This window comes from Pelodiscus sinensis, chromosome 20 (genome assembly GCF_049634645.1).
Source record: "Pelodiscus sinensis isolate JC-2024 chromosome 20, ASM4963464v1, whole genome shotgun sequence".
Lineage (NCBI taxonomy): Eukaryota > Metazoa > Chordata > Testudines > Trionychidae > Pelodiscus > Pelodiscus sinensis.
In genome coordinates, this window is record NC_134730.1 from 11,467,402 (window position 1) to 11,726,196 (window position 258,795).

The following is a 258,795-nucleotide window of genomic DNA, read 5'->3' on the forward strand; positions in this document are numbered from 1 at the left end:
CAGCACTGAATGGGCACAAACGCTGATGGGAACCAGGTTCTAGGACACTGATGTTAGAACTTTCTCAGTGGGGGCCTCTCAACTCTGCCATGATTTAGCACCCGAGGTGAAGCTGCACCAACCTCTTGCTACTCTTAGGATGGGATTTAAGACAGCTATTCCAGTAACAGGGAATCAAGATCAGCCCCTATCGGGTGCTCTAGTTTAGAATACTCATTAAGCAGAGATTTAAAACTGACAGAAGGCGTAGAGAGATTTGTTCTTTTCTGGAAGACCTAATTTATTTCAAAAGTAATCAGTTACTGTATCCCGAATTCAAATCATCAGCTGGCATGAATCAGGGAATGCAGAACTTGCTTCTGAACATCAGCAGAGCCCATGGGGTGAATGCAGCCTGGTGATGTATCTAAGTGCAGAGTGGAATTTCATCTGCAATAGCGCACAGTTCTCATCCTCTGGGATGTACTGATCCTCTCATGTCTTCAGCTGGCTCACTGAATGTTTCAGGCTGGTGGCCTGATGGATCTTGACTTTTCCTTCAGAGATTTTCATTCCTCCCTAATGAACAAATGATCCTGTCTTTCACATTGAAACCCACATTTGAAGAGTCCCAGAGAGACCATCTTTGAACCCGAACAAACAGACTGAAGGTTCCATAAAGAAACTGCAGAAGACATATGATAAGGGGCTGAATCATCAAGAAAATAATCCCTGTGGATCATACAGCACCGACATGGAGAAAACAGAGTTATCCGGTACCCGGAAATGACTAATGGCCCAGAGACACTCCTTTTCTACACATTCTTATCAAACAGAAATCTCTCCTGTACTAAGCAATGAAGTCCTCGTCCCGCAGACCATTTCACATGTAGACAATTTAATTTCCTCTTGCTTTGATACAGCACTCAGAAAGAAGATCAGCTGTTTTATGAAATAGAAAAGTGAACATGAGCTTATAGGGAGCCATTGCAAAAAATAGCAATACAAAGATTCAGGAATTGTATATTTTACAAATTCCACGTTGCTTCCATTCTCCCAGTGATGTAACATACACTCTTGAGTCTTGAAGTAAAAGGAGAGAAAACACGAGTTCTGTTTTGGCCTATAACTTTGCTGGACTCCAGAATGTCAAAAGTTAGTTGTATGCAATCCAAGGAGGGGAGAACACTACGCTTTTGTAGTAACCACAGGCAAGGAGGAAGCTGCTGGAGAAAGATTATTCATGTGGGGTCGAATCCTCAGCTGGAATAAATCATTGCCGCTCCACTGACTTAACCAAGCACCTCTCCCCCAGAAACATGAGCACTGACTTGTATCTACTCGCACTGAAACATGTCCTACAGCCACTAGACTTGATGTTTCATGGCAAAATAAAGGTAGCGGTGTAAGTTCTGCAGCCGAAGGGCTCAGTGGGGCAAATGATACTGGAATAGTGTGTTTCTGTTTTCTGCATGTGACTGTAGAATGGTAAAGTGGTAAAAGATAAAGTGGATCGAGCATGGTCTCTAAAGAAATAGGTCCTTTCTCACGGTGATTTAACAAGTGCCTTTTCATCAAAATTGGGATGGTTGGGCAATTTAAAAAAATTGTGATTAACTGTGTGGCCAAACAGTAATAGAATAACATGGATTTCAATATTTGTGAGTGTACACCACATTTTAAAATGTATCTATTGCAATTAGAATACAAAGTGCACAGTGCTCACTCTACATTTATATTTCATTACAAATACTTGCACTGTAAAAAACAAGAGCCTTTTTCTATTCACTTAATACAAATGCTGCAGAACAATCTTTTGATCATAATAGTTGAACTTAGAAATGTGGAATTACATACAAAAAACCTGCATTCAAAAATAAAATGTACTAGAGGGTAGTGGCCCCTGCTTGCTACGCTCGCCAACCCTACCCCCTGGCTCTCCCCCTAGCTGCCAGGGAAGGCCAGGTCGAGGTGTAGCAACCCTGGCCTGCCCCAGCTCTCCCACCTCCAGTCACCGAGGGGCGGGGCCAGGTTTGGGCTGGACTGAGGCTGCAGCTGGCCCAGCTCTCTCCCTCTGGCTGCCAGGGGTGGGGAGGGATGGGCTGGCTCTCTCCCCTCTGGCTGCTGGGGGCTTGGCTGGGCAGAGGCAGCGGTTGGTCTGGCCTTCATCCTCTGGCAGTGAGGGGGAGATGGGCGTGGCCCATGGTACCTGGCCCTCTCCCTCTGGCTGCAAGGGGGGAGGCCACATGGCTCCGGACCCTGCTGGCGAGGGGCGAGGTCATTCGGCTCCCATGCACCCCCTCTGGACCACCAGCGACACCACACGTCCTGTGTCCCCTCCCCCCACCTGAGCCCTGGTGAGGCTCCTGCGCCCCCTCCTCCCACAACCCAAGCCCCTCCCACACCGCCACCTCCCCCAACTTGAGCCCCTGAGAAGTCACGCAGCTCCTTACCCCTGCTCCCCCCCCCCCCAGAAGCTGCACAGCTCCCGGAAGCTACCATGTGCCCTCCCCTACCCTGCAGCTCCTGTTATGCCCCCTCCATCTCCCGCTTGCCTCTTCTTCCCCACTCTGAACATTGGAGGAGCCTTGTTGTTCAATTTAAATTCTGGAAGCCGCCTGCTTGCGTGGTGGCTGCGGAGGGGTGCTCAGGGGCCAGCAGGGTATGAGGGGGAAGGAGTCAACCACCAACCTATGCAATGCAGCACCGATAAAGGATCATGGGAGTAGGGGGGAAGAAAGGAAGCTGCCTGCCCCAGACACCATGCAGCTCCTGCCACCCCAGCCCTCACCGGGGCACGTTGGAGAATAGGGGAGGCTGCCTGGCCATGATGTGCCTCTGTCATCCCACAGAAAAAACCTTTTTAAAGGATAGTAAGAAAACTTTAGAACCTTTAAGTCCACTCAGTCCTGCTTTTTGTTCAGCCACTGTCTGTTTACAATTTGCAGTAGATAATTCTGCTGCTTTTTGTTTATGTCATCTGAATAAGAGAGCTGGTATCATAAGATATTTATGTCAGGTGTGGTAAAGATTGTGGCCCTTCATGCTCCAACCTCCATTCCAGAGGACATGTCCATGTTGATAACTGATTCTGCTGGATAATGATTCAAAGTAGAACAGACTGCTGCATGTTCATTTTCATCATCTGAGTCAAATGCCACAAGCAGAAGATTTTGTTTTTAGATGGCTCGATTTCTGTAGTGTATGCAGTTGAGTGTTTCTCTTTTAAGACTTCTGAAAGTATGTTCCACCCCTCATGCTTTGCAGATTTTGGGAGGTGCTTCAGATTCTTAAAACTTGGGTCAAGCACTGTAGCCATTTTTAGAAATTTTCCAGTGGTACCTTCTTTGCATTTTGTCAAATCTGTTCTGAAAGTGTTCTTAAAACAAACATGCAAGACCTCTATAACATGAAATATATGGCAGAATCTGAGTCAAACAGAACAGGTGACATTGAATTCCTTGGGGGACAATTGTGTCACAAATTTAATTACCACTTTTTTAATGAGCATCATCAGCATGGAAGCATGTCAATACCTTGTAGAACCGTGTACAGAAGTGCCATGCAAACGCCTGTTCTTACTTTCAGGTGACATTGTAAATAAGAATCAGGACTGAGTGGATTTATAGGCTCTAAAGTTTTACATTGTTTTATGAGCGCAATTTTGTAACCAAAATCTGGATTTGAAAGTTATACTTTCATCATAAAGAGATTGCACTACAGTGCCTGTATGAGGTGAACTGAAAAATGTTATTTCTTGTGTTTTTTACAGTGCAAATATTTGTAATAGAAATACAAAATGAGCACTGTATACTTTGTATTGTGCTGTAATTGAAATTAATTATTTGAAAATGTGGAAAAAATCCAAATATTTAATATATTTAAATTGATATTTTATTAAACAGTGAAATCACTATTTTTTAATTATAATTAATTTGAGTTAATCACAAGTTAACTGTGATTAATTGATAGCCCTAATCCAAAACTTCTCCCCTTTTCAACCTCTTGCAATACAGATCATTTGCCCACACGAGATAGAGGGTTTGTTTACAGTAGGACAGTCTTGTTCACAGGGTTCCTGGGTAATCTCCCCCCCCCCCCCACATACCCTCAAAAGAGCAGCGTCTCAAACAAAAAACAGGACAATGTAGCACTTTAAAGACTAACAAGATGGTTTATTAGGTGATGAGCTTTCATGGGCCAGATCTGAGGAAGTGGGTCTGGCCCACGAAAGCTCACCACCTAATAAACCATCTTGTTAGTCTTTAAAGTGCTACACAGTCCTGTTTTTTGTTTCAGCTACACCAGACTAACACGGCTACATTTTCATAGCATCTCTAAGGGTGTGTCTAGACTGTAGGGTTTTTCTGGAAAAATGGCAACTTTTCTGAAAAAACTTCACTTACGTCCACACTGCTATTGCAGTTCGAAAGAACGTGGGGTTTTCTGATGTTGGTAAACCTCATTCTACGAGGAAGAATGCCTTTTCCGAAAGAGTTCTTTTGGAAAAAGGCGTGTGTGGATGTAGAAGAGGGAGTTTTTTCAAAAGAAGAGGTCTCCAGGAAAAAGCACAGGTGCCCTGGTGGCCACTCTATCCAGAGTAATCACAGCTTAAATGCGAGATAGTGTCCATTCAGTGCAGACTCTCTTTCAAAAAAGCAGATTGCTTTTTCGATGCGCTTTGGCAACGTGGACGCTCTCTTTCGGAAGTTTTTTTGGAAGATCTCTTCCAGAAAATCTTCTTTCAAAGGAAGCCTGCAGTCTAGATGTACCCTAAATGAGTCAGTCTGCATAACACTGCAAGAAAAGCTGCCAGTGCATAATATAATCATGTTTTGGAGATATGGCAAGCCAGGGGTTGAGGCAAAACTAAACTGCTTCTAATAGCGCAATGCTGAGATGGAAAAGAAGCTATAGATGGGCAAAGTTTTTGGTGTTTTAGCTATGGCAGTAAGGTACCCATCAAGTCTAACCTTTCAGTTCTGTCCGCCTGTTCCTGGGGTCGGGGGACTAGATTCTGCCATCCTGCGCACCCCAGGTGAATGCCCAATCTGCTAGGCCATGCCTGTACCCGACCCACTCCGCCTCCCTACCTTCAGGGTACCCCTTCTCCTGCCTTCCCCGTGTGTGACCCAGCTTCAGTTCTGTCCGTCTGTTCCCAGGGTGGGGGACGTGTGGGACGGGAAAGTAAGATTTGTATCATCAGAGGACAGTGAGAAACTACGTAGTGAAACCCTAAGTGCTTCCAAAGAGAACACAAAAGCATGAACCCAGATACACTAAGAAAAAGGTTTAACAAATGAATAAAAACTAGAAGCCATCTGGCCCTGTGGTTCTTATTTAGAAGGAAGAAAAAGAGACCCTATTAAAAGAGGAACAGCCATGAATTGCAAGGCCAGGCAGTGGAAAAACGCTGATCTAAGTTAAGAAAGAAAATGCTGGGAAGAACAATACTGATCCCACTAAAAGAGAAGAGAAGGATCTTGCCCATTAGCATTTTTTGGTTATCAACAGTAATTTGTTTTTACACATGCATCTTGTAAGCCTCCTAGGAAATGCAGTTCTCTCCTGGAAGAGAGACAACTCTGCTTCCTTCAGCTCACAAATCTATTGTTTACCTGGAACATCCCATCCTATTTGGTGGCCTTCTGGGCACTCTGAGAGACACATTTGACGGGTTCTTAAGCAGAGAATTGAGTGCTTGATTCCTAGAATAAAGGGGTGGGAAGAAGCTTTGATAGGTGTCTGGCTGAATTCCTGTTGAAATGATCTCTCCAATGCTGCTGGCATTTGACTGCATGATCAATGGTGGGTAGGGCGCATAAGGCCTTGGTGAGGCAGGTTTTTAAATTTCACATAACCTTTGCATGTTGCATGTAAAACAGACAGGACCGGCAAAAGCAGGACAAAAGCCATAGCCTTAGGCTCCACCATTTTACGATTTGAGGTGCAGCCAACAAAGGTGGCTCAACTTGCTTAGGTTAGGCATCACATCCTGAGAACACTAAATGAAGCCCAGAGCAAAACCTCACACCCTTAGAACAAAGCACCTGATCCAGAAACAGGGAGGGACAGATCTCTGAACAGCAAGCAGCAGCATGCGGAAAGGCAGTCAAACACCAGCACGTATGGACTGGAGGCAAGAAAACTTTCAAAAGGAAAGCTGACAGCACAGTGTCTGTTACAGATTACTTCATTCACCTGATCAAATGGATGAAACCTCAGTAACTGGCCTGCCTTGATATAGCCATAACCTTTAAATACATAGTTTTGGCTGAGATGAACCCATGCAAACAAAAGGAACACATGCCTAGAGGGCAAGGAGACTTGAAGCTCACAGAATGGAGTCATCACAGATGGTGAACGGTACTAACTATATCTCTCAAAGAGAGAAAATGGGAGCAGAGGCTGATTTCATTGTCAGGGATTAAATGGGATTTGGTGGCCTATGTGGAGTGAATTTGTTTGGGTCCAAGCTAGTTCCCTAGAGGACCTTGCATGTTGTAAAAGGCAGCTTCTTTTGTTGACAGCATCAGCAGACGTCAAAAAACCAAAAGGATCCTTGGGACTATAACGTGCTTCCCTAAATAGATCACTGCTAAAGCGCTTTGGCATAGAATCTTGCATTATAGCTGCCTGTTAACTGGCCTATTTTGTCAGCACTAAGCCACAGTACTGCAGCAGTAACAGTACTGTGACTGGCTACAGAGGTATGTGTGTTATAAACCCCATTTTTAAAAGGATAGCAGTGTTTCTGAAAAAAGTCTTAAGAGGCTGAAATTCCAAATGCTCATTCATAGGTCAAGAATATTTTTATATTAAAATAACAAAAAACCAGCTACTGCCCCTGGACAATAACTAGTTTTCCTCCAGTTATATTAATGTACTGATATCTGGAATGCCAGCTAAATATGTACCTAGAGAGTCAGAGCTTAAAGTAAACATATCCATGTTTATTTCAAGTGATTTCACATGCTAGTGCACATTAATGAATAGGTTTCCTAAGAGAGTGCAGTTGAAAGAGGGGGGCTTGGAATTATTACAGATGCAACAGACAGGGAGGGGGAAGCAGAAACATGGGAAGAGGAAGGGTGGGGTGGCCAGGAAGTCTCTGATGAGTAAAGGCATTTACCAAAAAAATTAAAATAATGATCAGCAAACTCTTGTGTAGTGAGTGATTCATCTCTCAAATCTTTCAGTAAGTCACACTGGGTGACTGGTGGGTTTAAATCCTGGGGAGCAGGCTCAGTTTCACATGGGCATTGGCAACAATGCACAACCTCTTTCCAGCTTTTCACTGTAAGAGTTCCTTTTTCCTCCCACAAACCTGTTTCCTGGTGGCTGCCCAGCTAGGATATTTGTTTTGCTTTTTCAGAAAGCCATAGCAAAAAGGGCACATATATTATACACAGTCTACTAAAGCTTTGCGAGATTAAGAACAACACTCTCTCTCTCTCTGCTGTCGATGGTAGGAGGGCTGTTTATATAAACGCACACAAAAGTGACAATCCATTAATTATTAGCTGTATGACTGAGCATTCATTACTCATAAGCAAGCCGCTTACACGTAAATTCATCTGAACTGACAGAAGTAATGCTTTTGGGTTTCCATCACACCAACTTCTGAGAAAGCCACCTGATTTAAAAAAAATTAAAGCAGATCTACACTGCAATGTGTCTTGCACTTGTGTCACTTGACGGTCTTCACAGATCAACAAACTAACCTTTTCAGCAACATAAAGTAAAGCCTTCCTGTTTAGGGGATATGTTGGACAGATGCAGGAGTCAGGAAGGAGTTCCATTACCACCATAGTGTGAAGTACTGTGCAATAGACCTTTTGGAGGACATCAGATGGCAAGATATATATTGTCTAAATGGTCTGATCCAACCTGAACATGTCAATCATAAAGTACAGGAAATTCACACAGTTATCAGAATTGCACCAAGTCATCTTTTCCATCACAACTGATGCTGATGTTTGGGCTTATATGATGTTTTTCAGGTTAAATTGAACTGGTCTTTATCAAGTGGTTGTATCCTCAGAGTTTCCATAATGAAAGTTATAAACTGTAATAGGAATTAAATACACAAGCTGCAGAAGCTGGTACTACTGCTAATTCTCTTGTGTTACTGACAGCATATTGCCTGTTCACATTCCAGTGAGAAGATAAAATACATTCCCATTTTCACTTAAAATCTGAGAGCCTGCTCCTGGCAAACCGCTTCAAGGATGCAGCCAGTTTACTGAGCAATAGGCTCCTCTGTTTGTGACACCCTTTGCTCTCACAATTTACAGGATTATAAAGAACTGCAATAAAGTCACTGATGCTACAGCAGCATCTTTTGTGGCACATGAAATACAAAGCAACATTTAACTGCACCACTACATTTGCTTTGCTTCCAGCTTCAGTGTTTCACTTTCAGCCATGCCGCTGGGCACACTTAAAACCATCTCTATTCACATCACTCACACTCTGAAGGCAACATCACACCAGATGTTCAAAAAAGAGCAGAAGAGAAGTTGCTTTAAGGTGCATGTACATGTAAATTCACCTAACGGTTCATGAGGGACCTTGCTGGACCAGGGGTAGTCAAATCTGGCTCCATGGCTACCACCAGTACTGGACCAGCTGCCAGCCTCCTGGCTGGCTCCCCCTGACACCAGCCTTGCTGCCCTGCTGGTCCCCCCTCCCCACCTCCTTCTCTGCTATGCCAGGCAGCCCCAAAGTGGAGCACTAAGCTCCTGGCCCCATAGGGCAGCCCTTCTGGGTTGTGGCAGGCTGCCCAAGTGCAGTGTGCTGGGCAGCCCTTTAGCAGGAAGACACGAGCCCTCCACCGGGACTCTCTGGTCCTGGAACATCCATGGTCCTGCCGGATGTTGCCGGACCAGGAAGTCCCGGATTACAGAGGTTTGACCTGTATGTCTGTAGTGTCCCAAATCCACCCGTTCTCCAACGGACCTCTGAATTTTCCAGACAGACAAAACTTGACATTTGTCAAAATGACTAGGAAGAGAGCCTCTTCTTAAGTGTATCAAAAGCCATATAGATCCATTCTTCTCCCCCTCCTCCCCACGCTTTTTTAAGTACAGGCAGTCCCCGGGTTACGTACAAGATAGGGACTGTAGGTTTGTTCTTAAGTTGAATCTGTATGTAAGTCGGAACTGGCATCCAGATTCAGCCGCTGCTGAAACTGACCAGCGGCTGACTACAGGAAGCCCGAGGCAGAGTTGCTCTGCCTCGGGCTTCCTGTAGTCAGCGCTGGTCAGTTTCAGCAGCGGCTAACTTGGGGACGTCTGGGGCAGAGCAGCTGGGGTCCTGCTGGGTTGGTCCAGTAGCGCCACTCCTCGGCACTACTGGACCACTCCACCAGCACCCCAGCTGCTCTGCCCTAGGCGTTCTGATTCAGCCGTTGCTGAAACTGACCAGCAGCGGCTGAATCAGGACGCCTGGGGCAGAGCAGCTGGGGTGCTGCCGGGTTGGTCCAGTAGTGCCCAGAGCGGCGCTGCAGGACCAACCGGCAGCGCCCCAGCCGCTCTACCACAGGCGTCCAGAGAAAAGCCTGGACTGCTGGGGGGGGGGGGGAACGTACTAGCTGCGCCCTCCCCCCCCCCCCCCAGCAGACCAGGGAGACGCGGGCGGGGGACCGAGACGCACTGTGGTCCTGCCGCCTGGGTCCTCCACGGCTTTGCTCCCCGTCTCCCTGGTCTGCTGGAGACCAACAGATCAGGGAGACGGGGAGCAAAGCGGAGCAAAGTCGCGAAGCATGCCAGCAGTGGGACAGCCGCGGCACGTCTGGGCTGTCCGCGTGCTCCGCGGCTTTGCTCCACTTTGCTCCCCGTCTCCCTGGTCTGTTGGTCTCCAGCAGACCAGGGAGACGGGGAGCAAAGCCGCGGAACACACCGGCAGCGGGACAGCTGCGGCGCGTCTGGGCTGTCCGCTGCTGGCGTCCTCAGAGGCTTTGCTCCCTATCTCCCTGGTCTGCTGGTCTCCAGCAGACCAGGGATATGGGCAGCAAACCCCGTTCGTAACTGCGGATCCGACATAAGTCGGATCCGTGTAACTCGGGGACTGCCTGTAATATATTTTGGGCAAGCTAAAACATAGGAAAGAAACATGAAATCAGAGAAGTTTATATTTTTGCTATCATCCTTCTCAACACTGCTTTACGGTTTAAAAGACACTTTTTACCTCAGTACAATATGCAACATCTGGACTATGGAATCTGAAAGAAATCAGTATTTATTATTGCAGTTAGCAATCATGTGCACTAAAAACCAGGGGCAGATGACCATTTTGCTGGGCCCCAGGCAGCATAATTCCGCGGTGCCCCCCTTTGCCACGGCGCATGCGCGGGGCCCAGGGCAGCCGCCCCGTTCACCCTGCCATATATCCGCCCCTGCTAAAAACTATCCTAGAGGGACTGGTACAACAAACAGTTTAGTAGCAATTTTTTCAATTTGACAGTGTAAGTTATTCCATCTACCCACCCTCTATCAAACTGTATTTCACAGTCTTTCTAGAGGATTTTGGGCAAGATACTGTACCATACAATACTTACTTCCTTGTAAAATACTTTGAAAGCTGTGAGTGAAAAGGATTATAGAATATACCTGTGGATTATTAGGGGCTGGACTGCTTGTGAAATTAAGAAATTCTGAAGCAAGTTTCCAAAAAGCAGAATTTTAAGAATAATTGATGTATCGACTTCTAGAACATGTGTTTTATAATGAAAGAGCAGAGAAATCTTTTAAAAAGGGGTATAAACACAAAGTATGTCCGGAAAATAGACTATTGGCTGAGATCAAAGATGTTTCCATGGTTTCTTAGATTCCAGGAGGAAAAGTTTTAAAGTAAACACACCCCTACAACACTTACCTAACCACGTATCACAGCACTAAAAGTGATTTTTCCCCCCATTAGCTAGTCAGAGAAATTGACATCATAAGTTATGAAAAGGACACCACGTTTTTTAAAATTTTCTATTTTTATAATGAATTTTTAGTAACATTGGTAAGGTTTGGGATTCCCTCCTTCCCCCCCACAATTTAATTTAAGTTAACTCATCTTTCCTTACAGTGTAGCAAACAGCATTGCCGTGTGTATTATACACTACAAATCACTACATTCTACACAGATACCATAGGCATCTACATTAGGAATACTTTCCTCTGATGATCTAATATCTGATCTGACTCCATGGTAACAAAAGTTCTTTTTGCAACTGTCTCCAAAAGGCATACCTTGACTTCACACAGTCCAGGTTCTGCAAGAGTGTGTATGCGCGAGAGCAGTGGTGGGGGAGGGGAAGGGTAAGAGGCTAGGAAAACTGTATATTTCGTTATTTTATATCCAAAAATGTCAATGCTTTTAAACACCTAATTACTGAAATAAGAGCTACATGGGCTTGCACATTGGGTATGGATGTGAATATCAACTGCAAATAAATGATTAATTATACATGTAAATTATACACTCACATCTCAGGTATGCTTACGAACAAGGATGCTGATCAGCCTTCTGTGATTAATTCCCTTGAGGCACAGCATGTGTGGGTGTGTGTGTGAGGGAAACAGAGTCAGAGGGCAACAACCTTCGAAGTGTAGCCCGAGATGTAATGGAATGCCTGACATTTTCCCATTTATTTTTAAAATTCAGAATTCCAGTAGGGATAAGACCCTGCCAGACACAGAAGTAATAATAATAATGAGCTAACATTTACAAGCTGACACATTGCACACCAACGTTCTCTAGCACACTACACTGTGACTGGCTATTCCAGCAGTGACACAAGGGACGGAGAAACTCCTTTCTATGAAGGTCAGTCCAGTGTGCACACACCTGATGTTCCTGCTTCCTCCACTTCCCTTATCGGGGGCTGGGAGGTGCATGTTGGGGTGGTGGTGTCTGTCTGTTTTCAAGTCTTGCCATTTTGCACTTAAGGAATAAGGGTGACCCCGTTGTTCCCCCTTCCAAAGGGCAGTGCTGTCAATGATAATTCAAATCTGGAAACCCAGGTCAAGTTTCTGTGCACTTGTCACTGCTTTGCTTTTTTCACTATGGTGCCAACAGCAGAGATAACGGTGGTTTTGGAGCCGCTTGCACTGGTGGTTACTGTGACAACAGCTGGCAATGTTGCGGTGGTGGTGAGGATGGTGGGCTGAGCTATGGTTGTTACCGGGATGGCAGAGTCCCACTTACTCTTTCTCTTTTGAGCATCTGATTTGAACAAAATGAAAAGAGACCAGTGTTAACATTAATATTCACAGACCTTAACGATCCCCCTCATCATCCTCAAAGTGCCACTGCCTGAGTGGATGGCAATAACTTGGAATCCCAAAGGAAAACCTGAACAATCTGCACTGCTTATGCCCCTCAACTCTTAGAAAAGTGACATGAGGTTCACTCGCTCCCATATGTCAGAGTAGGTTTGGTTTTGACAAAAGACATGGCTCTCACCATTCCATTAGCATGAGGTCATGGGGTACAGCACTGACTGTTAAAGGGTCATTATCCAAATTACAACATCAATTTGTTCAGATCCTCCTCTCCCAACCCCTTCCACAGGATCTGGGGAAAGACCCATTCAAGAGACTCAACAGCAACAAGTTCCACTAATCACAGCACAAAAGAAATCCTCTCCTTCCCGAAGTTACCCCCTATCAGGGGACCAGAACGGCATTCCCCAATCCCAGATGACTAATATTAGTCACCCCAAGGCTACCACTATTTTCTTTTGACTGGTCTACACTACCACTTATGTCAAAGTAGCTCACATCACTCAGGGATGTGAAAGAGACACCCCATGAGCGATGCAAGTTACACTGACCTAAACATTGTCCACACTGGTGCTATGTGAGTGGGAGACCGTCTCCCGCCAACCCAGCTTCCATCTCTTGTGGAAGTGGAGCAATTATGACAATGGAGAGTGCTCTCCTGTTGGCATAGCCTGTCTTCACCGGATATGCCTCAATGGAGCAGCTGCAGCAGTGTTGAGTGGCAGTGTAGACTTGTCCTTTGTGTCAAGGGGATGGAGAAGAAAGGGAACTTCCAGAGTTTCTGGGTAGCACGAGTGGTGGTTTCCACAATTACGATGCAATGTAAGTTTGAGGTTATTGCATTACTTTACCTCCAACAGCAGTGCTGACTGTTGTGGTTGTGGTGGATGAAGCATTTGTTGTTGTGCCCTTCTTAGTGCCGGTTACAAATTCAATCTAGAAACAAAGGGGTAGGGAAAAGAAGAATAGATGTTAATATCTATGTCTTCTCTCACCATAAAGTTATTTTTAACAAGGTATAAGAAAGAATGTAGGTGATTTTTTTATTGAATCAACTTCTATAATAAGATATTACCTCACCTACTTAGTGTCTCATATATTCTGGGATCAAAACTGTTACAACACCTCAGAAAACAAAAACAATGTATTGAGCTATGCCAGTTAACAGTGTTATGTTGGAGAGAAAGACACATGGTCCCCACTCCAAGTACTACAAAATATACTTGTTATAGCCATTATGAAGATGTGTAAATATGAAGATTCTCCATATGTAGACAAATCAAAAAGTTTGGTACCATCCTTAGTGCACAGATCAGAACCAGGATCCTGGTCTGTACGGACACATTCTTACAATTGTTTCTTTAATGAGAAACGAAGACAGAAAGATAAAAGCTGTCCTAAATTGCAAGCCCCCACACGCATGGTTCACAGAGACTGCACTACAGAAGGATACCTAGCAACCAGAGCCATAACAGCTAGCAATCACATACCTATGAGTCTAGCCATGGGAGATGAGGGGAACAGTCACAGATGACTATCCTTGTCCATAAAGCAAAACAAGAGGCAAACAAAAAGATGGCTATAAAAGTTTGCCATAAAATATACTTGTTGCTAAAAATGCATTCTATAAATATGAAGTGAGAGCTCATTAGTTTACTCTTTGGTTATGATTTCCTAATGCTAGCCACTAATCCAAGTGCCTCACCATTTGGTGGGGATGATGTGAAGTCCTCCAGAGCTATCAAGTGTTTTAAATGCACTGACTCAATTTCCTAACAAGGGATGATATTTTCCGGTATTGAGAGGCCAATATGGGTCTACATACAGTCAGTGAAAGGAGATAATAGTTATTTAGAGAGTTTATCTTGTATTTGAAATACTGGCTGCAATTGTGTGTGCTCTGATTTAAGAACATTAACAAAACTGGATGATATTCAAGGAGGAAAGTCAATTGAGCCTGGAGAAAAACTGACCTATGAGGAAAGACCAGAAACTTAAATCTGTTCAGTTTGGCAAAGAAATGAATAAGATCATGTCAGAACCACCTAAAAATACCTAATGGTCAATACAAAGGGTAGTACATAGAGAAATATGAAGCAATGGGAAGAAATCCAGCAAATAATTAATAAGGATAGGCCTCTAAATTCCATAATTCTTGAATTATTACCTTTGTACGTTCCTTCTTGGCCTTTTCCAGTTTGTCCATTTCAATCTTCTGTGCTTTGGCTAAAAAGGTTGGTAAAAATGTATAAAAAGCAGGAGATTCAGCAAAAGCAGTAATTTCTCCCCACAACATCCCCTCCCCAATCAATGAATAAGGCCCCACATACAGAAAACTACTGAATCAGCTAGGAAACACTTTACTTTCTATCTAGGCAACATTCCACTAATCATTTCTTCAATCTCTTCACTGCAATCAGAGCCTACTTGCATCTCAGACCAAGATTTTTAAGGGAGGGGCTTTCCAAACTAATGGAAACTCAGGAAGTTCTAGATCAGTCTAGCCAAACTGAACAAGTGCCTTCACAGAACATAGCAGGCATGTTCAGACTTTCCATTAATTCAAAGGGGTGTTTAGTTAAAATATGGTAGCTAAAGGTCTAGCATGATTCAGTTGCAATGAAGGTATAAAAACTGCAGGAGTGATCAGAAAGAAAGATATCCTTAAGATTACCTAGAGCCTCATAGTAGGAATCTTCAGACCACCCATGAGGGTCAAACATGTCCTGAGAGAGAATAAGTTCAACATTATTTCAGGTCTGGTTTGAATAGGAAGACATACAAAACTCTTCAACATTTCACTGAGTAACAAACATATACTTCTATTAAAGTACCAAAAGGAAGAGTGGGAAATCTCCTTGCCTCTCTCCCATATCCCAATCAGCCACAACAGATTCATATACAGTGTAGTTGTAGCAGTACTAGTCCCAGAATATAAGACACAAGCTGGGTGAGGTAATTTCTCTTATTGTCTCAAAAGAAGTTATATCTTATTGGCCTGACATAAGCTAAGAATCTATAAAAACTGTGAAGCACACCTGCCACGGGGGTGGTGGTGGTGGTGGGCTGGGGGTGTTACAGCAGGCATAGGCCAGCCTCCGTTGGGGGAGAGGGGAGGAAGCACCACCCAGCCCAGTTACACCCCTAGATGTGGACCCAGCTCCTGGCCCTATCCCTAGCATGCCTCTATACCCAGCTGGCTGCTATTCCCCATATGGCTTTGCTCCTGGTTCGGTCCTTGCTTTGTCCCCTAACTGTAGCTCCATTTTTGGCCCAGGGCTGAGGCGTGGTCAGGATCAGAGCCACACCTGGACGTGGGTGACAACCTGTTGGCCCCCTCTGCAGCCTGGCTGTAGCGTCTTCCCTGTCCCCAGCCTCAGTCCCTACCCTCAGCCACGCCCAGCTCCAGATTTACCCCCAGCTTTGGCCCCTTAGCCCATCCATATGCCCCTTGCAAGCCATAGCCCCATTCCCAGTCCATATCACAAAGCTACAGCTATTTGGGTTCACTATTACACAGAGCACATTTTATACTTCAATACAACTGGAGATCAAACTGCAGACAGATCTCTAGCTGACTATTTCAGTCATCAACCCTGAAGCACAAAGCCCTAAATGACTTTCCTGAGAACAAAGCTGAGAGCTTCATGTATCTGCCCTATCTCCCATGAAATCTTTTACTCTTCTTACCTTGGGATAATTTGTACCAAGTTCGTCGATTGCACAAAATTGGATCAGCTTTTCGTAGATGCTGAGAAAGAAGAACCACCATTAAGTTATTTCTACCTTTTCCCTTGTCCAATTTTAAGCTCATTGGGTTTGTTGGTATAAAGAGGCTGTTGCTCCTTTTCAATGGTCCAGGAGCAGAATCAGAGTGTAAAGAGTAACACACTAAAGACACAGGAACACCACCACAACTTGCAAAGCATACCATAAACCCAGGTTATTCCTCCACCCAACGAGAGGTTCATCTCCCAACTCCCAACCCAAAAACCTGCCATCTACAAGTCATACCTAAAGCCCCACACAACTGGTTTTAAAATCTGTGTTTCAGTGGTGGTTACATGGCTCTCCAAAGAGTCTCATGCTCACTCACTTCTGCCATCTTGTTAGTCTTTAAAGTGCTACATAGTCCTGTATTTCACTTCTGATATGTTTTTCTAGATCCTCTTGCTGATTTCATGAGCTGTGACAGCATCTATTGCTGACATCCCCAATTTCTGATATGGTGCCAGTGGCAGGGAAGACAAGTTTTAGCATTTGTTTTCATGTGGTATTGCAACTCCAAAAAACAAAAAAAGAAAAAACAAACAAAAACAAAACAAAAAAACTCACCTGGGATTACGAAATTCCTTCTTTCTCTGAATGATGTAGTTCATGTCCATACCCTCTTTTATCTTCCTATCGTACAACTTTTGAATCTTATCCTAGATAAAAAGGAAACAGTATATGAGCCAATACCAAGTAGTAGCATACAGGTAAGCTATATTCAATATGCACAAACACAGTTCTCTTATTTCTTTATAGTTAAACCCAGAGGGCATGTCTACATAGTAGGGCTAAAGTCTAATTAAGCTACATAACTTTAGCTATTCAATTGATGTAGGTAAAGTTGAAGTAACTTAATTCAGCTTTTTGCACTGTCTACACAGCAGGAAGTCAAAGGAAGCACACTCTTCCTTCAACTGTCTCACGCTCCTCGTGAAATGAGGGTTACAGGAATCAGAGTAAGAAGTCCCCCAGCTTGACATTATTTCGAAATAAAGTCTTGTAGTGTAGACGTGCACTATGTTATTTCGGATTAACAACAGTTATTCCAAAATAACACTGCTGTGTAGACATACCCAAAATGGCCCTCTCCCACCTTAAAACAGTAATTTTTCAGAGGCAGGAAGGCTGAAGTAGGCATATCATTTGGGATGAGAAATGTTGATGAATCAGCTAATGGAGTAGCTCACAGCTCTTACTACATTTAAAAGGCAGAGGCACAGCAGTTGGACTGGCACAAGCAGGGACTAAAACAGTCCCTGCTCATGCTGTTTCCACGCTGCGCCTCTGCCTCCCCTGTCATCCTCCGCTACGCAGACAGAGGCAGCAAAGGGGGGAGAAGCAACTAGTCAAGTAGTGACTTAACTACCCAATAAGCCTAGGCTTATCAGGTAGTTCACTAGTCACCTACATTCCTAATTTGCGGTGACACGATCTCAGACTCAAAGATCACTCTCCATTCCACCCATGAATTCATTATATAGGGTGGGCTATCAAGCTCTTAAATGAGTAATGATGCCTCCCTGCTTTGTAGTTTCACTCAAGTCTTCCTGCAGCATCAGTGATGGCAGAAATAGTAAAGCAAAACAAAGCAAATTAAACTCCCAATGTGCTTGTTTCAGCTCCCAAGGAAAAATGGATTAGTCTGTGGACTAGTTTGAAAACCACTGAACTATCGGGGTGTACAATCTACATTTAAGAGTTCCAAAGAGTACCATTCAAATTTTTTAGGGTTCTGCAAATGAAAAAAGTTTGTAAACCACTGGATTAGTCTCAAATTGTTTAGGTTACATTCAACATGCCAGCAACACGCTCGGAAAACGTGGAATAAAGGAAGAGTAACTTTTAAAAGATGGGGGGGGGGAAGAAATTATTCAGAGGAAAATAATCCTCTGCCCCCACAATTTCAACACTTTCAATTGAGTAACTCCCCCCCCCCCACACACACCCCTTCAAAATCAAAGCATTTGCCACCACAATATAAACAGGGGAAAGTAGAGGAAGCAAAGAGGTGAGCTATGTATCAAGACTGTCCACCCAGATAAGTACAAAGCTTATAAAGAGCTTTTAAAGCAGCCAGTAGCTTGACAAGGCCAGCCATTATTGATGCAATTAATGGATTATATACTGCCCTTAACAATAGTTCAGCTTCTTAACAGAACTTGAACGGTCCCTTATGATTATGACCAATTCTGGAGATGGTCCACTTCCTAGGCTAACAGTGAAGCATTAAAGCCATTATCTTGGTCTGGAAAAGTGACACCAGAACAGAGACTGGTGTGTGGGCAGAGCTGGATTTCCAATTTAGGCACAGCAGGCACCTGTCTATCTGCATCGGCATCTCTCTAAAACTCAGTGCAACATGAACGTCAGCTGTAGGTGGGGAAGAGGGGCTGAAAATGCTGCGCCCAAGTGCTCCTAATGTGTAAATCGGACCCTAAGAGGGGAGGCACAGCCAAAAGGCGAAGTTGGAGGGCTCTTTCACATGCCCTTAAAGTCTTTTCTCTTAGCTAAAACTGCTCACCAATTTTAATTTATGAGGCTTTAGATTAACAGTGCAACTGAGATTCAGAGGCCACACAGAATTTTGTCCCCTAAGTTATTGAGACAATTGGTGATACCCCAGAAAGCAGACTTGGGAATAAGCAGCCAGCATCAATGCTCCTTTGGGAAGCCCTAAAATATAGCTCACAAGAGGACATGGTGGTGGGGTTAACAGTAGGGGAAGTCAGATGTATGCCTAGACCAGCCCTTTGCCTGTAGGCTGTGGCTCTGGGGCAGGCAGAGCCTGGGGCTGGCTCCAACCCGGCCTGGTGCAGAGGGGCACTGGGGAAGAAGTTCCCTGACCCCACATGCACCCTGCAGGGAGCAGCCTGGGCCCCAGCATGCCACGTGTGCTGGCCACCCAGTCCTGCCCCCTTCCAAAGCAAGAAGTCTGTAGCCAGAAAGGGGGAAAAAAAAATCTCTGTCAAATGGTTTTGATTGCGTAGTAATCTGTCTTGCTGCATTTTACCAGCTCTTAGGATGTTCGGTCAACCAGTTAACTGAAATTTCAGACAAATCCTTAGATTCAAAACTGAGTTGGTACCTACCTGTAGTTGATTGGAACACCTGCCTGGAGGTTCCGGTGGTATTTTGATTTCATCTGGAGACATATTTCTTACTCGCTCTGAGAAGGAGGCTGCAATGAAAGATTGGATATGAGATCTGGTATAGCAAGCAGTTTTTTGTCATAAAAACTCCTTTTACACTCTCACTGACAATTCTGTCATTTTGACAATTCAGGATTGGAAAAATGGGGAGGAACCTACAAGTCAGTATCCAACAAAATGTGGATTTTGTGCTAGGGGCTTGAGACTAGGAGTTCTGCAGAATGGAGGATGAAGAACACGGTCAGAAATGTGCATAGAAAGTTTGTGCAGTACTTGCATTCACCTTGTACTATGTCTGGCTCTGTCCAATGCTTAATCCTTCATTTTCATGAACACAAGAATTCATTTAAATGTGCTGTGAAAAGTTAGTTCCAACTATCAACTAACTGCCCCTTCTATTCCAAAGCAGCTAGCAAGTTTGTTTTTGTTTTTTTGGGGGGGTGGGAGGGGGAAGAGCTCGGGGGAGGTAAATCAGATACAAATGGCTCTGCAAGTATAGGAACAAAAGCTGTTCAAAAGGCATTATTCTATTCCACCACTGCTTCACCTCTGCACCAAAACTATACACACCAATTATTTTACAATCTTGCTCTGAAAGATTCAGACAACGTGCTGTCTGTAGCCACGGTCTTCTTCCCCCTGGCCATCAGCATATAATCCCATGAAGACTGTCAAACTGTGTAAGTGAAGAACCAAAAGGAGGGACAACCTAAACTAGCCCAGACTACAGTCTGTTAGTTTTGAAAGGGATCAAATTTGGACTTATTTCAGGACACGTTTATATAGAAATGATGTAGGCTGAAAACAGGCACACAACAGTTGCCTAAGAGTTAGTACTCTCAGCTTTTACCCTCATCTTAAAGTTAATAACAGATGCTTTGATTTCTTCTTACTAGAAAGAGCAAATCATTGACACTGATGACAGAGCAGTACAAGTTTGACATTATTATTATAACTCGCAAGAGTAATTGAGACTGAAAGAGCAGTACTGTACAGGTTTGACACATTGTTACAAAGCTAATTTTTAATACTTGTGACTATTACTGTGGTTTCTGTGTAATGTACACATCTGAAACTTCAGTAAGACAGAACATCAGGCTCCCATGAAGTCTTACAACTTCATCTTTCAGCTAAAAAATCAGGGCTGAATAAACTGGGAATCCCTGGTGTCTCAGATTCTGAATGTGGCCATGTTTGAACTTTCTAGAATCAGTTCCCTGTGAAAATACGATAGCCATGAACTTGCTAATGAAAACACTTTGCACTAGCACCCACAAGCCATGTCACTCATATTTGTGATTCCACAGCCATAAGACATGAATCTGACGAAGTGGGTCTTTGCCCACGAAAGCTTATGCTCCAACACTTCGGTTAGTCTATAAGGTGCCACAGGACTCCTTGCCGCTTTCACAGCTCCTGAATGTCTATGTTAAACCCTCTTTGAATAAAGCCCAGAAAGGCTCCCAAAGAACAGACAGGATAAAATCTACATCGGAAGGTAAGATGGCATGGTAACACATAGCTAAGGCTGCAAGAACTCAAATTGTAGAACTGTGCAATCATCTTCAAATCATCTTCTGTACCAAATGACTGGAGGATAGCTAATTGACGCCATTTTAAAAATAGGGCTCTAAATGAGATTCTGGTTGAAACTATTGTAAAGAAGAGAGTTGTCAGACACACAGATGAACATAATTTGTTTGGGGAAAGTCAACATGGTTTCTGTAAAGGGAAATCATGCCTCACCAATCTACTAGAATTCCTTGAAGGGGTCAAGAAGCATGCAGAGTAGGGATGTCAATGTGTACTCATGTACATAATTAACTGATAAGGCTGGATTAATCAGTTAACCTGCATGGTGACATGCACCCTCCTTCCCCCCCCCCCGCCCATACCCTCTCCTGCAGCTCAGGGGGGACAGTGGGAGCTGGTGCTGGGGGTGGAAGGGAGAGCCATCTTAAAAGCCAGATCCCACCCAAGCACCAGCTCCCACAGTAAAATAAGCAGATCTGGCAAACAACCACTCATTCTGTTTGATCAGGCTGTTATTAAGAGTTAAATTCTTCAGCAATTGAAAGTAAACAAAAAACTGTCCTTTGGCATTTACAAAGAGTGCACACTCCTCTGTGGCAAAGAGAAAGCTTGCCAAAGTCCCTACAGAAAAGCATTCACTTTGGGACTCCCAGACAACAAGGCCACATTTGTTATAGGTTATAGCTGCTGGCAGGATGGGGGATGTTTCTAATTTAATTAGTATTTCAGAAATACAAGAATATATGAGCGAATGCATAGAAATGTTAAGTGACAAAAGGGAGAATGCATACTCCTGAAAAGGTAGAACAGATTTTTGGGATCATAATGCTTTCACATTTCTGGCTGAAAGATTACAAGAGCAATGAGGCTTCCCAACCCAATCCAGACTACATAAATGCAAAGGAGTCAAATTAAATCCAGGTACAGCTTTTCCAAATTCAAGATCCACATCTTTCAAGGCTCTTCTGCAGATGGTTAGAGGATGCATTAAGTGAAATAAAAGGATATAGGAAAGTGAGAAATAGCACTTTCACAGATGGGGAATTATTAAACTGGAAGTCAGCCAGGATTGGAATGCAGGAACCCTCTACTAACCCAGCACATCATTCAAACTAGCCTATAAAACAGTGGTTCTCAAAGTGTGGTCCACAACCATCTTGCAGATGGGCTGCGGGCTCCAGGCATTCCCCCCTCCTCACAGCCCTGTGTCCCTTCTCTCCCACAAGGCTGAAGCTCTAGCACCAACTTCCCACTCCTGGGAGCAAGGCAGAGCAGGAAGCAGCTCACCCGGAGGCTTTCCCCACTGCTCCCATTGGCAATTCATCCAACACAAGCTTGGCAACGGATGGACCTGGCACCCTTGGAACAAAGGATAAATAAGGGGGACCCAGATTGTAGGGAGGCGGGCGGCTCCTCCAGTGCTCAATGGCCAAACCACATGAGGCCCTTTCAAAATTAAAATGTGGCTCTAGGAGTGCCCCATGATCCCCCATTCTTCAATAGCCACACTTATGAGGGATGGGAAGCTCAGGAATTCCACCAGGCAGCAGAATGGTAAGGTATAGGCTTATACCCATGATAGAATCATGGAATACTAGAACTGGAAGGGACCTCAAGAGGTCATCAAGTCCAGTCCCCTGCCCTCACAACAGGACCAAGCACCATCTAAGACATCTCTCAGGGATGTTCAACCTGCTCTTAAATATCTCCAATGATGGAGAAGTCACAACCTCTCTAGGCAATTTATTCCAGTGCTTAACCACCCTGACATTAAAGAAGTTTTTCCTCATGTCCAATCTAGAGCTTCTTTGCTGCAATTTAAGCCCATTGCTTCTTGTCCTATCATCAGAAGAAATTAAGGAGAAATTCTTTTCCTCCTCATTCTTGTAACAGCCTTTTAGGTTCTTGAAAGCTCCCATCATGTCCCCACTCAGTCTTCTCTTTTCCAAACTAAACACCCCCAAGTCTTTCCTCACAGGTCATGTTTTCTAGAACTCTAATAATTTTTTTTGCTCTTTTCTGGACCTTCTCCAATTTCTCCACATCTGTCTTGAAACATGGTACCCAGAACTGGACACAATACTCCACTTGAGGCCTAATAAGAGTAGAGCAGAAGAATGACTTCTTGTGTCTTGCTCACAACACTCCTGTTAACATACCCCCCGCACACGTGCCCCAGGTCTCAAACATCTAGAGATTGTTGTATGTAGCTTGGAGGGTAAAAAATGAGGATGTTAAGGATGTTTCCGCCTCTCCCCCTCTATCTGATAGAGGCAGCAAGAGGGATGGGGGGGAAGAGAAGAGAGTACTTCAACGTGGCAGCACCGCACAGCTGAGCCTAGGATCAGCTGTGCGGCACTGCTCCTTTGAAACACTGCCTTGGCATTTCAAAGCGGCAGTGTCACGTAGAGCCCCGGGTCAGCTGTGTGGCATTTCAAATTGGCAGTGAAGCATGGAGCCCCCGGGGTCAGCGGACTCACTGACCCAGGGCTTCCTGAGGGTGCTTCCACTTTGAAATGCACAAAAGCCCCAGCTGGGGACTCTTGTACATTTCAAAGATTGTCCACATGCAGTCCAGAGTCAGTGGGACTTCCCGCTGGCACTGGACTGCATGCGGAGTTCCACATTCTTCCTCTGAAATGTACAAGAGCCCCAGGAATGCAGAAGTGCCTATCGATTAGTCGATGGAAATTCTATCTACTCGACTAGTAAATTAATCGCTAGTTAACATCCTTAGCCAAAAAGTGTCCTCACAGGACATATCTAACTGCTCTGTGCATCCTGTAATTTCTGCCAAGATCAAAGAGATGCTTTTTATACAAGTCAGGAGGTAGTGACATTAGGTGTGGCTTCTGATTAGGCCGGAAGGGAGCAGATTGCAGGCTCAAAGGATCTCAGGAAGTGAGGTAGCTGGCATGAATCACCATTTCACACACACCCAAGTTCTACTCATGCCTGGCAGCTATAGATCTGATTGGAATGAGAAAACTTCCAAACATCAAATCATAAGACAGACTTGCATGAATCAGCTGGTGGTTGAAGTGTATTTGGGAGCATGCTCCACTGATACTTCTAGATCAGCAAGTCAAGGCATCCTCTTCTAAAGAATGCAAAGATGAACAATTTACTTGGTCTGTGGATTTGCTTTCACCAACTGACAATGTAGTTTAAGAAATTTATAGCTACTTTTTGGATAGCCAGAGGCCCAGCTACATTTTGGGTAAGAAACCACAGGAGCACTAAACTAACAGGATGTGCTTGGGAAAGGTTCAGACCACTAGAAGTTAATGAATACTTGCTTGCCAGAGTTCTTGATCAGAGAGAGCATCAAATCAAAGTCTGCTAGCTCTACCATGCTTCAGCTCTAGAGAGGCAGTTTTTCTGGAGAATACATCAAGTGATACAAGCTGAACAACAACAAAATGTGGGGGAAAGTAGAAAGGGTGACAAATGTAAATGACAAGGAGGAAACTGTATAGCAGTCAGTTCCTTTGAATTCAAATATATGGCCACTTACAGTTTAAACACTGTGGTTATGTCTAGACTGCAGAGCTTTTCCAGGAAAAGCTCTGCTGCATCCAAGGACTGCGTCCGCTTTTCTCAAAAATGTCAGCAAAGTGGATGCATTTTTTTTGGCGTCCCTGTAAACCTCATTTTACAAGGAAGAAGGGATGCTCCATTGTCATGTAGACAGCCTGTAGGTGGGGAGGAAGGGGAAGGAAGAAATGGAAACAGGTAGGAGTTTGACATTTCACCCGTATATTTTTATGGAAATAAATATTTTTGAATATGAAGATACGTAACTCAAATATGCTTTATGCAAAGCAGGTCAAGTAACTTACTGTTCAAGATCCTGTGATGCTCTGAATGTGTATATTCTATTTCTGTGCATGTATCATTCTCGTATGTGAAATTAGAAATATGAAGTGTAAACATGCTTATTAATCCAGAATTTCTAATGAGAACCATTAGTGGTACTTAAAGGACTTAACTACTCAGTGTTCAAGACAATAATCTGTAAATGATTTTTTTTTTTAAATGTAACACAAATCTGTAGGAAAACATTTTAACCTGCCTGGATACTCAATCGTGGATTTAAAAGTAGCCATTCTTCTACAAAGGAATTTCACAAGACAATTAGAGAGAGAGCGCGTGCAAGGAAATGAGAGAGAGCGTAGTGAGCGCATGCAAGCAAGCATGGAATTGTCCTTCATCTGTAAATTTGACACTGTTTCCCTGGGCTTGAACAAAGACATTAACTGGATGTTCCATTATAAAGGCAGTCTTCCATACATTTAACACTTCATTTACATCAAAATGAAGTATGGGACATTTCTAGCCCATTCAATTAGCCTCATTAGCACCAGCACTACAACTGACAGGTACTTTTTTTTCCCCCTCTCGCCCTTCTTTTTCTGTTATAAATTCTGGGTTCCTTTATTTCCCACTCCAGCTGATCTCATGAAGTGGGTTTTACCCACGAAAGCTCATCATACTATATACATTTTTGTTAGTGTCTAAGGTGCCACAGGACTACTCGTTTTTAAAGTTACAGAACAACACAGTTACCCCTCAGACTGTTTTTCCTGTAGGCCCAGGTCTCGTGCCAGAATCCATCCTCAATCTGGTATTTTTCCATGGGGATGGAGAGTTTTAAACAAAGATTCCCACCTGGGGACATTCTATTTAAGAAATGGGAAGCAATCAGTTGAAGACTACCATTGGTTTCTGAAAACTGCATCCCCGACCCTAAGAGGATACACAAGATGACCCAGACCATAGAAATGATAAGCTCTGACTTGAAGGATTTAACGGAGATAAGATCTGCATTCACCATTGCTCCTTGCACCCTTCCCCCACCCAGGCACCTAACCCCACACTGCTCCTGCATCCACTGTTGCTTCTTGCACCCTCCCTAAGGGGGAGGGGCCAAAAAATCCACTAACTCTGGAACCACAGAAAAGTAAATCTGGCCTATGGGAAGCCCTGAACCTCAGTCCTCCCTGTCCCTTCCCCTCACCCCATGCAGCTGGAGTGTCAGAGGAGTGAGGTGCCTCAGGTGGGGGAAGGGGGGCACATCAGTAAGGGTTGGGGTTTTAGAGAAGTTTTCTTGCTCCTCACTTGAGATCCCCAGTTGATTTTTCTGTAGGTCATTGGCCCGACACAAAAAAGATTCCCTTCACCTGCCATAAATAAAGATAACATTGACACTTTGCGTGTTGGACATAAATTAACATTTTACTTTATTTAAAATGAAGTTTGATAAGCTAACACAAGAAAATTAAAATGCTTAATCTGCTTAATTTAAATTAAACCATTCTCCCTAGCTGCAGCACTAGCAAACGGCTCAGGCATAATTATGAAATTAACTGAGCTTCCATTAGCAACTGGTGGTCTGCAGAAAGGTTTACATTGAGGCAGGTGGTCCAGGGGCCAAAAAGTTCAAGAACCACTGATTTATACTTTTTATACCTAATAAAAAACACCTTTGTTTATTATCAAGCCCAGTGTAAATAACTTTTAGCAGAGGCAGCACAACTGCTCTCCTTCTCTGATAGAGCACAAAATTTATGAGCGTCTTCTGTTTATAACTTTTATATAGAGTAAGATGGATTTACTAGGGGTTTTGGTCCCTTTTAAGGGCTCTGTTCCTGGGGGCTGTCAAGTTCCTATAACTGAGTCCTCACAGAACTGAGCAGTTTCAGCTTCCGTGTTACTCTGCTGGTAACCCAACTTTGCCTTTGCTGAGGGAAACTAGAGCTTCTGGCCTGGTGGGATACCCCAAGGGGCAGGTATGCAGGCTCAGTGGTATGATCAGCCCACCAGGTGACAGTCTTAAGTGGAACTCTCTGATCTAACCTGTAAGTTTACTTCTCATATACAAATAGTTTAGAGAGACTGGAGAAGATTTGATAAACATGCACAAAGTGCATGACTTGCAAACTTACATGTTGGAGTTCTGCAAAAAATACAAATTGAAGTTACCAAAACTTTCCTCTTCACAATGAGCAGGGCTTGACAAAGTGCGGCGAGAGCTACTCGCCAGCCCCGCACTGTGCATGCGCGCAGCGCCAGAGAATGGGGCGCACGGAGCGACCGGCTGAAATCTACTCGCCTCGGGCGAGTAGAAAGAGCAGTTCGTCGAGCCCTGACCATGGGTATGGCACTACTCCTCAAGCACTGGACAGACTGAACAAAATCAGAATCCAATACTCTAAGACATCTGTGTATGCTGTACTTTAAGCAGCCATGCATTATAGATAGTGTGGCACCTCTGTACGTAAGAAGGCGAAAGATTTGTGAAGCACTGGCAAATGAAGTGACATGCAAAATCCAGGCAAGCCCAAATGGACCACTGTCTGCAATCTCTTCCATCCAAAACAGAATTGCTTTCTAATACATCACTGGCAGTGTGGGTTTCTTGGCAGCAAAAATCATAAACACAGTGAAGAATATGATTCATTAACATGCCACTGACATCTTTGAAATGCCACTGTTAATTAACAGCTCTTTGTGGGCTGCGGAATGCAGAGGAAGGCCAGTAAATATTGGTCATATTTTCTGATATAAAATATCCAGATGCTTCTCTTGGTATGGGTAGTGCTTTAATGCTTCAAGTGTAGATGCAGCTTATGTCTACACTGGCAACTGAACAACAAAAGTTTTGTTGTTCAGAGGTATTAAAATGCCAGCCCTGTGAAAGTCAAAAGTTTTGCCAACAAGTGCCGGTGCAAATGGTGCTTTTATGCCTTGTTGGGTTGAAAGCATTTTGTCAGCAAAAGATATGAGAAACAGTAGACACACTGCTCAATTTTTAGCAACATGGCTGTAGTGACACAACTATGTCGCTTAAAAGCGAAAGTGTACAAAGCCATTGTAGTTTACAGTTTCTTTAATAAGACATAAATTCAGTGTGTCTGTTCAGTGCATCATTTTTAGTGTCTAGCAAAGTTATGTATCTAAGCTCCCAGGTGTGGAAGCAGGCTCTTTGCTGGCCAGGCCTCTCGCGCGTATTGTCATCTAAGCAAAAGGTCAACTTCCCCTTGATGAAAACCCTTACACTATGTAACTTAAAGGTCAGCAGAAACCAAAACCAGACTTAAAAAGTTCATGTAAAGTTCATGCTGGTTGTGCTGACTGTGCCATGCCCAATAAGGCAGAAAAGGAAAAACAGGAAACCATCTCACCCCCTTACCCCTGTCACTTAGCAGACAGGGTCTGCTAGCCTATCACAAAAAGTACGCAAAAGCTCTCTATAAAACAGCTACCCCTCCTATATCAAATTGAGGAATCCAGAATAAACATTGGATGGCAGAATACGAGCCAGGCCCAAGGACTGATCACCCGAAGGCCACCCCCCGCTCACCAAACCAGAGTTCCTGTAGATCTTAACGTATACCAACTATGCTGTTGTTGCTGTTGTACTTTGTGTTTTTTCCTAAGTGTGAGTATTGCTATCTAAATTTAGTTAAAAGTTTTGTTAAGTAGTATTGTTAAGAGTTTTAGATAAGTAATTAGACTTATGAGTAAGATTAATGTAAACATAACTGTTGATAATCCCTGGTCCCTTATTGACAACTATTGGGACTTAGAAAAAGCTCAGGGAATTTTCATTTACTGTATTGCACTTTTCTTATTGCTCCTACTAATAGTTATTTGGCGGCCATGCATGTAAGAGACTAATAAAGAAAAACTATAATTGGAAGTATTCTAATAAAAGTTTAAAAGATATTTAGTAATAGTTTGCCTGTTTCTGCGCCTTCCTGGGACTAGCCACATTTCTTAACCTTTTACTTTAAACCACACCAGGCTCATCTTTTGAAAGTGTTGTGCAGGGTTTCCTCTGAGGAGGAGGACCGATAGTTCAGATATATACACTGAGCTAACAGTTTAATGGCCTCAGCAAAGTATCCTCCACCCTCCCCCACCTTCAAATCTTCACACAGTGCAAGTATACTGCAAATTGCTGGTGCACAAGTGATCCTTCTTTAAGCAGGTAGGGATAATTAGAATGTATTGAACTCAAACTACAGTGGCACTTTTAAATCAGACACACAAAACAGAGCATGTGAAACACCACGCCATGCAGTTTACATTAGGCCTGCAAAGGTCTATTTGTCCAGGGTAATGGTTTTATAGACAACCAGAAGATCAGATTTTACCTCACCATCCTTTTGCTCTTGGAAAAGATGGAAGAACAGATTTTGTATTTAGGCTGGTAAGTTTCCAGGTCAGTTCTGCAAAGCTGACTTACACTAAACACTGTAGGAATGCTTTAGTGCTTGGGATGTTAGATATCCATTAACTGAATAATCATATAACCGCATCAAAACATTGCGGTTACATGATTACAGGCAGTCCCCGGGTTACGTACAAGATAGGGACTGTAGGTTTGTTCTTAAGTTGAATCTGTATGTAAGTCGGAACTGGCGTCCCCAAGTCAGCTGCTGCTGAAACTGATCAGCGGCTGATTCCAGGAAGCCTGGGACAGAGCAACTCTGCCTCGGGCTTCCTGTAGTCAGCTGCTGGTCAGTTTCAGCAGCGGCTGACTTGGGGACGCCTGGGGCAGAGCAGCTGGGGAGCTGCTGGGTTGCTCCAGTAGTGCCGCTCCTCGGCGCTACTGGAGCAACCCAGCAGCACCCCAGCTGCTCTACCCCAGGCGTCCTGATTCAGCCGCTGCTGAAACTGACCAGCAGCAGCTGAATCAGGACGCCTGGGGCAGAGCAGCTGGGGTGCTGCCGGGTTGGTCTGGAGTGGCGCTGCGGGACCAACCCGGCAGCGCCCCAGCTGCTCTACCCCAGGGGTAGGCAAGAAAAGCCTGGTCTGCTGGGGGGGGGGGGGGGCACTAGCTGCACCCCCCCAGCAGACCAGGGAGACGGGGGTGGCGGGACCGGCCAAGTCCTCCACGGCTCCTCCTCCTGCTGATCAGACCAGGGAGACGGGGAGCAAAGCCTCGGAGCACGCCCACAGCGGGACAGCCCAGGCGCGCCGCGGCTGTCCCACCGCGGGCGTGCTCCGAGGCTTTGCTCCCCGTCTCCCTGCAGACCAGGGAGACGGGGAGCAGTTTTTCTCGCCCCAGAGGATGGGGGCGGCGCATCTGGGCGTCCTGCCGCTCCCGTCCTCCGGGGCGAGAAAAGCCCCGTTCGTAACTGCGGATCCGACTTAAGTCGGATCCGCGTAACTCGGGGACTGCCTGTATTCAATATTCCCGGGGCAGGGCCAGCAGCCAGTGCACTTCCAGCCCCACTCCCAGGGAACCCCCTGACACCCTGCATCTCTGTATCAGAGGCAGCCGCCTCTATAGACAGGGAACCGAGTTCCCCCACAAACAGAGGCTACATCAGCATCTCATGAAGCAGTCTCTATCCACAGTGAGCATGGACCTGCTGCGGACAGAGACTGCTCTGTGGCAGTCTCCCCTGCCACAGCGCGGGGCGGGAAAGTGTGTGTGTGGGAGGGGCTGCTGTCTAAGCCAATTTGTATGGGGCACTAGCTTGAAAGCCAGCTCCCTGTGTGTACCAGCTCCTGCCTGCTCCCTCAACCTCTGTGTTGCTGCCTCTCTATCAGAGGCAGCAGCTCAGGGGTGGGGGGCAGGCAGCTCCGGGGTGGGGGGCAGGCAGCTCCACGGGATCTAATGCTCGTGGGCAGCTGGCTACCATTTCACCCCCCTTGCTGCCTCTGATACAGAGGAAGCAATGGGGGGATGCACTCAGTCAACAAGATTCACCAATAAACCCAGACTTATCAGTTAACTGTGTAGCACAATGGCAACAAATGGAACCTATATGTTACAGTACAGCCATATTTTAAATAGAAAATAAAACTAGCAGCAGTGTTACTGAAAAAGACCTCAACAATTTAAGTCTCACCTCTTCTACCATTGTATGTGGGTTCTGAAAAAGGCTGCCAGGATAAAATCATTACAGGCTTTTATTTTCCAGATGAACTTAAAAAATGACTTTTTTGTATTTCCCCTATATTTTAGATGCACATAAAATATTTGCACACATTTTGGGCATGGCTGCCTCTCTTTCTCAGTTTAAAACAAATAAATATTAGCCTGGTAGAGGAAATCACTGAAAATATTCCATTGAGATGAGAATGAGCACATCGGATAAGCCAATTAAAAACTGCATGAACAGAAGGGATCCAAAATGATTTTCACTAGTGGAGAGAGAAGCAGAAAGAGATGATTTGCATGCATATTTTACAATATATAGCATTATGTGAACTTACCAACCAGCTCCTGGGGATCTCGTTTCTCTATTTCTGAAAACTCCTGGGGAGGAAAAAATAACAATGTTAGCAAAATAGGTCTTTTTGAATCATGCACTAGTGTCACTGGCTAATGGAAATTTTATTTATATATATATATATATATATATATATATATATATATATATAAAGCTCTCAGAACAGCTAAATAAAGACTAAAAGGAAGAATGGAATGTAAAATATTAAACACAAGGAAATGCTTTCCATCAGAAGTGTAGGACTGGAAGGGACCTCAAGAAGTCATCAAGCCCCTTTGCCGAATCAGGATCAAGTAAGGCAAGATGGTCATCCCGGAAGGTGTTTGTCCAACCTGTTCTTCCAAACCTCTGACGACAGGGATTCCAAAAGCCTCCATCGGATACTTATTCCAGAACTTAATTAGCTGTATATTTTTTTCTCCTAATCTGAATCTTCCTTGCTGCTGATCAAGCCCATTATTCTTGTATTGCTTTCAGTGGACATGGAGAACACCTCAAGAGGCCAGGGGGAGGACTGACCAAATTGGATCAGAAGACCATTGATTCAATCAAGACTGGTACTTGACCACTGACAATGAATAATACCCAGTGCTTCAGAGGAAGGTTCCCACCACTCTATAACATACAATATATACTTAGCCAATTGTGAAAAGACATAGTACTTTTCCCTTTTATTAAAGGAGCTTTTTTATTCATTCACAACTCAGACTTCAATATTGGGACTAGGGATGTTAAATATCGATTAACTAACTAATTGAATAGTCAATGCGATTTCCATCAACTAATTGTATAATCAATGACTAGTGCGTGTTCCGCCTTTGAAATGTACAAGAGCTCCAGCAGGGGCTCTTGAGCATTGCAAAGATTGAAACACTGCGTGGAGCACCAGGCCAGCAGGGAGACCCACTGATCCTAGGCTCCATGCGGCATTACCTCTTTGAAATGCACAAGAGTCCTTGCTGGGGCTCTTGTACATTTCAAAACGGAAGTGCCACATGGAGCTCAGGGTCAGTGGGGGGGGGAGGGGTCTCCCTGCTGACCCCAGGCTCCACACGGTGTTTCAATCTTTGCAATGCACAAGAGCCCCTGCAGAATTTGGCAGTATTAATTTCTATAAGAGAAGGGGATTGTGGAAAAAGTTGGTCTTGAGAATGTGGTGAAAAGTTATCCAAAGCTAAGTTTGGGAAGTACTGAAACGCTTCCAAGATCCCAGGAAAATGACTCGTTCTTACACCAGTCTCCCAAAATGACACAAGGGCAGCCATGGTAACAGTATTTGAACCACCTCCCTCTTCCCAAAAAGTCTTTCACGATTCATTGGACTCTTGTGTCCAAAATTCCTCAGCTTCTCAGAACACTGAATCTATTCATTCAACCTAAAATGAACACAATGCTGACTCCTCGTTGCTTAGCAACCAAACAATTATACTCCATTAAGGAGGGGCTTTTTATGTTGGGCAGGGGAAGGAGGAAGAGAGGTCAGTAAGATAATTTGGAAATTTGCTGTGCCAAATTCAGGCTGGCATTATAAAAATCACCAATTCCCAGAAGGCTTCAGTGCCTTTGGGATAAAAACCCAGCATTCCTTTTGTAGAACTAAATGCAGTGTAGCAATATTTACCGCCTTGCATGAAAGAGTATTGTGGCTGAGAGTACATTTGGGTCACAGAAACACAAGACAGACTATTTTAAAAAAATGAGGTACAAGGAGGCAAACATGTGCCTGTTAGCCAACTGGCTAGGAATCAGTCGTATCCTTTTATGTGGAACTGAAGTGGACTGGACTATTGTGTCTTTGATAGTACTCATCTTTAGAACCCTGCAAATCTGCAGATATCCACCAGTATCCACATCCCCAGATGTCAATGTGGATATCCGTGACTCATTTTTGCCGATATAGATGCAGGTCGCAGGGCTCTCCACATCTCCCTATATATAGCTAATGTGCCCACACTGTAGTCTCTAGGTGCCAGTATTCTACTACGTACTCTCTCAGGGCTTTTAAAACCTTTTGACAGATAAGGATATATACTCAGGAGAAAATTAAAAAGAAGATACTTGAAATATGAATTGGCAGAACATTTATCAGCAAGTAATTTTAAGAGTCCATTAAAAGGAGGTACATTGTCTGCAGGTTAAAGCACTAGACTGGGACTCAGGAATACAAGAACAGAACCCAGATCACCAAAACTTGCACTACTGCAGCTCCACTGGAGCTAAGAACAGTGTGAATATTAGTGTAAACAGTCCATCTCCCTTCTTCTCCCATTAGAAGGGGAAGACTCTCACCAACCTCTCTGTGCCACTTGCTCCACTCATCTGAAGTGGGTTGTGCCCACAAAAGCTCATGATACTATATAACATTTGTTGTTAATCTCTAAGGTGCTACAGGACCATTTTTTTTTAAGTTTAAGTTTTTTTAAGTTGACCCTCCTGCAGGGAGGGTCAACTCTTCACTGTCATCCATCCCCCATTCCATTGTTCACAGCTACTCCAAGCAGCTGCAGTAATGAAGGTGACAACAAATCTTACAAATTTCACCATGCTAATCATGCAAATGGTCAGCATCTGGTGCAGGTGGATGAAGTTGCAAAGCAAGGAAACAAACAAAACAAACAAACAAAAAATCAGATTTTAGGGCCCTCTGGATCACTTACATTTCTAAGATCTAGACTTATCCAATGCATAACAAGCCATATAATTTCTGGTCTGCCTATTCCAGAGCAGTTTATTGAGACCTACAAGACTACCATTTTCACCAATTGCTTCAGAGGGGTAGCCGAGTTAGTTTGCAACAGGAAAAACTTAAAACACAGTAAATAGTCTGGTAGCACTTTAAAGACTAACAAAACATGAACAAAACATCAATGACTGACTTCAGCTGCTATTTAAGTATCATTACTGCTTTTCTGCTAGCACCCAGAAAAAAAATCCCATTTATTGCTGTTGAGCATGCAGGCAAGTGCTTCTTCAAGCCCTGGCCCATGAGACACTCCCTCTGGCAGCCTGACAGTTGTATATATTATTAAACGGAACCACCAAGATGAATTCATACCAGTTGATGAAGGCAGGCACTGTTGCTGCTTGTTACATGCAAAAACTGCAACATGAAAGCAACATATTCTATTCAAACTCCCATCCTACCATGGTGACTGTTAAGAGATTAAAAGCCAACAAAACTGCAGGGTGTGTCGTTCCCTTCCCCCCTCTTAAGGTTACAAAAACCCAAACATGTAGGAATGCAGCCTGCCATCAGGTCCCACTGAAAAAAACAACAATCCCCTCAGTTGGAACAGAGACTAAAACATAGGAAGGAAATGAAAACAATATGAATCTGAGACACACTAGAATTTAAGCTTGAGAAAATGTATCCAAAAAAACCATTTTATTTGATGAAAAGAATGGACTTATTTACAACAATGCTTGCTAAATCCTTCCTGAAAAAATCCATAAATCCAGTTCAAAGCTCACACCCACATTGTGGAACACAGCAGCTACTAAGGTTAGCTCTTGCCAAAGGATACCAATCCTACTGTCAATTTCTCACAGAATCAATGGCATACAGTTAGAGGGGCCATTTTAATCATGCAGAAAGGGAAGGAGCAAGGGAGATAGGGTAGATAAGTGCCTTGTGGGGAAGGAAAGCCTATCAATGCTAAAGCAGGGGTGGGCAATAATTTTTAAAGGGGGGGGAACTACTTCATAAATTTGTGAAGTGGCCCAGAATGCTCCAGAAAGGATGGGACCTTGTGCAGAAGGGGCGGAGCCAGGAGACTTCTCGTGCTGCCCACCTTCCCCCCAGACTCTGTTTGGCCAGGGGGGAGCATGTGAAGTCTCCACCCTCACCCCCACAGAGAATCACCAGCTGTTTTAGAACAGCTGGCAGTTCCCTCTACACTTGCAAGGGCCCTTCCGCTCCCAGGCCAATCAGAGTCTGGGGGCAGGGGAGTACGTGAAGTCTCTCGCCCTCTACCCCGCTCAGGGCACGTGGTGGCTACAGAAACGCCAGCTGTTTTAAAACAGCTGACATTTCTATAGGCCACGTGCCCTTGGTGCAGGGGGGGAGGAGACTTCACATGCTTCCCCGTCCCCAGGGCTCAATTGGCCTCGGAGTGGGGGAGCGGCAGGGTGGCTGCGGGCTGGATCCACCAGCTCAGCAGGCTGCATTCAGCCCGCGGAAGCCCCTTTGCCCATCCCTGGGCTAGAGGGATTTGGGTGATTAAAACAAGATCCAAGACAGAGAACTGGATTGACTGAGGGGTCAACGTCAAATTCCCCAGCTTGAGTTCTCTCTTTTCCTATGCTGTTACAACCAACCCAGACTCACAAACACCCTCTATTTAAAAAAACAATGAATGGTCCTGCATTGTTTTTTAATTTTTTTCAGTTACAGACTAACATGGCCTCCCCTCTGTGACCCGCTATTTAGTTTTTTATCACTGCTGATTAGCATCTATTAAACAATCTAATGGGTTGGGAACTTCAAGTTTGACATAGCCAGCTTGATCTTACTTCTGTTCATCAGATCTCCCCATTTATTATCCTAGCAGACATACCCAGCATTGCCCAGGTCCTTCAGGGCAGGGGGCTGGTGGTGTGGAGGGTCCAGGACTCAGGGCAGGGCTTTAGGGAGGTGTATGGGTAAGGAGAGGAGGAGTTCTGGATGGAAGCATGAGAGTAAGGGTTGGGTGTGAGAAGGGGCTCAGGGTGCGGAAGCCTCATCTGGCAGAGACCTTTTTTTCTCCTTAGCAGCTGCCAGGGGCCTTTTTTTCCCCTCCTCCCCAGCTGCCGGGGGAGGGGGGGGGGCAGGAGAAGGGCCATAGGGCTACTTATTGGTATGCTGGCAGTCAAGATGAGGAGCCCCAGCCTTGCTGGCTACTCCCTTGATAGTACTGTCGCCCCCAGTGGATACTCTCCAAAATAACTCTCTCTTGTGGGCTCACTGCCCCCAGGGACCCCTCTCATATTGTGTCCCTCCGAACAGCAACTTTTTCCTCTGCATGTTATGGATAACAGTCCTTTTCCCAGGGCTTCTGGTTGTCTTGGCACAACCAAAACTTGACCTTGCTTTAAGTTAGGAAAAGAGGAAGCCGCATACCAAATTTGGTGATCCTAGCTCTTACCATTTAGAAGGTGATCTTGAGCAAATAGACTCTCAGACACACAGAGACAAAGGAGGAGAGGGGGGAGGAGATAACTCAGTGGTTTGAGCACTGACCTGCTAAACCCAGGGTTGTGAGCTCAATCTTTGAGGGGGCCATTTAGGAATCTGGGGGTAAATCTATCAGGGATGCTACTTGGTCCTGCAATGAGGGCAGGGGACTAGACTCAATGACCTCTCAAAGTCCCTTCCAGCTCTATGAGATAAGTATAGAATCATAGAATCATAGGACTGGAAGGGACCTCGAGAGGTCATCGAGTCCAGCCCCCCGCCCTCAAGGCAGGACCAAGCTCCGTCTACACCATCCCTGACAGATGTCTATCTAACCTGTTCTTAAATATCTCCAGAGAGGGAGATTCCACCACCTCCCTTGGCAATTTATTCCAATATTTGACCACCCTGACAGTTAGGAATTTTTTCCTAATGTCCAATCTAAACCTCCCTTGCTGCACTTTAAGCCCATTACTCCTTGTCCTGTCCTCAGAAACCAAGAGGAACAAATTTTCTCCTTCCTCCTTGTGACACCCTTTTAGATATTTGAAAACTGCATATCATGCTTGTTTAGTTTGGAAAAAAGAAGATTAAGGGGGGACATGATAGCGGTTTTCAAATATCTAAAAGGGTGTCACAAGGAGGAAGGAGAAAATTTGTTCCTCTTGGTTTCTGAGGACAGGACAAGGAGTAATGGGCTTAAAGTGCAGCAAGGGAGGTTTAGATTGGACATTAGGAAAAAATTCCTAACTGTCAGGGTGGTCAAATATTGAAATAAATTGCCAAGGGAGGTGGTGGAATCTCCCTCTCTGGAGATATTTAAGAACAGGTTAGATAGACATCTGTCAGGGATGGTGTAGACGGAGCTTGGTCCTGCCTTGAGGGCGGGGGGCTGGACTCGATGACCTCTCGAGGTCCCTTCCAGTCCTATGATTCTATGTCCCCCCTTAATCTTCTTTTTTCCAAACTAAACAAGCCCAGTTCATGAAGCCTGGCTTCATAGGTCATGTTGTTTAGACCTTTAATCATTCTTGTCGCTCTTCTCTGTACCCTTTCCAATTTCTCCACATCTTTCTTGAAATGTGGCGCCCAGAACTGGACACAGTATTCCAGCTGAGGCCTAACTAGAGCAGAGTAGAGCGGCAGAATGACTTCACGAGTTTTGCTTACAACACACCTGTTGATACAACCTAGAATCATATTTGCTTTTTTTGCAACAGCATCACACTGTTGACTCATATTCAACTTGTGGTCCACTATGACCCCTAGATCCCTTTCCGCCATGCTCCTTCCTAGACAGTCGCTTCCCATCTTGTATGTATGGAACTGATTGTTCCTTCCTAAGTGGAGCACTTTGCATTTCTCTTTATTAAACCTCATCCTGTTTACCTCTGACCATTTCTCTAACTTGCTACCCTATCCTCCAAAGAAGTCGCAACCCCACCCAGTTTGGTATCATCTGCAAACTTAATAAGCGTACTCTCTATCCCAATATCTACATCATTGATGAAGATATTGAACAGTACGGGTCCCAAAACAGACCCTTGTGGAACTCCACTTGTTATCCCTTTCCAGCAGGATTTAGCACCGTTAACAACAACTCTGACTACGGTTATCCAGCCAATTATGCACCCACCTTATCGTGGCCCTATCTAAGTTATATTTGCGTAGTTTATCAATAAGAATATCATGCGAGACTGTATCAAATGCCTTACTAAAGTCTAGGTATATGACATCCACTGCTTCTCCCTTATATCTATATCTATAGAGAAAGAGAGAGAGATGTACTCATTCTGCTTTGTCTAAAATTAGCTCATTGCTTTTTTAAAGAGTTTACCGTATCCTCCTACAAGTTTGCATCCAGTATAATGGGACCCTGATCCTGATTAGGCACATCCACAATAATTTTCACAGCTCTTAATAGGACTGTTAAACTTTCTCTGTCTGTGCATCCTGAGGCATGATACCTTCCATGATTTATTTAGACATTTCTTTAGTGCTTGTCAACTTGGTATCTGACTGAACAGAGTTTTAAAATCACAACGAATATAATGCCTTGAAAAGTCAGAAGTATAATTCCTTTTGTAAATAACTGGATGCCAGTCCTCACTGCTTCAATCCCAGCAAAACCAAGGGCTTGACAGCAGGAGGAGAACACTAAATTAAATGAACCCACTGACTCTTGGAATTCAGTGTCCAGATCCAAAGCACACCTGATGATACTGGAGACTCAACTGGCAGAGACTGATGTTACAACAGCGAGTGGGGAATCTTTTTTGGGTCAGGGGCAATTGACCCCCAGAAAAATCAGTCGCCCTCTGCAAGTGAGGAGAAAAAAATTCCTAAAAATCTCATAGACTTGGCCCACAACTGAGAAGCCATGGGTGGGGTGGGCGGGAAGAGCACTCCAGCCCAGCAGGCCGAGCCCATCAGCTACCCTCCCATGTGCACCTCCTCTTTAATCAGTTAAATGGGATTTCTACATCCCTATTTGCAGGGTTTGACAAACGGCAGCGAAAGCCGCTCGTCAGCCCCATACTGTGCATGCGCAAGAGCCGCATGGCGCATGAGCGCACACCACCGGTAAACAGGGCACGCAGCTGAAATCTACTCGCCCATGGGCGAGTAGATTCTATAGTTTGTCAAGCCCCGCCTATTTGCTACCCTTAAGCTCTACCCCAAAGCTTAAGGGGAGCAAGGTTAGCAGATTTTGTGGACGACCCCAAGCTCTGAGGTGGAGACAAAAATAAGGGGTTCAGTGTATGGGAGGGGGCTGCTGGGGAGTGGGCTTGGGTGAGGATCTGGGTTGTGGGCAGGAGGTCGGGTGCAGGAGTAAGCTGAGAGTGACGGTGTGAGGTCTAGGTAGGACAGAGTGTTTGCTGAAATGCAGGAGTGGGCTGGGGCATTTGGAAGAGGGTGCAGGAATAGGGTGGAGATGAGGCGTCTGGGCAGGAGGAAGGGTGCAGGAGAGGTCTGGGAGTGCAAAGTCTTGCAGCTGGGGAAAGGAGAGCATGTGGCAGTGCATGCTGCAGGGAACAATCTTTCACTGGCACTGCCCCTCCCTGCCTCCATTGGCTGTGATTTGGCCAATGGGAGTTATGGGGGAAGGGGCCAACCCCTTCAGTGTGGAGGAGCCACTCCGTCCCCGTCCCCCCGCTAGGCAGAGCCCATGGGCCAGATCTAGGCCTGTCTTGCCTGAATTGGGGCCATGAGGCTTGGGGCTCCACTTCACGTCTTCAGCCGTGCCCGCCCCCCTCATTCCTGGAGCGCCAGTGCCTATTTACACCAATGTGGGACGGGGGCGGGAAGACAGGTAGATTGGGAGCCTTGAGCCTTGCAGGCTGGAGGAAAGCAAGCCACAGGGCGGGCCATAGGTTCCCTACCCCTGTGTTGCAGTGTCAGCTATTTCTTTACAAATGTACATTTATGTAAACAAAAAGAAGTCTCAGGGTTCAGCAGACCAAACACAGGGTTCAGCAGAACATACTAATCCAAGCTTATACTTGCCTGTTGGTTATCACAGCAGGTTTCACCCCCCAACCTGAAAGTAGAGCCAGGACCCAAGCATAGTTTTTTCAGGGACAGTACAAGCTTGTAAAAAGCCCTCTTTCACACATACCGCAAGTTTCAGTCAAAGCTAGGACTCCGGGGCCCACTAAAAAGCACACCCTTCTTCCCCCATGTGGCCCTGGGTACAGCTAAAAGTGAACAGACATTTTTCTTCACTCTCCAACAATTCAGACAGTGGGAGGGAAAGCTTAACTCTCCATTGTTAAAGAATCTGCTAAAACAGTATCATTCTGCCACAATTGACGCAGAAAGGATCTAAATCTGTATTCAAACACTTCATCTCCACTACCAGCAATTACAAAGCACAAAGGAAAGACATCTCTATAGGTAGACAGAAGTTTATGATTAATTTCTCAACCCTTTTCATCTTAGGGCAATGCACATGCTCCAGTAGTTAGCTGGATGATCTATTCATTCTCACAATAGAGACAAAGTATTAAAATCCATCTGACTTGAGGAGTTAAGAGCAAAAAGCAATTTCACCCCTCATCCTTTAAAGCTTGTCAGTTGTAACATGCTACATTACAGAAGTGGTAAACAGAATAAGGTCCGTGAGTGTGCGCGTGCACGCGTCGGGGCGAGGGCAGGAGGAGAAAGAGAAAACAAGAACAAAGTTTTATTTCCTTTTCCAACAAAAGGAAAAAGAGAAGGAGAATCCCAGGAGAAAGCCCAATGCAAGTCCATTTCCTATGGCCATATCCTGTTTGCCAATTCTGTCACATGGCTCTAGGCAAACTGCCCAACTCTGGAGGAGAAAAGGAACTTATCTCAAAAATGAGAGGAAGCTGCTGGGGCCATGTACCTAAAGCACTAAAAAGTACAGAGGCGAGCCACCAATGGGGAAGAACTGACCGTTTCTCCTACTGAAATATGCAACTTCATACAGTCTGAACACTCTTAAGTATCACCCTCTTCCAGAGAAAGAACTAGACAGGAAAGAGACAACTCCTCCAACTCTTTCTTTATCTTAAGCATCTTATCAAAAGAAAGAGCAGACCTAGCTGACACTGCCTTTTACTTTGCTATATTAAGTCTGTGCAAATCCACTGCAAACTCACTTCAATTCTACAACAAAAACACAGCTAAACAAGATTTGGCTAATTATGAAGGTGATAAAATGTTCTAGAACGAGGAACTTCCATAGCAGGGAGAGCCTTTAAATAGTTCCCATTTGAAATCTATTCAAACACTATGTGAAGTTAATGGAATCATATTTCAAAGATAACTAGTTTCTAACCACCAGCTAGAAAGCAAAAGACCCTGAGCCAAGGTTCTTGTATTCTGGTTTAGTACCAAAGTCTGAATCACTGAAGCATTGAAGGCAAGTCCCTAAACCTCTGTACCTCAGTTTCCCCATGTTTAAAATGGATTAATATCTTCTTCACATGGTGAGCATTTCCCCAATGGTCCAAATTTCTTTGTCCAGAGATAGTCAGAGTCCATAGAGAAAATAACAGTAAGTAAATAAGATTTTTGGGTTCAAAAGCAGCTGGCAGTTCAGATTTGGCCCACTGTCCACTTATTGAATACCCTGCCGGTAAAGCATTTGCAGAGCTTCAGCTACAGGAGTGTAAAGTAAGGGTTCTCGGTATCACTGGAAAGTTCCTAATATGGTGGCATAAACATGTTTAATTAAGAGCAGAAAAAAAAATCCAAAATAGCTCTCACTTATTGTTGAAACAGATCTCTTAATGACCAATTGGGCAAACAAGCACTTGACTGGGGTTGCCCGAATTCTGAATCCATCTCTGCTCATTTCCATTAGCCAGTGATATTGATTAGCTCTGATTAAGTGATTTCTATTTTGAATGAAAACAAGTCATAAGAGAAGCCAAATTATAGCCTCTGGCAATTCCCATTAAAAGTGGACAAGCTCAAAGCTGCTTATTGCTGTGGAAAGCCCATGAACCTAGCAATTTCCCTCATCGCATATTACTGCATCCTATTCAGTTTCAGAGAAGTAAGAATGACAACTTCATGAGATCAGATTATAAAAAGAGTCATGCAAATCTGCAGACATCTGCTTTATATCCGCAGATGTGGATAGGTGCAGCTCATTTTTTTGAGTTCTATATCTGCCCAAGATTCTAATAATAAATATCAGTAATCACATAGCAATGACTAAGATATCAAATTATTTTGATGATTTTTCTTTAAGGATTATTTCACAGAAAGGGAAGCTGAATTGTGAGAAGACTTAGAACTCAGCAGCAGCAATCAAGCAAAAGTGCTTCTTGCACAAAAATTCTTTGTTAAGTACATCCCACTGAAATTCCTTCTTCAAAGTCTAAAGAAAAAGTCTGGTGCTAAAACTTCAGTAATTCAGGGGTCTGAAAAAACCTCACACACGTAAGCAACAAAACTTTTAACACTAAAAAGCACCAGTATTGACAGGGCTTCTTAGTAATAATGCTACCAAGCATTGTTTGGGTGTTTTGTTTTTAACGATAGGAGAGCTCTTCCCCCGTCCATAAAGCATGACTATACTGCCCATGTCATAGTACTGCCATGGCCATGCTGTAACATGGGCAGTGTAGACATACCCTTAGGCTTTGTCTACCTTGCCAATGGAATGACAGAAGTGCCTAAAAAAAACCCACCAAAAGACAAAATTTGGGGGGTGGAAGTGGCACTGTAAGCGGCTCGTCAGGGGAGCACTCTTCTGTTGATTATATGAACCCTGCCTAGAGGCGGTGGAAGTATTTTGCCAACAAGTGTGCCAACAAATAGCATTTACACTGCTCGACTTTTAGTGACACAACTGTCACTAAAAGCTCTGTAGTACAGACAAAGCTTGTGCACCACAGCAGAAATTCAGAGAAATGGTAGGAGCACAAAAGAGGATTGTTCTGCTGCAGACAATTAACACTAGAAAAGGGCCTTGGGCCCTTTTATTCCATTTATTAATTAGAATAAAAGTGAGAGAAGTTGCAAGGTTAGTTAATAAAAATCGATGAAAAAGCTCATTATCCTAGCAGTTGTGGGGCTAATTATTTATGTCAGCAGAAAAAGGGTGCAACAAGGATTTTCTTTCTGGAGGAAGCACATCAGAAACTCATATCCACAAAGCATTGTCTAGAGAAGGATTCCCTGTGCCAAATTAGTTTCCTATACTCACAATAAGCTGTTATAAGGAAGCTTAAATGTTATGAGAGAAGTGCTGTGTTGGTACTTTCAATTGGTCTCCCAATGACAGGTATCCATAGCACAAAACCAAGCCAGCAGCACATGTGGCACTATTTGCACCTTTGCTATCATTCTCAGAAAAGACTGAAGAAGAACTTTCATCTGAAGTGGGTTGTGTCAGTGAAAGCTCATGATACCATCTACATGTTTTGCTAGTCTTTAAGGTGCTGCTAGACTATTCATTGTTTTTTACATTTTTCCAGTTACAGACTCTCAGAAAGGCCCAGGTCAAAAATCTACCCTAAAAAATTAAATAAACCTATGTTACTGCAGTTGCTGTGCGTGCTGATGTAACTGAATTGGTTTTACATGTCCACGCTAGGCTTCTTGTGTCGTCAGTGCTCATCGTTACCAGAAGCAGTTGCACAGATTGGCGTTGTGGGGTGGTTTTTGAAAGGCAGCAACAGTCGATGTTAGCAATGCAGTGTCAACTCTACACTGACACTGTCGCTCTAGCTACATCAACTTAAAGCACCATGTCTCTTGCATAGGTAGAGTTAAGATAGTGTAGTGGACAAGTTACATCGTCGAGAGCTACATTTTAACGTAGATTCTTAGTTCTGGTCTACACTGGAGTGGAAGGTTGACCTAAGATAGGCAACTTCAGCTACATTAGTTGCATAGCTGAAGTCGACAAGTCTTAAAACACCATCCACCAAGCAGGAGGTCAATAGGAGCAAACACTCCCATTGGCTTCTCTTACTCTCACGAAAAGCAGGAGTACTGATGTAAACAGGGGCTCCCCTTGAATTCAATTTAGTGCTTCTTCACCAGACCTAAAACAAAACCCTGGAAGACTGACCTCAGCAGATCTTTTCCTTGGTATAGGCATGTCCTTACAGAGTTAGATCCATGTAAGCTACATTACATGTTAACTTAACTGTAGTGTAGGCAAAGCCAAAAGGACCACCTCTAGGCATAAAAGGGTTGTTAAGTAGGGTTGCCAGGTGACCGGTTTTGAACTGGACAGTCAAGTATTTGAGCGCTCTGTTCGGGGAAACAAATTGAGAAAATATAAATGAGAAAATATAAGTGTCTGGTATTTTCTAAAGATGTAATATAGATTGTGATGTAATGTCAAGCGTGTCTGGTATTTTTGTTGAAACCATCTGGCAACCCTATTGTTAAGAGATGGGATAAGAGTGGAAGGTTTGCACTGATGTTGTACGCAGTCCTTGCTCTGTTAGCGAGAGGTTTGTTTCCAGGACACTCAATCTGTCATCATTCAAGAACATTTAATAGAAAAGTTACAATGCCAAGAATGTAAAAAAGAGCAGGTTCTCTCTGCAGGTTGTCAGAGGGTCCCCCCCCCCCCCCCGCGTTCCCCCCCCAAAAGCAGCACCATGCTTAAATACAAGTGTATATATTCTTCCAGTCAAGCTCTTACTGGTGAAAAGAATGCAAGGAAAGTGGCACCATAAGTTCTTCAGTCTTCTGGAACTTTTTATAAAACAGATTAAAAAAATCTTTCATGACTCTCTGAAGAAAGAACTAAGCCACACCTGTATCAATAATCTATGGTATTCAGCACTTCAGGGAGTAAAATTTGTTGCTGCTTGTATGCCTGACGGGGGAGGAATGAGACATGTCCAAATATGTGCCGACTCATCTTCCAAACAGTTAATAAGAGTTGGTTTATTGGGTTCAAAGCTGCAGCCCTGAATTCAAAGTTTCAAGCCAACAATGCTACAATCTCTCTGCAGTTGTTAAAACAAATGGGTTGGAAGTAAAGGGGGAAAAACGTGTGTGAAACAGAATAAAACCTGTTCAGTGCCAGATTCATTCTTTCATTAAAAATTGTGTTTAGCATATGCCAATATTCTCAGGCAAACAAAGCTACTTGTAACTGTACCCACGTGCCTAGAAAAAATGGATTAAGATAAACCAATTGCTTTAGTTTTGGATACAAAAAAAGCACTTGCTTTAATAGTGGGTGAGGACAGCACAAAACTGACTGATCTATACTCTTCTTAAAAATCAGGCATAGCAACATCAGTGAAGCCTCTCAAGACTTTTGGTTTCTTAATGGGAAGTTGAAAAGCTGCATATCTAGGGCTGAGAGTAATGGAGAGACTCAGCCAGTGACTTAGTATATAAAACTAAGTAGATCAAGCAGGTATTGTGATTGTAGGAAGCAAAGAGGAAAAAAGACCAATATAACATTCAACAGACACAGTGCTACTCCTGCAGAGAATGCTAAGGGTTGTTTATTGTAAAGCATTTCAAAGTCTAAATCCAAGAGCAAGTAACCTGAAGTACATTATCAGGGTGGGTGTATTCCTGGAAAGATTAAATGAGATTGCCTTACCATAATGAATTGTGAGCTTGATATTTAACTCCAAGCAGACCCTGCCATATTGTTTAGAAAGTCAGTGCAGGGAACACCCACTGCAGTCATCACTGAATGGGTAGGTTTTTGGGGTTTAGGAACAGTTTTAGAACTGGCTCTTGAAACAAGCTACTTTTCAGAATTCCCCAATGATATTTTAACAGATGATACTTCAAACACATAAAAGCAAAGGAATTCATTTGACCTACTTTTGAGCTTTGTCACCTATAATTAAAACATGAACATTCATCATAAGCAGGGCTTGCCGAACCACGGCGAGCCCCGCTCGCCAGCTGCACTGTCCGGCGATTTGCGCATGCGCAGATCACCCAAACCCAGCTCTTCCAGGTTGCAAACTACTTGCCATGGGTGCGTAGATTACATTATGTGTCGAACCCTGATCATAAGGATATCCACAGTGAGTCAGACCAATGGCCCATCTAGCCCAGTATCTTGCCTTCTGACAGTAACCAGTGCCAGATGCTTCAGAGGGAATGGACAGAACAAGGCAATCCATCTACTGTCAATGAGTCCCAGCTCCAGGCAGACAGAGGTTTAGGGATAACCTGAGCAAGGGAATGCATCTATGGTCATCTTAGCTAATACCTATTGATGGACCTATCCCCTTCATGAATATATCAAATTCTTTTTTGAACCCAGTTATTTTAGTATTCACAACATCCCCAGCAATGAGTTCCACAGGTTGACTACACATTGTGCAAAGTATTTAGTTTGTTTTACACCTTTTGCCTATTATTTTTTTAGGCAACCCCTGGTTCTTATGTTATGTAGTAAATAACACTTCCTTGCTCATTTTCTCTATCATACCCTCTTTAGTCATCTTTTTCTAAGATGAGCCATTTCAGTCTAAGTAGGTTTTATTTCAGGCAAAAAGGATTTTTATATACATGTTGCTTTTTTGGGGGGCAAGTATTGCTGCAGATGACTTTCCAAAATTGGACTTAAAATGGCAATGGTCTTACAGGCTGGAGTGGAGAATTGCTAGTGAGCTTTGACAATTCAACTGTTAGTGACTCAATTATCATTTGTATACCTGCTGGTTTACAGAGCAAAATCATCACCTGAAATCAGTAATCTCAGAGCCCACAATGATAGCTACGGAGAGCTGGGGTAGGCAAGAAGGATAAAAAAACATCACAATTAGGATGTTGGACTCGCATCCTGGTATTATTTCCCCCACTTCTCCAAATCAAAATGATTGTTAGCTTCTCCCTAAAGCAGCCCAGGGATCACTCATCCATTAAATTAATTATTCTATGGGAGGGCTGGATCAAGACTACAGTAAAAGCGGAGTATGTCTCTCAAGGTTATCAAAAGGCTCTATATTTAGGAAATGCACCATTTCTCTACAAATCTATATTCATTCCTCTGCTTCTTTTGTCCTGTAGTCTAACTTGGCAGCCTCCCAGAGTCCCAACACACTAAGTGAGAGGAGGGTTCCATAAAAAACATGGCTTCTGACAAGACCACAAGCTTTCAAAAATCTGTAAATGTTGGACACTCAGGGTATGTCTACACTGCAGTTAAAAACTTTTCCGCTGGCCCAAGCCAGCTGACTTGGGCTCACAAGAGCTTTGTTTCAGTGGCTCTGTAACTGCATTGCAGACATTTTGTCTGGGGCTGCAATGCATGCTCTGGGATGCTCCTACCTTGCAAAGCCCTACAGCCCAGTCCAACCTAAGCCCAAATATCTACATCTCAATTAAACAGCCTCTTAGATAGAGCCCCAGCAACCTGTAGGTTATTAACAGCAGTGTAGACATACCCTCAGTTGCAAGGAAGCTGTCATATACACTTAATTTCCTGATATCAAGTGTAATCAGCATAGTATTCAGAGCCTGAGAGTTAATGATTGCCTGTGAATGCCATCTGAAGCAATCTAAATGGAAGGGTTGGGCTTACGTCCTTGCTTGACTTTAACATTGTGCCCTGTTTTAAGTCCTATCCCCACAATGTCTTGGACGGTCCAGAATCCTTCAGGCCACAGTTCAGCAGAGGAGTGCGCTCAATGTTCTGTTCCAAATCAGTTTCTCACTTTTCCCCTGACAACCTGCCCAGTTAATAGTGAAGGAATTAAAAACAAAAAGAGAAGACCCAAGGGCTTATTTCTTTACAGCTTTGAAAAAAAACCACAACAATATTCCAATCTTGTGGCAGTAGGCCAAGCACACTGCATGATTACACACAGCTCAACCGTTCCTTAAACAAGAGGGCCATGAATGCCAGCAGGATACCACATCTTAAAGCCAGGTTTACACAGTTTGCCCTCTTGCCTCAAATTCATGGCTCCACACTCAGAGAGGACCCACAGAGGCTCAAGTAGGCTGTGGGATACCATCCATCCAAGTCCTTTCCATCCTAGATGAACTGTCAATCATTTTCTTCCCCCTAGTAAATGTAATTCTCTGTTGTGTTTCGTAGTTGTATATTTTTTAAATGACTATATGCTTACAGCTAAGGGATTCACTTTCTTGGCCATCATTACAATTCCCCTTGTAAAGGGATTTGGGTTTATACTCAGCCTGCAGGGTCTCATACCAGAGACAAGTCTCCCCAGGGGAAATTCTAGAGATCCATCTGCTTTTTGCAAAGTTACAACCATCAGGAGCTTGTAGTTCTGTTAATTAGAACACCATATTGCTGAATTAGCTGCCTGCTCACTATCTGCACTGAGCAACAGTTTACACTTCACTAATCAGTTTGAAGACACACGCCTTTGATTCACTGACACACCCTTCTTCAGGTAGTCAGACAACCCTAGGCTAGTCTAGCCCTTGGCTAAAGAGAAACAGTGGCGAGACGACATTGTCTGGACTTGAAAAGCTTTTTGAGACTTGCTGCTCAAAAAATTCAGTGTCAACATGAGGAGGAGGAAGCTGTAGTCTGTTCAGTCATTCAGGCTCTTTTGAGATAAGCAAGAAAGGGAGTGCCATGGTCATGGACAAAAAAACAAAACAAAAACAAACAAACAGAAACACATTCATCTACAGCAACTGCAATAATTTGATTAAAAAAAGGGATAAGATACAAGATAATATAAACTTAAGAGCTGTGTAGGAAAAAGAGTCTGGACACTTCTTTATATTGGTGCTATCTGTATGATGGGGACCACATTTGGAAAGCATTCCCCCACAATAATCTTTAATATTAAACTGCTATAGAAAATTATGCTTTTATCCATTTATAACTTCCACAGTCTTTGCCTGTGTCATGATCATGAGGGTTAGTTAACCCCTTAGTCTCCAGGATGCTGGCTATTTCCCTTACCTAAGACAGGTGGCAGGCAGCCAATAGAAATGTAGAAATGGGGAAGGAGCCATGACAGCCTGTAATAGCCATAACACCTGATGAACCTTTCACTGTGAGTTATTGCTGTTTAGGTCAAAAAAAATTCTGAATTGCTTTTGTGTGGTTTCTGGAATGGACCTGAGCCACAGGCACAAGGAATTCTAACCTTACATAACCCTGTTTAAATTAGGGATTCAGTGTTTGCTTGTTTATTGTTCAAATAGACTCCTCCAGCTAAACTGACAAAGCACAAACTTAAGACTTTATTCACCATTTGCTCACAGCTGTGCTTATTAGAAAGACAGCAGAATAGATGCTTATAGGTTCTGAATAACTGCAAAACTAATCAATCCAAAGACAGCTGTTAAATCTACTTTTTACAACCAGGTGGCATGGATTTCATCTTCTGCACAAAGGCTGACCCTAAAATCTGAGTGTTGCACTAGGCCATTTCAACAGCACACAGAAATGCCCAAGAGTTCTACAGATTTCCAAAAGTGAACAGTGTGACTTTATACAGAAACATGCACCTTATCCCCAACAGCAGAAATATTTTTCAGTACATTAGAAGCAGGAATCTTGCCAAATAATCAGCAGGGGCACTGGATGGATGATCAAGGAGCAATTAAGGAAGACACAGCCACTGTGGAAAAGCTAAATGAATTCTTTGCATCAGTCTTCACTGCCCAGGATGAGGGGAAGATTCCTACATCCAAGCCATTCTTTTTAGGGTACAAATCTGAAGAACCATTCCAGACTGAGATGTCAATAAAGGAACAAACGGACACATTTAATAGTTATACACAAGTAGGACCAGACACTCACCCAGAGTTCTGAAGGAACTCTTATATGAAATTGCAGTACTAACTGTGATAAGTAAACTCTCTTAAATCAGCCTCTAACAGATGACAGGTGTCCTCTGCTAATTGTTAAAAAAAATGCCAATTTTTAAAAAAGGCTCCAGACACAATCCCAGCAATTACAGGCAGGCAAACCTAACTTCAGTACTAGACAAACTGGTTGAAACTAAAAACTTCAGGGGGTAGCCGAGTTGTTTAAGTCTGTACAGGATAAACTAATAAATAGTATGGTAACACTTTAAAGACTAACAAAACATGTAGAAACTAGGGATGTGAACAACTAGTTGACTAGTCCGCTTATCAGATAGTTGGCAGGATAGCCAACTAGTCGCTTCCCTTGGGGGGAAAAGGAGAAGGGGGTACTTCAAAGCGGCAACTCTGCATGGAGCCTGGGGTCCTGGGTTCCATGCGGCACTGCCGCTTTTAAATGCCATGACAGCAAAGCTGATCCCAGGCTCCGTGTGGCGCTACCCCTTTGAAATGCTGCCATGGAGTTTTGAAGCAGTGCCACGTGGCGCCCGGGGTCAGCTGGGGAGCGCCCAGCTAATCCTGGGCTCCACCTGGCATTTCAAAGCAGCAGTGCCACATTGATCCCGGGGTCAGCTGGGAAGCCCCAGCTGATCCTGGGCTCCAAGCCGCTTTAAATGCCATGCAGAGCCATCGGCTAGGGACTTCCCAGCTGATCCTGGGCTCCACTGGGCATTTCAAAGCGGCAGCGTTGCACTGAATATTAGTTACCACTTCAAGATCTTGGAGTCAACATAGGTAGTTCTTTGAAAACATATGCTCGGTGTGCAGCAGTATTCAAAAAAGCTAACAATGTCAGAAGCAATGCCACTACATGAATCCAAGGTACCCCCACATATTCAATACTCTATGTAGCTCTTATTGTCCCATCTTAAAAAAAATGATATGCTAGAAATGGAAAAACAGAGAGGAGCAACAAAAATTATTACGAGTATGGAAGCTGTTCTATACAAGGAGAGATTAAAGACATGAAATATTCAATTTAGAAAAAAAGAGACAACTAAGAGATGGATATAATAGAGGTATATAAAATCATGAATGGCATAGAGAAAATGAGTAATAAAATGTTATTTAACTCTTCACAACACAAGAATTAGGGATCACACAATGAAATTAAGAGGCAGCAAATTTAAAATTAACATAAGGAAACACTTCAGAAACAGCATGGGCAATCTGTGTTGCTCATTGCAAGGGAATGTTGAAAGAGACAAAAGTTTAATTTGGTTTAAAAAAAAAGAATTTGATAAGTTCATGGATGACAGGCCCGTCAAGAGCTATTCCTCAAGATGATCAGGGACAACCCCACATTCCAGGTGCTACTAAACTTGACTGCCAGAAACCAGGGCAAAACGACAGGGGATGGATCACTCCATAGTTGCCCTGCTCTGTTCACTTCCTCTGAAGCATCTAGCACTGTTGAAAGCAGGATACTGGGCTAGATGGACTATTGATCTGATCGAGTATGGTCATACTCATCTTCTTATGAAACCAATGGAAAACTAAGAACTATTACAGTGGCTGGAAAATCCAAAAGCTGTTAGTGAGTTAACTAAATGGCTTTCCAGTAGCCACGCCTCTGCCTAGGGTTTATGATAACCAGGATTATGTTTACTTCCTAGTTTGAACATGTTAAGATGAAAAGGTTGGGAAGAAATAAGACAGAAATATACTGCCACTTGGTGGAAAAGGTAGGTATGAAATTCTTGCTACAGGTTAAAAAAGAACTTTTAAAAAGACTTTTCCAATGGATTTCTTGGCAGAATTTATAGTGAAAACTCAACTGGCACCTTAGATAGATTGTCACGGTGATACATCTTCCAAAAATCTCCACCCATATCAGGAATCTGGTTTTGGGCTTCCTCAGGATGCCATTATGCCAAGCTAGCAGTTCAATTAAAAAACAGAAACAGTCTGAAGCATATTTTGTGGCACCCTTATTTTTCACACTACACACATGCCTGATCTGTTTATGCCTAATGCCAACAAACAGAGGAAAATATAATTTGAGCATTAAAAAGTAGTTCCATTTCCTATACCCCTTCTACAAGATGGGTGCAGCTTCATAAAGCCATCTTGTCACACAGAAAGGATATTTCCCTGACCAGCTGGCCAAGATCTAGTGTAACACTAGGTTATGATTGATATTTTATAATGAGGAAATAATTATACACTGCACTTGAGATGGAAAGATCGAGACTAAGAAATAAGATCTTATATTTTAGAAGATATTTCAAAGACTTGGTTTAAGTGGAATGTGGAGTGTTGTTCAGCTACTTAAATAAAACCTCAGCTAAAGCAGAAGGCAAACAGCTCAGCTCTTTATGTGTTAGTATTCTTCAAATATACGTTTCCACTCTGGAAAAAGTCAGTACAGGTTGGACCTCCCTGGTCCAGCACCCTCAGGACCAGACCAGTCCTGCACAAGGTAATTTGCCAGACCAGGGGAGGTCCTCTGCCACTGGTCCCACAGCCCGCCGCTGGCTCTGTTCCCAGCCCCTGCTGGGCCATGGCGGCCCCACTGTGCTCTCAGCTGCTGGCTCTCCAGTTGCCAACTCCCAGTCACCAGGGGTTTTTAGACCAGTGTTGCAAGACCAGAGAGTCCTGGATTAGGAAGGTGCAACCTGTATAATTAATCCTTGCATTGTCAGCAGAAGAAGAGGGAGAGATGACAACAACTATACTTGCCCACCTTTCCTCACAATAGGTTCAGTATTCATTCGTCTCCTTTCCTACTGGGGAATGTTCGTAAATCTGGCAGGTGGAGAGAGATTAAACAACCTTTCTAAGATTGTCTCCTTTCCCCTGCCCTGGTCCTCTGTCTGAACCATAAAAGTCTTCCATCTTCTCATGTCTCTTCCCAGCAAAAAAAAAAAAAAAAAAAAAAAAGATCTTAAAATGTTTATCACTTCACTAAACTGAATGGTTAATACAGAAATCATCATATCAAAGCTCCTAAAGTGCTTCTTGTAAATGCAGGCTGTCAGCTTGTTATGAAAAAAATGCAAGTTTCAATTATTTTTAGATGACAGAGTAAAGTGTTCTTCCCTTCCAGTTTTCCATGGGGCCGTGTTTTAAAACATTCCATTGTTTCTTCTTTTTCACATTAAGTTGGAGTGCCTGGCTCTTGCTGCGTACAAATCCTTTCCTTAAGGGCATTAACTGCTATATTTGTGGGTACAAGTCCCCTAAAGTCAATGAGGATGCACCTGCTTACGCATGGATTGAGTTTGGCCCTAAATCTCAGCTTTCACTTCCCAGCAGTCATAGCTTCCCTCCATGTCCAACATGCCTAAATACTCCCCTCACCTCAGCCTCCCATTCAGCATTACATTTTCTTCCATGCTACAGGCTAAAATAGCAACAGTGTCTGCCTGTTGTCATGCCTGACTCCTCTCTTCTTTAAATCAAATATTTTCTCAATCGTCAATGCCAATCTCCTCTGATGGGGCTATACCAAAATCTGAATATAACTGTATGTTTTCACTGTTGTATTTGAATTAAGCCATTAAAGTCTTTGATGCAAGACCAGCTTGTATGAACAATGCTTTGGTCATTTACTGTATGGCTCTCAAACAACATTACTTTATGTAATGCTGGATTTCTCCATTATCCTTTCCATTAGGATTGTACTGCCTCAGCTCAGGTGTGACTGACAGCAGCAGGGGAAAGCTGAAGTGAAAGAACAGACACTGTTCTTAAAGAGAGACACTGCCAATTCAAATAGAGAAACAGCACAGATCTGAGTGATGCCTCTATTCCTAGAACTATTGGAATTCTAGGAGAGCATTAAATCAGTAGCAGGAAGACAACGTTGAATGTATTTTCTGGGGACCAGGAAGGCTGCAGACAAGGTGTTCCTTGTTCAGGCACTGGATATAAGAACTTACTCCCTTACCGTAGGCATGTCACTTAGCCCTTGTGGCTTTATTTCCCTGTTTGTATTTTCTTGCCTGTTACTGCTCATTAAATGTGTCTGCACACTAGAGATGTTAAAGTATAATCAACCAGCTGATACTTCTCAGTTAATAGTGTTGGCTACATTCAGTGGCTGCGGCTGGACAGCGAAGCCTCATCTCCAAGAGCTGGGCAGGCAAGGGCTGCCTGCTCTGCTCCTGGGAGGGAGGCTTCCCTGTGGCAATACCAGATTCTACCAGCCTTTCTTCTATGACCCCACTAAGGAATACCAATCCCCCCCCGAAAAGACTGCTCAAGAAGCTCCCTGATGCTGCTCAGGAACAAATTTACACTAACACCCCTCCTAATCCCCGACCAGGAACTTTGCTACCCAATATACACAAACCTGGAAATCCTGGACAGCCCATCATCTCAAGCATTGGCACACTTACCACAAGATTATCTGGCTATATCATCTTCTTCCTCAGACCCTACACTACCAGCACGCCCAGTTACTTCCGAGACACCACTGACTTCCTGAGGAAACTTCAAAACATCAGTAATCTACCTGAAAATACCATCCTGGCCACTATGGACGAAGAAGCCTTTTCCACCAACATTCCACATGAAGATGGATTACAAGCCATCAGGAACACCATCCCCAATAACAGCACTGCACACCTGATTACAGAGCTCTGTGACTTACAAATTTTTTCCGAATTGGAAGTAGTTGGAATCTCCAAGTCAGCGGCACAGCTATGGACACCCGCATGGCACCACAATATGCCAACCTTGAACGATGTTTCCTCAGCTCTTGCCCCCTAACATCCCTACTTTACCTACACTACATCAATGACATCATCATATGGACCCATAGAAAAGAGGCTTTTGAAGAATTTCACAAGGAAATCAACAACTTCCACCCCACCATCAACCTCCGCCTGAACCAGTCCACACGAGAGATCCACTTCCTGGACAAATTTCCACCATCCTATACCAGAAACCCACCGACCGCTACCCTTATCTTCATGCCTTCAGCTTCCATCCCAGACACATTTCTCAATCTATTGTATACAGCCAAGCCCTAACATACAACCAGATTTGCTCCAATCTCACAGACAGAGACAAACACCTACAGGATCTTAATAGAGCATTCCTAAAACTGAAATACCCATCTGGAGAAGTGAAAAAAACATATTGACAGAGCCAAAACGTACTCAGACATGAACTATTTCAAGACAGACTCAAAAGGGAACTCAAACTCCTTCAACGCATTATACACAATCTGCAACCCATTTTGGAAAATGATCCTGTGATGGGGGCAGGGCTGCCCTGCACTCTCGTTCGGGAAGAAGAGACGGCGGCGCGGCCGGGAACGTGGAGCACAAGCTGCAGTGCTGTGAACATGGTGCAGGTGCTGGAAGCTGCGCTGCAGCATAGGAATGACTTCAGGGGCTGGCGATGGGATGAGGGCATCACCACACCCCCTCCGGGAGTGGAGAAGGACCTGGGAGGGGAGGAGGAGGGGAAGGCCATGGGACACGGGCCGGTGGATGCTCCAGCAAGCCCTGCAGAGGGAGGGAGGGACACTGGCGCAGGGGGCACGGCCGACAAGGGTACAAGGTTAAAGGAGGGAGAAGGGAAGGGAGAACAGAAACCTGTCGGGCAGACAGGTAAGAGAAGGCGGGAAGGAGGCTGGCCAGGAGGAAGTGACCCAGAGTAGGGCTGAGGGGATGCCCAAGCATCGGTGCGTATAGGGGAAACACCTCACCGAGACGGGGAGGATTCTCCATCTTTAGGGCCCTGGGTTGGGATCTGGAGAGATGGTGGGCCCAGGTCCCCCTCTCGCAGGGAGCTGAGCCGGCTGGGTGTCACGCTGTAGTGCAAGTAGATTGGGGGAGGTCCCCCAGGTTGCACCATGTGGGTGCGAATAAACTTGTAATTCCTACAAACTGTGCGGAGGGTCACGTGAGTTATTACACGAATGGTCACAGATCCCTCCCTCTGAGGCCTTTGGGGAAAAGCCTATTCTTGCTTACAGACAACTCCCCCAACCTGAAACAAATTATTTCCAGTAACCATGCTACACAACCACATGATAAGCATCCAGGAACCCAGCCCTGCAATCAGCCACCGTGCCAACTCTGCCTACATATCTATTCAAGCAAAGTCATCACTGGAGCCAACAACGTAAGTTGCCAAATCATTCAACTGCACATCCAGGAATTTGATCTATGTCATCAAATGCCAGCAATGCCCCACTGGTATATACAGGCAGTCCCTGGGTTACGTACAAGATAGGGACTATAGGTTTGTTCTTAAGTTGAATTTGTATGTAAGTCGGAACTGGCTCCAGATTCAGCCGCTGCTGCTGAAACTGACCAGGGGCTGACTACAGGAAGCTGGAGGCAGAATTGCTCTGCCCCCAGCTTCCTGGAATCAGCCACTGATCAGTTTCAACAGCGGTTGAATCTCGAGCCTGGGACAGAACAGCTGGGCTGCCAGGTAGGTCCCTGCAGGACCAACCCGGCAGCACCCCAGCTGCTCTACCCCAGGGTCCACAACAAAAGCCTGGTCTGCTGGGGGGGGGGGGGGGGCGCACTAGCTGCGTCCCCCCCCCAGCAGACCAGGGACACAGGGAGCAAAGCCTCAGAGGCACGGGACCCCGCCGCCGCTGCGGCTTTGCTCCCGGTGTCCCTGGTCTGCTCGAGACGGTCCCCAGCAGACCAGGGGCACCCGGAGCAGCTTTTCTCGCCCCAGAGGTCGAGGTGGCGGGACCACTGCGCTCTGGGCGGTCCTGCTTCCTGCGAGCTCCGGGGCGAGAAAGCCCCGTTCGTAAGTGTGGATCCGACATAAGTCGGATCCGCGTAACTCGGGGACTGCCTGTATATGACAAACTGGACAGTTCCTACAAGAAAGAATCAATGGACACAAATCAGATATACAAAAGCGGCGAGGAGCCCTGTGGCACCTTATAGACTAACTGAAGTGTTGGAGCATAAGCTTTCGTGGGCAAAGACTCACTTCGTCAGATGCATGTATTGGAAATTTTCAGAGGCAGGAATAAATATGCAGGCCAGAATCAGGCTGGAGATGACGAGGTGGATCAAATCAGGGAGGATAAAGCCCACTTCTAGTAGCTGATCTGGAGATGTGAATTCCAAAAGAGGAGAAGCTGCTTTTGTAGTTAGCTAGCCAGTCACAGTCTTTGTTTAATCCTGAGTTGATTGTGTCAAACTTGAAGATGAACTGTAGCTCAGCAGTTTCTCTCTGAAGTCTGGTCCTGAAGTTTTTTGCGCTGCAAGATGGCTACCTTTAGATCTGCAATTGTGTGTCCAGGGAAACTGAAGCGTTCCCCTACAGGTTTTTGTATGTTGCCATTCCTAATATCTGATTTGTGTCCATTGATTCTTTTACATAGGGACTGTCCAGTTTAGCATTGTTGGCACATGATGGCATATATTACGTTAGTAGATGTGCAGGAGAATGAACCAGTGACAGTATGGCTGATCTGGTTAGGCCCTGCGATGGTGTTGCTGGTGTATATATGTGGCCAGAGTTGGCACCGAGGTTTGCTGCACGGATTGGTTCCTGAGTTAGAGTTATTATGGTGATCAGCCAAACTCAGTTCAATTCTCACGCTGATGGCCTCAGTTGAGATGAGGGATGGCTGGGACATTTATCAAGCTAACATTCAATGAAAGACAAAGGGCTGTTTGCACCATGTAGATTCTTGCGTTAGTACCCTTCCTATCTGTTGCTATCCTTTGATCCTTATCTGCTTCTTTTTAACTATCCAGTCTTCAGGTGCTTACAGATTGCCAGTTCTGCCTACTTGTTTTTCCCTTTGATATTTTCATTCCCTCTGCTCCTTGTTTCTCGCCCTCCCCCTCCTTTGCTCCCGTATTTATTTTGGGTATGCACATCCTAAACTCAAAACTCCAGTCATCTGAAGAAGTGGGCTGTGCCCACGAAAGCTCATGATACCAGCTACATGTTTTGTTAATCTATAAAGTGCTACCAGACCATTTGTTGTTTTTTAAGCAGTTACAGTTACCCATTTAATTGACTTAACATCCCTTGCACACAGCAACACTCTGTTCTTCCTGTTTGACTTTGCAATGCAAGAATACAGACGGAAAATGCCAGGCATAGGAACCATCTTTTAGTTATGTGTTTGTATAGTGCCTAGAACCAGAGGCTAATGTAGGAGCAGGGCTTTGGCTATATATATGTGGAGATATATCATTTCATAGAACTGGAAGGGACCTTGAGAGGTCATCAAGTCCAGTTCCCTGCCCTCACAGCAGGACCAAGTACCATCCCTGACAGATTTGCCCCAGATTCCTAAATGCCCCTCCCCCAGATTGAACTCACAACCCTGGGTTTATTAGGTCAATGCTCAAACCACTGAGCTATCCCTCTCCCTCCTGCTAGGCAGTAAGGCTATACAAGTAAAACTAAGATTGTGGCATCACAACTGAAGCCTTAAGGGCTTGCAGGGATAGATGAGCATATTAAACATTAGGCGCATGAAAGTTAAAGGAGAAAATTATTTATGAATGAATGTTAATAGCCGGTAAGGTTGCAGTTTATGTTTTAGCAAAGTAATACATAAAGAATATTTTAAGGTAGTGATCCCATCACTGCTACCATGTACAGATTTTTGTCATTGTTTTTGTTTGAAGCTGAATGACATGTAACATGGGGAAAAAAATTAATATCTTCTGGTGCAATTTACTGCTGGAAAAAGCTGCTATCAACTGCTCTGGAGATTGAGCCCTTTCATTCACACAAAAGATGCAGGACAAATTCACATCAGGGCCCTCTAGCAGTGGCTAGATTCTGTTGGAGATTCCAAACACTCATTCAAAAAACAAAACAAAAAAAAAAAACCACTGTTGGTAGCCAAAGGCAAACCAATATGTATATACAAGCAGTCCCCGAGTTACGCGGATCCGACTTACGTCGGATCCGCAGTTACGAACGGGGATTTCTTGCCCCGGAGAACTAGAGCAGCGGGACGCCTGGTCCCGCCGCCCGCCTTCTCTGGGGCGAGAAAAGCTGCTCCCCGTCTCCCTGGTCTGCTGACGGGAGCAAAGCGGCGGAGCACCAGGGGCCGGACCCGCGGCCGCTTCCAGATCAGCTGGAAGCGGCGCGGGTCCGGCCCCAGGTGCTCCGCCGCTCTGCTCAGCGTCTCCCTGGTCTGCAGACTTTGCGGTAGAGCGGTGTGGGTCCGGCCGGGTGCTCCGCCGCTCTGTTCAGCGTCTCCCTGGTCTGCAGACCAGGGAGACGCTGAGCAGAGCGGCGGAGGACCCGGGCCGGACCTGCAGCGCTTTCAGCTGATCTGGAAGCCGCGGGTCCGCCCGGGTCCTCCGTGGCTTTGCTCAGCGTCTCCCTGGTCTGCAGACCAGCGAGACGCTGAGCAAAGCCGCGGAGGACCCGGGCCGGACCGCGGCGCTGATCTGGAAGCACCACGGTTCGGCCCGGGTCCTCCGCAGCTTTGCTCCACGTCTCCCTGGTCTGCTGGGGGGGGGGGGGAACACAGCTAGTGCCCCCCCCCAGCAGACCAGGGAGACGTGGAGCAAAGCCGGGGGCCTGTGGTAGAGCAGGTGGGGCACTGCTGGTTGGTCCCGCAGCACCACTCCTTGGCGCTACTGGACCAACCGGGCAGCACCCCAGCTGCTCTGCCCCAGGTGTCCTGATTCAACTGCTGATCAGTTTCAGCAGTGGCTGAATCAGGACGCCTGGGGCAGAGCAGCTGGGGTGCTGCTGGGTTGGTCCAGTAGCTCCGAGGAGCGGCCGCGCTACTGGACCAAGCCAGCAGCACCCGAGCTGCTCTGCCCCAGGCGTCCCAAAGTCAGCCGCTGCTGAAAATGACCAGCGGCTGACTACAGGAAGCCCGAGGCAGAGTTGCTCTGCTCTGGGCTTCCTGGAATCAGCTGCTGATCAGTTTCAGCAGCAGCAGCTGACTTGGGGACGCCTGGTGTTCTTACCTTGAATCTGTATGTAAGTGGAACTGGTGTCCAGATTCAGCGGCTGTTGAAACTGATCAGTTTCAGCAGCGGCTGATGCCAGTTCCGACTTACATACAGATTCAACTTAAGAACAAACCTACAGTCCCTATCTTGTACGTAACCCGGGGACTGCCTGTACTGTATATTCTTGAGTCAGTTGGTACTTTTAGCAGAAAAATCCAGCTAACACGCTTAGCCATTGGCGATGGATGCAGTGGCCAGAATTTAGAAGTGGAAAGCTACTGATGAGGTGGGGAAAATAGGCATTTGAAGTCTACTCTCCAGCCCCTTCACCCAATTAACATAAGAATAATCATATTGATATAGACCAAAGAGATGTAAAAATACATTAACTGTGTAACCGACCAAAATTCTATTGGTTACAATGTTAACTGCGTGACTGCTAGCTCCTGGGCTGGAGCAGCATGCTGCAGGTGGGGGTCTGCTCCGGCTGTGCTGGGCACCGGTTAACCAGTAAGCATCACTCAGTAAATAGGATGCTTATTGGGTAATTGGTTAACCCATTACCCGTTTACATCCCTAGACCAAAGATTCATCTAGCCCAATATCCTGTCTTCCAATAGTAATCAATCCAGGTGCCAGAGGGAACAAACATGACAGGCAATCACCAAGTGATCCATCTCCTGCTGTCCATTCCCAGCTTCTGGCAAACAGACGCTAGGGACACCATCCCATGCCCATCGTTGGTAACAGCCACTGATGGACCTGTCCATGACTTTATCTAGTTCTTTTTTGAATCCTGCTATAATCTAGTTGTAATCATTGTTCTTGAAGAAAAGTGAAAGAGAAAATTGCAATGTATTTCTCCTTTTTCCTAGTACCAAAAACCTCAGCCGCCTCCTATATGCCAAAACCCTGCACCATGTCCCTCGCATTCCTACGCTGAAGACATGTGCAACTCCAATCACGCTGCCAAAACCTCTAAGTATATTAAATTATAGACAGACTTAATACAAAGAATTATGTAAACTGATGAGGTGAATTATGTAAACTACTGAGAAACATGTTCAAGTTGTATAAAAATACTGAAATCATGTTAATTTTCATGCTATCCAATAAAGAACTCAGTATTTTAAGAGTACCTGTAGCTACCTTAGCATTTCCAATTTGCTGCTGAAAATCTATAAGCCTTGCCATAGGGTTTTGGTATAGCTTGTCAGAGAGGACACAGGTGCTTGGTAAAATTAAAGCCCTGACAATGTGTTCTCTTTCAATATTCAACAGCACTTTTCATAGTTAGGAGAATTAATTCTTAACCTAATTTCCTACCCAAATTTTCCATAGATGCTCCCTCTGCAGTTTCAAATGAATACAGTATTTCCATCAGTGATCACCACCAAATATACTTCCTGTCCCTATTCAGTTTTGCTACATAGTGCTGCCTCTCACCATAAAGTTACATAAAGTATATGCTATTCAAGGCAAAAGGGTGTGAAAATTTATAAAACCAGTTATTTGGAAATTAGGGATGTAAGGGAGTAGACAACTACCAGATGAGCATATGCCTATTGGGTAGTTAAGATGACTACTTGCTTCCCCACCTCTTACTGACTCTGTGTTAAAAGCAGCAAGGCGGTGGGGGGAGCAGGAGCCGGTGCAGGCAGGAGCCAGCTTAAAAGCTGGTCCTCCACAGCACCATCTCCATGATCCGGGGGTGGAGGGGAGGAGACACAGCATTCCAGAGCCAGCACGAGCCAGGACTGTTCAAGTTCTGGCTTGCGCCAGCCCCAGGAACTAATCCTGCTGTGGCTCTGTATTTTAAATGCAGAGCCACAGTGGAGGTAGTTTCTGGGGCTGGTGTAAGCTGGGACTAAACAGTCCCAATTCATGCCAGCTCTGGGACACTGCAGCTCTGCATTTTAAATGTAGTAAGAGCCCATCAAACTCTTAAAATTCAGAGCTGCAGCTGGGGTAGCGAGCACTCCACCCACCCCCTTGACTAATCAAGTAGTCAATGGAAATTCCATCAACTATTTGATAAGCTGATTAACCTCAAATTAACATACCTAGTGGAAATATCTAATTTGATATGAGGCTCTTTCACTCTCAGATAGCTTTGAGAAAACAATCCTTACAATAGGATCACTAAGAAGATTAATATAAAGTGCTTGGATTATTTCTCAAAGGACTTTGTAAGATTTACAGCACCTAGGGATGCACTCAAAATTGATGACTATCAAGATGTCTCATGTAAAATCTGTCTTCTCGATGAGAGAGTGGTCAGATACTTGTCTCTGAATATTCAGGATAGGCTCCTTGTATTACAAGATGTGTTCTTTCAGGTCATTGCAATAATGCCTCCCCTCAGTTTCCTGCCATGTCAAATCTATTTCACAACATAGCTCACTCATGATTTCAGATCTCTATATGCCAAATCAATGCCCTAGCCAGGCAGTTCTGTTGTCTCTTCAGATCTTTTTCAGGAGTTACAATTAAAATCCCTGAATATTCATGTTATAGCTTCAATAAAATAAAAACAATTTATCACTAAGGCTAACAAGAGCAGAAAAACCATGTACCAAACCATGCTATTAAGATTTATTCCTGTTGCAGACAGCTACCCAACCACATCCCACCATACTTCCAAATACCTTTAGGTCACCAGCCTCAGGTTTTTCAGTCTCTGAATCGTCATCTTCCTACAAGACAAGAATTTACAGGATTAAGCTTAAAGGGTGGGCTTGGCAAGTTCCTGCATATATAGCAAGGGGCTTGCATTCAACAGCCCAGTGACAGTCTAAGACCCTTCCAATCAACAAGTCATCATGAGCTCTATCCCTCCCCTTTGCATGATCAAGAAATGAAATCAGATAAACCATGGAAGAGAGTTGTTTAGCAGAAGCACAACTCCAAGTAGCAAATATCCTTTGCAGAGTTCATACAGCTCCTGAACATTAAAAACCGGACAGTAATAGATAGCAAGCTTTTGTCACCCGATAATACCAGCACTTAGTTTTTGCTTGCTCTTGCTCAGCAATCAGCACAGAAAAAGCAGCGTTTACAAGACCTACTGCATGCCAAGCACACTCCAGCAACATACACAGGACACTGCTTGCCTGACATCCCACACAGCATGCGGGCTTGGTAGCACTAAGCCAGACTCACAAGCTTCAAAGATCCAGTGATGCCTGCATACACTGCATCTTTTCCATTCTAGTTTAGCACCCTAAGTTGCTTTCACACAGCTTCAAAACACAGAGGAGGAAACAGCTGGTGTTTGGAAGGATTTATTTCCACAGTTTCCATCCAGAAGTATGAGCCAGATGTTGCACAAGATGCCACCATGAAAAGAATTTTTGAAGTGCATCGTCATGATAAAGTTTGTGACCTATGGTTTTACTAATAGGACTGATGATCAGGTGTGCCGACACTGCTCCATTGGCATAACTTGGGTCATACAGAGTTACAGATCTTTAGAAGTAAATACATTACTCAAGTCAAAATAGGTCTCTAGTAAAAATAGAATGATTATTTTTTGTCCTCCCATATCTTAAAGACTGCTGACCCGGATTTCCCCCAAACTTCTTCATTCAGTTTAACTCTGACCTGAAACCGAACACTTGATGTGTGAGATTCCAAGAAAAAAAAATTAGAACATTAAAAATTGAAAGGTAAGTTGCTACTGAAAGTGACATCTCAGTCTTAACCAGCATGTCAATCAGAAAATTCAATTTAAATTATCTATATAAATATCAGAGAATAATATAATGTTTATATCAGACTCATGGTCTGTTATCAATGAGAAGATGGACCCTTTGTTTAAAATAGCTATTAAATCAAAGAGAACATGGAGTGCAGTATTTCCATGAATATTAAGTCTGAGACAATGTAAAGGGTTTTAAAAAGTCTGCTACTTAACATTTAGGTATTATTTACAAAACCAAATATACAAATTTACAGAGGAAGTAGCTTAGCAGCTAATGCCATGGCCAACACAGTCTCCAAAAACACATGGAAAAACAGACAAAGGTCTACTCAAAGTTCAACTTGCCTGGCTCTTAGAATGCCAACAAACCTGGACTCAAGTAAATCAGGTGAAGTAGCAAATTCCAAAGTTAGAAACCTTCCACGAAGGTGGTTCTAATGCTGATTCTTGACGTGTCCGAGAAAATGATGTTTTACTATTGCAACAGTTGATAAGATGAGCCAGTCTATGTAACTGGGTCATAGACTACCATAGGCTATAAGTCACTTACTATCCATAGACTTCCAGCTATGCAAGTACAGAGTTTCGAAAAAATGTTAGATGTGCACCACATCTTGACCCCTGGGATGGTGCATAGCTATAATACATATTCCAAGAAATTGTGCATGCTTGAAAGAAAAAAAAACAAAACCAAAAAAACCCCCTACTTTTCAGTGCTAAACAAGAAAGTTCTTCTGGCAAGAATTTCAGTCTAGCCATCAGTTTCTACAAAATATAAGGTCTCACGTCTTTAAAAACATAAAGAGATAATTTTAGCCCTTATGGTTGCCAAAATAACCTTCCAAACGCTATGAAACCACTAGTTTATACTCTTTACGAGCACCCAATGTCTACTTCAGTGTCTCTGCTGTCACAGCTTTTCTATGCTGCAAAAGAATTTAACAAGAACAGCCTGTTTCATTTCTGCTAATCAGGGCTAGAGAAAATATAAAACTTAAGTTCCAGCTGTAGTTTGGAACAGCTAAGAGCAGCAGACACTGAAATTAATCACAATGGAGTGTCACAAAAAATAGAATTTGTGAAGGATTATAGCAACAGTGAACACTTCCCTACTGTACTCCTCACAGCAGATGAAAGGCTGGAGAAAGGCGCAAAAAAGCAGAGATACAATCTTGTACCAATCATACAATCAGGCCCACCAACCAGGAGGTTTTTTTGGGGGAGGGGGTGAGAGGGGCGCGGAAGGGGAGGGGAGGAAGAGGGAAAAGTCACCAGTGACGCTCCAGGTAGCAACAAGGGTTGGCTGGTGTTCTACTAGCGGCACTGACAGCTGACTGTCTCCAGCCACATCCCTTCTGGGAGCATGGAGCCATTGCCCCACCCACACCTTGGCCAGGGACCCAGAAATTCTGTCAGCCCTCCTGCAGCCAATAGACTACGGAGGACAAGGAGAGCAAAGCTTCTCTCTTCCTTTCTGCAGCTAGAGGAGGGAGTGAGTTTTATGTCTCTCAGCCACTGACTACCAAGGGTTGAATACAGAAGATAAATCCTATTAGCTGGATGGAACCCTAAAATAGCTTTCCAACTTCCCCATTCTTATCAGCTGGGTTTCTCACAAGGCCACTGCCCAGAGCCTTCATGATGAGACTGCCCACCCTTTTGTATCTCAAAACTATATTTGGCTGCTAGATGCCTTGTAAAGTTCCTATGCATTGTATGTCTGAAGGATGCCTTTCAATACACTTTACCTTGTTATTTAAGTGCTATTACAAAACATGCCATGCTTTTACAAACAAAAGCCATACAGATCTAGACAAAGAAAACCTGCTACACCAACGTATTGATGTTGTTAAGTGGGATTGTACACAAAAAAAAACCAAAATGATGCTCCTATGTTTCAATCCTGCTAATCCTCCAGTCTGATCCTGCAAAAGCTAGCTGCCCATTATAGGACTTTCCCCATGCTTCTTAAAAGTGCAGCTGAGCTTTCCACCACTCCTCTCCATTTTTCCACTACAGGATTTCATACACCAATTTTGTATATTAAGAAATGAAGGTTTATTTTACACTTCTACTATCAATTCAAAGCCAGTAGCTTACCTTATCCATGAAGCAAAATCAAAATGGCAACTAAAAGTTAGCAACAAGAAGCACAAATGAATGGAGCTGATATTTTTAAAGGCAGAGTTCTTTCAATTTTAAGAGAGACAAAAGGAAATGAAATTATTTGTTGAGCATGGTTTGGTGGCTGAAGGAGAGGATGAAGAGTCTGGATTTCTGCATTCCATTCTTAGTTCACAGGTGGTAAAATGGCTTGTTAAGGAGGCATTTTGAAATCCCTAAACAGAACTATAGAAATATGCACTAACAAAATATTTAAACAGGAAGACTGACCAGCTGGAATAAGAGGACAAACTACTTACTGAATGTCTACTGTTTTCATCATCTTCTTCCTCATACCCATCCTCATCTTCCTCCAAACGAGAGAAATCATCTTCACCATATGCTTCTGACACCAGACCTCCTTTTTCTTCTAGTCCATGCACAGGAAGAAGAAAAGAAAAAAGCATAATCAAGGCATTAACAACTTAGATCAGAGTGGATTAAAAAAAAATCTATTTTAATCATAATTTAAATTTAAAATAACACTTAATTTGAAGCTACTAGAACCTGTGTTGAAGACTAAGTTCAGTATAGACAAATCATTTAAATCAAACACTTATTAGTACTTGTTTTTCTTTTGAAGTTTTAAAGAAAAAAAGCCACTAAATCAATTGAAGTCACAGACTCTACTAAAGTGCTACAGCAATTTTTGACAGCAGTTGCCTCTTCTCAAAGTGCAGAGAGAATATTTTCTTCATTTCAGTGTGTTATTGGACTGAACTAGTTTAATAAAGTTAAGAAAGCAACTGGAAAATGAAAAAAAGCAGTAAAGCTTCTTTTTTTCTTCCAATCTAATAATAAGAAATAGATAGGAAGAGATGAGATCTATTACTTCTAAAATGATGGACTCGGTGGAAAAAAAAAATCAGTTCAATTCATAGACTAGATACTTTGCTTATTAAGTATCAGAGGGGTAGCCGTGTTAGTCTGAATCTGCAAAAGCGGCGAGGAGTCCTGTGGCACCTTATAGACTAACTGAAGTGTAGGAGCATAAGCTTTCATGGGCAAAGACCCACTTCGTCAGACTCCTTGCCGCTTTTGCTTATTAAGTTAGTTTTGTAAAATGTGTTATGATAATTTACTCCTTTATGTAATCAACACACTTACGGTCAGGGCTCGACAATCTATGTAATCAACTCGCCCGTGGCGAGTAGATTACATCCCGGAAGAGCTGGGTTCGGGTGATCTGTGCGGCTCAGCGAGCCCTGCTTATGGTTGTTTTATTTATTAATAAAAAACAATATTAAAATGATGGATTTGTAGTTTTAAATTAATTCCAGTTTCTACCTAAGGACAGCTTGACAGTCAATGACGACTAAAAAAAAAAACTGATCTAGTAAAACAGAAATGCTGACAAATGCATTTCTTAATATAGTAAAAAATGTAAAACTTAAGGATCTAAATAAATGTATGTGAAGCTATTTAACTGGCTAAACATTTAGAACACTAGTGCATCCTCTTGATTAGCAATATTTAGTATAGTGGCTATATTTTAATTACAAATTAACATATTAGAATGCTTACCTCTCAGCATCAATCATTTTTTAGGAAATGGCTTAAAAAGTACAAATGCAAAAATAGATTAAGAAAAATCCACCCTGATTTAGCTGGGACGCTGTCATAGTAACAAGCACGGAGCTTTGCTGTAATCAGATTCAAATGTAGGACTAGATAGATCATCAGGACCAGCGGTTCTCAACTAAGAGCCCCTTCGGAGTGTCTGCCATGCAGGGCTACTCAGAGCCCAGCATCCCACTGGGCAATGGAACATGTTGGGAATGTCTCCAAAAGGCACAGGTTGAGAATCCCTACTCTAGATCCATCTCCTACTGAGGGCAGACTAAGTATTATCTACACCAGGGGTGGGGAACCTTTTTTCTATCGTGGCCACTGACCCACAGGAAAAAAAAGCAGTCATGGGCCACACACAATCCCATGGGGAAGCAAGGCGGTTTAGGGCTTTCCCCTGCAGTAGGGTGACCCAGTGCTTGAGTCTCCAGCCCCATGGGGGGAGTGGCGCAGAGGCTCAAGGCTTCCCCAGAGTGAAGCCAGAAATGAGTTATTTAGGGTACAGGATGAAGCAGAGAACTGGGGTGGGGCAGGGAGAAGGCTCTGGCTGGGGGCATGGGTTCTGGATTGGGGCTGGAGATCAGTGGCTTGGCATGCAGGAGCATGCTCAGGGATAGGGCAGAACACTGGGGTGTATGATGGATTTTAGGGTGCAGGCTCTGGCCTGGAGGTACTCAACTCAAGCAGCTCCTTGTTGGCAGTGCAGCCCTGCCTCTGTGCTGATCCACGAAGTGGCCAGCATGTCCAGTCCCTAGGCAGAGAGGCCAGGCTGCTCCGTACCACTGCAGAAGCTGCCTGCACCGGGCTGCAGTTGCTGGTTAAAGAGAGCTGTAGAACTGGCGCTAGGGCAGCATACAGGGATTTGCTGATTGCCACTGCAACTAAGAGCTGCAAGGACAGGGTTGGGGCTGCTGACCTGTGACATGAAGACCTGCTGGGACCAGACGAAGTAATAGGCCATAGGTTTCCAACCCCAACGTAGACCATTCTTTGACAAGCATTTGTCTAACCCAGGGGTCTGCAACCTTTCAAAGAAGGAGAGGCTTTTTTTGTTCTAGACTAACGTCCCAAGAGCTGCAACACACACAAACAACTTTACACAAAGAGAGCATGTTCGGGGGGGGGGAGGGGTTGTAAGAGAGAGCTTGGGGTGGAGGAAGTGATGTCACTTGCTGGCTCTATAACAGGGTTGTTGTTTGAGGGTTGTTGTATAGCCTCCTGCCGGGCAGCATTTACCACAGGCAGCTCCCAGTTGGCGGTACAGCAGGCCTAAGGCAGGCTTCCTATATGTTCCAATGTCATGCTTCTCCCAGAAGAAAGCAACACACCCCTATGGCTCTGGAGGCTGGGGGCCCAGGCTCAGTGGGCTGTGCCGCTCTGCTGTCACTGCCCCCTAGCTCCCATTGGCCATGGTTCCCTGTTTCCCACCAATGGAAGATGCCAGAATGATGCTTGGCTGGAGCCACATGCAGAGATCCCTGACCCCATCTCCATGGGGCCATGCTGGCTGCAACCCAGCTCTGCTGCAAGCGGCTCCAGAGCCATAGGTTGCCAACTCCTGGTCTACCCTGTTATTAAAAACAACTAATGGAGATTGCGCAATCTCCCTGTGTAATTTGTTTCAGTGCTTAACTATCCTTACAGTTACAAAGATTTTCTTGTTGTTGAACCAAATTACCCTTGCTGCAGGTTAAGCCCCTTTCCTCATGTCCTGTCCTCAATGGACAATATCATACTCTTTATAACAACTTTTTACAACAACTTTTTACATTCCTTGAAGATTGTTCTGTCCACCTCAGTCTTATCTTCTCCAGACCAAAAAAATTTGGTTTGTTTAATCTTCCCTCATAAATCATATCTTCTAGACCACTGTTTCTCAACCATTGGTACGAGTATCCTTAGGGGTACTTGCAGGGTTGTCAGATGGCTGAAATGAAAATACCAAACACCGCCCCCCCCAAAAAAAACACCGGGCCAGGGGGGGAAGGGGGAGAACCAAAGTTGTTGAGAAAAAACAACACACACAACTCCAAGAACCTGGATCACTGCTAGGTGCTAGGGATTACTAGGTACTCATTTAAAAAAAACCAAAAAACAAAACTACACACACACACACCACACACACACACGCTTCATGGGGGAGAAGAGGGGGAAGGCCAGCCAGGAAGGGAGCGGTGCTGGCTAGGAAGGGGGGCAGGGGTGAGCAAACTTGCCGGCGGGGAGCGGGACTGACCTGGTCACTTGCTGCCTGTCCCGCACAGGCTCCCAGCGACACAGGAGTGAGGCGGCTTCTCCTCCTCCTCACACTCAACCGACTGAGGGCTCCCGGTGGCAATCGCAGCCCCGTCTCCCAGCTGGGACTCCCAGCCGTTCCCCCTGCCCATGCCAGGCTTCCGTCTGGTGCGCAGCCGGAAAAAATCAGAAAATAACGGACATTGCACATGTCTGGTATTTTCTGATTTTTTTTTAACCGGACAGAGCATGCAAATACTGGACTGTCTAGTACAATAACAGACACCTGGCAACCCTAGATACTCGAGAGAAGTCGGGGGTGGGTGGGTGGGTGGAGAGATGTCAACACAATTGAAATTTGGAGAAAACTGAATTTTTGTTTTAAGTTTTACAGCGCTTTATTAATTTTACACCCAAAAATTTCATCGCCTGCCCGGCTATGATTAAGTTGTTTAAACAAATGTGTTGCAATAGTAGAAAAAAATGTGTGTGTGTCTGAAAACTAAGTACTGGGAGTACTTTATTTTTTTTAAAGGGGTATTTTATTTAAAAAAAAAAAAAGTTGAGAAACGCTGTTCTAGACCTTTAATCATTTATGCTGTTTTTCTCTGGACTTTCTCCATTTTGTGCACTTAAGTCCTGAAGTGCAGTGCCCAGAACTGGACACCATACTCCATCTTGAGGCTTTATTAGTATTGAGTAGAGTGGAAGAATTGCTTCACATACTTTGCTTAAAACATTCACAGAAAGTTTACTTTTTTTTTTTTGAAAAAACCCCACCAATTACACAGTTCTCATCTTAAATTTATGATCCACTATAATCCCAAGATCTTTTACTACAACATTCCTTCCTAGGCATTCATTTTCCATTTGCACAACAGTACTTTACATTTGTTCTTGTTGAATTTCATCCTATTTTTTTCAGAACAGTTTGTCCCTCCAAACTCTCAAGATCATTTAAAATTATAATTTTAATCTTTCAACATGCTTAGAACACTTGTCAGCTTGATATTGCCTGACAACTAGTCATGCTATTATCCAAATCGTTTATGAACATCTTGTATAGAACTGGACCCAGGACAGATCCTTGTGGGACCCCCTCAATAAACCCTTCCAACTGGACTGTGAGCCATTCATATCTATCCTCCAAATAGTTTTCCAACCACTTGCATGCATACCTTATAGAATCATAGGACTGGAAGGGACCTCAAGAGGTCATCGAGTCCAGCCCCCTGCCCTCAAGGCGGGACCAAGCTCCGTCTACACCATCCCTGACAGATGTCTATCTAACCTGTTCTTAAATATCTCCAGAGAGGGAGATTCCACCACCTCCCTTGGCAATTTATTCCAATATTTGACCACCCTGACAGTTAGGAAAAAATTCCTAATGTCCAATCTAAACCTCCCCTGCTGCACTTTAAGCCCATTACTCCTTGTCCTGTCCTCAGAAACCAAGAGGAACAAATTTTCTCCTTCCTCCTTGTGACACCCTTTTAGATATTTGAAAACCGCTATCATGTCCCCCCTTAATCTTCTTTTTTCCAAACTAAACAAGCCCAGTTCATGAAGCCTGGCTTCATAGGTCATGTTCTCTAAACCTTTAATCATTCTTGTCGCTCTTCTCTGTACCCTTTCCAATTTCTCCACATCTTTCTTGAAATGTGGCGCCCAGAACTGGACACAGTACTCCAGCTGAGGCCTAACTAGTGCAGAGTAGAGCGGCAGAATGACTTCACGAGTTTTGCTTACAACACACCTGTTGATACAACCTAGAATCATATTTGCTTTTTTTGCAACAGCATCACACTGTTGACTCATATTCAACTTGTGGTCCACTATGACCCCTAGATCCTTTTCCGCCATGCTCCTTCCTAGACAGTCGCTTCCCATCTTGTATGTATGGAACTGATTGTTCCTTCCTAAGTGGAGCACTTTGCATTTCTCTTTATTAAACCTCATCTTGTTTACCTCTGACCATTTCTCTAACTTGCTACCCTATCCTCCAAAGAAGTTGCAACCCCACCCAGTTTGGTATCATCTGCAAACTTAATAAGCGTACTCTCTATCCCAATATCTACACCATTGATGAAGATATTGAACAGTACGGGTCCCAAAACAGACCCTTGCGGAACTCCACTTATCCCTTTCCAGCAGGATTTAGCACCGTTAACAACAACTCTGACTACGGTTATCCAGCCAATTATGCACCCACCTTATCGTGGCCCTATCTAAGTTATATTTGCCTAGTTTATCAATAAGAATATCATGCGAGACCGTATCAAATGCCTTACTAAAGTCTAGGTATATGACATCCACTGCTTCTCCCTTATCCACAAGGCTCGTTATCCTATCAAAGAAAGCTATCAGATTAGTTTGGCATGACTTGTTCTTCACAAACCCATGCTGGCTATTCCCTATCACTTTATTACCTTCCAAGTGTTTGCATAGGATTTCCTTAATTACCTGCTCCATTATCTTCCCTGGGACAGACGTTAAACTGACCGGTCTGTAGTTTCCTGGGTTGTTCTTATTCCCCTTTTTATAGATGGGCACAATATTTGCCCTTTTCCAGTCTTCTGGAATCTCCCGTCTGCCATGATTTTTCAAAGATCATAGCTAAAGGCTCAGATACCTCCTCTATCAGCTCCTTGAGTATCCTGGGATGCATTTCATCAGGACCTGGTGACTTGCTGACATCTAACTTTCCTAAGTGATTTTTAACTTGTTCTTTGTGTATTCTATCTTCTAAACTTACCCTCTCTCTGCTTGTATTCACCACGTTAGGCACACCTCCAGACTTCTCGGTGAAGACCGAAACAAAGAAGTCATTGAGCATCTCTGCCATTTCCAAGTTTCCTGTTACTGCTTCTCCCTCCTCACTAAGCAGTGGGCCTACCCTGTCCTTGGTCTTCCTCTTGCTTTTAATGTATTTATAAAAGGTCTTCTTGTTTCCCTTTATGTCGGTAGCTAGTTTGATCTCATTTTGTGCCTTTGCCTTTCTAATCTTGCCCCTGCATTCCCATGTTGCTTGCCTATATTCATCCTTTGTTATTTGTCCTAGTTTCCATTTTTTATAGGACTCCTTTTTTATTTTGAGATCATGCAAGATCTCCTTGTTAAGCCAAGCTGGTCTTTTGCCATATTTTCTATCTTTCCTACATAGCAGAATTGTTTGCTTTTGGGCCCTTATAGGAAGAACAACAAATGGTCTGGTAGCACTTTATAGACTAACAAAACATGTAGATGGTATCATGAGCTTTTGTGGGCACAGCCCACTTCTCCAGATGACCAGAGTTATGAGTTGGGGATATGAAAACCTCCCTTTTTCTTTCTTTCCCCTCTCCTATTTATTTCGAGTTTTCATATCCTCAACTCAGAACTCCAGTCATCTGAAGAAGTGGGCTGTGCCCACGAAAGCTCATGATACCATCTACATGTTTTGTTAGTCTATAAAGTGCTACCAAACCATGTGTTGTTTTTTCTGTACCAGACTAACCCTGAATCACCTTCTAGGAGGTTTGGCCAAATTATATTCCCTTATTTGCTCCATTATCTTTCCGGGTACCAAAATTTAAACTGACTCATTTATAATTACCAATATTCAGTTCCCACTAGAATCTGGGAGGACTTTTTACTTTTAATGCTGATTTTAAAGCCGGAAAAGGCAGCTGACTCCTCTGGAGGCCACCAGGGACGGGAGGTTGCCCCCTTTCTCTGGCTAAGGATGGCGAGGGAGTACCAGTAATTTCTTCCTTCTCGCAGTTACCACACGGGATTGAAAACACCCCCCCCCCCCGCGCCTCTTGCCCATCAGGGATTTGGGTGCCACTGGGACCCGAAGGGGCAGTTTCACTCCTGCTTCGACGGAGAGAAGGAACAGAGATCTTCCCGCCCTGGGAAATGGGCTCCCGCTACACACTGCGAGCGAGGAGCTTTTCACCCCTCCCCGCGGCGCTCGCCTCTCGCAGGGGCATTTCTCCGCTGGCAGGCGGCTCCCCCCGGCGGGCGAGGGGCGGCGGCTCTGCGGAGCGACCCTAGCGCGGGGAGGACGCGACCCCGTCAGCGACGGGCGCTCTGTGGAGGCCGGGCTGAGCACCGCTCTGGGCGGAGGAGAAGCAGCGGCAGCTTCCCCCAGCACTCACCCCCTGCCGCCCCGCCGTCGCTCCCCGCCGGGCCGGCCTCGCTGTCGGACTCAGGCTCGGAATCCTCCGCGTAAACCGCCAACGACGACAGAACGTTCCGCTTGGCCGCTGCCATTTTCCTCAGCCCGGCTAGTGCAGGACACAACTTCCGGCGACTGGCGATGACGCAAGCAAAAGAAGGCGGTATGGGCGAGCGCCATAGCAACCTGGCCTGCCCCTTCCGGCGGGTGCTGAGCCGGACGGACTCAAGTCCTACGCCGAGCCGCAGGCGCTTCTTGGGGCTGAGCAGTGCCGAGAAGCGAGTGGCCCTGTGAGAAGGGAGGGGAATGGGCGCCCACGACCACAAGACTCTCAAATCAACGGGACCTACCGGGATGCTGACAGGGGATTGGCTATGACGTCATTAATCGTCGCCCAAGCGAGAGCAACACCCCCAAGGAAGAGCATCCCAATGACGGAAGCGTAATAAGTGCGAGTAACGCGGTGGGGTGGCTGGGGCGGAAGGATATAAATTGGGGGAAGCGTAGGGCTAAAGGGGAAAGGGACGTTGTTAACACTGGGAATAAAGTAGTTCCTGCAGTGAGAGTGCCGGCGGGGGTACTCTCGTGGGCCCGAATCTCTTCCTAAGGCGGGGGGGGGGACCTTAGTTCAGGCGGTTCCTTTGCCAAGCGGGGTTTGCCCTAAAATCCAGCTCTGCTCTGGGTTGAAGGGGACCCTGAGTTTGTACCTTTCCATCCTCACCCTCTTCCCCGCCTGGCAGTTTCAGCTTTGCTGCCTCAGTGATAATTGGGGGGAAGGGCTTTCGGGAGAAGGTGGGAAGAGAGGGGCGTGGGGGGAGGATCTGGGTATAGAGCCAAGATATGTGGGAGAGGGGAAGGAAGGAAATAGTGGATGTAAGGGAGAAGAAACGCTCAGAAAGTGGCACTGTTGGCAGACCAGGGAGGCGAGAAAGTGCCAGTGTGAAAAGAGCTGCTGTGAGGGGATAGAAGGTGGTAGCCAAGGGACAGGGATTGAGAGGAGGCAGAAAGGACACAAATGTTCTCTTAGCCTTTCCTGTTTAATCAGACCATTCAGCCCATAGCAGACTTCCCAGAGGAGTGGCAGGTTGTGTGTGAATCAGATGCTCTGATCATTCTAAAGAGAGTTGTGCAGTGGGTTCTTTTCTCGCCCAGCTGTTTCAGACATGTGGCTCTGTATTAGAAACACTAGTTAGAACTGTGTCTAAGAAGAGACTTGCTGCCAGTGTAAAAATTAGATTAGATTTCCCTATTTTTAGAATGGAAGAGGGAAGCTGATTTATAAGTGATTATGTTTAAGAGAAACATATATATTCTCTAACTGCTCCAGGAATATTTGTTAACTTGGATGCTTAGGCAGTCGAGAATCTAATGGGAAAAAATATTAGTGACCAAAAAGAATTTGTGTTTGGTTGCCTGTGTAAATAACAGTTGAGCTAAGTAAGCTCCTTTCCTTCTTACCTTGACCTATTTCCAGTACTGTACCTATACGATGAACAACTACACTTCCTCAGGCCTGGATGTCAAGGTCCAGAAAACTCTGAAAAAGGTCTTTGGTTTTGACTCCTTTAAGACCTCTCTGCAAGAGAGTGCAACCATGGCAGTGGTGAAAGGTAAGGCATTACTGCCTTTCTTGGGACTCTAATCTTGTCTCTTCAGTTTTCAGGTTGTTGTCTGACAGTGGTTCTTTGAATACCATATCACTTGTTTCCACTAGCACATGCACACAGTTGCTTTCAGTTCACAGATCATTAGTATGGTTCTTCCTATTAAATAGCATGGCCTTGGTTTGCATCCTCTTTTTGTTAGTGGATGTTGTGTTATACAGTGATTCTCTGTACAACTTAGAGATTCTCAGCTCCATTACTGGGAGACTTGGTGGTAAAGTTTAACAGGCTGCGGTAAAGGTTCAGGTGTTTTGGTAGGTGGATGTAAAGCCTATCTTATAAGTTAAAAGCAAACTTCTCTGGAAGTAAGCTGATATTAGTTTGGAATGTCACTTAACTTCTCTTTGATTTACACTCCTGGGTAGAATAATTTCCTGTCTCCCAAGCGTATTATGATATTTAATTAACTATTCTAAAGTTATTAGAAATGCTTGGAAGGAAACTAGGGCAAAAGTGCAAAATATTGCAGCTATTAGTCTTTTAAAAATTAAAATAAACCTCTCTCAATTTGTCATGCAGCAGTGTACTTGCAGAGATGTGCTTTTAATGCAATTTGTCTTGATCTACAAGACTTTGTGCCAGTCCTCCAGAGCAAAATTTAGATGAATTGCCAGTTTAGTAGCGTTTAGCTTTGTTTTGTTGTCTTTGCAGGTGAAAATGATGTCTTTGTATGCATGCCCACAGGGGCAGGGAAATCCCTGTGCTACCAGCTTCCTGCAGTTCTGGCAGTGGGCATTACCATTGTCATTTCACCTCTGATTGCACTGATTCAGGTAACCATCTCCTGTTAACTGCGGAAAAGCAATCAATGAAGGGAAGATGGAGAGACTGTGTGGAGACACAATTGAGTCTAATCCCTTCCCCCACTGCCAACCTGTGATTCCAGTTTGCCCCTTTATTTTCACTGACATAGGTTTGGATTTTGATACTGTGAACGGAAAAGACTACTGCTGCTAACTGCCTTGACAGTAGAATTTTTCCAATTAATCCTAGTTGAAAGTATCCTAGCTTGTCAGGTCTTTATCCAAATCTAACACCCTAAAGGTGGGAATAAGGGGATTTTAACTACATTAGCTGCTGTGGGAATTCAGTTTTAACCTTTAACAGGTGATTTAAATTATCACTTTTTTTCTCTGTTTGCCTCCATTGCCTGCCAAAGATGTGCTTTCTGGAGGCAGCAGTGTCAACATCTAAAATGAATTAAATTGGACCATTCCTGAGAAAAGAACTACTATTTTATCTATTTCTGTAGTAAAAACCTTTGGGCGATAATCATTTTTTCCTTATAATAAATATTTTTGCTCAGTATCTACCTTCCTTTCTCTCATTCTTCCCAATTCTATCCTGGAGAGAGGAAGCTTCAGGCAGTACCACTTCTTGAACTCTTAAGGCTTCAGGGCAATTACATGTGGACATTTGGTCTTTTCTGGTGCTTTGTCACCCAGCTGTGAACAGTGAGCTTCCCTGAGTATAGCTGCTGTTTTACTTGGACTTTTGTAAGGCATTTGACTTAATATCACACAACAGTGTGATGAGCATGTACTTTGGCACTGTCTTGTGGTATTTTTTAGAAGGGATCAGGAACTAGTTCAGTGATTGACAACTATTTTTTGAGATCAATGAGGAATTCCCATCAAATGGGGTTGTTACTAGTGACTTACCACAGGGATTAGAGCTATGTTGTGACACTTCAATATTCTTGTTCATTATTTGAAAATAAATATATAGTTTTTGGATAACATAGCGATTGACAGAATGGTAAATAATTATGATTTGGAGCAACTTGGTATACTAGGCCCATTCAAACAAAATGCATTTTGATTCTCCCAAATGCAACTTTACACATTCAGGAACAATTAATGCAGGCCATAACTACAGAGTGGAGGACTGTATCCTGGAAAGGAGTGACCCTGCGCATGAATTGGGAGTCTGTGGACAAGCAACTCAACATGAGCTGCCAGTGTGATTCTGTGGCCAAAAGAATTGATACAATCCTGAGCTATAAAAATGGAGTAGAGAGGTGCCCTTACTTTTGTAGGGTCATTGTGAGACTGATACTGGAATGCTGCATGCTGTTTTTTAAAGAAAGCCCCCCAAAATTATTTGAGGGCAGGAGAAAAGGCAGTTTTTGGTGACAAAAGTTGGTAGTAGGGATGTAGCCTCAGTGTAGGGATCTGATGCTGATCATCCTGAAATAGTCTCATTGTCATTTCCAACATCTGAAAATGACTGGGTCCTTGCTGATAGCCTCACTGCTGATGAGAGAACCATTGTCTCCTATAAATAATAATGGCCACCTAAAGATATGGATGGATGATCAAGCCAAGCAGTTTTGTTAGCTGCTGCAGATAAGCCTGTCTTAAAAGACTCTAGTACTTTTGCTTGAAGACAGTTGGAGCTGAGGCTATACAGAAGTTGAGAGGGGTGAACAGGGTTTGGAAACTATAGGTTTAGAGGTGAATCTTGGTTATTGTGTGTATTTCTGCAGTAGCTTTCTTGGTAAACACGGCTTTCTTTAATGCCATTTGCTTCTTCTTTAATTACAGGACCAAGTGGATCATTTGTTGGCACTGAAGGTCAAAGTCTGTTCTCTGAGCTCCAAGCTTTCTACTCAGGAAAGGAAGCCCATCCTGGCTGACTTGGCAAGTGAGAAGCCCCGGGTGAAGCTCCTGTATATTACGCCAGAAATGGCAGCTGCCTCCTCCTTCCAGCCCACCCTGAACTCCCTGGTGTCTCGAAACATCTTGTCCTACCTAATAATTGATGAGGCTCACTGTGTCTCCCAGTGGGGACATGATTTCCGACCCGACTACCTGCGGCTGGGCATCTTACGCTCTCGCATACCCAACACACCGTGTGTCGCCCTGACTGCCACAGCCACCAAGCAGGTTCAGGATGACATAGTGGTGTCACTTAAGCTAAAGCAGCCTGTTGCCACCTTTAAGACTCCTTGCTTCAGATCTAACCTGTTCTATGATGTGCAGTTTAAGGAGTTGTTGACTGATCCCTATGTGAATCTGAAGGATTTCTGTCTGAAGGCACTTGAAGAGAAGAATGCCCAAGGGGTAAGTTTAATTCTCAGAAGCTACTTTCAAGGACAGAATGGTAAATGGAACCGAACTATCCTAAATGTTGTGGTATCAGGTTGATAATAATGGGTCTGCATGGGGAAGGGAGAGGTCCCTGTAAAAAACATGCTCAGATACTTTTTCAGAAACTTCTAAATCTCTGAAATACTTGGCATCCTTCCAGATATTGACTTCACCTTAATGACAGGGTGTCAAACTCCTCTGTCTTTGGAGAGTGACACTCACAGTTGCTGCCCTCTTCCTCCAATCCTTCACCAAGCCTAAGTGAATGGGGACTAATGGGAGGGGAGTCCTGCAGGAAGTCAGGGGAAGAATCATGGCCTAAAAGTGGAAGGGTGGGGAGAAACAGTCACTCCACAGCTGCTACTGCCGTTGCCTCACGGGTTCTGTGTTCTCTCCTTATGGTAAGGAATTGGACATTGCAGATGTGCTCCTGTCCCTCCCTACAAGCCTGATTGTTCAGGGAGTTACTGCAGGTCAGCATTTCAATACATATCTGATGGAGACACTCTCTGTGGGCTCCTCAAGTCCTGCATCTTCCTCTTCACACTGGAATCCCACTTCTGCTTCTGCAGCTGAGGTTTGTTTTGGAGGAAAGGGCACAATTTGTGTCTCAGAAAGCTTTGTTCACCGTAATACTTTGAATCTTCAATTGAGGTGGTTTGATTGTTTCAAGAAACTACATCTGAAGATCTCCCTGGCTTTCGCGGATGAGAGAACCACATCCCTTCTGCTGTCTGCTAGCCCCCAGTTTCTTTGATGCGTACATCACCTTCCTTATCTCTGAAAACCTGACAAGGAAGCCGCATCATAGACCTTCTAGATCTCAAAGTGGTATCTCCATAAAGGTGTTTATTTAGACACATCCTTGAAAACCATAGGTTTGGTAATAGGTTGAAACCACACAGCTTCACCCTCTGTAGTCACCAGTGTTGGTTGCTTGTTATGCTGTGATTTCAGAAATCTTCCTTTTAGTATTTAAAACCCTAAATAACTGAGGGCCGGTCTACCCAAGGATCTGCTCCCCTACCCTGTTGTGGTGTGGCTGGAACTGCTGTCTGAAGTCTGGTAAAGCTCTGGAGGGTGTAGCATTCAAGAATGTTCTCACTGCTTATTGGGTCCAATCCTGCAACATACCCTCCATTCCCTACAGAAGTCAGTGAGAGTTGGCTGTGCTTATCAGTTCACAGGATCAGGCCCACTGTGCCAAAGATCATTCTGGTGAGCCTTCACATGTCCCTGTTGTTTCAGCATATGCTTATTTTCTTTATGGTTAAGAGGCCTGGGTGGGGGCTTGGTGTGGGTTCTGTGTCCGCTCTAATCATCTTGGGTCTTGCTGGTTTTTATTTAATTTAGTGAGCTGTACTTATAGCCAGTTAAAACAAAGGTGCCTTTACATATGGGCCACTCTAAATACATATATATTGTTAGAAGTGTAAAGGTAACTTTTCTTTCTTAGCTGACTTTTTCTCCCATTTGACAGATGCACGGCTATAAGTTTAGTTTTGCTGTGCGTCTGTGGGGGAAAAGCTGAAAGAGGACGCATTGCACAATGGTTTGCGCACTAGCCTAGGATATAGAAGAAGTGGGATCAGTTCTCCCTCTGACTCTGGAACAGTCACTCTTCTGTGTGCCTCAGTTCTGCATGTGCAAAATGGGGATAATTGCACTGCTGTACCCCATTAGAGATTGTATAGAGGTCAGACACTACAGTGATAGGCCATAGACATCTCTAAGAGTCTCAAGTGTTTGTAGCCCTGTCCCATCAGTAGCAGTGGCTGTTAGCATTCTCTGAATTCCCCTGGACAGTGTGCTGGATTTTCTCTTCTCTGGCTCTGTGTAGGTATTCGCTGGCTGTGGCATTGTGTACTGCAGGATGAGAGAGGTCTGTGAACAATTGGCTGTTGAGCTGAGCTACAGAGGAGTGAAAGCCAAGGCCTATCATGCAGGTACTGGAAGTCATGTCCACATTGTACAGCCCCTCACTCAGAGCTGCAGAATTTCCCATTATCTAACAATCTAGGTCAGAGCTACCATAGGGAGCATCTCTCTCTGTGTAAGCCTGTAACTGCTGAGATTTGGCCAGGAGCTCAAGCTGACAGGCACCAGAGATAGGTGGGGTAGGGTCCAATGGTGTTCCTTTGGTTCTAGAACTCAGTTTCCTCTGCTGATCCACCAGACCTGGAAAATATTGCTCTCTAAGACATAGTTCCAGGCCTTTCTATTCAGGCTTTTGCCTGAGAGGGAACTGAATTTTCCCGTTTGGAGCGTGGGGAGTGCTGAATGTTTTTCTTTGATAATGAGCCAGTCCAAAGTACGGATTATTGTATTTGGCTTTGACCAGCATATTGTTATACATAGGGAGTGGGGAGAGATTGCTGGGATACTGAGGGGTGAAAGGGTATCTCCTCTTTCTCTCTGATGTCCCTGCTTTCTCTCCGTTTCCCTCCTCAGGGCTGAAGGCAGCAGAAAGAACTTCAATTCAGAATGAGTGGATGGAGGAGAAGGTCCCTGTTATTGTCGCTACCATCAGTTTTGGAATGGGAGTCGACAAAGCTAACGTCAGGTGTGTAGGAGCTTGAGCAGAGAGGGGGAAATGTCCTCCGTAGGGTCCCTTTCCATTTAGAACCTGATATGCTTCTCTAGCCCTTTCTGCGAAGAAACCATATTGCCACAAGGGGGAGTAGAGATGGGAGGGATTCATATTCAAACTTCATAAATGTGTGAGAAGGATTTCAATTTAGAAGCCGTGGAGAGCAGAAAGGTTGGGCTTTTACTTGTTACGGGATACCAGTGTTAAACACAGATCGTTGAAGGGTCTGGCTTGAGGGGACCTGCTACAAACAAAGAAAGTGCACTCTCCTTTGCTGCTCTCAGAGGTCTAAAGGGGCCTGACAGTTGCTTTGGCAAGATTAGGTTTTGATTTTCTTGTTCTGCTAGAGTTTGTTAGAAGGCAGGAAACAAGCATCAAATAAAAAAACCACCCTTTCTTAGTTGCTTTTTAGAGCTGTGGTTAATACCTGATCAACTCAAACTGCTGACAGACACTTTGAAGAAAATCTGTCTTTGTGAAAGATTCAGTACACCTGACTCTTCAGTTAAGGGACAAGAGAGCTCAAATTCTTTAGTCTATCAAAAATGGGGCAGACAAAAATTGATATTCCTGATATTTTTTAAGGTAAAGAACAAACAAAAAGAGAGAAATCCTTTCAGGCCTTCTTTATGCATCATAATATCTGGTTTGGGTTGTCGTTTTTTTTTTATGTAGGGGGACACATGCAAAACATGCCTGTTTGCAAGTCTCCAGGAAATGCAGAAGAATGCCATCTCTTCTTGCATTTATGCTTGAGCATGTTGTGGGGCAATACCATTGTTAGAGTAAGGATGAGACTCGTTGTTTAACAGCTGATTCTTCTGAAATCCTTGAGCATAATAGCATTAATGAAATAAATGGAAGATTAAATTCTCGGTCAGCAGCAGCATTACAGTAGCCTGATCATGCTGTTCACGCGGTCTTAAACAGTTGGGAAGTGAGCATGATCAAAGAAAAACAAGCATCGCCTCAATGGTAGCCTGATCAAACAGTCTGCTGACCATCAGCAAAATCAGCCATGACAGAGAGTTCTAGTCTAAGGACTTATTTGAGGTTGACACTGAATCTGTTATTGCTCCAAACAGCAACTGGTGTTTGTGAAGAAAAATAAACACAGAAAACACATTTCATCTTTCTACAATAATTCATTCAGTCTAGAGACACTGAAAGAGTCTGGCCGCTCTTACTACATTTATAATGCAGAGGCGCAGTGGTCCTGGACCTGCTTGTGTTGGGTCCAGCAGCCCTTGTTTGCGGCAGGCTGCTTGGTGGGAAAGCCCCTGTCTGCAGAGGGGCCCAGCTGCCAGAGCAGCCTCCCCTATCCTGCCCTACTGCCTCTGACAGAGACAGTGAGGGGAGGGGGCAGGCTGCACCGTGGAGACAGTGCTGGGGGAGCTGGTTTTTAAGGTGAGTACTCCACTCGACTACTCGCCTACATCCCTAATCCCTAACACAGTGAAGAGCAGCGTGGGAGCATGCATGAATGACAAAATACATAAAACAGCACATTTAGTCATTCCGTGTTGCTCGTAAAGGAAAAGCTGCCCATAACATACTTACAGTAGAACCCCAGTGGCGCTTGCGAGCTCCTGGTAGAGCATTAGGTTTGTAGTGCAGATGTGACTATTTCCTGACTTTCAGTGGTTTAAGTTTAGATGGATTTGACGTTCCAGAACGTCAGTGGTTCTGCTGATCAACCCTAGCCCTGCAGAAGGAAAGTTTGTAGCCTGTGAATTGTACACAGGTTTTCAGCTATAGGATCATGCCTGGGAAGTGCTGGAGGAGGCTCTGGAAAGAGAATGGAAGGAGGGTTGAGATGGTCTCTTTGCTTCAGCTGTAGTCACTCTGTCTGCAGCTTGAATATTGCTGTTGCTGGATATGACATATTTGAGGTGCTCATAAACATACAAGCAAGGAGGGTTTTTTTATATTCTGTTGCCTCCTGACTGTTCCTGGATATGAGAGAATGTTTTCGTTTAAGTGGAGAAATTCAGTTACTTGATTCTTGCAGTCTCTCCCTTCATACATCTGCAGCACATGAACTTCTGGAGTATGGGTTTTAGCAGTCTGATCCTTTGTTTATTGGCAGCACCTCACTGGAGCATAAACTGCTCTGGGATGTGGCGGGTAGAGAACACAACTAGCAGTGAATGTTCTAGCATTTGTAGATTTCAGTCAGCCATGAAATGGTATTTGGAATGCAGTTTTTGTGTGTGTTTAATGGTGTTTTATTAATCATCCAGGGTTAGAGCCCTGTGTGGATACAAAATTTGTATCCGCATCTGTAAAAATGAGCTGCAGATATCTGCCTTCACATCCACAAATGCAGATACTCAGGGATTTGAAGGGCTCTGTCTGTGGTAGCATATTATGATTGGGAGAGAGGCCTACGTGTGCAGCTGAACTTTCAGCTAGATTCCGTATGCATAACTTGTAAGCAAAGAAGTTTCTAACAGACGTTTAAGCAAGGAAAGTGCTTTGGGCCTTGGCAAAGTTCTATGGCCTATGTTGTAAGACGGTCAAACTAGATTCCAAGGGTCCCTTCTGTCCTCGGAATCTATAAATAGTACTATTATAACACAAGTAGCAATTCCTTAAGGTAAATAAAGCACACTAATAACATGCATAACTCTGTAGTAAAAGAACCCAAGCTCATGGATATCAGTACTGGTTTTGCCTCACTTCATAGCTATATATCTTCATGCATTTGTAGTATATATACACCATGTTTATTCTCCATTTGCTTTGGGTGTGCCCCACCAACATATTGTTCAAAGATATGCTCGGCTGTTGTAGCTTCCCTTGGTGCCTCTTGCTGCTTTAAGAATGTCCAGTTAAGAATCCCTTGCTCCGTTTCTCTCCTAGGACCTTGCTTTACTTATGCTGCTCTGTTTCTACTTTATTGTTGGCCTCAACAGAGAACATCTCTGTGTTTCAAGTGACTGGAAAAGACTTCAACATTGTGCTTACCATTCTCTTATCCCATGCAGATTTGTTGCCCATTGGAATATTGCAAAATCAATGGCTGGATATTACCAGGAGTCTGGAAGGGCTGGAAGAGATGGAAAGAAGTCCTTTTGCCGTCTCTATTACTCTAGGAATGATCGGGATCAAGTCTCCTTCCTGATCAAGAAGGAGCTCTCTAAACTCCAGGTAGGAACTGTAGAAGAGCTTTCTGCTGCTCTGCTAATACTAGATTTGCACTTTGTCTGTGTCACAGCCATGGCTTCTTGTTAGCATTGCCTGCCACATAATACATGACACTATAGATGCTCCCTGCCTCAGCTCATAACTTGTGGCAGCTGTTTTGCAGCAGGGCAGTCTATGCTGCAAGCTTAACATCCATTTTTACACAGGAAAATAACCAACTTAGAATTTGGTTTTCTGTGCTTTTAAAGAAGCAAGTGCTTGAAGCCAAGGCCCTAACTTGGTTCAGGGCTTGCACTGAAGAGCAATTTCTCTATCCAGATCTCCCCTCCAGGTACTCTCTTGGAGAGGAAGCAGATGAGCCGTCTTAACTGACCTGGTGGCTTCTGATTGGACAGGGTCTGTTCCTAGCCTTTCTGTACCACTGGAGGACTAATTCTTTTTGGTAGCCTGGACTGAATTGGTTTTCCTCAAGCAAGGGGTGTCAGTGATCTAATAACTGCAGCAAGATGTAGAGCAGGCCAGATATGATACGCTCCTTCGCATTCTAGTTCAGGGCTCTCAACCTTTCCAAACTATCATATCTTGCGTAACAACAAGTTTCATCTCACTTAAAAATACTTGCTTACAAAATCAGACGTAAAAATACCAAAGTGTCACAGCCCTGATATATGAGAAATATTTGAGAAATGGCTTTCTCATTTTCATCATATAATATTAAAATAAATCAATTGGAATATAAATAGTATACTTACAGTTCAGTGCAGAATAAACAAGTCATTGTCTGCATGAAATTTTAGTTTGTATGGTTTCAATAGTGCTTTTTATGTAGCGTGTTTTAAAACTAGTCAGATCTCTAGATGAGTAGACATATCCCCGAATCACCTCAGCATACCCCCAGAGGTATACATACTCCTGGTTGAAAAACCACTGGTCTAGTTAGCCCTTCATTCATGCTTATATCGTACTGTCCTGAGAGAGAATAGAGTTTCCCCAGATCTGGCCACATTTCTTCACTAGGACTGGTGATAGAGGCATTGGGCTTGGATCTGGCCACAGCAGTGTTGGAATTCAGAGTGGAAGAGGTAGAAGTGCTGAGGAAGGGATGGCTGGAGCATTCTGTAGATCTGTCAGGGCGTATGGAGACGTGGCTAAGGAGGTTGCTCTTGGCCACTATACTACCATGAAGTGGTGAAGTGGCACTTAGATCTGGTTGCAGTGATGTTCTGGAAAGATGCTGCATCCATCCATAGCTACATCAAAGGTGGCTTTTAAGTATTCTTTCTTACTTGCAGGAGAAAAGAGGCACCTTGAAAGAATCTGATAAAGCTACGCTGTCGTCCTTTGATGCTATGGTGAACTTCTGTGAAGCGCTGGGGTAAGAGTGTTTCATATATACATTGATGGGGAAAGAACAGGTGGTGACTTAATCTACTCTTCCTCACACCATTACTATCAGTGTTTTCTGTAGTAATGTGACTGTGGAAAAACTTAAATTACTAGACCTTGGAGTTGTAGTGGAAAATGTGAACTAAATGTAACAGATGCAGTGTTGTTTACAGACCTAGGAAAACTGTCAGAAATAGTCATTTGAACTTCCTGCTTTTATTTTAATTGGTTGCTACTCCTGAAAGACAGGGTGGTAGGTTAGGTGGGCCATTGGTTTGTTGCAGGGGGTCCATTCTTATGTTATGGTCATAAAACCCATAATTTGCCTCCCTGTTTTCCTGGGCACTGAAATACACCACTGTCTCCTGTTTAAAAACTCTGATTTCCTCTATGACCACTTCCGTGAGGCTGTTATTTACTGCCAATAGAGAAATTTGCAGCATGTTAAAAGTCAGAGCGCAACAAAATAACTGGACTGTGATATTAAAATAAGAAGCCAAAAGTTGTATTTGCATATTTAAAACATTTTTCAGTGTATTTGAAACTACTCTGGAATTCCTAACCCTGCATTGCAGAAACCAGGAGCCCTTGCATTAGATTGCATTTGACACACCTACTCTGGGTCCGAGTCACGTTGCCTTTGAGACGGCCCAGTTCAATGGCTTATGTAACCATATGCGGTACCATCTCGCCTTCATTCAGTGCATCTCATCTTTCTTTGTTTCCTGCCGATTGTCATCAAGACCTCAGAGTTTGAAAGTTGAACCTAGCATTGTATATTGACGATTTGCTTATCGGAAGGAGCTTCTGTATGACCATGAGACCCTCCCGTGCGGAATTGTCATGCAGCATCAGCATTTTTCTGCTGAAGAAACCAAAGGGAATGGGCAGTGTTTCTTTGTGCAGCTTTTGCTATTTTCAGACTCACATTGGAGCCTTTAGTTGTCTATCTTTGACTTTTTCTTTGCCACATCATCTCCCCTGTAAATAAATGCATAATCTAAAGCACAGTGTTTTGGTGTAGAAGCATTTAGCTTTAATGTTTGTGTCTGACTCAGAGAGGCTCCCTGCTGCAAGTTGCTAAAAAAAAATTCCCTAATTCTTGTTATCCTCAACAGGAGTTTATGGTGCTCAGCGCCTTTCAGGATCAGACCTATAGCATGGACACGCCCAAGTTGGGGAACCTAAATGCAGCCTTGTAACCACTACACACTTTACAAATAGAGTACTATAACTCTGAGAAGGCTGTAATTGTAACAAATTACTATGTGACACTAGCATGAGACAGCAAGACCTTAATTTTGCCAATAAGAGAGCAATGTATGTTTACAACCTGGGAAATGAATATCTTCTCTCCCACATACTGCCTTGAATTCATTTTCATTGTGCAGCTCTGTCCAGGGTGGTTTTGCCAAGATTCATGTGGAAATAGGAATATTTATTTTCTCACTGCTGGAGCCCTGACAAGGGTGTTGCTTTCAGTCATGCTTTGAATCTGATATTTTGAAGGATTTTTATTATTTGTCCTGAGGTATGGCCCAAATATTAGAATAATTGGCATGACCTTGCAACAATGCTTGATAGGTTGCAGTTAGGGTGACTCCACTGGATGCCTGCTGTGAGACACCATGCTCTAATATTTTGGACAGTTTATACAGCTAAGTCAATCTCTAGCTGCTGACACATGCCTTTAGTCTAGGGCCTTGGTATCCAACATGGTAGCGACTAGACACATTGGCTACAGTATTTGGCCAGTTGAGTGTGGCTAGTTGGCTTGCCAATGTGGCTATTTGGCTGGTTGAGTTTGGCTAGTTGAATGTGGCTATTTGGCTGGTTGAGTGTGGCTTCAGAACTGGTTGGACACCACAGGGGAGAAAAGGAAAGAGAGATGTTAATTTTCATGCATGCAAGATATTTTAGGTTATTTTGTAACCAGAGCAGACGAATGATTGCACCAGCCTCCTTTAATGAGAGCTTTTTACATAGAAGGGTTGAGAGGAGCTTTTGATCTGGAGACTATTTCTTCATCTGCACGTGTGGCAAAAAAGAGGTACCATTGCCTTGGTGGGATTACTTGAGGGTCTCTCCCATCTTCACACTGGCAGGTGGTCATTTACAAATACTTAATCTCATAGTTTTCCTTGTCAGGGAAAAGTTCAGACAAGCAAATACCTTGACTGTAAGGTTTGGCTGGTCATGTGGTGCTGAATTCAGATTGCATTGTGTGTTGAGATTGCTCCTGAAAGGGAGGCCCTCATGCTGTTGTGCAATCAATTAGCAATCTTATGTGTGGGCTGTCAGCTTGTGAGTGCCTCAAATCTGTGTGTGAAGAAATCATTGCAGAAGAAGGATAAAGGATGAAGCTTCCCTTTAATCTGATCAAGTAGTTCATGGATGGGATGATTCTTGCCTGTTAGCGGTGTTCTTGAAATGCCCCACTCTTGTTCTTGCTGTTTATATGCAACTTGATTTGCGCTTGGGAGCAGAGTAGCAGCCAAAGATGGCAGCAAACAGGAGGAGGGCAATGAAGACTATGCAGAATGACCCAATCACCACAAGGCCCCCAAGAGCCCACTTATCTGTCAGAATGCAACTCTTCAAGTCTTCCAAAACTGATGAAGCTGCTTGCATTGAGGACGACATGCTGACCTGCCCCTGCTGGAATTAAAATGGGGAAACCAGATGAGTGTCTGATGCTTGTGTGCCTTCTCTATTTCCTCAACAGATACATGCACTCACACACCCTTTACAAACTTACTAGCGTTGTTCTTTTGAAAGGTGTAGCCTCTCTTCAGAAAAACAGATCCCATGAACATAAACACAATATAAAATACCAAAGAACCATCCAGCGACCAGTGCCATAGATCAGAGAAGAGAGAATATTCTGCCCTTAAAAAAAATTCTGTTCACAGATTAATTATTCCAGTAGCGGGATCTTATTTTACTAATATTTTAGCAGTGTCGGCTAGTGCAGCTACAGTTATGGCTTTTTCAGAATCTTCAGTATAAGGATTGCATAGTCTGTGTGTAAAAGAACTATAATAAAAATAAATGACTGTAGCAAGTCTGTTGAAGCAGATCTTTACCAGGATAAATCGGGATAGCTCCACTGAAGTTAATGAGAGACTCAGATTTATATCAGTTGAGGGGTGTCTCTCTCTTAAAATAAAAAGTTAGGCTCTTACGTCGTGGGAGTACACCAGAAATGGAAGTAGGCTCTTGTTTCCCTATAAAAAAAGAAATATGTTCTGCAGCCATGTCGTCCAATGTTGGATTAAACCCTCTTGTTGTTTAATACAAAAAGATAAGGAATTAGACCAAGTTATCACCATGCAAACATTTCTCTTTCTGCAGGTGTAGTTATATAGAAAGTGTTAGTTTTAACATTGAATCCCCTAACTTTTTCCTGTTTTTGACTCAAACCTTTAACAATAGCACATGCTTGTGTGTGCCCCCACAGTGTCTCACTAGGGGTGTTAGACTGCAACAAAAATGTTTTCTTTTTATTGACAATTTAATCTGGAGGCTCACTAGCTCTACACACTTTGCTCTTTCAGTGCCATTTTGCTCGTTGCCTGGCTCACAACCGTACTGTTACACCATTGAATAAATGTCTAATATCTCTTGGCAAGAAGATGTAATGTTTCCCTGCTTTATACTCCACAGTGAGAAAAGAAAGGTTGAATAGATTTTAAATCCTTCCATCAGAGAGTGACTGCTGTGCTGACCTCAATTCTTAATATGAGGTCAAGGGAGACAACACTTCACTAACTTATTTCAGTCTACCTATTACCTGTATTGGTCACCTCCCCTTATTTTTTGTCCTTAATACTGCATGAAAGGAAAGAGATATTCTAGGCAGTGGAAAGGGCTGGGGGGGAGGGCGCGCTGCACGCCCGGTTGTGCTGAGAGCAAGCTGCCCTCAGCCCTACCTCTTCCAGGAGTGTGGAGCCAAACCCCCCACCCCCCCCCGGGGGGCGCGCGCGCTCACACACACACACACACACACCTCTTTCCTGGGGGGGCCGTGGAAGCTGTCAGTTCTGCTGGAAAGGGATTAGGGAGTGTTAAGTTAATTTCACCCTCACAAAGCTGTTCCCAGGATTCAGCTTCAGTTGCTGCTTGTTACTTCTGCCCCAGCAGCCAAAGTTTTTTGACGATGCTTTGGTTTTGGAATCACAACAGATCATTGCAATAGGGACCTTTATAACTATGCAGTTAAACAAAAGACCTCTCTGGATAGTTCACCTCAAGAAGGCTGCATGCAGACTCTCTGGAACTGTCCCCTCTCCTTGTAAAATAGTGACACCAGCGATAGCATTGAAACAGGTCTCCTCCACGCCCAAGGGAAGAAATACAGTCTGGATAACCCAAAACTGCTCTTTCCTCTGAATGCAGCCTTGAACAAAGATGTTGTGGGAAGTTCCACTGTTACCTGAAGCTGCTGTGGATGTAGCATTTGTACCTTCCGCTGCTAGTGCCTTCTCTGCACGTCCTGCAGAAGATCCTGGCCTGCAAAGAGGACCCTCGTCCGAGTGCATGCGAAGTGCGGACTCTGTGGGAATTGCCTGTTGGTATTTTAGTAAATGATTAACAGTGGTGGCAGTGTTTTGTGTCTCCCATTCAGACGTTTCTGGAAGGGTGGTGAGGCTTATCTGTGGCTTGTCCAATTATGCAGTTCAGAGATTTAGTTTGCCCATGACTCAGCCACTTCTCAGCCTTATTTGTGTGTGTGTGTTTCAGTTGTAGTGGAAAGGAAATGTAGGTGTGAAGCTGAGTTGTATATGCATGCCCTTGGTATGATTTTGGCCATGGATGTCATCCCATCATGATGCAATGTCCTAATGTGATGCAGTGTTAACTCCAGAGGATATTTGTAAACATTTCAATGTCCTGAAGTTCCATTCTTGTGTGATGTGAGACTGACATAGGAAACAATGCAGCAGGTAGCAACCCTTCTTCACTGTTATTCATTCCACTGATCTTTTTGCTGTATGGTGTCCACATGATACTGTGATTGAATCAAATGAATTGTCTTTCCTCCTCCGTCCTACTGCAGCTGAGGCAGAAATCTGGGGGGGAGGGGTGCTGGCCATGTGATTTCCCACTCTAGCCTGGGAAAGGGCTGGGACAACCCCCCACCACTCCAGGCCCTGCCCCCCCCCTACTCCCTCCCAACTCTTCCTCCGCCCTCTCCTTTCCTCTTCTCACCCTTGCTCTGCTGCTGCTCCCACCCCCCTATGTCTTCCAATCGATGGGCCATAGGGGGCCAGTGCCGGCAGTGAGAGTCCAGCCTCTCCACGCTCACCAGCAGTGTCAGGGGAAGGGAAGCAATGCGGCCCCAGCTTGCTCTGCTCTCTGGCCATGTCACTCCACTTCCTGCCGATGCGTGCAGGGGGGAACCCTTCCTAGAGTAACGTAGTCAGAGGAACAGAGCAAACTCGGGTTGGAGTGTGGGGGCTGGACCCCTGCTGTGCGCGCCAACCCCTCCTCTGCACTAGTTCTTCTGCCAGATGCTGGCTAGTCCCTTGCTCCTCCTGCCCATCGCATTTTGAGTGTGTGCTCTGTTGCCCCCCTACATGTCACCTCTGACGACAGGCATATATTCCAATAAAAAAACCTTGCTCCTGCTTGAAAGGACCTGCTAGTTTCTATAGCTGCTGGGTCAGGTGCTAGCTCACAACCTCACTGTTGGTTGGGGGGTTCGGCTCCAATCTCTGATTTATGTACAGAAGTCAGCATCTTAAGCGCAGTTTAGAAACGAAGGGTGTGTCCACAATGCAATGAGGGGTGTGTCCTCTAAAGCAGAACAGCTATAGCACTTCAGCTCTGCCATGGTAGTGCCAAAGGGTGGGGGTGCTTCAGACCTCAGCAGAAGGGGTTTTTCCCTTTTACAGCCTTGCACAACCTAGTCAGTCTAATGGGTAAGTGAAGACCAGGCCATATTCCTCTCTTTAGCGGCATCTTAACCAATGCCATGTTTCCAATCAATATCTTCATCAATTTGTAACAGTCCAGATAGAACAGTCCCTTAGGGTATGTCTACACTACAGCGTATTTCGAAATACTTAATTCAAAATAAGTTATTTCGAAATAACACGTCTATACACAAAATGCATTTTGAAATAGTGTTTTGCTATTTTGAAATAGTGTGTCCACACTGAGTGGACACTGAATCGCATTTAAGGCCAGCCGGAACCAGGTCCAGCGGGACATCAGGTCAGGAGTTACTTTGTGTGGCTGCTGCCTGAGGCTATTTGAGGCCTGTGCTTAAAGGGACCCCCCCCTCCCCCGAGAGTTGGTTCTCTGCTTTCCCTGCTTGCTTGCCTACCTCGCTGAGGGACAGCAAAGCATTTTGTCTCTGTGTGCTCTGATTGCCCTCACTCGGGACACCACAGCACTCTGCAACACCGAGCCAGAGCTGCCCCTGGGCACTCTGGTGCTTCTTGTGGATGCGTTGCTGCAAGCCTGGCTGCTCTGTCTGTAGGCTGCCATCCAGGAGGTCCATTGGGGGGCTGTCAGTATCCAAGAGGCCCTGCGGGAGAGCTTTCAGCCAGCCTAAGAAGCACTAAGAGCCTCCCTGATCTGCCCCACTGGGGACTTGTGCTTCATTCCTCCCTCACGTCCTTCCACTTACCCCTCCCTAACCCTCCTTCCTGATGTGAAATAAAATACATGTATTTTCATGAACAGAAACTCTCTTTATTTAACAAAACGGGGAGGGGGGGGTGAAATTCTGGTGAGACTGGGAAAAGGAGGCGGGAGAGGGTAGAAGAGAGGGTGCGAGAGGGTAGGGGGAAACCAGGGAGGAGGGAGTTGGAAGGGGGAAGAAGGAGAGGGGAAGTTCAGGGTCTCGTCGGACCAACTTGATTTTCATGCAAACCTGCTTCTGGATTCGCATGTGTCCTTTGGTGACCAGGCTGGCAGCTATCCTGCCCTAGACAGCTGCATTCCTCCATCTAGTGTGGAGATCACGGACGTTGGGGGGCATTCCCCCCAAACCTGAATAAGATCCATGATCTCCATCCTGGACCAGGAAGGTGCCCGACTTCTATGGGCCCTGGCAGGCTCCTGGAAGCTGGCAGTCTGCTCCTGGGGAGCGGTGGAGGGCTGGCTGCCAGTGGCTGGCTGGCTTATGTTTTGGGGCCACTGGGTCAGGGCTGGCAGGCTTGGAGCTGGCACAGGCACTGTGGCCAGAGTCAACCCCTTTAAGGGCTCCGGGGAGGGGGGAGGGAGAGGAGTGTTCTTGGTTGAGGCCGGAGTGGCCACCAGGGCACCCTGGGAAGGCGGAAGGCCCCTTATTTCGATATAAGTGTCTACACAGCACTTACTTCGAAATAGCTATTTCAAATTTGGCATTATTCCTCATGGAATGAGATTTACCAAATTCTAAATAAGCGCGCCGCTATTTCGAATTAATTTCAAAATAGCAGTTTGGCTGTGTAGATGCTAGTAAAGTTATTTCGAAATAACGGCCGTTATTTCGCAATAACTTTGCTGTGTAGACCTATCCTTACAGAGTAAATGCACTGTGAGACAACTGTAATGAAATACTCTTTGTTGCTTTCTTAATTAACATGGAATGAGAAGATTACACAAGTAGAGGGCTCTAGGTGTGTGTTAGGGACGTAAAATCCCATTTAATCAATTAAACAATATGTTTAACTGGTTAACCAAATAAAGGGAGAGGGTGCAGGGGATCACTCCAGCCCAGCTGGGCTGGAAAGTGTGCACACACCCAGCCCACCCTCCACTGGGCTGGAGCATGCCCTTCCCCCCTTCGCTGCAGGTAGGGGCTGTTGGAGCCCAACTGGAGCAGCTGCACCTGTGACACACACACCCCAGATGCCCGGGCCTGCCATGGACAGGGTCTGCTCTGGACGATAGTGGCAGGCAGGAAGCTGCTCTAGCCCCCACTGTTTAACCTTAATGAGTAAGCTTCACCCATTAAGGGTGAGGCTTATCAGTTAAACATTCGTGTGTGTGAATGTGTGTGAGATATATATCGCAACAGCGTTGCTCACCATCTGATCCTACTGACTGATCAAAAGTAACATTAACTGAAGTCAGTTTAACTCTCCAATGGGAGGGCTCATCGTAGTGAGGAGAATCTTTTATGTAAGATGTATAAATGACCACACCCTACTTTACCAAAATGAAAATTGCATAAACAGAAAACTATTGTAGTTGCATCACAGAAGACTGAAGGAATTGTAGCTGCTATGTTGCACTTCCTACTTGCATGCTAACTCCAGCTGGTGCCTGTTTACACAAAAACTTCTGTGTTTGAAGTGAGTGATTCTCTGTCTATGCTTTCTGGACTTAAAAAAAAAATCCCCTCCTCCTTTCTGAGCAAGGAGTCACTCCACATCTAATACCGTGCAGGGCATATCTGCCTCTGGCTCCCAGCCACTTTATCTGTAGATTATTTTAAGCCAAGAGACTACAAGTATGTGTGGGGGGTGAACAAGAGGAGTCGGGGGCATTGGCCTAATGTTAATTAGGCAATCATAAACTTTACAAAATGTAGAAAGTTGAAGTAAGATTTGTGGTATCACCTGAAATGCTTTGTGTGCTGGCACTTAAACCCCATCTAGCCTCATATTTAAGCATCGGTTGAATTTCAAACATGTGATTAATCCCACTAATTTTGACAGGACTGCTCCCATGCTTTAAAGAGTGGCTAGCTCACTCAGCATTTGCAGAACTGAACCCATAATAGTTGTCTCCTTTTGAGGGAAGAAAGTGTGTGTGTGTGGGGGGGGGGGGGGGCGAGTGTGGCCATGCCACCTAAACTCCCCTCCCCCCACTCTGAAAGACGATCTTGGTTTTAGGCTATCTTCAGCGAGTGTTTAAATTCTCTATTGCTCTTTTTCTGTCTCCCCTTTTTAAAATTCTCAATTGTTGCTAATTTGGGAACATGTGGTGAGGGAGATAAGGAAGGGGCCTTCTTGCTGGTCTCAGTCTGCATTTTAACTGTTGGCCATTACTCTTCTGGCTATGCCTCTGTAGATAAGGGCTGGTAATTATAGGCTTGCTTGTAGCAGTCTAGTACCAGTATTCCTTGTCAGTCCAGGGTGAGCTTCCTTATGGCAACTTCCTCCTAGCGACAGCCACCATGGCTGCATTAGCACAGGCCAGCCCCATAATGGTGGAACTAGAGATGTAAAATCCAGTGTAATTAGTTAACCGGTTAATCATTAAGATTAACTGGATAACTGATTAAACAGGGGCAGGCAGCCCAGCTGCTTCCATCGCTGCACTAGGCTGTCCGCTTCCAGCCCACATGGGCTGGGAGTTGGCTGCCTGGCATGGGGCCTGTGGGGAGGGCTCTTAATGGTGATGCTTACAGGGTAACCAATTGTCTGTTCACATCCCTGGGGGAAAAACAAATAGTCCTGTAGCATCTTAGAGACTAACACAAGTACATGTATAGGATCATGCGCGTTCGTGGGCAAAAACCTACCTCCTCGCTTTTCATGGGATCCTGTTCATTTCCATAGCACTCATTATGCTCAGTGGGTGACGCAATGTCTTCTGTTGGATGAAAATACCCTTTGGCTTGGGCGCAAACATTTTTTGCTGTGCGTTCACTCCATATCTGATGTATCAGCCCTTGTTCTCTACGGGAAATATGCACAGGACCTTCAAAAGATGAGCTTGGGGACTTAAATTCATAATTCTGCTAGACACTAAAAATCATGATCTCAACACAAACACTGGTTGTATAGCCTACTGACCTTTTGTCTCATGACTGCAGAGATGTTAATGGCTCACATCTTATGCTTAACAACCTGTCTCACCTTGTGTTTAGTTGTTACATGCTGGTTACCTTTTCCAGACCTGAAGAAGAGCTCTGTGAAACTCAAAAGCCTGTCTCTTCCAACATCAAAAGTTGGTCCAGTAAAAAAATATTACCTCACCTGCCTTGTCTCTTTAATGTCTGTAAATGTTTAGAGATCCTCTATGGGAAGGTGCCCCAGACATATGAAAGTTATTATATTAAAGTAATACTATATTAGGGTTTAGCCATCCCAATTCCTTTGAAAAGTCATACAAATATTTGCTTCTAACGTGTATATTGAGGCAGCTAAATGGAAAGGCGTGGCAATTCTTCAGTCTAAAAACATTTTATTCTTTATTTATGTGGTTAGCTTATAGCACTGTAACATTAATACTTAGTTTTTAATGGCTTCTGTCAAGTTAGGTTCAAAAATCTTAATTTTTGTAAAAACCAAATAATCTCCGTTGTCTCTTAAAGCACACATTTTATTTTTGCACAATTGAAATGCAGAGGTGGTGTTTTTTCTGAATGTATACATTCCTCTGCATTGTTGGCAGCTTCCAGAATTGTTTCAAAGTATGAGAATGAATTCAGATGTGAACTGGAAATCTAGTTGAGTGAAGAGCAAAAAGTTAAACGGAGCAAGTGGTGAAAAGTAAACTACAGGTTGAACCCCTCTAATCCAGCATTCTCTGGTCCGGCAACATCCATGGTCCAACATAATTTTAGTTAACTGTCTATCCTCTTATCACAGGGGTAGGCAAGTTTCCTGCAGTCCCATAAAGTTTGTTTGTGCCTAAATGTCTTCTAAGAGCCCAGTAAGCAGTGAAAGTGTTGGTAATGCTGCAAGACCATATTGACCTCCTGTGTTTGGGTAAATTCTCGGGTTTGGCACCAGTCAGATCCCAAGGGTGCCCAAATAGAGAGGTTCAACCTGTAGCTCTGTGTGTACACAGAGGATATTGTAAATAATCTAAGGTAATCTTGGGATTCTTTTAAAAATGTTTTTCCTCTTTTCATTGCCCCTTTTTGCAGATGTGTCAGCAACTGTTAAAGCATTGTACGCAAAGCCTTGTAACTCAGACTGTATTAGCTGAACTCTGGGACTGTAGGTGTGTCGTCCATATGGCTGTTTCAATCATATTAGTCAAAATGCAAATAGGAGAAGGTTTATTTACATTCTCTTAACTCTAAATGGGCTTGTTTAAAATTTCTCTTAAAGATGATCAATTCATATTGTGGCATAACTGCTTTCGGTTTTAAAAATTAAACCTCTTTTAACTAAATAAATTACTGAGAAAGGAGAGGAGTTTTTCTCCTCCTTTCCTATCCTTAATTACAAGTTTCAGGCCTAATGTTACAGCCTTTTTACACGCGTAACTTCCTTTTGAAGTTCACTGGAGTATAAACCAAATATACACAGTGGCTGCAGTGTTGGAAAAAGTATTTATTTGCACTTGTTAAGTTCAGCGGCACAGTTTGCTTGGCTCCAGTTTGCTCCACCACTTGTCATGATGCCATCTCTCAGCTGCTGCATGTATATCCTGAATTAACACTGCCTTCACTGTATATTCTTTCTCTGAAATACGTGTGTGTATAAATATACCTTACACGTTTGCTGCCATTCATATAAACTATTCAGGCTTTTTTTAGTGCAGGGTGCTAAGCACGGCACTCCCATGAATAATAATAGGGATTTGTACATCTGCTTCAGTGCCCCATGCTCTGTACTGAACATTCACCCTGCAATATGCAGAAAATGCATAGAGAGAAGGATCTAAATAAAACATTTTAAAAAATGATTACTGGTAGGGCAAGCAAACTAAGCAGTTCATGTTTGGGTTTTATGCTCTTGCCTCAGTCCTTCAGTATATGATGGTTTATTGCACATAGTTTAATCGTTTTTCCTCTTTGGCAGTTTTCTTGTCTTCATAATACTGAGAAAAAAGCAGGGACATTTGATGCCAACTGTATTTCCAGTCTCTGAACTCACATGCCAGCTGAAAGTCCATGTCATGCTGTGCTCTGAGTGGTTGTCTCTGTTAAATTTCACGTGCTCGATTACTCATGGTTTTAGAGAGAGTAGGACAGGGAGGGAAAAGCCATACTTGTGTTGGGCTTGATCCTGGAAGGTGCTGGTAATGAACATCTCCAGTGATGACAGTAGGAATTGCTGGCGCACAGCACCGCTTCTTGGATTAGGTCATTTGTCAAGAGGGCAGGGGACCTGCTTAACCCTGGGCCCATCTGCATGTGATCTTTGTCATGGTTTGCTGCTCATTGCTCACCAAGAGAGAGCCTGTTGAAATTTGCTGCCTGCCCAGCTGCAATGTTCGCATTGCGAAAAATCTTTTTTTTTTTTTTTGTCTTTCTATGGCAAGGAGAGAGAAATGTCAGAATACTGTTACTAGGTGGCCATATTGCAGACTTAGGCAACAATCATTGCAAAACAACCTAGTCCATTTTATGATCCATTTTTCTCCTTTGCAGCATATTCTCATTCATTCCTACCAGCCCTTCCAAAGGGTTAGTGTAGAGGGTTGTTCCCAGGCGATTCAACCATGGTGTCTGCCTGTGTCCTTTCGCTTTCTTCTCTTGATGCATTTCACACATGAGCAGTTGGCTGGACCTGGGTCTTCCTGCCTCTTTGGTCAGGGCCTCCATTGCAGCAGCAGCGATAGCAGCAACAGCTGCAGGCTATGGTCATCAGGGACAGCACAGTAACTGGGGAGAGAAATGAAGAGTATTGGCTTCTGAAAAGAAATTCCAAGAATATAAACATGCTAACTTTGCAGTGCCTTGAAGAGGCTAAATTTCCCAGAACATCTGCTGTAAATGTTAGATTTATATCTGTGCATTATTTGACATTGTGGCAAAAAAGCCCAATGACATTGGTTTATCAATATGTGAGAGAGTAACCTTAATGCTATAGTGTAATGTATAATTACATCATACAGCACACTTCATTCCAACGGATCTCAAAATACCTTCCAGAATGTGCACCCTGTGAGGCAGTCATTGAACGTATAACATTTCCATTGCTATTGCTGGAAATTACATGCTTACAAGGCCTGGGGCATCAGGCCTAATAGGAATCCCCTGCTCCTCCGGTGTGAAACGCAGCAGCTGTGTAGTGTTGTGTGGCTATAAAGGGCGGAAAGTGAAGAAGAGTTTTCTGTTCAGATGAAATTACAGGGGGGATTTTAAGTATGCAGGAAACAATTACCAGAGCTGGGATTTGTCTCTGATGTCAGTGTTAACATCCCATCTCTTAAGAAAAGTGACTTTAATTAAAACTTTAATTTCTTCCAAATTGATCATTCAAACTAGTAGACGTTTATATTTTTAGTTATCAAATTTAAGGCCAGAAGGGACCTCAGATCATATAATCTGTTCCCCTATTATCTCACAGGCCACCAACAGCACCCAACAACCATCTGTCCAATTTATATGTAATGTCAGACATAGGGTTCACTTTTAAAACAAAAAGCTGGTCAAGATGGGGATTTATTACCTTTCTTTGGAAGAGATAAGGGTGATGGTTAACTGTTGCATAACATCCCTTGTGTTTGTTCTTTTAGGTATAATCCATTGCCAGGTAACCAGAGCTAGTGGGGAAACCAGTTGTCTATGAGAAGTAGATATACCTGCTTCCAAATTCCAGCTGAGGGAGGGATCCATTTGTGGTGGACACACACCCTTCCCTTTGGCATTCAAACTGCGAGCAAACTCTCTACCTCCCTTTCACTCAAGGGTGCCTTTCTTCTCCTGTGCTACTGTTTAAAAAACCCCACCAACTTTCTCCACCTGCCCAGATAGGTTAAACAGCAATCTGGTCTTCCTCCAACATTAGTTATCCCATGACATGGCAACACCTGAGCTAACCTTTTCAAGGGGGAGGCACCTTTTTTCTTCACACTAGGAAAAGAAATTGTCTATCCAATAAAGATAGTAAGCGGCAGTAAAGGGCAATCCCAGACTTGTGTCTTTTCTAGTAGCAAGATACATAAATACCATTCTTCACAAACACTCTCCTTTTACTCCTCAAAACGTTTACACGTGACATGACGCTCTGGGATTTACCCAGTAACAGCAAGAGAGCTTCCCTCTGGATCAGTATTCAGGGACAATGGAATGAGGAAAGCTTTCACTGCTGTTCCCCTTGCTATATGTTCTGTACATATGCAGGAATTAATTCATCAGGACCATCGATCTGGTCCTATCCTGAGTGCCAAAATTCACTTCAGTCAGAATGGATTTGTGGAAGAAAACAAGCTTGAGAATCACATTCTTTAGCACAGCTGCAGAACACACCTGCTCTCAACAGTCATCAGCACAGGCTGCCAGCCTAAGAGATCTGAAAAGAACAGGCAACAAGGAGCACGTAGGATCCTAGTGCTCTTCCATGTACTTACCGATAAACAAGAGGATAACACAAAACGACACTATCTCCAAAGTTTCAGCCTTGGGCAGCTTTTGGAGCTTCAGCAGAAATTTCTCACCAATGGTCTGTATTTCCTTCAGAAAGCCTTCAGAAGACATCCTGGCTAGCACTTCCAAGTTGTGTTATACTGGAGAAAAGCCAAAGAGAGAGAGTGCACATGAAGCTTTTCACTGTCAATATTACTAACATTAGGGAAGCAAACAAGCCTTCTTTAGGGAGCTAATTTGGGAACACAAGTAGAACACGTTTATCTGGTCTCAGTCCTTGCTCCCAATAGCTGAGGAAGGGGTACGTTAACGACCTGCCTATCCAGTCGTTGCTTTCATTCAGATCAGGAGCTAGGAGACACTCTGAGTTTGTATCTGATCAGTTTGTGGCTATGCTCTCCATCTGGGCTTCACTTCGCTGCTTTTAGAAAGCCAAATGACTCTGCACAGTTGGGCAAGGGCAAAAATATGGGTGTTCCCTCTGAAAAGACAGCCTGTTATGTGTAGGGTTTCATTAAAGCTGACTGGTGGCTGGCCAAGGATCTTGGGGTTGTCTTCCACAAAGGGAAATATTAATCATTGCTTTTCTTTGTTTCCAACTGTCCAAGCTTGCATTCTCCCAGAAAGTCAGCAGGCTTTCCCTTGCCAGCCTGAGAATTTGTGTCCCAGATCATGTACACAATGCTGCATTCTGAATGCAAAATTGTCTTCCCCTGTGTAACAGAACACACACTCCCTTTTAAGGCTTCTTGTAGTTCCAGCTGCAGAGTGCCTCTGTAAAACTCATGTAACATTTCTGGTTTCCAGGGAGGGTGATTTGTGGGGATATTGTGAATTTTGGATGACCCACATCTATTTAGACACGTTGAATGCTTTAAGTTTTACAGTGAATTCTGACTTTTGTACCTGGTAAGATAAATGTGGCCCTGTTTGACCATACATTTGTAGTAATGTAATGGCATTTAGACTCCTACCCATAGTATATTGGGACAAAGGCGGAAGGGAGAACAACTGCGGAAGAAATCTATTTGACTTTAGAACCTAGTGTAGATAATCCTTACTTCCTTTTTACTGCATTCTACTTATAATTCCATCAAATAAATGAAAAGGCAACTTATTGTCAGGAGTTGAAAATACTTTTGATAAAATTATATTTATATAGCGTAACGTTTTCAAAGCTACTACGTCAATTGTATCCATAATATTTACAAGCCTGCTCTTTTGTGTGAGCAAAAACTTCTTGGTATACAAATGAATGAGTTTGCAATATTGCTGGAGAGAGATGTAGGGTGCTGTGTTTAAGAGCTTGCTTACCCTGAGAATGTAATTTGGTTTAAGGAAAGGTATGCATTTCAAAGCAGAATAACTAATTCTGATCAACTGCTTGCATGGATGCTCTTTTTTCCAGAATAAGAAACTAGCAGAAATATTCTCCCTTATTCTCAACTAGCAGAAATATTCGGTGTTGCCTGGGGAAAATATAGTAAAAGGTGTGATGAATGAGCTACGTCAATGACCTTAACATAACATATTTTATTGGAAATACTTTTCTCTTATACATATTACTTTAAGAAATGAACATAGCTAGTGATGTGCTTACAAAACACATTTACATTTAACTCATTTCTCTCTCACTGTAACTTGAGACCATTGCTCCTTGTTCTGCCATCCGTCGCTGCTGTGAACAGTCTTTCTCCATCCTCTTTGGAACCTCCCTTCAGGAAGTTGAAGGCTGCTATCAAATCCTCCCTCACTCTTCTCTGCTGCAGACTAAATAAGCCCAAATCCCTCAGCCTCTCCTCATAGGTCTTGTGCTTCAGCCCCCTAATCTTTTTGGTTGCCTCTGCTGGGCTCTCCCCAGTGTGTCTACATCCTTGCTTGAAGGGCAGGAGTATAATGAAAAGATTTTATAGAATAGGTAGTGTATCTCTCCCACTCCCTCTCCAAAAACATCCCTAAGGCCAGGTCTACACTGCTGAGGAAAGGTTGGCTTAAAGTACACAACTCCAGCTACATTGAGTCCAGCTATGTTATTTACGTAGGTTAAATGGAGCTTGACATCATCTCTGCTTCCCTTATACCTCACAACAGTGAGGAGTACTGGTGCCACGGGGGTGCCCCCCAGCATTCGATTTAGTGGGTCTTTCCTAGACCCACTAAATCGACTCCTGGAAGTTTGATTAGCAAAGCGGCGATCCTCCGGTAAGAGGAAACGTGGCCTAAGATAAACAGGAACAGGTCACTAAGTCTGGAATAAGGACATCAGGACATCCATGCAAGGAGCTAATTAGGAATAGTTAATCTAGAATAGCTTTTCTCAGTTAACTTCCCATGTAGACACACCCTGAGACCCGCACCACTCTATTAAGGTTGTAGTATGTATAGTAGGGATGTCAATGTGTAGTCGACTATACAATTAACCGATAAGCTGGGCTTCTTGGTTAATCTTATTGACTATACGCATTCCACTCCCTTGCAGTTGGCTCCCCGTGAGCACTGGTTCTTGTGGTTCTGTGTGATAGAGAAGCAACAGTGTGGATGGTGAGCGGGTCAGGTGGGAGCCGATACATGTGGGGAGACGGCTTTTAAGCTGGCTCTCTGTGCATGCTGACTCCGCAAAGCTGCCCGCCCCCTCCCTTGCTGCCTCCCACAGAGGCGGGGGTTGGGTAGGCAGGAGCTGGCTTAAAAGTCGCCTTCCCATGAGCACTGGTGCTGTTGCAGCCCCATCCCGCGCTGCTGCCTCTATCAGAGGCAGCAGCACAGGGGGAGGCAGGGGAGGCTGCCGCAGAGCAGCCTCTGTCCGTGGTGGGCCCAAGCTTGCTACGGACAGAGGCTACTTCATGGGATGCTGGTTCATCTTCTGTCCCCAGGGAGCTTGGACCCTCGCAGGCATAGACTGCTGCCACCTCGCATTGCTTCCTCTGTATCGGAGGCAGCAGCACAGGGTGACAGGGGGCTCTCTGTAAGTGGGGCTGGAGTACACTGGCCCTGACTCTGGGGAATATCAAATAATCCTGTAAATGCTAAGTTTTGATGCAGTTACATGACTATTCACTGAATAGATATCTAACATCTCCAATGTATAGTATCAAAGAAACTGAGTGGTTTTCCCATCGTGAGTTCTTCAACCCATTATGCTTAATAGTAGTGAAAGCTGCTTAGAAGAATATAGCCTGTTTAGACACATGCAGAATTTTGTGTATGGTGTGTGTTTGGATCCTCCACTAAGTTAAGGTTCTCATGCCATCATTCAGCTGAAATTTCTGACTTGTTTAAATTCCATTAGTTGACACTATTTTATGGGAGTCTTTCATTTTGCAATTAATTTCTTCTTTTAGTGTTGACATAAAGCAGACAGATACAGAAAAGGCTTCAGAAATAACCCAATTCATTCACTGTTGTCCTTTCTACTTTGCTTTTGCCCAGTGGATGCTCTAGGTTCAGCCTTCAGTACCTTTAGAACAATTACTTGGTTCTTTCTTTGCATGGTGGGTTTAAATGCTATCCTGCTACGTGAAGCAATGCATTTTAAACATGAGTGTAATCTAGAGAGTTATTCTTTTAAAACCAAGGCTACAGAGTTTGTGGGAGAGAGAATCAGATGGATTCTTAGGGTCAAGGTGGGAAGAGAGACCAGGTCAAGTAGGAGGAGTGCTGCCAGGTGCAGTAAAGCACAGTTGTGGCCTTATCACCTGAAATGGTGTATCCTGATCAATATAATTATTAAATAATCTATAGATTACTTAAGAGTTCCCAGTTACCACTTTGAGGATTGACAGTTTCTTGTCCCAAGATCAGGCCCAATATTATGCTAGGAACTCTGATGTGAACAGTTGCAAAACTTACGCCTATAGGAACTCAACTCTGCTCTATTTACAAATCATTTTATTGACATTTAGCACAGTCACAAAGACTCCAGATAGAGAGAGTACAAACTGTACATCTGGACATCCTTGTGCTTACATTGTCCCTTACAGAACAGCATGAAATGTTAATTATCTCTTTCTAATCACCAGTGATCATCATTCTGGCATCACCCCAGGGCTACATCTATTTCTCCTGCTCCCATAGGCTGAGGTGCAACTTTTATAATATATTATGCTGACACCACTATGTCTGATGCTTATTCAGAAGGGGGTTTTCCTCTTGTCCTTATTTCTATTTCCTTACCTTGCTAATGTTAGTGTCCTCCTATAGGATAGCATATCTGTGTTCCCCACTTATTATATGCGTCAGTTAGTTGCTGTGGTGCTTTTGTGGTTGGGTAGCTGCGGATGTAGCTCCTGTGCTAGTGGTTATCATGTTATCATGTATTTCAATTCATTGCTGTGTCACTCCTGTGTGGAATTTCCCCTTAAACGCTCTATTGTCAGCTCTCTGATGCTTAGGGTTTTTCATAGGGCAATTTACCTGTGTCAGAGTTCATGGCCCTCAAGCCTAATGTGAACTGCTGAAGCTTATGTCTTATGTGATACAGGCCTGTAGGTTGCTTGCATTACTACTGAATATAATACAAGCAGAATGAAAGGCAAGGCCACGAATATAATAAAGATAAGCTAGTGCTATAGGCTACAATGGCCATTACACAAACCAGGGTTAAATATTTTTCTCCAGGATTGATCTTCATGCTCCAAGTGGACTGTTCCACAAATGGCTTTTCTTCCACCTCTCACTCTGTTCTAGAATTCTGTGTCTGTATGTCTCTATTTTGTTGGACTAGAAATCGATGGAAGGTCTGAGGAGGGGGTGAAAGTCGGTGCCTTAGGGGTAAAACCCTTCGGTTTATTTGTCCCAATGATGTCTTTCTGCCTGGAAGATCCCACAACAAACAGTGTGGCAGAAATGTTTTTGTGCCTTGCGGTGGGCTGGGGAGAGTTGTTCGTATGATATGGACTAGGACAACAGAGTATTACTGAGAAATGTAGATGTGCTTCCATAGTATGGGTATGATGCTATGTGGCTTCATGTATAGTTCAGTCTAAATAGGCTGTCCAGGATCCTGCCTTGCCTCTGTTCTAAAGCTTCAGAGAGGTAGCTGAGTTATTCTGTAACTAAAAAAGCTTAAAAAGCAACGAATAGTCTGGCAGCACCTTATGAAGGTATGAACAGGGCTGGATTAAGGGGGGAGGGCAAGCCGGGCAGCTGCCAGGGGCGCCAACCAATGGGGGGCGCCTGATGGCAGCTATAAGAGGCACAATCAGGTGCTGCGTGCCCCGGTCTGGGGGCCTCACGGCGCCCCTTAGAGCTGCAATCAGTCACCGTGCACCCGATTGCAGCTGTAAGGTGTGCAGTGGGCCGGGGCCCACGCATGTGCCGTGCGCCCAGGGGTGGAGCCGTGTGCCCACTGCCCAAGGCACAGGAATGACTCAAGCCGACCCTGGATATGAATAAATACATTACCTGGCTAGCACAATACCTTCCACATCCTAATGACTTAACCAACCAAACAATGAGTACTTAGAGAAGGTACAAATTGTTTTTATCAGCTTTATGTACCCATGAACACTCTAATTCACTATTTTTCCCCCTTCCTTCTTCTGCTCCCTCTCCATCCCCTATTTATTTTGGAACTGGACTTTCGGTACTCCGTTCACCTGAAGAAGTGGGTTGTACCCATGAAAGCTCATGATACCGTCTACAAGTTTTGTTAGTCTTTAAGGTGCTGCTAGACCACTGGTTCCCAAACTTTTCAGCATCATGTCCTGTTTTTGATTTTTGAGAAACCCTCACGCCTCCCCACCTCTTCTTTACCATCATCCAACCCCCCTTTTAACAAAAAATTCAGTTCGTAATTTAAAATTAAAAATAAACACACAAACTTGGTATAAAAATGTTTATTTAAAATTAAAAATAAGCACAAATTAGTTTTTCTTGGCACAAAAATTTAATAAAAATGTAATTTAACAAAAAATTGTGAAACAAAACAATTTAATGTGGAGGATTATGCTGCATTTTCTTCACGAGTTGGGAAATCCTAGGTTTGAAAGATGAAAGTGTGCAATGCAAATTGTTTTTGACATCCAGTCAATTTCTTTGTTTCGTTTTTAATGTGACTAAATTTGAAAAGCTTTTTTTCACTAAGGTATGTCGACGAAAATGGAAGAATAATATGTAGCATTTCTTCTCCAACTTTTTTGAGTAAATTGGGAAATATTTTATCCAAAATTCCTCCAAGCTTAAGTTTTCAAAATAATCTTTCGTTCTTGAATCGTGTTTCATTTTGAGTGCTTATTCTTGCAATGCTTCTGGCAATGAATCAATATCAAGATTGAACAGATTGCGTCCTAATTTATGAACAGGTTTGCCAGAAAAGTTGTCTGGAAAATAGCGGATGAATTCGTCAGCAATGCAGTCCAGATGAAACACAATTTTGTTCTTCGCGTCCTCTTTACAAAGTTCTTGGAAACTTTCATTTTCAGCAAGTGATGAAGATGTTAGAAAAGACCAAAAGTTAGGCATCTGAGCTTGTGTTCAACGTTTCCAAAGCTGAATTTTTTCCGTAAGCACTTTGATGGCATTGTGGTGCACTATAATGTTTGCAGCATTGTTTCTTTGCAGCTTCAAATTGAGGTTGTTCAAAGATTCAAAAATGTCCACAAGGTATGCCAGTGAAAGTTGTACCTCTGTGTGAAACAAAAGAGTTTTATGATCTGCTCCCAAATCCGTGCAAAGAGCAGCAAAAAGTCTTGTATTTAAAGCGCTGTTCTTCACAAAATTGACAACTTTGATGGCCAAATTCAATGAGTCATGTAGGTCATCTGGAAGGGTTTTAGCAACCAACGCTTGTCCGTGTATGATGCAGTGAGTCGTAGTGATGGCTGTATTTTTTTCCTTCACCAGTGTCACAAATCCAGAGCAAGAGCCAACCATCTCTGTGCATACATCAACCAGTTTTCCCCATGAAAGTCTATTTTCTTCAAAAAGTCAGAAATCATTTTCATAACATCAGAAGCCTTTGATGTGGTCATCAATTCCTTCAAAAAAAGCAGTTATTCTTTCACAGTTCCATCGTTAATTAATCGAATGTAGATGAGCAACTGTCGGTATCGTGCAACATCAGTGGTATCGTCACACTGAATTGTGAAAAAGGAGAAGCCAACACTGCCTCCACAACTTGAAGTTTAAGATCTTTTGCCAAGTCATCGATGCAACGTTTCACGGAATTGTCGGAAAGCGAAGTTTTCTTGCTTTTGACACCAAGCAAAATATCAGCTGCTTTCAACAAGCAAAGCTTCACAAGAGTTTCTCCTATTATGTGCGCTTTCTTGGCTTTAACGATGAGCAATGACAGTTCATAAGATGCTTCTACCACTTTGGCTGACACTTGATGAAAAGATCCAGTAATGTCCAGCTTCAAGCATTTCAAATTTTGAAGTTTAGCAGCAAAAAACTCTCTTGGTTTGTCTGTCAAAGCACTGTGGTTCTTCATCAAATGTTGCTCAAGACGACTAGGTCTCAAGGCATCATTGCTAAGAACTGTGTGACATACTGTACATTGAGGATGATTGAACCCGTTTTTTTCCATGACAGTGAAGCCATACTTCATGTAGTCTTCATCGTACTGCCTTTTCTTAATCGCGGCCATAATATATTAATTTTTTAAAATGTATAAAAATAATTTTCCTGATTCAAATAAATGTAATAGATGCAAGTTACGTTGATAAGTTATCGCAACCGTTTATTTACTACTACTATTATGTAAGGACACGTGCTGCCTTATATATACCCCGCCACCAGTCACTGCACAAGATCAGCTACCTACTCCTACGATAGAACAGTCCTGAACACTCCTATGAGTGTGCTAGAAAGTTTGAAAAAGTTCCATCGGTTTTTACATTGTAATTCGCCCTCCCCACCGACCGAACCGGTACCCCTACACATCGAAAGGCAAAAAAATTTTTCACATTTCGTGGTATGAAATTTGAAAATTAAACATTTTTTACGCTGATACACATTTTTTTTCTTTACGAAAATTTCTCAGCCTCGCTGGGGCCCCCCCTTGGAATTTATTCACATACCCCCCAGGGGGGGCACCCCCCCCAGTTTGGGAACCTATGTGCTAGACTATTCGCTGTTGAAGTTTTTCCTCAGTTCTGTTGGTCAGGCTACCAAACACTGTGGTGAGTGAAGGAGTCTTTGATGTTTAAAAGTTGCAAGGAATGTTGCTTGTTTTTCTTGGTTTGAACACTATTTAGGGAGAAATCTTGGACTGCAGTTAGTGGTGCAGTATCTGGCCGCCAACAAGGGAGTAAATACCTTTCAATGCTTCTTTTTTCTAGAGATGCCAGTTCCAGAAAAACAGCATTTCAGGATTTATAATTGTGGGAATTCACTCCTCCACTTATTCTCCACCCTACCCTCGCACCTCCCCCTTAACCCTTGAGAGTGTGTGTGTGTCTTCCATTCCACCTATTATATAAATTGTTCAGAACTAACAATCAACTTGATCTTACTCCCACCAAAATCAGTAGTAAAACTCCCATTGACTTCACCGGGGCCAGGATTTTCAACTAAAGATTAGCATGCAAAAGGACTGGGGTCTGGTTTTGGCTCTACTACCGATTCATTTTGTGACACATCACAGAACTTCTCTGTGCCTCAGTTTATCTATAAATCGAGGATGATGATACTTACTGACATCAGACAGGAGTTCCAAAGATTAATTCATTTAGTACTGAAGATTAGCATGATTGATAGTGAAGAACACTGGTGCCTCTCTGTGGAAGATACAGTTTCATTTCTCTGTTCTCCTTTGTGAGGGAATAGCTGATATTATTCTGACTCTGTTACTTTACGAGCACTTCAGATGATAAGAAACCAGTTTGGCCGCTGGTGATCTGTATGATACTTGGAGATGCAATCCCCAGATGGCCTGAAGCCCCCCCAGTTTATTTTCCAAGGATGGAATGTTGTTGAAGGTTAGAGAAGGCAACTGGAAATCATGTTCCTGGATTCTAAACCCAGCACTGCTCCCAATGGACTGTGTAACCTTGGGCAAATCAACCTCTTCATGTGACAGTTTCTCCATCTGTGTATCTCTCTTCGCAGCTGACCTCCCTCGGTAGCATGTTCACCAGGAACTGTGAGAACAGAAAAATGAGAGCAGGAACCAGTGCTCTTCTGGGAACCGGGATAAGACTTTGGAACTCATTATGGGAGACAGTCAGAATGTCCATAGATCTCCTGCCTTTGCAACAAAGAGTAAAACTCATTATTATGACTTGGCAGTCACATAGCTGAAACTAAAGACAAGAAAGAAGAAATGGAAAAAAGGAAGGGGGGAACGGGAGAGAGGAGGAAAACAGAAACTTAAACAAAAATCAAAGCAAATATCATTCTGAACTGCATCATGGAAAGGTAGTTTGGAGCATTCCCTCTAGTTTTCGTTTCTATCATCTTCTATTCTGATTGTTCATTTCTGAGAAAATCCTCTTTAAAACAACAAAACCCTACATTAAAGCCAATGGGATTCGCTCTTCAGATGTCCTGTTCATACTGCAGGGAAGTGAACTGAGTATATCAGATCTTTAGATCTCCATATTGTTTCAGAAGGGAGGCAGAACCTGCCATGAGCTCTAGGCACTGTTTGGAAAGAGAACAAGCACAGTAATAATGCAAAAAGACCTCCATTTGGTTTGCAGCACATGCAGGTCAGCTGCCTGGGTTAGGTTATTTAAACCAGCAAGGCACTGCCTGTGTTCAAGGTTCTTGCAGGCTGTTATCAATTTAAGGCTAAGGTGGATTATCCTGTGTCCTTTTAATGCAGATTCATCCTGCAGTGCCAGTTGGAAATTTGCACAGCTTTATCCATAAATGCCCTGGAGGCCAAATCTTTCCAGCTTCTTTTAATAGACTAAAGTTATATGTAGGTACCTAAATAAGTGGTCTGACATTCAGCTGATGAGCATCCTCAGCTCCTGTTGATTTAACTGGTAATTCTAGCTGTTCAGCACTTCTGAGAATAAGAACAATTGTTTAGGTGCCTTACTTTAGTCACCTCAGGGTGAACAGTGTGGCTTTAATGTCTATTGTGAGTTTGCTATGGTGCATTACTGGACCTTGACCAGGTCTGAAGGTGGCATCATATAGTAGATCATCCACAGGGCACAGATTCTGTTATCTGGCTTAAGCTGGACCAGTCTCCTTGAATAACATATTGTATTGTGTGCAGAATATATACAGTTTAAACAGCCTTCCTTTTAACAAGTGATAGAAATGTAGCCGTGTTAGTCTGGTGTAGCTGAAACAAAATACAGGACTATGTAGCACTTTAAAGACTATCTTGTTAGTCTTTAAAGTGCTACATAGTCCTGTATTTTGTTCCTTTTAACAAGATACACCCTTCCTCTCTGCTTTGATCCTCTGGGTAGAGGAGTAGGTGTGTTGGTGGATGGGGGAAGGGTAGGTGAAGCTAAACTTATTGTTGAGGACTAAGCTGTGGGTTAGCCATAATGCCAGTGCTGTTTCTGTAATGTATGCTTTGAATAAAGGCAGAGAGAGAAAGAAATGCTAATCTTGTGGTTAGTGCACAGACTAGATGTCAGGAAATATGCCATTGATTCACTATGTGTTTTTGGGTAAGTCACGTAAGCACCATGTTTGTCAGTTAGTTTCCTTATCTGTGAAATGGGACAATATTTAATACAGACAGTCCCCGAGTTACGCGGATCCGACTTATGTCGGATCCGCAGTTACGAACGGGGTTTGCTGCCCGTCTCCCTGGTCTGCTGAGACGGGGAGCAAAGCCTCTGAGGACGCCGGCAGCGGGACAGCCGTGTCACATCTGGGCTGTCCGTTGCCCGCGTGCTCCCCGGCTTTGCTCCCCGTTTCCCTGGTCTGCTGATCTCCAGCAGACCAGGGTGACGGGGAGCAAAGCCGTGGAGGACCCGGGCGGCGGGACTGCTCAGGGTTGGGGGCTCATGTTCCTCTGCCCACCCTGGGAGCAGCTGGACAAACAACACAGGCTGCCCCAGAGATGGAGCCGACTCCTGCATTAGGAAAGGAGGAGAAGTGATTATTCCCCTTTATTCGGCTCTGGTGAGGTCACATCTGGAGTATTGCGTCCTGTTCTGGGCCCCCCACTACAGAAAGGATGTGGACACACTGGGGAGGGCCCAGCGGAGGCAACCAAAATGGGGGCTGGAGCACAAAACCTATGAGGAGAGGCTAAGGGATTTGGGCTTATTTAATCTGTAGAAGAGAAGAGTGAGGGGGGATTTGATAGCAGCCTTCAACTTCCTGAAGGGAGGCTCTAAAGAGGATGGACAAAGGCTGTTCTCAGTAGTGACGGATGGTAGAATAAGGAGCAATGGTCTCAAGTTACAGTGGGGGAGGTCTAGTTTGGATATTAGGAAAAACTATTTCACTAGGAGGGTGGTGAAGCACTGGAATGGGTTCCCTAGGGAGGTGGTAGAATCTCCGTCCCTAGAGGTTTTTAAGTCTCGGCTTGACAAAGCCCTGGCTGAGTTGATTTAGTTGGTATTGGTCCTGCTTGGGGCAGGGGGCTGGATTTGATGGCCTCCTGAGGTATCTTCCAGCTCTATGATAAGGGATGTCGTGAAGGTAGGGGGTTCTGGAGTAGCTTAGGGGATAGGCCATTCAGCTGCAGAACACAGGCTCCTGTGGGTTCAAGTCCTGCCCGCGCTGGGAGTAACCACACAGGGACCTGCTGAAGGTTAGGGAGGTGGGCTGGGCTCTGGAGTAGACTAGGGGATAGGGCATTCATCTTGGGAGCACAGGGTGGTGGGTTTCACAAAGAAAAAAAACAGTTTCTTGTTATTTCAACCAGACTGGGCATTGTCTCAATGACCTCACTACATATATATATTACTTCAAAGAGACTTTAACACCAGACTACAAAGGGAAACCTCAGAACTATCATTCATGCTTAAATTTGACACTTTACGAATGGGCCTTAACAAAGATGCTAACTACCTTACCCATTACAAAGATAGCTTCCCCAATTATCACCCCTATATCATTATCTCATAGACACTAACTTCCCCCCCACCCTCTGTTCTAAAATCTGATTTGTCAATTTTATATGTGTTCACCTTTTTTTTTTTTTTATTGTATCCCTTTGGTATATATGGTCATGCCAATTTTCTTCCACAGTTTGATCTGAGGAAATGGATCTGGCCCATGAAAGCTCATCACCTAATAAACCATCTTGTTAGTCTTTAAAGTGCTGCATAGTCCTGTCCTTTGTTTCAGCAAGACCAGACTAACATAGCTGCATCTCTATTACTGATATACATCCTGTAGGTGTTTCTCTGTCCGTGAATCTTAGGGCCTGACTGTAAACAATTGATTGGAAAATGTGTTTTGGATGGAAGCTAGAGGCATGTAGGTAAGTGTAACAGTCGGTAGGTTTCCGGTATAAGGTGGTGGAAATGTGTTCATCATGTAGTGTCAAGGAAATGGATCTCTTGTGTGAACTGGTCAAGGGTGAGGTTGATGGTGGGGTGAAAGTTGTAGAAATCCTTATGGAATTCTTCAAAGTCTCCTTCCCGGGGGTCCATATGATGAAAATGTCACCAATGTAGCATAAGTAGACTGAGTGCTAGGGGGCGAGAGTGAGTTTGGGACAATACGGGAATGGGAAACTCTCCTGCAGTGCATGTAGATAGCGCAGTGTAGTTGCTTGCTTGAGAACCTTCCAAGTCTACCCCAGAGAAAAGTTGTGCTATATTGCTGAAGGTGCTTTCCTCCCGGTGAAGCTTAAAACTAAGATCCTGGCCAGTTGTGGTCACTTTATCAAGAGCAGGTGTTCAGCTGTGATATCATGGATATACTTACTGTATTACTGTTCTGGTTTTAAATGGGTAAGATCTTCTCCGTTTCCTTACTTAAACTATGTTCCTGTTGTTTTGCATTATAAAATAATAGTTGCATATTGGCAGTAGATGACATCATTTTTGTATATAGTTTGATTATTAGTTTGTTTGCATAATGCTTCAAGATGAAAGGGATGATGGAAATGGGGAAAATCCACTAGTGCTACTACATTGTTACTGAGCTTTTGCTGGCATGGATGTAGTTGCTCAACCACATGCACGAGCAAGTCCTGTGTCCGTAACAGGACTGAGCAGAACCCGTCAGGCCATAATTTGTTCCCTGGCAGGGGAAATGGTTCACAGCACTACAGAATTCAGCCTTTACCCACTTGCACACAAGCTGGTAAACTGTGGCTCAACTGCATGGGAGAAAACATGTGACGTTGTCAGTCAAGGCTGAAAAGTCTGAAGCCCTCCCCTCCCGATTATAAAGTAGAATCAATTAGGTAATAGCCTGCAGTCAAGTTTGTCCACTTATGGGTTCCAGCCTTCCCAGCAGCTTTAGAGATGCCCCACTCCTGCTCTGATCACCTCATATTTAATTAACAGAATCAAGAAGGCTTTGAACCCTCTGAAAATACCAGTCAAGAGTCTAAAATTGGTATTTAGAACTCAGTCAGGAACTTCTATAAAACTCTTAAGAATCCTCTTCCCGTCTCTAGCATGTCTCATCAGAGAATTGCAAATGAATGAAGCTTTTGAGTTGTCATTGTTGCTCCTGTCTTACAGATGGGAGAAACTAAGGCATGGGGCTTGTGACTTGCCTCCTGAAAGGACAAGGCATATTCAGTATAAACCTGCCACTAGCAAGTGGGATTTCTGCAGTTGTGTGGTTATAGCTGCTTGGATCTTGGCTCTAGTAGTCTGAGGAGTAATAAGAACAGCTATTTTCAAGGATAGCTGACAGAATGAGTTGTACCATGTTCAAGTGTTTGTCCAGGTCTGTGAAAGCCCTGTAAATAGCCACTTCAGGAAACACAGGTTTCTGTGAATTGCTTGGTATTTCTCAGTGGGATGCCAGATGCCGCCTCATGATATCAGGAACACATTTTCCGGCTGCTTTCCATTGCACCTGGGTCCTTATCTACACAGTGTTGTCCAGAACTCAGAAATGGAATGAATCTAGCTTGGGTTTTGAAGTTTGCCATTTACACCTAACCAGGTAGAGACCTGGAAAATCCAGGAAGTTGAAGCACCCACTTTGTCTCTTGAAAAGAAGCTGTTTAAATGATGGGGCAATTGTGAAGCTTGTGAAATTGATGGTGTGGGAGAAATGATTGCACTAGCTTGTGTGAGATAAGGGCATGGGCAGGCACTACACTTCCCTGGCAACTCTGCCAAGACCCCTCACATCTGATTCGCCGCTCCCCTGGCTGCTGCAGTCCTGGAATGGTCCAGTGTCATTGTGGTGGATGCAGACTAAAATCCACATTTTTTTTCCTTCCCACTTGCTTGGATTTAAGTCTGTGCTTTCTAAGATGAATAGCTAGTGTACTAACCCCACTGTACACTTGGACTCCAGCAAAAGCCTTTCTATAGCTCTGTCATGTTTCATACAGATCTCTGTGCTACGTGACGGCTGTAACACAAACCATGCTTCTGCCTTCCTACTTCCAGACACATGTTTCATATTGCTTATTTTTCCTCCTCTCCCGCTGGATAAGCCCCTGGTCAAAACCCTTAGGATTTTCACTGCAAGGAAAATTTGGCCTGTTTCTCCCCTCTCCTCCCGCCCCTCTCCCCCCCCCCCCCCCCCCACCTCTCCCACACACACACTTTTCTCCTTGTTTTTCTTTTGCTTTTTTTCCTTCTTTCTGTTTGGATGCCATCTGAACTGTTATGTTTAAAAACAAACATAAACCACCGACCGACCCTTCAAGGAACACTAATGAGTCTCTGGAATTCAGACTAGTTTGGGGGTGGGAAAAGCCCAGGAAATTACTGTACTATTACACAAGCAGTTCTGTAGAGGCGAGTGGTAAGATGCATTACTTCTTCCAAATAAGCAGGACCCAAAGGGAAATGGCAGAAGACTCCAAAAGTACTTGATCCTTCACATTCCCCTATCTGTGTACCATGTAGAAGAGTTGGTTTTGTGTCTGTCTCCCTGCTTGTTTGTAAACAGCTGGAAATTTGAGCTCCCTTTGGAGAACGTATCCGGTTGTCAGCTCAGTGCCAAGGGTTACAAAATCTTCCAAACACCTTTCGGAAATAATTGGCATCAGATGGGAAAACAAAGGGGCTTACTGGTTACATATTTTGCAGTGACAAATGGTGGGTCAAGGAAAGAGGTGTTTAGTAGCGAGAAGGGAGGCTGGCTTCTTGTGCCTTTGGGGCTCTGTTTCCTTTCCCTCCCTTCTTTATCAAAATATGCTCAGACCCCACCATGTCCTGTTAAGTGGAACATGAACTGAGGGACATGATGTTCTCAGCCAGGAGACAGGAGTCTGCTCCTGGTACCATTGGTGATCTCTGTTTGGAAGCTTCTCCTTTATTTTCCCTGGGCACAGATGTTTTATGAAATGTGCACAGGAAGCTGCTTCCACCGAATGGGTTTTGTGTTCTGAACACTCGGCTTGCTTTAGGGGAGCTCTTCAAGCTCCCCCTGGCCTGAGCTTGCTATGATTTGACATACACTTGCCAAAGTCGGTAGCTCCCACTGAAGTCCCCAAACCTGCTGGCCTCGAGTGCCCGTGCATGAAAACCCCTCGGTGAAAAATGCTGCAGGGCATATCCTGCTCAAGTAATGTGATGTTTGCATGTCCATTTTAACCCTTAATGCCAAAAAACAAGATTTTGCGATTGAATGCTGTGGCAGAGAATGGAGGAGCTTTGAAGCCACTTGATGTCCTGCTAGCAGCTAGAACCTTAATGCCTCAGACAAAGGCAAAAAACCCAAACAAACCCTGTTTTACAAATTAATCAGCAATTGAGTGATCAGGGCCAAGTTCAGCACTGAGGTGCACCCCACACAACTGCAGTGGAGAGGTGAGCCCAGCTTGCAGCCCAGACATGTTTGCTAATCAGCTAAAAGTTACTCACTTTTGCTTCACGCTGTTACTGACAGTGTCGGTGCCAGGAGCAGAGCAAGAATGGGCAGTAGCTGCTTTCATTAAACTCTGCTATTGCAGCACAGCTTTCCTGACTTCTCAAGGCTTTCGGCTTTCACCGCCCTCCCCTCTCGTGCCCTTGCAACCAAATTCAGGCTAGCAAACTGTTCTGTGACTGAGCACAGTTTGCCATGCAAAAAGCTACAAAAGCTTGAACTACTGCTGACTGGCTGAATCCTCCTACTATTGAGATGCTAGGGTGGAAAAACCCAGGCAAACAACCCAGCCTTACCCGAGCAGTACTGCAGGACTGTCCTCCTCCTGTTGTTGTTTTTGTCTTCTTAAACTTCACGTCTCTCTCCCCCCATCCTGCTCTGGCTTGGGGTTCTTTCCTCGCTTGGCTTCTCTCCACTCTGCTGCTGACAGCCAGCTGCTGTCTCTGTCTGAACTCTTTTTTTTGTTGTTGGTCGTCCTGGAGATGTGAAGTTTCGTATTACATGTGCACTGGGGAGGGAGGCGAGGAGTGAACACAAGCGGAGCCTGGGCGTGCTAGCTGTCCAGAGCCCAGGATGCTAACACTTGTTGGAAACTTCCTGTGTGTCTTCCTGCCAGCAAGGGCTCTTTTTTTTTTTTGTGCCAATTCATGACCGCTTTTGCTGTAGTCTGGGTTGGAGTTATATTTGTTTCCTTTCAATAGTTCTGTGGCATGTTAAAGCAATTAACTTTCTTTCTGCTGTCCAGTTTCCTGCTGGCTCCCAATGGGGAATGGACTGTTCTCCTGTGTTCTTTGAAGACACTGGGAATAAAGGGGGTGAAATGACAGTACCATTTTCTTTAGAAAAGAGTAGAAAGGAAGGATGATCCTGGGGTTAGGCTGCAGTGTTTGGAGGCAGGAGCCATGTATTTATTTTCTTACTCTGCTACTTATTTGCTGTGTGACCTTGGCCACGTCATTTCACTTCATGATGTCTCAGGTTATCCTTCAGTAGATTGGGGACAATAAGGCCTACCTGCCTGAAAGGGGTTTTGAGGCTGACTTGCCACCGATACATTGTTCATTCTGCTTGTATGTGGTACCCAAGAAATGCCTTTTTTTTTTTTCCAGCAGCTGGCAACTAGCTAAATAATTTGTCCTGTTAGTTTTTGATTGACTAATTCCTGAGTTGTCTTGGTTTGCTCCATGCCAGGGGACATGCCCTGCACATGGCTGGAAGCCCTAATTCAGCAGACCTGGAATCCCTGCCTGGTGTATCTCATTGGAGATGCAGTTTCTTTTCCGATGCAGGCAGTAGCTATTCTATGCCAAATGTACCCTTCCCTGATAGTTCTTCTGCCCTCTCATTAGAGAGAAAGGGCTGAAACGTTCTTCACTAGGCAGAAGCAGGGGTTTAAAGAAAGGAGAGGCAGGGCACTGAACTTTGATGAACAACCTCATTATCATCTTGCAAGCGGTGATAGGATTTCACTAACATTTTGCATCATGTTTCAGAGGGGTATTGGTGTCTGTTTCAGAAAAAAACAACAAGGAGTCCTCCCTGTGGCATCTTAAAGACTAATTGGGATGTAAACTTTCGTGGACTGGGGTTGTATCTGATAAAGAGGGTTCCAGTCCATGAAAGTTTATGTCTAAATACATTTGTTAGTCTTTAAGGTGCCACGGGACTTCTCGTTGATTTCACATCACATTATTGAAATTTATCAGTATTTGTTTTTCTTTCTGTCCCTTAAGGCAGAATCAAAAGAGAGTTCCTCAATGAATTGAAAGGAGATTACATTTTGAGGGGAAGGGGGAAGTTGTATAGTTAACCTGTGGAACTCTGCTGTGGGAAGAGAGACAAATACAGTAGCTGAATTTCAGGATATTAGTGGTGATGGAGTCTGAGTTAATGCCCACTTCAAGGCATAAATTAACTAGTTGCCAGGGCTGAGGAAGGCTTGCCCACCCTGTAGACCATTGTACAACTAGCTAGGCAACGTAACCTCAGTTTTTACAAACACCAATTTTATGAACAACCAGTTATACAAACTTTGTTTTGCGGCAGTGTGAAATCACATAACACAGGAGATGTCTATGAAGACCAAGTCTTCATTCCTTTACACTCTGCTCGGTGCACTGGACATGTTTGAAATGGTACACAGTGCATTATATTGCAGCTTATGCACTGTGATGTTGTAGTTGTAACAGATGTTTAGTTTTATGCACTTTTCAATTTTATAAACCACTCAATTTCTGATTAATTTGTAAAATAGAGTTTGAGTTTTTTGCCTTCATCTGCGGCATTAAGGTTTTAGCTGCTGACAGGACTCCAAGTGGCTTCAGAGCTCCTCCATTCTCTGTCACAACATTCCATGGCAAAATCTTGTTTGTTGGCATTAAGGGTTAAATGAACATGCCAACATCTTCCCCTCCCTCCCTGACCTGTCATGTTAGCACGGTGAGGGAAAGGAGAGTAAGACCGGGCACTCTTTTATGCTTCGCTTTCCACTCAGAGGAGCGGGTGTATGTCAGACTAATGAGAATAATGCCTTCGTTTCTTTCTCTTTGAGAAACAAAGAACTGACTTGCAGAGGGCTTTGACATTTCTGTGATGGTGCTGCAGTGGCAGGGCCCGCGGCACCCTGCCGTTCTTTTGGAAGGGCAGGGAGAGAGGCTCAAATGTGTCTCCCTTTTTTTCCCCTGGTTGTGAAAGGAACTCTTTCTCTGAGTTCAGGAACAAAATGAGTCAGTGCTGCTTTGCCAGGGGATAGAAAGCCATCTTTGTAGTTGCCCCTATTCAGCTTCCAGTGACCTGGACTCATGGCACAACAAATTCACTGTCCCAGTCTCCTTACCTGGGTAGTGCTGTTTTCCTTCTGGCTTCATTGCCTATGTTTGCACTGAGCTGGTCTGGAGCCTGCTGCTTTAGTTTCTTCACCAGCTCTTGGCTGGCTTTTTCTGCTTGGTAAATCAAAGCCCCTGGACTGCCAGAGAGTTAATGAATCAGCAGGTATCATGGACTCTTAACAGTCTGCTTGAAATGCCTCCAAGCCAACAGATACTCTGCTGGATTCCTCACTATCTTCTGGCCAGGAATCCAGACTTATGCCCCACCCTCCTTCCATACACCTGTTTGTAGATGTCACCATTCAGACCTGCCTTAAAACCTAAACAGGGAGTCTCTAGTGGAGAAAATCCTTGCTTTGCGCTTTTCCCTCTCTGACCATTGCGCTGCTGAGCTAATCCTTCTATTGTATAGGTCCAAAATGTACACCAGATGCGCTATACAAATTAATAATAAGCATCAGAGAAGGAGCTAAGTTAGTTTTTAACTGGAAAAACTTCAAAAACAACGAATAGTCTAGCCCAGCCTGATCTCCAGCCTGATCCTGGCCTGCATATTTATTCCTGCCTCTGGAAATTTCCACTACATGCATCTGACGAAGTGGGTCTTTGCCCACGAAAGCTTATGCTCCTACACTTCAGTTAGTCTATAAGGTGCCACAGGACTCCTTGTCGCTTTTTCAGATTCAGACTAACACGGCTACCCCTCTGATACTAGTCTAGCCCAGTGTTTCTCAACCAGTGGTACAGGTACCCTTATGGCTACTCAAGAGAAGTCTGGGGGGGTTTGTCAATATAACTGAAATTTGGAGAGAACAATTTTTGTTTTAAGTTTTACAGAGCTTTATTATTTTTGTATTTTTTACACCCAAAAGTCTTCTCCTGGCTGGCTACGATTAAGTTGTTTAAACAAATGTATTGCAATGGTAGAAAAAAAATGTGTGCTTGAAAACTGTAGATACTAGGGGTACTTATATATATTTTTAAAAGGGGTACTTTATTAACAAAAAAAAAGGTTGAGAAACTGGTCTAGCAGCACTTTAAAGACTAACAAAACATGTAGATGGTATCATGAGCTTTTGTGGGTACAACCAACTTCTTCAGTTGAATCCCACGAAGCCTCATGATACCATCTACATGTTTTGTTAGTCTTTAAGATGCTGCTAGACTATTTGTTTTTTTAATAATAAGCAGTTAGACATTAATACATTTTCATGGTCCTGCTCAAGTAGAGAGAAGTGGTGGATGTGTCAGAGGGAGAAAAGAACTGAGTTATTTCAATGGTAGGCTCATTGGGGCACGGAGCATCCTTTCTGTGCTGTTTGTACAACACTTAGCACAGTGGGTGCTCAAGCTCCTAAGCATGATAGTAGTATAAAAACCATATAAGAGCAGTATGGGGTATTTTGAGTAAAATTCCTGCAGTGTTGGTTGATATATGGGAAAGTGAGGCACTTGAGAAAATATTCACAATTTTCTACATTTGGCAAAAGCAGATCTGTGAGAAAAACAGCAAAAATGTAGCCCTCGCGGGTGTCTGCTTGACTTACCAAAATTATGGCTATATGATAATTGTGTCCTGAGAAAATATATGTCTACACTTTGCTTAGACATTGCTGCCCATGTGTGTCCAGCTAGCTACGGGAAGGTATGCACTGAAGCTGGGAGCATGCTTGCTAGCACAGGTAGAGACGCACACTAATTCTGCTCTAAGCTAGTGCACCAAAAAAAGCAATGTAGCCAGGGGCTGCAGGGGCAGTAACTCAGGCTAGCTCGCTGGAGTACTTACCTACGGGATCCAGGTGTGTTTGTACTTGGGTGCCTAGCCAGAGCCATTGCCTGTGCTACCTCCAGCTACACTACTCATGGTGTGTCTGGCTACTACGACTGGGAAGCAGGCTCTCCGCTGTAGTGTAAATGTGCCCTAAGTGAACGTTGTCTGGTTTTAAGGAGCTTCAGACCCTACTGGTGAAACTTGACAGCCCTGCAAACAGATCTTAAACAGCTCTGGAGCAAAGAGCTTCTGGGCGGGCAGGAGAGCTCTGGGAGTCAGATGGATCCGGAATAACCCACTGCTGGAATGAACAACAAATAAAAGGAGGGCAACAGAAATTAAGGTTGACCCATGTCCTCTTGTTCAATTCCAGTTTCTGATTAAACATGTATTGCTTAGTATGTTGCTCCTTTGTGACAAAATGCATGCAGCCGGACAGCGTTTGCAAGGCAGCTGGGTTAACATAGCTCAGGCCCTGCTAGTGCAAGTGTCTACCTGGGTCAAGAGACTGGCTCCCAACTGCAGTGTAGACATATCCTAGGAGGTCCAAATCCAAAATGCACCCCAGCTAGATAACAGAACTGGCCTATCGCCCTTTGAATTGCTTCTGTGTCATCTTGATCGACCGGTCCATCCGCCCTCACAGAGAGCCCGGATCTGTGTCTGTCCATGAGTCTGTTTGTTCAAGAACGCCTCCTGATCGGTAAGAGCCAGGACCACCACAGTTGGTATGCAGCTTCCTGTTAAAGCAACGTCAGGGTTTGGTGCATGGAATGTGATTGTTTCTCATCAAATGGAAAGGAAAGGCAGTGATAGCAGGGACAGTTATACTCCAGAGTGACCACAGTGGAATAGCAAGCAAGTGCACCCCCACTGCCCTGCTAGCCCCAGAGAGCTGGGGAGCAGCCACCAGCTGGGCAACATGGCCTCTGCCGCCCCAGCTAGCTCAGGGGAGAGGTCCCTGCTGCCTGGACAGCTGTGGAGCAGCTAGCAGCCGGGCAACGCACCCTCCCACTGCCCCAGGCCAGCCCCTCCACTGCCCAACCCCCTTCCCTATGACCTAAATATATGTTTCTCTCTCAGCCCCAAACTGATCAAAAGGCTCTAACGAGGAACATATTTATTCAAGAGACCAGACCTGGTCCAAGAATAGAGGAACTCTCTGTGACAGTAAGACTCAAGTCTCATCTTGTGCTCTGCTCTTACAGAAGTCCATAGTAAACGTGTGGGTTTGCAATCACTTACTTTAAACTGGGGAGTAAGGTGTTGACTAATCAGCAACCACAATGCCTCTGGTGCTTCCCTTGTTTCAGCAGCCTTTGCGATCTCTCTGATCCCAAGTCAGAACAAAGAAGTCTTTGGTGCATGAATAAATTAATAAGTCAGTTTTCTCTGTCCACATAGCTCTCTATGCACATAGTTTAATTGGAGCTGAATTTCTGCTTGTACTTCATATTGGGGTTGCAGCAATAGTGTATGTATCCTGGGGATTCAAGGGGGCTGTCTGTCTGCAGAGGCACTGCCTTTGAAGAATAAAGCACTTAGTCTCTGCCTGACTGTGCTCTTAGGGAGGTCAGGGTAAAACTCCTCTTGACTTCAGTGCGGGGGAGGGGGGCCTCCGTTAGCCAGCTTTTGAAAATCCCAATGAAAAGTCTAAAACAGATGAGTTTGGGATGGCCCAGTGTGTTGCTCCTGCTATGGTGATTCTTTTTGCCCCGCCCCACAGGACAGATTTGATCTGCAATGTGACATCTCTTCCCAGAGTGCCTTCTGGGCCCCCCTTACCGTACCTCCTCCTCGCAGTAATGGCTCTGTCAGCATGTCACTATTTCCGCCTTTCCCTTGTCTCCTAGATGTCGCCATGCTGCCATAGCAAAGTACTTTGGGGATGCCACCCCCACTTGTAACAAGTGCTGTGATTACTGCAAAAACCCAGGAGCAGTGAAGAAGCAGCTGGATACCCTGGAACTCAGCTGCAACAGCTGGAGCAGAACCTGCATTGGAGCCACAAGTTCCTCTCGGGGTGCCTACGACCCAGAGCTATACGAAGGAGGGAGGAGAGGCTACGGAGGCTTTAGCAGGTTCGGATTTGATTGTTCAGCCTTCCAGAGACTGGGCGTGTTCTGTTGGGGAAGGTGGAGCTCCTCCTCCTCTTTGGACAGCCCGGCTGCCAGCCCAGCTGCTCCTAATTCCAGCAGATATTTCTGTGCCCTGTTTTCCTGTTACTTGTGGCCTGAAGGCCAGGAACAGTTTCCATCCACTAATCAGATTCCTGTCCATAGGAGCCAGAAGCTGTCCTCACATGGTCTGGAACAATTGATTGTCCCGTGGAACACAGCTCCTTCGTGGCACTGGTCTGAATTTTACATCTGGACTGGGAACAAGATTAGAGAGACTGTAATCCTATGCCTAGCTCAGGGCTGGGCAAGAGGCTGTCAGCGGGCTGGATCCAGCCCACCTAGCTCTTTCATCCGGCCCGCGGCAGCTCCCAGCCCTGCCCCTGGCGTGTTGCTTGGGAGGTGTGAGCCATTTTAGCTCCTGCTATTTAAAGGGCTTGTGCCTTCTCGGCGGCTGCTAGGCAATGTGATAGCAGCCACGGGTAAGGCGAAAGCCCTTTAAATAGCAGGAGTTTAAAGGGCTTGCGCCTCCCTGGCAGCTCCCAGGCAACATGTTAGTTGCGGGCCAGGGGCTTTGAGCCTTTTCAACTGCTTCTCTTTAAAGGCTCACCCCTTCCCTGCAGCCGCTAAGGTGCGAGCCGTTTAAATAAAAGCAGTTGAAAGGGCTCGCAGCTCCCAGCCCCTCTGTTAACGCGTTGCCTGGGAGACGCCAGGGAGAGGCAAGCCCTTTCAACTCCTGTCATTTAAAGGCCCTGCCCTTCCGCCTGAGGCTCTACCCCTTCTGGGGCAGCTCGCAACCACTTCCAAAACGTAAGGAGTGGGCTTCCCCCTTCAGAATTTATTGCCCACCCCTGGGCTAGCTCCAGACTTCTCCTGGACTTTAGTCCTAGCGCTCACTGATCATGGGCACATTGCTTGACCTCTCTCTGTCTGTGTTTCCTCTTATCGGTAAAGCAGAGATGGGTGTTGGGAAGTGTGATTAAATCTACAGAGTGCTTAGTGTAACCTATATACCTTCTCTGGTGTGGTGTGGTGTGCTGTCCCAGGGCACTTAAACTTCTTACGGAGAGGGAGAGGGGGAAAAAAACGCACTCCCCACATTCCCTGTGCACACTGAAGCCTAGGGGGGCCCAGGCTAGTAGATTTTGTGTGCTCCAATCTTGCAGGAGGCAGCGTGGGGGTTGGAGCACCAGTGCAGGGCTCTCCTATGCTGGGTGGGGCCCCCTGAGCCTCGGGGGCTGGATCCAGGCAAGCCGAAGGCCACATCCAGCCCCCGAGCCTGAAGTTCCCCACCCCTGTTGTAGAAGCTCTTGCACCAAGCTCCAGAGGTCCTGGGTTTGGTTCCACCTGCCAGCATTATACTAGCACACCTGGATGATGGGGCTGCTGACGAGTGGCAGGATGGTGGTATTTTAGGGTATGTCTACACTACAGCACTAACTTGAACTAACTTAATTCGAATTAGTTAATTTGAACTAAGCTAATTCGAACTAGTGCATCTAGACCTAAAAACTAGTTCGAATTAGCGTTTTGCTAATTCAAACTAGCATGTCCACATTGAGTGGACCCTGAACCGAGGTTAAGGATGGCCGGAAGCAGTGCCAGCAGGGCATCAGATTAGGACTTAGAGCGTGGAGCTGCTGTCTCAGGCTAGATGAGGGCTGTGCTTAAAGGGACCCAACCCCCACCCCGGACAGACAGTTATCAGGGGTTCCCCGCTCTCTTGTCTAACTCGATGAGGGACAGCAAAGCAGTCCTGGATTGGAGTGCCCTGAATGCCCACACTCAGCACATCACAGCACTCGGCCATCAGCCCGGCTGCACTTGCCGCAGGCTGCACTTGCCGCAGGCTGCCATCCGGGGAGGGGGGTCAATCGGGGGGCCGCAGGAGAGCTTCCATCCTGAGGAACCCGCAGAGCCACCCCAGTCCTCCCCATCGGGGGCTCGTACCCCATTCCTCCCTCACCTCCTTCCACTTACCCCTCCCTAGCCCCCCTGCCTGATGTACAAAATAAAGGACACGTGTGTTCAAAAAGAGAAACTCTCTTTATTGAATAAAACTCGGGGGGACTGGGAAAAGGAGGTGGGAGAGGGGAAGAGAGAGGGTGGGAGAGGGGAGAGCAACTAAAATGATCAGGGGTTTGGAACAGGTCCCATATGAAGAGAGGCTAAAGAGACTGGGACTTTTCAGCTTAGAAAAGAGGAGACTGAGGGGGGATATGATAGAGGTCTCTAAAAGCATGAGTGGTGTGGAGAGGGTGCATAAAGAAAAGTTTGTCATTAGTTCCCGTAATAGAAGGACTAGAGGACACCAAAGGAAAGGAATGGGTAGCAAGCTTCAAACTAATAACAGAAAGTTCTTCTTCACAAAGCAAATAGTCAGCCTGTGGAACTCCTTGCTGCAGGAGGCTGTGAAGGCTAGAACTAGAACAGAGTTTAAAGAGAAGTTAGATAAAGTCATGGAGGTTGGGTCCATGGAGTAGTATTAGCCAGGGGGTAGAAATGGTGTCTCTGGCCTCTGTTTGTGGAAGGCTGGAGATGGATGGCACGAGACAAATGGCTTGGTCATTGTCTTCAGTCCATCCCCTCCAGGGTACCTAGTGTGGGCCGCTGTCGGCAGACAGGCTACTGGGCTAGATGGACCTTTGGTCTGACCCAGTATAGCCGTTCTTATGTTTTTATGTTCTAAGCTCAGGGCTCAGGGTCGGGGGTCTCACTGGACCAACTTGATATTCATGCAAAACTCCTCCTGGGTGGCCAGGCTGGCAGCTATCCTGCCCTAGACGGCCACTTTCCTGTCCCTAGTGCGGAGGTCCTGGACGTTGGAGGCTTCCCCCCAAACCTGGATGAGGTCCATGATATCCGCACTAGACCAGGCGGGCGCCCGCCTCTTGCAGCCCCGGGCAGGCTCCTGGGAGCCGCCAGCCTGGTCCCGGGAAGAGGTGGAGGGCTGGGTGGCAGTGGGTGGCTGGCTCGTGCCGTGCCAGGTGCAGGGTCTGCTGGCTGGGTGCTGGCCGGCTTGCACCTGGCACAGGCACCGTAGCCAGACCGTGCCCCTTTAAGGGTTCCGGGGCGAGGAGGGGGCAGACAGGTTTCCCTGGTGGTGCCCAGAGTGGCCACCAGGGCAAGCTGGGGAGGGCTAGTCTTCCACTAGTTCGAATTAAGTGGCTACACACCCCTTAATTCGAACTAGTTAATTCGAACTAGGCGTTAGTCCTCGTAGAATGAGGTTTACCTAGTTCGAATTAAGTTCGAACTAGCGGTTTGCCTGTGTAGCGCCTATTAAAGTTAATTCGAACTAATGGCTGTTAGTTCAAATTAACTTTGTAGTGTAGACATACCCTTAGTTATGAATTCCCTCCCCCCCATGTGTAACTCCTGTTTCGCAAGTGGATTTTGGAGCCAAAAGCTGTTAGTATTGCTGGGAGGCAGCCATCATGCGGTCAGACACAGAGCAAACTTCTATCAGTGCACCTCTGCAGCACTGCCTGCCTTTCCAGACCTTGGCTTCGACAGATTGACAGTTTCATTCATCAGATGAGCCTAGCAGTAGGATGCAGCCAAATTACTCACATTGCTAATGACCTTGGTCTGTATTTGAACCCAGAGACAGATTGTTGCTTTAACACAGGGCGCTGCTTGCCACTGACTGGACTGATCTTGGCTGTACCTTTGTTCAGAACAGTTGTGGTCATCCCTGAGTGCATAGCTACGCTACCTGTCGGGTCAAGGGGCAGCGATTGATCCGGGGGGGTCGATTTATAGCGTCTAACACAGATGTGATAAATCAGCCGCTGAGTGCACTCCCGTAGACTCCGGTGCTCCACCAAAAGCACAGGCAGAGTTGATGGGAGAGCATCTGCACTCGACTCACCACAGGCCATATAAGTTGATCTGAGAATGTCGACCTCCACTACGTTAGTCGCGTATCTGAAGTTGTGTGACTTAGATTGGTGGCCTGTGGTAGTGTCGCTTAGGCCAGGAGGGACCCAGCTGGGCTGACCTTACTCACTGTTGTTGATTTCAGTGGACTCTTTGCTGAGGAAGTATAGAATTCAACTTGAGGAAGGGTGGCCGAACTGAGCTCTGTTCATAAAAGCCCATTAGAAAACCAATTCCCACTGTGGCGCAGGTTTTTTAATGCCTTTACATCTGCTCCTGCCGTCTCCGCAGGAATTGGTATCCTTCTCGTAACATTCCTGCCTTCTCATCCAGGTATGACGGAGAAAATGGTGGGAGCGGGGATGAAGCCAGCGAGGGAAATCGGAAACGGGAGTGGAACGACTTCTACAAAAAGCAGATGAATCTGCGCAAAGTGAGTTGAATCCCTTCCAGAAGCGATCAGAGGGCGTCTGGCTTCTGTGTACTTGCCTCTCCTGCAGACATAGCAGCTTCCTGTGACTACAGCAGGACGCGCAATGGGGAAGCAATCACCCAGAGAGGTTTACCTATTGGCAAATCAAAACTAGAAGTCTGTAAATCCGAGGGCTGGCCCTCCGTAGTTTTACTCAATTCAGACGTGGATGGGCCTTGTCTCCAGACTGTGGATCAGACGAGCGGGAGTTTTTTGGTAGAAGGGGATGCCCAGAAGAGGAAGACTCTCCCAAGGTTTCCTGAGCTAGTTTGCCCTGAAGCCCTTCTGTCTGGGGGGTGTTCACCCCCCCACCCCCAATCCCTCTGATCTCCCATTGACCTTGGAGCTCCATAAAAGTCAGAGTCATCTGCTCAGTTTCAGGAACCATCTGACTATTCCTCCTGCTTCCAGGAGATGTGTGGAAAGTGGTCTCTGCAGAAAACCTCACTCTTCTAAGGATTCCTCCAGGAGCCGGGAGTGCAGAGGGATGGATGGCAAATGCATCTCCAGCTGGCCTCAGTCTGTGGCCAGTCTGCAGCTGGAGAGCCATCCCTTGGGAAGGGACAGAGTAGAGGGGAGCTATGCTATGAAGACTGTTGATGGCTCCTGTCCCTCTACAATTTATCACATGGAAAAAGATGAAAGATCTTGGGGTATGATGGGCTTCTTGTAAATAGGGTCTGGCTTAAGGGGAACTCGCTTATTACATTTAATAGAAGTGACTGTTTTTAGTAAAGAATTGCACATGGCCCTCTTCAGACTGCTCTCAAGGCTTCTAAGTTTGAAAGCCAAAAAGCTCCAGGTCTCTTATCAGTCCTCGGGATCCATGAATAGTACCTCTGTGTCCGTTAAGTCTCTGATTAACTGGGAGTCTGCATTTGAGCTCCAGAAAGAAGTGGAAAGGCCAACAACTCTTATCTGTTTCCTTCAGAATAAACCCCAGCACAGAGGGATAAAGAAGGGCTGGCAAGATATGAGCTGACAGTGGAGAGACATTGCACCGTCTGCCCCTCTTTCTTCCCCCTTTCCTCCCTCCATTCCTATGCTCCATGTCCTGCCCCAACCTGTCTCCCCCAGGGGATTAATGACTCACTGGAGATCAGTCCAGGAGAGCCCAGAAATCCACCAGGAGACTCACCTATATTTAACCCTCTGAACGTATAGCATCAGAATGCCAAAACTCCATCATCCCAGGGAGCTTTTCAGCCCCGGATCTCACTGCGTAAGAGACAAATATAGCCACGCCCCACCCCTGTGAAGAAAATCTCCTTGACATGTCTACAAGCTGGCCCGTGCCCACTTCTAGTGAAGGAGATCTCGTCTGCAGCCCCTCTGGCCTTTGCATTGCCAACTTTCTGACAACTCTTTGTTTTGTGCATTGCCAACCCTCTCCTGTTCCTCCGTCTCTTGCCCTTTTTGCCAACTTCCCTCGCATTTTGGCATCACCCTTCCTGGGACAGGTGACTGGAGCTGTGGGCAGGTGCTCTTGCGTTCACTATAGTCCTTCATAAATGTTGCTCATGATAGAAAAGTTTGACTTCAGTCTCTCTCTTTCCCTGCAGGGCAAAGAACCAGGAAAAGATGACTTTGTCCCTCCAGGTAGATCTCACCATTGCTTTATAGTTTTACTGGATGGTCTTGATCAGCGAGAGAATTCCATGGGAAGGGGGGTGGGACACCCTGGTTGCCTTATGTAGCACCAACATCTGAGTGAACAAAGAATGCAAGTTAGTCCTCTCCTGTGGCTGGATGATCCACAGAAATGACACAGCTGGGTCGGTCCATGCTCCAACTCTTGGGCACCAGGACCAGAGCAGTGTGTCCCTGACTGTGGAACTCCTTGCTGGAAGAGATCAATCTCAGCTCAAATCTTTCTGTGATGCAGCCTGCCCAGCGGGACACCGTTTGATCAGGGCTTTCAGCCTCTCCAGTTTTGTGCATCTAAATACCCCAGTTGTGGCCACGGAGTCAAATCTGAGGAAGGTTTTGCCATTTTTACCTGTGATGTTTTGAAGCTTTCTCAAGCAATAGAATTATTGCTACAGTCCAAGGGGGTGGCTCCATATTACTGTGCCCCTGTCAAGGGTTTATTTCTGTTGTGTAACTCCAAGATTCATCATTTAAAAACTTACAGAATCAGACCCAAAAATACAAAAGTGACACAGCACATTGTGATGGGGTCAGGCCAGAGGGGGACAAGAGAGACATGGAAGGGGAGTATATTAGCCTTAGAATGAGTAAATCTCTGTTCCCAGAGTAAGTTGGCTTGGGCTGGTCCAGAACCAGCAGTAACTTATCAGAATCAATCAAGGCAATTAAGCACCTGGAGCTAATGTAGTTGTCTTCCAGTTGGAACACTTGGGGCCAATTAATGAACCAGTTCAGGCTGATTAAAAAGTGCTTCTCTGCAGTCAGTCAGTGCATGGGAAGCGGAGAAGACAGGAGGAGCGCTACAGATACAGAGGATCTAGGAGGAGCAAGTACAAGTAGAGCCTGTGATAAGGAAGGTGCTAGGGAAGGTGTGGGGGAGACAGGCCAGGGGTTTTGTTGCTGTCACACAGCTGGTGTTGGTGATATTTATAGGCAGCTGCTATTACAGGGCCCTGGGCTGGAACCCAGAGAGGAGGGCGAGCCTGGATCCACCTACCACCCACTCCCCATTTCCACTTGGGGAAAAGATTGGCTGGAGGATAGGAAAGGGTTTCCTCAGGCCTTCTTCATTTGGAGGGTCCACCAAGACTGTGGCGTTGGATTTCCCTCTACCACAAGCTGGCCAATGATAGAGCAGCTCAGCAGCCAGCAAGCTGATGCCCTGGGTGTGGTGCCTAAATTAAAGCAAGCAATCTGCTCAAGTCCAGGACCCACCAAGCTCGAGTAGGAGCTTTGTCACAACGCTTATTGCTGAAAAATGGCTCACTCCCTCATTTTTCCCATGTAAATCCATTGGACTATAACTACTGCCCTTACGTTTCAGCCTACAGTCCATAGGGCAGTACAAGCACGTCCCTCTGTGTGAAACGGTTGTTTGTGCTGACTTCGCTAGTGCTTTTGTGTAACCTGTTGTGAAACTAGGCAGATCTCTAGATGAGCTGATGTACCTCCTGGAAGACCTGAGCTACCCCTGTGCTCAACTCCCCCCTCCCACCGTCTCGCCCTGAATGCGGTAGTTAGAAAAGGGCTTGCTGGGCTGGAGAGCTTTTCACAGGCAGAGTCCTCCCACCCTGCCAAAGGGGAACTTGGTAATGGCACACGGGTGGCGTGGTAGGAGGGCAAATCCCAGAGGTATCGTACTAACCCCTGGGAGGGAGGTGGGGGTGGTGTGGGAGGGAACAGAAGGGTGGAGAGCATCTCTTTATACCACCACTTCTCTGGCAGATGCAGGCTGTCCCTTGAAAGATGCCGCCAGCCGGAAAATCGCCAAACTCTCAGTCAAGGTAAGGAAAGGCCTGCGTGAATTCAGTGCAGCATTTTCCCTACACACACTTCCCCCTCCGCCGCCCCTAGAGGCCAGAGGTACTGCCTGCCCCTTTGAGTGGGTGGGGAAGAAGGGCAGCGCCACTCCTGCAAGAGGATCTCCTCTCTCTCCTTTGCTTTTAGGCCCGAGAACACTGCTTGAAGATGTTGGTAGAAGCTCTGAGCAGCAACCAGGAGGCAGCCCCGACTGGACATGGGTATAAAACGAGGCACAGGAAGGGGTATAGAGAAGAGGCCCAGAACAGCAGGGCCTCCCTGCTCTGAGTTCAATGGGCACCCCTGTCAGTGACTCACCTCAGGGGGCTCTGTAAAAGTGCTCTTCCCTCCATCCATGTTCCCGTCTCCTGGCTGAGCCCCACAGCTGAGTTCAGCCCCACATGGCAGCGCCAGCAGGCCCATATCTCTCTGCGTGCACCGAGCCGGGGATTGGGCTAGCCCCACCAGCTCTGCGTATGGGATTCCAGGAATTGCTGTGCCCCATTGCCCCACCGGGGAGGGGTGGGGGTGGGGTGGCTAGTGTACGACAGTGCAAACCAGAGGAGACTCTCCAGAGGCGCAAGAGGAGGGATGTGCTTGGACTTAAATCCACTGCGCCCCTGAAAGGCACTAAAACGGCCCCTTGGCCACCACCTGCAGGCTTGACACATCCCAGCCCTGCGTCCACCCTGGCCTGACCAACCCACACCCCACAGGAGGGAGACAGTTCACCAGCGTTAGCGCCCCCCTCGCAAGGGGAGAGCCGAGTCCTCCCTGAACTGACCGACGTGACGTGTGTGTTGCAGGTCAGACCCCCACACCTGCGCCGTGGAGATGGAGCATGAGGCTTTCAGAACAAGTAAAATGTCCAACTTGTACAAAGCAACGGTGCTAAAGAAGGTAGGGAGTGGGGGAGGCACCCTGGCGCTGCTCCCTCCTGTCCCCGTTGAGTATGGCAAGTGTTAGACCAGGGGTGGCTAATCATTTTCACAGGGGGGCTGCTTAATGAATTTTGGTACGTGGTCACGGGCTGGCTCCAGAAGGGGAGGGGGTTGGGGACTAGCCTCCACCAGAGGCTTTGAATTCAAAACACAGCAAAGACTTGTAGCCCCCGGCCTCGCTGCTACCATGTTGCCTGGTAGCTGCCCGGAGTTGCTGCGGCTATTTAAAAGGCTCAAGGCTCCAGCCTCTTCTGGAGCAGCAGCACCGTGACTGGGAGTCAGGAGCCATTTAAATAGGATCCTGCTGCCTGAGCCACCACCAGGAAATTTGGTGGCACGGGCTGCAGGATATAACTAGATAGTGGCCAGATGCAGCCCCCAGCCCGGATCAAAGTGTTAGGCAGGCTGGATCCGCCCCCAAGCCACATCTTGCCCAGCCCTATGTTAGACTCAAGGGCATGTCGTCCGTCCATCCCCCCTCCTCCCCCCCCCCCCCCCCGTGTGTTCCAGCTCTTGCTCTGCTGGCTCGTGTCTCAGGCTGTTTCTTCCTGCTAATGCTTCCAGGACCTTTTTTTTCTCACTGGACTTTCCCTCCCTGTTGGCTACGACCCAGATGTTGGTCAGAAATCTACTGGGGGCTCTTCCCATCTCAGTGCATATGCATAAAGTGCTACAAACGCATCTCCAGCCATTGGACAGGGACTTGTCGTTAAAAATAATGACGGGGGGGGGGCGGCTTTCTCGACCACTAGAGTAACCAGATAGCAAGTGTGAAAAATCAGGATGTGGCATGAGAGAGAACTATAAAAGAAACCCCCCGAAAGTCAGGTCTGCCCCTGTAAAATCGGGACATCTGATACCCCATTGACCTTGTCACCTTGTGACTGCACCATCGTTTCATAGTGGAAAATCCTGACGTGGGCGAGGCAGTGGACTTGAGCCAGCCTGGGATGATTCGTGGCCCTGAGGCAGGAGTAGCCCTCAGGGGAGACCTGCCCTTTGCCAAAGAGGGTTGTGATCATGCTGAAGAGGACACGTAAAGACGCCGCCACTGGGGTTGGTTTTTCTTCTCTTGCAACCCAAGGTGGCGGAGATCAACAAAGCCTCGAAAGAAGGGGAGTTGTATCCAGCGTTTGGGTCAGGAGCTGGTGAGAGCAGCAGCCCCAGGACAAAGCCTGACCCCTCAGCTGACGATGGCTTTCTCCCTGCATCCCAAGTCTACTCGGTGAGTACAGGTGGCTGCTGCACAGGATGATCATGGGGCCTGGCGTGCTCGGGTGGGCCTGGATTATGGCTGTGTAAAATCCTGCCTGCCCAGCTGGCTGCATGAAAACGCTGACTGGCCTGTTCTAGAAAAGGGCCCATGCGGGGCCATAAAACATGGGCTGCAAGGCTGGGCAAAGAGAAGGCAAGCAATGGGTTTGGGGCCTGGTTCTTTGCAGGGTTGTTGCTTAGCTTTGACTGAGTGCACACGGTGGAAAGTTTCCTGTTCCACTTCCTGCAGGCAGCTCCCCTAGGAGGACAGCTCAGCTCCTGAGTTACGCTGGATCATCTGTGTGCAATAAATCTAACTTGGTTTCAGACCCCACGGTGCCAAGGAGCTTTCGTCCTCCCTGGCATGGCATCACCCAGCCAAGAACATTACCTGTCCCCGTATTCTGGGGCTACAGCTCCCCCATCCCTAGTGCAGAGGGCTTCCTTCCCTTACGTGCAGCCATGGCTGGGTTTAGACCGCGGGTGCCCCTCGAAAGGAGCAGCAGACGCCATCCAGTGACGCTGGACTGACAGACTTAAGCTCTGTAGCGCGGTACCCAGGGCTAATCCCTCTCCTCCCGCCTGCCAGATCCAGCCCAGTGTGAAGTGGCTGAAAGCTGGTACCCTCTGATTGCTTTTCAGTAGTGCTGTGAAGTGGGTTGGCTGGGCTCCGTGCAGCGCACAAGTGCTCACGTGACCGCCACTCTCAGGGCTGCCTGCATGTTGGGTGGCAGCCTCAGCAGAGCGGCTGCGGGAGGCAGGGTGAGGCTGGACTGAGCTACCCCTCAGCCCAGGAGCTGATTCCTCCAGGTGAGGTGAAGTGCTTTGGGAGGAGAAATCATCCCGCTGCTTCCCGTGCTACAGGGAGCTCTGCTGGCCAGGGCTGTGGATTTGCCTTTTTCACGTTAGCCGGCAGCTCCTGTATGCTGCTGTGAGCAAGGGCTCTTGGCTGGTGTGTTCACGGATGCCCCTTAGGCCCTGAGGAGATCACCCTGGCCCACAGTGGCCTGCTGCATGCCCTAGTGCAGCCCCTCTTCGGAGCCGCCTGCTGAGGTTCTGGCTGTTTGTTCCCACATCTCCCGCTACCCATCCCGTCCATGGCCCCATGATGTCAGCAGACTGTATCGGCCTCCTCCTGGCGAGTGGGCTACATGAGTGGCTTTCCTTCATCTCAGAGGGTTCCAGTGGCCCACAGACCCCTATCTGCCCCCGCCACCCTGCACCTCATGCACTGGAGCCCTGCACTTCCTATTCCCCCCCCCCCCCCCCCCAGCACTCTGAGACCCATAAATCTGCTGATCTGCACTCCATCCTCGCTCCTCCCCCTCCCTCGCAGAGCGGCAGCGCCATGAATCAGCTGTTTGCCGCTGTTCAAGTTCTGGGAGGGGAGAGGGACCGGGTGCAAATCAGTGGATTCATGGTGCTCCGGAAGCACTGGGAGGGTGGGGGAGGAGATCCAGTGCGCAGTGCCCCAGTGCACAAGAGGCACATGGGGGGGGGCGCAAACATCCCTCCCGGCTGCAGGTGGAACCCCAGTGAGCCGTGGGCTGCTGTGACCCACAGAGAGAGCCACACATGTGGCCTGCTCACTAGCCTTGGTTGCTCATCGTCACTCCAGGGCTCTCCCTCTGTTTCATTCCCTTCTCTTTGTAGTTTAAACCCAAGCGGGTAGGAGCTGGGTTCCGCAAGAGTTCCAGCTTGTTCCAGACTGCTGCCGAGCTGCTGAAGACAACGCAGGAGAATGATGCTAAGCCTGTGGAGCGGGAAGGGAATAGTCCAAGCAGGCAAGGTGGCAGCAAATGTGGTTCAGAAATGGCCAGATTCTCTACCCTCAAGAGCGAGGAAAAGGCAGCTGAAGTCGTACACGAAAGTGCCCTTGACGAGAAGGGAGAGCAGCCCAGTTCTAAGGCAGATGTCCTGTGGGAGAGCCCTACCAAGAAGGCAAAACTCACCAGGAAGCAACAGCTGCTAGCAGAAGCAGCCAGAAAAGAATCCCAGGACATTTCCAAATTCTTCTCTGTCCCCAAAGCTGGGCTTCCAGCCTCAGACCGCGTCTCGGCAGAGGAAGACGATTGTCCTGTGAGCGAGCTACCTCGGTTTTCTTCTCACAGAGAACGTCAGCAGAAAGAGGCGCCTCGGGCAAATGCCGATGTCCCAGGAGGAGACGCGTCTGGGCAACCCCAGGTGGAGCATCATGAGGCAAGGAAGTCGGAGGAAGCACTGACTGAGAGAAGTCAAGACTTGGAGTCAGAGCACGATCCTGGCTCTGAGGCCACACAGGCGGGACTAGATGGTCTGGTAAAACCAAGGTGAGAGAGCTCCTGAGGTTCTGCCCTGTTCATTCCTGCTTTGCGCAGCCCATCCCAGTGGGGCCTTGTTAACATAGGCAGCCCTGGGAGTGCGGCGCCTGAGAGCTGCTGTGATAGAATGTAATCCGGGGTCTACCTCTGAGCTAGCCTGGGCAAGGCGTCTCATTCTTGCTTTACCGCAGTCTGCCACTCGCGAAATACCAGCCTGGTGACGTCTTCCTCTCGTAGCAAGTTCCTGTCATTGAAGAATCAACCCAGAAATGATCTTGTCTTTTCCCTCCCTCCTCAGCTGCAATGAACCTGGCTGGGAAATCGGAACAGCCTGCACTGGGGAGCATGAAGGTGGGAAGAGGCCAGGATCAGATGAGGTGAGACCTTCCTGAATTTCATTTTCTTCCCCTCTGTCTGCTCAGCTTCATGCCCAGCTTCTCTCTGGAAGTGACCTGCCTGGTCGACCTCACTTGGCAGGATCTGTTATCGGGGTGTAGTGCAGTCCTGCACCCAGCAGAGAGCAGCAGTATGGTCTAAGTGGGAGTCTGTGCTCCTGGGACCTGTGCGTGGCTCTGCCACTGACTGGGGAGATAAGAGTTGAACCAGTTACTTGATAAGCTGATGCTTATCAGCTCCTGTTCGAGGTTAACCTCTGCTAGGGAGTGAGGCTGGCGGAGCCTGCAGGGCTGGGAGCAGGCTGGCGGCACCGGAAGCCCTCCAGCGCCCTTCCCTCCCTGCCCCTACGTCCCCAGGTAGAACGTTTAACCATGTAACCAGTAGAGTTTTGATCGGTTACACGGTCACTACTTTTGTGCACTCTTTACACCTGTTGCGATGCACGGTGTGACTTGGCAGGGCGCTTCTGCCATGGTCCGTGGAGGTGCTGAGCACCCACAGCTCTGGCTAAAGTCTCTGGAAGCTACAGGTGCTCAGCACGTCTGGCAGTCAAGCTCTCCACCAATAATGATTCCCCCCTGAGAGATGTAGACATTGGTACCTACCTGGTAATCCCCATCCCTGATGCAGGTGGGCTCCTGAGTATCTCCCTGTATTGGTTGAGAGGGCAGCCCCCCAGGCTGACTGTACAGTGCAGTGAGTTTTGGGGGTGTCACAGCACGGGCGGAGCACCCTGCCTTGCAGCCCCTAGCCCAGGGTTTGACCCGGCTGTCTTGGCTGCAGCACCATCCCTTCAGTGGGACGTTAAGTGTTTAACTAAAAAGCAGAGCCAGTTGCCCTTGTGGATCTCTCCTAGGCCTTGTTTCCTGCAGCGTCTATCTAGGTTCACCCCGGGGGAGGACATTCCCAAGGGACATGCAAGATTTCCCCATCCCGCCCTCCTGCAGGAGGGCCCTAGCACTCAGCTACTGTAATCCCTGGAGGGGCAAATCCCACAGGCTTTCTCCTAAGTCCCCTTTTCTGTGTGAGGGGGAATTGTGGGGCTGCCTAGATTAATGCCGTGAGTGCCTTCCCCATGGCTAGCCCAGCGCCTGTCTCCAGGGAAGTGAGTGTGCGAGCGGCTTTGCCACCTGGTATTCTGTATGGGAACAACTTGCAGGGTAGATGGGGACGGTTCGGCCTCTGATGGCAGCTTGGGCTTAGGAGTGTGAAATGGCTGCTCCTCCTCGCTCCATTCTAGGATCTGGAGAGCCCTGTGAGGAAGAGGCTGCAGACGGCAGCAACATCTTCCATCTTGTGGCAACCAGAGGGCAAAGGCCTGGGCCCAGTGAAGAAGAAGGTGACTTTTGATCCGAGTTTGTCTCAGGTTGATAAAGAAGGAACGACCAAGACCATCCAGCCAGCGCTCAAAGGCGTGTCCCTCAAAGAGACCGCAGATATCGTCGTCAAATACCTGACCCCTTTCTACAAGGGTGGTAAATTTGCTTCCAAGGTAGGGCATGGGCTGCAGCTCTCTGTCAGGAGAAGCCCAGAACTGTCTCCTTAGGCCTTTTGGGACCGGAGGGAGGTGCGCGATCCTGGGGGCTGTTCATGTTTAACCATAGAGAGCAATGTTCCCTCTTTTTTTCCCACCGCTGAGCAGAATGAATTTTGTTCTGTGCACCATTGTGGAGGTGGCATGCGTCATGGAGGGGCCGTGCGACACGTCACCTTTTGGTGCACCGAACAAAATTCATATGGCGGAGGTAGGGAGGAGGGGGCAAAGGGTTGGGGTGCAGGAGTGTGAGGGCTGGGGATGAGGGGCTCAGGGCTAGGACAGACTTGGGGTGTAAGGGCTCTGGCTAGGGGTGTAGGCTCTCGAGTGGGGCTGGGACAGAGGATGGGCTCTTGGGGCCTGGCTGTGGCGGGGGGCTCCAGGGCTGGGTGGCTTGCAGGGGGAGGTCTAGGCTGCTTGGGCTGTGCCTGCAAGTGGGGGTCCAGGCAGCCCCAGCCACCCAGGCTGTTCTGGCCGCAGGGAGGGGAGTCTGGGAACAGGCCGTGGCAGGGGGGGCGGGTCTGGGAACGGGTTACCTGGGCTGTGGCAGAAGAGCTCCAGGGCCCTTGCTGCTCTGCCCATGGCAGGGGACTGGGCCCAGCCATGGTTGCCTTCAGGCTGGGGAGACGCCTGGTTCAGACTGTCCCTCCCCGGCCACCAGACTGGAGGCTAGGCTGGGAGTAGGGGGGCCCTCCTCTGCTCCTTGTGCAGGGGCCTTGAGCACCTACATGGCACTAGGTAGGCAGCCGCGCCGCTTACAGGGATCTGTGATAGAGACTCACCGCTGCTTGGTGGAAGGGTGTGTCTCTTGGCTATAGCCCCTGCTCTAGTGAGAGCCGTTCCGGGAGGCCTGCTGTGTGCTGACTGCTGTGGTGCTGCGGGGATCCCCTATGTATGCCCCTCAGACTTTCATGTTAAAAATTGAGTGATCTGTGAACCGTGCAAATCCAGCCCTGATCAGCTCAAGGCAGGGACTGTCTCTCCCGATACAGGACATCTCGCCTGTCAACTTGAAGCACATCTCTGTTTCTCTTACAGCCCGAAGGTGCTCGGCGCTGTGCAAGGGCATGCGACCCTGTGCAGATGGTGTGGTGAGATGCGACTGCAGCAATAGGTAACCTTGCCTCTGCGCTCTGCTTTCTCTACCCTGCAGGAGCTGTTCAAGGGATTTGCCCGACACCTCTCGCACTTACTGACAGAGGAGAAGAATCCCATCCGCAAGGCTGGTAAGTTGCCACGTGGGGATGTGGCTGGGGGCGGGGGCAATACTGGGGCTAGATGAGTCAAGGACTTGTGGGGGGGGCGCCCACTCTGACAGCATCTCCTCAGCGGCTCTCCCTTCTTGCTGCAGTGAAAGAAGAAGCCCAGAGACTCATCAAGGAGTTTTTCAAAACCCGAGTCCGGTGTGAAAACGAGACAGACTGGCAAGAGCTGCCCAGCTCGGAAAGATGATCCCAGCTCGCCCGGCTCTCTCTGACGGGGGGGAGTTTCCTATTCATGTGGCTGCTTGTTCTCCATGGCATCGAGAACATCTCCAGGGCGGCGACCCTCTGGGCATCTGTCTGGGGAGCGCCTCTGTTGCCTAATGGACGACACAGTCCTTCAACAGCTCTTGCAAAGGGGCCTGGGGTCTGCCAATGCTGCTCAGCCATCCTGCTCTGCATCCCGTTGCTGGCAGTGAAGGGCCGAGAATGTCAGGCTCCGATTCCACGTGGGGTGCAAATCCTGCTGCTCCCCGCAGGTGTGTCTGATCCTCCCCCCCCCACCCCGATGCTTTTATTGAAATGTTACCAGTTGAAGCCTTACATTGAAAACACATTCAAATGCCCACGCTTTGCTCAGGGTTCCTTTGATGGGAGCTGGTGGTTAAGTTCCTAGAGGGGATGTTTGTTTTGGAAAAAACGTTTTGTTTTAGACGATGGGCTATGGCAGCATCTGCTTTCCCACAGCCTGGGACCCCTTGCAGGCTTGTGGGTTGTTGGGTTTTTTTTTTTTTAAACACCCTGAATTTTGGTTTTTACTCTGGCCACCTCCGGGTGCTCTTTCACTGGCGTGGGCACTAGTGCCTTAGCCTGGGCAGACTGGCAGATCTCTTGCCACTGCCCCCCAGGCTGTTACAAGGGAGCAACACCAAAGTTCACGTACTTCCCTAGCGTTTGCTTCTAGCCCCTGAAGCCATATCTGCTCGCTGTGCCTAACCCAGGGACTTAAGGCAGAGGGTGATGCTGCTGGTCCAGCCAATGACCTGCCCGCTGCTGTGACACTTGGCCCCAGTAGCTCTGGTGCATCTGCTGCTGTGTTATGCAAGGGCCTGAAGTGGGGAAGTCGGTGAGTTGTAACATGACCCTAGTGTCCAGGACTGTCTGTTACATGTAGTAGTTGGGGGCTCTGCCTGGTGCTGATATTGGCCTTGCTTGCAATAGTGCTGCTACAGCGACCCGCAGGGGAAACTGGGCTTGTGTTACTGCAGGGTGCATAGTAAATGGACAATAAACCGAATGGGACAGTTGCAATGGGCTCTTTGTATTACATGTGCTGTGCTCTGCTGGTCCCAGTTACCTTACTGGGCATGAGCAGGACCTTACACAGCGAACGCCTGGGGAAAAGTGGAGTCACTTGCTCCCTTGCCCGAGCAACTGCTGAGCTGAATGGTAGGAGCTGGTGGAGAGGAATGGACAAGCGGGTTTGGAAACCACAATTCTCTTAGCTGGAATCTCTGGGCTCCCTTTCCAGCGCACTGGCTCTGGGGGGTGGGGAAAGCAGACCTGGTGGTTATGCCTGTTCTCAGACATTTCTCTTTCACCTGTGCCCTTGCCGCTTGTGCTGCAGCAGCATGTGCGACTTTGCTAAGCAGGGGCTTTAACAGCCTGGTGCTCCAGACCTGCACGGTCACATGCCCAGCAAGACAAGTACTTGACATGCTGTAGCCATTCTGCACGAGGACCTTTCAGAAGTGGCCATAAAATCATCTGGCCTCTGCTTTGGCTTGCCACTAAAAATCCCCTGGAACTCCTGGCTTAGCTGAGCGCTTCGCTTGTCCACCTCCCTCCAGTGCCCCTACCTTGTAAGTGGGGGGATCCTGGCGCTTTACTTTTGTTAGCGGTTCTGATTCACCCATGAGAGCTGCCAGGGGAGGGGAATCTGCCTCCTTCCCTGCTGTGCCTAGTGGCTCCTGCCAGGGAATGCCTAGGGTGCCCCATGTGGGGGAGGGGATGGAGAGGGTTAAAACAGAGAACTGGCAGCGGGTGTTACTCCCAAAGGCTTCTCTTTCCTCTGCTGTCACTTGTGCTTTCTCTCTGGATGGGGCCAGTTTCAGTTAGAGCTGGTGGCAGCCTCTCTCCCCTCCTCCCCCGCCTGAGGGGGTGGTAGATAATATACCTGCAACAAATCTAAAGCAGTGGGGCCATTTCAAAGGAAGGTTGAATTGCCCTGGGGCTGGGCTGGGCTCTGCTAAGAGTTAACGCTTTATACTGGGCTCTGCTTAGCAGCTCGTGCTGCACTTTGCTTTGCTGCTGGAGGGAACCAGCCTGTAGCACTCCTGGCTGCTAGTGCTCAGGCTCCTAGGGACGGGGTGTGCACCGTGCCCCTGCCAGAGCACCGGCCCGAGGAGGCTTTTGCTAACCTGTCCCCCCCTCCGACCGTCACGCCCTCCCTCCGTTACCTGTCATGACAGGCAGCTAAAAGGCAGCGTTCATGGCTCAAACTGGGAAATGTCAGCAAGGAAAGCCCGTTAGCCTGGGCCCCAAGTCGTTTGTGTTAGCCCAGTGTCCCTGTTTTAACTACCAGGAACCGCTGCCTTTGCTGGTCACATCACATTAGCCACCTACTAGGAACTGATTGCGGATTCACTCGCTGAGCATCAGGCCTGGCTTTCCACAGGCAGCCACTAGGCACTGTTCATTCCCAACCTGCTCCAGCCCCTGCCTTTCCCATCTGTTTAGCTCTCCCCCCCCCCCCCCCCCCCAGTGCCCTGTAACACTACTACCTACTGCACATGGCAGCCCAGGGTTTTATTTTCATAGCTCCAAAAGCAACTGAGATTTTAGTAATTTATTGCTTATTAAATATTTTGGGGTTTTTTTCCTCCCCCCACCCAGAAGCTTAACACTTCTTGCCTAGCTGGAGATCTGTAGTAATACAATAAATTAAGGATTTATTTATATGTCTGCTTTTTGCCTGTCTGCTGTGGAGGGCAATTTGTATCCTCCTCCTCTGAGCAAACAGTCCTTTAAACACCGTGCTGCACGGGCCGCTTGAGTTCTTTCTAATCTAAAGAACCCTACAAGCTGCCGCCTGTCAGTAAGAAATCGATGAGCAGGCACCATTCCCCGGTGTGCAGCTCACACTCTGCCGTGGCAGACACAGTAACTGCGTATTCTCACTCCCTGCCATGCTCTGTAATTAACCGATACCTCTGGCAGCTCTTGGACAGAGCAGAAGAGGCCAGGCTCCATATGTTGGGTCCTTCAAAGTATTTGAATGCTTCAATATCTTTGATATAGGTGAGAGGATTATTCTAAGAGGGGTGGTTGAGATTCTGTGGCCTGCACTGTGCAGGGGGTCAGACTAGATGATCATAATGGCCCCTTCTGACCTTAAAGTCTATGAATCTATGAAAGCAGCGGGAGTCACATCACAAGCCCTTTTTCTTGGTGATGCAAAATCCAAGTTGCAGTCTCCCCCTTGCTGCCACTTGGGAGATTTCAGAGCAAAAACAGGCTGCAGTGCTGTGGTTTCCAGGGGCTTCCCTGGCCCGTTTGCTTGTAGCAGGTTGTGATGGTGCTGGTGAAAGTCCAGGGCCTTGTCCTGTTGGGTGCTGTGCTCTGGCTGGTGGGATCGTGCAGCTCCCAAGGACTCGGTGAATGGGAATGACTTGCCAACCACGCCGCGGGTGGGATGGGATGGGCTGAGGCGCAGCACTGCGGTGCAGGTCCAGGTTCCAGCAGGCACTGGTGCAGGCAGTAAGGTGACCAAGCAGCTTGGAGGACAGGCTGCCCAGGCATGGCAGCCTTGGAGAGGGCAGTGTGCTGTAGAACAAGGCGGCTGGAGAGCAGACTGGTGCATGGGGCTGGCCCTGCTGCAGGCCAGCGAGAGGAGTGCTTGATTGATCAGCTTTCTGAGCTAAGGTTCTGCTTGGCAGTCTTCCAGCCTGGGGCTCTAGGGATGGGATTCTCCCTCCACGAGGACAGTGATCATATGGTACATTTCTTTGGCCTGTCAAGATTACAGCCCAATAGAAGTGAGTCCCTGAACACCACCATCCCGCCCTGTCCCCTTCCCTTCCTCACTTCCAAAAAGGTGGAAAATTCAGGCAGCAAGTGCTACGTTCAGCCACCTCCCTCCACGAAACCGGCAGGGCTGGCCTTAAACCCCCCGGGCCTTCTCTTGGCAAAGCAGCTGCTGCTTTATTGGTGCTCCCTCCCCCCCCTCCCATTTTTAACCTTTTCCAGAGGCCTTGCAGGGAAGTGGCCTTGCAGGGCTCTGGAAAGAACGTTCCTTTAAGACCACTGTCCAGCACTTAGAAGGAACGTGACCCAGGTGCCAGTGGAAATGCTGAGCCCCTGGTCACTAGGTATAAATCCCACGGGATTTGTTAATTCCATGGGGCTGGGTGGAGAAGTGCCGCAGCAGAGGGACACTCACTGCATCTGTACAGGGCGTGTCACTCTAGCCTCTGAAATGAAGCTTCCAAAATGAAGCTTCACCCTTGTCTGAGGGGGAGCGAGGGGCCCCCAGTGCCTCTGCACTATCTTCCCTACCAACCACGCCACTGGGCTCAAGCAGGAGCAGTGGATGCTGGGAACTGTAGTCAGTAGAGCCCCATCTCCTGGCTAGGGGATGGCACTAGTGCTAGCAGCCTAGATCTCCACTGGCCAAAGCGTGGGCTGGGGAAACCAATTGAGCCGGCCGGTAGCAGGCCACGCACAGGGCTCTTTACCTGGAGTAGTTCAAACCACATGGTCTTAGGATTGGCCGCGGAGCCATAGTTCACTTCCAGCCCCGGTGCCCCGGAGTCCTCCAGAGGCCGCAGCGTTCGCATCTTCTGCACCTCCTTCAGCGGGATGCGGCAGCACAGCTCCTGTGCACAGGGAGAGAACCCGCCATCAGAGGGGACACGGAAGCTCAAGAGCCGAGTACCCTCAATGCTCCATCCCTAGAGGGGGCTTCCCCACTGTCATTTGACTACAGAGCAGTAAGGAAACAGGACTCTGCCCTCAAGCCTCTTTGCAGCCAGTGCAGGGCCGTAGGACAGAGCGGGGGAAACCATGGAGCTGGGGTGATGGGTGGGTCCTGGTGCAGCCGAGCGGGGGCGTGGCAAGGAATGGATCCAACCCACTAGTTTTGTGGGCTGCTGTGGCCTCATCTCATCCGAGAACTGGAGGCAAAAGCACAACGCGACTGCACGAGCGGGACGAGGCAGCGAGTCCCTGAACCTGGCGCTCTGGGCAGCCTACCTGGGAGCCGCTGGTCACGACCACGATCTCATCCCTGTTGACCCCCAGGAAGCTGGGTAGTGGGATCCTGGGCTCACTGCACCGCTCCAAGGGGTACACGTTGTAGCCAAAGAGTGGCAGCTGGATCACACGCTCTGGGGGAAGGGTGACGAGAGGCTGCACTAAGGCGCGTGTCCAAAAGCCGCAACATGCTCCGGGAGACAGCGCTAAACACCCCCCCACCCCCACCCCCGACTTGCAAATCAAACTGTGATCATGAGAACAATCCCCCCCCAAAACTGCAGCCACAATCCCCCCCCAAACTGCAGCCACAGAGCTTTTCCTGGGGCTTGGGTTTTGTGTAGCTTTATGTTCAGGGCTTCCCTTCTGCCCTGCCCTGAACATAAAGCTGCACAAAAACCAAGCCACAGGAAAAGCTCTTAGGGATTTTTCCTGGTGCCCTGGAGGGTCTGGGCCCTGGCAGGCCTCCAAAGAGAGCCTGGGTCCCAGTTCCCTGGTCCTGGGCTAATCAAGGCTTTAGAGCCATTGCTTGGCGGCAGACAGCCAGTGAGAGGTGGCATCCACTGAGCCCAGGCAGCAAGCAGTTCTCAGGGCTCTTCCCTTGCCTCTCCCGGGCCCCTGACCCCAGCTGCCTCACCTATGAACTCCATTTTTGCATCCTGCTGTCCGAGTGGCTCCGTGGTTTCCAGCAGTTGCTTGACTTGGCTTTGGAGAGCCTGGAGGTCGATGCGCTGAAGCGCAGGCTTGGGGACATAGTCCATCAGCTCCTGACTAATTGGACAAGCAGAGAAGGTAAGGACAGGGCTGCAGGAACACTTACTGCACGGGTCATGCACTGCCCTGGGGGCTGCTGGGCTCAGCGCGCACAAGGGACCAGGCGGTGCATGTCTGCAGCCCCCATGTGCACGTCGGTGTGCGGCCGGCTGCAGGGCTGTAGGCTGGCTCAGTCACGGTTCACCTAGACGTGCCCTAACTCACTTCCAAGCAGAGTTAGCAGCCACAGGACTAGCTGAGGGCACCAGGAGGACATGAGACCCATTTGCAGGGGTAGGGCTGGAGAATTAGTCCAAGGCTGGGGACCTCGGATTTCAGCAGGAACGAACCGTACACACCAGTGACAGGCAAGCCGCTGCCCCGTGACAGAGTTCTCTTCCCAAGGCAGCTCATACTGTTTAATGAAGATTGCAGCGCTGCATGGGGTTGCTTTCTTCTCCAGCTCTCCAGTAGGGACTCGGGGGCCACCAGTCCCCTGGCTCACTACACCTCCCCCCCATTTGGCCTTACTGCAGCTCCCCCTTCACACAGACATTCTGGGCCACCTAGCACTCCACAGCCAGGCTGGGTCAAATGCACCAGCATTGGCTTGGGGCATCTCCCAGGTACATTCGACAGGCTCTCCCAGGACACTGCCGTGGAGCCTGAACATGGAGTGCACAGCTAGTGGAAGGAAGCTGGCTCCAGGCCTTTTATCCCCCCAGTAACCTGAGCAGCCTTCCGCCATAGTTCTTACATGCCTGGATACGGATTTGGGGGCTCCAGCGCAAGCGAGAACAAGGGAACGTTCCAAAAAACGGAAAGGCAACAAGTCTAACCCCGATGTGAGGAACCCTTTGTACTCAGTGCACGTAACCGTGCGAGACTTTCTGCCACGAGGTACCTGTGCAAGGAGTTCGGTGGATTTCTTTTTTTACAAGGAGTTACACGGCTAATGAGAATATTCACAGGTCAGTTAAGAGCATAAGAGGGGTGTAAACTCTCATGCTTCCCGGTGTGAGCCAGCCACTAAGTGCCTGGGGTCAGGAAGGAACTTCCCTTACTGGCCACTTAGTGCAGAATTATCCCCTGCAGGGTTTCTTGCATCTTGCTTTGAAGCATCCAGTGGTGGTCACCCCTGAGACAGGACTCGGGGTAGCCCAGAGCACCTCTCGGGTCCAGGCTGGCCACCCCGGGCTCCTCTGGACTCTACAGCAGCAGACTTACGTGGATGGCAGGGAGCCCAGGGCTCCGGCCCAGTGCTGGACAAGGGCCATGCTGCCCACCTGCTTCTCTAGGTCACTGTTGTAGTTCAGCAACAGCTTCCCTCTCAGGTAATCCTGCAGCACCTGGGAGCAAGCAGAGCAAAGGGGCTTTGGCAAAGCCTGCCAGCTACTAAGCACGGGCACAGGTGGCCTCCTGTGGCGGGGGCCTGGAATTCGCACTGCAAGGAGCTCGTACTGAGCGCGCTAGTGCAGGCGCCCAGCTCCCAGCCTGTTCCAGCAGGTGCAACGGGCCTGGGACAGCAGGAACCCAGGGCAAAGAGCTCTGCTTGGCCCCACGGCCCAGGCCACGAGGTCCAGCCAGGGCAAGGCCTCGCTTCCTTCCCCCAGGTATTCAGCCAAAAGGCACCAGCAGCTCTCTAGGGGGTGTGTTCTGGGTACAGTCAACCTCTGGGCTCCCGGCCTCACACCCAGCTGCCTGCACTGAACCCTTTAGCTCTGCCCTGCTTCCCAGATGCCAGGGAGCTGCACGTGGGGATAGGGGCTCTGGAGCTGCTTGAGGGAGGAGGATGCAGCAGGAGGGGTCAGCTCACTGGATTAGCCACCACCAGGGATGCGCACGAGTAGTCGGCTAGTCGATCAAGCCTAGGTTTACTGGTTAATCTAGTCAATTACTCGCATTTTCTCCCCCAGTTAGCAGAGGCAGCAAGGGAGGGAACAGGCTTAAAAGCCATTTCCCCCAGCACTGGGTCTGTGGTGGCACCTGCCCCTCCACGCTGCTGCCTCTAGCAGAGGCAGCTGTGCAAAGGGAAGGCTGCCACAAAGCAGCTTCTGCCCACGGCAAGCCTAGGCCCTGTCTGCTGGGAGGGAGGGGACAGGGGAGGCTGCAGGGGGCTGGGACCAGGGTTCCCTCTAAGCTACTCGTGTGCAGAAAAAATGTCAACCCGGCGCACCTCCTACGCAGAGCTGCACGGCCGCATGGTGGGTGGCAGGAGGCTGCGGAGGCCAGGGCCGGAGGAGCCACGAGCTGCATAGCGGGAGGCTGCAGCAGCGGCCAGGCCGGAGGAGCTGTGAGCTGCATGGGAGCCTGGGCAGGAAAGCGGCGAAGCAGGTACCGGAGTTGTACCGGACGGGCCAAGGACAGCGGGGACCTGGCACAGAAGCTGGCGGGGTGGAGGGCAAAGGCACCAGTCGTCTGAGGTGGTGGGAGGTACTGGGCATAGGGCAATGCTGGGAGGGAGGGCAAAGTGCGGGGTTGGACACAGGTCTCTGGGCAATGTGTGGAGGGGAACAGGTGAGATGTGGGGCTGGGCATAGGTCTCTGGGCAGTGCTTAGGCTGTGGCCCTAGGCCCAGGTCCTGGCTGTTCGTGTTTGGGGGGCAGATAGCATGGCCCTGGTTTACATACTGGTGGCATATGGGGGCGCAGATTGCAAGGCTGGGCACAACTGCAGGGTGGGGGGGGCTAGGCAGTTAGCAAGGCTCATTCAGGCACCAGCTGGCTCTGTGTGGTCCCGATGGGGGCACAGTGGCTACGTCTACACTGGCATGATTTTCCGGAAATGCTTTTAATGGAAAAGTTTTCCGTTAAAAGCATTTTCGGAAAAGAGTGTCTAGATTGGCAGGACGCTTTTCCGCAAAAGCACTTTTTGCAGAAAAGCGTCCGTGCCAATCTAGACGTGCTTTTCTGCAAAAAAAAACCCCGATCGCCATTTTCACGATTGGGGCTTTTTTGCGGAAAACAAATCTGAGCTGTCTTCACTGGCCCTTTTGAGCAAAAGTTTTGCGCAAAAGGGACATTTGCCCGAATGGGAGCAGCATAGTATTTCCGCAAAAAGCACTGATTTCAGACAGTAGGAAGTCAGTGCTTTTGCGGAAATTCAAGCGGCCAGTGTAGACAGCTGGCAAGTTTTTCTGGAAAAGCGACTGATTTTCTGGAAAAACTGGCCAGTCTAGACACAGCCAGTGTGTGTTAAGGGCAGGGGCCAGTAAGCTGGGAGGTTTTCTGGGTGGGTAGGTGCAGGGTCATGCACCTTGTTAACTATCCATTGCTTTAGTATTTTTTCTTGCATACACTTTTAAAGTTGTGTGTGTGTGTGTGTGTGTGTGTAATTTTGTTAGTAACTGGTGGGTGCCACTGTGGCACACATCCAAACCAGCACACACAACCACAATATTGGTGCACAAGACAAAACACTCCACTCACAGAGGGAAAATCTTAGAGGCAACACTGGCTGGGACCTCCGGTGGCCAGGGACTGCTGCTGCTAAGCAGACTGAGGATACTTTGCGGAAGCCAGAGGCTACTTCACAGCAGCAGCCCCTGTCCACTGGGGGTCCCAGCCCCCTGCAGCATCTCCCACCCCCGCCCCTCCAGCAGCCTCTGTCCGCGGAGAGCTCAGACCCCCTTGGCCAGGGACTGCTGCCGCTGGTTTTTAAACCCCTCGTGGACTGGCTCCTGCCTGCCCCCCTGCGCTGCTGTGACTGATAGAGAAGTGTGGTGTGGCAGGGGGTCTCCAGAAGTGGGGCCAGAGCGCATTGGCTGCCGCCTCGCCCCCCCCAGGGCCTATAGAATAGTCGACTAACTGCTAAGATTTCATGCGCTTAGTCAACTATTCTGTTAACTGATAGCTAACATCCCTAGCCAGCACGGCTGCAAACAGCCTCCTGCCAGCCTGGTAGGGCAGCTGCCCCATGCACAGGGCTGGGCTGTGTCCCTGGGGCAGATGTGAGAGAGGGGACAGGAGGATCTGACAGTGATGGGAGCCGTAAGAGCATTAGTAGCTATGTAAACTGGGACAAACGCCCCCCCAGATCCATGCTTCAGCCCGGAAGCTGGCTGCTTCCCATGCTGCCTGGGAGGGCCTGGACCAAGCGTTGGTCACTCCGGGCCATGGGGTCCTGGGCTGCAGGGATGGTACCTGCGTGAGACGCTCTAGGGAATTCCCAGCAGCCCACGTGCAGTTTGCCCTTTGGAGAAGCCCCTCAGCAGTTTGCAGGTGCCCCTGGGCCTGGTCCCGCTGCGGGCAGCGCTGAGGCTGCAGGGTACCTGGCTGTAGTGAATGCTGAGGTAAATCTCGTTGTCGAAGTGCAGGGGAGTCTTCCAGGCGACCCGGCGTAACTCCAGCATCACGGAGCCGTCCTCCAACAGGTAGTCGTGGACGTATTCCTCCTGGCGGATGGGCCTCACCACCTTCCCTGCACACACGGCCCCGTCAGCACCGCCTTGCAGCAACCCCTGGCCGGCCCTTCACCCCCACCCAGCCCCCTGCATCCAGCAGCGCTACCTGCCCATCCTTCAAGGGGAAGCCAGCTCGGTGCTGTCACACGCAGGGACTGCTCCCTGCTCACAGCTCCGGGGGAAACACGCACAAGGGGAAGTGGAAGAAGCCAGGCTGTGCCCCCTCCTCACAGTGCACCTCAGAGCTGCCTAGGGTGAGCAGGCCTGACTCGCTCTGCCCTGGCCCAGTGGATTTCAGGAGCGGGGGTGGGGGGGGGGAGGAATCGCAGAAGCTCCCAGCCAGCCAAAGCCCCCTGCCTCCCCCCCCCCCCCCCCCCCCAGTTAACTCTGCCGGGATCTGACTGCACCAGGACGAGGCAAACATGGTTCTGCTACTTGCCACTGCTCTTGCTGACAAAGAGAGCGAACTCCTGGATCTCCTCCTGCTCGCTGATCCCCATCTGCTCACAGATCTCCTGCACCACTTCCCCAGCCACCTGCAGCCAGGGAGGGAGACGGGCTGTTACCCCGGGGATCCCGCTCACGTGCTGCTGGCCTCACTCCCTGCTCCGGGGCAGGCATGCTGCCGAGGGGAGAGCCACACAGCAGAACCCCCAGACAGGCTGGGGAACTTCCCTAGGGCATGGACATGCCGGTGGGCCCCGGGGCTGGTGGGTTCTCTGTCCCCAGCGCACAGGGGGCAGCAGATGGGAACACGGGCTTGGTCAGTCAAAAAGCCCAGATTCCGGTGCCCAGGGGATGATTCTGACTCAGCTCCACTGAGCCCAGAAAGCTCGGCGTGCCTTTGGCCCGGGCAGGACTCTGGGAGCAGCCAGGGCCCTGGCAAGCGCAGCCCGATGAGGCGGTTCGCCAGTCCCCAGAGTTGTGGAGGGGTCGTGGCTCAGACAGCGCCCTGCTAAGGAGCCTTTGCACGAACACACGGCCCCGGGGCCTGCCTGGCACAGGGCCGGCCCTTGTGAGTGGCTGGAGCTGTCACATCCCAGGAGGGAGCCCGGAGCAAGCCTGGTACCAGCCGACACAGTGAGGCGCCAAACAAGTCCCAAGGCTGGAACCGGCTCCTGGCTTGGCCCAGCCATGCGGCCAGCTAATGCTGCCCATCCCCCGGTGCCCTAGAGCCCGAACCTGCGGGGCACTCACAGTGAACGTCCTGATTTTGGTGCTGTATTCCAGCACCCCGGGCAGGGTGATCACCATCCGGCGGGAGCCGCGCCCCTTCTGCCGGGGAAAGCACAGGGTCAGCTAGAAAGGTAGCAGTGCACCCGGACCGCACCATTGCCACACACTCGCCTCCCACCCCCCGCACCCGTCGGGTCCCATGGCGCCCACCCCACCTCCTCTGCCCTACACAGCTCCCCCCTCCCCATGCAGCCCCTCCCGGCATGCTCCAGGCACCCCACCCCTCCCCTCCCCCGCCAGGTACCAGAAACGCGTCCATCTCCATGTGGAAGGGCAGGTACCGGCGCCCACCATACATGATCATCTTCCGCAGGTTGCCATAGCAGCCCCTGGCTAGATCTGTGGGAAAGGCAAAGACGCTGCAAGCCGAGGAAGAGGACGTTCTGAGCGGGGGAGCCCTCCCGGGCTCAGTCAGCCTGCAGGCACTAGCCCCAGATCAAGGCCTCAGCTCTAGTGAAGAAACACCTGAGCCCTCCCTCTCAGAAATCCAGCCAGGCAGCACCGCCCTCCACCAGGCCATGAGCCTGTATCCGACACACAGAGGCACCTGCCCCGGGCTGTGCTGCAGGTCCAGGGGACTCTCAGGGGCACAGGAGGGAGGAAGAGCCCCCCTCCCGGATTTATGGTAATTGGTTTAGGAATATGCATAACTCAAAGGTGCTTTATGCAAAACAGGTCATGTAACTCAGCAATTTTACAGTCACAAGCTGCTGAACCTGCATGGCCCAGTTTTGTGCATGGATCGTCCTCTGTGAAGTTAGAACTATGAAGCGTGTGTGTGACCTCAGTACCCCAAGTGTTCTGTCAGCCCCCCAACTCCCCCAGAGCAGCTGCTTTCTTGGGGAGAGGGAGGCCTAACCAAGCCACCCCACCCCACCCCACCACTGGGGCAAGGAGCCAGGGCTGGGAAGCAGCTGGTACCATGGTGGACGCTGGCTGGATCGGCACTGGCTTCCTGCAGGTATTTGGTGACGTATGGCATCAAGGTGCTGGAGGGAAGGAAGAAGCCGGTGAGCAGGCTCAGGAGCTGCCAGCCGCGGATACAGCTGTCCCTGCGGGGTACAGAGAAACAGGACACTGGACCAGCGAGGTATGGTCGTGAGGGAGGCAGGGGGAGGAATCCCCTCCGGGGGAGAAGGGGATTTAGGAGAACTAAAAACAACGTCACCAATTCACAGTTTTAATCAGGTGTCCTGTAATATTTGGGGTGGTTCTTAAAGCCCCGGCTCCTGGAGCCACATGATCAGAGGAAGGACTCAGCTTTCATGTACAATCAAATAGGAATCTAGCCCACCAGGCTGCAGAGGAAAAGCTTGAAAACTGACCCCTACCGGCTCCAGGACTGGGAGGTCGACAGAGGGAACCTGCCAGGGATAATTCTTCACAATCTCGTGAGTTTTTAGTCAATCTCAGGATCTAAGTGGGGGTGGGGACTCAAAGCTTGAGAGAGAAAGAGTGTGTGTCTGTCCATCAGTCCGTCCTGCTCAGGAAGGGGAGAAGGGGCCTCAGCAGATGACCGCTCCGCTGCTCAGACAGCACCAGGATGTCTAACATGGATGCTGGCAGAAGGATTTGATGGAGGAAGAGAAAAACCCCTCCACTGCACACACCGCTGTCCCCCGGCAGAGCACAGCTGGCAGCGAGTGACGTGGCTCTGCTGCGGTGACCAGGAAGGCACATGAACCAGAATGGAGCAGGAAACATGAGACTGTTTCCCGCCATCATTTCAGACAGACAAAGGAGCTCAGCAGCTGCCAGTGAACCGGCTCCAGGCCAGGGCTCAGTGTGAGCAGCACCTCACGGATCAGTGACCTGCTGTGCTGGGCCCTGTCCCTGTGCACTCAGGCCTCCTCTACAGTCGCGCTACCTCAGTTACCCTGGTACATCAGCCCTAGAGGGGAGGCAGTTACGCTGTGTGTGGCGAGGCCCACGCTGCCTCTCTGGTTTCGGTCCCTGCTGGCCTCCCAAACCAGCCTGGAATGCTTCAGCTTACGCGACACCCGTGTTCTGTATTTACACGTGGCTTCCCACCACCACGTTCAAATTTCACAGCCAACTTTGCCAAGAGCAGCCCTGACCACTCCTGGCTCGTCTGGGCCTGGTCTCTCTCTCCCTCGCCTCCCCTCTCTGGCTTCCTCCCGGCTTTCATACCCCTGGCTAATGAGGCTGGCAGGTGCAGCCAGTTACCAGGCAGGCCCAGGGCTATTCAACCAGCCTCCATCCCTTGATGGGGACTGGGGTGGCAGGGGGGCTGATGAAGTGCTTCTCACTCAGCACCCTGCCACACTGGGTAGCATAAAAGGAATCCCCTTCCTCCTCAGACACAGGTATTGTGGCCACACCTCCTTTGCTTGGATGGAGGCAGTGATAGGTGCCAGTCAGCCTTGGCTCAGCAGTCCCTGGAGAGGTGCCAAACACATCTGTCCCCGGAAGAGCAGAGCGAAGGTACAAAAAACATGCGCCAGTAGCCAACCCAGCAGCAGCTCCAGGAACACAGGCACACCTGAGCCATCAGGAGCTTATCAGGAGCTCAATAAAGTGCTAACTGGGACTCTTCAATGCACCAGGGCGATCAGGGGTCACCTGTAATGTGACCCCTGTAATGTCTCAGAGCTGAGACACGCCCGAGCATGTTCCACTGTGACTGAGGGACTAACCCCAGCTCCAGTTGCTGTTTAACTTCTGCAGAGCCCTGCCCTGGGTGGCTGGGCAGACAGGGCGCATCCGCAAGGAGCTCACAGGCATCCACAAGGGGCCCTGATAAACCACACGGTCTGTGGCAACGCACAGGGCAGGGCATGAGCACCAGACAATCACGGTTCTGTTGTGGGGCTCACCATGTTTACACCCTGATAACTTCACAGATTGCAGGGAATTTACTCCCGATTTACACCAGCACAAGACAGGGCATTCTCAGGCCCAGCATTTCTGCACTGCACTTGCTGATGAAATAGCTGAAAACTGACTCCCTGCCCCTGCTCCTGAATCAACAGTAAGGTGACTGGGCAACAAAATGGCAGATGAAACTAACGTTGACAAATGCAGAGTAATAATGAGCATTGGAAAACCTCATCCCCATGGTACGTATACAATGATGGGGTCTAACTTAGCTGGTACCACTCAAGGTAGGTTTTCATAGAATCACAGAACTGGAAAAGACTTCAGAAGTTAGAAGAATAACTTCAAAAGACTTATTAAAGAAGTTTAATAAGGATAAATGCAAAGTACTCCACTTAGGAAGGAACAATCTGTTTATGGGAAGCAACTGTCTAGGAAGGAGAACTGCAGAAGGGGATCATGGGGTCATAGTGGATGACAAGTTAAACATGAGTCAACAGTGTGACGCTGTTGCAAAAAAAGCCAACATGATTCTGGGATGTATTAACAGGAGTGTTGTGAGCAAGAAACAAGAAGTCATTCTTCCACTCTACTCTGCGCTGATCAGGCCTCAATTGGAATATTGTGTCCAGTTCTGGGTGCCAGATTTCAAGAAAGATGTGGAGAAATTGGAGAAGGTCCAGAGAAGAGCAACAAGAATGATTAAAGGTCTAGAGAACATGACCTATGAAGGAAGACAAAGAACTGGGCTTGTTTAGTTTGGAAAGGAGAAGACTGAGAGGGGACATGATAGAGGCTTTAAGGTATTTAAAAGGGTGTCACAAGGAAGAGGGAGAAAAATTGTTCTCCTTGGCCTCTGAGGATAGGACAAGAAGCAATGGGCTTAAACTGCAGCAAGGGAGGTTTAGGCTGGACATTAGGAAAAACTTCCTGCCTGTCAGGGTGGTGAAACACTGGAATAAGTTGCCCAGGGAGGTTGTGGAATCTCCATCTCTGGAGATATTTAAGAGCAGGTTAGATAGACACCTATCAGGGATGGTCTAGATGGTACTGGGTCCTGCCATGGGGCAGGGGACTGGACTCGATGATCTCTCAGGTCCCTTCCAGTTCTAGTGTTCTATGATTCTATGACTCAAGAGATCATCACGTCCAGTCCCCTGCACTCGTGGCAGGACCACGCTCCCTCTAGACCGTCCCTTGACATCTTGAGAGCCATTATGGAGAGTTCTCTGAAAATATCCACTCAATGGGCAGCAGCCAACAAAAAGTGAAGAGAATGTTGGGACTCATTATGAAAGGGGCAGAGCGTAACACAGAAAATATGACACCTCCATGTAAACCCAGGGCACACCCACACCTTGACTAGGGTGTGTATATCTGGTTGCCCCATCTCAAAAAAAGATGTATTGGAATTAGAAAAAGTTGAGAAAATTACCCCACAAATTACCACAAGTAGGGAACACCTTCCATCTGAGGAGAGATTAGTAAGACTGGGACTTTTTGGCTTGGAAAAGAGACGACTAAGGGAGGATATGATCAAGGCCTATAAAATCAGGACAGGTGGGGACAAAATAAATAAGTATTATTTACTCCACACAGCACAAGAACTAGGGGAAACCAAATTCAATTAAGAGGCAGCAGGTTTAAAACAAAGGAAAGTGCTTCACACAATGCACAGCCCGCCAGTGGATGTTGTGAAGACCAAGACTAGAAGAGGGTTCAGAAAAGAACTAGGTACGTTCATGGAGGACAGGTCCATGAAGGGCTATTCGCCAGGATGGGCAAGGATGCAAAACTATGCTCTGAAGTGTCCCTGGCTCTCTGTGGGCACCACCCCTCATCCCTCCTGCCAGTGCAGGGTTTCCCCACACTCATCACCCTCTCTGTGGCCACAAAACAGGCTCCCCGGTCCCATCACAGCCATACAGCCAGGAGGCTGCCTCCCTGTGTTCTCCGGGATTCACTCTCCAGCCAGGGCACGTGCCCATCTCCTGCCACGGACAAGCCCGGTACTCACGGCTTGGGATTCTGCGTGAGCTGCTTGATGACCTGGCAGTAAACCTCATCGCGCAGGTTCTCCTTCTCCTTGCAGAGCTGCAGAGGGGAGCCCAACATCAGAGGGGCCAGAGCTCCAAGTCTCATATCCCAGGGACTCTCAGGGCCTCCCCAAAATCTACCCAGGGGTTCCCATTCACTGGCCTCTGAGACTTCCTGAGACTGGGGCCAGCTGGCCCAGCAGGGACTGGAGTCCACATGTCTATGGAGAGATGCCCAAGGAGGTGAAATCATGGGTTCTCCTTCTCCCCAACCCCCATTCAGATTCCACCTCTCCCCCGGAGGAGGCCATGGCCCGGATTTCTGACCACACAGCCCTGTTCCCTGGAGAGCCTCGCTCATGGCTTCCATTTCCCTTCAGCCCCCTGGCCCGTTCCCCATGGGAGGAACACACACCTTAAGAATCTCATAGACACAATCGATCTCGGGCTGGCTCTTGAGGGTTGGCTGGTCTCCCATGAACCTCATCAAAGCTGCAAGGCAGGAGCCAACATTAGATTGAGACTGGCTGGGTGGAAGGTGGGGCTGGAAACCTGGTGTGTGGTTGATTCCTGGTGCGTCCAGGGGCAGGGGTGTGGGTCCAGACACTAGAACACAATCTCATCTCCGGTGCAAGTGCAGACTTGTGTTTTGGTGGCTCCAGTGCCAGGGGTGATGCGTAGGGGGGCACAAGGGGTTACATGCCCCCAGACATCCTGGGCAGGGAGAGCTGCCCAGCAGCAACGACCAGCCCCTTCTAGGCACCAGCAGGGGGAGCAGACCAAGGTGTCCCCAGCTACTTTGCTCTCCTGGCCACACCACTCGGGGCAAGGGTGGGACCAGCCTGCACTCCCCAGCGAGAGCAGAACAACGCAGCCAGGGGAGCAAAGCAGCTGGGGCCGCCTTGCTCCACCTACCGCACCGTGGCTGGAGAGTGTGGAGGAGGGGAGGTTGGACCCCTGCCGCTGACCCCAGATCCCTGGCCCCGCTATTCTCTTGGGCTGCCTTGGCTGGGGGAAGAGACAAGGTAGGGGCGGAGCAAGGACAGGGCGGAGAGAGCGGGGGAGAGGAGAGGCAGGGCCTGGGGTGGCATGGGGTTGTACCGGCCCTAACCCAGCAGGAGGGAGGTCACATGGCCCCCCAAACCCCTCACCAAGTGCCACTGGCCATGACTAGCAGGGTCGTGGTGGTCAGAGATGGGAATGCTCTAGGCTCCCCCTCCCCCAGGGCAGCGACTTACTCATGAAGCTCCTTGTCGCCAGCTCGTTGGTCTCGGTGTCGGAGTAGGGAAGCAGAGAGTCCTGGATGGGGACCTGCCGAGCCAGAGCAGAGCAGCGTGACTGGCTGGCCTTGCTGGGAAGTGCAGGCAGCACAGGAAATCCCTGCGTGGCCAGCGCATCCTGCAAGTACCGGGAGTCCGGCCTGCCAGCCCCTGCCCCAAAACAACCCCCCCAATAAACACACCACCCCGTCTGGGGCAGGGGCAGGGGCAGGCGGCCCCTGGGCTGAAGTTCCAGCTTCAGTCTCCCTCTCCTTCCCCAACCCCCAAATACACCCACCTTGGTGTGCTCGACCAGGGCAGCTGGGTTCCTCCTCTCCGCGCTCACCCCCTTCAGTCCCGGCCTAGAGAGAGGGGCATGTGTTTGGCACAGGAGACGCCCACCGCTCCCTCTGCAGAGGAAGGGCTGCATGCGAGGGCACACACCCATGCACACACACACACATGTGTGCAGAAGGGGCCCAGGTACTCACGTGGACTGGGCCTCCCGGAAGTGCGCCGTGGCAAACTCCACCATGGTGTAGTGGTCGGCATCCGGGGCGAAGACAGCGTAGGGGGTTTCCGGTTCCAGGCTGAGGACCGAGCTCTGAGGGGGCAGATACCAGACCCGCCACCGATGTTAGCCTCCCCACCACCAGTCAGCATCCCCCCTCCCCAGGTGTCCTTTGTAGGACCCTCTCCCTTCCCAGGTGGGTCCCCCTGCCCTTCCGGGTCTAGTTAAGATGCTTATCTGTTCCCCTGGCCGCTGGATCTGAGCACCTCACAGCCAGGGTTCCCGGTAAGCTGGGTGCTTGTGCGGCCACTCATGAGAGATTCAAATGCCGCCCAGCTGATTAACAGAACACCCACGGCGGGACTTTTTCATTTTTATTGGTCGTGCGCATTCACACGGGCCTCAGTGCACATAACATTTATTCTGCACATGGGTGGAAAAGATTAGCGGGAACACGGCTCACAGCCTTTAAGGTGCGGAAGGACTGTGCTCCTACCTGCATAATTCAGAGGGTGACCTGAGACACAGGGGGCTAAGTGATTCAACCAAGATCACACAGGCAGTCTGCAGCAGAGTAAGAGACTCAACTGGAGCCTACCAAGCCTTGGCTGGTGCCCCAACCACTAGACCATCCTTCCTCTCATCTGTACAACTCTATTTCCATCTGGGTGTCAGTCACTGGCAGGACCCTCCCCCTGGATACCTCCCTCTGCCTGGCTGGAGAATGTCACCCATAGCCATTCCAGAGCCAGCGGTGGCCTCCCATCCCACCAGAGGCCTCACCTCTCTGCTAGCACTCGTCTCCAGCTTGTCTCTTTTCAGGCTCTTCGGGAGCCGCTCCTGTCGGTCCCTGTGGGTGTTGTGGTAAGTAGGGGCTGCCGCAGGCTGCACCATGCTAGCGGGGAAGAGGCCGGAGCGGCCGCCAATGGAGCCGAACTGCCAGCCTGCCAGAGGTCGGTACAAATGAGCACAACGGCATCCGGGAGAGAGCGGGTCCCCCCATCCGGCTACACCTCAGGGCTTTACAGGCTGGACGGAGCTGCACAGCTCCCCCGGGGTAACTCCCCTGCCATGCGGGTGGGGAAACAGGCACAGAGCGGGGATGTGTCTTTCCCGGCGTCGCTCAGTAAGAGCCGGGCAGGAGGGTGGCAGGTGATGATGGAAAGGGCCCTAGAGGGTCTCCCTGGTATCCTATTGGGTGGGGCTCTGCCGGTTCTGGTATTAGGCGGGGGCAGTCCAGCCCTAACCCTCCTCTCGCCTGGGTCTGGTTCCCCATATTACATAGAGGAACAGCCCCCGCGTGGCGCCAGGTCCAGGCCCTGCCACCTTGTGTCGACTCCCACTCTGCCCAGCTCAGATCCACGCGCTCACCCGGCTCCAGCCCCTGCATGGGCAGTAACAGGATGAGGTCGTTCTTCTTGAAGCTCAAGAGGCTCTTGTCATCCGTGACGTAGCTGCGCAGAGCGATGACGTAGTCGGAGTCCTGCGGGGGAAGGGGCAGTGACAGGGCCGCCTGTCTCCCGAGAGACCGACGAGCCCTCATACGGCACGTTACCGTGCCGGGTCCACACGCGCTTCCTGCCATGCCTCCGCCGCTCCCTCACCTGCTTCAGCTCCTGGAGGAAAAGCTCCACCATGGCCTTGACCTGCGGGGCCTTTGCCGAGTGTAGGATCAGCTGCTCGTTCTTCATGGAGAACTCCAGGCTGTGGCTGCCCCTCAGCTCCACTAACAGCACGTCTGCAAAACTGAAAACGGCCAAGCACGCTCCAGCCACCGGCACCAGGCTGGGGGGGGCGGCTCCCCCACACGTGTATCACCAGGGCGACCAACAGCAGGAAGGCTGCTCAGTGATTCGCTAGCATCACAATCCCGTGTGCTACTGCCCCGGGAGGAGGAAAGACTCAGACCTTGCACACGAAACACAAGGCCCGGGACAGGGAGAGGCCTGGAAGGAAACTCAACAGCCTCAAACCTTTGACAGGGCTGGCCCACAAAAATCACCCCCAGCAGCCGAGCGGCATGCGACCAGTAGCCGTGTGCAGACAGGTCGCCTCTTCTGACCTGAGACCCTCTGCAGGTACCACCCGCCTGTCTCCTGCTGCAGGCACAGAGCTCTGCCTGCCAGTGCTGCAGAGCACGTTCTATACGGCCCACGAGGGCAAAGCCAGAGCTGCCCGACAGCCCATCAGTGGAGCAATGGCCCAGCCCTGCCGCCTTGCAGGACCCAGGCTCTGCAAATCTAAGCCCTAAAACTGGCTCCTCCCAAAGGCACCTCTGGGCCTGGCCCCTCACCTGTACTGGCCAAGGGTTTTCAGGTATTTCGGGCTGAAGCCGGGCTCGTTTGCCATCTTCAGCAGCCGGAGTCCCCGGTGAGAAACACCCAGGAGCTTCACGTCACTTCCGTGTTCCCCCTGAAAGAAAAATCCGCCCAGAGGCAGGTCTTGGCCTCAAGCCCCCAGCAGAGACCTTAGCATGGGCCCTGTCTGAAAGGACGCATCTGAGGAGACCTGTCCTGCCAAACGTACAGATGACAAGGCACTGCCTGGCCTCAGGGGACTGTTCTACACCAGCCTGACAACCAACAGGCCCAGCAGATACAGGCAGAGGCCAACGGACGGGAGTCAGTGAGGCGGACGGGGGCATGCTGGTGGAACGGACTCGCAGGCAATGAGGGGATAGCAGGCACCATGCACAGCACCAGGGCAGGGGGAGGTGTGAGAATCGCAGGGAGGGAGGTGAACAGACAGACAAGGAGAAAAAGACAAATGCTCAGAACGGGACAGGGAAAGCAAGGCACGGACAAGCGAAGCGAGAACATGGAATTGCAGGAGTCAGGACACGTATGACAGATGGGCAGGGATTCAAAATGAGCCAGAGCTGCAGAATCTGGGTTTTTAATACCCTACAGTGGGAGAGGTTTGGCAGTGGGGATTGTACACACACTGAGCTGGGCCTGTGTTTGAATTTGCATTCCCTAATTATCCCTAAATTCACGGGGGTGTCTGCTGATCCAGGGCTTGGGTCTGGAGCGAGACAGACTTACCTTGACTGGGAAGAGCCGGGAGAAATAATTGGCCCAATTATCCCGAGCAGCCACCACAATCCTCTTCTTTATCCCGTCCTCTAGACTGAAGGAGGCCTCCTTGCCGACCCGGAACTCCGCTGCCGGGAACAGAAAGCAGCTCTGTCACCAAAGGCAGGCCCGGCCCAGCCCAGCCGCTAGGAGTTAGCACACTGATGGTGCTCAGGCAGAGAAGTGCTCTACCAACGGCGGCTTCAGAGATTGGGATCCTGAGGTGAATTTTGCAGTTGGAGCCACCACAATGGGACCACCTGGTCCCCGCCCTGCTCTATTCCCAGCTATGGTGACAAGCTCTGACCCTGGACACCAGGACGCCCTTCTTGGGACCAGTGCGACTGGCTTTCCTCACAGCAAGCACTTCCCTTGCCCCTTCCTGCCACTGCTGGTGCCTCTTTCTGACTAAGGAAGCCCCCCGTGTCTGAACACACCCTCCTCCAGCTCCCTTCCCACCAGCACAATCCCCAAAGCCAGCCTGCCTCTGCTGAGGTGCGAGGCTCAGGGTCGACACTCCCGCTCCATCCAGTGAGGCTCCCATTGAGGTAACAGAAATAATGGGGACAGCCTGGGGCCAGGAGGCCAAGCTTCTATTCAGGCCTTGCCGCCAATTCACGATGCAGCCTTGGGCAACGCTATGTTCCTGCTCTGTGCCTCAGTTTGCCCACCTATACAAGGGGGCTAAAGCGTCTCTGGGTCACAGGGCTGCCGAGATTAGTTAATGTTCCCAGACTGCTTTGCAGATACAAATGTACTATGTAAATACCGAGCTTCCTGCTAGTGTCAATACAGCTCTTGCTTCCTGTAGCATCAGCCACGCCAGGCTCTGCCATGTAACCCACCCGCTGCCAGGAGCTCTGTATCCCTGCCAGGGGCAAGAACCAAGCCACCAGTTACCCAACAAGTCTTTCATCTTGAGCCTCTCCTCCTTGGAGATCCGGATGCAGGACTCAGAGTAGGTGTCTTTCATGATCTGCAGGGGAACCGAGCAAATGGGATTTCATTGGAGATGCCTCCAAAACACACCCGCACGGTGGAGTCTTGGAAGCAGCATGCAAGCTAGAGGCTCAGGAAGGACAGAGCAGGTACATGGCTTGGGCAGATACGGGCAAGGGACCAAAGTTGTTAATGAAGACAAGGAGGCAGCATGTTGGAGAGACTAGTGAACAGAGGATGGAATGGGACACCTGTGTGCACATGCACGCACACACTTACCTGCACACACACACACACACACACACACTTACCTGCACACACACACACACACACACACACACACTTACCTGCACACACACGCACACACTTACCTGCACACACACACACACACACTTACACTTACCTGCTCACACAGCAGGTTCAAGTAATACGGGTGACTGAAGTTTTCTTTGGGATAAAACACCTGCAGCAAACACAAGGGAACCATCACCAGCGTTAGACTTGAAGAGCAGCTGTCACAGGGGAGCTGTTTGTGACCCAGCTGTGCTACCAGAGACAAAGGGCCGGCGTCCTGCGTCACCCTGGGACAGAGCCAGCAGGGAGCCGGAGGAGAAAGGGTTGTCACCAAAGCCGCAGAGCAATGGCAGACGCCTGGCTGTCTCAGCACATGCTCAGCTCCCACATGTGCTCGTGTTAATGGCAGAATCAGAGGGCTCCGGATGGAGGATCAGTCAAGCCACCTGGGCTCATCCAGGCACCATGCTGGCGAGGGCTTGGAGAAGGCAGCATCCCTTGGTTCCAACACTGACCTGGGACCGTCCCCAAGCCCTGCCTGCAGCTCTGCGCGAGCCCAGCCCTCCTCTCGTGTGGGTCTATTTCCCTGACATGCTGGGTTACGACATGGCAGATGGGACGTCCAGGATCCAGGAGTGAAGAGGCTGCTCACAGAAACAGCTCACTTCTCTATATGTGCCTTCCCCATTGCATGTATTTTACAAAGGCAGGCACCCACATGTGGGGAAACTGAGGCACAGAATGGGGCAGTGGCTTGCCAGGGACAAGTAGCAAGCTGGAACAGGGGATGTGGGTCCTGATGCCCCATTCAGGGCCTTCCCTGCTCACTGGGTCATGTTGGGCATTCACTGCAGCTGGTTTTGGACTGTGTCTGGCACAGCCAGGCTTCCGTATAGTGCCTGCACCACTCCCCTCCAGCTGACACCTCTGGCAGGGGGCGCCCCGTGCCCATACCTCTTTGCGTAGGAAGAATTTCCAGGGTGTGGCAGCATACGAGAAGCTGACGCTGGCAGTGAGCTTGTAGAACTGCGTCTTGATGCCGGCTTCTTCTTCTGCCAGGTCCCGAGCAGTGCCTGGAGGGGGGAGAGGGCAGTGAGGGGAGCTCTGAGCACCGTGGGAGTGCTGCGGCCCCAGCCACAGACTCCCAGGACAGGAGGGCGGCGTGCAACATCTCGAAGGGCCACGTTGTCAGAAACCACTGGCCAGCCTGTGCTTGCTGCACATGGGACAGGGCGCACACAGTGGGCCATGGCATGGCTGACCGTCACACCTGGCAACGTGTACATATGGGACTCCCTAGGCAAAGTCCATCCCAGGGGAAGAAATGAGGAACTTGAGAGGCAGGCAATTCCAAGTTCCAGGTGGAACAGCTGCCCTCGTGCGCTTACCCACTGGAATATGGCCTCACTTTATGCCATTATAAAATGATTGGTTGTCGAATGATCTAACAGAAACACTTATACAATCTTCCAGACCAGTGTGGTATGAAATTAATAGGTAGCAGATTTAAAACAAACAAAAGGAAGTTCTTCTTCACACAACACACAGTCAACCTGTGGAACTCCTTGCCAGAGGATGTTGTGAAGCTCAGGACTTTAACGGGGTTCAAATAAGAACTAGATAAATTCATGGAGGATAGGTCTATCAATGATTATTAGTGAGGACAGGTAGGAATGGTGTCCTTTATGAATGCGGGCTCCTGTTGCAATCCAAGGCAAAGCCCCCATAGAATTCAGTGAGCACATCCGTAAGGATCACCCCTTTGTATAGCCCGAGAGTGAGCCCACCCAGCAAGCAAGACCGTGCCCAAACCATGTGGACCGTAGAGGCACAGCTATGGATTTGCCACATCACTGAGCACTGTAGCTATGGCAACCTAAGCTTTAAGGGCAGACCAGCCCTAAATGGCCAGGCCTGGATAGAGCCTAGCTGCGTCTCTGAGGCCTAAGGCCCATCCGTGGCCGCGCCACCAGAGCACAGTGGGCCATGGCCCACCCACTTGTCATCCAGGCCCACCCACAGCGCCCTCTGCCCTGCTCAGCCGGTCTGTGGCTCTTGCTGGGGAGCAGGGTCGGGGTGCAGGGGCTTGCCCAGCTCCGCCCACCAGGAGGTCCAGGCGTGGGGCTTGCCAGTTCTTCCCTTCCAGGGCTCCAGCTGTGGAGCCCACCTGCGGCCCGAGCCCACTCCCCAGGCAGTGCTGGGTGGGCGGAGTGAAGCAATGCTGCCCCGATCCTGTTCCCCAAAGGGAGTGCCTCACAGATCAGGCTAGCCCCAGTCCCATTCCCCCGCTGTAGTGCTGGAGATGAGGAGAGGTGGCCCCAATGGTTGCTGCCCTGCCCTCCTGTCCTTGCCCCCCCCCCCACCCTAAATCAGGGCCCAGTCTGCCTACGCCACTGCTCTGCCCTAACCGCTCAACAATGCTGCTCTCAGACTTGCCAGAATGCTTGGGAGTGGGCTGTGAGGCTGGGGCCTGGCCCCTGGGGAGGGCTTGGAAAGGCAGGATCCCTGTGCTTTGCATTCCTCACCACTCCAAAGTCCATCACCACGCTTCCTGCACTTTGATAACGAGTCTCAGACTGAAACTGGGCTGGACTTTGGCAGAGTTTCAGCCCAAAGGTCCTTTCCTTAGCTGCGGTGGTAAGATCTGCTCAGCCCTTCTGCCGTCCCCCCCAGCTGCCGTGCAAAGCACATTCAGTGCTGGCCCAAGGGGATGGTGACCCCTCGTTTTACCCACAGCAGTCACGAGACTCCCTGGCACCGCATGGCTGGAGCAGAAGGGCTGCTCTGTGGGGCACAGGCTGGTTCTGGGCCCATGGCCCGTCCAGTCCCGGCCGTTCGGCTGACTTCACACGCGTGGCCAAGTGCCCACTGGGAACGAGGGGGAGGCCCAGCAAACTCGTGCCGCACGGAAAGGCTGTGGAAGAGAAGGCCCCCGCTCACCCTTTAGCTCTGGCAGGGCTTGGCCAGCAGGCGGGCAGGGCGGGGGCGGGATGGGGGGAGGTGGAGGAATGAGGGAAGCAGAGGCTGGCGGCTGGCCAAAGAGGTTCATGAGAGGCAGCTGCTTTTCCATGATGGATGTGGTAGATTGGCCCTTCCTGGCGGGCGGAGGGGGTGGAGCCCCTTTGGGGCTCTTCTCTGGAGAGGATGCCTGGGAGCAGGGAGAGAAAGGTTTTAGATACAGCCATACGTCACCGCTGTGGGTTCAGGGGAGGGTGCTGAGGGGCCCCGGGGCAGAAACCTCATTGGCAACAACATGAAGCCTCACAACCAGCAGCCAGGTGACAGACAGACAGACGACAATTGCAGCCCACGTGCATTAGGGGTGGAGCCACCCGCAGCACTGCGGAAAGAGGCATCCCCTTGCCAAGACCCCCAGGCCACGCCAGCGCCGGGTGGGCAGCTCTCCCCAGGCTGGTCTCTGCCGAGGTCAGTCCTGCACACATGCTAACTTGCATCTTGCAGCCAGGACCCCAGGGCCTCCCCACCACAAATCTCCAAGGGCTTTACCAATGAGCATTAGCGACCCATAACCCATCCTACCAAGGAAGTGCTATAGCTAGGCAGGTTGGGTGACTTGCCCAAGGCTACACAGCCAGCCAGTGGCAGAGTCAGGAGTCCTGGCTCCCAGTTCTCTCCTCTGACCACTAGACTGTAAGCTGGAGGATGCTGAAGCCAGAAGAGCACCTGTGCTGGCATGGGAAGGGCTCACCGAATCTGGGGGCTCCAGGCTTATAATCCCCAGCTTGGTCAGCGCTTCGTTCTTGGGGTCATTCTTCTTCAGGAAGGTCTTGGACGGCCTCCTGCAGGGCAAGAGGGGACAAATCGGCCCAGTTTAGCGCCTAGGGCTCACGGCGCTGCTGCAATCGCACAGAGAGCCCGGGAGACAATTCCTCCCTTCCGTGCCCGCCCCACCCCCTCACCTGACAGGCTCGATGGGCTGTGGCTCCGGGCCTGGACGGCTCTGGTACATCTTAATGATGTTGCGAATCTCCCGGCTGGGCTCTCTCTTTGGTGGCCGAAAGGCAGCCACCCCAGGGTGCGGTTCCTTCTCCTTCTTCCCTTGCACTTTCTGCTTTGGTGCGGGAGGTGGCGCCGGGGGCTCAGCGGCTGCAGGGCAGGAGGGCATTTACCAATGGAGCCGGTGGGGGCTGCACAAGAGAAACCCCCTTCTGCCACTAACAGTTGCTTCCTGTGTCCTGCCCCCTGCTCCAGGGATCCAGAGCCCTTGGCTCCATCACGCTTTCCTAGCTACCCTCCTACCCAAAGCCCTTGTCCTGGCCCTCCCTGATCCGCGGCTTCATTCCAGGCCAGGACTGCGAGAGGTTGAACAGGGAACATGCATGCAAGTCTGCACAACTGAGCGGGAGACCAAGGCGGAGTTCACAGCTCCGGCCAACCAGGAGAGTGACAGGGAAAGGCTGTCCAAAGCCTGAGCAGAGCAGGGAGAGACAAGGGAAAGGCATCGCATCTGGGTGTTGCTCAGAGGCCTACGGAGAAGTTCCCAGATCAGGTCTTCCAGATCAGAAAGATCGCTGACACCAATGTTCCCTCCAATGTTTTCCCTCCATGTGCAGATCTGTTCTACCCATGTGCAGAATAAATGTTTATATGCAGAGGCACATGGGATTGTGCACCAAAAAACCTCGCCATGGGCTCTCTGCTGATCAGCTGGGTGGCATCTGAATCTCTCCTGAGCGGCCGCACAAGCGCCCAGCTTACAGGGAACACAGCTGCCCCTATCTTGCCCTGTCACTGACAACTGCAGGAGGCCCCAGCTGCAGTGGGATCAGCATGTTTCCACTGAGCCAGAATAGGGGGAGAGCAGGATTTCTGGGGTCCCCAGCCATGGAGCGCGAGGACTCCCCGGCACAATTGGGCGGGGTGGAGCTGCCAGCACATAGTTCAAGGGCCTCTCTGCTGCTCTGTGGGCTGCAAGGAGGGGTCTGTGGGCCAGGGGGAGGGCATGGGTAGGGTCCAAGTAGGGTCCTCAGACTATGGTGAGAGTTTGGAGTCTAAGGAAACAGGCCCTGTGCAGGTGCTCAGCCCCTAGGGTCTGGCCATGCATTAGAAGAGCTGCCGGAGTCTCACCCCGCCCCCCCTCGGCCCACGGCCTCACCTCTCTCTGGTTCTGGGCTGGACCTCTCTTCCGCCGGCTGTGCATTTCCTGGAGGGGTCCTTGCAGAGCTCTTGGAAGGGGACCTGGCTTTCTTCACCCGGATGTTTTGCTCTCCTGAAGAGAGGAGGACCCGGGGGGTGAGCACAGAGCAGGCAAGATCTGTCTGGGCCCGGAGTGCCAGGCCCTGTGCTTGCTACCCTGCTGCTGCGTGGGGGTCACATCCCCAACAGGAGACACACATGCTCCCAAACCCAACAGGAGCCCCTAGGAAACCTACGAGCCACCCGCGCAGAACCAGAACCAGAACCAGCCCAGCCTCTGCCCCAGGCTCTGCCCCAGCTCACAGAGGGCTGGGAGCGAGCTCTGCACATCCAGCTCCCGGGCCGGGCTTCACGCTGCTGCCCTGGGAACGGCCGCAGGAACAGGCTGGCTCGCGCAAGAGGAGCTGGGTCCCAGCGCTGGTGAAATTCCCAGCCAGACAGTGGCTCACCCATTCGCTGGAAGTACTCCATCTTCCGCTGGAAGGTGTCTGGGGACACTGAGTCCTCGTCAGTGTCCGTCAGCTGCTCTTCTGGGTCAGCGTGCATCTAAAACAGCCCCCAACAAGCCCAGTTAAGATGGCAGGGGGACATGGGGTGTTTACTTCTGCCTTGGCTGACCCCAGAAGCCCCTTTGTGCCTCCCTCTCACACACACATTGAGATGGGGCCCAGTGGTGCCATTCAGATTCCAGTCCAGATCCAGAGCTTCCCCCAAATCCAGGAGTGGTTGGATGGATCCAGGCCTGGGACCCCTTTCAAAGTGTTTGTGCCAAGCGTGCTGTGAAATAGACAGTAATTCCTGCTGAGCTGCACGCACCCCTAGGGACACTCCGCTCGCTAAGGGACCCTAAGGTGGGCCCAGAACAGAGGAGGGAGGCATGACAGAGGGCGAAACCCCTTTCCCCACCCCAAAGGCAGGTAGCAAGGGACTCAGGCCTGGTCAGTGCTTACAACGTCGGTCACCCAGCTACACCACCCAGAGATCGGAAAAATCCACACGCCGGCGTGCGGCAGCCGTGCTGACCTACTGCCCAGGGCAGACACAGCTAGGAGGGCAGAAGGATGCTGCTGTCAACGTAGCTACCACCGCCTGGGAGGTTGTGTGCCTACAGTGATGGAAAATCCCCGTCTGCCAGCCTGGGCTGCGTCTCCGCTACAGCCTGCCAATGTCACCACGGCGACGCCAGCCTAGTACCCGAGGCACAGACATGGCCTGAGTGTTGAGGCTTTTGACACTGCTGTCAGGGAACCGGCAGGGTGTGCCTGGGAATGGACTGGCAAACATGGCCGCTTCTTTGACGTCAGTGGCAAACCCGCCTGCCTTTGGCCCTGCCTCTTTAAACCTCAGGGAGTGACGTTAGACAGGACTCAGCACGGCACCTGCACACAACCCTCTGAGCAAGGTTCTCTGCCCCGCCCCCTTCGCTAGGCTACTGGCGGAGCCGGGGCTCTGTCACACGGAAACCCGGTCGCTGCTGGAGACACCTTGGCTGGTACCGGTTCTGCTGCGGCTGCTGGTGCAACCTTCTTGCTGTTATAGGTTTTCTTTGGTTTTGAAGCTGGAGCTGGAGCTGGAGCTGGAGCCGGAGCCGGAGCCGGAGCCGGAGCCGGGGCCGGGGCCGGGGCCGGAGCCGGGGCCGGAGGTGGAGGTGGTGTCAAGGCTCGTCTTGGCCTTGGGGGCTCAGGAGACCTCCGCCGTGGTGGCTGCTGCTGCTGCTGCTGCTGCTGCTGGGAAATCGTCATGGCCTGAAGGGTCATCTGCTGAGCCTGAAAGAAGAAATCCAAGTCTCCATGATCTCTGTGTACTCACAGCCGAAGCCTGGGCAGCCACCTCCATTCTTCCCCAGGAGACGCAGAGCCACTAAGCTCCTAACCAGCGCCATTAATGTAACCACGTTATGGGCTGAGGCAGCCCCACACCCCCCACTGCCCAGGCAGGCACGCTCCAGGAACCTTGGATCCCCACCATGCTGTCCACGGGGAGCTCTTGTTCCCTCAGAGGGCTAACGTGCTGTCGGGCACTAGGCTACGGAGTTAATGCACCTTGAGCCAGACAGAAAGAGAGGCTGCAGGATTCGCATGCCCAGTGACCTCCCATTTGGCGCCTCTGGTCTAGTGCTTAGAGCTGGGGGTTCCTGTGGTCTACCCTGGCTCTGCCACTCACCCACAATGTGGTCTTGGGCAAGTCACTTACCTGCTGCATGCCTCAGTTCCCCCTTCTGCACAGTGCAGATAAGAAGAATTCCCCACTGCACAGGGTGTGTATACACACACACACACACCTCCACTGCACATGGTGTGTACACACACACATCCCCACTGCACAGGGTGTACACACACACACACACACACACACACACACACATCCCCACTGCACAGGGTGTATACACACACACACACACCTCCACTGCACATGGTGTGTACACACACACACATCCCCACTGCACAGGGTGTGTATACACACACACACACACACACATCCCCACTGCACAGGGTGTGTATACACACACACACACGTTAGGAAGAAGCTTGAGTGTGGTAGGGAAGAGTCCGCATTCACTCTGGTGCATTGTCTCCTCACAGACTTGCTCCCTCCCCCACGCCCTTGGCACGCACCATGAGCAGGGCCTGCTGGTTGATAAAGGCTTGTTGTGCTGCGAGCTGATTGGGATCCACAGCTGGGATCACTGGCTGAGGCGCCATCATGGCTGCGAGAGAGACACGAGATGATAATCGCAAGGCAAATGCAGCTGCCTGCCTGGGGGGGCAGGGAAGCCCCCGGCAGGCCCCTGCGCATTAGGCGGGGGACACAGAGGCGCGCAGGGTGCCTGCCGGTGGTGTCTGCACGCAGGGGCACATGGACATCACAGCTGGAGCCTGAGGTGCATGTGGCAGCCCCGAGCCCACCCCGGGGGTGCACCTCCAAACACACAAGACATTGCCCTGGCCCAGCCCAGGTTGGGTGATTAGATTCTGCCTCCTGCCCGGTCCATTGGATGCCGCACGTTCCCCACTTCCTGCTCTACACTGTTGTGTGGGGCTGTGGGACCGCCAGGCTCCAGCACAGAGGTGGCTGCATTTCAGGGGTGGCTGCTGCAATTCCTGTCTGTTACTGGTAAAGCGCATCCCAGAGTCAGGGGGTGAGAAGGGGTCGCAGGGGCCATCTGAGCCTAACGATAAAGGCCCTGGGTAAATGAACTCACCCAGTGCCCACCCGCCCCTCAGTCCAAAGACCAGCCCCCCTGGGATTTACTGGGCCATTTTTGCATTCTGTTACCTGGCATGGGTGGCATCCCACCTAGCGCTGGCATCATCGGCATGGGGGCTGCCATCATTCCACCCATCATTGGCATGGGCTGGTAAGCTGGGACTTGCATCAGTCCAGGGTAGCCTGGGGGAAAGATGCCACAAGGACGGTCGGCATGGTCAGTGACGCCCAAGGAGGAAAGCCCTGTCCAGCCCCAGGCAGACCCCCAGGCAGACCCGCTGGCACCGCTGATGTGTATGGAGCACGGTGGCATGGGATGGGACTTCCCATCACTCAGAAAGCACCACGGCAACACCCAGGCAGGAGGAAAGGGTCAGGACAGACCGAGCGGGAGGGGGCGCCTGGCAACTTGGCACACTGATGCCACTCAACAGCATGTTCTGGGCTCCGCCGCCTGCCCGGCCTCACTGTGCGCCCCTGGGCCCAGCCCAACCAGGAAGCTACTGAGGCCAAAAGCCCTGGTCTGCAGCATTTCTGTTTACAAGGGAGAATGTCTTCCGCTGACGGACAAAGCTCCTTGGACCTGCCACGTCCAGTGCGTTGGAAGCCCCCCTACCCCCAGCTGAAGCCAACACGGCTGAACTGGCAAAGAGCCCACGGCAGACACAGAACAGAGCCTCGGACAGGATGCCCGGGAAGAGTCCCCCCCTTGTTGGCATGAGCCCCTGCTGCGTCCCGGGCTGTGAAACAGGAGGGCCCTTGTGCACAAAGCCTCCAGACTGTGGTCACGGCTAGAAAAGAATGGGGGGGGGGGTTCACCTCCTTCCACGGAGCCCCAGCGCAGTACACACCAACCCATTTCAAATACCACATGCCTCGCCCATTTGTGAAATAGCCATGGCTGGCAACTGGCTGCGCAGCCGTGATTTCTGACAGCCACAGCTATGTTCCCAAAATGGCCGGGCCCCAAGATCTGCAAGGGCCACGAATGCCCCGTCTCACAGATGTGCAATCATCAAGCTGCCCATATCTCTGCATCCCAAGTGTTGCCCCAGCCACGGGTATTCCCAGGGCCCACAAGTTCCTAACCACCGCCCAGCCATGCCCCACGAAGGTCTAACTGTCCCCCCCGGACGCCAAGCACACAGGCAAGAGGGGACGAGAGAGAGAGAGAGAGAGAGAGAAGAACGCACACACGCAAGAGCGAGGACCTGAGTATGGTTCCGACTTACTAACCCTCTGAATAGCTAGGGACGATGGGGAAGGCTGTGAGGAAACAATAAGAGAGATTAAAATCCTCCCCTCTGAGGCTGCCCAATGTGGAGTCTGCTGGCTCCTCTACGGCTGTGGGAAGGGTTAAGGTGGGCCTGAGACGCTGATGTCCGTGGAGGTGGGTGCTTGGGGAGGGTTGGGATGGGGGAGGGACGAGCCGTCTCCAGGTTCGGTTGTTGGGCTCCGAGCAGGAGGAGACATTCCGCGCAGGGACTCGGCGGTGCCGGGGGTGCAGGGCCAATCTGAGCGTCGCAGGCTCCCAAGGCATGCGCAGACCCAGTCCAGACCGCACTGGGAATCAGTCCTGGAGGCCAGCTGTCCTGCCCTGGCTCATACACCCCCGCGGCCCAGCAGCCGTCCCTGCCACGGCCTCACCACAGGCTGACCCAGAGATGCTCAGCCCCCTACTGACCTGCAGAAGGAAAGGCTCCTTGCTGGGTGGGTCCGATCTTTCCTCCTCCTTTCATGCGTTCAGTCAGGCTCCTTCCATTCTCCAAACCCTACAGCGAGACCCAGCGTTACGCAGCTCCCCAGGACAGGGAGCGGGGTAGGAGACAGACAGTGTGTACAGCAGGACGGACAAGGGGAAAGATTCACGCTGGGATCTCCTCTCCGCTCCACACTGAGCTGAGCTCCTGGGGAGGAACGTGCAGCCTGCCACGGGCACAAGGGACGGAAAGGCAGCGGCAGGCAGACAAGGGAGGACGCGGCGTGAGACTTACGGGCACTCTGGACCCTTGGTGGAGCACAGGGTCGAAGAGGTTATCCACATAGTGCTCTAGGCCTTTGGGGGACCTCAGGCCACCCACTGCTCCTGGAGCAAACAGAGTCCAGTCACTAGTTAGGCGTGGAACAGCCCCCCCTCCTTTCCCCAGTGTCATTACACAGGATATGAACCCTCCCCCCCCCCCACTCCCTGCCCCACTGAACGCTGCTGACTTCAGCCACCCGCTGGCTGGGGTCTGTGGCAGCTGACTCTTCCGAGTGCCTGCCCCACTCCCGGGGAGAGCTCACCTGAGTAGACGCTCTCGGCGTCGAGGGACGGCGGCAGGAATGGCGGAGGGAGAGAGGGTGCCTGAATGCCCGGTGCTGGAGGGATGTCCCACTCCGTCCTGTCAGAGGGACGGTCAGAGAGCTGAGCAAAGCACAAAGGGCTGCGAGTGGGGTGTCGGCTTGGGAGGCAGCGAGGGACACTCACCCGTCCAAAGAAGGGCTCTGGAAGGGGCCACCGCCCTGCTCGGGTGTGATGGGATAGTCAGCTGAAGAGTGGCCAGCCTCCTCCATCTCTCCAATGAGGTCCAGCATGAAGTCGCAGCCCAGCAGGTCCTGCCACACCTCACCTGACAGCATGGAGATGGCCCACCCTCGAGGATCCTTATCCAAGCCCCTGAGAAGAGGGGAGGAAGGGGCGAGAGGGAGAGGATGGTAGAGTTAGCGAGAGGAGCACCGGGATGGGAGGGAAAGACAGGGAGGGAGAGATGCTGAGAAGAAAGAGTTCAATTTCCTTCCCCCAGCACCAGCTTTTTCTAGTCCAGGCTAGTTATTCCTCCCCTCAACAGAATCTACAGCGCCCCCAGCAAATTCTAATCTTCCCCCAGCAAATGCAAGCTTTCCCAGAGCCCCACTGGAAGGGACAGAGCACCGTCCCTGCTGCTCAGAGGGGGAGAGCAAGACAACAGTGATTAAAAGATTTGCCCAAGATCAGACAGTGAATCGGGCAGAGCCAGGGACTGCATCCAGAGCTGCCGATTCCCACGCCCCAAGATGATCCATGGGATCAATGGTCCTTCCTCTCCCCCTGCACACTGAGCTAGGACAGACACGGGGAGACACGCAGCTTCTGCTCCTGACTTGACAGCACTTCTCTGGGCTCTACCAGACAGTTTCACCAGCCCCATCTTGCTGGCCTGCCCAGAGGCAGCGTGTTGCAGTGAATAAAAGATGAGACGGGGACTCAGAAGACCTGGCTTCTATTCCTGGCTCTTCTAGCAGGCTGACCTTAAGTAAGTCACTTCCCAGCCTGGTGCCTCAGTTTCTCCATCTCTGAAATGTGGCCCTGACCTTTGTAAAGCGCTACGGATGAAAAGTGCTATGAGAGAGCTATGGGTCGTTATCACCACCACCCTTTTCTGCTCCATCATCTGCACCTCCTCACACACAGGAGGCTGCATCTGCACATCAGTGTCAAAAGATAATGCAAAGGAGAAACTCATAGGAGGCTTCATGCCGCATCCTGGAGTCTTTGACACCCTCCTTCCCCTGCCACCTTTCACTCTCTGCCCTTCCCGCCAGTTCCAAACACTTCTCAAAGTACCAATCTATTTGGAGTCAGAACGGTTCAGTCCACAGAGTCTCAAGAGCCCAAGTTATCCACAGAGTTCTAGCCTGAAATAAGGGCTGCAAACCTTCATGCTTCAGGGCAGGAGCCAACCACTAAGGCCTGGGGGTCAGGAAGAATCGTTCCCTCATACTCTATAATTGTGGGGTTTCTTTCAGTTTCTTCAGAAGCAGCTGGTGCTGGCCACATTCAGAAGTGGGATCCTGGACTAAATGGGCCAGGTTAGCAATTCCTATGTTATTAGAGGTATAAACTGGGTACGTCTGGAGAGAGGGGTGATAGTGGAAAATGCAACCCTCCCAGTGATAAGCATCTGACTCCTGGCCTGGAGCCCGGCCCAGTGTGAACCCAAAGAACAATAGCACTCCCCCCTCGAGCTGTACCTTGAACCCAGGATCCAGCCTGCGTATTGTTCTGCTGTCGTCCAGGACTCCACTTCAGCAGAGAACCTCTCCTCTAGGCCAGGAAAGAGAGAGTCGGCAGAGCCGTCCACAGGACCCAGGCACCATGCGATGTGTGGCAAGCTCTGCGGGAGGATCACACCCGGCCTTCCAAGGACACCCGGTCAAGCACTCTCCCTGCGACCCTCTAGACTAGCACATGGGGGCTCTGTGTTACAGTGCCTGCCAATGCCAGGGCGTTCGGAACCCCACAGGTGGAAGTGCAGTGGGCCGGTGCTCGTGGCCGCTCTCTGTAGGAGCCCAGCTGCGACCCCCGGGGCCCAGTTTGCAGAGGTGCCGAGCACACACTGGGTCTGTGGGGGGAGGGCAAACGCCTGGAGAAGCAGTTCAGAGAATCCACAAGCAGCAGGACACAGAGCAATGGGGTTTTGTTCTAGCTGGAGCCGGAGCAGCAAGCCAGGGCTGCAGTTAGATGGGCCCCACCCACACCCAAAGAAACTGAAACTCAGGAATCTGTCTCTGTCTTTACCCTGAATCCAAAGTGCCTCTAACTTCAGGAGGGGATGGACAACGGGTCAGACCTCCCTGGCCATGCCAGCCAGCAGCCCAGGTCTTGTGCCCAGAGCCAGCCAGGGGAAGGACTTTCTGAGCCCCCTTTCCAGCTCCAGCAGAAGCCTTGAAGGGGCTCACAGTTGGGGCAGGCGGGAGCCAGTTACCATTATAGGTGAAGACGTCCAGAACCATCTTCCCTCTCCTCTGGTTGGCGGTCCACTCCAAGAGGGTGGGAGGGTGGGCACGGGAGACCTCCGGGCTCGTCTCGGTTTGCTGCATTGCTGTGAGGATCTTGCGCTGGCAGACGGCATTGTAGCCCTCCAGCCCGTGGTCTGACACAAACCTGCAAACCAAGCAGCCACCTGTAATTACGCACTGCTCCTCTCCGGAAACAGCGATAAAAAGAGCCCTCTCCTCTGCCCCCCCTCCCCTTCCTTACTTCAGCAGGGGCTTCTCCAGCTCTGGCGAAGGGGCGAACACGCTCAGAAAGGCAGCCAGCAGGGCGTAGCCTCGCTGGCTCTGCTCCGCATCTGGGTTCTTCCACACCTGGCTGAGCACCTGACTCAGAATCTCATCGCGTAAGGCCGGGTTGCCCAGTCCTCGGCTGGCGACGTAGTTACCTAGGAGCACTTCCTGCCAGCTCTCGAGGTTCCTATCCCCGATGAACCGCAGGATCTGAAAGAGGCCCAATGGAAAAGCAGTGAGGGGCTTGGACTGCAAACTTCAGACCCTAGTTCCAGGTACTGCATCTGAACTGGGAGGTTCAAGAGGTCCGGGATTCCTCTGCAAAAGGCAGATCTGTACTGGGGCTCAGATTTCAGGCACGCCCGAGGTTTAGGAGAATTTGGGAGGCAGCATGTGTGACGTAGTGGGGGTACTTGCTGGGCTGTGGTGACCTCTGCTGTCTGGAGCAAGACCCAGCAGGGAAAACCTCACTATGCAAAGGTGATGCCAAATCTGTTGAACCAGATACCCCCCATGGAGAGGAACAAAGGAAGGGGGAATGCTGCCCTGGCTGGGGGGCAGGGCTGGAAGGGTGTAAGTTAGTTGCTGTCTGGGAGCATGGAGGAGACAGCCTAGGGAAAGGGGCTGGAGTTTAGGGGCCCAGTCTCCCCCCCATCTCAAGGGGGCCTGAGGCATCCTAGCCCAGCTCTGTGACCAGATTACATCTGTGCTGTGCTGTATCCTGGAGAGGCAATAAACTTCCTCTATTCCACCGGCTGGTGCAGTCTGTTTGTGCCATTTCGGGGTGCAGGAGACGGGGGACCCCCAACGCACCGTCACAGCATGTCATGGGGATAGGACATTAAACTGGGAGCCTGAACTCCTGAACTCTATTCCTGAATGTGACTGACATACTATGTGACCTTGGGTAAGTCACCTGCCCTCTCTGGGCCTCAGTTTACCTGTCTGTACAATAAAGGACGTGATGCTCACCCAGTCTAGGTGAAGAGATCTGAGATCTATACACTAAAAAGGGCTAGGTATTCTGAAGGCATCAGTGGAAACTTTAGGCTGGGCTGATAGTGCACTTAAAGCAGAACTTCAGCCTCCATTCTGTATGGAAAATGCTTCACACACTTCCCAGAATTACAGCACTTCCTCTCTGAGGGCACAATGAAGGCTCTGAGAATTTACAAAGTCAATCTGTGAATAAGTTTAGGAATTAAAATTATTCTAAAGTTGGCCTATTAAAAAAATGCCTGGGTCTCTTTTGTCCCCAGAGTTCTCAGGAACAGAAGAAACTCCTTAAACTTCCCATATAGTTAAAACTCACTGAAATCCTGTACAAAGGCTACATATTTTAAGGATTTATCTTCTTCCTCTTTATTTTCACTATCCTGGAAATTTGAAGAGTCTGTTGTCATGTTAGTGAGAACTTTGGACACAAAATTCTGATGTAGGGTATGATATTTCGTAATTAATTAAATTCATTTTTAATGAATTTCTTAAATCATTAGCAGATTAATATGTGTATTCCCAGAACATCCATACTGTACAGAATGAGTAAGTGCTGTCATTTTGGAGAAGATGTGATGTGCGCTGGTGTTATCCCTAAAGCTCCATAAACAGCCTCACCGAACATAAGAGTCTTGGCCCTATCCTGCTGAATTCCCATGGGAGTTTTGCCACTGGCAGACCTTTGAGTTACACGAGTGTACACGTGCCTACATGGAGAGTCACTGCATGACTGTATTGTAACTCCGGCCTTCCTCGTTCCACCCCTTCCCTCTCGTCTGCTGTTCTCGCATTACATCAGAACTGCACAATCAACTCCATCAAACACTTTCAGACATAAGCTTTAGTCTAGATATTTACAAAAGTAAGGTCAGGTTTGCCAGAGAGCACTCCCATCCACTCTATGCCACACACGAAAGTACATGGCATGACACATGGGGTGTAGACATTGCTGGAGCTCAAACTCTGGGACCCTCCCACCTTGTATGTGTCTAGCTGCTGTGGGTCTCTCACTGCTGTGTAGACTCACCCAGAGTGCCCCACCCCTTATAGGCCCAAAAGACACTGCCAGGTTCTGTTTTGCAGAGGATGTAGGGTATTTTCCCCATGGACTCAGTAATTGGCACTCATAGCAGAATGGCACAGCAGGGCTGTGTGGGGACCCTGTGTCACAGAGATGCCTAATGGTTAGAGCGGGGGACGAGGTGTCTGGGTTCTCACGTTCTTCTCTTCCTGGCTCTGAGACGCTAACTTTGGGCAAGTCATTTCAGGCCCTTTTCTGCTCACATGAAAGCCACTGGCCAAACTCCCACGGATTTCAGTGGGACAGGGCTACAATTCTCTCGTGTTTGGTGAGTCTGTTTGTGGCTATTGCGGGATGACAGCTTCCACAGGCCCCAGGACAAGTGAATGGGCCACTCGGGTCTCGGGTGGAAGGGCCGGGGCGGAGGCCAGAGCAGCCAGCCCTCGGTGCTGTCCTGACTGCGGAGCTGAACCCACACCCAAGCCCTCACAGCCGCACTGAGAGGTGCTCCGGCGGCAATTTAAAGGAGGCCCAGGGTTCTGGCTGCTGCAGTAGCAGCAGTGGCAGCCGGAAGCCACGAGCGCCTTTGCATTGACAGACCCCATGGCTGTTGTCCCCTCCCATTGGCAGGCCTGGATAACACCAACAGTCCCTTCCAGGGCCTGCCTGTTATTTGCACAGAGCTGGGTGATGCTAGGAGGAAAAATATTAGAGGCCTGCAGAGTATCATTGTTAGATCATCTGGGGCGGGGAGTCAGTCTCTTGCCTCATGCCTCACCTTGTACACTTAGGACAGCAACAGCGCCACACCCCCTGGCATTTAGTGCCTTTAAATAACTATAGATATTGACTTAACCCCTTCTCTTCGCTGCAGAGTTAACCCAGGCAGCACCGACGGCCCTCTTCTAGGCCCCACCTCGTCCCACACTGGTGTCTCTAGGTCACTAGTACAGCCCTTGCAGCATTCTCTTGGGACACTCACCTTTTGGTGGCTGCTGTTCCTAACTATTTCAGGAGTCCTCTTCAATCCTCCCCCCCGACCAAGTGCCCGATTGCCGGCTTTGCAAAACCATTAGCCAGAGTAACCACAACAAACCCCACAGCAGTGTTCAGTAACCTTCCTGTCATGCTTATAAGAAGCACACGGGGGCTTACACTCTGACACTCCTATATGGAAGAAGAGAGCAGTCCTAAGGGGAATGGGTGACCCTGCTGGTCTGGTCCCGCCTGGACATCAGTAACAGGCATAAACAGCTCGTCTGCTGCAGCTTCCAGTGGCCCTAGGCTGTTCCGATCTGTCAGAAAGGGAGGCTGGCCGATTACGCCGCATACGGCTACGTTTTAGCTACAGGGCTACCCTTCTATTTCTTGTGCTAATCTTCCCTTCCTGACAGGGCTGGTCTTACCATGAGGCAGACTAAGGAGGCCACCTCAGGTGCCAGACTGGGGGGGGTGCCACTAGGGCCCAGAGAATTGAGACCTTTCAAAGTTTTGGCCCAAGCGAGAGGACATGGGGGCGTCATTTGAGCTCCCTGCCTCAGGTGCCAAAATGTTGTGGGCCGGCCCTGCTTCCTGACCACAGCCCAGCTGCCCAACCCCCTCTGTGATCTGCTCCCTCGCCCCCCACCCCGGAACCAGCCACAACCCTTCAGTTTCAGCCTCCCAAACCAGCAGTTGAAGGGAGCTTCCATCCAGGTGTCCAAGCCCCTCGGACCCCCGCAGCACACTTGCTCCATCCAGCACAACACCATGCCCCAGCGGACAACTGCGCTTAACACGTCCCCTAGAACATTTCAAGTTAACAGAATCCCTTGTCTGCGCTGGGTGTTGTCCCAGCCTCTCTCCGGTTCACACACAATATCCTCACCCAGCTCAGGCCAGCTGGCCCAGCGGGGGCTGTAGGCGACAGCGCTTTCACTCAAGCTGGTAACCCACCACGTTTGCTGGGTGGATTCAGGTGAAACTGCTGGAGTGTTGAAAGCATCCACTGCCTTTCCAGCCCCCCTGCCCAGGCACACAGGACAGATGTGTTCTCCCACCACTCCCTGGGAAAGAACCAAAGAGTTTGGTGCAGGGCTCAGAGCCATGGGTTGTGCCCCAGAAGCCCTAGTGATATACAGGGGCGAGCACGGCACCAGTGAGAATGCAGCAACTCGCCTGTGGCTTTGCAGCGCGGCTGCTACCACCCGGGAGCCCATGGCCAGGGTTAGCACTGCCCTTGGGACATATCCTTAGCCAATTTGCTTCCCCTGGATACCTCAGCTCGGATGCTGCAGCAGGTCCTGCCCTCCCTCCTGTCTCCCAGCTTGTCAGGAGGTCAGGGGACTGGTGCATGGGGAGACAGCAAGTCAGTAACGTGGTGGCGTGCGAATCCACCGTTCTTTTCCCGGAACCTCTAGACCACATGACTCTCCTTCTGGGGGCATTACTGCACTTGGGGTCCTGTGAACCTCAGTAAGGCCCCTCCCCTTCTGGAGACAGAGCTCCTAGAGGAGCCGAGTGCCGGCATAATGTGCCTTCCTAGTTCACTATTGCCCCACTACCAAGGCCAGCGGGGGGCTTTGGGATTGTCCGATATCACAGGCTGGCTCTGTGATGAACTGCTGCACGTGCGCACACTCATGCACACACATACACTCCGCTCACCAGCTTGTTGATCTCCAAAGCGCTCTTCTTGTCCTCGCCCTCCAGGCGGGTTAAGGGCTGCTGCAGGGGCTGCCCCAGGGCAGGGAAGTTGGGCTCCTAGGTGGTAAAAACGGGCTGAGTTCATGGGCCTGCTACAAGCCCTAGGAGAAAGCCAGAATCCACAGCAGGACTCTGCATTCCTCCCAGCTGTGCCAGGAATGGGCTGAGGCGGCAGCAGATGGCTTCTTGTGGGGATCAGTCCTTTGTAACATTCCAAGGCAAAGTCCCTAATGACAGCTCAGTGCCATAGACACAGCCTGTGGGGACGCAAAGCATAGACCCAGTACGCAGCTCCGGGTGGGGGAGGGGGTGTTTCTGCAATCCCCGATGTTCAGGCACATACTGGAGCAGAGAGACAAGGGGGGTAAGGAGCCCAGGAAAGCATCCTGACAGAGAAAGCACGTTCAGGGGGCTGGAACAATTTGTAAAGCGGGGCACTGAGAGACACTGAACCAGACTGCAAACCCTGCATCTGATGGAAACTGCTTCCAGCCAGGGCATGCGACAGCACCCCCTGCCCCTCTAGTTCCAGCACTTCTGAATACGTGAGAGTAGGGGAGAGGCAGAACCCCGTGGAATCTGGGGCAGAATGGCAGAGATGGGGAGAGGAGGAGACAACAATGAAGGGAGGGGTAGAGGGGCAGCAAGCAGGGAGGAGAAGGGGCAAGAGAGAATGGAAGGGTCCCTGTCAGGGTTCTCTGCAAACTGAGGACTTGGGCAGTCACCCAGGAGAGATTCCAATGCTGCCCACAACCGCCCACAGCTGGAACCATGTGTTCCTAATGGTGGTGCACATCTGCTTGTGCCTCAGTGCACATAACAACATTTATTCTGCACATGGATAGAAAAAGTTAGAGGGAACACTGATCCCTGTGGCTCATGGCATCAGCAGCATCCTACCTGGAAGTGAGACCTGATGAAGGCAGAGAAGAGCGAGTGGTTGATGTTGGGTGGGAGGGAGAGATTGCACTTGGCCTTGACCTCTGGAGGTGAAACCTCAGTGATCTGATTGGCCTGGACATGGTGCTTGCCTGTAAGCGAGAGGGGGGGGGGGATGAATACACAGCCTCAGGCCCACCTAGACACAGTGCCACACACCCAGTTAACAACACTGCCTGCCCACCAGAGACACCCACAGCATCTCCCAAGCTACCCACACCAACCCCTATCTCTGAGACACCGGAGGCACCCAACCCCCATCGCTACCATCACCCACCAGAGACACCTACAAAACCTCCTTCCCCCACCACCCCCACCTGAGACACTCACCCCATTTCCCCATCCCCACAGACCCTACAAAACCTCCTTCCCCCACCACCCCCACCTGAGACACCCACCCCATTTCCCCATCCCCACAGACCCCTGCCACACCCAGCTGCTCCCCCCACTAGACCTCCCTGCCTACCTGCCAAATGCAGTTTGCTGCCATTTTCCCCTTTGGAGAGCATGACTGGTGTGACCCTCCTGCCTGCCTGCTCCCCAGCTCATTGCTAATGCCTGTGCCCCGGGGGGCAGCAACAGAGCTGGGGGTCTGTAATGCTGGCACCAGAGAGGGGAGGGCAACGGGTAAATGCCTGGCCAGCTGCACTCAGCCCCTCACGCTGCCTTTGCTCTAGCTGGGGTTGGAGAGACAGGGCAGCTTCTTCAGGGAATGGACTCAAAGGCTCTTCTAGAAAGGGGGACTTTGCGGAGCAGAGGTGGGTCAGGGAAACAACACATCCAGGAGTAGCTCAGGTGTGGAGCAAACCTTGGACACCCACAGGGAACGCCCCTGGCCAGCTTGGAGGCATTGCCATTCCTTCACAGTGTACAAATAATGGAGCCCTGCAGAGACTCAGCTGGCAGTGTCCCAGTTGATAAATAAACCAGAGGTCACCGAAAGCGAGGCAGCAGATAAGGGAGTTATCGGGGCGATAGGACAACAAACGCCTCCCAGGCTACAGAGACTTCCCAAAGCAACACGGCTTCTGCTCGCCTTCTCCTGCTCTCCCCCCCCTCCTTCCGCTTTCCAAGCAGCGCCTCCCCCACTGCCACCCCCTCTGGTTAAACCTTCCTGGCACTTCAGGGGAAGCCAAAAGTTTTCTTGTCCCAGGAAAGCTTCCAAGGTTTCAAAACTTCCTCATTCTGCACTGGGACGAAGTCACGACCGGGGATGTTATATAGCGGGTAATAGAACAGCTGTGGAACTGCAGGAAATCTTAGCGGCTCTCTGTGCCTCTGTCCCTTTCTATGGCTCACACAGTCAGACTGGGGCAGGGGCCGTCTCTTGCTGTATGTTTGTACAGCATCTAGCGCGCTGAGGCCCCTATTTCAGCTGGGACTCCTAGCTGCTACCATCATACAAATTAATTAGCCATCAGGGCAAGGCAACTGTTAACGAGCAGACGGTGCTGGATGCCCACAGGAGCACTGCAGCTCACAGAGATGTGTGTCAACTAAGTTGCAGGGGTTGGTCCCATTCACAGAATAGGTCAAGTGGCAGAGATCGAGGGTAAAACCTCACATCTGCGGCACCTACCGGACAGAGCTGCTTCTCTATCTCTGCATCTTGGAGGAAGCCCTTGGGTGTGTGTACGTGTACACACACACACACACACACACACACACACACACACACACACACACACACACACACACACACACACACACACACACACACACACACACACACACACACACACACACACACACACACACACACACACACGGGATTTTTCTTACCTTTGGCAGAGTGCAGGAGGGCCGCCAGCTCTGCCGGGATCTCCAGCAGGCCCACATCCTGAGGAGAGAGGGAGCAAAGCATCAGCAATCAAAGTAGCAGGAGCCAAAGAAAAATAAAATGGCAGGTGAAAACAGGGTCTGACTCGCGGTGTTTTTACTCAGACTTTGGGAAACGCTGCCACTGAGTCCCACGACAGTGTGGAAGGAGCCAGACCTTGAGCATTTGAGCCAACCAGAGTATTTGGGGGTGGGTGGGGGGTTCTAGAAGCTTATCAAACACAAGGAATAAATAAGAGTCGCATTGAAAGGACGGTAAAGCGGGAGAGAGTCATTGCTGCTGATGGCCAAGCACTACTGGGGGAAATATACAAAACTTATTGCTTTTTGGTTACTTCTCCCAAGTCCAAGGGGTTCCTAGTTCTGCATAAATAAATGAGACCATGTGTGACGTAGTGTGGGTACCTTGCTGGTTGCTAGGCTTGGGCTGTGGGTGACCCCCACTGGCTGCTGCCTGTACCACAGCCCAGCCGAGTAGCTGATGGGACAGGAAGGTCACCTGTTCTACCAGTTACCCCCCAGAGAGAGGAACAAAGGAAGGTGGAATGCTGCCCCTGGCTGGGGGGCAGGGCTGGAAGGGATGGTCTTTAGTTTCGGTCTGGGAAGCAGGGGAGAAGGAACTAGGGAGGGGGCTGGGATTGTAGGGCCCAGCCACCCCCCATCTCAAGGGGGGGCACTGAGGCCTCTTAGCCCCAGTTCCTGTAACCAGATGACATCTGTGCTGTGCTGTACCCTGGAGAAGCAATAAACTCCCTCTGTTCTACTGGCTGGTGGAGTCTGTCCGTGCCATTACAGGGGTGCAGGAGACGGGAAAACCCCAACGCGCCGTCACACCATGTTTCTGGGTTCCCCCCACCCCCACAGCAGCTGCTTTTTCATTATTTTACAGCATCCAAGAGCACTGCTATACAAATAATAAAAGGTGGCCATTAAGTTAATGGAGTTCATCTACATTTATGAGATTGTAACCTGGTCCCTAGGGGTATGTCTACACTACAGCGCTAATTCGAACTAACTTAGTTTGAATTAGTTAATTCGAACTAAGCTAATTCGAATTAGCACATCCAGACTTAAAAACTAGTTCGAATTAGTGTTTTGCTAATTCGAACTAGCATGTCCACACTGAGTGGACCCTGAACCGAGGTTAAGGATGGCCGGAAGCAGTGCCGGCAGGGCAGCAGATTAGGACTTAGAGCGTGGAGCTGCTGCCTCAGGCTAGCCGAGGGCTGTGCTTAAAGGGACTCTACCCCCACCCCAGACAGACAGTTCTCAGGGGTTCCCCGCTTGCAAAGCAGTCCTGGCTTGGAGTGCCCTGAGTGCCCACACTCGGCACATCACAGCACTCGGCCATCAGCCCGGCTGCACTTGCTGCAGGCTGCCATCCAGGGGGGGTCAATCAGGGGGGTGCAGGAGAGCTTCCACCCTGAGGAGCCCGCAGAGCCACCCCAGTCCTCCCCATTGGGGGCTCGTACCCCATTCCTCCCTCACCTCCTTCCACTTATCCCTCCCTAGCCCCCCTTCCTGATGTATAAAATAAAGGACACGTGTTCAAAAATAGACACTCTCTTTATTGAACAAAACTCGGGGAGAATGGGAAAAGGTGGTGGGAGAGGGGAAGAGAGAGGGTGGGAGAGGGGAGGGCAACTAAAATGATCAGGGATTTGGAACAGGTCCCATATGAAGAGAGGCTAAAGAGACTGGGACTTTTCAGCTTAGAAAAGAGGAGACTGAGGGGGGATATGATAGAGGTCTATAAAAGCACGAGTGGTGTGGAGAGGGTGCATAAAGAAAAGTTCTTCATTAGTTCCCATAATAGAAGGACTAGAGGACACCAAATGAAATGAATGGGTAGCAGGCTTCAAACTAATAACAGAAAGTTCTTCTTCACAAAGCAAATAGTCAGCCTGTGGAACTCCTTGCTGCAGGAGGCTGTGAAGGCTAGAACCATAACAGAGTTTAAAGGGAAGTGAGATAAAGTCATGGAGGTTGGGTCCATGGAGTGCTATTAGCCAGGGGGTAGAAATGGTGTCCCTGGCCTCTGTTTGTGGAAGGCTGGAGATGGATGGCACGAGACAAATGGCTTGGTCATTGTCTTCAGTCCATCCCCTCCAGGGTCCCTAGGGTTGGCCGATGTCGGCAGACAGGCTACTGGGCTAGATGGACCTTTGGTCTGACCCAGTACGGCCATTCTAAGCTCAGGGCTCAGGGTCGGGGGTCTCACTGGACCACCTTGATTTTCATGCAAACCTGCTCCTGGGTGGCCATGCTGGCAGCTATCCTGCCCTAGACGGCCACTTTCCTGTGCCTAGTGCGGAGGTCGTGGATGAGGTCCACGATGTCTGCACTAGACCAGGCGGGCGCCCACCTCTTGCAGATCTGGGCAGGCTCCTGGGAGCCGCCAGCCTGGTCCCAGGAAGAGGGGGAGGGCTGGGTGGCAGCGGGTGGCTGGCTCATGCTGTGCCAGGTGCAGGGTCTGCTGGCTGGGTGCTGGCAGGCTTGCACCTGGCACGGGCACCGTAGCCAGCCCGTGCCCCTTTAAGGGCTCCGGGGCCGGAAGGGGGGCAGACGAGTTTCCCTGGTGGTGCCCAGAGTGGCCACCAGGGAAAGCTGGGAAGGGCTAGCCTCCCACTAGTTTGAATTAAGTGGCCACACAGCCCTTAATTCAAACTGCTTAATTCGAACTAGGCATTAGTCCTCGTAGAATGAGGTTTACCTAGTTCGAATTAAGCGCTCCGCTAGTTCTAATTAAGTTCGAACTAGTGGTTTGCATGTGTAGCGCCTATCAAAGTTAATTCGACATACCACACTAATACCAACCCTGGTACTTTCCCTTGCAACAAACCCCGCTGCCAGCTTTGTCCACATATTCACTCTGCTGACACCATTATTGGGCCTAACCAAGTGAGTTACAAGATCAAGAATACATATTCCTGCGCCTCCAGAAATATAATCTATGCTATCATGTGCCGAAAGTGTCCGTCTGCTATGTACATTGGACAAACGTCTCAGGCACTTCGCCAAAGAATCAATGCCCACAAAACAGACATTAGACAGGATCACAAAGAAAAAACAGTTGCTTGTCATTTCAACCAGAAAGGACACAGTCTCAATGACCTGCTAACCTGCATCCTACTTCAGAAGACATTCAAATCTGCACTTGAAAGGGAATCCTCTGAACTGGCATTCATGCTAAAATTCGACACTCTCCGCACTGGACTTAACAAAGACCCCAGCTATCTTACCCATTACAAAGATAGCTTCCCCAATTATCACCTCTAATACTATTAATTCACAGACATTTCCCCTTCCCCACCTCTAATATCATTAACTCACTGGCATTCACCTTCCTTCCCCCCCCCCCCCCACATCCCCCTTCTGTTCTGTAATGTGATTTGTCCTTTTCATGTGTGTTCATTTTTTTTAAATTGTATCCTTTGGTATATATGGTTGTGACTATTTTCTTCCATTATTTGATCTGAGGAAGTGGGTCTGGCCCACGAAAGCTCATCATCTAATAAACCATCTTGTTAGTCTTTAAAGTGCTACATAGTCCTGTATTTTGTTTCAGCTACACCAGACTAACACGGCTACATCTCTATCACTATTCTAACGTCTGTTAGTTCAAATTAACTTTGTAGTGTAGACATACCCATAGTTCTCTACTTCTCAGTGTAACACAAGCAGGCAGAATCAAACTTGGGACCTCTGGAGCTGAGACCATGCAACTCTACAGCAGGAGCTAAAAGCCAGCTGGCTCTCAGCTAAGGCTCAATAGTCTCTCTGTAGATGGTCTCGGTCCCACTAGCTGGGACAGTGCCCCACACCCAGAAGGCAAGTGGGTTACATCTGCACCTTGCATTGATGTGTACACCTACTCAAAGTGGACGTACCTTGCTACCATTCTTGGGACCAAGTCTTTCTCCTCTGGCTGAGGTCAGAAATCCCATTCATTTCAACAGGCTAGTCACTTGAGCCAAGCCATGTGACCTCTGGGCAGCCACCTGTGCCACATCATCCCCACTGCTATTTGTAGCAGGATAACTCGAGCAAAGCTAACGTGAGTCTCTCCACCTAGCCTGGGGGAAGGGCATGCTCCCAGCTCCAGTGTAGACATGCCCTAAGGCAAGGGTGGGCAATAATTTTTGCCTGGGGGCCCCTTCAAAAATTTTTGAATCAGCCCACGGCCACCCCGGGAGGGGAGGGGCCTAAATAGGAAGGGGCGGGGCCTAAATAGGAAGGGGTGGGGCTACCCCACCCCCAGACCACAATTGGTCTGGGGGAGGGGAAGCCCTTTCCCCCCGGCACCCATGCCCTGGAAGAGGCTAGGCACACTCTCCCATGCCCAGGCCAATCAGGGACTTCAGAAAAGCAGACTTTGATTCCCTCAGAGAACTGATGGGCAGGATTCCCTGGGATGCTAACATGAAGGGGAAAGTTGTCCAGGAGAGCTGGCAGTATTTTAAAGAAGCCCTATTAAAGGCGTAGGAAGAAACCATCCCGATGTGCAGCAAGAAAAGCAAATATGGCAGGCGACTGGATTGGCTTACCGAGGACATCCTTGATGAGCTTAAACACAAAAAGGAAGCTTATAAGAAGTGGAAACTTGGACAGATGACTAGGGAGGAGTATAAATATATTCCTCAAGCATGCAGGGGAGTTATCAGGAAGGCGAAAGTGCAATTGGAATCGCAGCTAGCAAGGGATGTGAAGGGTAACAAGAAAGGTTTCTACAGGCATGTCAGCAATAAAAGCATGATCAGAGAGGTTGTGGGGCCCTTACTGGATGAGGGAGGTAACCTACTGACAGATGATGTGGGAAAAGCTGAAGTACTCGATGCTTTCTTTGCCTCTCTCTTCACGGACAAGGTCAGCTCCCAGACAAATTCAATAGGCAACGCAGTATGGGAAGGTGGTGGAGAGCCCTTAGTGGGGAAGGAACAAGTTAGGAACTATTTAGAAAAGCTAAACATACACAAATCCATGGGTCTGGATTTAATGCATCCGAGGGTGCTGAGGGAGTTGGCAAATGTCATTGTGGAGCCTTTGGCCATTATCTTTGAAAACTCGTGGAGATTGGGAGAGATCCTGGATGACTGAAAAAAGGCAAATGTAGAGCCCATCTTTAAAAAAGGGAAGAAGGTCAATCCAGGGAACCACAGGCCGGTCACTCTCACCTCAGTCCCTGGAAAAATCATGGAGGGGATCCTCAAGGAATCCATTTGAAGCACTTGGAAGAGGGGAAAGTGATCGGGAATAGTCAACATGGATTCACAAAGGGCAAGTCATGCCTGACCAATCTGATTAGCTTCTATGATGAGGTAACTGGTTCTGTGGATATGGGAAAGTCAGAGGATGTGATATACCTTGACTTCAGCAAAGCTTTTGATATGGTCTCCACAATATTCTTGCCAGCAAGTTAAGGGAGTATGGATTGGATAAATGGACTGTAAGATGGACAGAAAGCTGGCTAAATTGTCGGGCCAATGGGTAGTGATCAATGGCTCGATGTCAGGATGGCGGTCGGTTTCTAGCGGAGTGCCCCAAGAATCTGTTCTAGGACCAGTTTTGTTCAATATCTTTATTAATGAGGGGATGGATTGCACCCTCAGCAAGTTCTCAGATGACACTAAGTTAGGGGGAGAGGTAGATACACTGGAGAGCAAGGATAGGTTCCAGAGGGACCTGGACAGATTAGAGTATTGGGCCAAAAGAAATCTGATGAGGTTCAACAAGGACAAGTGTAGAGTCCTGCACTTGGGATGGAAGAATCCCAAACATTGTTACAGGCTGGGGACTGAATGGCTAAGTAGCAGTTCTGCAGAAAAGGACCTAGGGATAACAGTGGATGAGAAGCTGGATATGAGTCAACAGTGTGCCCTTGTAGCCAAGAAGGCTAATGGCATATTGGGGTGCATTAGGAGGAGCATTGCCAGCAGATCCAGAGAAGTGATTATTCCCCTTTATTCAGCTCTGGAGAGGCCACACCTTGAGTATTGTGTCCAGTTCTGCCCCTCCCCCCACTATAGAAAGGATGTGGACGCATTGGAGAGGGTCCAGCGGAGAGCAACCAAAATGATGAGAGGACTGGAGCTCATGACCTCCGAGGAGAGACTGAGGGATTTGGGTTTGTTTAGTCTGCAGAAGAGAAGAGTGAGGGGGGATGTGATAGCAGCCTTCAACTTCCTGAAGGAAGGTTCCAAAGAGGATGGAGAAAGGCAAAACAAGGATCAATGGTCTCAAATTACAGTGGAAGAGGTCCAGGCTGGATATTAGTGTTCTTGCGGAAATTCAAGCAGCCAGTGTAGACAGCTGGCAAGTTTTTTTTGCGGAAAAACCTGCCAGTCTAGACGCAGCCGTATTGTTTATTCCCCTTTCCATAAGGGAACAGCTATAGCAGCAGAAGGCACCTTTATTGCAGTAGAATTGCACTATTCTAACTTAACTAGGCCAGCAAAGGGGCACAACTTTCTAGTGCAGACAAGGTCTCCATAGACCTATATGCTTCACTGCTAGTCACACAACCTGACCTCAGCTTCAAGCTGGCCTGAGCTGAAACAAGTCCAAAAACTCAAGCTCAACAACCTAGCACGGCTTCATGTGAACCCGCCCCACCCTAAACCCAAAAGGCAACCAGGAGCGTGGCTCCAGTGAACGAACTGAAAGTGAAGGCCCTATTTGCATAAAGTGAAAGCACCATCATTTCCACAGTCCTCAGTCTGAACAGAACAAAGCAAATCCCAGGCAGGGGCCAGGCCTGGAAGAGGGGGACTGGCTTTTGCTTGGCTGGCTGCAGCCTCAGGTGGGCTTCATGTCGCACACAGAACCGCTTCCCCCGGGAGCTGCTGAGCAAACCACTCTCTCCAGTTCAACAGGAGGCGCGAGGCCCTGCCTGCTGCAAATGGGGATGATTCAAGGCCAAACTTCTCCCCAAAAAATGTTCTGTTCAGAGGGAATCCAATTGTGTCCTGGGCCCCTCCCCACTGCCACTGTGCAGGTGACAGGCTGACGGTTCTGTTCTAGCCGGCACAATCCATCCTAGAAGCCATTAAGATTTAGTGGGATGTATCCCGTATGATGCCAACGCAACGGTAGCCTAGGCGTTAATTCCTTCATGGCAGCAGAAACTCACAGCCTCACTTCTGAAATACGGGCACACAGCTGGAACTGTGGCACCGCAGCGGGAGATACCTGGAGGCTGCTTCTGAAAGAGGAGCTGCCTCACAGAGGTCTAGGTACATTATGCATCAGTACAGATATGAATACAAGTATCAGACTTGATACCCGAACAATACCCCCCTTTACAGATAAGACTGCTGCTACTAGCTTACAGTTATAAACTGCATTTTACCCCAAAGTCCTTGACCCACACTGGCTCTCTCGCCTCTATTGGCAGACCCCTGTCCCCAGTACACACCCACATATAGGAACAATCATTCCAAAGTAGCCACCTCTGGGGTGGAACATGGGTGTGTCACAGCAACAGCATGCTTCAGTGCCAGAGAAGATGATGACACCATTCCCCCTCTCTGGCCCCTGACCTGCAGCTGACATCCCTAATTCCAAGGAACAATCCCATGGGATCTGTAACAAAGGCAAGTGGTAGGGACCGAGGGCCTTGATTTTGCAGGTCACCCAGAACAGCTGAGAAAAGGAGATTTGAGTCCTGTTGAGCATTAGGATTAAATTCATTTCTACGTGGAAGCCAAGCCCCTTCGGCCTGTTTCCAAAGCTCATCCCCAGGCACTTGGGTGACCCTATTGCTCCTTGTTGATGCAGGTTATCTCATGGAATTGCAGCACTTCGGCTCCCTTGGGCCTCCTCTGCCAGCTGGCTGGGTTACAACAGCTGCAGCCATCTGGCTCCTTTATCTCTGTCTGTCACACTGCTGGAAACCCCAGCAGGCTGGTTTGTTTGGATAAACGAGGCCAGGCCCTCCTAGCTGATGCACTGGAACTTATCGACCTACCATTCCGGGGCAGCTACCACGCTCCTCACCACCTCTGGCCAGCGACTCGGCTCTCTGCCGGCTGTCCTCACAGCGCTGCTGTCAGAAGGAAGAGAAGTGGCATGAGGGCACTTCCTGGGGCGTGCCAGGCATGTCGGAGGGGAAATGCTTTGGATGAGCAGGATTTCCTGGGCATGTGCAGGAGCTGGCTTGCCGTTTCAGCAGCTAGTGCGTTAAAGGGAGAGGGGGAACACAGAATCTTCTTAGGATGTAGCTACTCGGGGGACCGAGGTCTGGGCACCACCCTTAGTCCCCGCAGTACATCAAAGACCCCGTGTTCCCAGGCTGAACACACTCAGAAAGGAGCCCCTACCCCACAGCCTGCTCTCCAGATAGCCTGGCAATTACTGTCTCACGGGATACACGTGACAACGCCCCACAAAGTACACAGTGACCGGAAATGTGGGTCAGCTCCCTCTCTTGGCAGCTGAAAAACCTGAATCCAGCCCAGAGAGGTATCCAAACAGGGGGCTCTCCTGGACGGCTGGTTGGGAACCCCAGGGGAGCTGTGCACCCATCCAGCTCTGCCCGTTCCCAGTTTGCGGGCACGGACACTCAACCCCGTCCCACCCGATGCTACTCACCTGCCTCCTGCTCGGAGGCTGTGCAGCTGTCTCGCTCCCTCTCTCCTGTTTGTCTGCTGAGGATGTGTGACTAGACGGGAAGGTGCCAGGGCTGGGCTGGAGAACAGGCAGGCGTACTAAAGTCCACCCAGCGTAATGCCACGGGGCGGGGGGGTAGGCTGTGGTTCTAGCAGGTGAACTTTGAGACCTTTCATTGTTGTCACTCTGGGAGGGAGCAGAGCCTTAGAAGGCAAACACGAGGGCTGGGCATGGGAGGATTTGCTGGGGTTACTCTGGAGAGGGATTGGAGCAGAGCTGAGAACACATGCCCTGCTCTGGCAGTACAGGCAGGGGCGGCAGATTTGTATAATTTTTGGTGGTGCCCCATTAGCCACACCCCCTGACCCCTGTTAACCACGCCCCCTGACCCCCATTAACCATGCCCCCTGACCCCCGTTAACCATGCCCCCTGACCCCCGTTACCCAGGCCTCTGGAGATAACACACTTGGGGCAAGATGGACACGTGACCAGAAGTAAAAGGTGTCATGTCATCCCTTTCGAAGGATTTTTCCCACCATCCTCCTACCAACAGGGATTAGTTTGGCCCCCACCAAACCCCCCTCATGCAACTATCCTGCAATTGCATTAACCCAAGGTGTGTGACATTAACTCGGGGGCAGAGAGCTGGGGAAAGTGTTCCCTCTAAGGCTATGTCTACACTCGTGCATTCTTGTGCAAGAACCCACAGAGTATTCACACTGTCCTGCTCTTGCGCAAGGAAATTTACAGTACGGCATGGTAAGAGAGGGCGTCTTGCACAAGAGCTACGCTCTTTTCTAACAGGTGTAAGCTCTCTTGCCAAGAGGGCAGTGTGGATGCTCGGCAGGGATTTCTTGCGCAAAAAACCCCTATGGCTAAAATGGGTGCTCTTGCGCAAAAGCACAGCTTGCACATGGCAGTGTGGACGTGTTCTTGTGCATGACTTCTTACACAAGAACCCTTGCGCAAGATGTTCTTGCGCAAGAAGCCGCCAGTGTAGACACAGCCTAAGAGTTTCCTCCCATGAGCAGAATGAATTTTGTGTTGTGCACCAGTACTGAGTTCATGTGGCTTGCTTGGATGTGCCACTGTGGCACCCAAGTTATTAATAAATATTTTATAAACCTTTACCTTTTTTCTCTGCTGCCATGTCTCCTCCCCTTGCTCCATCAGCTCCCCTGGTGCCTGCTGCCCCCCAACTCCTCACCCTCCTCTGCTGTCCTGACTCCTGCCCTTCTCACTGCCCTCAGCCCTCCTGCCCCCCTCCACCAGCCCTTCTCTCCCCCCTGTGCCCACTCCTCCAGTAGCCTCACTGATCGTGTGAGCTACCCCTCCTCATCCCCTCTTCTAACACTTCCCTCTACACACCTGCCCTGCCTCTCTCCTCTGGTGCTGGTCCCTCCCCTGCAGGTGTCTGCCCTTCTGTTTCACCCCCAGAATCCCCTGGCACCTGCACCTTCCCTTACTGCCCCTGCCCCCTTTGCCTTCTTTTTCCCTGATGCCCACCCCCTCACCACTCTCTGCCCCCATTATCCTCATGCCCCTCTGTGCCCTCACACATGACTTGCTCCATCCCCACCTTTCTCATGCCCACCCCTTCTTTCAAGCCTTCTCCCAGCACCTCCCCCTCCTCCCTCTAGCCCCCAAAGCGCTTACTCTCTCCTCTCCCAGCATCACCCTGTCCCCACTCCCACTGACACCTCCCCTCCTGCCCTTTTCCTCATTGTCTGCATTTGGCCCCCTGGCATTTGTTTCTCCTCCACCCTGTCCCTTGGTGTCTTCCCCTTTCTTCCCCCTCCTCCTTCGCACAAGTCCCTTCCTCTCCCACCCCTTCCCCTATTTTCCCCCTCCCCCTCCGCATAAGTCCCTTCCTCCTCCTCCGCCTCCCCCATTTCCCCCCTCCCCCTCCACACAAACCCCTTCCTCCCCCTCCCCCATTTTCCCCCTCCACACAAGCCCCTTCTCTTCCCCTTCCTCCTCCGCACAAGCCCCTTCCTCCCCCTCTCTCTCCCCTTACCTTACCTTCTGCCTTCCACTTTGCAGGGCCAGAGTCTGCGCTTGGACCCCAGAAGTCCCAGGACTCTGAACCTGGAGCTAAGCCGCACGGCGCAACGCCACGCCGAGCAATTTTAAAGTCCCAGGCTGTGACATCACGTCACACCCGGGCATCTCCTGGGAACACCGCACATAGCAGCAGCAGCTGGCAGTGCGCACCAGCACGGGGGTGCCAGACTGAAAGCTACGCACGGCAGAGACGGGACGGGGGGGGGACGCTCTGGGGCTGGGGTGGGAGGACGCGCGGGGGGGCCGGCAGGTGGGGGCCGGAGCCTGCTCCAGGCAGGCCCGGGGGAGAGACCCATCTCCAAATATTGGTGGAGCAGGGCCCCCGGCTCTGAATATTGCTGGACCATGGGCACCACGAGCCCATATAACTCGCTGCCCATGAATACAGGTGGCCATGCCGTACCCTGAAGGTATTTTCCATGTGCAGCAAGACAAAGATCAGCCCAAGTCCTCTGTCCCTGCTCGCTCCCAGCCCCTTCTTCCACTCCGAGAGCCAAAGGCAGGTTTCACAGGCTGGGACAATGTGACTGTCTAAATCCCAGAACCATCTACTAAGATGGCCTGACACTGCCGCGCGTGCCATCTGCTCCTCTGCCTACCTGCCAGCGCTTCCGTGTCTGCACCAGGGGCCTGGAGATTAAAACAACCATCCCAAGCTGCACCAGCATCATCTTCAGCCTCCTATAGCGCTTCCTGAGAGCAGAGCGGGGGCAGGGAGAGAAGGAAAATTCAGCAAAGCAGGCCAGGTTGTGTGGACTAAGCGGTTACAGCTGTGTCTGTGGGGTTGGGTTGCTGTATAACCAATGGAACTATGCAGGCAGAAGCCCTGTCGTGGATGCAGTTATCCCAGTGTACTGGGCTTCCATCAGCATAGTTTATGCCAGGTTCCCCACCTATACTGGCACAGGCACTCGGGTATCAGTGTCCCTGCATGCCTGGCCTCGGGGTTTGGCCGGTTGAGCTATCCCCATACGACTCTCAGCAAAACAGTCTGAGCACGGACAAAGCTCCAGTTTGCCATCTGAATTCATCTGGGTTGGAATTCCCAAGGGAGTTAGGCACCAGACTCCCAATGTAACTCAATGAGATTTAGGTACCTACCTCCCCACGGCACCTTTGCAAATCCCAGTCATTGCTCTTATCCATCTCCTGACCTCAAGGATTAACAACCAATTCTGCTAAAGTTTCTGCTTTAGGAGCAACAAGAGTCTGGTTAGTTATGACTCAGAAGGAAAGATCCTTCCTAAGGATACAGGAACCTTGTGGGGTTGGCCCCAGGGACAGGCGAACTTTTTAGCTGTTCCTATGCGAGGAAGGACAGACACAGGGCACATAAGACCCCATGCACCACAGGACTTAATGCCATATTTGAAATAATTTTCTAAGCACACAGATGGGCAAACAGGGCGAGAGTCCTCACGCTGTGCTGGCTTATGGGAGGACCACCCTTATAGCAGGTATTGAACTGGGAACCTCTAAAGCTAAAGCATAGGCTGCTACCACTTGAATTAAAGAGTCACAGCTCTAGAGCGGTGGTTGTATCAGCCCATGTCTTCGGTGGACTGACAGAGGGGGGCCCGGAGCACACACTCAGTGGGTGTTACTTACACTTGCTTAAGAAACTCTGCTTCCACCTAGCAAGGAGGTTAGTTTGCCACGTGAGAACTGCTGTCGGGGTTGTCTCAATCATTGCGCTCTGAAGCCACGTTATACCACCCTGGGTAAAGGTTGGTCAAGCAGGGTGCCGCCCCTCGCATGGACAAGCCCACAAGGTGAGCCATTCGGACGGGCAGTGCACATCCTGTCCCCACCACCCCGCATGGGGGCACCGGGCAGGACTCTGAGTTACTGGATCTGTGCACGGCCCACAGCAGATGCTTATGCTTAGAACTGGCCAACACATACAAGCATGGGTCTGGCCTTTGACCTCTGACCTTGCCTGATGACCCCGAAAATGAGCCTGGATGATCGTGACCTTCTGCCGGAAGATCTGGAATTGCCTGCGGCTGATGAGGCCTCGGATGTTCCGCTGGAGGGTGACAATGGCCCAGCTCTGCTTCTGGCTCCATCGTCTCTCCAGCAGCTGCTTGGCCTTCTCCTTCAGGAAGACCTGGGTAGAAGAAACAGCTGCTGACCTACAAGAAGCGGCAGTGTCCACAACAGACACGGGTGTTTACAACCCCTTAATGTAACCCAAGCCCCATGGAGCCGCTGCCGCCCATCCTGACACAGGCTACCCACTGACATGAGTCATTGTTCTTAGATCAGGTGACACTTGGACTCTTCCAGGTCCTTTCTCTATTTAGGGAGGGCTGGAACCAGGCCAGATTAACTCTTCTGACGGCCCAGGGCTATTAGATTTTGTCGAGCCCCCAAGGCTCTGGGCTGGGGCCAAAAATGAGAGCTTCAGCATGCAGGAGGGGGCGGTGGGTTGAGGCAGGGGGCTGAGTACAAGGGGTGAGGGCTCCAACTGGGGGTGCAGGCTCTGGGCTGGGGCTGAAGAGTTTGGGGTACAGGAGGGGGCTCCAGGCTGGGGCCAAGGAGTTAAGAGTGCAGGAGCAGGCTCAGGGAAGGAGCTGGGGGTGGGCGTGCTGATCTGAGAGGGAGGTAGGGTGTGAGAGAGGGCTGAGGGTTAGGGTGTAGGGCACTTATGTGGGGCAGCATCTCTCTGATGGTACAGGCCCCAGAGAGGGGGGAGCAGGTACCTTTGTGCACTGCCCTGTGCTTGCCTGTAGGCACTGCTCCCTGCAGCTCCCATTGGCTGTGAGTCTCAGCCAATGGGAGCTGCAAAGGTGGAGCTTGCAGGCGAGGGAAGTGCACAGATGGAACTTCCTGGAGTTTGTCGCTCCGGCCTGGGGGGAGGGTGGAATGGCAGCACGCGGAGCCACAAACCCCCTCCCTTGCCAGCAAAAGTGGAACTCCGGGGCTTGAGTGGCTGCAGCCCAGGGCTCAGAGCTAAGGGGTCCCACAGAAAGATCTGCACTTTTGACAGCCCGGAAATACTTTTGTGGGGGCCTTCCTTAAGCCCAGGGCCTGAGCTACAGCCCCTAGAGCCAATTTCTTAATCCAGCCTCGGCTGGAACAGGGGGCTCTGGCTCAGGATTGAGGTACCTCAGGAGTGCCAGGCACAGGGACCCCAGCAGCAGCACACCAGTGGATGCTGTAGGTTAGCACAATGGAGGCCCACGTACATTCATTGGCTGGCCTAGGGACTCAGGGCCCGCTCTACGCTCAGTCTCCCCCTCTCACAGGCACTAACCTTCTCCAGCTCAACAAATATGTAAAATGGAAATCAAACCACAGAGACGGCCCGGGCAGGAGATCAGTCCTCCCACCCAGCTGTGTGCGGCGGGAGCTGAGCACCCTACATAACATCAGGACCAAGAGGGTGGACAAAGCTCTGGGCTCAAGACAGGGGAATCCTTAGACAGCACCTTTGTCACTCCAATCTGATAGAGGTCCGAGGGGTGCCCCACTACATGTGAGAGCAGCGCGGCGCATCGGTCCCTCTGCTCTGAACAGCTCTGCCCTGGGACCATCAGGGTCCCATACCTGAAAGACACAGGGGATGCCCTGGATCAGGTGAGAGAACAAAACCCAGCACTTCAGCAGCTCTGCAAAGTCAGGCACAGATGAGCTCCTGGATGCAACTGGCAGCAGATGGGGTCTTGGGGACATTTCATTAGAAACTTAACTGAGATCATTTCACACAGGCCACCAGAAAGCCATCCCAGGGGAGTGGCTTTCAGCAGCTACGAGTATGGAGCCAGTCCTGCCAGCGCTCACACACGTGAACAACTCTGCACGCTCCATGCCAGGGGACTCCCTGTGTGCAGGAAGTTACTTGTGCATGTGTTTGTGCTTGCAAGGCCCTTTACAAAAAACAAAACAAAAAAACCCGCTGGGGGACACTGGTTGATCAAAAAAAGGGGGCAGGGGCAGGGGAAGGGAGGGGGAAAACCGTCAAGCAAAAAAAAGCTGGTGGCCCCTTGAAAATGGTGGCTCAGCTCATCTGCCCCCTAAGACCGGCTCGGAGGGGGGGGAGTGATCAGGTTATCACGGAATCCTTACTTTCACTTTGCGGAACCCCGGGGTTCCGTGGAGCACTATGTGGGGAACACTGTTTTAGAGGCATTTGGGGAGAACAGATTCTGATTTTCATTATATACCAACATCTCTTTATTTTTCTTACAAGGAAAGGCATTGACACTTCCCTACCTCACAGGGCATTGTGAAGATAAATATGTTAAAGACTGGGAGGGGCTCTGATACTACAGTAATGGGGGGGGGGCAGATAATTACCTAAGATAGATCCAAACAAGCCTGAAAGCGGAAGGCCCCAGAGAAACAGCCACACACGTAGCCTGCGTCATTGGTACTGTAGTTCCCTTGAGCTGCCTAGAAATCCCAGCCAAAAGGAAGAGACGACAAACTGAAGTACCTGACTAAGAAGTGCTGAAACAGGATGCGGATGGGGTATCCCTCCTTCCTGACATGGATGGCCTCCAGTATCCCAGAATGCCTCAGCTGACAAGTGACATATTCCACATCAAAGATGTCAGACAGCTGTGATAGGAAGCCATGGGGAAGGGGAAGCCAAGGTGGATGGGGAAAAGAGAATGGACAAATAGAAAGGTGGGCAATTAATAAGAGCCATGCCTTGCTGGTTTATCCCCCAAGCTTCCACCAGTCACCATGCAGTGATGTTGCCATGCTGGAGGGTGGGATGATTAAACTCATAGAATACTAGAACTGGAAGGGAACCTTGAGAGACTGTCAAGTCCAGCCCCCTGCCCGCCCGGCAGGACCAAGTGTAACCCATGCACCTAATAGGGAGCTATCTCTGTGCAGGAGATAGGAATGAGCTTAGCATTAATGTTCCTGAGCTGATTTAACACTCCACACCCAGAAGCTTGAGGAATTGGGTGTGGAAGTTTGGGGTCAGACTCCATGAGCCAGCAGGCAGGGCAGCTGCTTTTCTAAGGGCCTTGTGCCCTGTGTGAGCTGGGAGGAGCTGAGCCAGGAGCAGAGAGCAGATGCTGTCCTTCACTCTGTAGCACTTTGCAGCAGGTAATAATGATGTTAACCCTCTACCAGAGATCATGTGCAATGCTGATTACAGCAAGGGGAAAGTGGGAGAGAAAAATAACTTCTGTTTTAGTTGCATGCTTGTTTTGATTTTAGCCAAACTGTTTTAGTTCACTTTCTCAGCCAGTAGGATTCTTCAGCTCCTCTTTAAATGTAGCAATGGGGAAAGAGTCAGTTCTGTTTTGTTGTTCTCAGTTTTTATATTTTCTTGTAACAAGGTTTTTAAATCGGTTCACTTGTGAGTTAACTGGCTGGTTAATCAGCGAGCTGGCTGCCTAGCAGTGATCCGCAGCAGAGGAAGAGTCTGCCTGGACTCCACTGCTGTGTCTAGACTGGCAAGTTTTTCCGCAAAATCATCTGCTTTTGCGGAAAAACTTGCCAGCTGTCCGCTTGAAAACTTGCCAGCTGTCCGATCTCATGTAAGATCGTCAGTGCTTTTGCGGAAATACTATGCTGCTCCCGTTCGGGCAAAAGTCTTTTTCTGAAAAACTTTTGCGCAAAAGAGCCAGTGTAGACAGCAGAGATTTGTTTTCCACAAATAAGCCCCGATTGCGAAAATGGCAATCGGGGCTTTTTTGCGGAAAAGCGTCCTGCCAATCTAGACGCGCTTTTCCGAAAATGCTTTTAACGGAAAACTTTTCCATTAAAAGCATTTCCTGAAAATCATGCCAGTGTAGACGTAGCCCACCTGATTCCCTACAGCAAGTGGAGAGAGGGTTCAGACGCAGCATATGGTGCAGATTTGATGAGCTGGCACAAACCGAAACTTCGGGGAACTAAATCTAAGCTTTTGGGATCTCTCAGTCTCTTCTCGTGTTTGTGTGGACTGAACTATTCACATTTTACTTTTAGTTTTCTTTTTACTTATGTTTACTGTAACTGTGGACGATATCTGTGGCTTATGAAATAGCTGTGTTTATGTTGTAAGAATTAGATTAGTATTTGTTATTATGACCCTATCCTCCAAAGCTCTTGCAACCCCACCCAGTTTTATATCATCTGCAAACTTTATAACCATACTCTCTATGTCAATATCTAAATCGCTGATGAAGATATTGAATAGAACCGGACTCAAAACAGATCACCTGTGGAACACCACTTGTTATGCCAACTGTCTTCAGTTGTTTTCCTTCAGTCTTGCTTCCCATGGGAAGCAAGCTCTCTGAGTTTACTAAAATCTGCCTTTCTGAAATCCGTTGTCTCTATTTTGTGTTTTCCCTTCTGCCATTCCTTAGAATCATGAACTCTGTGATTCCATGATCACTTTCACCCAAGCTGCCTTCCACTTTCAATTTTCCAACCAGATGCTCTCCACATCCTGCCTGTCACTTTCTGGAGGCAATTTCCCGACAGGTGTGAAGGAGGGACCCTGTGGGGAGAGGTTGTGAGAGACAGAGCAGAGCATGTAGCCAACACTGAAATCCTCCTCCAGAGTGGTCTGAGCAAGCAGAGCAGAGGAGACACCTCAAAATGCAGGGATGCTGAGATGGCAGCAGGCCAAGTGGGGAAGGCTGGAGAGCATGGGAGTGAACTCTTCTGTCTGAGGGGTCCCACAGAACCTGTGGTGGCTTCTCCCACCCAAAGCAGGTGGTGCTCTCACCTTTTTCGGGTTGGGCGTGATGCAGCGAATGAAGAAAGTATGGCTCCTAAGGGCAGAGGAAAGGGAGGACACATTAACGGCCCCCGCCCAGAAACGTTCTGGTTTAACCCCAGGGACAAGGGAGCTCCCAAATCCCCAGAGCAACTCAGTCTCTGCCGCACTGGCTCTGTAGCCCAATCCCCGTCCCCCAAGCTCCCCGCAGACCAAGCCCCAGGTTAGTCAGCCTGCAGCGGGGCTAGTGCCATCATGGTCCCCCTCACCTCCTCAGCTTGGCTGTGAGATCCTGCAGGGACTGCTGGAATCGGGACACCAGGGTAGAGACATGAAGCTTAAGCCCTTTACCTCTCATGGCCAGCTCCCCCTGCTGTGTGTGATGTCCCTTGGCCTGCTGGAATAGGTGGGACACCAGCTGGAAAGAGATGGAAAAGGGGCTGTCAGTGAATAACACTCCCCTTTGTGCTATTAAAGACGAGTTTCTGGAATTATTATAGTCAAAGGATGAGGACCCTTCCCCATCATTCTCCCCCCACAAAAGCAGGGCTGGGCCTGTTTGCAATCAGAGGATGTTCCCACCTCGCCCATCTGCCCATGGAGTGGGTAAAGCATATACAATACATATGCCTTGGGCACTGTCATGATCTCCCTAGGGAGCTCAGAAGGTAAGTCAGCAATGAGTCTGGTGGAATGGGCCTACATCCATCACTCAGTGCAGGTTTCCCAAACGGCTGTGTAAAGTTTCTTACTATTTCCCCAACTAGCCCCCGTCACCTGGGTCTTCAGGCTTCCCTGAAGAAAGCAACACAGGCTCCTGCACCAGAGGCAGCCCAACCCTGAATACTGTACCTGGAGGTGACTCTGGGAGAAAATCTCAACGACTTCTGGGCGAAGCTGGTCGTGGTTTTTATTCAGAAACTTGTGAACCTGTAAAACCAAGCTCTGACCAATCAGAGAGAGACCATCAAAACCAGACACTAAAGCCCCATCACCGACGGATGCAGCCCAGCATTCTGCAAAAAGTCCCTTCCACCGATCTTCTGACATGTCCTACAATGGCTCAGAATTAGCCCACTGTAACCTGAGAACACAAGGGCTCCCCCAAGCTCCCACAATACTGACACTTTATCATCTCTGTCCTTAGTACCAGTGTTCCCTGTAAGCTGAGCACTTGTCCAGCTGCTCAAGAGAGATTCAGATGCTGCCCAGCTGATTAGCAGAGCGCCCGTAGCTAGGTTTTTTGTTTATCCTAGTGGTGCACATTCACACATGCCTTGGTGCACATAGAAACACGTATTCTGCACATGGATGAAAAAGCTTAAAGGGAACATAGCCTCATACCCAGTGCTCAAGCTGCTCTGGGTCTGCTCCAACCTCGGCCCAAGAGCATACCTGGTAGGTGACAGGACCTGCATAGTGCTGCACAGTGAAGACTGGCGAAGGCAGTTTGGGCTTGCCGTACCAAGGGCTATTTCCATGATGGTAATGGCACTTCTGGAGGAAGGTGTGGTCAGTGGCCTGTGCAGGAGATAGACACATGCCTGAGAGCTGAAGCCTATTCGCAGATTGAAGAGCCATTGTTAAACTGGGGTTAAGGAATTAAAGTCACATTGGTACCTTAAAGGGAACCAGACACACCTTAAACTAAGGGTGGGCAAAATATGGCCCATAGGTCTGATCCAGCCCACCAATCCGCCAGCTCCAGCCCATGGACCAGCAGGAGCCTTCGGCAGGCTCCCTACCTGCCCTGCCCCCACACACAGCTCAGAGCAGCCAGCTGTGGGAGCCATGTATTTCTCTGAGCGCCACTTTGAGTGGCATGCGGGGGGTTGGAAAGCAGGGAACCTGCCTGAGGGAGCCGCTGGGCTGCTGGCCAGGAGCCACCTTGGTAAGTGCCTCCCAGCCACAGCCTGCACCTGACACTCCAGCCCTTCCCTCCCCCAACCCTCTGCCCCCCTTCCTTCACCCTTATCTCACGTAACCCAAACCCTCTGCACCCACCCCCACTCCTGCTCCCATACCCCCTCTCCCAAGCCCCATGCTCCTCCTGCACCCCACAACCCTATTCCAAGCTCCTTTCTGCACCCAACCTCCATCCTGGACTCTGCATCGCCTCCATTAATATCCTAGAAAAGTGCGGCCCTTATGCACTTGCCAAATTCTTGGAGTGGCCCCCCCCATCAAAAATTATTCTGTTCCCTGCTTTAAACTGTATATGTGACCCACTGTTCAGCTGAGTTATGCCCCAACTGATCGTCGATGGTTCACATAAGAAGGTAAGAACTTACTGCATTTACCAGCTACGGTATTAGAATCACTCCTGTTATTTAAGAGTAGAAGCTCTGTTTGCCAGTGCTAGGGTCTGAGGTTGAGTCCTCATTGACAACCACAGGTGACTTGTAGTAGTGCCCAGGAGGTGCATCATCCCCACTCCCTGTGGCTCTACCAACATTCGATTGCTAAATGGGTGCTCCCTCATGCCTCTTCCCTGTTCCTCTGTGTGGCCCTCCCTAACCTCCCTCCTCTCACAGACACCAGCCGTCTATGTGATAGCCTATGATAGATGGAAGAAGATTGACCTATAATCTCTTCAAGGACAAACAATAACAATGTCCATCTCTGACCAAGCCATGAAATTTTAGATTATAGAATCAGACTCCCAGGGCTGGAAGAGACCTCAGGAGGTCATCAAGTCCAGCCCCCTGCCCAAAGCAGGACCAGCCCAAATTAAATCATCCCAGCCAGGGCTTTGTCAATCCGAGACTTAAAAACCTCTAGGGATGGAGATTCCACCCCCTCCCTAGGTAACCCATCCCAGTGCTTCACCACCCTCCTAGTGAAATAGTTTTTCCTAATATCCAACCTAGACCTCTCCCACCACAACTTGAGACCATTGTTCCTTGTGCTGCCATCTGTCGCTACTGTGAACAGCCTTTCGCCATCCTCTCTGGAACCTTCCTTCAGGAAGTTGAAGGCTGCTATCAAATCCCCCCTCACTCTTCTCTTCTGCAGAATAAATAAGCCCAAATCCCTCAGTCTCTCCTCGTAGGTCATGCGCTCCAGCCCCCTAATCATTTTGGTTGCCCTCCACTGAACCCTCTCCAATGCGTCCACATCCTTTTTATAGTGGGGGCCCCAAAACTGGACACAGTACTCCAGATGTGGCCTCACCAGTGCCGAGTAAAGGGGACTAATAACTAGGGATGTAAAGGCTTAGTCACTCTTGCCCCCTTCCTGCCTCTAACATATAGAAGCAACAAGGGGTTAAGTCCTGCATGTGGTTAGGTCAGACTAGATGATCATAATGGTCCCTTCTGACCTTAAAGTCTATGAGAAGAAGGGTACTGCCACTTTGAATGCCATAGGGAGCCCAGTGTCAGGCTCCTCGTGGCATTTCAATGTGGCAGCACCACATGGAGCCGGAGGTCAGCTGGGGACTCCCTAGCTGATCCCAGGCTCCATGTGGCACTGCCGCTTTGAAATGCTGGGTGCAGCCCAGGATCCCAGCTGACCCCGGTCTCCACGCAACATGCCAGTTTTGAAATTTCAAAGCGAAAGCGCCGGTGTGGAGCCTGGAGTCAGCGAGTCTTCCTGCTGGCCGTGGGCTCCACAGGGCATTCCACTGGGGCTCTTGTACATTTAAAAGGCGGAGTGTGGAAGTGCTTATCAACTAGTCGAGTAGTCAATGGAAATTCCATCGACTACTCAACTAGTAAATTAATCGCTACTTAACATCCCTAACTTCTCTAGATCTGCTGGCAATGCTCGTCCTAATGCAGCCTATATGCCATTAGCCATCTTTGCTACCAGGGCACACTGTTGACTCATATTCAGCTTCTCATCCACTGCTATCCCCAGGTCCTTTTCTGCTGAACTGCTGCTTAGCCACTCTGTTCCCATCCTGTAACAGTGGTTGGGATTCTTCTGTCCCAAGTGCAGGACTCCACACGTGTCCTTGTTGAACCTCATCAGATTTCTTTTGGTCTCATCCGATTTCTTTTAGATCTGTGAATAACTAAAAAATAACCACCCCACCTTTTCAAAAAACAATCTAAGGCACCGTCCTCACTGAGGTCAACAAAATAAAGCACACTTGGAATATTTGACCCAAACTTCTTTTAAGAAGGACTTTTTAAAAGTGAAGTACATCAGTTTCCAAGCAGTGGAATAGTGCTAGCTTTTTTAGACTGTCTTATCTCACAAATGTCTTCTACCACGGTACCCCTTACAAGAGGTAAACGCAATCTCCTCTAGCAGAACAGCAACCCTGAGAAATGTCAGTAAAACTGGAGCTGAATGTCGAATGGACGTCAAAATCGGGATTCACTAGTGTCAAATGAATCCACATCCCAGTGCCCTTCTTCCCACTTAATTTGTTATCCCAGGCATGGTTGATAGCCATGATGTGTTCTTAACCTGAGCCAATGAAGTCTGGTCATCCAGGATGCGTAAGATGCCGTGGGGCTTTGCAGCAATCAGATCCAGGCATGACTCTTTGTGCATCATGGAAATGGGGATCCAGACTAGCTCCTCTTGGGTGTACTCCTCCTGCAGGGCACAGGTCATTCAGCCAACCCCGCCCACACACCATGAAAATGATGTGACATCAGGGAGTTAGTAGAGAGAGCCAATTGTTAATTGATACTGTTAGAAACGTGCATTGTAGCTCCCCCATTAGAACCCATGGGACCCTCTTCTAAGATTGTGAATGTTCTTTCCAATCTGTGAGGAGAGAGCTATACTAGAGCAAGAAAACAAGGAGTGTAAGAGATCCTGAGTCTGGAAATTACCCTGATTTCCTGCCCGGAGGCAAAGCAAAGTGCAACCACTTAGCTGTCAAAACAGGCCTTAAAGTTACAGGTGTGATCAGGGTCTCAAATCCCAACTATGCTCCTTAAAAACCTGAAAAATGGAGAAGGGCCCTAGCAGACTCCTCTCACACTCTTACTGCAGAATTAGCACAGGGTCACAGGCAACACAACCTCAGCAGGATGGCCTGGGGAGGGAGAATATAGGTGTCAAACAAGTGAAATCGCTCCCGTCAACCCCCTCCTTGCCTATTAGGGAGCTCCATCCAGCTGAGACTGACTTAACTCACTGCATGTGTGTCATTCCCCACCAGCTGGTGAGGGTTCTGTTTTACCTCTTCCTGGGTAATGACTGTCTGACGGAAGAAATGTTGGAGATGCTCATTCGCAAAGTTGATGCACAGTTGCTCCAAGCTGTTCACCCCCAGGTCCTGTAGACGTGTGGAAAGACACATCCCTCACTCTTTTCTGTTACTAGTATCATCTTTATCACAGTAATGCCAAAGGACCAATCATGAATAGAGTCCCATTGTGCTAGGCACTGACCTGAGAGTAGAAGGCAGTCCTGGAGCCAAAGCCGACCATTGAATAGCTAAGGCCGTGTCTAAACTACATCCCTTTTCGAAAAAGGGATGTAAATTAGACACTTCGAAATTGCAAATGAAGCCGGGATTTAAATGTCCCATGCTTCATTTGCATAGTGGCGGCCGCGGTTTTTTCGACATGGGGCTTTTCGATAGTAAAATGGAAATTTAGACGGGGATCTTTTGAAAATAAAACCCTTTTTCGAAAGATCCTGTACTCCTCAAAAAATGAGGTTAGGGTCATAATTCAGAATGATCTGGACACACAGGAGAAATGGTCTGAGGCAAATAGGATGAAATTCAATAAGGACAAATGCAAAGTACCATAAATTAGCACATATAACCCGCACATGAGTATTACCCGTACCTGTGTATAACCTGCAGTTTTCCCTGATTGAGTAAAAAAAGTCTTGCATACCCCGTGCACATGTATAGCCCGCAGGAGATGAACTGTGGGTAATGTTCATGCAAAGCACCTGTAATCAAGTGTTAATGAGCTGCAGCTGATAATGCCGAGCACTAAGTAGGCTACAACCAACCCTTACCGCTCTGATTCGAAGTATGACAGTGATTCTGATTCTGCACCACAGACCTCAACTGTCACTGAAGCCAACCTAGCCTTGGCTATGGATTTTATGGATGTTTTTAAAGACAGTGATTATGACGAGAATGTTGATGGTTTTGAGAACTCAGATGCTGAGGAGGAGGATGCTGGCGCTGATTCTAGAGATCAGAGTGAATGAGAATGCGAAGACAGCTTTTTTAACATTGTTTTTATTCTTTTACTAGTTGCACAGTAAACTAATGAATTTTAATGTACTTTAATAAATTTTAATATAACTGCCTCTATTATTATATTAAAATATGCTGCTTTTCTCAAGTAAGAGTCAGTCTTGTTTTCCTTTCAGTAAAAAAAACCTCTATTACACGCGGACGAGTATAGCCCACAGGGTGGGGGGGGACGGGATATGTAAAACTTTTCATAACCCGAGGGTTATATTCACTAAAGTACGGTACTCCACTTAGGAAGGAACAATCAGTTTCACACATACAAAAGGGGAAGTGGCTGTCTAGGGGGGAGTACTGCAGAAAGGGATCTAGGGGTCACAGTGGACCAAACAAAGCAAACATCATTCTGGGATGCAGCCAACCCTCAGAGCCACCCAGAGTTTCCCATGCAGCACACCAGCAGCAATTTAAAGGGCACAGGACTCTAGCCGGGAGCCTCAGGCCCTTTTGCACCTCTGGGTCCAGGTGCAACTGCTCCCTTTGACCCATGCCCCTCCTCCCGTCAGCAGGCCTGGCCAAACACTTCTGAACCAGAAACCCAAGTAGCCCTTTCAACAGCTACCAGACCATAAAATGCAACCAGAAAGTGACCTCAAAGCCATAGATGTCGACAACGCCTATAGTGCTGTCCATTTCCCATGGGGCTAGCCACTCATTGATCTTCATCAGGAGCCAGTCAAAGAGCAGGGAATACAGAGCCTTGGCAATGGCATCCCTGGGTGGAAGAGAAGAGCAAAGCTAATGACTCCCAACTGAAGGCAACACACTGCAATTAAACCAAACTAAGACAGAGACAAAGGCATTGGCCGTTACCTGGCATCGATAGCACTTTCCACGGACAAGGGGGTGAATATCCGATCATAGGATGTCACCTGGGCAGAAAGAGGCAGAAATAAATCCTAAAAAGGCTGTTGGGGAACGTTTCTGGAAGTTAGAAGAGAACGTTATTCATAGGCCCCTTCATGGTCTGGGAGTCAGGTATCCCAGATATCAGGCCTGAATTCCATGTGCACTTGTGCATCTCTAGCAATAGAAAAGGGTCCCACAGTAGATGTAGATGTCATTTCTGCCCACTCTCAGGTCTCTTTTACACTGCCAGAGTGACAGAAAGGGGCCTCAGTGTAAATAAGAACAAAACCCATCAAATTTCCCTCTAGGACCCGCTGCAGGAGTCACTGTCCAGTAGATTGTTCTTGCTGTCAGCTCTCATAGGCTAAGCCTTCCAGGCTGGTGCCCGGGCATTCTCAATAGAGCACCCTCCCCTTTGGGAGCCTTCTCTCTCCAGCATACTGCCAGATCCTGAGTTCAATGCATTTATAAGCCCCTGTAAGAGTTCCCCCTTTGGTCAGGCACTTGACTCACTATGTGGCGGAACTTAACTATGGAGGGTGAGGAGCAGTGTTCCCTGTAAGCTGAGCGCTCGGGCAGCCACCCAGGAGAGATTCAAATGCCATGCAACCGATTAGCCAAGTGCCCACCAGCAGGTGTTTCTACTGGTGGTGCACATTTGCACATGCCTCAGTGCACATAATAAAATTTATTCTGCACATGGGTGGTAAAATTTAGAGGGAGTGCAGGAAGCTGTTGATAAATCTCTTAAACTAGAAGGTTCGGGTTTTGATAATCATTAGCTGTTGTTTTGTGGATCCCAGCTCCCCCCAGATTTTAGCCATGGGCACAGATATTAACTCTTTAATAAACAGGACCTTTTTGCAGCATAAATTAGCCAGACCAGGGATGCAATCTGCTGCAGCATAAGCACATCCCGCTACATCCAATCCATGGCTACTCAGGACTGAATGCAATGGGAATGTCTCAGCTGCTCACGTCCACAGTAGCGCAGGAGAAGGAAAGCAGCCCTTGCCCAGTCTGCACCTGGAAATGAGGAGCAGCAGCATTTTTGTGCTCACTGGGGTAGGAGGCCTGGCTCTTCAGCTGCGACCTTCCTTGCGTCACACAATAGGAAGCAACAGCAAAAACAGCTGCCAGCAGACAGGGTGCTCGGATCCCTCTGCAGCAAGAGCACGGGGCCGGGGCACAGACCCTCTCGCGACACAACACAGCCTCACCACCAGAGTCCCGCAGGACGGCAGGGAGTGGGGCTGAAGGGGCCATGCAGTACTCACGGTGACTCGGTGAGTGATGGCGCTCTGGAGGCGTGCCGCTGAGACATGCAGCAAATTGGCCACAATCCGGATTTCCGTGTCACTCGGGATGGCTGCGAGGCCAAAGGATTCTTTCTAGACCGTGGGGGAGACGAATGGCTCTAAGCTTGTACTGGATACAGCGTCCCAGATGAACCACCACACTTCCGCAGGGAACTGGACTCATCTCACTGCACAGGGGCGGGTCTCACTGTAGTGGGCAAAATCTTGCCTTTGGCTTGTAGATCAGCTCTTCAGGCTCTAATTATCCCTTGGCAGTCCAGGCATCTGGGTTCTGCTCTCTGTTTCCCTTGACATTTGCTACAGTCCGCAAGAGGGGGGAGGGGCTCTAGATGATCACGCGCAGCTGAGATACTTTGGCAAGGCCCATCATAGGACGCTGCTCCCTGTTCGGTATTAGTCTTGCCCAAACAGGAGAGGTCTCAACATACCTCACAGGAGGTAAAACAGATGTTCCCCAACTGCAGGATGGCAGCCAGCACTGCCCAGAGGGAGGTCAGCTGATCATCTGAGAGGCCGATCACCTGCAGAGCTTGCACCAAAGCCACAAAGTCCTGATCGTCTTGTTTCCCCAAGAGGTCGCACGCTCTGCCCTGAAAGAACCAACCGAAGCCGGTGGCTAGACCCACAGGCCAGCCCTTTCACACCAGCCTCTCGCTCCAACAACGCAAGGGGGCCCAAAGAATAAAACTCAGATCTGGGTTTCAAAGCTCAGGGGCTTGGGTTGGACCCATCAGAAGGAGAGAGCCCATTGCAGAAAGGTGCCTACCCAGGCCTCGGGCAGGGGCACTGAAAGGGGGCATGGCCCTCGTTTTACAGGCTGTACAGGTGAGCAACTAGAGAGGGAAGAACACAGAAGAGTCTTGGGGGAACAGGAGGTAGCATGAGAGCAGGGCCTCAGGGGAAAGGGTAGCTGGGAGGAGGGCTCGGGGAAGGGGCAGCTGGGGGGGGGGGCTCAGGGGAAGGGGCAACATGAGGGCAGGGCTGTAGCCCTCCCCGCACCTTCTAGGATGCTTCCACCATGCCTGGCCTCGGGTATTCAGAACATGGAATACTAAACTGGGCCTCTCTCCAGCTAGGAGCAATCTCCCTCTCCTGATCCAGCGTCCACAATGCAGAAACATAAACGTGACATGAGGACACACTGCTGCTGCGGACGGGCATATCCACTGATGTCCATTTCCACCCCCCTCAGCTACTGCCACGGCAGACGTTTGTATCTGAGCAAGAGCTTCTCCCTTCAGTCCAAATCCTTCTCTGGTTGCAGTGAGTCCTGCAACCTAACACCACGAGAGGGAGCTCACCCTCTGAATAAAGGTAGGAGGGAGTGGGAGAAGGGGAACTCAATTGGCTCCTTCTCCCAGGTTACACTAAGTTGAAGTTTGCATTGAGTTGGCTGGAAAGGAGAGACCTCTTGTATTTTCCAGTGTTTCCAGTCTCTTCTCTCTTAGGCTTTAAGCTCTTTGGAGCAGGTTCCCTCATTATCTGAGTGTATTAGCTATCTGGGGTCATTGAGTGTATTAGCTATCTGGGGGTCATACTCCAGCACCCACAGCCCTATTATCTGAATGGCACCATGCATCTTGCAGGTGTTTCACAGACTAATAAATCCCATGGGAATCAGCCTGATTCCACAAATTCAGCATCGGACAGGACAGCAGACTGAGGATGATCCTGCGGGGGAATCTCCAAAGGCCCTGCCTAGCTGGGTCAAACTTTAAATAAACCCAATAAAGGATTAGGAGAAATAGAGGTACTGGCCTGGCAGCAACCAGAGGCTTCTCAAGTAGGGTTGCCAGATAGTTTCAACAAAAATACCGGACACACTTGACATTATGTCACAACCTACATTCCATCTGATTTAGAAAATACCGGACATTTATATTTTTTCATTTATATTTTCTCAATTTGTTTCCCGGACAGAAAGCTCAAATACTGGACTGCCCGGTTCAAAACCGGACACCTAGCAACCTATTCTCCACACAAGCAGGGGTTAAGTCACAGCTTCTAGAATCATAAAACTGGGACTGGAAGGGACCAGTCCCCTTATGCTGAGGCAGGACCAAGTAAGCTAGAGCATTCCTGACACGTTGCTCAGCTGTTCTGATAAAGCCCCGACAAAGGCAGAATGGAACTGAGGGGGAGTTCAGTGGCCATGGATCAGTCCGGGGCACACCCCTTCTCTGGGCTGGGGGGTGATGTCACTGTCATCCCGCAGGAAAAGTTTTGTCACATATAAAGAGAGATGTATATCAGCTTACAAGGCAGGTGTGTGTGTGTGTGGGGGGGGTGTCTTGGACCCATTCTGGGCGCCACCAAAAATTATACAAACCCGGCACCCATAGACAGGGTGTGAATATTTGCACTACCCTGAGCAGCGTAGTTAGGGCAACCTAACTTTGCAGGCAGTCCTGGCCATAGGTCCATCCTAGCCAATCAGACCATTGGTCTGGCTCCCTGACTCCCAACACCTGATACCTCAGAGCAAAGGAGGAGTCTCATAGTGAGAAAAGTGATCAAGGTTCTATTCCCACCTCCATCTTACCATGACCCTGGCAGGTCCCTGCCCCACTCTGTGGTTTAGTTTTCCCCTCTGCAAAAATGGTTCCAATCATACCTCCCCACCTGCAGACAGTGTTGCTAGCCCCTGGGACGAAAGGCTGCTGTAGAAGTGCTAAGCAAACATGCCCAGCCACCATGCTGTGCAGAAAGGGGCTCCCAGCTGACCCCCAAATCTTGAGTTTTGGTGGATCAAAGAAAGAAAGTCCAAGACTTCAACTGCTCCTGGTTTTGCAAACCCAAAATTTAGCCCTTCTCCCCTAATCTCTTTTCACAGGTAATCCCTCTCCCACACTTCTCAGCAGGCCTTGCCCATGTCAATTCTCACGGGGACTTCCCAGGTACATCATTATCTCTAGCTATCAAAAATGTAGCACCCTCCAGCTTGGTTCTCCCCTGTCTCCTCCCCCCCCCCCCATTGAGGTTGCTAGGGAAAGGTCTAATATCCAGTTCAAGGAGAGATCTTTCCACCTCTTGTAACTGTCTGAGGTGAAGCCATTGAGCATGTTGAGCCCTTAATTGCCCTTGCATCCTAGGAACAATAGTCGTTAAGGGTACTTGTCCCATCCTTGCTAGGAGGAAAACTCTCACTAATCTAATTATGGGTGAGGCTAGGACTGAGTGAACAATGCCAGAGCTCTGCACCTGCTGGTCTACATACAGAGAAATTGATGGGCATAGATGTAATAGAATAAAGATGTAACTCCTCCGTGTGCATGTTCTGTTTATTTCAGAATAAAAGTGACTATTTCAGAATAATTATTTTGCTATGGCTGTGCTGGTCAATTTCCACAAGTCCTTAATCAGCACAGCCTTTTATTGCTTCTAAATTTACTGCCATTTAGTTTCTTCAGCTGCCTTGTGTTTTTGGCATACGGTAGCCATCTCCCCTTGTAGCCCACAGAAGAGTATAGGTCCAGGCAAAAGCAGGTTAACTCTGTTTTAGAAAGCTATTTTCCAGAGTTGCCAATTCTCATGATTTTTTTAATAAGTCTCATAATCACTATTGCTTTCCTTAAAGCCCCATCTCCTGGAGACACGTGGATGTGTGATGATTTCAGTCTTCATTTTTAAAGAAAAGGTAAGTTTCTAGTAGGATTGTCAAGCAATTAAAAATTGTGATTAGTTGCTTGATTAAAAAAGTAATCTCACACACACAATAATAGAATATTATTTTATATAAGTATTTTGGGTGCTTTTCACATTTTCAAATACATTGATTTCAAGGACAACACAAAGTGTAGGGTGTTCACTTTCTATTTATTTTCTATTATAAATATTTGCACTGTAAAAGTAAAAGAAATAGTATTTTTCAATTCACTTAATACAAGTTCTGTAGTACAATCTCCTTATTATGACAGTTTAACTTACAAATGTATAACTATGCACAAAAATAACTGCATTGAAAAATAAAACAATATAAAACTTTACCACCTACTAGTCTACTTGGTCCTATTTCTTGTTCAGTCAATAACTCAGATAAACCAGTTTATTTAAATTTGCACTAGATAATGCTGCCTGCTTTTTGTTGACAATGTCCCATGAAGTAAGAACAGGTGCTCACAGAGTCAGGTGCACTAAAGATGCCACCATTCCAGAGGACATGCCTTTATGCAGAACTGAAAAATACTATTTCTGAGTCTTTTTTTTTACCATTTTTACAATACAAATATTTTCAATAAAATCATATAAAGGGAGCACTGTATACTTTATATTCTGTGTTGTAAGTGAAATCAATATATTTGAAAATGTAGAAAATTTCCAAAATATTTAATACATTTCAATTGGTATTCTACTGTTTAAGGGTATGTCTAGACTACGTGGTTCTATCGACGGAGCCATGTAGATGAGTTTACTAGACATAGGAAAATGAAGTGAAGATTAAAATAATCGCCGCTTCATTTACATCAAAATGGCCGCCGCGCAGTGCTGATCAGCGGTTTGGCGGCACAACGGGGCAGTCTGGACGCACCGCGGTTGACAAGGGAAGCCTTTGTCGACCGCTCCGGTATGCCTTGTGAAATGAGGCTTACTGGAGCAGTCGACAAAGGCTTCCTTTGTCGACCATGGCGCGTCCAGACTGCCCCGCTGTGCTGCCAAACAGCTGATCGGCACAGCGCGGCGGCCATTTTGATGCAAATGAAGCGGCGATTATTTAAATCGCCGCTTCATTTTCCTATGTCTAGTAAACTCATCTACATGGCTCCGTCGACGGAGCCATGTAGTCTAGACATACCCTAAGAGTGCAAATAAAACTGTGATTAATCAAGATTAATTTTTTTTAGTTATCACATGAGTTAACTGTGATTAATCAATAGCCCTAGTTTCTAAACCTTGTGGGGAAAATCAAATAACTCCAATTGTGACTAAGGGGGGACTGTGCAGAAATCATAACTTTCTAAAAGAAAACTGCTGTAAGGGTTAAAAAGTTTTCCAGACCTCTCTCCCTGTAACAGAGAGAAATCAAATTAACTCTAATCAAGACCCTTACAAGATTGGAGAGGGGTAACTAGTGGTGTACCCCAAGGGTCAGTCCTGGGACCAATCCTTTTCAATCTATTCATAAATGATCTGGAGAAAGGGGTAAGCAGTGAGGTAGTAAAGTTTGCGGATGATACCAAACTGTTTAGGATAGTCAAGACAGAAGCAGACTGTGAGGGACTCCAAGAAGATCTCACCAAACTGAGTGATTGGGCAACAAAATGGCAAATGAAATTTCATGTGGATAAGTGTAAAGTAATGCACATCGGGAAAAATAACCCCAACTATACGTACAGTATGATGGGGGCTAATTTGGCTACGACAAATCAGGAAAGAGATCTTGGAGTTATCGTGGACAGTTCTCTGAAAACTTCCACACAGTGTGCAGCGGCGGTCAAAAAGGCAAATAGGATGCTAGGAATTATTAGGAAAGGGATAGAAAATAAGACCCAGAACATCTTACTGCCCCTGTATAAAATTTGGTACGCCCACATCTTGAATACTGTGTACAGATGTGGTCTCCTCACCTCAAAAAAGATATTTTGGCCTTGGAAAGGGTTCAGAAAAGGGCAACTAAAATGATTAGGGGTTTGGAACGGGTCCCATATGAGGAGAGGCTAAAGAGACTGGGACTTTTAAGAGGAGACTGAGGGGGGATATGATAGAGGTCTATAAAATCATGAGTGGTGTGGAGAGGGCTGATAAAGAAAAGTTATGTATTAGTTCCCATAATAGAAGAACTAGAGGACACCAAATGAAATTAATGGGTAGCAGATTTAAAACTAATAAAAGGAAGTTCTTCTTCACGCAGCGTGTTGTCAACCTGTGGAACTCCTTGCCAGAGGAGGCGGTGAAGGCTAGGACTATAATAGAGTTTAAAGAGAAGCTGGATAAATTCATGGAGGTTAGGTCCATAAAAGGCTATTAGCCAGGGGATAAAATGGTGTCCTTGGCCTCTGTTTGTCAAAGGCTGGAGAGGGATAGCAGGAGACAAATCGCTTGATCATTGTCTTCGGTCAACCCTCTCTGGGGTACCTGGTGCTGGCCACTGTCGGTAGACAGGATACTGGGCTAGATGGACCTTTGGTCTGACCCAGTACGGCCGTTCTTATGTTCTTATGTTCAATGCCTCCTATCTCAAGTTCATGGATACTCCTAGTCTGTCACAATTTGTCATGTAAACCCTTATCTTTGTCACAGTTTGCCTTGTAGACTCCTCCACTCAAGTTCTCATGTGGCTTTGTGTACTGTAAAAACTTACTTCTAGCACTCCTGGGGTGAACAGAAGTCTCAGAGTACTTCTGCTGAGACTTTGATATGTTAAAGAAGAACAATCAACAACTGAACTGTCTAAGCATTCTGTATATAGGATACCTGAATCTGTCTCTCATTGCTGCTGCTTTCACTCTTGGAAGTGACAGCCTGCATGCATGCATCAAAGTTTTCCCTTCTAGGTTTCTCTCCTGCCTCACTGATTTGACCTCCGGCCTCGGACCCTTCTGGGGGCTCTGTACCCCAGGGGAGCGAGATTTCCCCCTCAACCTCATGGCTGTGGAGAAAACTTCAAGAGGTGACCCCAGTGCACCCTAAAATCTCAAAAAACAGAAGGCAAATGAAAACTTTAAAAACCTATTAATTTTACGTAAACTCCTGGTTTTTGGTGAGTCTGACTCATGATTTTCGAACACTTGGGAGTTGAAATACTGGTTGGGTAGAGCCATAGGGTCTGCATGGATAATCCATATAAAAATAAGAGTCCCAATAACATGGCTTTTTCCAATAGGAAATGGACCCTGAATGATGGGAAAGGGAGGAGAAATGACTAGGACCCAGGCTCTTCGAACAGAAAGACACATGTTCTTGGTCAAGAGTGAGACTCATCTAGCCAAGATCCAAAATGTATGGATTTGGGGGGGGGAAATTCTGGAGGAGAACACAGAGCTTATCATCTTGCCTGTTCCCTGTGTGGTCCCCAGCACTGGGCTGCTCAGAGAAGAAAGCACTGGTTCAACCATGTCTCTCTGCAGCTTGCTCCATCCCCTCACTCACCTGATTAAGATAAAAGTACGTCTCTGCCTCGTGCAGGTAGAGCTGCTCTTTCTGCTCCATGGAAAGGCCTGCCAGCAGCTCATAAAACACATGGTAGCTCCTCTCTCCACAGGCCTGAAAGGAGATCATTTAAACAGGCGGCCAAACATCGTGCTCCACCACCCCTCTGCATCAGTAGATACAAAATTAGTATCCACATCCGCAAAAATGAGTCACGGATATCCACATTCATATCTGCGGCTGCGGATACCCACAGATGATATCCACAAATTTGCAGGGTTCTTGCTAAAAAAAATTGTATCTGCATCTGTATCCACAAAAACTAGCCATGGATATCCACATCAATATCTGCAGGTGCGGATACCCACAGATATAAAGCGGATACCCACGGATAAGCAGGGCTCTAGGCATCAGAACTAAGGGAAGTCAAAACTGAATCAGACAGATCCCCAAAAGCACGGAACCCTTGCAGAAATCTCGGCCCTGCAAAGCCGGGATGAAGACTGCTAAACAAGAAGGCCACTTTGACATTTCCATCCAGTGCCTCGTACAACCAAGAAAGAAACACTGTGAACAAGAACACACCCCTCACAGTACTCCCCTGCTGGCCCTTGTCTACCAAACAGGCAGGCTGTGTCTACACTGCTCCCCTTTTCTGGAAAGGGGATGCAGATTAGACACATCGTTATTGCAAATGAAGCGGGGGATTTAAATATCCCCCGCTTCATTTGTATAAACATGGCTGCCGCTTTTTTACGGCTCGGGGCTTTGCCGGAAAAAAGCGCCAGTCTAGATGGGATCTTGCGGAAAATAAAGCCTTTTCCGAAAGATCCTTTATTCCTCTTAAAATCAGGAATAAGGGATCTTTCGGAAAAGGCTTTATTTTCCGAAAGATTCTCGTCTAGACTGGCACTTTTTTCCGGCAAAGCCCCGAGCCGGAAAAAAGCGGCAGCCATGTTTATACAAATGAAGCAGGGGATATTTAAATCCCCCACTTCATTTGCAATAACGATGTGTCTAATCTGCATCCCTTTTCTGGAAAAGGGGTGCAGTGTAGACACAGCCGCAGAGGGAAAAGTTTAATGGAACATTGAATAAACTTTAAGAAATATAGTTCAAGCTGCTAGCGATAGAGGGCGCACTGGGTTCTCCTATCTGTGCTGCAAATGTGAGCCAAATTCTGCCTGTTTAATTCAGTGGATCAGATATTCAGCTGGTACAAATCAGTGTGATTTCATGAACATCCATGGAGCTATCCTGTCGTACACCCTCTGTGGCTCTGGTCCAAAGAGGTTAGACTGATATTAAATCAGGGCACATTTTGTCCTTGTTTCTTCATCAGGAAAAATAAACCCAAGTGGAGAATTTATTCCTAATCATGCACTTCTCCTGGGAGAGAAAAATGGGAGAAAATAAATGTTCCTAAGACTGATAGAAAACCAACACTTTTCCCGGCTTCTAGCCATCTTTCTGGAGCTGCTCCTGTTCCCAGCTCTGTCTCCAAAGGAGTTTAACTCAACATGGGTGAATGCCAGAACATTACTTGCCACAGTGCTATGCCGCCCAGTAGGAACACAGCCATTTACATGGACTTAGTTTAGACTGTGCACATGTAGGATGGCTGCCAGCCTGGCCAACACACCAGAGATTGCCCTGGTGCCCTGAAGATCTAAAACCATGAGCTGTTAGAGGTTGAGCTAAAGAGCCATGTGGCTCTACTGCTGGGCACAGTAACAACTCTCATCCTCTGGACTGATACAGAAGGGGACTTGTAACAAATCTCAGAGACGTATGAGACTGCAAGCCCTGTCAATTAATACAAGAATACAGCATTATGGAAATAAGAAACAACAGTTCTGGGGCTAAGGCATTGGGCACAGACCATGCCAGAGAGTGAGAGAATTTTTTTACCACCGTCCTAGGAACTGCTGGGTAATGGTAACAATGGGCTTAATCATTTAACGTCGCCTCGTTAGATTTGGGAGTCCTGCGAACGTGCGGAACGTGCTGAAATGGTTGGTCAATTCAAAGCCCCACTGCAACTGGACAAAGTGTGTGTGTGAGGCCTGTGATCTCACTTGCTATAGGAAAAAAAACAACAACAGACAAGGGGGCTTGGATGGAGCAGCAGGATGGGAGCAAAGCCCTCTGGGTTCATCCATCATCTCAGGGCACCTAAGCACCCAGGGCAACAGCACTGATGGAGTTTGAATCCAGACCCTGAGGATATTTGTCCATCACACAGCACCACTCAGCTCCTCACAGCGGGCGGCATCTCCTCAGGAGAGGCCCTGGACTGGCCTAGCAAGGAATGCTGCAGGGCAGCAGAGTGGTGTATGCAGGGCTCCTCCGGGGGAGGAGCTACAGATACTTTGCTAAAGCTCAGCACATGCCCACTCTAGAGACCCTGTAGGTGGCACAATGGCTATGTCTAGACTGGCATGATTTTCTGGAAATGCTTTTAACGGAAAAGTTTTCCGTTAAAAGCATTTTCGGAACAGAGTGTCTAGATTGGCACGGAAGCTTTTCCGCAAAAGCACTTTTTGCAGAAAAGTGTCCATGCCAATCTAGACGTGCTTTTGTGCAAAAAAGCCCCAATCGCCATTTTCGCGATCGGGGCTTTTTTGCGGAAAACAAATCTGAGCTGTCTACACTGGCCCTTTTGTGCAAAAGTTTTGCGCAAAAGGGACTTTTGCCTGAATGGGAGCAGCATAGTATTCCCACAAAAAGCACTGATTTCTTACAGTAGGAAGTCAGTGCTTTTGCGGAAATTCAAGCGGCCAGTGTAGACAGCTGGCAAGTTTTTCCAGAAAAGCGGCTGATTTTCCGGAAAAACTGGCCAGTCTAGACACAGCCAATGAGACTAACCCTAACTCCATACTCTGATGCCTTCTACTACGGCTGAGGGCTGGCTACTTGCCATCTGCCTAGAGAATCTGCAGGCTCTCCTTGCGTTTGTACCCCCCCCCCTTGGTAACTGACATAGCACACAAGCACAGCCTCAACAGGCAGAGAGTATGACCCAGCTGGAGAAGCGGGGCTGGTTGGTTCTTACCTGGAACACAACACGGGATTTCTCCAGAAGGTACTGGGAGATGGACGTACCCACCACGGCCCCACTGTGTGAGAGAAGGAGATGGGTTCTCTGAAAGGATTCAAGGTTTATTAGAGACCCAGCTATACCTTCTACAGGGGGTTGGGCAGAGGGAGTCCTCACCTAGAGACACAAATCCAAGGTGAAAACCTTGGATCTGAGTTTTTAGAGGTCTTCAGAGTTGAGATTTTGAAGCAACCCTATTGTAGAGAAAGGAGCCTACTCTAGAATATGCATCTGGATTCAGGTTTGGACTGTGAACAACCTCCTCAAATACAGGAGCACTTGGATCTTCTACACACAGCAAACTAAAGAGATTCCCCACTGAGCAAGCCCCAAATAGTTTGAGGTGTAACCTGTGCATGCTCCTGAATCATTCTCCACACATCTGTGCTCACTGTTTCCTTGTACTCCCTTGTCTGTCTATAGCTGCCTGTTGTCTTATATATACTTCACCTGTAATGGGGCAGAAACCAGCTTTTTGTCCTGTGTTTGTACAACACCTAACACAGCGAGGTCCTGATCCATGACTCTGGCTCTTAAGTGCAATAATAACAAATTTGCAATAATAACAAAATGCTGTAGGGGCTGGAGTTTGGGAGGGATCTAAACATCACAAGGGTGTTATGCTGTAGGAATGGTTTTATTACAGACCCTTCATTAGTAAAATATTTGCCAGGTGAAAGTAATGGCTTCTAAGCTGATCCTTCCCATCTCCCACCCCATGTAGCTCAGGGCCTGCCCCAGGGAGAAGGGTTTGCAGCAGCTGCCCAGATGACTATGCAAAGGTGGGAGTTTCTCATGGAACGCAGCAAACATGACTCAGCAGCACGGCAAGAGTGGACAGGTCTTCCCAGATGCACCATTGCTCTGGGGAAGGTGCTGCTCAGTAGGTATCAGGGCTGTCCCTAGAAATTCTGGTGCCTTATGCAGCCTCTTATGGGTGCTGTACATGCTCTCTCCCCCTGGGTTTATGTACCGCAGGGGTCAGCAACCTTTCAGAAGTGGCGAACCAAGATTTAACTTATTCACTTCTATTTATGGGTCTGCATGCTGTTGACACTTTTTAAAGTCAATAATAGTCCTACTTACAGCAGCTTAATGAATTAATAAATTAAGATGCCGATCTTACCGTTTTAGTAACATAGGATTTTTAAAAATACATTAAAATCAGAGTTTTAGATATCTGCAACACTCCAAAAAAATTCTGTTAAAAGAATCTTTTTCTTTCTTCCTTTGGGATACACAGGCTTAATTCTTGGCTCCATCACAGACTGAGCGAGTGAGCTCAGGTAAGTCCCTTAGGCTTCGTCTACACTGCAGGGTTTTTGTGCAAGAAGCTTTTTGCGGAAGATCTCTTCCGCAAAAACTTCTTGCGCAAAAGTACGTCCACACCTCAAAAGTGCATCGCAAAAATGATGTGCTTTTGTGCAAGAGAGTGTCTACCCTGCATGGACACTCTTGCACAAGAAAGCTCTCATGGCTATTCACAGAATGGCCATCAGAGCACCTGTGCTTTTTGCACAAGAAACCCCTGCAGAGAGTCCACACATGCCTCTTTGCGCAAGAGCTGTAGCGCAAAAAGGAGTTATTTCTCATGGGGAGAGGGATAACTATACTGGCAAAAGCCCTCTGTCCTGTCAATTGACTGCATTTTTTGTGTGCAAAAACACACTTGAGGTGTGGAGACACTGCCAGTTTTTGCACAAAAACCTTGTAGTGTAGACATAGCCTACGGGTACATCTATGCTACAGCTGGAGGTGTAAGTTACAGCTTCAGGAGACATACACACACTGGCTGTGTCTAGACTGCATCCCTTTTTCGTAAAAGGGATGCAATTAGACATATCACAATTGCAAATGAAGTGGGGATTTAAATCTCCCCCGCTTCATTAGCATAAAAATGGCTGCTGCTTTTTTCCGGCTTGGAGCTTTGCTGGAAAAAAGCGCCAGTCTAGACCATCTTAATCCAGGAAGTACTACCTCTGGGGTGGGACTTTATGTGACAGGTGGGCTGGACCTAAGGGATCAGGGGGTGTGGCTAATGAGGCTGGGGGCATGGCTAATTTGTCCCTATTTTTTTAAATCAGAAAATATGGCCACTGGTCATTTGAAGAAGTGGGCTGTGCCCACGAAAGCTCATGATACCATCTACATGTTTTGTTAGTCTATAAAGTGCTATCAGACCACTTGTTGTTTTCTTCTGAAGCTAGTCAGCAGCAGTTTTTGAAGGGGCTTTTTGTAAAGGAAAAATTTCACTAACTTCTTGGGAGGAGTGGGGGAAATAGAAAAGAAGGAGGACATTTTGAAAAAGGGAAACAAATACTAAAAATGGGTCCTTTGGCACACTTTGAAATGAAAACGAATTCATAAGTTAATAAATTTTTTTCCCCTCTGTGAAAATAGGTCATCATATTTCAGCCAGTTCTGCTAACATAGGGAAAAATCATGAGTTATGCTTTTGTTGACAATTTCCATCAGAGCCTTTAGCTTTGTTTTTTAGATCTAGACTCAGATACACAGAGGTATTTGGGTGTCTGAAGAAGCAGATACATGCCTAACCTGCTTTGCACTCCAGAAAGCCCCAGATGTCTAACTCCCATTAAAAGTCAAATGAAAATAAATGCAATTCCCATTAGGCACCTAGCTGTCTCTGTAGGCGTTTGTAAATCTAAGCCATTAACACCTTATCTTGCTGCTCTGGTTTAAGCAGCTCTGTTTAGCAGCTGCTTAACAACGCTCCCCTCCCTCCTCCCAATCAGCTGAACTCCCTGCCTGCGCCCCAGGCTCAGAAACTCATGTGGCAATTCAGGCTCCCTGCTGCGTGGGGCAGGGGGGAGGGGCAAGACTGAGTTCCTGCCTGCAGGCGCTAATGAAAATCGGCTCACGTGCCACTGAGGGCATAAGAACGGCCATACTGGGTCAGACCAAAGGTCCATCCAGCCGCGTACCTTGTCCGCCAACAGTGGCCAATGCCAGGTGTCCCAGAGGGAGTGAATCGAATAGGTAATGATCAAGCGATCTCTCTCCTGCCATCCATCTCCACCCTCTGACAACAGGCTAGGGACACCATTCCTTACCCATCCTGGCTAATAGCCATTAATGGACTTAACCTCCATGAATTTATCTAGTTCTCTTTTAAACCCTGTTATAGTCCTAGCCTTCACAACCTCCTCAGGCAAGGAGTTCCACAGATTGACTGTGCGCTGTGTGAAGAACAACTTCCTTTTATTTGTTTTAAACCTGCTGCCCATTAGTGTCATTTGGTGGCCCCTAGTTCTTATATTATGGGAACAAGTAAATAATGTTTCCTTTTTCACTTTCTCCACATGACTCATGATTTTATAGACCTCTCTCATATCCCCCCTTAGTCTCCTATTTTCCAAGCTGAAAAGTCCCAGTCTCTTTAATCTCTTCTCATATGGGACCTGTTCCAAACCCCTAATCATTTTAGTTGCCCTTCTCTGAACCTTTGCTAATGCCAGTATATCTTTTCTGAGATGATGGCACAAGCGCTGTAGGTTGCCGACCCCTGATGTACAGCACCTAGCACAGCACCTTATTATAGTGGAACTGTAACAAGGATAGCACAGGAGATTGGTGATTGGGGCTTGGTGATTTCAGTCAGGGAACTCTTGTAGGTTTCATGTGTTCTTTTGTAGACAAATCTCAAAAGAAACGGAGCGGATGCAAACTGACCCTCACCCCAATGAAAAGTGTGGGGGGAGGGAAGACTCTTGTTGTGTAGCCCCCCTGCACAATTCACTCCCCAGTAGAGTAGCCTTGGATCTTTTCCTGTACATGTCTGACTAATTTCCCTTCCTTCCCAGCGTGCCTCACTGCTCAGCTGGCTAAGGGCAGCATCCCTTAACTCACTGTCTCAGGTGGACATGCAGAAACTTCCCAAAGCGGCTCGAGTTGTCGTTGAGGATGGTTTTAGCATTCCCAAAGCTCTCCAGAATGGGCAGTACATCACAGGGCTGGGAGTGGAAGAGGATACAAGACGTTCCATTAAACAACCAGATAACATTATAACGTTGCCCAGAGACCAGAGCCCCATAGCGACAGCTCCATACAAACGTAGGAACCATCTGTGTCCCAAAAGGGCATTGGACTGAAAGACATGACCAGATACACACAGTGTATCTGACAGCCAGCCGGGGGATATAGCTCAGCAGAGCAGTAACATGACATAGACTCTCTAGTACTAGGTCACTAGAGTACGTCTACACTTCAGTGCTATTTTGGGATACCGGAATATCCCAAAATAGCTATCCCATGGTTTCACAGAAAACCTATTATTTCGGGCTCACTATACCGATGTCCCTGTAAACAAAATTCTACGAGGATTAATGGATGTTTTGGACTAGCGTTTTATTTCAAAATTTGGCATTGTGTAGACAGCGCCAATGACAAAGTAAGCTATTTCGAAATAGCCTTGAAATAAGATACGCAATTTGCATAGCTCAAATTGCACATCTCATGTTGAGATTTTGGTTGGCGGGAGGCAGTTTTAACCATCATTCTAGGCACTAGAAACACTAGATTTCTGGCAGATAATTTAGCAGTTAGCTGACAGGAGTCCTGTATCTAATTCCTATATAAAAGAAAGACAAATATTAGGCCTATTAATTTCATTGAGAGACTCCTAGTTCTTATGTTATATGAAGGAGTATAACAACATTTCCTTAATCACTTTTCCACGTCATTCCCCTCATCACAAGCCCCCACCCCCTTCCCCGTCCCGTGTTACACCTCCCCGCTGTGGTGAGTGCACGGGGAGCCGATCACTGCTGCTGCCCCGCCATGCCAGGCCCCCCATTTAATTTATAGGCCCACTCTAGGCCTTGCCCATAAAATGGTTGAAGCAGCCGCCAAAAGGGCTCCTCGAAAGCACAGGGCCAGGGGCAGCATTCTGAACCATCCAATAGGTTCTGGATTCAGCTAATTTAGACCCCATTATTTTGTATGCAAGTTTGGGATTATATTTTGCCATGTGCATCACTTTGCATTGATCAACATTGGATTCAGGGACAGACCACAACATTTTGGCACCTGAGGTGGGGAGCTCAAATGCCCCATGACCCCTCTCTTGGGCCAAAACTTAGAAAGGTCTCTTGTGCCCTCCTTCCTCCAGCACTGCACTCCACCATCTCTGTGCATCTAGAGCAGAGAGAATACATATGCACCCGCAGGAGACACAATTTTCTACACTCTGGGTCCTAGTTGGCACCCCCCCACAGTCTGGCACCTGAGGCGGCCGCCTCAGTTCACCTCATGGTAGGGCCGGCCCTGACTGGATTTCATCTAGGGTTACCAGGTAGTCTCAAAAAAAATACTGGACACACTTGATCGGAGGCAGGCGGGGGAGGGACCGGCCGGGAGGGGAGCGGGGCTGGCCGGGAGGAAGGGGGGGCCGGGAAGCAGAGCTGGCAGTGTGGGTTGGGAGCGGCGGGGCTGGCCGGGGGAGATCAGGGGAGGGGTGGCCGGTAGGAAGAAGAGCTGGTCAGGGGGCGGGGAGGGTGTCGGGGACAGCAGGGCTGGCAGGGGCGGGGGAGCAAATCAGCTGGCGGGGAGCAGGATTGACCCGGGCACGTGCAGATTCCAGGGTGCTTCCTGTCCCATGCACGATCCCGGCGAAGTGAGTCTGGCTGCGGCTCCACCACGCGCTTGACCAGCGCTCAGGAGCAGGAACAGGGCTTCCCCTCCTCCTCAGACACAACCAGAGGCTCCCAGTGCCAATCGTGCCCTGCCTCCCAGCCACTCCCCCCACCCCGGCCAGGCTTCCATCCAGCACCCCACTGGAAAACCAGAAAATACTGGACATTGCACGTGTCCGGTATTTTCTAAAAAATTTTACCAGACAGAGGGCCCAAAAACTAGACTGTCCGGTAGAATACCGGACACCTGGCAATCCTAATTTCATCTGCCAGTGTGTTACCCTGTCACCCAGTTTAGTGAGATCCCATTGTAACTCTCTGAAGTCTGCTTTGGACTTGACTATCTTGAATAAATTTTGTGTCATCTGCAATTTTTGCCAACTCACTGTTTAGCCTTTTTTTCCAGATCATGTATGAATGTGTAGAATAGCACTGGTCCCAGTTCAGACCCCTGGGGGACACCACTCTTTAGTTCTCTCCATTCTCTCCGGATATTCCCACCCTTGGTTACCTCTCAGTTCATGGGAGTGCCTGACAGTGCTTTCAGAATCATCTCAGGATCCTGAGGTTATTTTAATGGCAAGCCTTTGGTTATCTTAAGCAAAATGCAGGACAATGTAGGACTTTAAAGACTAACAAGATGGTTTATTAGATGATGAGCTTTCGTGGGCCAGACCCACTTCCTCAGATCAAAAAGTGCTACATTGTCCTGCATTTTGCTTCAGCTACCCCAGACTAACACAGCTACATTTCTATCACTTGGTTATCTTAATCACCCTGCCTCTGTTTATAAACAAACTCCCTGGGGCAAAGGTTGTGCTGCTCCCTGCTTCTGAATTCATCACATTCATATCACACTCAGATTGTGTTGCCGTTTACTAGGGTAAGTAGACCCCCGGGGTACAAAATTCAAGAGGCCCTTTCTGCCCCCGCAAACGACACTCTTGCATAAATTGCTTTCCAGTTGCCATGTCTAACAGGCAGGTGGCTGCTTCATTGGCAGTGGGTAATATAGGCAAGGGAAGACAGAGCCTTCCCAAAACTGCCTACAAGCCGTGGCCACCCCATAGGGCTGGGGCCATGGTGTGGCAGCTCAGCTTCCCCGGTGGCCCAGGAGGGCTACAGCCACAGCACAGCTGTCCGGCTTCCCTGTTGCCTGGGAAAGCTGAGGCCGTGGCATGGTAGTCCGGCTTCCCTGGCCACCTGGGAGGGCTGGGGCCGTCACGTGGCTGCCCTGCTCCCTGACCACCGGGGAGGGCTGGAATTGGGGCAAGGGGCACAGCATGGTAGCCCCCTGGCCCTCCAGGTGGCCAGGAAGGACCAGGCTGGGAGCGGACAGGGCTGGGCTCCAGAGGCAGGCTTCAGGCAGAAGGGGCGGGGCTGGGGTTTGCCTTCCCCAGCTGGGCCTTCACCCACTGCCTATGGCTTACTTCAGTGGTCCCCAACCTTTAGAGGCTCCCGGGCACCCGGGGGCGGGGCCGAGCGTCCGGGGGCATGCCAGGAGACAGGGATGCCTTTGCACCCGGCGCCGACGCCGGCATGTGCCCCAGGGCCGGGGCTGGGACCACCCGAGCACCTTGTGCCATGGACCCGGGGCCGGCGCCAGCGCCGCCGCCCGAGCCACGCGCCTGGGGCCGGCCCTGGCGCCACTCGAGCGCCGTGCGCCCGAGAGCCCGCATATGCCCCGGGGCTGGGGTCGCCTGAGCGCCGCGCACCCGGCGCCGCTGCGTGTCGCGCGCCTGGGGCCGGCGCCTCCCATGTGCCGCGTGCCGGGGGGCAGGGCCGGCCCAGGTTGTCGGTGGGCGCACACTAATGCCCCAGCGGGCACCATGGCGCCCGCGGGCACCGTGTTGGGGACCACTGGCTTACTTTATAAAAACTGTTCCTGCTATGACTGTGCTCTTTGCTGGTGGTCTCCATAGAGTTCAGAAGGCTGAACGGCCATTGGAACCTTCCTGCCAAGTCTGACGGGATATTTGCTTCCTCCGCTTCCTGTTCTGTGAACAGATTGGTGTGGGGTTCTGAAGCTGGGTACCAAGCACCCACGAGCAGGGAATTCACTCAGAGCTCTCACATGCTCAGTAAGTGCTTCAAAGGTGCCTGGCCAGCCCCACTAACATCACTGGGACTCCGGCTCCTTTCAAACTATGTTCCTGTGGGTCTGCACCCATGGGATCTGAATCCCTAATCGGGTCATGTGATCAGTGTAACTGTCGATGGCTGTTGCTCACCCATGGGCAAAGCAAAACTAGAAAAGGGTTTCGCTACCTCAACTCTCCATCTGGTTCAAGCAGGCCTCAGATGCCAGTGCCCGAAGGACCAGATCTTAGGAGGTGTCTGGGCCTTCAACCTTTGAAAAGGCAGGAGTTGAAACGTGCCGTCCCCAGTGCCCCGCCTCACAGTGAACATGGCCAGCCACACTCCCATGCCAGATACTTGCCCCACTGTCTCCACATCCAGCTAAGAACGGACATGAATGGTTTTGTTTTTGCGTTTTGTTCCTGTTCAGCTTGATGTTAGCCAGGCCATGCTGACCCATTCTATTCCATGCTCTGCTACTCAGCCACTTACACTGTGCTCATCACCATAGTATCTGAGCCCCTTCCTCCAGCGCATTACTCATCATGACTATACGAGGCAGAGCCGATAGCCTCCATGGATCCCTAACCAAGGTCGGGCGGGGGGGGGGGGGGTGGATCTGCGCTCCCGTGGGCCCCCAGCCCTTAGTGTTGCCCAGAGCATGTCACATGGCACTCCAGCGGCGATTTAAAGGGCCTGAGGCTCCGGACATTGCTGCTGCTAATTCAACAGTGATGGCTTCCAGAGCCGTCGGCCTTTTTGAATTGTTGGGCCTCAGGGCAACTGCCCCTTTTGCCCCCCTGCACCCATTGGCAGGTCTGACTACACACACAGTGCACAGAAACATTAGCCACCGCAGCAGCCCCTTACCTGCCTGATGGCATGGCTGTCCTGTTGCCAGTACAAGGTGGTCAGGTACCGCATGATTGCTTTGGCAGCTTCTGTTTTACCTGATCCGCTGTGCCCACTGGGGGAGAAAGGGCTATGGATCAGAGACAGCTCTGAGCATCAGACTAGCTGTGCCTACAGTAATTACATGAGCTCTTCAGTCACTGTGAGTCACCGTAGCTCTGCCAAAGCCAATGATGTACAGCAAACGAGGGTCAAGCCCATATTGTTTAAAAGTCTGGCAGCAAGTTAGAAAATGGGTCCAAGCAAAAACCCCAGACCCGGAGCCAACCCACGTCCCTTCCTACCTAGAATGGCCAGGCGTCCAGTTTTTGACTGGAAAATCCAGTTGAAAAGGGTACCTAACAGTGTCCAGTCAGATCTACGGACTGAACAACCAAAGGCAAGTTACTATAGGCAAAGGAGGTAGGAAGGTGGTGCCAGCCCCTCCTTAGCCAGAGCCACCTCCTATCTGCATTGGGTGGCTCCAGCTCCCAGCCTCGGCTCTGCAGGTGTGTCCCTCCTGATCCATACAGGGAAGTGGTGAGTGAGGAAAAGCAGTGAGCGAGAGAAGGAAGGGGAAAGCGGAGCAACTGGAGGAGTGGGGGCTCTGGGTAAGGGGCAGGGTGGGGCCCGTGGGGAAGAGGAGGGATAGGGGTAAGTGGTTGGGGGGGGGGGGAAGAAGAGGGCAGGGGAGGTTCTGGCACTCTTGCTACAGTGTCTGTTTTTTAAATATTACAACGTTGGCAGCCCTATTCCCATCTCAACCTATCTCTGATAAGCAGCGAAGTTCCATCTACACTTTAGACTTCTAGAAGTGTTTCTTCACTTTTATTTGCTTTATATAACTTTATATCTTGTACTTAGCATCACTTAACCTATGTTCTATGGTTAATACATTTGTTTTACTTTCATTATAAATCAATTCAGTGCTGTATCTGCAGGGAAGGGCATGTAAGCTGTGATGTGCTTATATCTCTTCAAAGGAGCAGTAAACCTTCTTATTTTTCTGAACTGTCCTGGAGAGGGTTGGGCATCACACTTGGTTTTGGGGGAATTTGGGTGCGGGCATGTTGTGTGGGGAGTCACCTTTCAGGCTGTAACAAATCCTGATGGAAGCCAAAATGTAGGGGCTGTAGACAGCCTGCTAGAGTCAAAAGTTGCTGAAGCAGGACTGTCAAGCTCACACATACACACACTCAGGGCTGCTTGCTTGTGAGCTGGCTGGAAGCATCCCAGGCTGGGAGCTATTGTAAAGCATAGTAAAGCACCCAGGATTGCAGGGCAAACGGTGATAATTCCTTGTTGATCTGGATCGCATCTTCTGAAGTGCGACAGTGACAGCTGCAAATTTGCTTCCTCCCTGCTCCACTCCCTTTCCAGATCATTGATGAATTTTAACAATGGGGTTCCATAGGTGTTATATTCTTTAATATATTATCATTCAGTCTTACTCTTTGACTTCTGTATGCTACTAGTTTTTGATCCATGACAACATTTTGTCTTCAATATAATTTCTTTGCTTCCTTAGTAACCTCTTTTATGGAACCTTGTAGGAGGTCTTTCAGAAATCTAAATGTCAACCAGTTGCCCTTTATCCATGAATTTATGACACATTCAGAGAATTTTAAGAGATTATGAGGCACAATTTTCCTTCACTGAATCTAGCTCATTAACCCTTATTATATCAGATGTTTTGCTGTTTTCTTTTCATAGATTCACTCATTTTGCAAGATACAGGTCTAAGGCTTCCTGGTCTATAATTCCCTGGATTGCTCAGAGAGTCTTGATAAAATACGCACACAACATGTGCTACGTTTCAATCCTCTGAAGCAGTTGTTTCAATGGGGAAGAAACTTGGAGGGAGAGGAGGAATCTCATTCCCACACAATGTCCTCATTTCCTACCTGATGACAATGCACTGCTCCTGCTCTGAAGTCTGGGACAGAGTGTAGGCCATTTCCGCAATGGCAAAGACGTGTCTGGAAACAGGGGGAAAAATCCCATGTATTACGTTGGCCCTCGTTTCCTGCCCGCACAACACAGCCCCAAGGGTTGGCTAGTGAATGTCTGTATTAGTGGTGGGCCTAGAATAGAATCCCGGATCTGAGAGCTACGGCCAGTGCTAGCCCATTAGGGGTCCTACACAGGAATATTTTTGTCCCCCTCCCTCCAATACTAAAACAAGTGAGATCTGATCATAAAAAGCAAATGGGGCCCCCTTAAGCTGCTCAGGGCCCTAAGCTATTGCTTAATCTGCTTATGCCTAGCACCAGCTCTGGCCATGGTGGCAGCCTATGTTATACAGGAGAGCAAATTTCTCACTGCTGCAGCTCCACGGGCAATAGCCACTTTCGGAGCCCTAGTATGACTGAGGCTCCTGCAGCCAAGAGCTTTTTTAAATGATGTGTGTCCTGTAGACTCAGTCTGAGCCAGTTAAACACACTGATGACCACGGAGACCTCATCCAAACCAGGGCTTCCAATATTCCTAGCTCCAGTGGAGATGCACTGATGTTAGCAATACTGGGCGACTGCCATCACCCCTGGGGAAGGCCACAGTCTTCATGATCATCAGCAGGGACTGAACCTGGGACCATCAGCTAAAGTGAACAGAAAAACTAGGAGGGAGGCTGTTACAGTGGCTGGATCCAGCCTCGGCAAAAGCATCTGCACTAATGGCCTGATTCAAAACCTACTGAAAAGGGCCTGGGGATTACAGTGGATGAGAAGCTGGATATGAGTCAACAGTGCGCTCTTGTAGCCAAGAAGGCTAATGGCGTATTAGGTTGCATTAGGAGCAGCATTACCAGCAGATCTAGAGAAGTGATTATTCCCCTTTATTTGGCTCTGGTGAGGCCACGTCTGGAGTACTGTCTCCAGTTCTGGGCCCCCCACTATACAAAGGATGTGGATGCATTGGAGAGGGTCCAGTGGAGGGCAACCAAAATGGTTAGGGGGCTGAGGCACATGATCTACGAGGAGAGGCTGAGGGATCTGGGCTTATTTAGTCTGCAGAAGAGAAAAGTGAGGGGGGATTTGATAGCAGCCTTCAATTTCCTGAAGGGAGGTTCCAAAGAGGATGGAGAGAGGCTGTTCTCAGTAGTGACGGATGGCAGAACAAGGAGCAATGGTCTCAGTTACAGTGGGAGAGGTCTAGGTTGGATATTAGGATAAACTATTTCACTAGGAGGGTGGTGAAGCTCTGGAATGGGTTACCTAGGCAGGTTTTTAAATCCTGGCTTGACAAAACCCTGGCTGGGATGATTAGTTAGTGTTGGGCGGAGGGTTGGACTCAGTGACCTCCTAAGGTCTCTTCCAGCCCTAGGATTCTATTATTCTAAATTAAGGGGAATCTTTCTCATGCACTTCAATGGTTTTTGGACCAGGTTGTAAGTCAGTGTATCACTTACGGGGCTCTGAACTTTAATGGGTCAGAGCTGCATGCAGAACCCAACATTGTAGTTGGCTCTTATCCCTAGAACAGGCTAAACACCTTCCAGCCTGGCTGGAAGAGAACAAGTCGACTTCAACATTGTGGGCCAGGCAGTGCTTGGGTATGCAAATGCTGAGCATCATTATAGTGATACACAGGGAGGGACATTTGTCAGGCTAGGGAAGACTTCAAGAAACTTCTCTTGTTTCAATCACTGGTATCTTAGTTGAATAGTGATAGAGATGTGATTTGTCCTTTTCATGTGTGTTCATTTTTTTAAAATTGTATCCTTTGGTATATATGGTTGTGACTATTTTCTTCCATTATTTGATCTGAGGAAGTGGGTCTGGCCCACGAAAGCTCATCATCTAATAAACCATCTTGTTAGTCTTTAAAGTGCTACATAGTCCTGTATTTTGTTTTAACCTCAAGTTGTTACTGAAAGGTTCAATTAGGCTCTAAAGAGAGGTCTTTTTCTGACCCTCTGCTTAGAAGAGATGAGCCCAACAGCACAGACCAAGTCTTGGTCCAAGCTTTTCCAAAGGCCAGTGCTGTTGGCCCCGCATTTGCTCCTCAGGTGGAAACTGTTAGCAAATAAAACATGGCATCTAGCATCTGAGGCAACAACATTAGTACACCCATGTGCGGGATGTACCATACACTTCTCCTTGCACCAGGACTACTCTGGAGATGACCTTTGGCCAAGTGAAATGGTCCTGGGAACCTAGAGACAACACGGCAACACTCTGCAGGGTAATAATAATGAACAGACTGAGCCGTAAAGCAACAAGTATACATACGGGGCATTTTTGGAGCACGTCCCCTGCTGGTACTGGGTCATCACCTCTTCCAAGTAGAGACTGAGGGGCTTGAAAGGATTCACAGAGACCAAGATTTGCCCAATGTAAGTCTAGGAGGGGGAAAATAGAGTTTAGTTTTAATACCTCCACTGGACAATTAGAGATTTCTGGATGGGATCCGGAATTAGCTAGGAAGGCCTCAAGTATCTATTACAGTGGTGGGGAACCTTTTTTGGGTCGGGGGCCGCTGACCCCCAGAAAAATCAGTTGGGGGCCACACACAAGCGAGAAGCAAAGTGAGAAGCCCTGACTGAGGAGAAAGACACTCCTCATATCCCCTTGCACACCAGAGTCTGGGGGGTCAGACTAGTAGATTTTGTGTGCTCCAGCCCTGAGGGTGGGGACTGGGGGGGCTGGAGCCTCAGGGGCCGGATCCAGGCAAGCTGAGGGCCGCATCTGTCCCCTGAGCCTGAGGTTCCCCACCCCTGATCTATTGCATAACCAAAACAAAAATTAAACAACAACAACAAAGGGTTTGATTTACATTTTTGGAAGCCAAAGTCATTCTAAACAGAGCTGAGCTTGGCTGTTTGGATTTGCACAGGGGCTTAGTTAATTTGGGGAACATGTCCCTCATAGCCACACACTTCCTCTGACCTCCAATTCGACTTTCAGGATCAAAGTGAAACTTGGCCAAAGCCAACAAGTTCTGCCTAGTTTGAGGCCAGAGCCATCAATCCCATTTGGCATTTGAAGGATGGAGGTCCCCTTCCTCCCTTAGCTCAGCCAGAACGGGACCCAGCTTTTGGAAGAACACTCACAAATTAAGGGAAACTCAAGGCTTTTCAGGCTGCATCACAAACCTTTCATGCTGCCCCCATTTTAGGTTCAAGTTAATGATCATCCCCTCTCTTTCTTGAGTCTTCAATTTCACCCCCATTATGCCCAGTCATTCAAAGGGTCTTAGAGCAGTGGGTAAATGCCTGCGCCAAATAGGTTATAGCGTCCAAGCACAATGGGGTGAAATTTAAGGGTCAAGGAGTGAGTACTCAGAAAACATTGCTGGATTCCAACACTTCTTCTCTGCCCACTTCCTGGCTAGGGTTGCCCGGTGTCCGGTATTGACCCGGACAGTCCGGTATTTTCGCCTCCTATCTGGTAAAAAATTCAGAAAATACCAAACACCTAAAATGTCCGGTATTTTCTGATTTTTTTTCTGGCCAGAAGGCAAAAATACTGGACACCTGGCAACCCTAGCTCTTGGGCCTGGGCCCAGCCCCTGGCCTCCCTGGGCCCCAACATCCCCAGCCCCCCGCCCCTGGACCCGATGCTTACCTGGTTCCACGGGGAAGCTAGGTTCTGACTTGAACAAGAACACAAAATGGCCACCGGCAAAAAGCCTAAAGACCAAGGGGAAGCAGTGCCTTCCCTGGGTCTCAGTGCTCAACCTCTCCCCTGTTCCTATCCGTATTCTAACTCTGCACTCACTCTGAAAGGGACCATGCTGTTTTATTATGTATTTATTTATTTTTTTGCTTAATAAGTCTTGGAGTCCTTTTTTTTTTTCCCTCGACAGAATTTTTCCCCCATTTTGGGTCGGGGGGTTCGGTATTTTTGGTTCAACCATCTGGCAACCCTATTCCTGGCTTCATTTACCAGTGAGATGTTTTTTCTAGCTTCAGCCTTGCAGCCTCCCCACTGAGAGATGAGCAAACCCAGAAGGCTTCTGCCTCGTCAGCGGCTATAAAGAGTCTGCCATCAGAGCCCTCAGTTGTGCGCTGATGGACAAAACAGAGCCGCATCGAGTTCGCTCCCTTGCAGTAGCTGCACTGGCTCTGCTCGGCTAACGAGAGTAGGGTCTTATCTTTGCCAGGAAAGCGAACAGATGCGCTGGGTGTTAAAGCCATACAAGGAGCAGTTCTGCTGTGCCAGTTTTACTAGTCACCTATCTAACCACCACTACAGTCACTCTGTGCCCCACTGTTTGGATTGCATGCAGCTGAAACCCATACACCCTGGGTTTCTATTACTGGGTGGCTGTGTCTACACTGCACCCCTTTTCCGGAAAAGGGATGCAGATTAGACAAGTCGCAATTGCAAATGAAGCAGGGATTTAAATTTTCCCCGCTTCATTTGTATAAACATGGCTGCCGCTTTTTTCCGGCTCGGGGCTTTGCCGGAAAAAAGCGCCAGTCTAGACGGGGAGCTTTCGGAAAATAAAGCCTTTTCCGAAAGGTCCCTTATTCCTGATTTTAAGAGGAATAAGGGACCTTTCGGAAAAGGTTTTATTTTCCGAAAGCTCCCCATCTAGACTGGCGCTTTTTTCCGGCAAAGCCCCGAGCCGGAAAAAAGCGGCAGCCATGTTTATACAAATGAAGCGGGGAAAATTTAAATCCCCGCTTCATTTGCAATTGCGACTTGTCTAATCTGCATCCCTTTTCCGGAAAAGGGGTGCAGTGTAGACATAGCCAGTGTGTAGAGTGACGGCAGTTGGGATAGGGGGTAACAATGAGCATGCAGGTATGAGAAGCTGCTGTGATAGACTCAGATTCGTTACCTAGGTTATATGTATCCTGTGCTTGCTGAAATTCTGCTTTGGGGGAGAGAAGGGAACATAAATTCCTCTGTGTCTGCCCCTACAGGTGACTTTGAGGCTGGTCCCGTAGTGGGAGCAAGTAACAACTGTTTTGTGAGGTCTCAAGTGGGGGGAGGAGAACTGGCCAGGGCTGTCCTTAGGCACCAAATTTCCAGGTGCCCTGAGGCAGCCATGTTTTTTTTATATGCCAGAGGATGTGCCTCTGCTGGTTCCTCTCTGGCCCCTCCCCAGGGCTGCTCTCTCCTGTCCATTTCAGGGCTTCTCCTTCCCCCCTCCCTCTCCTGCCAGGCCTTCTTCTCGGCCAGCAGCAACTGGCTAGCGACACCTCCCTGCTGCCAGACTAGCCGCAGAGAGGAGCTCCCAGCCCAGCCGCAGAGAGGAGCTCCCAGCCCCTGCAGTTCTGCTCTGGCCCCAGGGAAGCCCCAGAACTCTGCTAGGAGCTGCATGGGGGGAGGTGGGGGCGGTGAGGGAAGCTCCAAGCCCCAGACACCCAGCAAAAGCCATGCGGGGGGATGCCCCAAGTCCCGGGCAGAAGCTGCAAGGGGTGGGGAGGGAACAGGCCCCTGGCAGAAGCCACAGTGTGGGGGGCCCTCAGTTGTATGGCACCCCATAATTTGTAAGGACAGTCCTGGACCTGGAGCTGCAAGGGGAGTAAGAGAGGTATTCCATGCCAAACAGATATATCAGGTGAAACCCTTGTGACGCACATCTCACCACTACTGGGAAACCCCAGGGACTGTATTCTGCCAGGCCTGGATGGGGCAAGGAAACACCGCCCCCCTCCCCAACACCTTGTCCCACAAAAATAAGAATTGAAAACTTAGCAGGCATACGTAAATGAGATTGTGATGGAATCTCTTCTTCAGACACAGAAGGACCGAGCTCTCACAGACCTCCCTAGAAACACAAGACGTGAGCTGTCAGACAACTTCATCCAAGGACTTCATTCATGTCTTACAGTCTGTTGGTCGTCGGGGGACGCTGCGAGATGGGGAACATTCGAGATGATAGGCCCAGAATACAAGGCTGTTTTGTTACCCAGGGTGGAAAATGTTTTCATCACCTCTGAACAGACGAGCAAACAAAGGGAAAAAAAACCACCCTCCATATGGTGGCCCCAGAAGTTGGTGCCCAGGGTGACCACTCTAATCACCTGCCCCGTGCTCAGGATGGCACTTATAAGGGGGGGAGAGAGAGAAAAAACACTGCCTTCAATGGAGGGAGGGTCTGACCTGTCTATGTCTGTGTGATTGGGCTAGTCCCTACTGTCTGCAACCCAAGAGCAGCCTTATTCTGCTACACCACCATGAGGATTTCATGTGTCGCTAGGCTTGCCATGCTTTTGTGAGCAACTGCTATAACAAACCCAGTGACACATGACGTGTTAGAGATTCTGAGCCTCAGCTAGTCAGTGGGAGATTTGCCACAACGTCAGTGAAAGTAGGATTAGATAATTAGACACTGCCTCACCCCACAGATTCTCTGTTTCCGACGCATACATCCCACAAGAACAAAGTGCTCTTTGTTTCTGGCTGTTTTACCAGATAGAGGTATAGTTGTTAGAACAAGAAGTCAGAAGCTCTAGTCCCCGCTACCATTCACTCTCAGCCTGGTATTAGGAAAGGCACGTCAGCTCTCTGGGCCTCAGTTTCCTAGTCTGTAAAATGGACTGATCCTTGAAAAACCTATTTCAGGAGAGAGTGCTTCTTACAATTTAGATGGGGTTCCTTGTCTGCACCACCAAGGAGGTCTGAGATAGCCATTTTGAGCCCCTTGTTTTCTGCAGTTCCCTCCTGGAGACACAGAGAGCAATGCGTACTCTGCTGTACACAGAGGAGTTTGGGGAGAGACTGCGATTCCCCCTACACAAGTACAATCCCCCATCCTCTCCAGTGTGGATAATTCAGCCCTTCCTCTGTCTTAAAAGGCCATCAGTCCCTCACAGTCATGAGCACCAAAATCATCCCCTTGTTTAGAGTTATAGGTCTTGTTCTATAATTTGCCTTCTGCGGCTGAGCCAACACTGTCTTTGATGGGTAATTAATAAACCCCTCCCTCTTCCTGCTCTCCACAGAACATCACTGACATACTTACTCCAGCGTGGACAGATCTTCAATCTCCTCAAGCTCCACCAAGAGATTTTCGCCTGCATACACCTGAAATGGATGGAAGAAATGGCTATGAACTGCATCCAGGTGAACCCCACCTCAAACTCCCACCTATTGCAGACCATACCCGTTTCCATGTCATGTCCGTCCCCAGGAGATCCTCAGAGAAATCTTCTGCCTCCCACCTCTCTCTCAATGTCTTCGGCCTGGGGGTCGTGACCAGATCCTGGTCCTTATACATGGCCCATTTGCTGAGGTTCTCAATGGTGAGGCGCGGGAGCAGCGTTTCAGCGTTCAGCCAGGCTGCAGGATCACACCCTCGTGTTCGCCGCTGAGTCCAGTGCACCCGGGCCTCTTTGTCAACATCTCCTTCACTGTAAGAGTCCATCAGACCCTCTGGACCCTCTCTTTCCTGGGGGGGAAGGTCCTGCTCAGATGGACAGTTTTCAGCTGCCTCTGGGAAGAGGGAGGTTTTAGTGGCCTGCTGTGCTGACTGCCCTCTTTGCCCCTCCACGAGGAACTGGGACGTGGATATGCCTTTCCCCCCTGACGTCTTTATCACTTGCGAGGAGGAGCTCAAAAGCTTAGTCACTCTGTACTGGGTTGCAATGCATTGTGCTTGACTCGAATCACCTGGCATTGGCAGATGGATTTTCTCGCTGTGAGGAAGCCCTTGACTGGTTCTCTGACAGGTCTGCTCCTTTGGGAGGTCATGTTTGAACACGCAGCCCAGTGGCACAGACCTCTCTGCTTTCCTGCACAATACCTCCCTTGACTGAGCCTGTGATCCACTATTCCCAGAAGAAACTCCTCTGGACTTCACCATGTGATGGACCCTGGGGAACACGACAGCAAATTTGGCATCAGGAACATTGTTCTCCTTAGGGGGTCCATTCAGATTTAGCAATTGCAGAGGAGAGCTGGTGCCAGTAAGGGGAGAATTGTATGACGCCAACTGGGCTTCTTGCAGCTCCTCTGCCACGTCAATAGCAGTGTGATCCTGTTCTAGCAATGGCTGGGAAGAGCTTTTCCTCTTGCTCTGTTCTCCCCCTGAGCCCTGCCTCTTGAACAGTCCAGTGGTGCTAACAATCCTGATCGCTATTCTTCTTCTGAATCCAAATGGCTTGCGGCTCCTCTTCCCAAACTTCTTCAGGAGCCAGCCTGAGAGCCCAACGGCTCGCATCACATTCAAAAAACGATCCTTCAGGCTTGCTTTCTTGGGCGGCTTTTGGCTGAGCCAGCCGGTTACTCTTCTAAACGCTGAAAGGGTGTGCAGGGACTGGAAGCCCTTTGGCTTCAGCACCCGCTCTTTTTCAGTGGGTGCCTCTCCAACCACTGTGTCCTCCATGATCTCTTCTCCTAGAGTCTGGCACGCAGCCTCTTTGACTTTTCCAATTACTTTCCCAATCTTCTGTCTCTTGCCAAGATGCTGCTTATCAATAGGTAGGTTTTTAGTACTAGAGGAGGAGCTCGAAACATTGGAGAGACTTAATCTCGGCTCTCCAAGACCCTTCGCTATATTGGAGTCCCCAAGTGCCTTATAGGTTTTTGTGGCACTCTTTTTAGAAGGGCCCTTTTGAACCTTCTCCAGGTCACAGCTAGTTTCTGCTGTCTTCTGGACAGGACTCAGCTTACTTCTTGCTAACAGTTTGGCCGGGGCATCTTTCCGATTGTTTTTCAGGTTCAGGAGAATCCGGGATTGCAAAGTGAGGGGACTGCATTTCTTTGCAAGCACAACCATGGACTCCAACCTCCGGTTGCTGTCGGAGGATGAGCAATCCGGATGTAGGTGCTTTACATCTTCATCTTGCTTTATTATCTCAGGCTCCTGGGATTTCTTTTCTGGTGTTTGCGGTGTGGGCCACGCAGGGTTCTCTCTCCTCATGCTGCCATTGTCATTCAGATTTCCTTCCCAGCTGACTGCCAAGGGGCCTATGCTCAAGCCAATGTTAAGGAGCTTTGCTTTGACAGAGCTAGTCAGTGGTTTCCTTCTTGGTTTCTCTAGCTTGATGCTTATTTCTGCCTCTTCATCCTCCTCGCTTTCAGATTTAGCCTGATCATTCTCAGACATTTCTTCCCCACTGTCCTTTTCCAACACATCTTCCTCTTGGCTTCCATCGCCCTCGTCCTCTCCCTTCACTGAGCTTTTCACTTCATCTTCTGAAGTTCCTGCACTACAATCTTCCTCACTGCTATCACTCGGAGTAGAGTTGCTTTGCTTGGAGACTTTATCCTGCTCCTCTGTTTTCCCATCTTCCTCAAACTCTTCAGAGATAGTTTCTTCATCCTCAGATTCTTGCCTTTTGTCCTTCATCTCCTTTTCTCTTTCACTGCTTGCTTTGTTACTTCCACCATAAGACTTTTTTTCTTCAGATAGAAGCCAATTTTCCTGTGTAGTTTTTCCCTCAATATGGAGTTCTTCTTCCAAAGAGCTTCTCTTGTCTTGGCTGGTTTGGGTGTTGTCATTACCAATCTCTCTCTTTTTTCTTGCTTGGGTACAATTAGTTTCATCTCTGGAGCCAAAACAAGACTCATCATCTGAGCTTTCCAGGATCTTTCCTTCCTCACTTGCCCTGGCTGATTTTCTAACTTGTTTTTTCTTGTGTCCATCACTCCCATTCTTCATTGTCTTAGGTCTGAGCTCCAGACTGCCCTGCGGCTGGGAACCTGACTTCCTGATGGTGGTTGCTTTGGAGTCATGCTTCTTATTGTATTTTTGCTTTGCAATAACCCGGCGATCAGTCTGAGGCAACTCATGTTTTTGGGAGGAGCCCTCAGTACTCCCCACTGTGAAGGACTTCACAGACTCACTCTCGGTGGACATTTCACTCACACCCAGCTGCTCTCTGTCCTTTCTTTTAAAAGTACTTTTCTTGCTGTCTTCAATGGCCTTTACTTCATTGCAAACATGGGACGTGCTTCCTTGACCTGATCTCAGATCCTGTTGCTTGGACCCCTTTACTTTTTTCTTTTCCATCGATACTAACGGTTCTCCATGTTTCCCGCCAGAACCAACTTCTCTTTTGTCCTTGCCCTTGGAGGTTCTCTCGCCTTTGGCTTGCTTTCTGTGGCCATACTCTTTTCCTCCCTTAATCCTTGCCTCTCTCTGGCTCTTTGACATGCTCTGTACAGATGCGACTACAGGAACTGGCTCTTTTTCAGAAGAGGGTTCTTCAGATGTAGCTTGGGCATTGCTCTTTTCTTTCCTCACTCTCCCACCTCGGATCCTGGACTCCTCAGGAGGGCTCTTTTTCTCACAGCGGGCAGCTCCCTCCTTACCAGCTTTCTTTGCTTTGTCAGCTGCTTTTTCCTGAGTCTTCTTAGACCTAGAGGGTGCCATCATGCCAGCATTCAGAAGAGCATCACTTTTTATTGAAGCGCTCCTACAAAAAGAAACACACATTGTTTCTACTGTTCAACTTTGCAGCTGCTGCTGCTACCAAGAGGCAAGTAAAGAGGCTGGATCCTGCACAACCGTAATCATGGATTCACTCATAAAACTGAGGCCACATCTATACTTACCCATGAATCAATGCTCTGGAGAGTGATCTTCTGGCGTTAGATTTAGTGAGTCTAGCATAGACCTGTAAATGGAACACTGAGGGCAGCTCCAGCTGGTGTCTGTACTCCTTGCAGTTGTGAGGAGTAAAAGAAGCCGACAGGAGCATTTGCTCCCATCAGCCTCCTGCTGCATGGACGCACCAAGCTCAGCTTAAGGTAAGCCGACTCCAGCTATGCATTCTACTTAGTTGGAGTTGTGTATCTTAAGCTGAGCTGCTGGGTCTCGTGTAGACCTGGCCTAATGGACTGAAGAAGCACACCCACAAGTCTGAGAGACCTGAGTTGTGACTGCCATGTGCCAGTTTATATCATAGAATCGTAGGGTTGGAAGAGACCTCAGGAGGTCATCAAGTCCGACCCCCTGCCCAAAGCAGGACCAACCCCAACTAAATCAACCCAGCCAGGGCTTTATCAAGTCACAACTTAAAAACCTCTAGGGATGGAGATTTCACCACCTCCCTAGGGAACCCATTCCAGTGCTTCACCACTCTCCTAGTGAAATAGTTTTCCCTAATATCCAAGCTAGACGATTGCTCCTTGTTCTATCGTCTGTCACTACTGTGAACAGCCTCTCTTCATCCTCTTTAGAACCCCCCTTCAGGAAGTTGAAGGCTGCTATCAAATCCCTGCTCACTCTTCTCTTCTGTAGACGAAATAAGCACAAATTCCTCAGCCTTGCCTCATAAATTAATATATCCTCTATCTGGTTTTCTCATTATTCCTCCTCAGGTATGGGGCTTAAACTCCTGTTTCTGAACCCCAGTACATACAAGACAAATACAGTTTTCAGCCTCAAAGTGTAGTATGCCTAGTTCCACACACAGGCCCAATCATTTTGCATGGTTGATAAATCTTAGGGGTAGTATTATGTTATGCCTAGAGTAAGAAGGGCCATTTTAGTTTTTCTTTTCCATTAACCCCCTCTGTGCAGAATGCATCTTATCATCTATCAAAGGAGTAAAAAGTGAACAGAGAACTTATCTTCTCAGGTGACCATCAGCCAGAGGTGTAGAGAGGGTGTTATGTGCCTGGGGGCAAAGGCAAAATTTGTGTGTCCCCCCCCCCGCCCCGCCACCACACAGCAGGGCCCCGAACCTGGCGCATGGCTGAGCCCAACCCCAGGAGGAGGAGGACGGAACTTGTACTGCATCTTCCCCCACATCCTCCAGTTTGGGGCCAGGTCCCTGCATGCAATAACCCACCAGCGGATGGAGGAGGGTCCAGCTAGGGCAAAGAGATGGAAAGGAGGCTCCAGCCGATGGAGGTAGGTGAGCTGAGGGATGACAGGGGGAGTTGAGGGGGTCTAAATTGGTGCCCCCCTAGTATGGTGTCCGGGAACAACTGCCCCCCCACCATACACACACTACGCCACAGCCATCAGTTCAAGGAATCATAACTGTACCAAAATGAGCTATAATTTGATTTGGGGGCTAAAAATAAAGGATCCACTTGGTCTTACTGTGGAGAACTATAAGGAACTGAAGTGCTTGCAAAATAGAAAGAAAATGTATCTGACCCAACCTCTATAAGCCAAGGTGATCTGACTTGCCACATTATCTGCCCAAAACATAGGTACAGTTTTTATGTTGCATAATTTGCTATTATTCTTTCCCCTTTTGTTCCAATGTTTCTTTGTTAATGGATAAGCAGCAGCTGGGTAAATAACAGGTAAGGGCAGTGATCACTGTAAGCTGAACATTTGGGCTGTTACCCAGGAGAGAGTCAAATGCCACCCAGCTGATTGGCACAGCACTTACCACTGGCACCATGTGTTTCTACTGATGGTGCACATTTGCACAAGCCTAAGTGCACATAACAACATTTATTCTGCACATAGAAAAATGTAGAGGGAATATTGGTTAAGAGTAGCTAATGGCATGAGGAAATAGTAGTAACTTATGCAGCAGTTCCCGGTTTTGTTTTCTGCAATGGAACAGAGACCTAATATATAATGGATCAGGCTCAAGATTTGACCTGCCCCAGAACTAGAGATTAGCCTGAACTGCAGCAATTTGGATCCAGAACCAAACTTTCACAGCCAAGATTAAGTTTGTCCTGGCTGACTCAGTTCGACACTGAAAAGGTATAAAAGGGAAATTGGAAAAGAGGTAAAAACATAAGAGGGGGAGGAAAGTGACACACTAGCAAGTAGGGAGGAGTGGGATAGTAGGATGCTGAGATTCCTACCATCAGGGATTGCTCAGATCAGAGCCCTGCAGTGCTCATGCTGCCTAGTTCCCTCTCATTGTCTGGCCTGGCCAGAACATCTTTCAGGAGCAGAAAAAGAAGTCCCCATGATTGGGACATAAAGTCTGAAGTTCCAGCATACAGCAGTGAGGCCCCTGATGCCCCTTGCCACACGGGATCGAATTGCTAAGTCCTCCCCAGGAAAGCCGTATCCAAAAGTCAGGGCAGCCTGGCCCCATCAAAAGTGATGAAATAAACCAAGTTTCCAGCGGCCTCTATGTCCCGTTCCTTTCACCTGGAACACGTGGGTTTGTTGCTGTGATAATTCCATACCCTCTCCTGGAATCCTGAAGGCCCCTAATCTATCAGGCCCATATGCGGGGGGGGGGGGGGAGGTGGAAGTATGCAAATGTACCCCTTTATGGTCCACCATGGGGCCATTTCCGGCTGGGTTGGGGAAGGCTGGGGTGGCATGTTGCTTGAGCCTCCCTCCCCCATGCTCTGGCCAGCTGGGGGAAGGCTGAGGCGGATTTCCCCTCTGCCCTTCTCCAGGAGTGAGGCCAGGGGCAGGACTGGGCCATTGCAGCAGGAGCAGGGCAGCCACCAGCCCCTCCCACGGGTGGTGGATATCTTTGCCTGGAAGTTCCCTAGAAGACTGGAGCTTCAAACTCTCCGTAGAGATGGAAAGTTATTATGGACATGTCTTAGACACTGCTGTGAAGTTACGGTCATGAAGAAAAGTTTGCTGTTACCTAAAATCGATTTCACTGCTACTAACCTATATATAGTCTTAACTGAAAAACACTGAAGATGAAGACTGGAATATTTCTTCACTTACAATATTACAGCAGGATCCCAGAAGGTGATTTCTAGAAAACTTTGATTACTCTCTACATTTTCAGTATGTTGTAGCAAAATCATTTTACCAATCACTGTTTCCACTCAAATTTTTCATTAGCCTCTCTCATGCACACTCACTGCATGACTATTTTGAACTCTTTTATATTTAAAAAAAATTGCCATCCACATTTACAAAAAAAGCAACCCCCAAAATTACTGCATATGGGCCTGTCTATAGCTCTTTTCATTCTAACTTATCCACAAACAAGGGCTTTACAGTTTTCACCAAGCCTCAAGGGTTAGTAACAGAATCCCCCCCCCCCCCCCCCCCCCCCCGCTGATGCAGTTATACTGAACAGCTGTTTTCATATGGGAAGGGGAACAGAGCCATGAATGTACTAGAAAAGACTTGCCAGTATAGCTGTGGGTAACCAGTACAGCCATACCAGTAACCAGATGTGTAGACAACATCTTGGCTGCGTCTAGACTGGCATGATTTTGCGGAAATGCTTTTAACGGAAAAGTTTTCCATTAAAAGCATTTCGGAAAAGAGCGTCTAGACTGGCACGGACGCTTTTCCGCAAAAGCACTTTTTGCGGAAAAGCATCCGTGCCAATCTAGATGCGCTTTTCCGCAAAAAAGCCCCGATCGCCATTTTCGCGATCGGGGCTTTTTTGCGCAAAACAAATCTGAGCTGTCTACACTGGCTCTTTTGCACAAAAGCTTTGCGCAAAAGGGACTTTTGCCCAAACGGGAGCAGTATAGTATTTCTGCAAGAAGCACTGATTTCAGACAGTAGGAAGTCAGTGTTCTTGTGGAAATTCAAGCGGCCAGTCTAGACATAGCCCTTAAGAACATAAGAACGACCATACTGGGTCAGACCATTCAGCCCACTATCCTGTCTGTCGACAGTGGGCAATATCAGATGCCCCAGAGGGAGGGAACACAACAGGTAATCCTCACATGATCCCTCTCCTGTCACCCATTTCCAAACAAGCAGAGGCTAGAGACACCATTTCTACCCATCCTGGCTAATAGCCACTGATGGGCCTAACCTCCATGAATCTCTCTAGTTCTTTTTCAAACCCTGTTAAAGTCCTAGTCTTCACCACATCCTCTGGCAAGGAGTTCCAGAGGTTGACTGTGTACAGAGTGAAGAAAAACTTCCTTTTGTTTGTTTTAAACCTGCTGCCTATTAAATTCCTTTGGTGACCCGTAGTTTTTAATATTGTGGGAATAAGTACATAACTTTTCTTAGCCTTAATTTTATTCAAGGAACTGGTCTATGTCTACACTAAAAGCACCTTACCAGTACAGGACTGAGTTTGAACAATCTCCTGTCTCAAGACCATTCAAATGCAGGGTTTCAATTCAGGTGCATCTCTAACACATAACTAATAAAACCAAACAAATCAATGGCTACATCAAGCTAAGAATCACAGTTGCTTTCATTAGCCACCCGGACCATGCGCTTGACTGGGATAAACTTGTGACAGCTGCAGTAACCTGCCCATACGTTTCCCCATCTCACTACATGAATATGCTCGGATCAGGACAACAAAACAGTTTCAGTGTTTCCATCTGCACTGGAAGAGAAGGAAATGCCCATCTTATCTGAGCAGGAAGAAGCAAGATGTGAGTAAGCGATATGGCAGTCACTCGAACACAAAGAGAAGAGCAGAGATGTTGCATTCCTACAAGTAAAGTGTTCCAAATAATTACAAGTCGAATTTTTCCTCCACCCACCACTTTGGATCTGTTTCACTCTAACCAGCCCATAATATCCCATTGGGGACACTGTGCAGCTATTCATCTTAAATGGATACACTTGAAATTGTACGTCAGTGGTTTATGTTTTCATTTACCTGGAAGATTTGAACAAACTTCTTGTTTATCGCTAGCTCTGCAGCCCGCTGCACGACTCACCAGGTTTGTTCTTCCTGGACCCAGGGAAGAGCTCAGCAGCACACCTGACAGGCCACATTCAAATGTATGATGAGGCTTTGAGTGCCCTGTTTCTTGCTCGTACCCCAGCCCAGTGTCCTTGCAAGCGTGCCCAGCTGTGAAGTCTAATGCTGAGCCTGGCTGAGCTATGCCTAGGCAATGAGTGATCATGGGCATGTGGAGGGAAGCTGGCATCAATAATTCAAGCTTCCTCATGGCACCCTTGAACTTTTCAACCAGCCGTGGCACCAGCTGGTTAGCAGGGGCTTGGAAAGAGGAGATGAGGGATTTCACTTGAGCCCAAGCCAGTATCAGACCCGGGGTGGTAGAGTCTGAAAGAGAAGGTCAGCTCAGAAAGTCACCAAGAGGCTACCAGCTCCGAGGCGACCTGGCGGAGAAGGGCTGATGCCATCCCGTGCATGGCTCCAGGATTCTGGGCCGTTAGAATTCAGCTCCATCTCAGGGCCCAGGTGGACAGGGTGGGGTGTCCTCTGCCCCATTCTCTTTCCCCCCCTCCAGCTGTGGCCTCATGGGAGTCCCTGCTGAGGAGGAGGCCAGCAGTGCAGCTGGGTTTCCAATCAGGACAGGAGTGGGGTACAGCAGCAGCGATGTACTGGGACAGACAGGCACTTGTGACACAAACATAAGCACCAGGTGCACACCCAGCTGCTTTTCAGCTAAGCCTCATCTCGCTCTCTTTGGATACAGCTCTCCCAAGAGGAGAATCTCACTGCTGATCAAGGATCCCCTCCAGTGGAGGGAGCCTGCTAGTGAGTAAATCCCCTTTCCAGTGCCAAACACTCAGTGTAATGAGCTTCGCCTTCTAAATTTCCCAGAGGTGATTCTTTTTGTGTGTGCGCATTGGGATTGTGCAGCCTAGACATGCTCCATGCCGATCCTCTCTGTACACCAAATACCCAAACTAGCAGCCTTGTTCTTTCTGTTTTGCATAGCTCCTCTGAAGACAATGCTGGCCTGGCCCTTTAAGGCAAAATCCCCCAGCTCTCTCTAGAAGTGTCCCTCCTGATTAGACAAGATACCTTAGGTGGGGCCCACGGGGGAGGGGGCAAGTGGCTTTAACCCCAAACGTGATTAGCAGTGTTAAGATAAGATGTTGGATGCTTAACAGCAGCTATTTGTGTTTTGGGTGGGGCCTGTTTTCCTATCTCCTGGCAAGTACCCCTTGCTGCCACTGTATTCTGTGCTGCCTAAGAGCAAAAACTGGATGTGGAGCTGGAGAGCTTAAAAAACTTACTTTTCCTAACTCCCGCCATGGATGTTACTCTCCTCATTAGCTCACTAAGCAAGGGGCTGTAGAACAACAGGTTAGTTAATTATTTCATGACCTTCTTTAATTCATTTGTTATTTATCACTGATTCCCTCCTCCACCCCACCCTGGCCATGGATTGGTGTTTTGAAAATGCAGGTTGCTCAGTCACCTGTGCCATGGAGCCCTTATGAGCCCTGCAGAAGTTCTAAGCTGCTTTTGGGAGGCTTAAAACTCTGATGTGGAATAACCCTGCTTCCTTTGGAAATCCAGCTGGTTAGACATTTTGTAACAGAAAAGCAGCTCCCTCCCCTGTGTCCTTTGTCAGTAACAGCCTGGGCCTAATGCCTTTGGGACTTTCCAGGTAGCATGTGATTAGCTTTTGCATGAGGAGCTGGGCTTGAGTAGGTGTGCTTAGAGGGTTTAATCTCTTAGGGCTCCTCTACGGAGCAGGGTTAAAGCCGAAATAAGCTACACAACGTGAGCTATGCCAATTGCATGGCTTAGGTCAAAATAGCTTATTTCAGCTTTTGGTGCTGTCTGCACAGCAGGAAGTCTGAGTTAGAGCACTTCTCCAGCTTCCTTTACTCCTCGTAAAATGAGGGATAGAGGAGTCTGAGTAAGAAGTTCTTCTAATGTTGAAATAACTGCTTGTAGTGTAGCTGTGGACTACATCTGAAATAACACTGCTGTGTAGACGTGTGCTTATTAGAGGTCTTGCTCTACCAGGAGCAGCTAGTCAGTGGATTATCACTTACATCCCCTTCCCATGTTCCTGACACTGTAGTGGTGTCTATTTACAAATAAAAGGGGTGTGTGGAAATCTGTGTGTCCCCATGAGCACTGGAGGAGGGTATATATAATCCAAACCAGCAAAGCAAGCCCTGAGTAGCTATTCAGCACCAGCCTATTGAGGCAGCAGAGCTGATTCAATTCCTAGCTCTGCCACTGATATACTATTTGTTCTTGGGCAAGTCATTTAATCTCTCCATGCCTCCATTTCCTGACTTCTTCAGTGTGGATGGTTAACACCAGCCTCCTCTGTCAAGCCCTATGTAAACTTATTAGCCAGGAACCTAGTCAAATGGTCCCTGTAGGTCAGAACTTTACACAGGGCTCTGTAACTCACCTGCACCGCACAGGGACCCGTTCCGCAGGCATTTTACCAGTGCTGCTCAGCTCCTTGATCTGCTTTGGATCCCACTGCAGGGATCTGTGCTCCTCAGCAGCATGGTCCCCACACAGCACCTGGCACCAAGAGCTATAAAGGCAGCGCTCAAGTGCAGACAACTTCTAAAACATTTTACCCTGGGTCTTATTCTGTCTCTTCCCTCCCACCCCCCCATGAGGCAGTACCTCATCTGCCACCAAACCCAGCCAGTGGGTTGTAAGGGTGAAGAACAATGAGAAAAAACAGCAGGCCTGCTTCTGGGGTAGGGCAAAGAGAGTTTCATGCCACTTTTAGTAGTGTCTCCATTTGGGAGTCAGTTTGGCCCATGTATAAGTTAGAGCAGCCTCTGGGCTATTTGTATTTAAGACCAGTTGCCTCTGGCCCCCAGGAATGGCCAAAAGCATAGAGAGGCTCTGCCACCTGGCCGGGTTGATTTAGTTGGAATTGGTCCTGCCTAGAGCAGGGGGCTGGACTTGATGACCTTCTGAGGTCTCTTCCAGTTCTATGGTTCTATGATTCTATGACCATGCCTGGTGTGAGCTACACATATGGGACCTAGGAAGTAGATTTCCTTTGCCAGCTGTGCACCCCCTCAGTATTCCTATCTGAAGGGAGTAGGATCTGGCTTTACAGATCCTTTGCACTGGGGGGGCAGGAAGAGCCATTTCAGAACTGAGATTCTGTGGCTCCATAAAGCCCAGGAGCAATGGGAGACAGCTGCAGGAGGGGGAAGCGAAGAAGGAAATACTGTAAAGGAAGCCATGCTGCACAGGAGTCCTCCAGATTCCCTCTTTCCTAAAAGGGCTTCATTTGTCATGTATTCGATCCTTTGCATTAGACCTCTGTTTTTTTAAAATAAGATTGTGCATGGATCTTAGGCTGTGTCTACACTGGGCCACTTATTCCGGAAAATCAGCCACTTTTCCGGAATAAGCTGCGAGCTGTCTACACTGGCCCTTGAATTTCCGGAAAAGCAATGACGCTCTACTGTACAAAATGAGCCGCTATTCCGGAAAAACTATTCTGCTCCCGCTCAGGCATAAGTCCTTATTCTGGAACACTGTTCCGGAAAAGGGCCAGTGTAGACAGCCCAGTAGTCTTTTCCGGAAAAAAGCCCCGATCGCGAAAATGGCGATCGGGGCTCTTTTCCGGAAAAGCGCGTCAACAGTGGCCACAGACGCTTTTCCGGAAAAAGGGCTTTTCCGGAAAAGCAGCCTGCCAATGTAGACGCTCCTTTTCTGGAAAAACTGAAAACGGAATAGTATTCCGTTTTAAGCATTTCCGGAAATTCATGCCAGTGTAGACACAGCCTTACAGCACATGGATCCAACTTTCCATTGCCAAACACCCATTCCATTGACAAAACTCCCGTCAATGAAATTGCCATTAAAAGTCAATTGAGTCTGCTGGTTAAAAGTCTGCATTGATGAGATGGTTAAAAACTCCTTTGCTAACTAGGCCTCACCCTCGGTTCATTCATACTCTGCCAGCCCCTGGGCAACATGGAGTGGGGGCTGGCTCTGGGCTACCAGAAGGAGTGGGGCTTCAGCACTGCTTGGAGTACGTGGCCCTGCACCCCAGCATGGCACCCCCACAGCAGTGTATAGGGTCTGGGGCTCCAGCCACTGCCCTTTGAATCTCTGGGCTCCAGGGCAATTGCCCCCTTTGCTCCCCCTCCCTGCTCCCTGTTGGTGGGCCTGCCAGCTCCCTTCTATGTCACATGCTGCCTAGTGCTAAAAGAAAAAGTTCTTTCCTTAGCATATGCACCCCCCAACCCAACACACACACACACACTCTCTGCGCCAATAAGGCCTCATTCTCTTTCTCTTCCTCCCTGCCTTTTTAAGGCATCCAAGCTCCTCATCCCCAGAGGAAACCTGAGGAGGTCAGATAAAGTATTCATGGCTGCAAGAGGAAACCCAAACAATTAAGCAACACACGTTGGAAAACAGCCCCCTTTAATATTTCAGGAGTGCTTTGTTGCCTAATTGTCTGTAGCTCAATTGGGCCAGGGTGATCCTGTCGCAGTGGAACTTTGGCCATTTGTCCCCTGTTGCTCCTGCCCAGAGATTGACCAGAGGGCCAGGTGGTTGGGCTGAAACACCGTGTGAAGTTTTTGGAGGAAGACTGTATTACACTGTGCGGCCGGCTGTGCTTTGCTTTATTAGGGTCCTCGCTGAAGTCTCCCAGGTCCTCTCTGAACTATAGGACCCAGCTCAGGCTCTCCGGCTATTAATTCCAAGAGCTCCCTGGCTGACCCTGGAAAGGGAGCAGTCTCTGTTCCTCTTTGACCAGCAGTAGAGGCGGGGCTAGTCTCCCAGCCCCACCCCGCCCCTTCCACCAGGCCCCGCCCCTTCCACAGGTTGAGCCAGCCCACAATTGCATACCAAAATTCATTAAGTGGTCCCCCTGCGAATATTATTGCCCACTACTGCTGTGCAGTGAGTTTATTCTCTCATGAGTAGTGGCTCCTCTAATCCATGGGGAGGCAGCAAAGTTCTCTATGAATAAGAGAATCAAAATGTTAAGTTAAATTCCATAAAATAAGATTTGAACAATTATGAGGAGGCACCTGGAAATCCCCAGGGGAGGCTAATGGGCTGGGGGAGACAAGAACTGAAGTCTCTCTTGTCTAATTTTTCATTGCAGTGAAAAATACACCTTAAAAACTGTTTTATCAAGCAATTGCTGTCTCTCCACTGCATGACCAGGTAGGATACCATTTGGCATTTAGTATATTGCAGATATTTCCCAAAGCCCACAATGGGCAGTGTTAAAGCTGACTGGTCCCACATGACCACGGACAAAGTAGTAGCCACGTTTTCCAGAAGGAGAAATGGAGGCACAGGGCCTGAATTGACTCTAAACAGCCCCTGCTCCAACCCTTGAAGCGTGTGTATGTCTGCACATTTGAGGTGCATGGTACTGACAGACCTTTCACTGAAGTGAGATAGGGTGGGAGTTAATTGCCCAGTTCCCCACTGAAATTCAATGAGAACTGGGTGCTCAAACTCCTTGTGGTTGCTTTGAAAGGCCTGGCCATGAGTTTTATCCATCAATAAAGAGAGCCTTCAAGAACTGGTGGGAGTTGCTTCTTCAAATACATTGCAGCTAGCTGACGGAGAGCTAGTGTTGGAGGATTCACGGCTGTGGCATTGGCGAGTGACTATTTCTCTGTAAATTAGCAGCCTGTGCCATTCAGTCATGTGGATTTATTCTTACTCTAGCAGGGCACACGGAGCAGCCAGGGGAGGTCGCAATGACATCACAGAGCTTATGACATTGGAGGGGCCAGCACCTCTACTTGATATAGCTACAGATGCCAGGGCCTTGGGCCAAGAGCTGCCTGCTGAAGCATTTGTTCTAGAACCTGCAGTCTCCTGGCAACAGCGGGACCATCCCTGGTAGTGATCAGAGAGCAGGGGAAGGAAGTTCCAAAGGGATTGCCCAAAACCCCGCTCTCCTCCTTCTCAGAGGGATTGGCTGCTCTCTTTTCTCGCCCTTTACCTCAAAGGCACCCCCGGCCCCGGGCACAGCTGCCATGCGGGTGGAGAAGGTTGGGTGCTGGAGGAATGGTCTAGACGGGCCCAGGTCCTGCAGGGAGAAGTTCCTACAAGCTTGGAATGAAAAGCTGAAACTCCAGCCCTGCCCGATCTCTCCACAAGGGCCAAACGGCCCCTCCCCCAGCAGCATTCCGACCCAGGGCCCGTGGCCCGGGGCTGAGCCGGTACCTTTCTCCCTCAGGGGAGCCTTGCTGCATCCCAGCTCCAGCCCTGGTGACAATGCCTTTTATCTCCTGGCCATGGTGACTGCACTGGACCACTCGGGCTCCCCCCCTGTGTCCCTTGTGGCACCTGGGGGCTGCTCCGGGCACACACCCAGAACTCCCGCTGAACTACAACCCTGGGCAAAAGACCCAGGTCCTTTCTACAAGGAGCTGGCAAGCCTGCCCTTGGCCTGGGAAGGGGACACGGAGGAGGAGCTCCTCCAGATCTGTGCATCGGACTTGCTGCTGGGCTCCTCTCTGAGGAAGAGGCCGCGGTTGTTACCCCCCCACAGGAAGATGCATGTCGAGGTATGGAAAAGAAAAGCGGCATCTCCCCAGCTGGAGGAAGATGTGAGAAGCCCGGTCCCTCTGGAGTACAGTCACCTGGTAGATGCCATGGCAATGACAGAGCTGGCAGACATTTCGGAGGTGGAATCTTTCTACCGGCAGTTCACTCCCTGGCCAAGACGACGAGGCTCTTGCAGGAGCAGTAGGGGGGCTCACGCTCACTCGGCGAGCACGTCGCCTGCCAGGGAAGCCGCTGAGGCTGCCCACCAGCAGCATAACTTCTGGGCAGCAGCAGGCAGTGGCTGCGAGCCGCCCCCCAAGAGCAATCGCAAGAGAGGCCTGGCCTCCGTTTCCACCCTCCTGCTGGCTGCCAAGCGGCCCATGGACAATGCTTGGAGTGCGCACCTCCCACCCAAGAAGCGGTACATCCAGTACTGACTCCAGGGGGCGCATGGGGCTCTCGTCCTTCGCTCGGACTCGCTGCCGTGCTCCTATGACTTCAGTGTAACGAGGAGTTCTCGCCCAGCCCAGAGCCACGCCCTCGCCAGAGCAGTGTCCCCTGCAGCAGCCCCCAACCCGGGGACGCCTGCGAAGCCCCCCTTTACCTCCATTTTAAATGGACAGTTGTGTTTTTTAAAATAAATTCTTGGTTTTAGGTGTCATCTGGTGTTTAGTCCCTGCAGGTGGCGGGGTGAGGAAGAGGCACTTGGGGGTTCCCTCAAGAGAAGGGGGTGCCATTTATCATGTTGGCGCCTGGTCTGGCCTCTAGGTCAGTGGTGGGCAAATGGCAGCCCACGGGCCGGATCCAGCTCCCCAGGGTGAGCCCCTGGCGGCCGCCGCCACTATATTTACTATTCCTCTTTACTCGGCTCTGGTGAGGCCACATCTGGAGTACTGTGTCCAGTTCTGGGCCCCCAATTACAGGAAGGATGTGGATGCATTGGAGAGGGTCCAGTGGAGGGTGACCAAAATGATTAGGGGGCTGGAGCATATGACCTATGAGGAGAGGCTGAGGGAGTTGGGTCTGTTTAGTCTGCAGAAGAGAAGAGCGAGGGGGGATTTGATAGCAGCCTTCAACTTCATGAAGAAGGTTCCAAAGAGGCTGGAGAAAGGCTGTTCTCAGTAGTGACAGATGGCAGCACAAGGAACAATGGTCTCAAGTTGTGGTGGGAGAGGTCTAGGTTGGATATTAGGAAAAACTTTCCCTAGGAGGGTGGTGAAGCACTGGAATGGGTTACCTAGGGAAGTGGTGGAGTCTCCATCCCTAGAGGTGTTTAAGTCTCGGCTTGACAAAGCCCTGGCCGGGTTGATTTAATTGGGATTGGTCCTGCCTTGGGCAGGGGGCTGGACTTGATGGCTTTCTAAGGTCTCTTCCAGCTCTATGGTTCTATGATTTACCTGTGCTGGCACAACCAGGGAATCAGACCTCACCAGACCCAGGACAGACACAGCGCTGCCAGCAAGTCTGTTGTGTAGACAGGGCCTCCGCTATTCTTGGCACTGCACACTCCTTTCTTAAAGAGAAAGAGGTAGCTCCTGCTAGAAGATCTACTCTTGTGCGGGAAATAGGACTTGACACAAATGCTCTCCCACCCCATGTGTTTTGGCCTTAAAGCGGGGGTGGGCAATAATTGTTATGGGGGGGGCACTCCAAGAACTTGGTAAGTGGTCAACGGCCACACTGTTCTATGGAGGGGGTGCAAGGTCTGGGATGGAGGTTGGGTGCAGAAGGGAGGACTGAGATGCAAGAGGGAGTGTTTGGCAAAGGAGGGGGTTGTGCCCTGGGACAGGGAATTGGGGTGCAAGAGGGGTCTTGGAGGAGGTTTGGGTACAGGAGTGGATTCTGACTGTGGGAGAGGTATAAGAGGGGGTTCAGGGTCAGGTATGGAGGTTGGGTGCAGAAGGGAACTTGGAGAAGGGGATTGAGGTGCAGGAGGTGGTGCGGGGATTCGGGTGCAGGAGTAGATTCTGACTTGAGGGAGGGGCTAAAAGAGGGAGTGCAGGGGCTGGGACAGAGTGTGACCGGGGCAGGGGTGCAGAGGGCTTGGGCTCTCACCTGAGGCAGGAGGTTAGGAGCAGGGAGGGTGGATTCCAGATACAGGCTCTGGCTGGGAGGCGCTTATCCTACATGGCTCCCAGCCAGCAACCCAGTGGGACCCTCGGGCTGGCTCCCCAGCTGCTGCATCCCCGCTCAAAGTGGCAGGCTGCTGGGGCCAGCATGTGCGTCTCTGCTCCTGCACACTTGCCCCTCCTGGGGAGCCGTTGGCTATTACAGGAGGGGACAGTGCTGACCACAGCCAGGTATGCTGTAAGCAGGTGGTCTCCAACCAGTAGACCATCATCTACTGGTAGATCTTGGAGCCTCTGACTGGTTTGGCTGGGAGGCACTTCAGCTGCCCCTCCCCACATTGCCTTGCTGCTCCTGCCCAGAGCCTCAGAGCTGCCCCCTGGGAGCCTCCCACTTGTTGTGCAGAGTGGGGGAGACAGAGGCAGAGGAGCACTGATGTCACTCTGTCCCCCTCCCCAGAGTGAGGAGGGCTGGGCATGGTGAAGGGGTGAGTCAGGGGTATTTGGGTTTGACAAATTCAAAATGTGATCTTGTGCTTAAAAAGATTGGAGACCACTGCTGTAAGCAGAAGCTGGGCAAGTCACCCAGCGACCCAGAGCCAGCGCTGTGGCATCCCCCGCAGAGGAAGTGGTCACACTGCTCACATGCAATAGCAGCCAGGGCCCCAGAACAGGATTACACAACTCCCACGGGCTCTGCAAATCTGACCCATTGACTATTCCTTGTCGCCTCCAAACACAGGGTCAGTCAGACCATGAGCATTTTGGAAAAGCCCACCAGCCAGCTCTATAGTAACTCAGAGCTCGGGCTGTTATGTGTATAAGAAGCACCTGGGATCTTTTTCAGGGGGAAAGGCAGTACGCCGTGCTTCTCAATAAAACAGTAGGAAAAGCAGCATAGGCACTTACCCACACACAGGTCCTGCAGATGAGTTATAGTTACCAGTCAGTCGGGGCTCAAGTCAATCTTATTGGCCAAGTAAGGATGAGCATCAGTGAGGAGTCAGAGCTCATCAATGATGAATCGAGGCTCCGTCAAGGTATGGCTTGTGGGACTGAACCCAGAACCTTACGGCAAGAATGCTCCCTCTTATACTTGTGAGATCTCATGTGAGTCTTTTTGCAGTGTCATGCTGCAGTGTTTCATATGTTAATCTTGGGGGTTTCCCTGCAGTTATCCTTTGAAATTTATGGCCCGGCTTCATTATCTAATTTGTTGGCTCATCTTGGGGAGCGTCTGCCAGTCTCCAGCACTTGGCTATTCTGCTAAATCAGGGCTACTCGACACATAACCTGTTTGTTTGTGGCCTGCAGTGTACTTCGAGTTTATGTGGGGCTCAACACAAGACCTGCAGGTGGGATCCTTTGAACATGGCCTCCACTGGGAACACGGTCCACTACTTTTGGAAGACAAGTGAACGGGCTGGCTGGAACAGAGGGGTGCAGGATGTTGGCATTTCTAGCCCCCAAGAGAGAAGGAGCCAGAAGTGTGGGGACATTGTGGGAAGTGCTTTGTATTCGTCCCATCAGTGTTAAATAAGCTATTTTCATATATATTTGCATGTATATGCAACCACATTTAAGTTTCGGCCCTAAGCATGTGCTGTGAGTATCACTGTGGCCTTCCGGGCTTCCAAAGTTGAGTAGGCCTGCTCTAAAACATTCAGCCTCAGGCACCAGGGATAGTTTCTCATCATCGCCCAGTCTCTCAAGTCTTTTTGACCATCTGGACCTTCCTGATGACTTTCTCACAAATTCTTCTCTCACACCAACATATAGAGCGTTCCAGACCAAGGGTGACACAGTTACTAGAAGACACAACTCAGTTTGGAAGCAGACGTTGTCTAGTCATGAGAAACAGAGTGAAATAGAAACATGCAGAACTTACCACAAATCATTGTCCGTCAGAGTGATGTCACCATATTTCCCTTTGCCGAATATAGGACACCTGGTAAAAGTACTTGCACTCGAGTGACAGATCAAACTGACCCAACCTCCCTGCCCAGTACTCTCCACCCTCCACGCCTGGCTGGGCCTTCAGGAGGGATCCACCTCTCCTGGTACCTGGTGCCGCATCTTCTCGAGGCAACGTGTGGGAGGCATGCAGAGTCACAGCCCCCCCCCACCCAATTTCTATCAGGGTCCATGGCAAAGCATGGCCAGCAGCCAACCCCCTTAGTCTCCTCTCTTGTATGATGAAAAGTCCCAGTCTTATTAATCTCTCCTCACACGGCAGCTGTTCCAAACTGCTCATCATTTTTGTTGCCCTTTTCTGTAGGTTTTCCAGTGCCAAGAGATCTTTTAGCGGAGAGGTGGAGAATCTTCCCAATGGCAGTGATGTGTGAGGCTTTGGCACATGCGGGCTTGTCTCCTTCTGGCCAGCTCCCTAGCCCGTAGGCTCTTGAGCTTTCCCTAGGGCAGGGGTCGGCAACATGTGGCACAGGTGCCATGAGTGGTACACGGACAGCCCGTGCTGCCGCTGGAGCCTCGTGGCTGGTGCGCAACTGTGAGACTGCAGCACCTGTTCTGGGGAGGTGAAGAAAGAAAACTTCCCTCTCCCCCCAGCGTGGGCCACAGAGCTATACCGGGAGGAGCACCGCACCGCCCTCCTCCATGGAAAAGTCCCTCCCGTCTGCCGCTGGGTGTCCGTCTTGGCTGCTCCTGCAGGGCAGGCTGCAGATTGGGCGGAGCGGGGCCCAGACAGGCAGCAGGTGCCCTCCTCCTTCCCTGGCAGCAGGTTAGGCTGCGCTGCGCCCGGCGGCAATGGGAGGAGGTAGTGCTGGGGCTGAGGACCCTGCACATGTAGGACCCGGGGGGGGGGGGGGGCGCGCTCGGGGCCCTTTGGGGCTTTGCACTTGGGGACTCCGTCTGGAGGCAGGCGGATCCGTAAATAGAAGCAAATACCTGAAATCTCGGCACGCTGCTTCTGAAAGGTTGCTGACCCCTGCCCTAGGGGTAGGGGTGCGAGGGGGGGGCGGTAGATGGAGGAGCCTGCCAGCCAGGCTGTTGGTGAGCAGCATGACCTGACCAGGGGCTGGTCTCTGCACAGTGGCGGGAGTGCGGCACACCCCACTGGGGGGAGGGGATGTGGAGAAGCAGCAAGACAGTGAATGGGCACAGCAGGGAGAGGACAGCGAGAGGGGAAACAAGTGCTGGGCTGATGGGGGGGCAGCAGAGGTGACACATAACCAGTCACCGCCAGCCCCCACACACCAACCACCACAGCCAGCAGCTAGTGCTGGCTGGGACCAGGACAGGGGCTGCTGGGAGAGCACCAGCCTGGCTCTCCCACCCCCTTCATCAGTCACTGGACAGCCCCCACAACAGTGTTCCCTCTGGGGGCCGCCCAGCTTCACGGGTGATTAATCAGCCCCAGCCAGCGGCTCAGGGCTCTGTGCAGGGAGCTGACTGACTGGGCGGGGCTGATTAGTCACCGGTCACGCTGTGTGGCAGCACATCTTAGAGGGGACACTGATACACACACTCATTGCTGGTGGGTGGGCAGTCGGTGAGCAGGTCAGCAGCAGGAGCCACCAGTACTGATGGGAGGGTTAAGACAGAAAATATGGGCCAATTAGCCCAATAAAAAAAAAAGAAAGTTGGGACACCTGCAGGAGGGCTTAACTACGGGACTGTCCCTTTAACAGTGGGACAGCTGGTCACCCCACCAGGAAGGAACTTTGCACTGCAAATAAATTCTAGTTGGAGAAATGGAGGCAGAGAGCGAACTCTTCTGCAGCCTGCAATAACTCCCTGCCCCAGAAAGTCCACGGCATAGCTTGTACAGCATTTCCACAGCCCCCTGGGCGCTGCTCGTAGGCACAGAAAAGAATTTGTCAATCCACCTGCAGCAGCATCTGCTGGCTTCTGCTACCACTGGATCTCTTACTGCAGGGAAAGAGCTTCCCTCATGGAGGGAGGTGGCCTGCGGGGGCTGCCAGGCCACCCAAGCCTGCATGGTGGGTGTGGGCAGATGGGTCAAGTGCTGCAGGGAGAGAGCAACACACCCGCTGGCCTTGCCCTCCCTCAGCATGGCCAGGTGCAACAAGGCTCAGGGGAAGGCGGGAAAAGGGGCTGTGCCATGGCAGGCAGGTGCCCTCCCCACGTTAACACCCGGAGCAGTAGCAGTGTGAGGCATAGGAAACGCACTGGTGGACAGATATGGAAGACAGACCCGGCAGGGAAAAATTCTTCCTAACCACTGTTGTTTGCTGAGCACAGCCCTGGACTCTGCAGTGTGTGGACAGAAGCTGATTAGAAGGGATGAAACTGATTTAAACCAGCACTGCAGTGTTAGAAAACATACCTCCGAGCACCCCAGTTTATTTTGCTTGCCTTAGCAATGGAGAAGCTGAAGTTATAACTAGGTCCTTTCCTAGAGTGGAGAATGGACAAAAAGAACTAAGAAGGCAATTTGTGTATTCTCCTTCAGCTACTCTCCTGTACTGGGTGCAGCAGAGTGTCTGCCCAGCCCTCATGAGGAGGGAGAAAATGGGAGCGTATGAAAGGGCTGACAGACTAATTAGTAAGGGCAGACATATCAGAATACCCAGAAGCCCAAGCCTAGTGCCCAGTTTCTGTCTCTACAGAGGAACTCACTCCTTTTCATATTTGGCATTAACATATACCAATTGAAGGGCTTGATATATGGACACTCCAGAAAGTCAAGATGAATTAGCTACAAAGGTTAAGTTAATTCACTTAAGTCCCTGTATGGAAACTGTCACTCAGGCGAGGTCTACACTACACCCAGACGGTCGGTTTAAGGTAGCTGGAGTCAACCGATGTACCTTAAATTGAGAATGGTGCCATCTCCATAGCAGGAAGTCGACGGGAGAAATGCTCCCATTGATTTCCCTTACTCCTTGTCACAGCAGTGCCCTTAGCATTTGATTTAGCAGGTCTTCACTAGACCCACTAAATTGAACCCCAGATGATTGATTGCCAGAGCATCGATCCTCCGGTAAGTGGATACATGGCCTTACAATGAGAGGCAGAGAATCAGCCCTCAGTTAATTCATTTTCTTCTGAGTGCTGCTGTGTGAACAAGTGGAGGAATTGGAACCCAAAGCCAAAGAGTTTTCCAGTCCATCTGTCTCCTGAAGCACCCTCAGCACCTTGCCCCCAGAAGAGGCTATGAAAGAAGGCGAAAGAGACGAGCAAGCTGAGATGAGGTGCTTTATAGCACTCAGAGAGGTGAGCAACCCCAACTCACTGGATACAATGTCTCCTTGGAGAGGTTAATCCCTGCAAGACTGGAGTAAGCCAAGGAAGGACGTACATTCTCCCCACGTCCCAGCTCTTCCTCCCAGACTTAATACCCGGTTGGAATGCTGCACCTTCCTCCACCAAGAGTCATGTCTTCTCAGATGCAGGCACCTTACTTGACTTAGAAGAAGCTGATTAGGAATTAGGCAGCCGGATCACCTCCCCCGCAGGGTCTAACTCCTGAGAGTCACATCAAAGCTTAGGTAAAACAGATGTGATATTTCAGGGTGAGCTTTCAGATGTTCTGGACACAGGACAAATTCTTACACCTCACAGTTTTGAGAAGTTTGGACTTTGTAGATTCCTGTTTCTGCACAAAGAATGTTTTAGATCAGAAGTTCCTTTGGGGCAATATCCGTCTTTTCTCATGTTTGTACAGCACCTAGCACACCAGGGACACTAATCCTAGTCAGGACTCCTGGGAATAGCCCTGTGACACTCAAAGCAACACTTTCCCTGCATGTCTCCATCAGATATGGGGCTAAATCACTATTTGTTGTGGGGGAGAGGGAGATAGACACCACTATCACAAAAGATTCTGTCACATCCAAACTCCAGTGTCTGCTAAAACACCTATTTACACACACACAACAAAGAGAGTCCACTTCTCTTTTCAGGGGGAAGAATCTTTAAGGAGCAGCTAGTTGAGTTGTAGATTCTTTGCCTTTGCTGCTTCTGCCCAGTTCCTCCCCTCATCATCCCTTACAGATTAATTAAATGGCAGGAGAGTTGGGAACATTAAGCCTCTGACCAGCCCATAAACACCAGGCCACAATACAAACCATTTATTGCTGCCGGGGAACTTATAATCAAAATCAAAGGAAAAAACTGAAAACAGCAGGAGATGGACATTTGTATGCAGCCAATACCTGCCTGAGGCAAGGACACATTTTAAAAAATCATTTCCTTCAACACCTAGAAAGTCCTCCTCATACACTCCTGAGCCTTAAAACCTTGTGAATGGCCAATTTATACCTGTGGTGCTTCAGTATATCAAGGGTGGCTGATGGAGATGAATGTGATAGTCACATATGTTGCATTAACAGGGCAGCTTTTCTTAAAGCAACAGCTGAACATTCCAGGAACCTCTTGTAAAGGAGAGAGCTAACCTAGCTTAGGGGTTACAGGCCCTCCCCCATCACCATAGTATCTGAGGAGGGTGCTGATGTTCTGCGTAGAAATAACTGACACCCTGGGCTTGTGACACCCTGTGCATTAATGCACCAAGTTTTTTCCTCCCAAGTACCAGTTGTTCATAGCCCGTTTCACTCTGAACACTGCTGAACCAGCCTCCTATGTGAGAGGCCCAAGAGGAACTGGGATAAGAGGAACTGATGTAGTTCCTAGGCCTAGGCCCAGATGCCGGGGGCTGAGGTACAAGGCGATACTGCAATACCAGTTCATGTCATGCACCACAGTTACTGTACTGTGCATCTTTCTTTGCTACTCACATCTGGGAGGGGGCAGATGGGAGGGGTCAGAATCAGAGCAGCAGAGCCAGGGCAGGACCAGGGCACATGAGCAGAGTGATGTGGCTGTCGCTGGAGTGGGACAAGCCAAGACTACGGTGCACTGGCAGACTAGAGGGATCCTGGGCCAGAGCAGTAGAGGGTGCAGGTCAGCACAGGAATGAAGGGGTGTAGCAGGGGGGTAACAGTTGAGGCCAGTCAGGAGCGAGGTGGGTGGACAGAGCCACAGAGGAGAGACGAGTGTTCATTCCCCGACTGCCTGTTTTCTGAGTGATGAGCCCCCGCCAGGGAGGTTTGCAGGAGACCTGGCAGGTGTCTCTATCACAGTGGTTCTCAAACTTTTTGGCCCGCAGGCTCCCCCCACCCCCTGTGCTCAATGCAGACCTGTCCGTGGGCCACCAGCCAACCACCTATGATGACAAGATGGGTGGAGGAGTGGGTGAGAATGTGAGGTCTGGGTGGGAGGGTGGGTGCAGGCAGGGCCGGCTTGAGCCATTCCTGCGCCCCAAGCAGTGGGCACACAACGCATGTGCGGCTCCGCCCCCAGGTGCACGGTGCATGCGCAGCCCCACCCCCTGGCACGCTGCGCCCCTTAGAGCTGCCATCAGGTGCCACATGCCCAGGGCTGGGGGCTGTGCGGCGCCCCTTAGAGCTGCCATCAGGCACCCCCCATAGGTTGGCACCCCAGGCAGCTGCCCGGCTAGCCCCCCCTTAATTCGGCCCTGGGTGCAGGAGCAGGTTAAAGGGAGGTCTGGGGGAAGGGGGTCTGGAAGGGAGGGGGATGAAGAGTGCCTCCCAGGCTCCCTGCCTCCCACTGCTCCTAG

At 48.8% G+C, this 258,795-nt stretch overlaps 4 protein-coding genes and 1 long non-coding RNA gene across 21 annotated transcripts; 2 read left to right on the forward strand and 3 right to left on the reverse strand.

Moving 5' to 3' along the window:
• Nucleotides 1-10,101: 10,101 nt before the first annotated feature.
• Nucleotides 10,102-73,234, reverse strand: SAP30BP (SAP30 binding protein). Of its 4 annotated transcripts, none has more exons than XM_006136432.3 (11): nt 73,081-73,234; nt 65,398-65,507; nt 61,920-61,967; nt 30,947-30,989; nt 19,118-19,206; nt 16,593-16,684; nt 15,948-16,008; nt 14,932-14,983; nt 14,425-14,483; nt 13,109-13,193; nt 10,102-12,198 (listed from the first exon to the last, which is right to left on the reverse strand). In XM_006136432.3, the coding sequence occupies exons 1-11, from the start codon at nt 73,193-73,195 to the stop codon at nt 12,017-12,019; spliced, it is 936 nt and encodes a 311-aa protein (XP_006136494.1). In that variant the 5' UTR covers nt 73,196-73,234; the 3' UTR covers nt 10,102-12,016. The 4 variants fall into 4 exon arrangements, with proteins under 4 accessions (XP_006136494.1, XP_006136495.1, XP_014435733.1 ...); XM_006136433.3 differs by having other exon boundaries at nt 65,398-65,504; nt 73,081-73,213; XM_014580247.2 differs by lacking the exon at nt 61,920-61,967 and having other exon boundaries at nt 73,081-73,214.
• A 179-nt stretch (nt 73,235-73,413) lies between these two features.
• Nucleotides 73,414-139,054, forward strand: RECQL5 (RecQ like helicase 5). Of its 8 annotated transcripts, none has more exons than XM_075903659.1 (20): nt 73,414-73,549; nt 74,575-74,710; nt 75,416-75,537; nt 77,311-77,829; nt 79,697-79,802; nt 80,308-80,419; nt 83,437-83,599; nt 84,889-84,971; nt 121,532-121,759; nt 126,011-126,110; nt 127,712-127,748; nt 129,525-129,583; nt 129,747-129,820; nt 130,406-130,499; nt 131,625-131,765; nt 133,448-134,103; nt 134,393-134,471; nt 135,731-135,982; nt 137,178-137,250; nt 137,376-139,054. In XM_075903659.1, the coding sequence occupies exons 2-20, from the start codon at nt 74,590-74,592 to the stop codon at nt 137,474-137,476; spliced, it is 3,120 nt and encodes a 1,039-aa protein (XP_075759774.1). In that variant the 5' UTR covers nt 73,414-73,549; nt 74,575-74,589; the 3' UTR covers nt 137,477-139,054. The 8 variants fall into 8 exon arrangements, 7 of the variants coding, with proteins under 7 accessions (XP_075759774.1, XP_075759780.1, XP_075759781.1 ...); XM_075903660.1 differs by lacking the exon at nt 73,414-73,549 and adding an exon at nt 73,570-73,799; XM_075903662.1 differs by lacking the exon at nt 73,414-73,549 and having other exon boundaries at nt 73,569-74,710; nt 135,731-135,829.
• SMIM5 (small integral membrane protein 5) lies at nt 96,204-115,612 on the reverse strand. Of its 4 annotated transcripts, none has more exons than XM_006136434.4 (3): nt 115,376-115,612; nt 99,182-99,337; nt 96,204-97,490 (listed from the first exon to the last, which is right to left on the reverse strand). In XM_006136434.4, the coding sequence occupies exons 2-3, from the start codon at nt 99,306-99,308 to the stop codon at nt 97,372-97,374; spliced, it is 246 nt and encodes an 81-aa protein (XP_006136496.1). In that variant the 5' UTR covers nt 99,309-99,337; nt 115,376-115,612; the 3' UTR covers nt 96,204-97,371. The 4 variants fall into 4 exon arrangements, with proteins under 4 accessions (XP_006136496.1, XP_025033935.1, XP_006136497.1 ...); XM_025178150.2 differs by lacking the exon at nt 115,376-115,612 and adding an exon at nt 99,516-99,874; XM_006136435.4 differs by lacking the exon at nt 115,376-115,612 and adding an exon at nt 99,512-99,874.
• Nucleotides 139,055-140,539: 1,485 nt separating the features above from the next.
• Nucleotides 140,540-203,546, reverse strand: MYO15B (myosin XVB). Of its 4 annotated transcripts, XM_075903658.1 has the most exons (52): nt 203,191-203,546; nt 202,464-202,595; nt 199,440-199,565; nt 198,897-198,974; nt 198,314-198,462; nt 198,054-198,099; nt 195,807-195,931; nt 194,800-194,917; nt 193,300-193,475; nt 191,965-192,058; nt 188,660-188,737; nt 180,637-180,694; nt 178,816-178,946; nt 177,877-177,972; nt 173,188-173,423; nt 172,913-173,091; nt 172,179-172,251; nt 170,656-170,844; nt 170,472-170,569; nt 170,180-170,271; nt 169,870-169,957; nt 168,255-168,368; nt 167,594-167,685; nt 166,475-166,744; nt 165,428-165,524; nt 164,938-165,051; nt 163,742-163,928; nt 163,531-163,621; nt 162,762-162,969; nt 160,776-160,894; nt 159,931-159,990; nt 159,489-159,564; nt 158,559-158,677; nt 157,808-157,926; nt 157,119-157,260; nt 156,886-156,997; nt 156,298-156,458; nt 155,495-155,607; nt 155,302-155,365; nt 154,983-155,055; nt 154,160-154,236; nt 153,726-153,802; nt 149,792-149,922; nt 149,115-149,209; nt 148,832-148,909; nt 148,074-148,170; nt 147,503-147,651; nt 144,460-144,581; nt 143,117-143,250; nt 142,480-142,613; nt 141,963-142,103; nt 140,540-141,238 (listed from the first exon to the last, which is right to left on the reverse strand). In XM_075903658.1, the coding sequence occupies exons 1-52, from the start codon at nt 203,308-203,310 to the stop codon at nt 141,182-141,184; spliced, it is 6,105 nt and encodes a 2,034-aa protein (XP_075759773.1). In that variant the 5' UTR covers nt 203,311-203,546; the 3' UTR covers nt 140,540-141,181. The 4 variants fall into 4 exon arrangements, with proteins under 4 accessions (XP_075759773.1, XP_075759771.1, XP_075759772.1 ...); XM_075903656.1 differs by lacking the exons at nt 191,965-192,058; nt 193,300-193,475; nt 194,800-194,917; ... (5 more) ...; nt 202,464-202,595; nt 203,191-203,546 and adding an exon at nt 189,283-189,375 and having other exon boundaries at nt 166,463-166,744; nt 188,660-188,734; XM_075903657.1 differs by lacking the exons at nt 191,965-192,058; nt 193,300-193,475; nt 194,800-194,917; ... (5 more) ...; nt 202,464-202,595; nt 203,191-203,546 and adding an exon at nt 189,283-189,335.
• Nucleotides 203,547-243,766: 40,220 nt separating this feature from the next.
• On the forward strand, nt 243,767-249,823 carry LOC106732902 (uncharacterized). Its single transcript, XR_012896964.1, has 3 exons — nt 243,767-243,999; nt 247,763-247,824; nt 248,341-249,823. It is a non-coding gene; the product is annotated as an uncharacterized LOC106732902 (long non-coding RNA).
• Nucleotides 249,824-258,795: the final 8,972 nt, after the last annotated feature.

Excerpts from the sequence above, each read along its gene's own strand:
- MYO15B (XM_075903658.1), bottom strand. The coding sequence starts at position 203,310 with ATGTGTCTTTCCACACGTCTACAGGACCTGGGGGTGAACAGCTTGGAG. Across the intron at positions 198,463-198,896 it reads TCTCCCAGAGTCACCTCCAG|CTGGTGTCCCACCTATTCCA; the intron begins GTACAGTATTCA and ends ATCTCTTTCCAG. Across the intron at positions 147,652-148,073 it reads CTTTGTCAGCAAGAGCAGTG|GGAAGGTGGTGAGGCCCATC; the intron begins GCAAGTAGCAGA and ends CCGTGTGTGCAG.
- RECQL5 (XM_075903659.1), top strand. The coding sequence starts at position 74,590 with ATGAACAACTACACTTCCTCAGGCCTGGATGTCAAGGTCCAGAAAACT. Across the intron at positions 75,538-77,310 it reads CTCTGATTGCACTGATTCAG|GACCAAGTGGATCATTTGTT; the intron begins GTAACCATCTCC and ends CTTTAATTACAG. Across the intron at positions 129,821-130,405 it reads GCAGCCCCGACTGGACATGG|GTCAGACCCCCACACCTGCG; the intron begins GTATAAAACGAG and ends TGTGTGTTGCAG.
- SAP30BP (XM_006136432.3), bottom strand. The coding sequence starts at position 73,195 with ATGGCAGCGGCCAAGCGGAACGTTCTGTCGTCGTTGGCGGTTTACGCG. Across the intron at positions 16,009-16,592 it reads AAGGAATTTCGTAATCCCAG|CATCTACGAAAAGCTGATCC; the intron begins GTGAGTTTTTTT and ends CTTCTTTCTCAG. Across the intron at positions 14,484-14,931 it reads TTCCTACTATGAGGCTCTAG|CCAAAGCACAGAAGATTGAA; the intron begins GTAATCTTAAGG and ends CAACCTTTTTAG.
- SMIM5 (XM_006136434.4), bottom strand. The coding sequence starts at position 99,308 with ATGTCTTCTGAAGGCTTTCTGAAGGAAATACAGACCATTGGTGAGAAA. Across the intron at positions 97,491-99,181 it reads TGTTATCCTCTTGTTTATCG|TTACTGTGCTGTCCCTGATG; the intron begins GTAAGTACATGG and ends TTCTCTCCCCAG.